Source organism: Eretmochelys imbricata, chromosome 4, assembly GCF_965152235.1.
Source record: "Eretmochelys imbricata isolate rEreImb1 chromosome 4, rEreImb1.hap1, whole genome shotgun sequence".
Taxonomy (NCBI): Eukaryota; Metazoa; Chordata; order Testudines; family Cheloniidae; genus Eretmochelys; species Eretmochelys imbricata.
In genome coordinates, this window is record NC_135575.1 from 27,457,208 (window position 1) to 27,745,565 (window position 288,358).

At 40.8% G+C, this 288,358-nt stretch overlaps 1 protein-coding gene, 1 non-coding gene and 1 pseudogene across 3 annotated transcripts; 2 read left to right on the top strand and 1 right to left on the bottom strand.

The window, feature by feature from the left end:
* The first annotated feature begins 23,863 nt into the window (after positions 1-23,863).
* Positions 23,864-211,502, top strand: PDLIM5 (PDZ and LIM domain 5). 2 transcript variants are annotated; one of them, XM_077815040.1, is made up of 13 exons: positions 23,864-23,944; positions 27,992-28,124; positions 81,602-81,753; positions 126,499-126,541; positions 128,159-128,601; positions 135,508-135,680; positions 136,647-136,683; positions 172,787-172,971; positions 195,704-195,878; positions 202,986-203,166; positions 204,328-204,448; positions 207,949-208,064; positions 209,006-211,502. In XM_077815040.1, the coding sequence occupies exons 2-13, from the start codon at positions 28,029-28,031 to the stop codon at positions 209,093-209,095; spliced, it is 1,812 nt and encodes a 603-aa protein (XP_077671166.1). In that variant the 5' UTR covers positions 23,864-23,944; positions 27,992-28,028; the 3' UTR covers positions 209,096-211,502. The 2 variants fall into 2 exon arrangements, with proteins under 2 accessions (XP_077671166.1, XP_077671167.1); XM_077815041.1 differs by lacking the exons at positions 172,787-172,971; positions 195,704-195,878; positions 202,986-203,166; ... (1 more) ...; positions 207,949-208,064; positions 209,006-211,502 and adding an exon at positions 137,338-137,462.
* On the top strand, positions 83,975-84,077 carry LOC144264444 (U6 spliceosomal RNA). The gene has a single exon (XR_013346048.1). It is a non-coding gene; the product is annotated as a U6 spliceosomal RNA (small nuclear RNA).
* Positions 211,503-282,874: 71,372 nt separating the features above from the next.
* LOC144263777 (peflin pseudogene) lies at positions 282,875-283,446 on the bottom strand (annotated as a pseudogene).
* Positions 283,447-288,358: the final 4,912 nt, after the last annotated feature.

Sequence of the window (288,358 nt, forward strand, 5' to 3'; positions counted from 1 at the left end):
ACAATACTTCATGGCTCTTTATAGCTGCGCAAAAGTCTGGCCACATTTATGTTACATTAATTATCTCTAGCAACAGGCATAAAGCAGCATCCTCTAACAGAGGCTGACTACCAGTGAGAAAATAATGTACATTAATTTTAGCTGATTTTTTCCTTCAAAACAGCAAACAGGGAAGAGTTGTTTTATGCTCATGTAGCCACAATGACAAGCCTGTTTCCTTTCTGATCTTTAGTAGTGGTGGTCTCTGCATTTTTGTAGTGCTTTTCATTGCAGTGCATTTACTAGCATTAATAAATGTAATCTCGCAGAGCTTCTGGTACAACAGTGCTAGTTCATTACCATTTGACAGATGAAGAAACTGAGGCACGAGGGCCAACATTATCAAAGGTGGGTGGGTGCCTGAAGACTGAATACCTGCATGCCCCAGAGGGACTTGTAAGTGTTCAGAACTTCTGAAAATGGGGCTGCACTTATTGACGTGCCTAAAAGTGGATTTAGGAGGCCAACCGTGGGCAACCAGCTTTGAAAATTTTGATCTGAGCATGATTTGCCCATGATCAAACCATGATTCAGTGACTGATCTGGGAATACAAACCAGGTGTCTTGATTTCCAGTCTGTTCTAGCACCGTTATCACATTAGTGCTGCGACAAATAGTAAACTTTTGCCTATTTTTGCATGCTTCTCTTCCACACACATACTCTGTAAAAACTTTTATTATGAAGTAATTGGCTTGTAAATTCTGTGAAATGCTATACTTTGTGCTATGTTTGCTCCCTACACAGGGGAACTCTCTTGTATGCATACCCTTCGTTCTTAGGGCATGTTTACACTGCTGTTGGAGGTGTGATTGCAGCACTTCTAGATCATAGATTCGGGTTGGAAGAGACCTCAGGAGGTCCTCTAGTCCAATTCCCTGCTAAAAGCAGGACCAACCCCAACTAAATCAGCCCAGCCAGGGCTTTGTCAAGTATGACATTAAAAATTTCTAAGGAGGGAGATTCACTACTTCCTTAGGTAACCCATTCCAGTACTTCACCAGCCTCCTAGTGAAATAGCATTTCCTAATATCCTTGTTCTGTCATCTGCCACCACTGAGAACAGCCCAGCTCCATCCTCTCTGGAACCCCCAACACGTAGTTGAAGGCTGCTGACAAATCCCACCCACCCCCTACCCACTCTTCTCTTTCTTGCAGACTAAACAAGCCCAGTTCCCTCCGCCTCCCCTCGTAAGTCATGCGCCCCAGCCCCCTGATCATATATCTGAGCTAGCTTGATCTAGACCTCATGAGTACCAGTGGCAGTGAAGGACTACAGGACAGGCTAGCCACTCAAGTACATACCCCACAGTCTCAGGAGGGCTTGTACAGTTCATTCTACTGCTTTTGGTAACCAAAGCAACTAGATTAAAGCTCGTTTAGGTATGTGTGCATGTACTGTAGTCACACCCCTCAATTACAGCATAGCCCTATGGAGGAAAAGAGAGTTATTCTATCACAGTATTCACCAGCCATGCTAGCTGACCTGAGGCATGGGTAACTACCATGATAACCTTTAGTTGAGAGTCTGAGGGGAATATTTTGGGCAAACTTTGGGTCTTGGAATGGGGCTGCGCTGTCACATATGAATCAGCATGAAAATATGTAACTTGTTTTAACATTATCTCCACCTGCACATTCTATATCTCTCATAATTCCCCTGAAACTTAAAATGTATGTGATTCATAATCTATTTCAGGGCTCATAGATTTGATAAGCTGTCTTCTGGGAAACTGGCAATGCTTGTACTGTACTCATTTTTTTTGTTTGCAGTGCCAGCGGTTCTTAACTCTCTGATCCTTGTTTTCTTTGCCCACTGATTCTACACTTGTGTGTGTGACTCCATTGATTTCAATAGTTACTCCTGAGTTTCACAGTGGTAAGAGTGAGGAGTCTTCATGCCTTACTCATGTGAGCTGTCATCTCTGTTGGCTTCCCTTTGGAACACGTACACTTAGAAAACCCTGAAATTAAGAACACAGTGATTATAAAGCCCACCAGCTTTCATACAGAGCTTGGAAGATCTGTGAGCCCCAAAAAATCTGGAAAAATCTGTCATGTCCAGAGCAGGGAGCTGTAAGTTAGGGCTGGTCCCACGTCTGCTACTGACTGATCATGGACAAGTCAGTGCACTTCTCTGAATCCATTTCCTCAGCTGTAAGAGAGATAATACTTATCTCCTGGAGGCTTAGGGACAGATTTTGCTTTACAGACACAGCCCTGCGTTGGTGGTGCAGAGGGACTGTGCCAGGGGAACTACAGAAGGGAACATATTGGCCTTTAGTTCCACTTTTACTACTATCTCCTGTTCTACTTCAATTCCTTTGTTTTCTTTCCTGTTCTTTAATGTTTAGGGGGACTATTTCTTATATTTCAATAGTGCCCCGCATTTGACATGTGCTGTATAGATAGTATTTTGTCTTATTGCACTCCTTTTCTTTGAAACAGCTCCTGTTATCTTGGTAGAAAGAGTAAAAAGACCTCCTGACAGAGCCACTGAGGGATTTTTTTTCCCAACTCTCATCTTGTTGCTCCAAAGAGGCCAAACTTGCCATGAAAATTTGCAGGCTTTGGCACGGGAAACCGTGGACCAGGTCCTTCGCCCCTGCTCCAAATTCTCTGTGCCACTGTGGAAGTTCACTTAAACAGCCAATTAGGGCCTTTTCTATGTCTGGGAATCCTCCTTTAGTGCACAACTGGCTCTATGGCCTCTACTCTGGACCACCCCTGGCATAAGGGGTGTTTTGAGGCAGGAGGGTGAATGGCCAAAGCTTACTGCATTTCAACAGTCCTGGGCCATCAAATAGCCTCTTGGGAACCATTTCTGTGGTGCAAGTTTGAGCATCCTTAGAACTCCTTACCTGCCCCCTCCAGGAATGCGGGAGGGCGAGGGGAAAACCACCTAAATATGCCTTTAGATGCCCTGGGTACAGCTCCAACCCTGTGTGGCTACTGTGAGAATTAAACATTATAAAACCTTTATTGTACTTTAGTGAAACACTAGGTGTCATCAGTGAGGCTTCATTTTAGCAGTAACATCTGAATTTAGAATGCACTGTACAAACTTTCCTGTTAGTCGTTGACTGAGCATTCTTGAGGCAGGAAAACTTTCTGAAATCCCTATCCCAGACAGTCTAGTCAAGAATTCAAGTTATCCAGTAAAAATCATGTCCAGACCAGACTGCATGTTTTTAAGTGCTGCTTGTGCATGCTTGCGCTCTCTTATATGTATGTACTTTCGGGGGAAAAAAGGTCCAACTCATGAAAACCTTTTTCAGATAGCAAGGCAGGAATTGCTTGCTGCAGATTCATTTTCTTTGTCCCCCTTTCTGTCCCAGCTCTGTCTCCCTAACAAAAGGGAATGTGTGCCCTCAAAATCAGGAACATCCTTTTCAGGGCCTGTCCCTGTTGGTTTTTCAGCTTTGGGGTGAAGGTGAAAGGGGTGTGTGAACAGGGATGTGTGGGTGAAGGAGAGGGGACCGGAGGGCACACTAGCCTGTGTGCCCTGAGGCAGCATCACTGGGAAGGTTCCCAATGGCTTCATGACATACTGAGGAAACACTGCTGTGAAGTGCAAGCAGAAATGCTGATACCAGGGACTGGACTCCTCCTCATTCCACCCAGCCTTAGAGGAAGGGGCGCTCACTCCCCCATATACTTTAATACCTATTCGGCACTCTAGATTGCTGAGCTGATGGCCCGTCAAAGACCTCTCTGAAGTCACTGGCTTGTTATCTGCTCTTACGGCACAGATGTTTGAAGTAACTGGCTACGTGCCTTCGCCTTGCTTTAGTCATCTCAAGCTCTTAGCTCAGCATTTCTACTTTTGCTGGGCTGATACCAAAGGACCAGTATCTACCTGTAGCTTTTCTGTCTGGTGTGAGGGTCAGGCTGTTGTGACACAACCGCCTCAGCATCTCTGACACTGGCTCAGCAACTTTAGCTTGCGGGGCTGATGTCGGAGACTTTGGGCTTCTGTGGAAATAATTAGCTCAGCAGGTTGAGCATGAGATGAAGCAGCAGATAGGGCAGGCTGCTCTTCTGGCTCCTGAATGGAGGAAGATATTCAGCAGGGGAAGACCTCCCGGCAGGGAGGAGATTGGTTGGTGAGGCTGGACACAGAGATGGGGTGTCCGGGGGTGCTGAGAGGAGTCTAGTGTTTGAAGCCAGTTTATAGAATGGGAACTCAACTGACCATTACAGTCCAGAGGACCTCGTGCTTACAGTCAAGTGCCAGACACGCTCTGAGTACGTGGCCCACAGAGGAGATGGGTGTACCACTGCACTTCAGCCATCCCACAACAAGAGGGTGACTACAAGCACACTGGGCTGATGTCAAGACATCTGCTCTGTTGTTGTCATGGGCTCAGCGCCTCTGTACCTTGTTGGCCTGCTATAAAGGCACAAGAAAGGGCGATCTGGAAGCATCAGACTCTTTCAGCCTCCACATTTCAGAAGGGAGGGGAACCAGCAGGACAGACATTCCTGAAAAGGATTCCCAACCTGGACACCCTTTTTCCCATCAAGTGGTGCTGGAGAAGGTTCTAAACTGGGGAAGATAGACCCCCAGCTAGCCAAGAGTTCCTTTTGCTGCAACTCCCACTTCAGTGTTTCCTGCAGAACTCCTCCAAGTACAGGGGAGAGACAGCGTTTTAGGAGAGGAGGTGCTCCATTGTTGGTTCTAGTCCAGTGAAGTCCTCTTTCTTGCAACCGAGTAAGGACTAAACTGTGCTTATCAATTATGCTAGAAGTACAAGGGTGAGGGAGGCACCTACCCAGGGCTAGGCACAGTACAGAAGTATCAATGTCTCTGCTTTTTCTTTTTTCATTCCCAGCTTGCTGTGCGCATGCCCTTGTTACAGTAGCAAATAATTGTCTTTGTTCAGTACTCTAGTAAATGAAACATCTCTCCAGTCAGTGATTAGTTTTTCTTTTGAGTAGTCATAATTGAAAGTGTTAAGAATGGATGAGTCTCATTCATTTTATATTAGCGGATTGCAGTCTCCAAAGGCTTTTTTCATCTTAAATTAAGTTTCTGTGGGTGTCAGCAGGAAAGGCACCAGAGATTGCGATGACTAGGTACCCATAGTTTCCTGTCTTAATATGGGTTCACAAAGTCCCTTGGGTGTTTGGACTCTAGGCCAGTCAGAAGGTGTGTGGGGGGGGGGAGGGCTCTGTTGTAGCCTAGAGTCTCAGGTCATGCTTATACGAAGAATGTGTGTCTTTTAGTGATGCTGTCAGTAGAAGTAAAATGGAGTATTGAGTCTCACAGGAACCATGCTGGTGGGGGGAGGAAAGGGGTGTGTGTGTGGTTTTTTTTGTTTTGTTTTTTGGGTTTTTTTGTGGCTGGCAGGCACTGATCTTTGGAGCTACTCCTAGCCAAGAGGTGGGCTATTAGGTTTTGTAGCTGTTTCATAACTAAACTGTTCTGAAGTGCCGTTTCACTGCACCCCACAGTCTCTTTTCCTGTATTCTGTTTCATTTCCCTAGCATGAATGACTATCACATAATTCTCTGATGCTTGTGTCAATGGTTGATTCTTGGAAGCTTCTATCAGAAGAATCTTCAAAATGCCAAATAGCTCGTAGCCCGGCCCTAAGGAAAGGCCACCCAGTCCAATATGTCTGTCCTTGACCGTTTATTTGAATCTCACTTTCCTGCTTTTCTTTTCAATAACTCAGTCCTCTTCCCCAGAAAGTAATCTCCTGAATTAATTTTGGCTCTCTTGCTGCAATCACCTTCAGTAACTAGTTCCATATGTTTTCTACCCTTGGCTTTTAGAAGCCGGCATAACTCTTTCTAGTTACCCCGGATACGTAATAACTACGTGGTTTTTTGTTTTTTGTGTTTTTTTGTTTTAGTTTTTGAATCCTTTGCCCATCTCCTCCTTTGATTCAGTCCTCAGTACTGTCATGAACCAATATGGTGGGCTTGACCCTGAAAGCCCTCCTGCCATATCTGTAAAAATGCAGATTGTCCTCTTAGAAACATTGCACACGTAGATATTAGCTCAGATACATATCTGTTGTTCACATCTAAATCTAGTCAAGATTACAGGAATGTAGTTCCCTCCCATTATCGCTCTAATTTTCCAAACTTGAATTTGTCCAAAGGAGGCTGACTCATATTATATCTCCACCCATTCCTGAAAATAACGCTTCACCCATAACCCCTGAAATGGCCATTAGCTGCTTATCCATTTCAGAAGCTGTTAGTTGGTCCCACAGAAATCCATGGCAAAACACTTATTGACTTGAGGGGGAGCAGGGTCTGATTGCTCAGCCAGTGTTTATTAAGTATAGGAAGGTACATAGCAATCTGGGGAACAGGTTTGCTGCTCATCTTCTGTTTTCAAAGAATGATCTCAGTCTTGCCCTTTTATACCTCACTTATCTACAGCAGGTGGACAGTTCCTAAATTCTACCTCGTTAGCACAAACCTTTCATCCTCTCCCTTATTGAGCATTCATGTTTGCTTTTTTCGAAGTATACAGAATATATACTCCAATTGTTTCTAACCCCTGCACCAAGTACTACTTTTTATCTACTCAAGGACATCTGTATGCAATATTCCAATTATTTCTAGAAGACCAATATTGTTTATCTGGCATTACTTCTAAAAATTTCTGCATACAAAGGTGATGTACAGTTTACTGTAAGCTTGATGTGAGTGCCAAGCAGATGGGTAGCTGGGTTCATAATTAGCATTAAGGGTGGCAGGGTAAGGGGGGAGAAATTACTATATATGAAGGAGATCATTCAGTCTCTCTGATGTCATTTCCTTTTCTGCACCCTAACCCCTTTACTTTACTTCTCTGTACCTCTTCCCTTTCTCTCCAGTCTGTTTCTTACATCCTTGTCCCTTGTTATTTCCATCATCTGAAGTAGCCTTGCTTTGTCTAACAAATCTTTCTCAAGGCCCATCTCTTCTTCTGGCCTGCTGTCTAGTAAAACTAGTCCACTTTTGCTTTGAGCCTCCGCCCTTGCATGGTTAGTCATTCTCCCTGCAATGTGGCCCTTGTCCACCCCCATGACTGCAGATGTATTGGTATAATAATGTAACCATTGTCATTTTCTATATATGTCCATAGAGAGAATGCAATTGCCTGTGGAACGTTCTGTGGCCGTTTTATATGAAAGAGCTACAGAAAAGTGAACTCTGTTCTGATTTTCATCTTCACCCTGACCACGGCAGCAGGCCATTGCTCTGAGAGGCAGTCTAAAAGATGCTGACGTTCTAAAATTTAAAGCATGTTTGAATTGCAGCATAGGAACTTTTTATTCCCAAAGCACAAACATCCTTTAGCTAGGTGTCTGATAAGTCACCTTCTTGATTATGACCCGCTTATTATCTGAATAACAGTAAATATAGCCCTTTGCACCCTTCACAGAAAACTGCTAATATAACCACCTCCTCCTGCCTTGCTAACCCCTATGAAGTTTCTCTCAGGGCCCAATTCAACGTTTGCCCTGCACCTCAGTCCTTTGCAGCAGTGCAAAGTGAGTGTAAAATGCTACCCTTCTGGTGTAATACAATTTTACCTTCACTTTGCACTGGTGTTAATGACTCCATAACATGCAAGCCAATGGATAATTGAGTCTTTGGCCTAGACACCCCCTCAGACCAAGTATCAAAATCCTGGCTCCAATCCATAGATGAATAAAATTGCGTCAAACCTTAGCTTACGCAAATTGTTTGCCAATCCTTCTAAAAATTCTTTCCAAGCTAAATCCTCTTCCATAAACCTCTGAGATAATCAGAACATAGCTTGTGGTCATTTTATTCCTGACCCCAATCAAAGCGTCTGCAAAAGGACTCTGCCCAAAGCAACTACTCTATTTGCAGACTATGTTCCAGAAAGCTTGTGCACCCGATGCAATGTTACTTTTTTAATACACATTGCTTCATTCAATCTTTTTAATTTAGCCAGAGATAATCTAGATTTCCAAATCCATGTAATCAAGTTTAATGCTAAGAAAGGTCACTACTGGAATGATATCTTGTGCTTCATCCTTAACTAGCGAAATTAATCTACCCCAAAGACCTACATGAAAGTCATCAGATTTTTTTTTTTTTTTTTTTTTTTTTTTTTACAATATCTGAAATGTTTATGCACTGAGCTAAAGCTGATGCTTAATACGCTTCCATTTTTAAAACAAATGGAAAACACGGAGCAATGTAAAATAACTCTGGGCACACCCCTGTGAAAATAACTGTCCTCTAAAACAGTAATTCTCAACCCGGGGTCCAGGAACAAGGAATTAAATTGAGTTCAGCTCTCCCCTTGCCCTGTATAAGTCCTCTGAGCTAGCTTTAATCAAGGTAGGTTGGTTACCCATAGTAGTGACGCCAGCAGTAGAGGCTGTACAAGTTGCCCAGGACCCAGGATACATAGTCAAGTGGCTAGCCGCTTGACTCAAGTCCATGCTCCTGCAGCTTCACTGCTATTGGTACCTGAGTTAGCTAGATGTGCTGCAATCACACCTCCAGCTACTCTCAGCGAAGGTCTACATTGTGGCTGCTTGGGAGGAAAGAAAAGGGATAATGACTTAGAGAAGGCCAGGCTCCATACCCAGGCCTGAGCTGAACACCAGCTTGAGTTGTTTTTCAGGATGGGGACTCTACTGTGTTAGGTGCTATACAAACACATGGTAAGATGCAGTCCCTGCCCTAAAGAGATCTAGAGGGAGTGTACCACTCTGTCATGAGCTCTGATAGAATCTCAGGTTTATTCTAACCTGAATCACAGTGTTGAGATGATAAAATATGTTGTTGAGGTGCTCAGATACTATGATGATGGGAGATATATAAGTAGACCAAGAAAAACTCATTCTGCTATTCCATGGACCACATCCTGAGTCCTTCTCCAGCAGCATAAATCATCTATAAATGCTGGTGTATTCACTTTGCTAAGGATTTGCCCTATCAAAGCATCCCCATGCCCTGCCAACCCCAAGCTGCCAAAACAGACACTTCAGTGATACATACAAATGTTCTAAGATGCTTAAACTTCAGAGTAAGCTTTTGAAGACGACAGAAATTATCCCCTTACTATTTAGTTTTAGGAAAGAGAAAATAAAGGCCCAGCAGAAGAGCCAGTGTGTTCCATGGAACCCACGTAGCATGTGTATTATTAGAACACATGTCGCCTCCATAGGACTCTGGTGGAATGCTTCTCATTCCAGAGCTCTTTGGCTACCCTTTTCTCAAAACAGAATGAGTGACATTGCTACTGCTACCAGGCTGACTGATTTCATACAGGAAACAGCTAACGCTACAACTCCCACTATCCTTCAATTCACTAGCTAGTTTCAAAGGGCAAACAGGCTGAAAGGCCCACAAACTTGATTCAGTGAATCAATGCCAAAATTCTTTCTATACGAACAACGTTCACTGGAATAGGCACAGATGACAAATGTTCTTGAGAGGCATAGAAACCATCTTGGCTACTGCGACAAGGGATATCAAGCTACAGGGTTGGGGAAGATTCTAAATGCAAGATAGAAGTGAATGCCAATTTTAAATTTAGATGCTGGAACTGTAGAAGGGGCCTGCCTGGTTCTAAAAGGCTTCAAAGCCTCAGCCAGGTTAATGGTCCATTTGGGCATGTCAGGCAATACTACATATGATTCAACCCCAACATGCAGTTGCCATGTAGATTGCCAGTGAACACCACCTTCGTATGCTCAGCACTGGTTGTTTGCAACATTCTGTGTCACGCTGAATCGAAGTCCTAGAAAGAATACATGTTGCTGTGCCGACTTTGCCAATAGGGGGTGCTGTTCTGTCTAGTAATTCTCTTTTGCTAGAAGACCCCTCCTCCTTTCTTCTCCAGCTTTAATTCTCGTGCTCAGACCTCTGACGTACATTTGTCTTAAAACATGGACAGATGCCTGATGTTGTCATGTAACTTGAGTTAATATGTCCTATATACAGAGCCAAAGAAGAGCAGCTTAATGCCACCTTTCTGGCACTGTTACACTTTAAGTTACAAGCTTAGAAAATGTTGTCCAACCCTTTGTATCGCTATGTATCAAAGCTTTCTTCTTGAGCAGGGCACGGAGGGTTAGAGAAAAGAGCTGGAGGCAGAGGCCCAATTTCTATTGTGCTCCAGCCCATTTGTGCCACTCCAAAGTATCTAGGGCTGTGGCAGAGATTACTTTTTTTTAAAAATAAATGCTTTGCCTCATTTTAGAATTATATTATAACCACCCATATTCCAATATCCTTGTGTCTCATTGCACTCCCTTTGCAAGACCAATTACTGATCACCATGGATCCTGATAAATACTAGACTTAGGTTTCTTGACCAAAGTCAATGTTGGGTAACACTTGGCAGCCACTAAACTTTTCCCAGGTTCAAGAGCTCTTTCCCCAGTGTGTGGGGCAGCAGTGGGGGCCAGTTAATGATATAGATCATGGAAAGCTTTTTTTTTTTTTTTTAACCAGAACTTGCTGAAATACAACTTCTGAAAAACAGAGAAACTACCCATCATTGGAAATCCGTGTTATAATGTATCAGAATAAATGACTGATAATGAATGTGGAGGTTCAAGCTCACTATCGGGTTTTTAGAAGAAAATATACCCCAGAAGTAACTTAGTGACTATTTATATAGTCCATCAGACCCTGAAATAGATCTCTAGCTCCATGATTCTTTGAAAACTCTCCTGTTCTTATTTTATATAAAATTGTGCGTGAATTCAACTCTCCAATCCATACCCTGCACAGGGTAGCACTCTTTCCTCCACTCTTTGTCTATCTTTCACCTTTCTCCCTCTCCTAGGATCCAGTCTTGTCATCACTTACACATATGAATAATTTTACATTGCCATGCCCCTCTCCTCTCTGCTACTCCCTGCCTTTCCCACTTCCGTGATTGTTGTCTTCAGACAGATTTGCACTTGTTGCCTACTTTGGAAACCTCTTGTGCCAGATCCTTGGCTAGTGTAAACTAATAGAGCTCTACTGACTCCAATGGAGCTACTCCAATGTATGCCAGTTAAGGAGCTGGCCTTGGCTGTTCATTGCCACAGCATCTTCCCTGGTTCTGAAGGCCTGGATAGAATGACAGAGCAAATCTCCCGCATTACAGGTGCGAAACTACACCCACACATTACGAGATTTTTTTTATTTTATTTTATTTTTTACTTTAGTTGAATCCTGGAGTTGAGAGAGAGAGAGAGAGAGAGAATTGTGCCTGAACCAAACACCCTCGTGCTATGGGAGTTGTTTACAATCTCAAAAATAATTTGGATCTAAATTTTTCAAGTGGATGCTGTTTTTATAATGGGTTGAACTAGACACCTAGGATCTGAACACCTGCTCAGCTTCTGAGGTGGTGATAGTGAGATCTAAATTCTGCAGCTTGAGCCCATCTCTAATGACAATATTGTAACGAACTGGCTCGTGTATATGTATACCCCTTCCTTCTGCTGAATGGAATGAGAACAGCTAAACTGTGTACTGGAGATCCTCCTTCTACTCAATATGGAGGCCTGGTTTTGGAGCAGAGATTTCCTTCCCTGATGATCCTACTGTACAGTCATGCATGGCCACAAATTAGCTCTAATAAGGTATTTCTGTTGAACAGTTCAGGAAGCAAATTCTTCAGTAAGCAAATAAGAACTAACACATTTTAGTGCAGTCCTCAATATTGAGGCTGGACAAAGCTTTCGGTGAAAAATCAAAAAGACTCAGAGCTTCGGTTACAAAATGAACAGATGCTAGAACAGTCATCAGGAAAACATTTGGCAAATAACTCAACAAATGTTAATGTGTTACTTGTAGAAGACACAATAATGTGAGACTTGATTTCAGATCTGGGCACCTGGACAGGACATCTGAGTTCTGCATTTGGATGTTCAGGTAAACACTGCAGACATGTCAATTCCATGTTGTGCACTGATGTGGTTCCAGCTGCCAATATGGCAGTATAAAGGTCTGCTCAGATTTTCTGTGAGGTAGATTGATGCATAACTCTGTATTTCCCACCTTTAATTGGAAAAGCTGTGCAAATGTGTTTAAAAATGTAAGACTGTCCTCTAAACAGTGGCAACCATGTATAATGGCTCTTTCAAAACAGGGCATGTGTATCTTAACAAAGTCTCATTGCTATATATATATATATATTTGTGACATTTTCAGATTGGAGGTAAGAAAGGAAAAGCTGCTTTTAAAAGTGAGCATGTGACCAATAGCACCAGGACCCTCGCATATAGAGGACTTTGAATGAAGCCAGTACAAAAGGAAAAGCCATGCTTATGGACAGACAGACATGCACGCGCTCACTCTGTCAGGCAAGTGGTTTGGGTAGTAATCTTAGTTGGCCTAGTTCAGCCATGTTTGTGTCTGCCAAACCCAGCTCAAACATGAGTTTAGTTTGGCAGACACAGTATATCAACCCATCATCACTGGGTCACGCTGGCCCAGAAGTCGTGTAATCTGAAAACCCATCCCCCGAGCACGGCTGGTCGGCAAGGAGCGGCTGTTTTTTCCCAAGCTCTGAAAGATCACTCAAAAGATGGAGGACCGCATCTGATTCACCAAATTCCTGTAGCCAAAAGCAGAACTGAGATCCATGAGCTAACCCCCAACTAAGATATGTTGGAGGAAGGATGTGTGTGGTGGAGAGGGGCTTCCTTCTTTATAAACTATATTCTGAGAACAAAGTGCAGCCTCAAAAAAGTCTCTTGTGCTGAAATTTTCCCTTAGTTAGCCTGAGTTTCAGGGGACTCATCACCCCTCCCCCCTCCCCCCCCCCCACACACACGAGAAATTCCTCACAGGCTGGTCAGCAGGTTAAGCTCTTAAAATTACCTCCTCTAAATGCTGATACTAGTTCTGTCAATTCTCATTTTACTTGGAGCTCTGTGTGGCATTTGACATGGTGTGACTCAAGCTAGAGCCCACTAGTCTCTGCTTGCAATTTTGATTTTAATATTTTTCTGGGACAGTTTTAAACTGGTTTGACAAGTCTGTGCATCCAGTATGCAACAGTATGGCTCTATGAGCCCTTCCTGCCCTAATGTTAGAGCTGGATGTCCTTGGTGCTACAGATTTGAATTTCAGGCTTTGCTATTACCCATTATTTATGTACACTGTCTTTGGGCCAGAAATATTGGCACAATACTAGGTTTTGTTTCTCTGCTGATTCACAGATATATTTGACGGTTAACTCAATAAATCTAACTGTACAATAAGTGTTTTGACAAATAGTCTGGCTAGATATAAATCAATCTAATCTAATCTTGGTGCTTGTAATATGTTCATCACTTGTGTATGGAAGCATTGTACAAATTTGAAAAGTATTAAGATAAGCTTCTGTTTCTCTCCATCCTCTCCCCTGCCCCAGTCCAATAGGGTTTGTGTTTTATTTATAGCAGGAATGCAGTTGTTGGGGTGTGGGGTTTTTTTGCGTTTGGTTTTTTTTCCAGTGGCTGCTCCCAGCTGTGAAACAAGAAATCTCTCATGTGAGCTCACAAGTCTCACTGTTCTGATCGATGGTTCCATTTTTTCCAGAGACACACAACGGCCATGGCCATGAAGGAGCACCTTGGAAGGCCTTGCACAACCGAGACCTTGAACTTAACCTGGTATTTGACCTAGTGCCGCACAGGTGGCAGTGGCTTCTTCAAGTGACAGTTTTGATACAGAGGTTATGAAGCACTCCCCTTCCATCTTTCACACTCACAAAACCCTGTTAAAACTTCCACTCCCTTAGATATCCATCCATCTGGTGGTATTCCTGACGTAGCTGGCGATCTTTCTTTTTCCCCCCCTCCTTTCTGATTTTTCCTAAAATTTTACTTAATGGTATGAATGCTTGAATGGAGTCGCTCTGCAATTGGCCACCACCTGTTCTCACCCAGGGTATCAAATGGTGGTGCTCTTTTCAGAATCGCCCTCTTCAACTAACATTACGAACAATGAGGTGATATCTGGCTAACTTTTTAACCTTCTTCCACAACATCAAAACTTAAATGCCCTGAGTCACTTGTGTCCTTTCTAAGCGTCCAGCTCTCACATCCATATTGGAGGATTGACCATATGTGGTGTTTCAGCAATGTGGTGCGGATGTGCAATTTTAACTTCCGACAACACAGAAGTCTTTGGAAGCACAGGCATAGCTGGTGGTGGTAAGGTCGGTGGCTGCTCTCCAAACCTAAAGGAGCTTTAACTAGGAATGGAAACACCCACTTCAGAGTGCACTTCAGTCATCTTTGCATGTCACAAATGAGGAAGACCATGGCCAAGTTTGAGTCTAACAGGAGGCGGTGCAGTCTTCTGGCCAGCTATAGTTGGAATAGGATATTTTTCATAGTCCTAGCTAGTTAGGGGTATCATAACACTGAGGAATTGGGAAGAACCTCAAGACAGTCAAGATCATGGGGTGCTAGCAAGTTCATTGAAGTGCTTCCCATTCCCCAGAGCATGACCTCTGCCTTATGCTGGGAGAGCTTAAGATAGTGGCTCTTTTTCTCCAGGTGCCAATGCCTCCTTGGCATTGGCAGATGGTATCTTGTGCATTTGAAGTAGGTATAGAGCTGGGCAGTGTCTGTGTAGTCTCAATTAGTAGCATCACATAATTGATAAACAGGATGGGAAATCTGTGTCTCGTGGTGGAAAAACAGTTGTGTGCTGTGATCCTCTGCGTTACTTGTGAGAAGAAAGATCAGCACTATCTCTGAATCTTCTTGTCAGTGGAGAACCCAATTCTTACCAACTCCTGCTATAGCTCTAAGGTGGGAGAACAGCCATCCATGTATCAAGGCTCCACAGTATCCAGTACAGCAGAGAGATCCACCAAGATGAGTGTGGAAATATGCACCTTCTCACATTACAAGAATGTCTACCCGTGCAACAAGTGACAACTCTATTGTGTCCCAGCTAGAAATGCTTTTTAGAGGGATCCAGGATATTGAGAGTAAAGCCACATGCCTTTCAATGTAACTCTCTGCCAGCTTCTTAGTTAGCGAGCTCTGAAATAGATCAGGTATCCTAGTCATTTTTACAGCTCAAGTCAGTCAAATGAAGGTGCGCATGAGTAAATTCAAATGCTTTGAGTTCAGCCTAAAAAGTTTGCCTCTTAAGTGCATGTTTGACTTATCAGCACTACCAATACCTCTGTCAGTAATGCCAATTTACACCTCTCCTTTGTCTATCGCTTTCAGCTTGTATCTTTTTCTAAGCTGGCCCTGAGGTATGGAAGAACTTTCAGGTTGCAGAAGAGGGTAAGGATATGATAGACTAATTCAAACCCCTCTTAAAGGACACTTCTTCCACAAGACCTTTGCACATACCCAGAAAACCTCCAAAACTAACAGATTAAGGATTTTTTAAAAAAACATTATCCAAAGTAATTTCTTCCTTGGAATAAACAAGTACATCTTGTCTTTCTGAGTCTAAGATAAGCTCTCCAAGATGAGGAGAGTAGAGTCCTAGAAATGTAAGGCTGCAAGGGACCTTGAAGTCCACAATCCAGCCCCTCAGTTGAGGAAGGACCAATTAACCTAGACAGTCTGACAAGTTTTCTTCAACTTCCAGTGATGGGGATTCTACAGCCTCTTGGAAGCCTGCCTTTATAGTTAGAAAGAGAATGACGATCAATTACTCTCCATGCTCATTGGAGATGGGCACAAGTAGTAATGGGCTTTGATTGCAGAAAGGGACATTTAGGTTAGATATTAGGAAATAATTTCTAACAGCCCTTAACATATTTGACGACTCAGTTCCCCCTGCAGTTGGCTTCTCTCAATTATAAATATGCCCAGTTCTTTTTAAGCCTTTCTTCCTAGGTCAGGTTTTCTAAACCTTTTATCATTTCTTTGCTTTCCTCAGGACACTTCTCAATTTGTCCACATCTTTCCTGAAGTGTGGCATCCAGAATTGAACACAGTGCTCCAGGTGAGGCCTCCCCAGGGCCAGGTAGAGTGGGACCACTACCTTTCATGTATTTTTATATACGACACTTTTGTGTTTATGCACAACAAGAATATTAGCTTTTTTTTTCTTTGCAGCTGATCACCTTGACTCGGTCATTTTGTGATCCACTATAACCCCCATTCTTTTTCTGCAGTACTACCACCTAACCATTTATTCCCTATTTTAGCTGTGCATTAGACTTCTTTTTTCCTTCCAGAGAAGTACTTTGCACTTGGATTTCAGACAAATTTCTCTAGTTCATTAAGGTCACTTTGAATTCTAAGCATGTCTTCCAAGTGCTTAAAACCCTCCCAGCTTGGTGTCATTGGCAGATTTTAGAAGTATACTCTCCACTCCATTATCCAAGTCATTAAGGAAAATATTGAACATACCAGACCCAGGACTGACCCCTCAGGATCCCACTAGATACATCCTCCCAGTTTGAGAGTGAACCATAACTACTTTTGAGTATTGTCTTTCAACAATGTTTGCACCTACCTTTATGGCAATTTAGTCTAGACCACATTTCCCTAGTTTGCTTATGAGCACATCCGAGACTGTCAGAAGCATTAATAAAATCAAAGCATATCGGATTTACTGCTTCCCCAATCCACTAGGCCAGTAACCCTGCCAAAGAAGGAAATTAAGTTAGTTTGGCATGATTTGTTCTTGGCTACGCCTTACCTTATTATCCTCCAAGTATTTAAAAACTGATTGTTTAATTTGTTCTAGTATTTTTCCAGGAACTAAAGTTAGGCTGACTGGTCTACAATTCCCAGGTCATCTTTTCCCTTTTTTTAAAAAAAAAAAAAAAAAAAAATTGGAGAATGGCAAAAATGCTACCTGTCTGCTGGGACCTCACCGATCCTCCAGGACTTCTCGCAGATAATTGCTTCAGGTAGTTCCTTAAGTACCCTACCATCAGGCCCTACTGCCTCCAATACATCTACCTTATCTAAATAATTTTAGTCTGTTTTTCCCTGTTTTGGCTTCTGTTCCTTCATTGTTACTTCTGTTAGTTCTTTATTTCCTTTTCTGTCCCTGTGCTTTCATCATGGTTATACAGCGCTGTGCATGCTGCTGGTTCATAAATTATAACATTTTTCAAACTATTGTCATTCTTCATCCATGTTCATCCCTTCTCTGACTGAGAAATTCATCTCAACTTGTATCTACTCTAAACCATGTTAAGTTAGTGTTTGTCTATTTGCAAGCAGAGTGGTTTTCATGTTACAGCTCGTACATTTTCTCTCTTGCCAGGGCAGTATATTATGTAAAGGGCTATAAGCAAAGCTTCACCTTATCTCAGTAGGAAAATTCTGATGTTGATCTACAAGACCCTTCATGATCAGTGTTCTCAGTATATGGCAGGTTTAACATTCAAGTACAAGTTGTAACAAACCCATCCTCAGCTGGTGGGATTATAATTATAACGCACAAATAGATATGTATTAAACCACTCCCTGTTTCCAAGGGAAAGGAAGTTCAAACAAACCAGCTGGCATTATGATACGGAAAAGAGGATGGAGGTACTCACTCTTGTTACTTGTGGGGCCCTGATAAGAATGCTATATGATTAACTCTGGAATAGTATTCCTTGGCTCAGCATATTCTAAAAAACAAATAGAACAGAACTATGCCTCAGTGAGAGACTGGATGGTTCAGTGGTTAGGGTGCTATCCTGGGACTTGAGAGACCTAGGGTCAGTTCCCTCTTCTGCCAGACTCCCTGTGTGGCCTTGGACAAGTTACTTACTCAGTTCCCCACCTATAAAATGGGAATAATACCTCCGGGGGGTTGTGAGGTGTTCAGGTACTTCAGTGATTGGATGGGGGGGGGGGGCTGCATAAATCTTATGACAGGTTATATAACTTGATGGACAAAAAATCTAGTTTGAAGCAGTTCATCACAGTATGCCAGCTGGATTCCCTAAGATTACAAGCTGCAATTATTTCACTCATTTGGATGAGAAAAATATCTGTCCTTTTGCCCTAGGCTTATGTACCATATAAATATTAAAAATATAGGTTGAAATCCTGACTTCATTGAAGTTAGTGGCAAAACTTCAGTGGGGCCAGGATTTCACTAATTCTAGAATGTGGCTTCAGTATTACAGGTTGCAGAGGAGCAGCCGTGTTAGTCTGTATTCGCAAAAAGAAAAGGAGTACTTGTGGCACCTTAGAGACTAACCAATTTATTTGAGCATGAGCTTTCGTGAGCTACAGCTCACTTCATCGGATGCATTCAGTAGAAATTACAGTAGTCAGTGCCCTACAGTTACCTGAGGAGGGAACAAAGAGGCTACAACATCGCATATAACACTGAGTGAGCATTGCTCTTGGAGTATGGCCACTGATGGATTACAGGTGAGTGTTGGCAGCCAAGAAGCAGAGAGAGGAGACAAGTCAAACTTATTAATTAATTTGGTTTATGGCAACTGTCTTCCTCTCTATCAATGTGTGAACTTCACTGCTGCTCACTGGACACAGTGATTGACTAGTGAATGGGAGATGTTGAGTTTTGAGGGAAAAGTCAAAAATGAAAAACCTATTTTTAAAAAGGGTGCAGGTACGAAGGCTGTGTCTGCCTTGGCAATTGAACATCAACTTTTCTTTTGGTGATATTAACTTTTTGTCTTTTTGGGGGTGGGGATGTGTGCCATGAGCAAGTGCTAGAAAGGGATGGTGTTCCCATGGCGGGGGGAACAGTATGCAGAAAAGGCAGATAAGAGACAGGAACATAAAGGCAAGTAGAACATTTCTGACACTGACTTTGTCAGAAACAGGAATAAAGTGTCTACCCCTTCATAAGTGGATTGTGTGGGCCAAACTGAAGGGTCAGATCCTGGCACTTTCTATAATTGTTTTGTACCAGACCACTTCATCAGCTGCCCTAAATTTCTTCAGGCATCAGGAAATCCCTGCTTCACCAGTGACTATTGTAGTTTGATGGTGTGTACAAATATTCTTAATTCAGCAGTGAATACTTTATCAAAAACAGCTGCATTTCCTTTTTAAAAAAGGAAAAGAAAATGTCAGTGATTCAAAGTCAAACAAGTTTTACTATTTGCCATGGCAGAAGTGTCGGAATTTCCAAAACACAAGTGACATCAAATTAACTTCAGTATCTCAAACACTTTGAACTTGCCCAGTTGATCTCAAGGTTTGACCACATAATTTTGCTCCAGCCACACACGTGCTATATCTGAGGCGGACTGGACATGTTTGATAGGTTTTAGGTGGATTGGGCAAAATTAGATTTATAATGGAAATATGTCACAACTTGAAGTACAGAGAGATCTCTCTGGTCTACAAAACAATATATTGGCTATTTCATGGTGTCGTCTTCTTTACTGATTTTTTTTAAAAAAAAAAAGTATTCCAGGATACAGCTGGTATGAAACTTTATACACAGTAAAATGTCTTTTGTTATATTGAATTTTCCCTATTTAACTATGCGAACACAGACCTGCAAAACTCACTCTTACAATGTTGACAACTAGCAATTTTATTGCTAGTTTTCTGATATTAGGCTTTCTCTAAAAGACCCAGTGTCATGGGATTGCATGAGGACCTCAGCTTACTTTTTCTTGGAAAATGAAAGTTTCTAGCCTTCAGGGTTGTGGAGAAAAGCTTGGAAAAACCTAAGGCTCAAAAAACAAAAAGCAAATTCAACAACAAGCTTTAAATTTTTAAAGCTCTACTGATTTTTAAGCAAATGTTATGATTTGAGGGCCTGACTTGTGATTTTTGAATGCTTGGGATTGGCAACAGTACTGTTAAGTCAGAAGTTCTTTAAAGAGAGGTTCTTCCTGGATTGAAAGTCAACTCTACCCTATGACTTTAAATAATTGCATCAAACATAGTTTCAGAAATAGAAACTAAAACTGAAAGTGCTGATCTGGTACAGATAAAGCCTGTATCGCTGAAATCATAATGATTTGCTAGGATGTATTCGACAGTGCATCATGTCTGTATGTATGCTACTTGATCATTTCACAACCAGAGCTAATATTCTGTCAGGGTTTTCTATTGCATTTCTCAACCAGGGGTCTAAGAACCTGTGGGGGGCTATCAAACAGGACTACTGGTAGACTCTCTGGGGCTCCAGGCAGAAAGACTAAGCCCCACCAAATGGGGCTGAAAACCTGAGTCCTGCCACCTGGAGCTGAAGCAGATGCCTGAGAAACTTAGCTTCTCATTGCCCCCTGTGGTTAGTGGCCCTGGGCAATTGCCCTGTTTACTACCCCTTAATGCCTGCCCTGGCTTTTATATGCAGAAAACCAGACCTTGTGGCACAGGTGGGCTGTGGAGTTTTGAGTAGCATGTTGGGGGGTGGGGAGGGTGATGGGGCTCAAAGAAAAAAGTTTAGAACCTTTGTTCTATTGCACCATCATTCTGATGTCTAAGTACTTCCCAGGTAAAGGTCAATGGCATTGGTGACCAGCTACTCATTACAATTTATGATAATAAAAAGGGGGAAGGAATGCATGTCAAAATAGGGAGAACAGGTTAACAAATGTCTTAAAAAGTTAGATTATTCAAGGCAGCAGGGCCTGATGAAATTCATCCTTGGGTAGTTAATGACAGGTTTCAGAGTAACAGCCGTGTTAGTCTGTATTCGCAAGAAGAAAAGGAGTACTTGTGGCACCTTAGAGACTAACCAGTCTCTAAGGTGCCACAAGTACTCCTTTTCTTCTTGGGTAGTTAAGTAATCTTGGAACTGTTGGCAATTAGCTTTGAGAGGACAGGTGGGGTCCTAAAAGATCAGAGAAGAGCAAAAATAAGCTTAAAAAGGGTACCAGAGAGCCCAGGGAATTTGGACAGCTGGTCTATAACATTGATACCTGGAAAGGTACTGCAACAAATGATTAAAAAATCCATTTGTAAGCAGCTGGAGAATAAGAGAGTTATAAGGAATAGCCAGCATGGATTTGTCAAGAACACTTCATATCCAACCACTCTAATTTCCTTCAGTGAGAGGGTTGCTGGCCTAGTGGTTGGAGGGAAGCAGATGTGCTATATCTCGATTTTTAGTAAGGCTTTTTGACACTCACATGACATTCTTATAAGCAAACTAGGGAAATATGGTCTAAATGAAATTACTAATGAGGTAGGTGCGCAACTGGTTGAAAGACCTACTCCATAAACCAATGGTTTGCTGTTATACTCCCTGTTTATGGAGTGGGGTTCCACAGGGTCCAGTCCTTGGTCTGGTACTATTAAATATTTTCATTAATGACTTGGATAATGGGGTGGAGAGTATACTTATAAAATGTACAAATGACACCAAGCTGGGCCGAGTTGTAAGAGAAATCTGCAGCAACAGAGATCTGTTAGATATTAGGAAAAACTATCAAACGAGGGTAGTTAAGCTTTAGACTAGGCTTCTGTGAGAGGTTGCGGCATCCCCATGACAAGAGGTTAAGAACAGCTTGGACAAACGCCTCTCTGGACAAGGATCATGTGATTCTAGCAGCACCTCTGAGGAGGCAGACTCTCATTGTGTAACAGCAACAGCCTCCTGCAACTTTGCCCTGCAGGCCCAAGCTATGCTCTTCTAATAATTCCAGGTGGAAGTGATGAATGCATGGATTGTTGGGGCAATATTCTCCTCAGGGAGGAAAGGCTGAAGTTTCCAAGTAAACTGCAAATGGACAAGGGTATTTCTCATTAATGAGGCTACATGCTATTGTAGGCTAAGTGCAAAGTCAAACAGGACCCTCAGGCTTTGCACTATTTTGATATATTTCAGAGCTGGATGGGACCTCGTGTGCCTGGGGCTGTAATGAGTGACATTTGCAGGAGGCGTAGTGCCAAGCTCCTTTCAAGCTTATAAATAAAACAGCATGAAATTGACCTAAAAATCTTGTGACAGAATGAAAAATAATTGTTAGGGGGAACTTTTACCTCCCTGAACTGACAATCATGTGATGGAGCTTGTCTCGGCCTGCAAGGCTGATTTTTCTTTTTAGCTTGAGTAGAGATGCTTGGGGGGGAGGGAATGAGAGGAACTATTACCAAAAAAATACATATCTTTATGTATTAAAAACAGTTTCAGTAGAGGAAAAAAATCAAGATTATCAATAGTCAAGTTAAACAAGACACAGAGCACACTTAAAGCTCTGTGCCACAGCTCTTACGCACAAGTGGCTTTACTGGAGCTAATGGAATTAAGTGCTGGGACCCTTGCATGCCAAAGTAAAAAGCGCTGAAGGTGGGGAGTGGGAGACCAAGGTTTCAATCTTGCAAGCTACTCTGTGTCCAAGCCGAGCCCCATTAAAGTTAACAGGGCTCCATTTGAATGCAGGTCACCTTGCAGCATCAGGGCTAAGTTAACTCGAATTGATATTATTTAGTGTAGCTGTTTAATTGGATAAATCTTTTCTTTTGCAAGTCATTTTTCACTATAATTCTCTTCATTTTTAACAAATACATTTTAAAAGTGCCTACCCCAGGCTCTAGGTGCTTTTGCCTTTAAAAAAAATCAAAGCAAATAAAAACAAAACAAAAAATATTAAAACCCTCCCAACAGCTTCTCCTCACCTCCATGCTAGGAAATAACTAGAGATTAACTTAGTCCCTGAGCCCCCACCCTAAAATCCTAGCCTTTCTGAGACTTTTCCTTCCCTGAAAGTTTGGTAGATGGTTGAGCAATGCAATATGCTCTGGGAAAAAAAGCAGTTCTGTCCTGTTTCAGACCAGGATAGGCAGTGAGTTCTAAAGCTGATAGCCCCCATGGACCATACATACTCTCTTACAGCGAGGGGACTTTAGCTCCAGTGTCACTGCTAACTATAGTGGAGGATGTAAGGTACAAAGTTTACATTCAAATAGGGGGGAAATTATTACACATCTGTGAATACAAGAACTGATGGTCTGTGGACACACACCCATCCTCCAGAGGCATCTGTCCAGGGCTTGAAACATGGGTCTGACAACCAGAACTTTTCCAGTTCTTTTACTGTGACTTTATCAATAACTTCTCTTGCATCCTAGACTTAATCACGTAACTTGTCTGACTCAGTTTCTCCTGCTGTAAAATAGAGAGGCTAATTCTTAATCAGAAATATTGTGTTAATTAGCTTGTGTACAGTGCTTTGAAGATGAAAAGAACTGTATTAATTTTTCTTACTAGTCAACGCACACTCATTGGACTAGATCTTAGCCCTTTGTTCTGCCTGGCATAGAAGAATTTCAGGGTGGGTGTCTGGAACTAGCTGTGGTCCTAGCTCTAGGGTTGAGGGCATGACGGGGCAGGGAAGCAGGGCTGGAACAATTTCTGGTGATCTTTGGCTGCGGGCAGAACTGCCCCCATAGCCTGTTCCAGTATTGGGAGAGGATGGGGCACACCTGGCCCGCTCACTTGTGCGCCTTTACCCTGCTGTGCCCAGCACAACTTAAGTCGCATGCCTGAGCATTCCAGCCTAAGTGTTACAGCTGCTACTGCAGTACAGATGTGGATATTGATTCTGTTCCTGGTCTTATTACCATGGGCTCTTTCTCCAGGGTAGTTATTGTATCTCATTTAAATAATTGTATCCTAAGGGGAACTCTGCTATTTAATCCTTCAAGGTCCTGGCAGGTGTCCAGGATCTCTGTGGCGGAGAGGTGTCATGCAGGGAAACGTGCACTGGGCTGTTAACAACGACTCTGCATCCCCTGCGCCTCCTTAATTAGGCGCTGGCTGCCCTTTCTTGGAGGCCTGGGCCTTTGTTTGTGCATGTGCAATCTTTTGGGTCAGCTGTCCCGGCCTTTAACCCTCCCCCCGGGTGCCCCCCCGGTGCAGGCTGCCAGGGCTTCCTTCTCTCTCGGCTGGAGCGCGGAGAACTTCCCCATCCCTCCTGGGCCGCGGGGGAGGAGCAGAGCGAGGCGGAAGTGAGAACGAGCCCCGCGGGACGCAGCCCCAGCCTCCCACACGAGCTGCGAGCTCCGTGGCTCTCGCCTGGGCGTCCCGCTCCGCGCGGCGGCTGCAGCCTCCCAGGTGAGCAGGTGCCGAGCGCGGCGGCCCGGGAAAGGGGCCGCCCGCCCGGCCGGGCGCTGCGAGGCATTTTCCGCTGAGCCCCGTCTCCCGGCCGAGGGGGCTGGTCGCTCAGGTGCTGAGAACTAGCTGGGCGGCAGGGAGGGGCACCTGCGAGAGGAGCCGGGGGGCGGCGGGGGGCAGCTCTATGCTGCGGCGTGCCTCCTCCCGGGGCTCAGTGCATGGGGTAGGGGGTGCTCGGGGCAGCGCCGGGCTCCCGAGCTCGGGGGCGGAGAGCAGCACCCCCCGTGCCCGGCGGGAGAAGGCGCTTGGCGCAGCGCGGGGTGGGGTGGGCTGCGGTGGCTTGCCCTCTGGAGCCTCCAGGAGGCTGGGCAGGTCAGAAACGCCCCCGGGGAAGTGGGGAGAGGAGAGTCACGCGGGAGGGGAAAGCGGCGGTGTCGAAACGAGGGTCCCGTTGAGTTGATCAGAATTGCTATTGGCTTCGCGACTGACTTCGATGGGTTTGCCACCCCCACCCCCCGGCCATTGAAAGCCCTTTTTGCCCTCTGTACCGCGGCGTTTGTTTTAAGGGAAACATCACACAGCGCGCTCTTAATAATATTTACCGTGTTCCCGATTTGTTTTTTCTTTCGAGAACTCGACTCAGAGAACCAAAGAGAATGGACGCCAGAGTCAATCTGGTTTTGTAGGTCCCAGCGCTGCAAGCCTGTGTGTGTCGCTCGGTGCGTGTGCCCGCGCCGGCGTGTGCCCGCCCCAGAGTCTCTGTTTTGGTGTTTAGATGCAACTGCTGCACAAAGTAGTACCAAAAATGGTCAAGAGGGAGAAAAAGGATTTGAAAAGGAAAATTCATAGCTGAGCTGGGTTGGGCAGGTTTAGGGCGTGTAATTGTTTGATCATCATGGCCATGCATTTCCTCCTGCCTGTGGGGACTTTTGTAATCAGATAGCTACACGAATAGTAAAGCCAGCAGTTTCACTTGTATGCCAAGGCATACTTTTTTTTTTTTTTTTTTTAATGATGTGGTGTTTAATGCTGCCTTTTCTGCGTTCTATGGATGACTTGGGACTGCACATATAAAACCAAACTGACTTTGATGGTTTCATACTGAAACAAATATGTCTCAGATGTCACCTTTGTCACTTTTCTGCACACTGGGAACACTGGAGTCTTCACTGCAGCAGAACACCAGATTTCCCCAGAATCATAGGCCCTGACCACTTTAGCAGAAATATCATCTCGGTAATGTTATCTATTAGCACTGTTGGAGGTATGACCTACGGTTGAGCAATTCTGATTCTGTCCAACAGAGGGCGATGGTATATATACTTATTTATGATTAGATGGGGAAATGCATTGTTGAGCACTTAGACAAAAGGCTCACTGAACGCTCATCAACATGAGTGAGAGTTTCACAATTTAGCCTTTAGCTAGTTCATTGCACAATGTTTTCTTTGAGACAAAGTCAATTCATAGACCCCTGCGCGGACACAAAATGTATATCCATATCCGATATGCAAACATGGGCCGTGGATTTGGGCTCTAGATATAAAATTTGGATCCGCACCCATCTGCTTATCTGCAAACATGTCTGCTGATATTTGCATCCACGAATACAAAGCGGGCATCCGTGGATTTGCAGGGCTCTGTCGATTCACGTGGTGATACCTCTCCTTCATACCAGATACAGTATCTTTAACGGTGACATAAACAGATCAGTAAATCTGTCTTCTTAGGGTGTTTCTTTAGTTTTCTTTCCCCACATCCCAATAAGTTCTCTAGTTTATAAGATACAGATGTTTTACTGCAAGCTCAAAGCTGGGGCTGGGGCTGGGGGGGGCGGAGGGAAGAGCACATTATACCTTAGCATGCCAAATGCCTTCCTTTGCAGTTAGTTACCAAAAAAAAAAAAAAAAATTACAGTATCTTTTTTTTTTTTCTTACGCATACAAGAAAAATTATTCACACGCTTAACTTTTGCTCCGAGTTAGGAAAAAAAATCTTGTCAATTTACTGATCAATCTGGTCTTGGTGTGTCCCAGCAGCTTAGATAAGGTTCCTTTTCCCACAGTCATTAATTTGTGATCGCTTATAATTTTAGTGCGATTACTTTAAGGAGAACAAAACATGTTTATATGGTAGTATAATCTTTAGTAAACTAAAGTGCATATTTATATGGGATTCAGTGTTTAGTACATAGAATAATTCTTGCTTGAACTAGTGCGTAGGTCCTATAAGGATCATATCTCAAACTCTGTGGACATTCCCTTTCATGTGGGTGAGTGAGGGGGAGGGAGGGAAGGAAGGAACCTTGAACTAGGGAGACATTGGCCTTCTGGGCCTGTGTTTGGTCAGATGTGTGTATGCGGAGGGGGGCACAGGAGATGGAAATGTAAGTGAGCCAGATTCTGCCCTCATAGAATTCAGTGGGAGCAATGGTCCTTTCGTGGCTTCTGGCATGAGGGTGTAAGTAGTTCAGGAACTGCTTCAGTTCTGAAACAATCTCTGTTGTTGGCTTGGAGTAATACTGTAGTTCCTAAAGGTTATCTTGTTAGCCTGCCTTACCTGAATACTCTTTTTATTTCGTTAAATGGACCTACTGGTGTGAATAAGACTATTACAGTTTGGCCCTTATTAGGGAAACAAGGCTGTACAGCTTGAGTCTTTTTTGATGAGGTGTATCTGGAAATCTATATAATTACATTATTTTTCCTCAAGAAATTATTTTAGTGCATTGTTAAACTTCTGGTGAGAGATTTTTGTAGAATTTCCCAGGTAGTAGTTTCCCCATAGAAATGAAATTGCTTTAGTCGTACAGTATCCCTAAATCTGTTGCTTCAAAAATAAGTCACCTGTAGTGTAAGTATAGTGAGAAATCATTCTTGCCGTACTTGATAATATTTGAAACACGCTTTCTTCTACTTGACTGAAGTTCCACCTTAAATCTCTTGTATTAAGTAACTATGGAATCTTACAGTGATTTGGTGTAGTCTTACAGTAATCCACCCCTTAGTGTGTGCACTCTCTCTCCCTCCCCACTTCAAATATATAAAAATAGAAGGCAGCAACTACCTAAGACATCATTGTAATATTGCCTATATGTGGTGCAGCTGAAGCTGTTATCGTTGACACTGAGCAACAAAATTAAGTGCACAGCGTGCTTTTTAAAGGTAATCCTTCATCCTTGTTTGGGGAGGAGGGGAAATCGTCTTGGGATTCTCTTAAAATGCTTTTTCTTAGTTTAAAGAAGTTGCCTTGCTGTTTGGTACACAACTGTCTCTGGTGATACATTTTTGCATTTCTTTTTGATTTCTTCTGTAACGCCTTTTATGTGCCTAATAGGGAATTGGAATTGGATGTTGGATGTACGTTAAACTGTAGGTAAAAATGCCAAGAAGAAAAAACATCTTTCCCTCTGAGTAACTTGGACATTTAAAATTTGTAGTTTTTGATATTTGAATGTGTTACCAAAATATGTACACTCCTTGGGAATGAGATTTTATGTCGTAAACATACCTGTGTACCTGTGACTAAATACATAATACCACAGGAAATAGATTTTGTGGGAAATTAATGTGCCAACATCTCTTACATGAACTATTAAAGTTTGTATGTACTTAAGAAATTTTTAGGACCACTGTCCATTTAAATTTGGTCCAATGCTTGCATTTTGTAAAAAGCAGCTTAAATAACTTCCAAACAAAAGCCTAGAGGAAATATTTCCACGTTTTTTTCTGAAGAAAACAATTGTTAAAAAATTATTGCATGCAGTGTGTGAAAACGAAATATTGCAGTGCTAAGAATCAGAAAGTAAAACTAAATTATTTTTTTTTCTTAGCTGACAGGCCAAAAAGCACAAATGGTGGCAAACTAGACTTTTTCAAGTCCATTCACTTTTACTCATATAAGGTGTTACAGAACAGAAAAACATTGTTTGTAACATATATTTAAACGGACAGGGCCCCTTTAAAAAGTTAACGGTGTGCATTTCCATTTCACTGAGTATATATCCTGTTAAGATTTACATTAAAAATTTAATCCTCTCTTCCACAGACACTTACCTGGAATTAGACCTTCAGCATCCAACACCATGAGCAACTACAGTGTGTCTTTGGTCGGCCCTGCTCCTTGGGGTTTTAGGCTTCAAGGTGGAAAAGACTTCAACATGCCTTTGACCATCTCTAGGGTGAGCCATATTTGCCTTTATAGACTTTACAAAAATGTCTGCTCCGTCATGTGGTACCTGAAACCTGCAAAGATGCGTGTTTCTGCAATATGATCATCTTGCTGAATGTGAGGGCCGCTCACTTGTACAGCTGGTGTCACCTTGTCCCTTAGGATGATGGAACGGCTATTTTCTTTTAAACCTGTTGGGAAAATTAATTTTCTTGAACGTTTGAGGCCTGCCACCGTGTTTCCTTGGGGAGAACAAATGTTTGTAACAGTGTTTTGCTTTTTTTTATAAGCATCAGATAGAAGTATTTCCTTTCATCCTTGCTTCCGTAGATGTGTGTGTAAGAAGCCGAGGTGGAAAGTTGCTGACATAAGTTCGATTGTGTCTTGCGCTAAAGTTAGCTTTTGAGCAGCAGGATGCTTAACCCTCCCCCCCGGTGATGGAGGGCAGAAGTGGACACATCTCTCTCAAGCGGGAGGGGGCATGGATCTTTAATGAGAAAATAGCTCATGTTGCCTCTGTGTATCCACCATATATTAACTGAGTTTATGGTCTTTAAGTATCTATTCTTGCAAAATCCTCCTATTTACAATTAAAAAAAAAAAGGTAGTTAAACTATGTGCAGTACAATATTCCCTCTAACTTTTTACATCCATGTGCAGAATGAATTTTGTTATGTGCACCAATATGGAGGTGATGTTTGGTGGGGCTGGGGCCGAAGGGTTCAGAGTGTGGGAAGGGGCTCAGGGCTGGGGCAGAAGGATAGGGTGCAGGGGTGGTGGTGCGAGCTGGGGGTGCAGGCTCTGGGGTGGGGCCAGTGATGAGGGGCTTGTGGTGCAGGAGGGGGCTCCGGGATGGGACAGAGGAATCGGGTGTAGGGGGGATGAGGGGTTTGTGGTGCAGGCTGCCCTGGGGGTGGGACTGGGGCCAGGGAGAGAGGACACCCTCCAGCCCTCTCTCGCTGCAGCAGCCTGGGGGAGACGCACCTCACCAGAGCAACTCTGGGGCTGGGGGAGAGGCGCCTCTCCCTACCTTGGTAGCCTTCTGAGTGACCGCGCAGCTTAGAGGGAACTTGGGTGCCTTAGTTGTGAACGGTGTTTCATTAAAATGTGCCTGAATGAACATGCCAGTTTCTCATGGGTGTTGTGTAGTGTATTGATCTTAACTGCTATTATTCAAAGGATTTGAAGAGCTCAGTCAAAAGAGAGAAAATCTTTGTACAAATAGCAATGTAGTGTCTCGCTAGAGTTCACGACCCTCAAATAGTGTTTAATGGATATTTTTCTTTGGATCTAGGCTGAGTTTCAAAACCTTCCTCAAATGTCTGAAACTGTTCTATTTGGCGTGTATAACATATTTATACCAACTTTGCAATATTGAGGCTTTCAGAATATTAGGAATCCTAGTTAGAGAAGAGTTCATTTTACTTCTCTAATATGTGTTTCCTCCGTGTCAGCCAATTTTTTTGAAGGGCAATTCTTCTATAAAAGTATTTATGTAAAAATGGGATCTTATTTAACAGATTCTCTCACCCTCACTCCCCCAACACTTTCCCTACACCACCCTATTTACTTCAGTGACACAGATAAGTTACTTCTTACACCTGTTGAGTGCAGTGTCTGTACGCCCTGTGAGAGGGATTTGGTTTCTGTTGCATCATCAAACTTCGCTTTTTCAATTGCAGGTCCAAATACTGCTGGTTCATTTAGACTTAGGTAACCTTATTCAGCTGTGGGTTACACTGTTGAGATAAAGGTGACATTTTGGTCCTGTGGCCTATTTTATTTAAATAATACCGAATGGAGTGCTAGAGAAATGACCTCAAATAAATAACAAACTTACGATAGTTGATGCCTGAACCAGAGTGTGTACTGCATACTTTTTTAAACCTAGGCAGAGGTTTGCATGACTGACAGGAGAATCTCAATAAATGATTTTGAGTTACTGATACAGAATAAACATGGAATCTCGGAAGGTTGTTTTTACAGTCACTTTTCAAAGAACCACCACATTTCTTAAAGTCTGGGTTATATTCATGTGCCCCAAGATCCTTCAGCATGGTTGGCTTGCTTTTGAATGGATCAAACTTGTTGTCACTTGAGGCTTTGGATTTTTTCAAACTAGGTCTCAGTTGGGCTTCTAATTCGATGGCTATCAGTTTACGTGGGCAAGAACTATGCTTGTGATTAAACCATGGGTGCAGCTGGTTGCACCTAGAGATTTAACCTTTTGAGTTGCAGATACGAACTGCTCACGTGGCGAGGAGTGATTGTAAAGCTGTTGAAACATAGGTGCTAGACATTTTTCAGTCAGGACCTCTTATTTGGTACACATCCCAAAACCTATCAAACCATGGTAAATGATAGAAAATACTACTTCTGTTCCTGGTGTGTTTGAGAACCAGAGTGCAGCTCTAGTATGAGTGGGTTGGTTTAAACCAGGCGCTTTGCAGAGAGAGGGAACGATATTTTAAGATTATGTACTACACTTATGCTTGACTAGCGTTGCTTAATCCATGTGGTACATACATACACGTGCTGTTGTACTGGGATGAGCTAAAGAAATACGCAAATTGGTCTAAACAATTGAATCTGAAATCCCCAGTCTTCTGATCCCGTGCCAGCTGGCCTAAGACTCCATCTGAGTAGCTCATGTTACAGGATTGGGGCCATAATAATCTCTCTGAGCCAAAATTAAAAAAAATAAGTAAAATCTGGCACTTCTACCTGAGCTCCGCCCTTTCTGGGTTTTTTCTTTTCACTGTAAGTGGGACTCTGTGTGTGTGTGTGTGTTTGGTCTGGAATTAAAATGTACTGAGGAGGATGATTTGCATACCAAAACTATCTGATGATTTGAAGAGTTCTGTCGTGTGTCCCTTATACACTAGCACAGCATGTACAACACGCCATCCTTCTCTTCCTAGTGAAGCATAAATGCCTTTCCTCTGTAGTTAGCCTGCTAATTAAAGAGTTTTGAACATACTGATTTAATAAAAAAGGTAACCAAGCAGCGGAGTTATTTTTGTTCCCTTACAAAGGTCCTGCTGTCTCTCATGACCTTCTTGGGTTTTGTGCAGTCATGCCTGGAATTCATTCTGGGCTGTGATGGTGAATCTTGGTGATTGTGTTGACAACTAATCTCTTGCTGTAGCTTTGTTTTAACTCCTTGCATTAAGTTTAAACAATACTTAACACAACAATATTCTCTGTAGTTGACAAATAGTAAGTTGGTCTCCTGACAGTATTGAAATAACCTGTCAAATTCTTCAGTAAAAGGCTTTAATTTAACAAACTTGCATCTCCCATGACTGTCTCAAGAAAGTTTTTCTTGAAGTTCATTCATATTGCTATTTTAATGGAATTAATCAGTGGTGCTATTACTAGAAAAATAATAGTAGACTACTGAGTTCTTCCATTGACATTTTTGCAGTGGCAAGTGTGAATTTAGGGTTTTTTTTAGTTTGAGTGCAAATGTTTGTGACCTATTTGACATGATACACTTGTACACTGTGTATTGAAATTCGAATCCCATAAAGCATTTGTAGTGCTTGCCATGACTGAGTGACATTGTTAAAGTAATACCGAAATGTTACTATTCAAAAAAGAGTTTATATATACAATGTTAATCAAGAGTCTGCTCTGAATCTAAAGGGTGACACACAACCACGCAAAAATACAGGGATGGGTGGAAAAGATCCAGGGAGTAGTTGGCAGAGAAATTTGGGTGGAGTATAGGAAGTTTTGAGGGTTTTGGAGGAGACACACGTTTGCAGGATGTGAGCTTTGGGATACTTTCAAAGTGAGAAGGTTGAACTACCGCTTTGATGCTTCAAGATGTTGCACACTCTGGCTCCCATCCAGCAATGCACTTAAGCACGTGTTTAACTTTAATCTGATGGGGCTGCTCCAAATACTGAAGTTAAGGATCAAACCTGGTATGCGGAAGAAGAAAAGTACAGGTGCTCTGATTTGTTGTTCTGTGTTGTGGCTGCAACCCCTAATAAAGACTGATATATGGGCCTGATCCCGCTTCTTGTGGGCCTCATTGGCAGCAGGAGACTGGGCTGATAGATAAAAAAGAGAGTTTAACAGTGAGTCACACAAATGCTATGGCAGTACTTTCATATGGAGAGAATGCAAAAACTATTTGGCTTGAAATAAATGAAAATGGAGATTACTTGATTGGGGATCTTCAAAGATTGGACACATCTCGGTATAACCTAACTAGTTCCATTTGGCAAAATAAACAAACAGATCAAAATAAAGTGAACAAAACTGAGAAGATTAGGAGAATGTAAATTGCCTTTTACCTTGTTGTATAATCCAAAAACAAGACACATGTTACAACTTAAGAGCAGTAAAGTTAGAGCAAATAACATTAGATGCAAGGTATCTGGAAGCTACTGCCATAGGAAACAAAGACTCCTACTTTTGCTGTATTTAAAATAAAAAAGAGTACCTGACTTCATGTTCATCAACAACGTTGGTAGTTAGGCAGACTGACTATATAGCCATAATGAAATCTGTTTCAAGCTTATAAACTGTTTTGCCTCTGAATCAATTTACAGCGGTGTACATGTTAGTGTGTACTATTTTCTGAAACGTAAAGAACTGGCTGCTGCCAGATTCAGGATACTGGATGATATGGCCCAGTGCTTTGGCTGTGTTTATGCTTGATAACATCAAAATCTACAATGCTACTTTTGCAGTCATACTTACTGTCTCAATTATTTTTATATAAAATTTCCTCTACTTAAGAAAAATATCTTTTTATAAGTACCAGCCTAGCAAACTCCTCTTGGACTATGACGATCAAGCTGGTTATTTTTAATTTATTTTACTAATCACCAGTAGTAAAGTATCTGCAGGACAAATTAGCCATCACTGATGCGTATTAAGGCCATGCTCTCAGGCAGTCTGGTTGACTGATTGAGTGGACAGCTTGGGAATGACATTGATAGATACCATTTAGCCTTTGCCAGCTGGATCATTCCTTTTGGTTGTGGACTTAAGGACAGGTTTCTCTCACCACCACCTGCATTTAGAATTTAAAAGAAAAATAAGAAATTGATGCAATTTTAAGGATGTGCAGTTGAATCTAAAGAGGTTAGGTAAGGTTTCTACAGTAGCACTAACTCGAACATCGTCCACATCATGCATAACATACTTAACAAGGTAAACGTGTATAAGCAATATTTATAACAAAGAAAACACAATATGCTGCATTTGTGCAATGTGGTTAATATTAATATTCATTAATTAATATTTCTGTAGAAATGGCAACTCTTCTATATTCTGACTTCTTTAGATGTTGCATTAATTTATTTGCGTGAAACTTCTGATCGTTCGTTAGAGCTCTATACTTGACTAACAAAACCAGGATAAAACTCGGTAAATACAACTGTAACGTCAGAGTTGTCAAAATTGCTGTCCCCTGCAGGATGTAATGAACAGCAGTGTTTGGTGTCAATGTTGCATTCATTGTGTTATGGTAACCTGAGAGAGCTTCAACCACCTATGCTAAATTTAAGCGTGATATGTTTGTAATGTGCCAAAATAGGGACTGTAAGCTTTCGAAGGTGACAGGATTTTTCAGGCTTTTCTTGTTTAGTGTTGCTATAGAACAACATTAAGCAAAGTTAGAAAAGGATTTTATAGCTTTTTAATATTTAAGCCAATTTTAAAGTTACTTGATAAAGCAGCCCCTTTATGGGAAAAATATAAAATTAATTGTTACAAAATACTGGTCAAGGGGGTTCTTTCAAGAGAAATGTTTCTGTCTGGCTTGATTCTCCTCAGCTTGTAGGTAACACTGTTTTTGAAGAACAATCTTCTTTATACGTTTTACTTACACTGATAGGTTCTGTGTAAATCTTCCGGCTGGCAGCTTCCCAGCTTCTCGCAGTGCCTGAATTGCCTGATTCTGGCAAAGTGTATGAAAGAAGTCAGTGTCTCTCTCTCTTCCCCGCCCCCTTGCTCCCCCCCCCCCCCCGTTCCTCCCCCATCCTGCCCATTCAAAAAAAACAAAAACACCCATCTCTACTTATGACACAACGTTCATGATGTTGCTAAATCAGAATAAAGATACCAAAGAGATGATCAGCACAGTATATACCTAGATAGCATATGATGATATTAACATGGGCTCTAAAGATGTACCCAAGAATCCTGGTTTTTAATGGTGCTGCAGTTAACGAGAGACTTGGGAGGTTTGGGTTCAATTCCCAGCCGTGCCTTCAACTTCCTGTGAGAGGCTGGGAGAACTGAGAGACTGAGAATAATCGAGTCATCCATCTGTAAAATGATGGTAATAATACTTCCCTCTGTCTGTTGTGCATATTTACGTTGTAAGATGTTCAGAGTAGAAACTCTGTGTTTGAGCTACATTGTGCTTGGTCTTATACAGCCTTGTTGGGGCCTGTAAGTGCTACTAGTATATAAATAATAATGCCTATATTTTATGAATGGAGCAAAGAACCCATTCCCCCATGCCTGTAGAGTCAGTGTCAGAGGGTCTTTGTTAGGAAATTCATGCCTCCCCTTTAATCTTGGGCTTTTTTTCCCTCTGTTGACATCTATAAAGACATAACCTTATCCTGTAAGCTGTATCTATGATTGGATGCCTGTAATTTTTTTTTCTGCACAAAGCTTGTGTTTCTGCAGCATCTTTGCTCTTTAAAAACAAACTCCTCTCTCCACCTTTTGTATTGTTAATGTAACTTTGACTCAGGATCTGCATAGGTTGTGCCACTTGTATTCCAAGGTGTGGCATTAGGATTTCTTGGAAACTATCTATTTTAAAAAAAATAATGCTAACATCTGTGAAAATAATTGTAAAAGAAGGGAATGAAGCAGCAAGACACTTTAAATGTTGACTGAGCTGACGCTTGGGTCTTGGGATTGTCAGTTCCCACTGGGTTGAGTCTGTTTGATTTATTTATTTTAGGCCACATGTATTCTGTCTGGTTTAAAAACAAACAAACCATGATTGGGATGTGGGGCAATCAAAGCAAATAAAGTGGAATTTCACTCATACGAGTAAACCCTGAGAGAAACAGGAGAATAACTTTTGAGTCCTCCTGGCAAATACATCAAGAGTAGTGCTGGTAACTATGTGCACTATCCTGCAAGATGTTGAGTTATGAACCTGGGAAAGGGCTCTTACTGGCAGCTTCTGGCATTGGAGACCTGGGTTGATTGGCCAGTGAGTTGGGAGACACCTTACCTTCCTCCCCCGAGAACGCTATTCTGAAACACATTTCATTGTATGGTAGCTTGCATTTGAGTGTCCTACTACCACTGTGTAAAACAATGTATATAAAATATTTGGAAGCCATGTCTTTTGCTTTTATAGATGTCCTGTGAAGTCATTAGACGCAGGGGAACAGGGCTGTTAACTTCCCTTGGAAACATGCAAAGGTAGGGGAGTAGCAGGCCAAGGGTCAGGTTGTGTCACTAGGCTCAAAATGTAGCAGAAGGGTAGACGTTTACAGGGGATTAAAAAAAAATAGAAATTTCCTTGCGCAGGCCATAAAGTGGGACTTTCTTTTGAATATTAATAGGAAAGAAATTAGACTTATTTGCTTTCTCTGTATTTGAGCCTGGTGGCCTGCCAACCTCTGTGAACTTCCTGCCATTTCAAGAATCTATTTTTAGTGGAACTGCTTTTTCTCACTATTCATTCCTGATAGTTATCTTTGAGGGCATTGTGAGAAGAGACATAGCCTTCAAAGGTTTGTTTGTTTTGGTACAGAGCCAGGAGGAGATAACATTGGTCTTGGGATTTTAAGAACAAATCTCATATTATCAGGCTATCTGTTTTAAGAGAAAGTGTGACAGAAAACTGTCCCTCGTGTTTCAGGCGATGTGAGTATTGAAAGGGTGACATTACCACAATCATTAGACACAAACTGATTAATATTATAGCTTATATTTTATGTCAAAGTAAGCTACTTTTGTAGGCAAGGAAACATGCTCTCAATCAATCTTCACCTCTGTAAGGAGATTGTACAAATTGGCTCTCTGGTTGGCAGTCTCTGAAGAGAGGTGAATGGTTGAATGGCCATGAAAACTAAAACATGTTTTGATACTGAGAAAGGATTGTGCTGACGTTGCTTATGTGAAAAGAACCTAAGTCTCCAGGGCTGTCAAACCAGAACCATTTTTATGAGCAATAAAGGTGGATGAAACATGTTCTCACACTCGCACACATCCTGCTCTGCGGCCTCCTATACTGGAGGTAAAATAGAAGTCTCTCTCCTCACGGTCCTTTATCTTGTGTGATCGAGTTTCAGCGGTGATTAGCAAAGATAGGGCAATATTGCATTCTCTGGACTGCAAGAAGCTGTACCAGTCAGTTTTTTGGGGCAAAGAAAGGACTGAGACTGAACCCCTACCAAGAAAACTTTGGACTACCATTACACGGCAGAGCGGAAAGTTAAGCAGAAAGTAACTGATGTTCAGTGGTGCAAGTATGGTGGTACAGTCCGGTATGCCATACCAATAAGATATTTATAGCTGGTATGGAGTACTGGAAAGACACAGGAGGCGCCCGCCCCCAGCCCTTCCACGCAGCTGTGTCTCCTGACTGGGGTCTCCTGACAGCAGCTCCACCGGCGGAGGAGCTCGTTGGAGGAGATGCTGGTGTTGGTCTGCCCGGGGCCCCACGTTCCACTCCTTTTCCCCATTGCGGTTCCCAGGAACCGCAGAAGGAAAAGGAGCAGAATGTGCAGCGCCTCCAGTGAGGCTGCTGTACAGACCCCAGGCAGGAGGACTCGGCTGTGTGGCGGGGCCAGAGGCACATTCCGCTGCAGTTCTGGAAAGCCCTGATCTGCTGGGAACCACAGTGGCGAAAGGATCAGAACATGGGGCCACCGGGCAGCCCAGTGCCGGCCACTCCTCCGGCGCGACGGTACCTCCCCCAGCCCTTCCACACAGATGCATCTCCTGAGTCCTCCTGCCTGGGGTCTGTACAGCAGAAGTCTCCAGTGCAGCGGGAGGAGGACAAAGTTGTCCGCCGCCCCACGGTAACATGGGATGGATGTGGATCGTGGGGAGGGGACGGGGAGAGCTCGGGGGACTCTGAGCTGGGGGCAGGGCCTGGAGGAGTCATGTGAGGAGGTCACATGCCCTCCTCCTTTGTGTCGCTCCCATGAGTGCAGCATACGGACAAGAAATTATTTCTGCTTGCAGCATTGCATATGTCTGTCTGTCTGTAGCTGCTTAATCCAAGATGGACATTTCTTGTTTCTCATCCCTTGTGTTTTCCCACAAACTGGGGCAGTACAGGAAAGTTTCAGCAGACAAATAGACCTGTTACTTTAGTACAGGGGCGGGCAAACTTTTCAACCCCCCTGTTCCCCGCCCTGACCCCATCCACACACCTCCCCGATCCCCCCGCCCTCTATCCAGCCCCCTCGCCCCCTTACTGTGCTGCCTGGAGCACCAGTGGCTGGTGGTGCTATAGCCGTGCCACCCAAAGCACCAAGACAGGCAGCTGTGCCGCCCAGGAGCCAGCCACGCCACCGCGCAGCAAGAGCCCTGCCACCCAGAGCATTGCGCCAGTGGCAACCCTGGGGGAATTTTAGATTTTAGGGGTAACAGTAGTGGAGGGGCCGGGGGCTAGCCTCCTGGGCCAGGAGCTCAGGGGCTGGGCAGGAGGGTCCTGTGGGCCGTAGTTTGCCCACCTCTTCTTTAGTAAATGATAGCTAAAATAGTGATGTGTTTTGTTTTTGTTGTTTGTTTTTTTTAAACATACGTTGGCTTAATTTAGGTGAGCTCAAATGCATCATCAGGTTTTCAGTGAGCGTTCAGCTCTACATATTCGTGTAGCAAAAATAGTAGGTAGGCGTGGTGTGTTCATTGCACCTCTGAATAGATTTGGGGTTTAACTGCACTTGTTTGGATGATCCTATTTAGCCGCTGCTGGATTAGGTAAATGAAGAAAATGGTGCTGGTGGCCACCAGTGAAAAATTTGGTTTGAGTGACTTGTATCTGCCACAGACTTCCTGTGTGATCTTAAGCAAGGATAGAATCCAATTCTCCAAAACTGTATTCTCCGTGAGACTCTTCATTCTTTTCCTGTAGCCCCCTGCATCATTAACTACAGAATTTGAAAGGTGTGTCGTGAATGAACCATTGGTCTTACAAACAGCCTCATTGACTACGCAATCCTGATTGATTCCCAGAATACAGTCTGTCCTGTGCACTGAATGAGGCAGTGTACTTGTGGCAAAAAAAAGTATGTGGTCATGTAATTAAAGACTGTATCGTACTGTGTATTCACGAGAGGGCTGAATTAAGATTGCATGGATGGAGCATACTGTATTTGGTGTAGACAACATAATCAGTAGAAGTGGAACGTTGAGAGAATTTTATTGTCAACTCTAACAGACCTCTACTGAGCATGTGGAAACAGCAATTTTCAGAGGCTTATAACTCAGACAAATCTGGGTGGGTTTTTTCTTCTCAAGCAAAAGCTGTCCCCAAAAGCGATTAGCAAAACTCTGCTCCAGCGTATGAAAGTGCTAGAGCTGCTTGGCAAAACAGTTGTCAACATTTTTCTTTTAACATTGCCCCCCTCCCCCAACCCCCCATTGTGGTCTCTAAAACAGCTGAACTTCTTTTTGCTAAAACTGTCCTAAAATGTTAACTTGAGGCAGACACCCATAAAGGAAGATTTTGACCTAAACAGTGAAATGTTTAGCGAAGTTAGGAGCAATAGAAAACAGCGTCTTAGAATGGAAAAAAGAAAAGGAGTACTTGTGGCACCTTAGAGACTAACCAGTTTATTTGAGCATGAGCTTTCGTGAGCTACTGAACCTGTTAGAATGGAAAGTGTTCGGCAACCCTAGATATAACTGTTGTTCTCAGCTTTACCTATATTGACACACTCGGATGAATATAATCCATTATTTGAAATCCCAGTAAGCTAAAATATGAATCTTGCTTCCAAATCTCTCTCATTGCTCTACTGAAAAGGTCAAATGACTCAACTTACTATGGAGGGAGTCTGGCTTAACTTGTTTTATATTAAGGGATAAACTAATGTGGTATCCAGTCCTGTCTCTGACTTTCATGGCTGACCATCACAATTTGATGCATTTACCCTGGAGAGAGAGCGTGTAGTTTATTTTTCATTAGTTATTTCATATTTGTTTTGATAGTTTGAAAAAAAGCTAAAATGAGATGTAATGAGTAGTAACTATTTTTTGAGTGCAAGATTGCCAGCTGGGCTAAAATACGTACACACATACTGCATTTCATGGCAAGCTGATGCCTGGGTTGGGTAAAGAGATCCCATAACCCCAAAGAAATGCAGTGAGGTTGGAAAAATTTGAATGTCTATACTCAGCAGAAGCTCCTATTGCGGAATGTGGTATGATTCATTTGGGCTTCTTTAATAATGTTTTTCAGAGCAAAGGCAGAATCTTCCAGTTATGTACCTTACTTACTTATTTTGACTTACGCACTCCTTCATCATCCTTTGGTTTAGTGGGCACTTGAGTTACATGGTGTTCTTGTTCGGAGGCTCTTGCAGGAGAGTGGAGCTCTTTTGGTACCTCCTTGGTGAGGTAGGATAGCTCATCTGAAAGGGTAGTTAGCACAGGTGATGATTTTTTTAAAAAAAGTGAGGTTCTTCCTTAATCGTGTTTATATTTTGATCATTTTGTGCATATCTGCGTGTTAAAAGTGGGCCTATAACTGGGCCAATATATCTGACAAGACCCTTCCTCTCTCTTGAAGCAAGTTGGACCCTGGCAGCCTAGGCTCTGCTCTCAGCGGGTGCCCCATCTTCACTTTTGACGTGTGGGCTGAGTCACTCATTAAAAATGAAGATTACAGAGATGGTCTTGTGTGGTTGCAGGGGAAATAAGCTTGTCACAGTGCTGGTGTGTCTAACAATTCCATGTTCCTACTGACTGCGGACGCTGCTTCCTATCGTTGCCTATATTGTGGTACAGCTTCCATCACTGCAGGAGAGCATCTGTGCTCGACTGGCGCTGAGAGGATTCTGTCAAAATGAGGAATCTACCAGAAGGTGGTTCTGAGGTCAAGGGCATGAAGGTGGGGAAGAGCTATCTCTTAAGATCTTTGTCCAGGATGCTTGTAGGAGATTCTCTCTGCTCCTCTCTGTCCTGGCCGTAGGGACTCCTGCCTATATGTGGTGATTGAGATAATGCTGTTTTTTTCTGTGTTGGGACATAGTTGACATTGAGAGCAGAATTCCAAGGGGAACACATGGTGTATGTGAAGATTGCATCCAAGTCTGTAGTTGGGGAATGGTGAAAATGCTGATTGCCAAGAGCTGAGGAGGCTCTGTCCAACCAAAAGGCCTAGATACTTAATTTTTTAAAATCTAAGTGCAAGTGTAGATGGGGTTCAGAAAAGCTGGTAAAGTTATAACTTTCAACCTGAAATTTATTTTTCTCTCTCAGAATTTTTGTCATTTGGGAGTAGCCTAAAAAGCAAGCTTTGAAAGGCTAGTGATCTGTTTAAAGTATTCAACCACAATGAGTCTATAATTATAACATCTGACATATTTAAAAATTTTCATATGCAATGGTTAAATTGTGGCAATTCCTTTTAGAAAATGAACTTTTTAAAAATGAGTCGCAACGTGCAATGTATTTCTGGGTCCATTTCTTCTTGAAAGTGGCGGTGTAATTATGATAAAATTACTTGACTAGACTTATTGTATTAAAACTGTAACTAAATTCTTTCTTTCTTCAGGCCTCTATCATCTGTAAGAGGATTCTTCACTCCCTTCACTGAAGGAAAAGAGGCCTTGTGGAAGAACTGGCTGACTTTTATTAGACTAATTGGGAAGTTCTAGGCTTGTAAACATTTCACCATCAACATTGTGTGTGGTAAATCGTATGGTTTCCTTCTGGTTTTCTCAACTACTTAGCATATCTCAGTGTTGTGTATTCATCCCAAATAAGGATTTTTTTTCTTACAGTGCCTGAAGGTATTTTTACTAGCAATTATTCAGGAATGAACAGATATCTACTGGCATCTCAGTCCAAATTGTAAACCGCAAGTAGTGCGTCTATCAGATGATAGTGTAATAGCACTTTAGGGTGGATTTTTGATTTTTTTGGGGTCTTAAATTTTATCGGAAAAGAGTGCTGATTGGGGAACGGTAATATTTATTTGCACTCAGCCACTTAGCAAAGAAAACAGTAAACATTACACTGAGTACTTAACGGTTATCACAAGTGGCAATCTATCTGCGTTTTGGTTCTAATACAACTAGATTCTGTTGTGTAATATCTGCACTCGTGGGTGCAAGCTTTTATCATGAGCTATTTTCTTCGGTTGGATGCTTTTTGAAGGCACGAGCCAAACATGTTAATATTACAAACAAACTAAATATTTTGAACATCCAGTACTACTGGTCGGCTTATACAAACTCTCTGTTCTGTCTCGGCTATAGATAACGGGATTCTCTCTTTCCCATTCTAGCTATCAGACTTTTTGGCAGCTGTTGTCAAATGTGAGGAAAAAGTCATAAGCAGTAGTAGCAGTTTGTTTTAGGCAGACTCAAGAACACTTTCGGCCCGTAAGTTAAAATATTTTGTGTGTGTGTACTAGGTGTGATTCTGCAAGTTGCTGAACACACTGACCATCATCCTGTAAAGCACTTAAGCGTATGCTTAATTTTGAGAAACAAAAAGCTTCTGTGTAGCTCAAAATCTTGTCTCTTTCAGCAAAGAAGTTGGTCCAATAAACAAAATATTAACTCACTCATTTTGTCTCCTCAATTTTAAGCATGAGTGTCCTCCCCCTGAGAAAAGGAGTACTTGTGGCACCTTAGAGACTAACCAATTTATTTGAGCATAAACATTTGTGAGCTACAGCTCACTTCATCGGATGCTTACGAAAGCTTGTGCTCAAATAAATTTGTTAGTGTCTAAGGTGCCACAAGTACTCCTTTTCCTTTTGCGAATACAGATTAACACGGCTGCTATGCTGAAACCTCCCCCTGAGACTACTTAGCATGCTTAATATTAAGCATCTCCTTAAGTGCTTCACTGCTCATCCCTTTGCAGGATCAAGTCTATATTCTTACTCATTTGGTTACTCAAGTTTGCAAGAAGAGAGTGGGTTTTTTGCAGGGGGACATGGCCCAAGTTCCTAGCTGTGTTGTTTTCAACTCAACTTGGATGGCCTTTTGATTATGTACTGCGTGACCAGCTAATTCTTCTGTATTGCTGAAAATACAGTTGGGGAGAATGCAGTAAATGAAATGGTTTGGGGAGCCTTCTGGATGAGAAAAGTGGCATTCATAGAATCATAGAATATCAGGATTGAAAGGGACCTCAGGAAGTCATGTAGTCCAACCCCCTGCTCAAAGCAGGACCAATCCCCAATTTTTGGCCCAGATCTCTAAATAGTCCCCCTGAAGGATTGAACTCACAACCCCGAGTGTAGCAGGCCAATGCTCAAACCACTGAGCTATTTGTTTAAAGGAGTGTGGTAAACAGTTATTTACTTGTTTGTTTTTACTCAGCTATAGTCCTGTGAACACAGTTGAAATGCTCTCATTTACCTTGGTAACTATTTTTTGTAGTATGTGCTCTCAAGTGGCAGACTGGTATCTATCAAGAAGACATTTCCTTTTTTGGTATTGTGTGAAAGTCTCTCCTATCTGGGGCTACAGACCAAATAGTTGAACCAAACAGTGATAGCTGACATTTTTGGCTAAAGCTGGCATATTTTTGAAGAGTCGTGGAATTTGCTGTTTAGAAGAGGAATCTGATGTCTGGAAACAGTAATCACATTCAATCTCTAGAGTTAACAACAGTTTCTTTGAACTGTTGCTGAAGATCTTAAGTGCTTTTAAAATTCGTTATAGATCTGAACTTTCAAAAACCTTAAATCCCTTTTCACTAGATAATCAGAGGAGACTTTATTCTGTCTCCGGCCTGTTGAACTGTGCACCTTTTCTGGGAGTGTTCCCTTTATCAGTTGGTGTACATTTGAACTTAGAAACTGCTGATCCTTACAAATTTGAGTGTCATGAGTTTGTTTTGATACGTGACCGGATGAAAACTGCTACTGTCACAGTATTAAGAGAACAGCCTTGGTCAGCTCCGTAACTCTGCTGGATGGTTTGGGATTAAATAAGGGCTCATTGACATCATTGTAACGACTACAATAGTCTGCTAAAATAAAAGATTAAGGAACCATGGAGTGTAGTGACTTGTTGCTTTGACAGATTCCTCTGTTGGATGGGAACAGCGGTGTCTTCTCCCTGCTCTTCTTGGCAGTGAGAAAGTGCCACTCTCTCACCACAGCGGTAGATGCAACAGGGCATAAGTGTACAATTTTAGAGTACTTGGCTGGTGATGTTGCCAAGTCTCAGCCCTCCACATCATCAGTGCCTATAACGTTCTTATGGGCTCGCCACTATGTAACTCTCTTGTGCAGTAATTAACTCTCTCTGCATTTTTTAAAAATGTGTTCTGTAACTTGTTCTCTGCTGAGACAGTTAGCATCTCAGTTGCATGCCTTCAGCTACCATATTATACTGAAAACTTGCATATTTACCTTTATTCCCAGCGTAACTTCTTCAGTTTAATCCCACAACCTTGCTTGTCTCTCTGACGACATCTTGGAATGCCTTGCCATCAACTCAAACCTGATGTTGTCATAACTGAACTCTTGATCTTATCTCCACTATTCCTCCTCACCTTTTTCTGTTGCTTTTCACAAGGCCACCACCCTCTCAGTCATTCGGGCCCATTACCAGTGTTTTCTGCCATACGTGTCTCAGGCATATCTAAAATCTGCTGCTGCTTCCTCTCTAATCTTTCCAAGAGCCAACCTTTACTCTTAGTCCACATTTGAAACTTTACTGCAGGCCCTTATTTCCTATCTTGACTCCTGCATTACCGTCCTCTTAGGTTTCCTGACATTATTAGTCTGTGTTATACACATTTTAAGTAAACAACCTTGCCAGCTGTATACAGCTAGTTTCAACAGCCAAGTAAACACAACGTTACCCTCCTCCTTCCTGCTTTTGTTTGTGTATGTCTACACCGCTTTTTGGAGTGAGCTTCCCAGCTGGGGCTAGTTTGGCTCACGCTAGCACTCGAAACATAGCTGTATAGATGGCCCTTTGAAGTTGCAGTTCGGTTTGGAATCTGGGCTCTGAAGCCTAGGCTTGGGGTTGACTTCACAGCCTGAGCTGCCACTTCAGAGCACTGTTTGTCCAGTTATTTTTAGAGTGCTAGTGTGGACCCCCTAACCCCCCACATCTGTTGACCTGGGCTGGGAGGCTCACTCCACAATGCTGTGTAGACATACCCTCCTACTTTCATTGGATATTTTTTTAACTTTGGGGACAGAACCAAGCTCTTACTATGTGTTCGCTCGGTGCCTAAAACGATGGGGCCCTTCCTGACTTGAGTCTCTAGGTGCTGTTGTCATAAGTACTAATGATATTTTGGTAAATAATGGCTGCTTCACTTTTAAAAAAATATTTTACATTCTTTTATACTTAAAAGGAACTACTTAAGTATTGTTAAATGTTTGTTGTTACATTGTTACTCCCAATGCACTAAGCGAAGTGCATGTAGAAACACGATTAACCCAAAATAATAAATAACTAAATTAAAAGCCCACTTTTAGCAAGTGTGTATTTACTGCACATCTTATTCAAGCCCTTAGAATACATTTCCATTGTACTAAACGAAATTGGGGAAGAGGGGAGATTTGAAGAAAAGTTAATGGTTTTTAACTTTCTAAAGAGAAAATATTATTTTCTAAATTCTGTGGTTTTTCTTTTTAATTTCTTATCAAATTGAAGCAGCTACTTTTGAGTAGGTTGTATTTACAGTAATTGAGGTAGAGTTGCAGGAAATACTCCCATTGGCAAATGAAATGATCTTATGATAAACGTTATGTAATATGAGCATCCTATCTGGGCGAGAATGCAGAACAATGGAAATCTTAAAATGGGGGAAAAAAACATTAACAGGCAAATACTTAATTTTGCATTTAAAGTGGTCCGTGTAATCCAGTCAAGTGAAATAAGGTTTGGATTAAACTATTCAATGTAAAATTTCAAATAGGAACTTTTTGTTTGTTTTTGTTTTTGACAAGTACAGTCCATTGCTTTCAACTTGGGGACTTGCATCTGGTCCGGCAGGGAGAAGAGGCTAGTCTGAGAGGGACACAATTTGTACTGCTTTCATTTAATTAGCCCCCTGGCTAAAAATGTCTTGCTATCAAAATGAAATCTACCAGGTGTGTTTTTGTTGTTGTTGCTAGCTCTCTTCAGAAGCCGCAATTACTCTGCCTTAGCAGAGTGGAAAGACAGGGACAGTGTACGACAGGACAGGCATAAGGGAAATTGTGAGAGCCCACTATCAAATCACGTTTTTATTAACAAAGATAATTGGCAAAAAGTTTCAGATGGCAACGAATGAAAGCTTAGAGTTATCTGCATAGCAGGTGCTGTGAGATCGTATCTTTATAGGGCTGATTTATTAAAAGCACTTGCCACTCTAGATCAATAAACTCTTGTCCCCAAGTAGGAATCTAAGTATTCCATTCTCCTTTAGACATCCTTTTTTACTTCCTAAGTCTCTCCCTTTTCTCTTCTAGTCTTTGCAAAAGCATTGCACATATAGGACCAGATCCTCAACTGAGATAAAATCAACATAGCTCCATTGACTTAGGCTAGTGGTTCTCAACCAGTTTACCATTGTGGTCCACAGCTGTGTGCTGACTGGGCTGCAGGTTGAGAACCACTGACTGTTGGGCTAGTCTACACTGGCAACGCTAAAGCGCAGAACTCTCTTCCAGCGCTCTAAAAAAACCCACCTCCACGAGGGGTGTAGTTACCAGCGCTGGTGCACTGTCTACACAGGCGCTTTACAGCGCTGAAACTTGCTGCTCTCAGGAGGGTGTTTTTTTCACACCCCTAAGTGAGAAAGTTGCAGCGCTGTAAATTGCCAGTGTAGACAAGCCCTAAGATCATCTGAGGATCTGGCCTATGTTTTCATCATTAAGTGACTGTCATCCTGAAGAAACTTCAGCTCTTAGTATTTTGTGTCCTCTTTCCTTTTTTAATCCTTCTATCCCAATTATCTACCTGATGAAACATGAAGCCCGTTGGGTTTTTTGTTTGGTCAGGAGAAGGAGGCTATAGTACTGAGAAGATGGTTTACACAGTAATCATGGGATGTTATTAAAGCTCAAGTCGACACACCTGAGCTAGCTTTAATCTAGCCTGCTCGGATGGTGAAGCCATGGCAGCGTGTGTGTTCAGTGTGGATTAGTCCTGCAAGTGATTACCCCAGGTTATGGGTGGGCTCATACACCCTCTGCAGAAGCAGGCGTTCCCATGGTTTCACAGTTCTGGGACCTGCCTATCTTGAGAAAAGCTAGCTCAGGTATGTCTACTTGAGCTGCAGTGACATCCTGTGATAGCAGTATAGACATAACCCGAGTGTTGCATTTCTTGCAAACAGACCAAAAATTCTGCATTGGGAAACTAATTGTTGGTCTACATATGGGAACTTAACCTTGTTGCCTCGATTTTTTTTATGCTGATTCAAAACATCAATTGACAAAACTAGGATTTCAGGCTTTCTCGTATGCATACTTCTGTTCTGAGTGAAATTTTGTGGCCTGAGTTATGCAGGAGGTCAGTTTAGATGAGCCTAATGATCCCTTCTGCCTTTAAAATCTGTTAAGACAGTTTGACAGGCATTCTTTTTATGATGTTGTGTTGCATTTGTTCTCTAACACTTTGCAAACAGAGGTAACCTACAGACTCTGGCAAGATCTCAGCAACACTTCAAAGCTCACTTTGTAAAACCATTCCGGTTTTTTGCTTGGGCATAGATTTATTTCATTCTTGGGTCAATAGAAAATTTAACTTTTTTGAATTTCATTCACCCTTTATGAAAAGATACTATTCTGCCAAAGTATGGATATGTTGCCTTTTCTGGAAGGTAAGATCTTCTGTGGCAATCTGTGCTTTTTAAAAAAAACAACCTCTTAGATAGTGTTAATTAAGTTGGAAGTAAAAATCTCAAAGTTACCAGTTGAGCATGTCCGTTCCCAGTCCACTCAGTTTGTCAGTTTTGGAAGGGGGATTGGAACTTTGTTTAATAGGTTTGATCTAAGCAAGATTAAAAATATATGCTGGGTCCAGTCAAGAGGCTGCATTGAAGAGCTGAGTTCGTTTTACAGGCTAGCTGACTCTTGGAATGTGATGGAAGTAAAGCAGTCCCAAAAAACGGCATAGTTCAATTTACTCAACTTCCTGGGTTTAAAAATCTCCTTTGACTGCCTTTGAAGGGGGGGAATCAGAGGGAAGACAAAATCCTTTCCCAGCCTCCTTGAATAGGTGGGAGATGCCTAAACTGTGGATCCTTGAAAGGAAAGTCAATGCAGTGACATATTCAGTTCATAAATACAATAGCAATCAATGTTAACTCTTCTGACTTTATTACCAGTTTCACAGCAATTGATGGGGGGTTTTTTTGGTGTGTTTTAAAAGTCCTAACTCCTGGGACTAGTGCAGTTCACGTAAACAGTTTCTCAATTTAAAATAAATAAGCTGTCATAATTGGGGAGAAAATCTTGAAAAATGAGTCCTAGAGGCTCAAAAACCAGAAAGCAAGTGAAAAGTCAAAATATATTTGGCTGTAAAATTGTGAGATTAAAAAAATCTCAACTTTTGAGGCCTATCTTGTGATTTTTCTTTCAATGCATGGCCATAGCAATACCAAGTACCATAGTTGGACAGCGTTATAAATATTGCCTGGCTTTAAGTTACAGCCATGGCCTGCCTTGTTATACGTGTGTGTGCGGGGAGGGGGTGTGGTATTTCTTAAAGAACTGCTTGTGATGTTTTAGGTACACATATACATTTAGATGTAAATGGGCAAATTGTTAACATAAGTGTGTCTTCAGAGCTTTACTATCAGAGTTAAATTCATTTCAGTGTGTGTTGGATTAAAATACATCAATTTACTCTTTAAAATGATCAGAACATACTTAATAAAAACAGAAATTGATCAACTGTGATACATGTTATGATTTACTGTATATTGCTGAGAGTAAAATACATTGTGCAGCAGCTGGTTTTTTTAAGACATTGAGAAATAGTATGTGGTAGAATTTGACCCTGACAGAAAAACAAACCGGGCAAAGTGTCTGGTTGTTGACTCTGCCTTTAGCTTCCCATGACTATATAGCAGAAGAGGAAGCATTTTTTAAAAAGGGGGGAGGGTGGTGTTTGAATGCTCCTTCCTGTCTGTTAGAATTTGATTTGCTGTTAGACAAATTGAACTGCAGTGCCCTGAAACTTGTTTCAGTCAAATCATTTCAGAGGAGCTCTTTGCTATTTGTTTGCACATCAAGCTAAAACTTGGTTCTGAATCATACTTTGTATGTAATGTATAGGGACTTCTGAGGTGATGTCTACACTAGAGAGATTACAACAGGGTAGCTGTATCGATGCAGCTGCGCCGCTCTTGTGTAGCCATTCTATGCCAGTGGGAGAGTGCTGTCTTGTCAACATAATTAAAATCACTGCAAATGAGCAGCAATAGCTATGTGGGTGGGAGAAGCTCTACCGCTGACATAGCGCTCTGCATACTACGCCGGCATAATTTACGTTGCTCAGGGGTATGGGCTTTTCCCAGTGACATGTTCCCAACATGAGAGGTAGTGTAGACATAGCCTTAATCACTGTATTAAGGTTAGAAACTTACTTCCTAATAGGCCCACTCCCTGCCCTTCAAACAAAATCTCTTCATCTGAATTCTAGTATAAGTAAGAATAAAAGAACAGAGTGGATGGTGCTGAAGAGGTTACTGGACACCGTGTATAAATAAAATACTGCTATTTTCATAATAAGATAGTGCAAATAGAAAAGTGCACATCCTGTGTTTCTAGAGCTGATTTTAGCATCAGGATATTCACCTGTGAAACCATCCTGATTAGTAAATATACGGTTGGTTTTATTTTAAACTAGAGTTAATGCCTTTAAATATTTAAGGGTGAGCTAGATTTATGTCCTCTGTGCTCCAAGAAATCTAGGAAGGATTTGTTTCCTGATGTTTCTAATTCTAGGGGGACAGATCCTCAGCTAGTATAAATCAGTATGGCTTTGTTGTCTTGACTGGTGCTAGCTGAGCATCTGGCCCAAGGTTTTTCTTTTGTTTGCCTTAACAAGGCAAAAAGAAAAGGAGTACTTCTGGCACCTTAGAGGCTAACAGATTTATTTGAGCATAAGCTTTCGTGCCATCCGATGAAGTGAGCTGTAGCTCACGAAAGCTTATGCTCAAATAAATCTGTTTAGTCTCTAAGGTGCCACAAATACTCCTTTTCTTTTTGTGGATACAGACTTAACACGGCAAACTTAACAAGGCAGTTTCTCACGTTTGGGGAATCTGGGGAGTTAGGAAATGAGCCTGGTGGGGAATCCCTGCACATAAACTCAAATTCCTCTAAATAAACTGCTGATAATGAGCAGAGAGGCTATTAAGACTTGCACAAAAGCAGAGCTCTCACCATATTATTTACCGAAGATTAATAAAAAGTAATATTTAAAATGCAGTAAAATTTAAACCTACGGATGTAGAAAATCCCAATTACAATATACCTTTCCTGAATTTACAGAAAATAGTTTGTGGGTTGGGTTGGTTATGGCAGGTTGTTTTTTGGATTATGGTGTAAGTAAACTACCTGTGTTTATCACTCACAGACGAAAAGACTAGCGAATGTGATATCTTGCACTCCAACCCTTTTTATAAAATGAGGAGGAATGTAAATGAGTCAGTGCAGGCATAAAGCAATATAAGTTCAATATGTCATAATGGATAATTATGTTCTAATCGTGTTTGCTTATATACAGATTTATCTGTATGATATGCATAAACCTTTTAAATTGACGAATCGTGGTAAAGGAATTAAATGAATACGTTTTCCATAAGCTGAAGCACTGAATTTAATAACTTTCCCATTGCTCAGTTTAACTTGGTTAGCTTTCTATAAATGAGGATATGACAGTTGGCATGATGCCCAATTATTTTTTTCTGAATTGTGTAATTTGGCAGTTCTGGCGGCTCTATATGTATGCAAGACTGTAAAGTGACATGAATGTTTTTCATACCTTTTGTGGTCTGTTTTTCATCAGCTAGAAAATTTTTAGCACCCACTACACTTTTTCCCCTTCTCCGGCTCAACCACACCATAATTTACTGTAGCACTTTGTGTTCATTTTCTCCTCCATACGTCAAATTTATATTTTTCTACATTTTTATTTGTTGCAGTGGCCCATTCAGGTACTGTATGGACTATAATGCTCTTTAAGGCATTTCTAACAAAATCTCAACATTCCAAACTAGGTTTTTAATTTTGATTGTATTGTTGGGTTTTCTTTCATCTGGGACGCATCATTCATTTTTTGTCAATAGAATATAGTTTAATTGGCCTTTAGACAGGGGATTTTTACCTTAAGTTGTCCAAAATTAGGCTCTTGTATTGAATAGCTATTCTAAATAATATTCCATTATTAAAAGAATATAATTTTATTAACTCTAAATTACATTTATTCTTTAAAAATGTTTTGAGAGTATACAAATCTTATACTGTCTGGCCTCTTTCTAAAAAATGTGTTTTCTCTAGTTTACTTGATAAGGGAGACTGAAAACTTATATATTTTTGTTGCTAATTTAACATATAACAAAAATAATTACGTTCTTTTTATACACCAAAAGACAAATCTTCTGAGAGAGCTCCATGACTGCATCACAGCTTTCCCAACCAAACAGAATTAACTATAGCCTGTCTTTAAACGTTTGTTTAGCCAATGTTTTATGTGGACTCTGGTAGGTAAATTTAAGTGAGTTTCAGAGCCTTCTGAAGACTGACCTTCGTATAGTCCATATTTCAAAATAACACCTAAAATATTTTGCTTATATGTGAACAAAAGGTTCATATATTTTCAGGATTTTTAAATTCAGTTTTATTAGTGTCTTTTTGGCTTCAAAGGCTTTTAGATGAATGAAAAGAACGGAATAGAATTGCCGTGGCTCCTGAGTGAAGTTCTGTAGCCCTTGAGGCTAAATGAGTAACACTTGTTCGTGCACCAAGATCCGTATCGATTCAACTCTTGCAACAGTAGTTTCCTGCCTACTCCTGGAGGAATTCTGCACCCAAAAATGTAAAAACTCTGCACAGAATATATTCAAATTCTACGTATTTTATTTGTCAAAATAATCATGTCAGATTCAATTATTTGGTAATTTATTTCAAAATGCCTGTCAGCAAGTATGTCTGTAATAATACAGACCAAAAAAAGGTTCAGGAATTTTTTTTACAAATAGATTATCATGCAAATTAATACAGAACTTTGAGTCATTCATTTAAACTACTATACAGAAATGTATTTCTGACACCCCTCAGTGCAAGGGTTTAGGGGAGTCGGATAACGGAGGGAGCTGAGGAAGAGGGAAGGTACTTGGGAGAAGTATGGAACAATTTTATTTTTTTGGAGGGGAGGGATTGTTAGGGACTGGGGAAGCCTCCCCCATGCAGACACTGGCTGACCCCAGGCCTCTCCCATTCAGACAGGCACATCAGCCCCCATCCCTGACTTGCCTTCTTTCCAACTGTTTTGCCTCCCTTTTGGTCTTTCTCACTTCTCCCTCCCCCAAAGAGCTTCTTTTAAAAAAACAAAACAAAACAAAACCCCTGAAATAATCAAGTTGTTTTAAGTTCTCAAACACATTTTTCTCATTCTTTTGGAACACTGCATAAACTGCAAATGTTAAATGTTAAATTGTTCTTCTCCCTATTTCCTCTTATTCTCCTAAGTCTTGGAATCCTTCTCAGACTTCAAATATTTTATGGAAAAAAAAAATCTTAGCTATTAAGCCAAACTTAAAAAAATAAATCCAAGGGCCAAAATAAAAACATCCACACCCTGTAGGGAAGATTAAATGTTACATGTTTTAACAGAGCTCTTCCTCACAAGCAGATAAAACATTTTGGTTCTAAAAAATTAAGCTACTAAAGGACGTTGAAACCTTGTGTAGGCGAATGCCCTTTCTCTTTTACTAAGGTGGTTGTGTGACTATCCCAGTTACTGCTTTTCAAAATACACGGTGTGAATAAAAAAAAGACAGATTGTTCTACAAGTTTACTATAAACAAAGATTATTGAAAGAGTAAGTCAGTAGACTAATGCTAACATAGAAAATGGTATACCTCGTTTTCTGCCTTTGAAGGTAACCTGGAGAGAGATGCCCTAGTTGCAAACAAGTTTCCAGTCTGATGTTTCACACTCTGGTAACAGTTGTGGAGGGTGTGGCCCTTGCTCATAAACTTCCCGTGGAAGGCAAAAGTGATGTCAGAGTATGGGCATATTTGTAGTGTAACTAGTTTTATTTACGTATTTATATGCCAGTCTTGGAACAGAGGTGGTCATAAACAGTGTGCAGGCAATCCTTTCTTTCCAAACTCTCAGCCAAACACCAGTTCCCAGGGAGCTTTAATCTCTCTAACTTTAGCATCAATTCTTGAGACAAACTCCCTTACTGCCTGCTACAGTTTCCCAAAGAACCTGCCTCAGAAATACAACACAGTATTTCTTTCAAAACTAAAAACTTGTTCTCATACTACAAAAAAGAGTGTGTGTAACAGCACCATCTGGAAAATTCTGCCATAACACTCGTGCACAAACAACACGACAAAAAATTTGCACATGGGCAATTAACATGTAAGTGACTATACTTTACTTTGGGCAAATAGAAGCAATTTTGGGGCTTAAGGTGGCCTTCTAGTGTGCACATGGAGGCTTCAGGGGATCAAGAGGCACCAAGATGTTTTGTCATACTATGCTCTTAAAGATGAACTGCAAAGCCCCTCCATCTTTTCCTTACTCTTCCTCCCCGCACCCAAATAAACTGATTCTTCAGTGCTTTCTTAAGATGCAGTATGAAAACCCTTCCTTTGTTGGTTAGATTCACAGGTCTTCGCTTCCCTCTCTTAGCGGGAGGACACAATCCTGAACTACAAAGTGCGATCTGAGCTGTGTAGCAATACCTTCCTATCCCAAAGGAAACTATTTCTGTTACTTCAAATTAAAAACATGAGCAAGCAGAGAAAAAGCATGGGATGACTTTTATAAGAGAATAAAGCAGCAGAGAACGCTGAATTTGTTTTTGCTTTGCTCTTGTGAAGTTTAGATACTGGTAATCTCAGTGTGAAACATTCCGTTCCTAGTTCTGGGGTTGTCCATGACTGATGTTGGATTATGTACCCAACTCTGTGTACACCATTTTGGAATCTAGGTTCCAGGGTCCGCAAAGAACATTGCAATCGATATGCAGTGCAACCTCTCTGCTTCTGTTTGGTTTTATATGTTACTGTTTGTGTCTTGTCTCCATTTGTTTAAGCAAAAAGCACTTCCGTTCATTGCTAAGTAAAGTGATGTTAATTATGTGGCTGGCATTTACTGGTTTCTTATTTAAAACTGGACTCTTGCTTAACAGCAGAAAAGATGTAAAACTTAAGTTGCAAACCAGAAGGAGCGTTAACCTACTTTACAAAAATGCTAGATTGTTTTCAGATATTCATTTAAAAATGTAATCTTTCCTGTCTAAATAGAAAGCTGCTGCAAATGAAGTATTTGAGGGAAAACCTGGCTCTGTTCATTTTATTGTATGATGTACAGTGTACCTTTTATATCCATTCAGTGTAAAACCCTGAGCTGCCAAGCAACTGTTGCCATTTTTCACTTCCTTGGAATCATTTTTGAACATCTGGATTTGGCAGAAGCTTTACATAAATCCCAGGTCTCTTAAAAATATAAGCTGTAGCACTTTGTCTACCATGTTTTGCCAGAGAGCTAGAGATGAATCTAAATGTTCATTGTAAAGCAGAACTGTAATTTAATATGCAAGGCTATGTATTAAAGTGACATGCTACCTTAGTGTGCCAAGGTTTTAAATAACATACGCTCACTCTCCCAAGAGTATTATGTGAAAGTTTTAGTCTTCCCAAGGTTTAATAACTTATTACTGAAATTAGAGCTCGCTGCTTAACACACAAGTTCTGTGTATAGGTGTGTGTACAACTTTGCAGGGTCTCCTTTTGCATTAGTTCTTTCCTTTCCTCTCTCTTCCCCCTTCTCTTCCTCCCCCCCCCCCCAGTGGAATTTTGTGTTCTTGAATATAACTTAGCTGACACTGGAGACTGAAGTGTCTCATTTTTTACAGAACACACTGCATGGGAAACAAATGTAGGCTTATTCAGTTACACTGACAGAATTGTACCCACTACTTTCCTCTCTGCCTGTTTTTGTGTCCTCTGCAATCTTGATTTGGCAATGACTATGTTTTTTTTTTTTTTCCAGATCTTAGATAAATATATTGAATAGCATTGGTCTGAGAACAGATCCCTGTGGGAACCACTAGAAAAACTCCCATTTAATGGCTATTGCCCACTTTTGCGACCTATCTTTAACCAGTTTTTTAATACATTTAATCAGGGATATGTTGATCTTAATTCCTTTTTTTGTGTCAGAACATCATGCAGGACTAAGTCAAATGCCTTACAGAATTCTAAGTCTACAGTTAAGACAATTACCTAAATCAGCCAGTCTTGTGATCTTGTCAAACTTGATATCATTTTTTGATAAGACCTATTTTTCATAAAACAATGTTGATAGATATTGGTATGATGTTCCTGTCTTTTTTTAATTCTTTACTTATTGTGTCCCATATCAGCTTTCTATGATGGTTGTCCAGGATCAATGTCAGGCTAACCATCCTATGATTACCTGTGTCATCCTGTTTACCCTTTGAGAACATTTGTGTGGCATTAGTATTTTGTCCACTCCTGGTACTTCCCCAGTGTTCCAAGATCTGTTTAAAAATCAGCATTAATGTTGCAAAGAGGTCCTCAGCCTATTCTTTTAATGCTCTTTGTATAGGTTACACAGTCCTGCAGATTTAAAAATGTTTAACTTTAGTAGTTGATGTTTAACATCTCTCTAGTTAGTGGTAGAATACAGTGTTAATGAAATACTTTAAGACATGAATACACAATCCCATTTATTTCCAAATATAGAAGAGAAATGTTTTTGTATGTCTGCCTTTTGTCCCTCATGACTGATCGTTTTACCATTCTTATCTAGTTTCAGACCTGTAATCTTTCTAGGATTTAATATGTCCCTGAAATATTTAAATAATTCCTCCTTATTTTCTTTAACACAACTGGCCATAAGCTTTTCATTGACACATTTTAGCTTTCCTTACCAAATGATTACGTTTCCTAACTGCTCATGTCTGTTTTATTGCTATCAGTTTCCCCACTTCTTGCATTTGTTATATATTGGGTTTCTTTTATTGCTGTCTTCGCTCCCCTCTTAATTGGGAGATTATTGAACCAAGATGCCTTCATTTATGATGACAGAATTAGGTTTTTTGGGGGGCACCTAATAAAGCATTCTTAAACAATTCCCAACTATCATTCACATTGAGATGTAGATACCAGTTCCCACTCAGTTTTCCTCAGCATTGTTTTCCCGCTTTGGAAAATGAGCCCTTTTTAAAGCTTCAGGTATAATATATCAGTCAGGAATACATTCTGTTTCTACACAGAGAATAAAACTGGATCGTGATTAGTTGCACCTAGGCAACCATCAATTTTTAATGATTAGTTCATGTTTATCCATTAGAATGAGGTCTAGGATAACATTAGCCTGAGTTGGTTGCTGTATTTTTTGTGTTAGAAATTCCCTATAAATTTTTAGAAACTAGAAGTTAGTGCCAATAGCTAGTGTGTTTATTTTATTCTTTTGTGATGTGGATGCCTCTCACGACTGGACAAGGTTTTTCCAACACACTTGATGCTGGGCAGAAAACAGCCTTCCTGGCAAAACTACTTTCACTTCCCGCTGACCTGGGCTGGATTTAAATCAATGGATGACTGGTAAAAGGCTCAGTAACACAGAGTGGTGTTCCCTGTCGCCATGTGCATACACTGACAAGTCTGGTTAGCGGAGATTTGTTTAGGAAGAATGGCTTCTTCTGAGAAGCTGGTCTTTTTCCTCCCCACTTCCTGCTCACACCCTCAGCTATATTCATTTGTAATGTATAGGAATGCTTCCTCCTTCCCCATCCCCCCCACATTAGTATCTAGAAACAAAATTAGTTCCTTACCAGGTTGTACCTGACTGCTGTATTCAGCCTGCCTCTGAAGTTGTTGATTTGCTACTAAAATTTCGATATTCAAAATTGAAAAGAAGCATCTGTCCCTTTTTTTTTTTTTAAGCCATTTGTGAGAGGAGTGACAGCATTGTGCTTTCAAGGAGTAATGCGTTTAATATATAGTACTTGCTGATAACACTACAAAGAAACAAAGGCCAAATATTGCCCCAGGGCAGATAAACCACTTTAAATATTGACGTTATATTAGCATTATTTTTGTATGTCCAGTTTGTAGCTATCTTTTTATACTTCTGTGCAAAGGTAGTCTTGAAGAAAGAAAGATCATGTTCGGCTTTAAGCTTCAGTTTGTTGAAAAAGTGGGTAGTTTCCTCACATTAAGAGGAATGTGCAGGAAATGCTCTATGCTGCCACACATCACTATATGCATACTCTGCTGTCACTGTTCGTTGACTTGGTATGTTTGAGAGTTTTAGCTTCTTGACTTCAGTTAACCACCATGGGTCAGAAGGCTAAACCTCACATGCCTTAAAAATTTATCATAGAATCTCAAGGACTTACGCATAGTGTTTAACCTTTTAAATATGATTGATTGTTAAAATGATTTGATGATTATAATTCATTATAATTGACATACAAAACAAAGTATTTTACAGTCATGCCTAAACACTCTTTTGTGAATGTGATTTTAGTTGAAAGGTGTCATAATGCTCTCATTGGAGGCTGAAATGCTTAGTCCACTGGGTGGGCATCATAGCCAGAGGTTCAGCAAATAGTTCAGTCCTGCTCCTCAGATCACGAGCAAAGGTGCGGTTTGTGGTGCAGGCTCTTCTTCTGATGTGGCCTACAGACACTGAGACTGTCAATTCTTTTCACAGAAGCGACTGAGCAGACATTAAATCATAAATGATATTTTTCACTGTTGCCACGAGGTTGGGTTTTGACCAGTGGATGTAAAACTTGACAACCAATGCCCTGAATTTTTCAGTAAACATAATTGCTTCAAATTAATATTCTGCTGTGAAGTTCATTTCTGTACTGAGACGATGGAAGCTTAAAGGCAGTTCTCTAATTGTTAGTGATTTTTTTCATAGCTGTACTATGAAACTGCTGAAGTGCATACGTACCCCGCGTGCGTTTACTGCAGTGTTCTTCCTCCCTTTCCCCTCAAAAGTCCTTATTTAGATCTGGGTCTCTTCCATTCTGTAAGTACAGCAGCAGGCTTTTCTCAAACAAGTACCTTGAAGGGAGGGTCTTGTCCTCTGCCTTTTTTGGAATGAATATGTTTGAAGTACCCCTGTCTTTTATGTTGCTTATCATGGTGGTGAAGTTTCCTAACCACTACACTGACCGTTAGCATAATAGCGCTCTCTGTTCTGCGTGCAGGTAGGTTTTTTCCCCTTTAAATTATGAAAATAAGTAATAACTTCTATAGTATCCACAGAAATATTTTTGATTTTGTATGAGCTGGGGCTGTACAAATTTTTCCATGCGGATCTACTAATTATAACTCCATTTTGACTTGCCATTCCAAACCCAGAACCCCTGAGTTCAGGTTGCCAGTTATGACATCTCTGTGTCATGGAGAAGCAAAGGCTAGAATGAGACTATCGGTGTCATTTATGCCTGTGACCTAGTAGAACTTGAACCCACATATTCTGAGGTGGAGGGTCAGTTTATTAAGCCACTGTGCTACTGCCAGCTCTTGCTTTATGTGAAGGATTTCTCTTGCCCTTTCCTCTCTGTTCCTTGGAAAGAACGTGGTAGTTTGGGGGGAGGGGAGGGGAGGAGTAGGGAGTAAAGGTGTGGGGTTTTTTGAGAGGTGTCTGTATTTAAGGTTCCCAGTCCTTATTTATCTTGGCTGCTCATCTCTTAAATAAAACTCATTGATTTCTGTCATTTTTGCCATCTTCATTCAGGGGAGCAGAGCATGAGTAGTGCACCTTAAATGTTAATCTGTCATCTTCTCTATGTACAAAAGCAGGTATGTTGAATACAGTTTTGTTGCCGATAACCAGACTCGAATAACAGAAAGGGTTATAGCCTTCGTTGTCTTATTTCTTTGAGAGAAGCAGTATTTGAATTCACTATGAAATCCTGCCCCTGTTAATGTCAATGGAAATTTTGCCAATGACTTCAGTAGGGCCAGGATTTCACCCTTGAATTATTGTTGGTTTTGGTGAAAGGAGAGGACCAGGAGTACTATTCGCTACAGGACTGTAGAGCTCTGAGGGCCCACGTTAGGCCTAATGCATGGCAAAAGGGTCCATCAATGCTAATCTACACCACATCTCATTATCTTTATACAGTTCTACTGTCTTGTCATGTAGTATGCAGAGAAGAAAATAGTACACAGCGTGAATAAAGTACAGCAACATCTTCCAATCCACTGTCTGTGAAGACTTGTGGACAACTGTATCTGAAAGGAGGAAAAAACAATATTGGAGAAAAGAAGTTTTTTGTTTAGAATTATGCAAAAGTAGGTCCAGCTCCCATTAAAATCAATTGCAAACTTCCCACAGATGTCAATGAAATTAGGATTGAATCTCTAATTTGCATATGGTAGTTCCAAGAAAGCTCAGATCTGTTTGTGTAAATGTAATGAAAACTTGTACATGTTGAAATAATTTCTATAATAAGATCAAGAAAGAACAGATCTTCACTCTAAATACTGTTTTCATAACTTGGTCAATATTTAAGCATTCCTTCCAAAGCCTCTAGACAGTATTGGGTTTTATTAGTGTGTAAAAATGTTCCTTTCCAAATGGGGCCTTAAATATTTATTTTGATATGCTGCCTTTTGCAGAGGTTTGGCATTTAACTGCAGTGGTGTAGAAAATACGGAGTAGGTTTGGGGAGATACAGACTACTCAAGCTCCAATAAAAAACACTGGACCAGTTCAGTCTCTCTTCTTAAACATTAGAATCCCTCCTACTTATGCCCAACACCAGCACGCTTCTGACAGATGTTCAGTAATTTAAGCTGTTTGAGCCCATCTCACGAATACAGTGAAACATCTGTGAAAGCATTTGACTTGGTACCACACAACATTTTGATTAAAAAAACAAAACACCTAAATCAACATAAAATTAATGTGACACTCATTACATAGGTTAAAGGCTGGCTAATTGATAGGTCTCAAAGTGTAACTGTAAACAGGGAAGCAACATCGAGCAGGTCTGTTTCCAGAGGAGTCCAGCAGGTATCAATTCTTAGCCTTAGGCTATTGAACTTCTTTCTTTTTTCATCAATGACCAGGAAGAAAAATAAAATCCATGACTGAAAAAGTTTGTTGATGACACCCCCCCTTCCCCTCCCCCCCAAAAAAAATTGGGGGAGTGATCAACACTGATTTAGAGTGATCTGGATTGCTTGGTAATCTGGGCACAAGCAAACAATAAGGGTTGTAATATGGCAAAATGTAAATGTATTCATCTAGGAATGAAGAATGTAGGCCATACCTAGAGAATGGGGGATTCTATCCTGGGAAGTAGTGAGCCCAAAAGAGATTTGGGGGTCATGACGGATAATCAGCTGAACATGATCTCTGAGTGCTGCTGTGGCTAGAAGAGCTAATGTAATCCTGGGATGGATGAACAGTCATTTCGAGTAGGAAAGGTTACTTTACCTCTATATTTGGCATTGTTGTGACTGCTACTGGAATACTGTGTCCAGTTCTGGTGCCCACAATTTAAGAAGAATGTTGATAAATTGGTCAGGGGTCAGAGAAGCACCACAAAAATGATTAAAGGATTAGAAAACATGCCTTACAGGAGTGGACTGATCAGGAGGGCCAAATCGCACCTGGAGCTGCAGCTAGCGAGAGATGTCAAGAGTAACAAGAAGGGTTTCTTCAGGTATGTTGGCAACAAGAAGAAAGCCAAGGAAAGTGTGGGCCCCTTACTGAATGAGGGAGGCAACCTAGTGACAGAGGATGTGGAAAAAGCTAATGTACTCAATGCTTTTTTTGCCTCTGTTTTCACTAACAAGGTCAGCTCCCAGACTGCTACGCTGGGCATCACAAAATGGGGAAGAGATGGCCAGCCCTCTGTGGAGATAGAGGTGGTTAGGGACTATTTAGAAAAGCTGGACGTGCACAAGTCCATGGGGCCGGACGAGTTGCATCCGAGAGTGCTGAAGGAATTGGCGGCTGTGATTGCAGAGCCATTGGCCATTATCTTTGAAAACTCGTGGCGAACCGGGGAAGTCCCGGATGACTGGAAAAAGGCTAATGTAGTGCCAATCTTTAAAAAAGGGAAGAAGGAGGATCCTGGGAACTACAGGCCAGTCAGCCTCACCTCAGTCCCTGGAAAAATCATGGAGCAGGTCCTCAAAGAATCAATCTTGAAGTACTTGCATGAGAGGAAAGTGATCAGGAACAGCCAGCATGGATTCACCAAGGGAAGGTCATGCCTGACTAATCTAATCGCCTTTTATCATGAGATTACTGGTTCTGTGGATGAAGGGAAAGCAGTGGATGTATTGTTTCTTGACTTTAGCAAAGCTTTTGACACGGTCTCCCACAGTATTCTTGTCAGCAAGTTAAGGAAGTATGGGCTGGATGAATGCACTATAGGGTGGGTAGAAAGCTGGCTAGATTGTCGGGCTCAACGGGTAGTGATCAATGGCTCCATGTCTAGTTGGCAGCCGGTGTCAAGTGGAGTGCCCCAGGGGTCGGTCCTGGGGCCGGTTTTGTTCAATATCTTCATAAATGATCTGGAGGATGGTGTGGATTGCACTCTCAGCAAATTTGCGGACGATACTAAACTGGGAGGAGTGGTAGATACGCTGGAGGGGAGGGATAGGATACAGAAGGACCTAGACAAATTGGAGGATTGGGCCAAAAGAAGTCTGATGAGGTTCAATAAGGATAAGTGCAGGGTCCTGCACTTAGGACGGAAGAATCCAATGCACCGCTACAGACTAGGGACCGAATGGCTAGGCAGCAGTTCTGCGGAAAAGGACCTAGGGGTGACAGTGGACGAGAAGCTGGATATGAGTCAGCAGTGTACCCTTGTTGCCAAGAAGGCCAATGGCATTTTGGGATGTATAAGTAGGGGCATAGCGAGCAGATCGAGGGACGTGATCGTCCCCCTCTATTCGACATTGGTGAGGCCTCATCTGGAGTACTGTGTCCAGTTTTGGGCCCCACACTACAAGAAGGATGTGGATAAATTGGAGAGAGTCCAGCGAAGGGCAACAAAAATGATTAGGGGTCTAGAACACATGACTTATGAGGAGAGGCTGAGGGAGCTGGGATTGTTTAGCCTGCAGAAGAGAAGAATGAGGGGGGATTTGATAGCTGCTTTCAACTACCTGAAAGGGGGTTCCAAAGAGGATGGCTCTAGACTGTTCTCAATGGTAGCAGATGACAGAACGAGGAGTAATGGCCTCAAGTTGCAGTGGGGGAGGTTTAGATTGGATATTAGGAAAAACTTTTTCACTAAGAGGGTGGTGAAACACTGGAATGCGTTGCCTAGGGAGGTGGTGGAATCTCCTTCCTTGGAAGTTTTTAAGGTCAGGCTTGACAAAGCCCTGGCTGGGATGATTTAACTGGGAATTGGTCCTGCTTCGAGCAGGGGGTTGGACTAGATGACCTTCAGGGGTCCCTTCCAACCCTGATATTCTATGATTCTATGACTAGAGGAGCTCAATCTATTTAGCATGACAGAAGGTTAAGGAGTGACTGGATCACAGTTTGTAAGTACCAACTTGGGGAAGGAATATTTAATAATGAGCTCTTCATCTAGCGGAGGAAGGTATAACACAATCCAGTGGCTGGAAGTTGAAGCTAGATGAATTCAGACTGGAAATAAGGCATACATTTTTAACAGTGACAGCAATTAACCATGGAACAGTTTACTAAGGGTCTGGGATGGATGCTCCATCACTCACCATTTTAAAATCAAGATTGGATGCTCTTTTGAAGAGAGATGCTCTAGGAATTATTTTGAGGAAGTTCTATGGTTTGTGTTGTGCAGGAGGTCAGATTAGATGATCACAGTGGTTGGACTTCTAAAGTACAACAGCTGTGTTGGAATAGAAGTTCTATCTAGCTTTCCTGTGTGTCAGTGCTGAGCATTACAAGTAAGAGCTTGTCTAATCTTGGAAATTTACTGAAAAGACATTTGAGTATAGCATAGACAAGCCCTAAGCCACCAAGCTTACCCAGTCCTTTTCTATTCTACTTTTTAAGTTTTAACTATCTTTGTCCATTTGTATGAGATATTTTGCCACATCCAAATGACTGAATACTGTAGTGGTATTCCTTTGAGTTTGGCTTCTTTCAAGGCACTTTTTTCGTTGCGGGTTAGATTTTTTCAGGTGGACATCGTTACATATGTCTGCTGAATACCTCCCTTACTTTTGGTGCTTCTATCCCATTTCCTGAACTACCTTACCTTTCTTGCCCTGAACCTTTGTTTGAGAGATGCCTTGATCCCTAACATCTTCAGGTTGCTATTATATGCCCCAAATAAAGGTTTCTCCTCCAGATTGAGGCACGCTTCTTGAACTATTATGAGCCAGTGACTTGACTGCATCTATCTACAATGCCACATGCCTACAATTACTCTGTGAAGTGGCTTGCAGAAACTGCAAGTGTATGGGAGCTTTGGAGAAATGGCATTCTCCTGTAAGCTGCAGGTACGGGTGGATCACCACCGTGGTACAGGAGGAAACGGGATGGCTACCCAAGGAGGAGACTAGGTACACATGAGACCAGAGCGTAGGAAAACTGTCAAATGCAGTCCTGCTGTCTGGCTAAAGAAGCATAATTCCTAATCATATTTCTATAATTGTGATCAAACAGGGGAATTGCTCAGAGTTGAGACTTTTCTGACTTGCTGCAGTTAATTTGATGTGATTGTAATATAATGGATTGAAATGTAAAACAAGTAGAAATACTTTACTTGGCACTGAGTTGTCATAGTCCCCGTTTTTCCCCCATCTAGCTTATTTCTTTTAGTGCTTTAGTACTTGCATATGTAAATGTAATATATTAAGGTTAATTTTAAGTCCTAGCTTAGGCTATTTATTCTTGAAGTGCAACCTGTATGTAAACTTCAAGGGTACCCAAAATAGCTGATTAAAAATGTAACTGCCCTGTTGTAGCAGGAATTAAGCAGATCTTTTAACCTGTCGTGTATCTATCTGTTCCATGGCTCATGCTTCTGTATGTGCTTTTAGTCAGCCTTTGTTGCTGAATAGCTTCAGAGATATATGTGGTTATATACAGACTCAAGAGGTTGTACAAGGAAAAGAAACTGTGTAAAGGTCAGTATCTATTTGTAAAAGTGTTGAATATTGTAATATTGCCCAGTATAAAAATGAATGTGAAACATCCGTAAATATTAGGTCCAGATCCAGTTTGGGAGATAACCAGGTTCCTTCTCGATGTAATGATGCCCTATTTAATTTGAAAGACATGAATAATTAATAGAATGTGTTTCCCAGTTTTGTCTTTGGATGTGGGTGCATCTTCTTATCCTGTCCTAGTGATAGGACTAAAATTAAGTATTGTACACACAATCTGGAACTTGGAGATTGCTTTCGATTTTTTTGATTTCCTTTGGTTAGAAACTTGAAAAGAAGGTTATAAGGAATGTTTTTAAAAATAAAAAGGTCTTTCCTGCTCTTTTTTTTTTTAAATTTTCCTCGTGATTCATAGCATGTTTAAAATAAAATACCCATAACTTTAAAAAAAACAAAAAACTCCCCAGAATGTCACCTTGAAATCTTACCAGACTTTTTGATTTGTAACCTTCATTTTTGGTAATATAGGAATGGGAATCATTTGTAACTTTAAAAAGGGCAAGTATAAGTGAAATGGATGGTTGCTGTGCATCGGTACAGTTGCCCTGATATTAAATGCAGCCTAATTGTTTCTCCACTGTAAGGGCTTGTCTCCACTAGAAAAGGTTTGCCAATATAGCTATACTGGCAGATCCTCTGAGTGGAGATGCAGCTTGAAGCTACAAAAGCCACAATGAAATACGTTATGCAGGCAAAAGGACTTTTTTTTTTTTGCTTCTGTAACTGCATCTGCATTAGGCTTTTGCCAGCATAGCTGTTAGTTAGGGGTGCAATCTGATTTTTCCCCCCTACATATACACCTAAATGGCATAGCTGTGCTAGAAAAACTTTAAATGTAGACCAGGCCTAGGACATTTTCCTTCCCCCCAGCAACCCAAGGACTGTGGTATGAAATTCCTACCTATTAGGAATAAAAAGTATGGTGCAAGTCTTTGTCAGATCTATAGATGCTTGGAGCTTTGAAAAAGGTATCTTCTTATCGCATTTCAGCTTCATGCTTTTTTCACCTTAGCTTATAATTGGAGGAGAATCCTCCAGAAGCTGGCCTGAGAGATGCTCAGGTTGCTGGGCTCAGACCAAACCTAGCCAGACCACTATGATATTCCAGTGTAGAGGATTCTTCTGTAAGGGCAGACTTCTTATATAGCATGGCAGTCTGTCTCTCAGAAGGGCATACTCATAGTGCATTATAAAGCAAAAATTTACTATTATAGGCAAGTAAGTCCTTGGACTCAGTCCTTTTTTGGTGGCTCATCAGAAACTATTATAATTTGAATCTGTATATGTCATCCCATGTTGGACATCTAACTTTCCTCAGAGTATTTAGGTATGTGTTTTGAGTTTTGGCTCTCCCAATGTCCAAGTAACAGTAATAGGAAATAGATAATTTTAACATATCAAGCTGATTCTTTTCCATTTTAACATATCAAGTTGATTCTTTTCAGTTTGATTGCTGCCTGCAGGATTTTGAATTGCAGCAGTGACAATAATAAAACTCCGGTTAGGTTTCTTGGTGCTGTAATTTGACAAGGCTATGAGCAGGGGCTTGGGAGTTCACTATCTGCCGACTCAGTAAGAAAAAGCACTACATCAGTTTCCACTTGTCATCCTTGTTGAAGGTCATCCTGTCAATCATAAGGGCATGGAACATTATTTTTACTAAGATTTCAGTTCTGTAGAAGATAATGTGATTACTCTTGGAAAGCTTCCTACTTGCTGCAGGCAAATGGATTTTTTCATGTTTCTGCCTAAATTAAAAAATGGTTAAAACCTTCAGCGTGCTTGTCATGGGGACAATACTTATGAGTACTGTTTGTATTGTATGTTGACAAAAAATAAACAGCATTTAATCTGGAACTATGAAAGTAAACTAAACTCATGTTTCATATTGTACCTTTAGAAATGCAAAAATCAGTGGGCAGTTCCTGTATTTTGCTGAGCTTGGGTTGAAATGTTTCATGTGTTAACTGTAAATAGCTGGGATGAATTTATTAAATAATCTGTAGCTCCTTTAAAATGTTACTCTGTGGTTTCTGTACTTCAGGTATTCAAGCCAATATGTCCGTTTTAAAATAAATGTCTGCTAGTATCCCCTTGGCACACAAAAGGTGAGAGGTCCACCAAGAGTTAGCATCTAATTCGCTCTCTCCTCTCCCCACCCAAAAAAACCTTTCTGCTCAAAAGCTTGTACTTGGTTAGTAATAAAGAATTCTGTAGCCATGATTTTAAATGGAAAACATACATATCTATTCTTGTTAACATAGTTAATGAATACAGAATGATGGGCTCTGCAGCATATTTAGTGTGCATAATTGAGTTAAGTGTTACGTTCCATGTGTTTGGAAGCACTTCTTTATCTGTGTGTTATCTCCATTGTTTTATCTTGCTTTACGTGTAACCATTTTTCGTCTGAACGAAGAATGTGCTAGTCATTAGTGCTTCTCTGCTTAAAGAAGTTTGAGAGTAAACTCCAAAGTGGATGTATTGCAATTTAATAGAAGTTCCTGCCTCTTGGCTTTTCTTTCTGACACATAGAATCATAGAATCATAGAATATCAGGGTTGGAAGGGACCCCTGAAGGTCATCTAGTCCAACCCCCTGCTCGAAGCAGGACCAATTCCCAGTTAAATCATCCCAGCCAGGGCTTTGTCAAGCCTGACCTTAAAAACTTCCAAGGAAGGAGATTCCACCACCTCCCTAGGCAACGCATTCCAGTGTTTCACCACCCTCTTAGTGAAAAAGTTTTTCCTAATATCCAATCTAAACCTCCCCCACTGCAACTTGAGACCATTACTCCTCGTTCTGTCATCTGCTACCATTGAGAACAGTCTAGAGCCATCCTCTTTGGAACCCCCTTTCAGGTAGTTGAAAGCAGCTATCAAATCCCCCCTCATTCTTCTCTTCTGCAGGCTAAACAATCCCAGCTCCCTCAGCCTCTCCTCATAAGTCATGTGTTCTAGACCCCTAATCATTTTTGTTGCCCTTCGCTGGACTCTCTCCAATTTATCCACATCCTTCTTGTAGTGTGGGGCCCAAAACTGGACAAAGTACTCCAGATGAGGCCTCACCAATGTCGAATAGAGGGGGACGATCACGTCCCTCGATCTGCTCGCTATGCCCCTACTTATACATCCCAAAATGCCATTGGCCTTCTTGGCAACAAGGGCACACTGCTGACTCATATCCAGCTTCTCGTCCACTGTCACCCCTAGGTCCTTTTCCGCAGAACTGCTGCCTAGCCATTCGGTCCCTAGTCTGTAGCGGTGCATTGGATTCTTCCGTCCTAAGTGCAGGACCCTGCACTTATCCTTATTGAACCTCATCAGATTTCTTTTGGCCCAATCCTCCAATTTGTCTAGGTCCTTCTGTATCCTATCCCTCCCCTCCAGCGTATCTACCACTCCTCCCAGTTTAGTATCGTCTGCAAATTTGCTGAGAGTGCAATCCACACCATCCTCCAGATCATTTATGAAGATATTGAACAAAACCGGCCCCAGGACCGACCCCTGGGGCACTCCACTTGACACCGGCTGCCAACTAGACATGGAGCCATTGATCACTACCCGTTGAGCCCGACAATCTAGCCAGCTTTCTACCCACCTTATAGTGCATTCATCCAGCCCATACTTCCTTAACTTGCTGACAAGAATACTGTGGGAGACCGTGTCAAAAGCTTTGCTAAAGTCAAGAAACAATACATCCACTGCTTTCCCTTGTGGAAACATCCTTGTGGATACCCTGCTGCCAGCTCAAATTAAATTTGAGAGAACTGAGCTCCTTTTTCAGCTTCCTGCATGTTTGGTCACTGCTGATGCCAACATTGTCCTCCCAGCCACTCAGGCCTGTAATCTAGATATTGGTTTTTAACTCCATCCTCCTGATGGGTCCTTGTATTGAGGCTATATTCATGTCTTGCTGCCTTTCCCTGCAAGATCTGGTCTTTATTCTCTAACCAGCTTGCAAAAGCTCTCCCAGTCCCTTATTATATTGCTCATCAATGACTGTAATTTCTTCCTCCCTTGACAAGTGCAGCCTTGCTATATGTTGAGTTCTGCTAGAAATGTAAAAGTGAAATAGCCATTAGTGTGTAATAAGAAATTTCTATCCGTAATGAGTTATAAAATGTTCTTGCTGCTAATCTATGTGCTATGAAATTGTCAGATGAGTTTTTAAGAACATAAAAATGGCCCTACTGGGTCAGACCAAAGGTCCATCTAGCCCAGTATCCTGTCTTCCAATAGTGGCCAGTACCAGGTGCCCCAGAGGGAATGAACAGAACAGGTAATCATCAAGTGATCCATCCTCTGTCACTCATTCCCAGCTTCTGACAAACAGAGACAAGGAACACCATTTCTGCCCATCCTGGCTAATAGCCATTGATGGACCTATCCTCCATGAATTTATCTGTTTCTTTTTTGAACCCTTTTATGCTCTTGGCCTTCACAACATCCTCTGGCAAGGAGTTCCACAGGTTGGCTGTGCGTTGTGTGAAGAAATACTTCCTTGTATTTGTTTTATACCCGCTGCCTATTAATTTAATTTGGTGATCCCTAGTTCCTGTGTTCTGTGAAGTAGTAAACAACACTTCCTTATCTACTTTCTCTACACCAATCATGATTTTGTAGACCTCAATCATATCTCCCCTTACCCATCTCTTTTCCAAGCTGAAAAGTCCCCATCTTATTAATCTCTACTCATATGGAAGCCATTTCATAGCCTTAATCATTTTTATTGCCCCTTTCTGAACCTTTTCCAATTCCAATGTATCTTTTTTTGAGATAGGGCGACAACATCTGCACACAGTCTTCAAAATGTGGGCGTACCATGGATTTATATAGAAGCAACATGATATTTTCTGTCCTGTTATCTATCCCTTTCTTAATTATTCCCAGCATTCTGTTCGCATTTTTGACTGCCGCTGCACACTGAGTGGATGTTTTTCAGAGAACTATCCACAATGACTCCAAGATCTTTCTTGAGTGGTAATAACTAATTTAAACTCCATCATTTTCTATGTATAGTATCCTGTTTTTTCCCTCTCTGCTCACTTTGCCTTCTCATGTCAGACTTTTCGATAAGACATACCATTTCCCCCATGGACGGGGGCAGGGAGGAGAACCTTGTTACACACCCCAAATCCTCCAGAGCTTCTGTCTCTATTCCACTCTGAGGCAGGCAGGTGGCTGGGCATGAAGAAGAGCTCTGAGAGCCAGTGGGGTTCATGCATAAGAGTTGGAGAAGCACTGTCATAAATCATCCTTGGTAACTGTTGAGCTGAACATTTGGTGGCCCTCTAGCGCTGTCAATTCCACAACCACTGAATAATGAGCTTTTGGTTAAATATTAGGGAAAATGTGATAAAATTTACCAGCTGCAGCTTAATCCTACTGCTATTTATTCTGTCTCATTTGTCAAACGAGACAAATGCATTTATGTCTTTTAGCTTACCTTTTTACATATTTGTAAACTCTATTTCTGAAGTCCTGAAGTCAACTGTTTCTCCAGATTGAACATGCCCAGTTGTTTAACTTTTCTTCATGGGCCTTCTTTTCAAAGTCTTCTGTCACTTTTATGGATCTCCTTTTGTCCTCTAGCCAACTGTTCTATTAATGGGAATTTATTAAAAATGAGTTGATTTTTTTTTTCCAAGCTGTGTTCTGGAAACATGTGAAATGGAGGTGGGCAACTTTTTTTCTTTCCAAAATAAGAGAGCAAAGGTATCACTCAGGGTGGGGACAGCTTGGTGAGATAGCAACATGTTGGGCGTACAAAGGTCAAAGTGAAGAGCCTACTCGATTGATGGAGAGATGTTCCTTAAGTCATATCCCCTCAGAATTGGCAAGGCAGGGTGGCACATATTAGGCTAATTAACAAACTGCATCATAGAATCCACATGGGCATTTGCTCAGTTGAATTAGGTTTATCATCTTTAGGGGGAAAAAAAAAAAAGAGAGAGAATCCTGCAGAGGAAGACAGGAAAATGTGTATTTCCTGCTTACACAATCTTAAACTGGCCTGAGGAGAACATAAGGTGGATCTGTTTGGTTTCAGAGAATAAGTGACTATACCTATACTCAGTTTCCTCTTTTCGCACTTGAATTAAATGTCATTGGAGAGCAGTAATTACGTTAATTGCATGTCTCTCTTTTCTTTATTTTTGTTAGGAATGTTTATGTATTTCTACTTATGCATATGTTCTTGGTTACAGATAAATATTTCATCTCTCAGATGGAAGATAGATGGTGGATGGAGGGCAGGAAAATAACCCCCCAGGAATAATTTGCTTTTGTAACTTAATAAGCTATTTGTTGGAACATTCCAAATTGCTAAAACCAACAAAAATTTTGGTCTTGCAGATGTTATGCAGCTGCTTGTGGCGATAGCCAGATGATGGTTGAATGGATGCTGCCTGCCAAGTGCATGTTAGAGTCTCAGCAGCACTTGTTGCGCTTTCTGCAATAAAAGTGACAGACATGTGAAACTTTTTTCATGCAAATTGTTTGTGTTGTAAAGTGATGCCTCTGTAGCAATTCCAAGTAGTTGCATGCTTAGATGTTGAAGTAATTTGTGCTGGCTGTGAAAAAGATCTGGGGGAGAGAGAGAGAAAGAGAGAGTACCCATTTACATGCACCTCACAAACTCAAGCTGCTGTAGAAAGGTTAGGTTTATTTGATTTTTAGCTTGGTTTTCATTCCACTCTCTTTGCATCGTTCCAAGAAATAAACTAGGCAGTCATCTTTTACCACTTGCATATAGTATCTCAGGCCAGATTAATTGTAAAGAGGGATAGCTCTGTGGTTTGAGCGTTGGCCTGCTAAACCCTGGGTTGTGAGTTCAATCCTTGAGGGGGTCATTTAGGGATCTGGGGCAAAAATAAGGGACGATACTTGGTCCTGCTGTGAAGGCAGGGGACTGAATTCGATAACCTTTCAAGGTCCCTTCCAGTTCTATGAGATAAGTATATCTCCAAATTAAATTACAAACAAATTAAATTAAATTGCTCACATCAATAGTCCTGTGGACTTCAGCAGGAATATATCCTTAAGTAAAACAAAAGTTTTGTCTAATTCCAATTTGTCTAATTCTGTCCAATTCACTGAAATGGAGGTTAAAAGTGCTTCTATCTGTAAAGCACACTAACTGCATTGCAATTTACAGTTCATAAAGGAATTGTGTGCTGCTCTTAATTTTGCTACACTGAAGTTAAACTAAAAAGGATTACTCTGTTTTCTAAACCTATGTTGCTGAAGTTGCAAATAACGGAAGAATCTCGGCCTTATTTTGACACTAACAAACCTAAAATTGATCCTTTGGGAAAACTTGTATGCATCTTTGCTTGCCCCCTCCCACCTCACAGACTGAGTGGTGCCAGGTGAGCTGCTTGATGCCTGTCAGAGTGGGACACACCACTGAAGGGAATCCCTTCAATCAGTGAAATAATTGCCAAGGGTATGTTGTCTGAGAGCCAGTCCAACCTGTTGTTGACCTTGTTCAGCAGGGAACAGTGCTATCCCAAGAACTCATTCTAAGACCAGCACACTGTACAAATGTCTGTTTGTCCAACAGCCTATTCTAGGACTGTCCAGTTCAGCTTTCCTTTTCCGCCTCCTTGGATTTGCAGCTGTTAAATAGGGGTGGTGTTGAATTGTAAAGTGACAAAGAAGGCTAAGCGATAGCATACCCGGAAGATCTACTGTGTCCCTATAAAGTTGATCTTCATGTCCAAGCATTAGCTTTGATGTGACAAGTCTGAACACTAGTAAAGACAAGTATACTTTGGGCTGTTAGCAGGTGGCTGTTTTCATTCAGTTTGGGCGACTGGTTATCTTCGGCCCTGATCGTGAAAAGACTTGCGTGCCTGGTTTACGAAAGGAGACGCCCTGCTAGCTTTGTGGTGCATGAAGTGAAGCTCAGGAGTCAGTCTTTGGTACTTTTGACCTCCTAGAGAGCAGAATTATGTTCATATTTCGCTTTCCGCGGAAATGAAACTGACACATATAGAATCTGAGTAAAAGAAGTGCTCTTGCTTTTGGGCTTCATACATGTTCACTAATAATCCCATTGCATTCTTCGTAAGAACAGCGGTTTTAACCTGTGCTTCCTGGCCAAATTACAGCTGGGGCAACAACATTCTGCCTAATGTTTTTCTCCTTCTGTTTCAGTGACATACAATAGAGCCCTGCGCGGGACTATTGTTTTAATCCCGCTCCCATCCTGCCCCGCAATTCCCCCTGCCATTCCCACCTGCTCCCGCATTGTTTGTTGAACTTTTGTCCTGCTATTATGGCAGTGGGTCCTGGGCTCTACCCTGCAGCAGGACTGGAGTCCCAAGGATCCTGCAGAACCTGCTGCCGTAACAGTAGGATGAAAATTCCTTCCTGCATTGTTTGTTGAATGGGAGTAGGTATTGTGGAGTGGGACAGAAGCAGGATTAAGAAAATAGCCTTCATGAAAGTTCATGTTGTGTTTGATGCAGGAGGCCTGGGTTTTTTTTTTTAATCCTGCTCACTCATTGTTTGTTGAATTTTTATCCCGCTGTGATGGCAGTGGGTCCTGGATCCCAGTCCTACTGCAGGGCTCTAATACACAGTTTTTTCCTTTCCTCTAGCCTGCTGTGTTAATGTTGCTGTATCTCAGCCCAGAGGTTCCTGGATGTGGCTGGTGAACAAAAGGAATATGATTCCTATGGTCAGTGGGGTTGGTAAAGCTCTTTGGATGAAATGCATTGCGTAAATGCCAGATGGCTACTTTGGGCATTGACGTCTCAACATTTGCGTGAGCACGGTATATTAGTGGGTGTTTATTTTTAAAGAGCCCCTGTGAATCCTGTTTCTCATAGTCCAATGAGAAAAAGAGCCTGACATTTGCAGGTATTTTAAATGTCATTTGACATGCCTTGCTGCACTACGTCAGCTTTCAGCAATAAGGATTTCGGAATACTGTTTTCCTGTGTTTGCCAATTGCCTGGGTGCACAAGAAGAAAACAGATTTACAATACAATAAAAGCTAAGCTTTGCAAGGGTGAACTTCCCTCTGAAGTTAGTTTCCAGCCATGAGTTATTTGTGAAAGTGAAGGTGCTTATAAGAGGTCACATAAATAGTTTAATTTGACTGCAACATCACAATATTAATTAGATCATACACTTAATGTGGGCTTAAAATGTGCTTGAGTTGACTTTGTGGAGGCAGCAGATGTTGGTTAATGTTTCCCTTCAGTGTTGCATTGAACCTGTCATGTTCTTTGAAGTTAAACTGGGCAATTGGCTGTCAAATGATTTATTAGTGTATCCCTGCCCTCTCCTAGAAGTGGATAGGCAGTGCTTTCTTTAGCAGTGGGACACGAGTAAAAAATATATTACTGTTAGTTTGCCAGCAGCCACATAAACTTAGGCTATGTTCTCATTAGCTCTCTCAAACAAAGCAGAATCCAGGTCAAATGCTTGAATAGGATTCACCAAGGAAAACCCAGGTGCTGCAGGAACTTGTTTGTGGCTGTGTGAGTCACTTGCTATTAGACTATTGCTCTAGTATTGCATAGCATAAGATTGACAGGCACTCAATAGTGCCTCTCTTTTAGATGAGCCATTAAATACAGGTCCTGAAATCTAGTGGCCCTTACAGTTAATGGGAGAAATTCAGAGGTGAAGTTCAAAGTTTACCCAGTGATGAGCTGCCAAAATCTTAACAACAGGTTCCCTCCTCACCCCACGAGGGGGTCGTTGCCCACCCCCAACCCCGGGACCCCTGCCCCATCCACCCCCCTCCCCAGTCCCCTGACTGCCCCCAGAACCAGGAGGAGGGTCTCGTGGGCCACCGTAGTGGGTGCCCACCCCACCCCTAAGAGCCAGAGGCACCTGCCGGGGGGTGAGGTGGGGAGTCCTGGTGGTGCTTACCTGGGGCAGCTCCCAGGAAGCATGCGGCAGGTTCCTTTGGGCAGGGGAGTGTAACTAGGTGGGGAGCAGGGGGAGCGGCCGCTCCCCCACTGATCACATCAAAAGTGGCACGTTAGGTGCCGATTCCCTGGGTGCTCCGGGGCTGGAGCACCCACGGGAAAAATTTGGTGGGTGCAGAGCACCCACGGGCAGCTCCTCACCCCACGCCTGGCCCCAGCTCACCTCCGCTCCACCTCCGCCTCCTCCCCTGAACCCACCGCCCCGCTCTGCTTCTCCGCGCCAGCTTCCCGCGAATCAGCTGTTCGGCGGGAAGCCTGGGAGGACTGAGAAGCAGGCGGCGGCTTCCCACTCAGGCCGAGGGTGGTGGAGGCGAGCTGGGGCGGGGAGCGGTTCCCCTGCGCGCCCCGGGTTACTTGCTGCGGCGCGGGCAGCCCTCCTCGCCACCCCTACCCCCCTGCCTGAGTTCATCTCCACTCTGCCTCCCTGGGCCTGAGCGGGAAGCCGCCCCCTGCTTCTCAGCCTGCCCCGGCTTCCCGCGCCAACAGCTGATTTGTGGGAAGCCTCAGGGGGCGGAGAAGCTGAGCAGGGCGGCGCGTTCAGGGGAGGAGGCGGAGCGGAGGCAAGGTGAGCTGGGGCCGGGGGTGGGGCAGGGAGCTGCCAGTGCGTGCTCTGTATCCACCAAATTTTCCCCTTGGGTGCTCCAGGGCTGGAGCACCCATGGAGTCAGCGCCTAAGGTGCCACTTTTGGCCGGTTAAGTTTAGAAGCCCTTTTAAACCGGTTGTCCCTCGTGGAACAACCGGTTCTAAAAGGGCTTCTAAATTTAACAACCGGTTCTAGTGAACCGGCTCCAGCTCACCACTGGGTTTACCCATGGGTGAGTATGACAAAGGGAATCTGAGTTTTACACTTTGAAAAGCTAAGAAAAGAGAGTAGCAGGAAAAGCAACTAACAGGAGGGTGGAAGAAGTTGTTAAATTCCCTCCTGCCCGCCCACTTCCATTAGTATTGCCTTCTGGGCCCTGCTTGAAGAGTGTCTACTAGCTCAAATGCCTTACATTCACTTACAGGTGTGTAACTTATACCACCTTGTGCATCCCTCCTACAGCTGGCCCATCAAGTGGTGCTTGATTAATACACATTTATAACCAAGTATAGCTCAAAATTCAAGTGTAAAGTGAGTAAAAGTCCTTAGGTGTGAAAGGTACTTCATGTCAGATACTGAGGTACGGTAATAGTCAGAAAAGGGAAGGCAGTAAGAAGGTGGTGCCATTCTCATCTTGGGGGCATTTAGTGTCACATTGGCTGAGATCAGAAGGGAAAAGATAAGGCTCTGCTGCTGGTTCTAGCACTGCAGAGCTGACACAACTCCGGAGAGAGAGTTGGTTTCTTTTCTGGTTATGACACGTACAGAATAAACAAGCAAGGTACAACTGCGAAATGTATGTTGGTAGGTGTACAAAGATTTCCAACTCAAGGCTGATCTACCCTGGGAACATCTATCTGCATAGCTATATCTCTCAGGAGTGTGAAAAAGCCACAACCTTGAGAGATGGGGCTGGTGGGATAGGCAGGAAGGGATAGGAGGAACCTCACTAAATGAAGCACATGATGTTGGGGGGCTGAAATGCGTTTGTAAATCTCTCTTCAGCAGTTCTGGATCCAGCCTGAATCCAGAATCTTAGAGAGTGGTTTGTATCCAAACAGTCGCAAAGTTGGGGTGTTGTGACCTTGAGTTCCGGTTTGAACCTGACTCTGAGCCAATTTGATATGGGGTCAGTGATAGCTAAACTTCACAAATCCTTTTTTGTAAAGTCACTTTTTCTGAGTAAAATCAAAAGACCGGTAACTTGCCAGGAACACACTTAACTTTCAAATTCAAGTTTCGAGGTGTGTGGGGTCGCTCTTGCAGTTGGCCAGCAGGTGGGAGAGAGCCACTGTGTGCACGATGCAAGAGGATGTTGACAGAGCAGGGCCCCAAAAGCACAAGGCCTTTGGGTACATCTACAGAGCAACAGAAACACCTGCATCTGGCCTGGGCCAGCTGACTCAGGCTGCGGGGCGGTAAAATTGCTGTGTAGATGCCTGAGCTCTGGGACCCCATGCCATGGGTCTTGTCTTCCAGTATAAATGTAGCCTGTGGGCTTGTATACACTTAGTTAGAACTTCACCCATTGGTGTAGGTACTCCACCCCCCTGAGAGGCAGTAGCTCTGTTGGGGGCACAAGCCCTCCTGGCGACATAGCACTGTCTACGCCGGGGATTAGGTTAATATAATATTCCACACCCCTGAGTGTCGCAGTTATACTGACATAAGTTGATCGTGTAGACCAAGGCGAAGAGAGTGCTGGCTTGGCAAATGTCCAAGCCAAAACTGAGTTGCAAATTATATTGCATTGTATTGTATGGGAAAAAATTGTTGACTGTTGAATTTCACATCCAATATAGAAATTTAAGGTGAGTTCAAGTCTATATAGTTATAAAGGTTACAGTATCATTATATTGTTTTATAAAAACTCGCCAACACAGAAAATAAGCTACTCCTATTCATTTCCAAATGCAGTATTCATCCAAAAGTATCAGTTTATTGGTGTTTTTTTACAGAACTTTAAGAACAATACAATTCACATCAATTTTTAAAAATCTTTTGTCTGTTAACTGTCTCTCTAACTTGACTTGAAGCATTTATTCCTTATACGTTGTCTGCCACTATTATTTTGTGCATTGTTTACATCTTTAAGGTTGTTTCAGCTCTTCTCAGATTTTGAGAGTAAATTGGTTTCTAAAGACCACTAAAAGTGTAGGCAAAAATGCAGGCCGTTAAACACGTGTAGGTCATAGCTGCATGTGGAAGTACAAAGTGTTTGAGTTTTATGGCAGTTCCACAGCTGATGAGACAGTGTGTACGTTAATGAATGCACAGCAGAATAAAACCCTTTAGTAACCGCCAGTGCTTTGACCTAAACTCTTACAATCCTGTTTAGATGTGAGGCCAGGGGAAACCTTGAATTTATTTACAGAGCTGCCGCATAACACCTTTTGGCGGTTGGTTGTGTCAGCATTTCCATTATAAACCCCATATTATAGTTCTTATAACTCAGCTGTATAAATGTGAGCTGGACTTAAATTTGGAATAAAATATCTTGGTTTGGAAGTGAGCATTAAGGCTGGCGAGCTAGCCTGCTGGCCGTGCCAATAATATTGCTGTGCGAAGGGCTATAATAATGATTTGGCTCTTTGCTTCCAAAAAGTGCCTACAAGAAGCTTATTTAGCAAAGATCTGTTGTTTGCATATGTATCTTGCAGTGACTTTTTATTCCTGCAAAAGTAATGGGCCAGATCCTGAGCTGCACCAGCACCTGCATGACTCCTATGCACTGCTGTTTTGAGGAGGAGGGAGTGGGTAACACAAAGGTGATTTTAAATAGCTTTTCTTTGGTTCTGGGACTGGCTAGGTGCAACCTCAGTTCTGCTCTAAATGACTCCAGATACAACAGTCCCCAAAGGCCATTCCAGGAGCAGAAGATTTCTGGAGCATAGATGTATCCTAACTAAACATTGGGATGGGGTAGGTGTTAATGATGGTGGGTTATATTGGCCTTACACTGCCTATGGATTTTCCTACACCTGGAGAGTCCCGGAAGAGCTGGATACAATAGATGTCAACTTGAGTGGTACAAAGCAGATGGAAGGGAACAGTGACTTAAACCCAGGTCTCCTTCCTCCCAGGTGAGTGCACTAACTATCAAGCTCTAAGGTGGCCTAGAAGTGGGCTGTGTCTCTCTCCTGTTGAAATTGTTTCCAACTTGTGTAAATAACTAAAGTTGAACACCTTCAACAGGAGAGGCTAAGAGAAAACCAACCCAGGATTCCCCAGCCTGGTGGTTACTGGGCTCATGTCCTTTCTCCAGGGCAGGGATTTGAACTTTAATCTCCTACATCCCGGGCAAATGCCCTAACCGCTACTCTATTAGGTATAAGGGGGAATTGCTGTCCACCTACTATTTTGTGAATGGCAATCCCCTATGAATTTAACCTGAACTTTCATCTGTTGTCAAATTTGCAAATAGCTTTGGCTGACCCAAAACTGCAAATAAAACTATAGGTCTGAAAAACTTGGCCCGGCTTTAGTTGTAGATGGAGGGGAAGCACATTACTGAGCAGACAGGAGATTGCTCATTCTGTGGCGCTGCTGAGCCCTTGCTTATTTTACATAGTGCTCAGGGCCCCTGAATGTAAGGGCGTTTCTGGACAGTTTGTCGTGCGCTCACTGGGGTGTAAATCTACCCTAACCTAGCCTGCCACTCATTAAGTGCCCATGTGGACCATGCTGCCATCCACTAAAAGTTGCTTTCTGCACATTGACCTACTCCGCTTAGAAATGGGAGTAGGTCAGTGCACACTAGTGAACTTTTGTTCCACGATTGCAAGCTCCACATAGGCAGTTGTGCAGCACAGTAGTGCACGGTAAATTTACACACTGGCTTGCCCCATGCTAACAGTTCATCTAGACGAGCCCTCAGATGAAAACTGAAGAAAATTCAGGGAAGAGCAGTAAATGGTTAAAGAAATATGGAGAGAGCTAAAACTCATGTAGCCTGTCCACTGTCAAAAGTACTTGAGGGGTAGAAGTCAAGGAGGAAGAGGAGTTTAGGGTAGACCAGTGAGTTAGGCTTGGTCTGTTGTACATACTTAATTGAAAAATCCACACTCCTGAGAGACCTAGTTATACCGACCTTCACCTCCCATGTAGACCGTGCTATTTCAGTGGGAGAGCTTCTCCCGCCTGTGTAGTTACTGCCTCTTGTGGAGGTGGAGTTAAGCCAATGGGGATCTCTCTCCTGTCGCCTTAGGGCATCTTCACCAGATGCGGCACAGTTGCACTGATGTAAATTTGTAGTGGAGACCTACCCTTAAAAGTAGGAGTAATGGTAGAAATTGTGACAATGGAAACTTTAGGCTGAATATTGTGTATTGGGGGACGGGGGTGGGGGGGTAGAGGGTGTTAGACTGTGGCATGGTTTTCTAGGAAGAGGAGTAAAATTCATTACACAAGTCATTTGAAACTAGACTGGGCAAAATATTCAAGAATATACTATAGGGAACAATCCCGCATTGACAGGGAGGATGGAAACGATAACAGGTATTTTCCATCTCTATTTTCTATTTTGCTTTTTTGTCTTCTCAATAACTTCCAATTACATATTTCAGTCTCTAATTCACTTGCTATTTCATGAATGCTGCCTGTCTATCCTTATCTATTTGAAGGAGGAGACATTGGCCTGATTCTGATCACACTGGTGGACAATAAATAATTACATTATTAACTAACCCTTTTTTACTGATTGATCGGTAAAAATCATTGAGGCAAATCTGATCCACTGCCACTGATATATACACTTTATCTAGAAAGAGTCATCTATCTAGGAAAATGGTTTTTTTAAAACACACAATATGGAGATGACGAGAGACTCTTCTCTTGCAAATTTAGCATATTGCATGTTGCAAAATGAATAGGGTACCGGATAGACTATATAAACTTTAAGAAAGCAAAACAAACGTTTAGCTTCTGTTGTGATGTTTTTGATTTGTTGGTTTAAAAAAAACTGTACTGAAGACATTTTCTGTAATGTTACTTATGAAGTTGGTCCCAAATCAAGAACTAGTTTTTGTTAAATCTGGACTTAGAAAACATTTTAGAGCAATATTCTTACTTCTGGGAAAATTGGCATTATGTTGGATTTAAAAAAAATCACCTCCCTCTTAAATACTTGTTTTAGTCTTTTAGAATCAAACAGTAGCTAAATCTGAAATTTGACGCATGATTTTGCTGTACATGTTAGAAAGTTCTCTGAACACCCCTGTTTGGCAAAGACTAGATCTTTCCTGCAAGCCATGAAGTCAGTCTCTGTTGAGGGGCCAAAGAAAGATTTGCTGATGGGGGGCTGGTGTCAGCAATGATTGGCCTCAGCAGCTGATGGATCTCTCTGTCTCTCCAGTCCTAGATTAAATGACCTATCCAGACTATATGTGGTGTTCTAAGTCTAAGTGGTGGGACATTTTCACTTTTCTGTTTCAGATCCTTTCTGCAGTTTGTGATCAGTATGCTTTTTATTAAACGTAATATGGAATGGGAAATATAACTTGGTTTAACAGCTGCAATTCAGAGTTGGTGGAAACGTGCTCTGTATTGTAAATACAGCACTGAAACTAGTAACCCAAGGATTCAGAGAGAGATTTATGGAAGTACCTAGCTTGATCTGTTGTTTCAATTCCACATACTCTTTCTTCTATGCATTTACATATGGCGTGGGTGCGATTGCACTTATAAAAGCAATGCTTTTAAAACAAAACGAAACAAAAACATTACACAGCTTGGGTTAGGGTTTCCTTCCTCCTAAGGTCTTCAAGTTTCTTGCATTGTTTTCTGTTTCCCTTGCTGATCAGCTCTATTGTATAGCTGATAATTAGTGTTCTGTCATGTAACTATAAATTAGGTACGTTCTGGTTTGACTCAGTATTTAGGGTTGAGAGCTGTACATACTATATACAGCTATAGCCTTTCAAAATCTACAAATGAAAAGTGCTATACAAAATGTAAGAATTATGTATCTCTATTAATGAGATCAGACCTGGCCAAACATTCATAGGTGTGTCTCAATCTCCCTCCTCCCGCAAAAAGTCATCATTTGTAATGGGCACATCTAGGGAAGTAAGACTCCTCTCTGTCACACCCTGTTTGAGGCTGGGGATTAGTAATGCTTTTCAGCAGGTTTTGGGCGAGGAGCTAGAGCTTGTCAATGCTGGCTAGGATGGGCAGGAAGCTGTACGTACTTTTGTCTGATTAGTGTATAACTTGTGTAGTCATACTTCTCTTCACACATAATGGGCTCTTGAGCCAATATTTTACCGTAACTTGGTTTCTTACTGTACGATGCAGTGAGTGGAGGAGTGTGAGCAAAAGGTTTGTCTACACAGCGATTTCTTGACGAATTACAGCTCCCCTTTTGACGATTGATGCAAAATTTGTTTCTGTACAAATAGCAATTCAGCTGCATATAATAATTTCAAAACTTTGTTGGAACAAGCAGGTTTTCTTTATCCCTTGTCTGCTTCCCCCCCATCTGTCGCCACTCAATATTCTATCTTTTACTCTCCATATTTCCTTTTAGTTTGAATTGAGGACAAAAACAGTTGTGCTGGCCTGCAATTTTTTGAGATCGTTGAGTCCAAATCTGATTCAATGGCACATCTCCCTTAATCCCTCCATCAACAAAACGGTTTGGTACCATGATACAAGCACACACTGTGTACATCTTTTTAAAAAAGGCTTTCAGTGTATATTTTAAGTACTGTTGGTATGGCAGTACTTCTAACACCAGACATCTTGGTATTTAAGAGACTGGCTTTCTTGACCCATTGCAGGTGTCAAACCTGACAATTTCCACATATTTTTAAAAATTTAATTTCCTGAGGGATTTCCCTTTTTGAAAGAGCTGTGTATTGTTTTTATGAATCAGGCAGAGTCTGGAGTGTCAACACAGAATTTTTTTAAAATGCAAGTAATTGTCGTCTTCTACAGTATGCTACCTCTTTTTAAATGATCTCTCAAGGTCTACAGATTGAGGACTCTCAAACATAGACCGCTTCTTGATAGCGGTTGTTTGGTGGGCAGCTCTTCTCTCAGTCACAGATATGTACCTCACTTGCCCTCCCCTTTGGATTCTGAAATGGAAGTTGCTCCCTGATTTCTAAGCATGGGTGTCTTCAAGTCCTAAATTCCTTTCTCTGTGAAACAGATATCTCTAGGTGTGCCACACAGTGGTAAATATGACAATAGTCCCCTTTATTATTTGATCATAAAGACAGAATTCAGTTATATAATAAATAACCTTATATGGAGAGGTGGTGCTCTCCTGTAAGAGGTGTGTGCCTATATCATCTACGTTATGTGTGTGTTTATGAATAAAAAATGTAGGTAGCTATGCATATAACTGTGTGTGTCCTTTATATTCAAAGAATGCTCACATGACCCATAGAAGAATGCTACTTACTCATTGCATTTGTGACATTGCAGTTAAGCGATGGTGGCAAGGCAGCTAGAGCCCAGGTGGGGATAGGTGATGTGGTTCTCACCATTGATGGGACAAGTACAGACGGGATGACTCATCTGGAAGCACAAAACAAGATCAAGGCCTGTACAGGCAACTTGAACATGAATCTGCAAAGGTAAGATTTTTTTTCTTTCATATCTGCTGTTTTAAGAAGGAACACCTCTAAATCATTTAGCTAAATACGTGCATTTGCTGACTATAATTGAAGGATAATGGTATTGTAGGCCTAGATGTATTCATTGAATCTAGCAAATGGTTAGATACAAATGTGAGCAGATGGCTGCCTTTCCTCACCTGCGGTCGGACATACAGTAGAACTTCAGAGTTATGAACTGACTGCTCAACCACACACCTCATCTGGAACCAGAAGTACACAATCAGCAGCAGTAGACATCCCGTCCTCTCCCCCACCCCCCCAAAAAAACAAAAAAACAAAAACCAAACACAGTACAGTACTGTGTTTAAATATAAACTACAAAAAAAAAAAAAGGGAAAGTTTGAAAAAAAGACAAGGTAAGCAAATTGTTTCTATGCTTCTTTCATTTAAATTAAGATGCTTTAAAGCAGTCTTTTTCTTCTGCATAGTAAAGTTTCAAAGCTGTAGGAAATGAGTATTCAACTGTAAACTTTTGAAAGCACAGCCATAAAGTTTTGTTCAGAGTTGCAAACATTTCAGAATTATGAACAACCTCCGTTGCTGGGGAGTTCATAATGCTGACGTTCTATTGTAGTTGCCACTGTGTTAAGCCGAACCTCTCTCCCTTCTTGGAGCTTTGGTTTTGTTCATAAAATCTAACTGTATGGGATATGAGCTGAACTTTTGTTTTCCCAGGCTTGCCTGCTCCTGCAGCTCCTCCTTCTGACTGTTCGGCCCACATCCTAGATTTTCTTTTTCTCGAGTCTCTTCTTCCTCCCTTATGTCTAGCTGGAAGAAAAAGCTGCTTGTTTCAGCAGTTCTGTTTACAGTTAGCTTTCCCCCTAAAACTCCACTGGTGCTAGCAGCAACAGTGAGACCAATGTGTCTCCTAGAAGTCCTGCTGTGAGTGGCGTTAGATGCAACAGTCGTTAAAACACTAGAGGGCAGCCAACACTATTGGACCCACAATTATTAGCACTAGTGAAGAATTTTAGGGGGGGAAGAAAAGTGTAGAGAACGCCTTTGAGTCAGCAGAACATTTTCCAGCTTGATCAGCATCTGCAAATGATGTTTCAGGCAAACAGTGCCAGCCTGTTACAGATGGTTTCTCAGATGTTTGCAATCTTATGTTTATATTGTGAGTCTACACCAATGAGCATTCAAGTAAAAAGCTTTCTGAACAAACTGCAGTTGGAAGGCCGATAATCCTGTGCAGTAATGTAATCTTTTAAAAAGATAAAGCCTTTTTAAAGGAAATAGTCCAGTCTTGCTCTTTTAAACAAGTACTCAGGGCAGGCTATGAAGAAGTGACAGCTGATAAAACAATGTTATTCATGTTGGATCTGAAGCTGTTTTGCTTGAGAAGTTGATGGCCAGGGCAAACAGTAAGAACAAGGGGTAAAATAAAGATAACCAGAGACTATATAAGTGGATTTGGGGACTAATACTCACTGGTTTATATTTCTTGGATTATAAACTTAATTTCAGTTGGAGGAGAAGGTTTTTCTTGAGGGAAAGCTCAGGACTCTAACAGAGTCTGGATCCCTTTCCAGAAATTTTGCAGGAGTAGCAAAAGAATAGGGGGTGGGGGTGGGGGAAATCTGTCTGAAATGTGCATGTTTGTTTGCATTGTCATATCACACAGAATTTTTATGATTTTATCAGTACATATTGTTTCTCTTTGAAAGTCTCCATTAGGAGTCCTGAACTCTTACATCATTCTGATGCGTCAGGTAGAAGCAGTAGTCAGATTGTGTCAAAGATTCTGATGCTTTTAGGACGCTGCGATGCTTTCTCTCCTATTTTTCTCATAGTTCCTGTTTTGCATCTCTGCTAGTCAGTCCCTGAAACCTATTCCTACTCTGTCATTCCTGGAATAAGCTGTGTTTCAAAGCATATCAGCAAGTAAACTGAGGAAAAGAGGACAGTACTCTGAACTATGAAGTGAAGTTCTCAGAAGCCGTCCATTAATGATGTATCCAAGGAGTAGACAGAGGCAGTACTGGTGACACAGAAGTCTCCCAAAATGTTTCTCTATACCTAAATGTCTATGGTATTGCTGCAATCACTGATAATCAGCCTGGATTCACTAATTCAGTGGACTTTCTGGAAGCTAAAGCTCAGGCTAGCCTCTCCACTCCTAAGATAAGGAGGCCTAAGGGAATTCCCAAAACTATAGCTACTGTTGTTCTGACTTTCAGGGTCATCCTGTCACATATACCAAAATTGGAATGATACAGAAAAGATTAGCATGGCCCCTGCGCAAGGATGACATGCAAATTAGTGAAGTGTTCCATAACTGGCATCAAACTCTGTTTTGCACCAGGGGAGGTTTCTTGCCTATGCCACTGATGCTTTGGCTTGCATTTCATAAGAACATAAGAACGGCCAAACTGGGTCAGACCAAAGGTCCATCTGGCCCAGTATCCTGTCTTCCGACAGTGGCCAATGCCAGGTTCCCCAGAGGGAATGAACAGAAGAGGTGATCATCAAGTGATCTATCCCGTCACCTATTCATAGCTTCTGGCAAACAGAGAGTAGGGGTACCATCCCTGCCCATCCTGGCTAATAGCCATTGATGGACCTATTCTCCATGAATTTATCTAGTTCGCGTATTCTGAGATTAACGATAGCTGGGTTATCTGCTGATGCAGGTTGATATAATCCTTCTAAATTTTAAAATAATTGAAGTTGGGAATCCTTCCCAAGATGAAACTGCTTGTACTCGAGATATTTCATGAGGAGATAATTTACTGTCTGTGTAATCCACCCAACAAAGTGGAATGTTTTCTTTGGGGCTGGCAATCTTCAAAAGTTACGTTGGTCCTGGTGTTGCCATTTTTAATTTGAATGGCAAAATATTGGGCAACTCTCAAAAACCCAGACTCAGTTCCTGCTCTTAAGAGTTTACAATTTTAAATTTCCAAATCTGCACGGAGAATTGATAGATCCCTGAGCCCGTGTGGAGTCCCATTTGAAGTAATTGGGGCTCTACTTGGATGCAGGGGTGTGGTTCTTAGTGCAGGGTTGGCGTCTGTATTTTATTAAACAATGAGGTAAGGTGTATAAACGGAGCAGAGAGGGAGGAGAGACTAAAACATTACAATAAGCTAGCATGTTAACTCCTAAAATACATCACTAGTGCTGTTAACATTTTTCCACACCCTCATTCCTCATAGGCAAGATGGAAGATGGAAGATTTTTTTTGTGTGTGGGTTGACTCAGGGGAGAGAGGTTAGGAGGAATTGAATGAGGCAAGGGAGGTGGCTTGCCCAACTGATAGGGAAGGGCATTTTATGGATGGTGGTTCATTGCTCCTTTTTAATGCTGTTGAAATCATGGTGGCTTTGTGATATGCAGAAAGGGATGCCAGGCAAAGGAGATATTCTAGTAAATAAAGTATGAAACTTGATGCTTTTTTAGAAAATACTGTTTCCGTTTATTACTGTTGTCAGAAATGCTTCTGCAGCTGTTTGACTACCATAACAAAACTTTGAGTTGTCATTGCAATTGTGTGGTGCATGTTTCTAAGGTTAGACATACTTAAATGAAAAATCAAGTCCTTTTTTCTGTTGAACTGTAGACCTGGTACTGCACTGTGATAGACCCAGGCCAGTTGGGTACAACAGAGTAGCCCTGTTGGGATCCGGGAAGTGGGCAGGCAACGCTTGCCCACTGCTAAAGGATCTCCCCCCAGCCTAAGAGGGGGATCCACAGGACCTGGACACCAAATGATTACGGGGACAACTAATGAAATAACAGGGACAGGAGTGTGTTCAAAGGCACTGCTCCTGAAAGGCGTCAAGGGAGTCAGTGGACGCCGCCCAGAGGAACTCTGCCTGGTGCAGCAGAGTAGCAGAAGGCAGATATACTGGCCACTGGATTAGCAGTTTTCTTTTCCCTGACTGACCAGAACAGGGGCTGCTTAAGGCTAATGAGAACACCTGACTCCAATTAACTTGCAAAGAGTCAGGTGAGGCCATTAAGTTAATGTGAACGCCTGACTCTAATTAAGGCCCTTCTGATACTATAAAAGGACTCACTTTAGTCAGGTTGAGGTGAGCCAGAGGAGAGGAAGTGCGGCTGAAGGGCTGGGTAATGAAGACACCCTCAAGCCACTGGTAAGGGAGCCCTAAGGTAAGGGTGAAGAAGAGAGAAGTGGGAGAGCTGTGGGGAGGTGGCCCAGGGAAATGTAGCAACTCTGGCAGTGAAAGGTGGGCTGCCAACAGCTGCTGCCGTTAGGGTCCCTGGGTCGGAACCCGTAGTAGAGGGCGGGCCCGGGTTCCCCCAACTCATCACTGCAGAAACACCTCCTGGGAGGGGAGGATTAGCCTCCTGTCCTGACAGGGGCCTAAACTATTATGGAAGAAGCCCGTAGGGACAACAGAGACTGTGAGAGTTCTCACCAACCTCCTTGCTGGCTTATGATGAAAGGGGCTCAGTAGACTGTAACCCTGGCCCTAGAGAGAGAAGGGCTACATGGAGGATCTCAGTGAGCCTCTGAGGCTAGCATAAACTGCCTGGAAGCACGAGACCCATGGGGACAAGGTCGGAGTTCTGCCACAGCACATAAATTATGAAATTTAATGTAATATGTGTATTCTTAAGCACTCTCCATGTGTGAGACGCTATCTGTGCGGACAGGAAGACAGAGTTCATGTCCAGAGAACGTGTAAGGCCTTGTCCTGCTTTGGGATGTGCTAGCATGGACTCTGAAGTCAGTGGGACTGGGGTCCGTGACTGTGTGAGGAGGCCTTAGGAAAATGCAATCTTCAAATACAGGTTATTAATGTGTCTCTCTCATTTGGACTTTCTTCAAGTCTTAACAACTTATTATTTAATGCTTACTTTCAGTGCACAGCTAGTGTTCATTATGTTCTGTGGAAAACCAGTTCAATTGGCAATTTGCATTCAAATGTTTGCAGAAGAGTATGCCTCTTTCGGGAAAATAAATTACTTTATTTTTCAGAATAAAATAGTACCATATATTGGTCAAATGTGTAATTGGTTGCTATCCTGGGAAGGAATCAGAATTACAAGTATCACAGTTAAAAAGGGATCCTTTCCTGGAGGCTTCCGAAGTACAGCTGTATAAATTCATACTTGCCAGATGTGCAGAGTAGTAGGTCTCTAATAATATTAAAAGTATTTTCAGGTACATAATTTTTTTTGTGTTTTAAAAGGCATGTTGCATAAGGGCATATTTCCAGCATTCTTCATTAGGAACTATAATTTTGTTTTTGCTGATTCGTCATGTAGGAAGTGGCTGAGATAACGGGCTTTTGTAAAATTTGCAGTTCGGTTCCTCAGATCCTTTCTTTTGTAAAAGTGAAATGCCTTTTGTAAGTTCTGAAAAAATCCTTTTATGGGATGAGTCCTTTCCTCACCATCCTCTCAAAGACTTTGTAGCTCTTTTGCTCCCCGATATTTTATTTTTCAGTCAAAGTACTTTCTTGAAGACGGGTAGAAAGCAGATGCTGGCTTTTTTAATGTATTTCAAGCTTGAGTAAATAATTATGTAAGCTATGGAAGTGAAGCTAGTCAGAATTTCTATTTTAAACGTGTTTGGGGGGGAATATTTCTACAAAATCCTTTCTCCGTGTTTTTACGGTTCTCAAAAATCAGAAGGGTAAAAAACTTGGATATTACCGTTACATGAGGTCATATCAGTCAAATTTCTGGAAAAAAATTGTTATTCCATTACTATTAATAGAAGCACACAGGCATTGAGAAGAGACTGTAGAGTACTCTGTGGTCCAGTAAGGTTTAGTGTTCTGAAGTAGCAAGTATCCACCAATGCTGCACACCAAAAAAGTCTCTGCAGTTTTACAATTTTATCTTGATCAGATGCTGAAGTGACTTTTCGGATGAGTTTCCTTTAACTATAAAATAGTGCTTAAGGATGGAATTTTCAAAAATACTCCTTTTGGCTTCAGTGGGAGTACAGTTAGTCACCGTTGAGCGCTTGTGAAAATCCCACATTAACTCCCAAGAATGGTTATCTTGATGTGTGTTCTGGTTCTGTTGGAGGGAGAAACTGATTCCATACACAAAGGTTAAGGTACCATTTGTAAAAACCAAACTTCTTTTATATAAGTCCTGCCTGCTGAGTCCCTGATCTTATAAACACTTATGCATGTGAATAGTCCTGTTGAAAATATTTCCAGTCAAGAAAATATCCAGAATTTTGAAGTGGTGTCCCTCCTCCCAATGTGTTTTGTATGTGTGATTTTTCCAGAATCTGCATAATGGCTCATTGTCTAAGCGAACAAGATGAGTTCAGTTTTGTATGGCTTTTTGTTTGTTTCACTTGAAGAGCCAGAAGCAGGCTGTGTGGTGGTTTGCCTTTGCTTTGAGCACAGTTCATCTGTAAGCTCCTTTTAGCAGCTCCCTCACTGGTTCATAGAAAATGAATGCCAGGACAGTCTGATTTTAGAGGTTCTGAGCATCCATAGCTTCCATTGGTGAGGCCCAGTTATTATTGATCCCGATTGTCTTTTTAACCCATGTTCCCCTGTGTCAAGTCTGTACTTAGAATGTCTGTTCCTCGGGACAGGCATGGTGTCCGATAGCTCTACGATGAGGTACCTACCTGACTTTTGAGTGAGTTAAACTATTAAAGTAACAAGTAATGATAAAACTTAGTTTTAACTATGTGCTGCTCTCATGGTGAGGCTGGAACCTTGTTCTGACTGGATGCTTCTGAGACTTGAGCTCTCAGATTGATAGTTGCATAAATCCGGATTTGCCCTGGAAGACATGGCTCCAATGTCGCCAGTCTGAAGTATTGAGAAATCATGAATAAGGCTTCAGAAAGTCACGATTTTTTTAAAATCCATCTTTATATTTGCTTTCTGGTTTCTGAGCCTTTATTGTGCACTTGCTTCATGTTTTCAAGCCTTTTTCTCCACAACCCAGCAAAACTAGAATTTTCATTTTTGTTGTTCATTTTTAAAAAAAAAAGATTTTTCTCAAGAGGTTGGCGCAGTTGGAGTTTTAAGGTATCACATGCCTCATGATAAAACTGGAAATTGACAGTACTGGGACTTTTTCCTAGTGGACTCCTCTTTTTTGATATTTTCAGATTCTTTATGTAACCAAGGCACAGCAAGAGGACATTATCCTAATCCTGCTACGCCTAAGAAAAAGGCCTATTGTTACAGCGTCTTTGGCACCAGCAGTCACAGCAAAAATGGCTTCTCCATCTGACCAGTGCAATGATTTGAACCGTGATATATAAGGAAACCATTCCCATTCCAACTCATTTCAGACAGGGTTCTTTGCTGCTGAGTTAAGACCTTATCAGTACTCTGAATTTGTTGTTGTTTGTCCCATTGTGCTAGGCAAATGCACAATAAGAGACATTTCTTGCCCAGAAAAGTTTACAATCTAAATTAATGATATAGAGAAGGGCTGGGAGAAATGAAGTGATATCCCCAATTTACAGATGGGGAACTGAGGCCCAGCGAGACTAAGTGACTTGTCTAAGGCTGCACAAGATTATCTGCTCTTTGTCCCCTATTGCTTCTCTGGTAGTCTCTCTGTTTTTGGTTTTTGTTTGTTTTTTCATACAACAGTATGTTGGGAAGCTGAAGTCTTACGTTTCTAAAGTGTTCAAAAGCTACCCTGTCGTAGAAGGGTTTGAAAACACGCTTAACAGCTGAGTAATACTGAAAGGTTGAGCAAATTTTAATAAGCAACGTGAACGAACATATGAAGCTATTGAACAGACTGAAACTATTAACAATACACATTTCACAGTAGATGATGGTTAAACCTCCTACTGTCAGGTTTGAGTTTTAGGCTGCTGGGTAGGGATTTTTTCCCCCATGAGCTGCATAAGGGTAATCTTTTAAGAAACTTATGTTGAGAGGTACTCTTGCTTTTGTCCAGCTTTGGTTTACTATGGTCCTCTTCCCTTCCCATACATAGGAATTCTTTCTTTAGTTTTAATGACTGTTAAAGTTTATAAAAATTGTTGTGCTTGTGTACATACTTACCTATAGAATATAAGAGACCGTCCAACTTCGTTTCAGACAACAATTCAGTTTTGAGCATCATCTGCAAGTTGTCTGGGTTTTTTTTTTGTTTTGTGTTAGTTTGACAGTGCATAGCTAATATCTTCTCTGCCAGCCTTTCCTGGAATCCACCTTTCATTATAATACTTTGCACTTGTAGCCCTATTCATCCAAAGACTTAAAAGCTCTTCATAAACATTAATTAATTAGATAATACTTCTTGCTTCAAAAGAGATTTTTCTTTGCAGTGAAGGTTAAGCAGAGGAACAGAGATATTAAAGGATTTGTTGTAGGTCACACAGCACGTTGCTGGCAGTCCCAGGAAAGAATCTAGAGGTTCCAATTGGCAGTCTTGTGAATCTCTCCCTCGGTCACTAGTATCCTGATCTAAATCCAGTATCCAACATCGTTCCTTTGAATGAAGTGGAAGGATGTTGGATATTGGATTAAGCCCCGAGTGTCAGGGCTAATGCTGCAAAATGAATTAACTGAAGAACAGAATTGCTGAAGACTTCTTATAAAATTTAAACATTGCCATTGTGCGTTGAGGATAATGACTTTATTATAACTAGAACTGGCAGCACTGCCTGTTTTACTTTAACCGTTCAGGGTGAAATTTTCCATGCTGACTGTCTGCCACAGGCTTTTATGGAATGTTTCAACAAAAACAGTTGAGCCATTTCTGAAAAATAAGGTTTAGGAGAAAAAGTTTTGCCAATGTTAACTTCTTGTATTTAATTGGGAAGCTTTAGTTCTTCTGTATTTTGGAGCAGGAACCTGAAATTAAAGAATGCTTTTGCTATCCCTCTGAAAATCCTCCCAAATTTGGCCAAGTTGTAAATCTCTGAAAATCACCATTTGCACGTGTTCATTAGGGGTTTGTCCCCAAAATTTTCCAAAGACTGTCCATACAGAGTATGCTCTAGAGAGTCCAGGGCTTAGGTGCTGAGCTGGACTTTTCCTGAAATTGCTTCTGCTGGTTTCTGGGTGACGCTATGGTGCTAGGCACCAGAAATTGGAGCAGAGAGGCTATCTTTTTTTGTATGCTCCATGTTCTATCTGCCAGACCCCATGACAAGGGGGAAGCTACCTGACTTGGTTGCCGAGAGGTTAGGTGCATTAGTAGGGGATGGGTACAGGAATGGAGTGGGACATGCTGGGGATGTGTCGGGGGACATGGGGACAAGATCAGTCCGGGGTAGGTCAGTCTGGGGTATTGGTCGAGGGACATCTACATAGAACCCATCACCAAATATCGGCAATACCAGGAGGGATGAGCTGGAGTGCCAATGAGAAGCACAGTCAGGAAAGTAACTAATGCTTTCCTCATGGATTGTATTTTCTAAATGGACAGCCAACCTAATTCTCAATTACTGTGGGACAATCTCCACTTATTGATATATTTTGCTTTCCACAACCCAATCTCTGTACAACTTTACACAAGTGATGTACCCAAGTATTCATATTCTAATATGTAAACTGTATTGTTAAATCTATTCATCTAAATTTGGGTTATTGCTGATTATATACTCTATGTATCCTATGACTTTTAAAAACAAATTTTGTATTTGTGGAGAATCTAAGCACTATACCCCGATGTGCAGACACTCCTTTCCCAACCTATTTATTATAGAATATTTTTTAACTTTAGCTTTAATAAAAATTTTAAATCTGTATGTTGATTGCAAAATAGCTTTTAGTTTGCCTTCTGCGTATTGCAGAAGAATCTAAGGGCAAGTCTACACCTAAAATGCTGCATTGGAATGAAGATGCTCTAAGCTGATGAGCGAGCTCTCCCATCAGTTTAGTTAATCCACCTCTACGAGAGGTAGGTATGTTGGCGGGAGAGGTTCTCCTGTTGACTTAGCAATGTCTACACAGGGGGTAAGGTTGGTATTACTGTGGTCACTCAGAATCATAGAATATCAGGGTTGGAAGGGACCTCAGGAGGTCATCTAGTCCAACCCCCTGCTCAAAGCAGGACCAATCCCCAACTAAATCTCAGGTGTGGATTTGTCACATCCCTATGACGTAATTATATAAGTCTGTAGCATAAACCAGACCTCAGCCACAGAAACATCTTTCCACATAATGCCTATGTGAACTATACTCATTAAGTTATTGCATGAGTTGTGTACATGCATCCAGTTTTGGTGGAAGAGAGCTGCCAGCACTTGTGAAAGCAAAAGTATTGAAAAGTAGCTTCTAGGCTTTTTCTTTAGTTTGCTCTTACCAGTCTTGCTGTCTTAAACTTCCTCCTTTTCCAAGCATAGATTGCTATGGTTTAAAAGGACAAGCAAAGTCCTTGACTGTCATGTGACTGAAGAAGAAGATTTCTTTTTTTTATCGAGGTACTGCGGCACAGATCGATAGCTGATTTCATAAACCTCAGGATCATGCCTGTACATTTCTTATATGAACCAGACTTATTTTCCTGTCCCAGTGGATTTTCTAAAGTCCACAGGCCTTTGTGTTTTCTTTATTCAGTATAACCCAAGAACTTGAATTTTCTTATATTTTATCTATCATATTCTGCCTAGTTTTAAAGTTAAGTTATCTGGGATAAAACACTAGTTACAAGGCTAACTAAAAAGCTGAACGATTTTTGTGTTTTTTTGTTTTTTGTTTTTTTTCATGCTAAAGTGTCCTAGTGCATGAGTTTATGCACGTTTCCCCTGAGGAACGATCTGATGTTAGTGCCATTTAGTTCAACAGCCAAATGGGTTTTGCTGACAATGCTGTGACTTAGAAAGTCTGATCAGCAAATTTAAATAAATGGGAGGGCACAGTTCTTGCTTCCAGCTGGGATTAAACTGTTTTTTGTGGTGAACAGTGTTTGCTTCGTACTAACTAGCAATTTGAAAAACCACAAGACATGCTGCAGCTAAGTGAACTTGACAAACTAAAGGCTTGCAGTTAGGTTCAAAAGGAGACTTGGTAGGGTAAAAATGAAAGGGGTGGGACATGGGCGGAGGAGTTGAAATGACAGGTCAGCAGTTTGATGGGATACTTTTGCGTGTCTGCCAAACAATAAGTGGGAATGAGGAAAGTGGTACCAGCTCATGAAATGTCACATTGTGTTATGAAATGTCCAGGGTACTGCATTAATCTTTAGAGACACAAAAGATGTAGAGTAGGGATGCCCAAACTGTTGCATGGGAGCTTGATGTTCCATCAATTGACTTCACAACTTCTTTTAATAAGAAGGTGGTATGTGAACTAATAACGTTTGGGAACCACTGATATAGAGTATAAAAGTATATAGAAGATAACTGTGCTGGAGGGTGAGTTAAACTGAATAAAAAGGAAAAATAGAATGTGAGTATATGGAAAGCACTGAGTACGACCAACTGTGAGAAGAATGTTAACAGAACTGTAAAACTTTTCATCCAACTTCTAAATTAATGTACACACTTAACTTTACTGTACTTAGGAATATATTATGTTTTCATCTAGCTGTTTCAGTGACTGATGGTAGTGGGGCTGTAAAAATACCAGACTGGTTGTACGGGGTAAAAGAAAGAATGAGTGAATGAAAGGAACAAGTCTTGAATCATTCATCTTTTTGATGAATCTCTGGAGATTTAAAAAGGAAGTCTAAAGAGTGATTTTAGAAAAATCCAAGTCTCTGTAATTTAGACAAGTTTATGGTTTTGCTTCTAAGGGTTCCTCACACATACACTATTCTGATAGGATAGTCGTCACTGATTAGAAATAATTTTGGACAGAGTTAAATCCGTATATGTTAGTTGTATTTACTTGGAAAAAAACACTTCTCAAATTTAGAACCAGTTGTGCATGGCATGCCATAGGAGCAGTGCTTTCATTTCTCTGGTTTAAAGAACTTGTCCTCCTCAGGTAGATAAATGGGATGCAGAAGTTGCCTGGAGTAGTATGTGTTTGTCCAATACAGTGAATGCTTTTAGTCCTATTCATTTGATACTGCAGCTGTTAACTATTTAGTGTATTTAGTTTTGATGAATGCATGGTTATCGCTATGTGTAGTTTCAAACTTGACACTACAAGTGAAAACAGACAAGCCATGTTAAAGTAACTAAGAATCCAGCAGCCTGTGAATATACATATATTGTATGTTGTGTTGTCTGTACTGGCTTGTCCTTGAATGAAATCCTGTTCTAGATTTGTGCCCTGATATTCAGAATCCTCCTTGGAACTGGCCTTTGCTAACTGAGATCACTTCTCCATGTGCAACCATGACCTCCCATGACAGTCACACTTCACTGGAGGAATAAAATTGTCCATGGGGAAGAGTTGAGAACACAAAAGACAGAACTTTCACAAGAGCTGGACATAGACAAAGGATGTTATTCTCTCAAGAGATGGATGATCATGGAACTGGCGACTAGTGGGGAGGGGGACACAAAAGGGGCACCAGCCAAAGGAGGGGCACGTGGCCTTACCACCTAACTCCTGCTTGCCCCAGCCCGGGGCCCCCACGCTCTCCCCTGGGAGTGGGAGACTGTAGCAGCCAGGCAGCATAGCCAGTAGAGGAGGCGTTCTGGCCCTGCCTCTTCTCTTCCAGATGCTGGCTTTTCTTCTCTCCCACACCCTATATGTTTGGGGAAGGTCATGTGACCCCCCCCCCCCCCCGCCCCAGTCACCATTCCTCAATACACACAAACAAAACTGTAAACTCAACAAGCTGTTTTTTCAGAAAGGCAGAAGCGAGGCGGAAGAAAGAGTTCCTTTTTTGTACGTGTGTGGAGGGGTGCTCGGATGTTACCCTAAGGCAGGGATGGGCAAACTTTTTGGCTCGAGGGCCACATCTGGGTATGGAAATTGTATGGCAGGCCATGAACGCTCATGAAATTGGGGTTGGGGTGCAGGAGCGGGTGAGGGCTCTGGAGTGGGGCTGGAGATGAGGAGTTTGGGGTGTAGGAAGGTGCTCTGGGCTGGCACTGAGGGGTTCAGAGTGCAGGAGGGGGATCAAGGCTGGGGCAGAGGGTTGGTTACAGGGGAGCCTCGGGGTGCAGGCTCCGGGTGGCTCTTATCTCAAGCACCTCCCAGAAGCAGGTGCCATGTCCCCACTCTGGCTCCTACATGGAGCCATGTCCAGACAGCTGTGCATGCTGCCCTGTTCGCAGGCACCGCCCCTGCATCTCCCATTGGCCGCAGTGCAGAGTGGAGAGCGGAGACCCATGGCTGCCCCTACACATAGGAGCTGGAGTGGGGACCATGCCGCTGCTTCTGGGAGCCACGTGGAGTGGCTCCCTGGGTAGAGAGCTGGAGCGGGACAAGCCCCAGAAGACCCTGATCCCCAGTGGGAGCTCAAGGGCTGGCTTAAAACAGCTGGCGGGCCGGATTCAGCCCGCGGGCCATAGGTTGCCCACCCCTGCCCTGAGGGGTGTCATGTAAGCAGCTAGACGTAGTGTAAACAGTAGTGTACTATTGCTAGTCGAAAACTAATGAGAGCTTGTGAGAAAATTAGTGCTAGCCTTCAATACTAATTTTAGGATAATTATTTGAATAGTTCACTTAAAGGTCTGTCTACCCTAGAAGCGTGGTGAAGCACCAAGTTAATATAGTTGTACTCCAACCTTCTTTTAAAATGTTGTTTGCTCTGTAGACAGGAATCAAACATGTTATAACTAATTTCTAATATATTATGCCAAACAGAGAACCTCCGTGAAATTGGGACAGATCCTCAGCTGATCTGAAGTGGCATACTCCACTAACTTCAGTGGAGCGCCACTGACTTACCCCACTTGAGGATCAGGCCCTACTATATTCTAAGTGCAGGGTGAGAACTAAAAAAAGGAATGTTAATGATAAGCTTCTTTTTAGTTGAAATAACTTTCTGCAAATTCAAATGACTTTCAGCTGTGTTTCAGAATTCTAAAAAGCTGAGTTGGGAAAATATCATTGTGGACTGTGGGGAATCATCTGATGTACTCCACATGGATATATTTATTTCTTATGGAAAGAGCCAACTTACTTGCAAGTTGAAATGTAATATAAAAATATCTAATTTAATAGTAACTAGTGTTAGTAGTATTGTGACCACTGCTCAGTAACTCTCTCCAGATTACATACCACTGTAGTCGGTTTTGTTAGTTTGTTGAGGTTGCTTTTACATTCCTGTTGTTTGGAACACTTTTTCATTGGTTTTGCTGGATACAAACAAAAATATGTACTATTACTGGTATTGTTTAGATGTTTGAGGTTCACAGTGACCGTTCCTTGGTTGCTGGTTTCTAAGTGCTCTTTAATTAGAAGTACCTCTAACATTATTGCTGCAGAGTCTTTATTTCTAAAATATTTTTTAAAATTCTCCATTATGCAGATCTAACAAGTCTGTTGAAAACTACAAGTACATAGCAATGCTTCAGAGCCTCTGCTTCATAATTAGAAGAGGCAACTTCCTATTCTGAGGAGAAAGTATCTCCTCTCTGGTAGCTGTGGAATGCCAGATGAGCCATTCCATAGCTGGTCTGTTCCCATATATAGCCAGGACACTCATTGCAGTGACCCAAGGACTTATTCACCTGACAGCCTAACACAGAGGCAGCCTTTATTTCCCAGCTGGCTGACATTCAGTCAGCTGCAATACAATTTCGTAAAAAAGTCATGGGGGCTATAGTTGGCTCTTGCTATTTAACTACCTTCCTCCCCTCTGCCTCCGCGCCCCACCCCCCAACCACCACCACCACCACCCTGGGTTGGGGGAGAAAGCAGGATGGTTAAGCAGGGAGATGCAGAGAGAGGCTTTGTGACTTGAAGCCCTAAGGCTACTTGGCATCCAAAATGTAAAGGAATAAATACTACTCAAATCAAAGTGATAGGATACTCAGCATTTTAGCTTCTTGTACTGTTTGTTCTTATTGTCGGTGCAGTTTTCCAGGTACAAATTACTTTAGGTGCTTTTGTTTTGTTTTGAGGAAAACTCATAGCCTAATTGAGTAATTTATGTTGGGTCTTTTCCTTTCATAAAGAATCCTGTAGATGGGTATGTGTTCAATGGTTTATGAAACTATTAAAACATACTCATCATGTTGTTGACATTTTTTCATTTAATTAAGGAAATGTGCCCCATTCTTCAGGGGATGGCTTTCATGGACTTCTGGTTTTTATTTTCTATGTTGATTGTGTAGTGGCCGCCTAAGGTAGACAGACTCGTCAGCAATCATGTAGGTTGGTGTGTGTGTGCACGCTCATTTATTAAATGGTGATTTATACTTCACTACTTCTCAAGAAATCATGGCTAATTTGATTCAGGATTTGTAAAATACCTTGAGGTTCTAAGAAGGAAGATGTTACATAAGTGAAACTATTCTAATATTCACAATAAGCTAATCAGAGTTGACTGTTATGAGTAATTGTTCCTAAAATCTTCATGGATTAAAACTTACTCAGTTGGGGGTTGTTTTTTTTAGTTCTTCTCTGCACCCTCCACCCCGGATCAGTTAATCTGAATAAAAGAAATAGTTTTGTAACTAACAGTTTCTCAGTTTCTTCTGCGTCTTCCTTCTCAGATTAATTATTGCCTGTATCTTTATTTACTTTTTAAGAATCATTTACAAGAAGATTTAGATTTTTAGTCTGAAAGCAATATTAGAATCTGAAAATGGTAGAATAGAACATATTGGATCATTGTTCTAACTAGTCTTGTACCCAAACTGGTTACAGCTAGTACCTGATGATTCAGAGGAAAAAAGAAGAAAAAGTCCATGAGAGAAGAGATGCTGAGTTGCTGAAGAAAAGATTCCTTCCCAACTCTGAACGGGGAAGAAAATATGATGTGCTGAAGCAGGAGGCTACTGTTGAATTATCCTAAATATCTGTAGCTAGTAATTAAATCTAGGTGTTGTCAGTGTTTTTTAATGTATTTAACACTACTCATTATCTCAGAGCAATGAATAGCAAATTATACAGGTTGACTACCCTGTGTGAAGAACAAATATTTCCTCTTGATGAAGTTGAAGGCAAGAAAGTTTAGAATCAACAAGTATTGTATTTCCTTTTTCTCTTGTTGTATAGCAAGGTAAACAGGGAATGACCAGTTTTCATTATTCATTTTTATATAATGTAAATAGCTTTTTATGTTTTGTGATGGGTTTGTCCTAGATCCACACGCTATTGAATGAAGGGGAAGTTTGGATTCAAATCTGGACTCCATGGGCACGGATTTATACGAACCGTAATTTAGTCGTATCTGACTACTCTTTAACCAAGCCATTGCAGTTGCTCGTTACGTGCATTTCCTTCCCTTCTTAGAGCCATATTCATTTTTTCTTATTTGAGCCTCTCTCATCCTCTGCTGGGGCATGGCTTGCACTTGCACAAAGCTAAGCACCTTCAGAAGTTGCTTCGTTTTGGGAACCCCACACCTAACATGTGGTTAGAAAAGGATGGTCCTTTCCCCATGGCATATAAGCCAACTGAACACCACCTTCCCTGCCCCTTGTGTTTGAAATCAGTCCGGTGTCCCTGCAATGCTTCTCCATGGTTATTATTAGCTGAAAATGTAGATTATCACCATCAGACTTCATCAACATGCTATTCATATACTAATTCAGCAAACAAATACATTAAACCTATTTGATCTTAGCAGTGTAATGGACTTCCAAGGTGTGTGTCTGGGAAAAGCAGAAAATGAGGGGGAAGGTGTGGGTGAAAGCAGGGTGATTGAGGATAGATTATAAAATTGGGAGTGTAGAGGTACAGAACAGAAAAAGGGAACAAGAGGGAAAATAATGTAATATGGCAAAGAGCAAGGGACATTGGCTGAACAAAGTAAGAATATGACAGAAAAGGTAAAAATGCTGTGGTATTTTCCCTCTCTCTAGGAACTTACATGGCCTCCCACAAAATTGAAAGTAATGTTTCTTCCTTCTTGCCAACAGGAGAAGGAATTAGAGCAAAGTAGGTATAAAGAGAAGGAAGAAAGGAGGAAAGGCAAGAACATATGCACATAGCTTTTAAGTGAACTTGGTAAATTTTGATCAACTGGAGAAACTAGAATGTCAAGAAGTGTATGTCTTCATCAGAATTAAAAACATTTTTATTGTAAACTGTTTTAGTATATAGGCCCACAGATCTTTAAAACTTGCTCTTTCTGAAAGTTTTTGACAAGTGTGATGTAAAGTATTGCAAGATCATTTAGAGTGGAAGATGGTGCCATATAATTGAAGAGGTAATTGTCCTTAGTTGTGACCAGATTCAGTCTTCGTGGAAACCAGCATATCTCGTATTGAAGTTCATGAAAGTTGTGCATATTTGACCAGAGCTGAATTTGGATTCTTGTGCATGTCGCATAATCTTACTCTGTTATAAGTAGAATCACGTTTTGTGTGTGTGTGTGTGTGTGTGTGTGTGTGCGCGTGCATGCACGTGGCTTAGAGTTGAGAAAATTGAAGCTGATGGCAGCAAAACTTTTCATTTTCTGTGCCTCATAAAGTTTTAGAGTAAATTTAGGTCTTGAAGTTTTTTCAGCATTCTTGTAGAATGAGTAACTCAGCTGAGTGTAGTCTCTCTACTAAATGTGAACTTGCAAATGGTTTAAATGTCTCTTCACTGCATTTAAATTTACAACAGATTTACATGCTTTAACATTTCTGGATCTTAATATTCCTTTTAGGGCCCTGTGAACCTTAAACTTGCAATGACTGTTCAGCATTTTTTCCCTTCAGTTTTGACATGCTGTCAATTTGACTAACATAACATTCTTCCCATGAAATGGAATTTTAAACCTAAAAATGTTTAACCTGAACATTGGAAGAACTAGGTTGGTGCATGTGTGAAATGTGGAAGAGGATGTGAGTCTACAAAAATAGAAATCTAAGGAAAATGGAAAGGAATATGACTCTTAGTGTGTGTATTTGTATGTACATGTTTCACATGTATGCATACAAACTTTCAATCTTATTAGTTACGTGTGCAGGTGTTGTGGTTTGCAAGCAAATGTTTGTTTGTGACTAGAATAATTAACTGTAGTAGGACAATTAAAAGTCTTTCTCAGAGGTGGTTGGTTGTGTTTTTTTCTGCCTGTATGCTGCTGTGGAATTATGACTGACCTCTGCCCTCCAAAGCAGCATGTGTCCACAGCATTACACACTGTAACACGAACAGAATCGTGGAACTTTCATAAACTTTAACACAAGATTCTCAGTCTCACTCTTATTTCACATTAATGTGCTCTAAGGGGGAAAGTACAGTAGGTTTCAACTTCTAATCGAACTGAGAGCTCAAACATTACTTTATATTTTATCTAGGACTTTTACAACCAATAAGCTTACACAGTGAGAGACTAGAAATTGTGTGTGTGATAGCCTGTTAGAGATGCACTGCTGATTTTTAGAAATCTGAAGAATGTTTTTATGAGCGTAACTGAGAGCAGACATAACTCATGATTTTAGATTACTATCGTATTTTTTCTTACATAAAATCTGAAATGAAATTTATATTTCTCATGTGAAACAGCTTTGTGAATTTAGTGAAATGAACGTTACACGTAATATATAACAACACATTTTATATCTGCAAACTTAATGTATAATATTTTCACTTCAGTCTTTGAAACACTTGAATTCAGAGATGTGCCTGCAACTGATAGTTAACTTTTTCCCAGCCATATACTAAGATATCGGTTATTCTCTTTCCAAGTGTTGGGAGGAAGGTAACAGCTTTACAAATCAGTCGTTTTCCACAAGATCTCATTAACCCATAAAAGACTAGTAAGTTAATTTGACAGTTAAATGAATGCTTGGGCAGGTGTGTTTGCACTTTGTATAGGGTGACTAAGCTTCATAGATACTGGATTTTTTTCCTAATTTTCAGGAACTGTTCTATTGTATTACCTGAGATGATGAAACTGGCATTTTTTCATTATTTCCCCCCCCCACCCCCCCCCAATATAAACCTAAAACATCTGTTCCTGTTGATGCGCTGTTTAGCCTTAGTAGCACTGTTGGGCTGTGACAGCAGCCAGCCAGAAGGAAGGACACCTGGGTCTGTCCTGGATATATATAAAAAAAATGATTGGACCAACTTCTGTTGGTGAGAGAGACAAGTTTTCGAGCTTACATACCTTGTGTGTCTAATATCCTGGGACCAACACGGCTTCAGCAACACTGGCTCTGGTACTTCACCTTATATGTGGGACAGTTATTTGACAGAAAAGCCTGGAGGAAAGGAGGTCTGGATGGGAGCCAACACAGGCCTGCCATTCAAAAATCTTCCATATCATGTTAGATCAGGGAGAGAGCCTGCAGAACAGAGGGAAGAAATAGAGAACACAAGACAAGATAAATGGGAGGAGGAGGAAAAATTAAGTAGCATTAAAGCAGAGGTGTGAGGAGGAGATAAAAATAAAGGAGAAGGGCCTACAGTTGGGGCTGGGACGGAAGAAAACAAAAAGATACACATGGTATACTAAAGAAGGGAAGATGAAACAATAGTCACATCTGTTTGGAAAATATGGGCACCCTAAGCATCACAGTAACAATGTTAGTTAGTTAACCACTGAATATAAACATAGCTTATTTTGTTACCACCAGCCCTCATGGTAAGGGATCGGTGAGTAGATTTTGTGCATTAGCTGGTAAAGCTTCATAAGTTCTTAAGACCGAATAAGAATACTCGGGTATGGACAGTAGGGGTCAAGTATTGCCCACAGATATATTCATGTAACGCTCACTGAGGTCAATAGGTGAGCGTGCAGATAACGTGATTGCAGAATGTGGCCTATAATTAGGGCCCTACCAAATTCATGGCCATGAAAAATGCATCACGGACCGTGAAATCTGATCTCCCCCGTGAAATGTGGCTGTTGTAGGAGAGACCAGATTTCACAGAGTTGGGCAGCCGGAAAGCGGCAACTGCTGCCCGGGAGCTCAGCACTGAAGGCAGAGCTTGGCTTGAGAGCTCGGTGGCCGGCCAGCAGCTGTCCAGCTCTGAAAGCGGCAGCACAGAAGTAAGGGTGATAATACCATGACCCCCTGGTACAATAGGCTCCCTCCCACAATGACCACATTTGGGGTCAGGACCCCCACGGTTACATTACCGTGAAATTTCCCATTTAAATATCTGAAACACTGAAATTTATGATTTTTAAAATCCTTTGACCATGAAATTTAACCAGAATTGACCATGAATTTGGTAGGGCCCTACCTATAGTGGGTGGACACATGTGAAATTGTTATAGTAAATACAGTGCAGACCATATACTCAGGTACCACATGCAATTGTATTATAAAATTACTTTAAGCAAACTTACTGGTAAAGCATGTTAATGCAATGTTGTGGTGGAGAATTTTGTGGGAAATTATGAAATTGTTTCCTATGACCATGAGGCTGTATTTAAACTAGCAGGTTTTTACCTTAGCAGGAAGGATGGACTCCTATGTCTCTAACTTACACTTGTCTTCAGGTAGAAAATAAAATGCACTTTTAAAAAAAAAGGCCAAATTTTAGTTTTGGCTCATCACCAATAGTGCTGGCAATAAAACAAATTACAAAAGATGAAAATTTAAAATGCTTTGTTCACTACATGTAAGCTGTGTAATATATTCACACAGTCTCTAGTTGGGCGTATTAATTAATCTTCAATACTGACATAGAAAGAATTTCAGATGAAATAAGTATTTCACAAATTTTTTCATAATGCAATGTAAGCTCCTTGTGGCTCTGCTGGTTAGAACTGCTGCCTGTGGAACATAGTAGTCCTCATTAGTCTGGCCTGTAGTGATGTGGAGCAATAGTCTACAAAATGTGGACGTTCTAGAAGGTGCAAAGCTTCTCCTGTGGAAGTACAGATGGCCTTCAGTGAGACACATTTGCAGGTTTGGCCCTAAGCTACTTCTGACATTAGCTGCTATTTTGCAGACACAAAACACATTTGCTCAAGGTCAGAATAAATGAAGGAACCGTTGACTTTTTTCTTTTAAAAAAAATTATAGCAAGAGAGTGCGAAAGTTGCAGTTGGCAATGCCATTTTGCATGGAGGTGCATTTTACCAATCAGTTTATACTTACTATCAAAGCAAAGTTGTTTTTTTAAACATGTATATTATCTCTGCAGCTTTGGCTGACTTTGTGTACATTTAATGTTTGAGACTGTCTCTCTGTTAGTAAGAGAAATAGAATGGATAATTTACATACTTTGGGACCAAGAGGAATTACAAGGGTGAGCCCAGGTAGCCACAGACTTCAACGATATACCTTTTATTAATCCTGTTCATTGTATGAGTCACCTAAGTGATTTTATTTGAAAAACAAAATCAAAGAATTCAACTGATAATACCTAGGGCAGACCTGTTCCTTTCATTTTTACCCATTCTTTTCATAATGATTCACCAGGCATTTAAGGTACCACTTGTCTCTCCTTCAATGCATTTGAATGCTACTAAAAAAATAAGACAGACACAACGGAAGTACCACACAGGGGAATCTCTGCTTAACTTTATTTTGATATTTCCAGTATTCCTTCTGTAGTCTTTCAGGCTTTTGCTGCTCAGCGTGCCGCTATCCAGAGTGGCAGCAGGCTAAAAATGTGGAAGTGGAAAGCCAGAAACTCTCCATCAGTGCCATCTCCTGTGCTTAGATGCCACTTCGTACTAGCCTCACAGCTTGCCATGGTTTGCTAATAACCAGAGTGGAGGTAGGGTGGACTGGCAGCAGAAGGGAGGGGAGAGAATAGAATTTCTGCTGGCAGAGTTTCAGCAGTTAGTCTGTGACATAAAGCACAATGATGTTCCTTGGCCACAGTTGTGGTGGAGGCTGAGATCTTTCTCCTCCATCATCGCCGCCATCATCGTCAAGTCCCATGAAGTGGACCTGTTCAAGCTGATTAACCCAGACGGCTTCCAATCCATTTGAATCAAGGGTTTGTCAGTCATGCCATTGATGAGGCATCGCAGGTTTTCATCATATGAAACATTGGTTTCACAAACTTCTTTGTTACTCATCATTTTTAAAAAGACTCATTTAAAATAAAAAATCTGAACATTTGGAAGGGCCTGAAGACCGAGCAACAGAAAATGTGGGGTGGCAAACAACATGAGTAAAAATTCCTGACTTTTATATGAACATAATGTTTTAGCAAATGTTTAGTGATCATGTTTATTCCCAGCAGTTTGAGACTGGGTACACATTTACAGGGTTGTATCAAACGTGTGTGCAGCTGATGTAATATATACTCTTTTCAACTTATGTTCTAGGAAACTTGGACGTGCCTTCATATGTAAGAACTTGAAAATATGAAACAAAACATTGTCTCCCCCCCAGCACCTCACTCTCAAGTTATGAACATCTGAAAGAGCGAATTCAGATTTCTCTGTCGTTCTTAGTGGAACTCTTTCAGACCCTTTCTAAACTTGACTGATTGCGTAGGTCAATAAAGATTTGGAATTTAAGAGACTTGTTAGCAAGCACTTAAAAGGTGGTGCCATTGTTCTTGTACGTTTATTTTAAGCTGTGTCAGTGGCCATGGAGTGAAGGATGCAAGGAAACAATGTGAAGTTGGCTGGAGTTTATCTTCGCATCTTAAAATAACACAGATGCCTCACAGAATGACATGATCTGTAGTGACATTTTAGCTCTGTTGGCACACTGTAAAGTAGCCAACTGGGACACCATAGATAGACTTCAGCTTTGAAGCTTTGCAATTACTGTCTCAATACCTAATTTTTAAACTGCAAAATAAATTATTATAAATAAAACATTACCCCTCCAATCAAAATTACCTCTTGTAAAGCTTAACAGTAATTGTCAGCAGCCACATGAGAACAATACAGCTGTTGTAAAAACTGTTCCACACCCAAGGACGTTGAGCTTTTATTTCATAGCGTATGCTTGTCTAAAGTAAAATTTATCCCTATGCTTTTCATGAGGCTTCTCAAAGGCATCAGGGACATGTACTACAGGAAACAGTGTGCTTGATAATGTTCAATAAAGGCAATAGAAGAGGTATGCACACCCATGGAAGTGTTTAAAAAAAAAAAAGTATAAATATGAAACAAGCAGAACTAAATCCCAGCTGCTCTTCTGGTTTTTAAAGATCGGCTTGTGCAATTGTGTAGTCTTTGCTGTAAACAAACGCACACATTCCTGATGATAAAGTCCTTGTTATTACTTATTTGTAATTGCCCATGTTGTGAGTTGCCTCCACACCACTGCCACAGAATGGATCGAGGGACACACAAGGAACTGGGGCCCATTTATATGTGCTGTTTTAGCCATTTTTTCAGCCACCCGCTGGCTGTGCTGTCAATGGTATGTTTACCTCCTCAATTTAGCTAGCACCCAACCTAAAGAAGAAGGACAACTGTACCCTCCCTGGATTGGTAGTCTGACACCTTAATAGCACTTAATAGACCTACTGGAGAATACAGTCTATCATCACTGACTGCATTATGGATATAACTCTGTTGCACACTCTGCTTCGCATCCCAGTCAAAAAAGGTGTGAAGTAAGGAGACAGGGTTTCACCGAAACTCTTCAGAGCCTTTTTAGAAATGGTAATGAGGCGGATGAACTGGAAGGGTGGAATCAGCGTCAACGGAGAGCAGTTAAACCACCTCAAATTTGCAGACAATATCGTCCTGATTGTTGAAAACACTATCAAACTACAGAAAGTGCTGTAAGAACTCGACACAAAAAGCAGCCAAGTCGAACTGAAAATGAACCGCTCTAAAACAAAAATGTATGTGGTCTGATGCCTTGCCAAAAGCCCAAATAGTCCAGGGACAACAAATAGAAGTTGAACAATACGTTTATTTGGGGCAAGAAATTAACGTGTGTCACAATCAGGAAGGCGAACACTTGTGAAGAAAGAAAGCTAGTTGGCATGCATTCAGTTCTATCAAGGATGTCCACCAAGGAAAAATCAACAAGGCAACATGTGCCAACCTCTTCAACTCAACAGTATCGCCAGCAATGTTGTACGACACTGAAATGTGGGCGCTGACGAAGATAGAGGAGAACAACTGTCTGTCATGGAGAGGGCGATGGAAAGAAGAATTCTGGGGATTTCAGTCCGCAACTGACTCCCCAATGAAGTGATCAGAGAGCAGAGTGGAGTGCAGGACGTCGTCGTTGAAAGCAGGTAAAGCAAAATGCGATGGGCCGGGCATATAGCTAGGCTCACTGACAACAGATGAACTACAGCTGTCGCCGAGTGGTACCCACAGAACCTGAAATGACCACTCGACTGACCTCCCAAGAGATGGGAAGATTTTTATCATGGAAAGGCATGGCCCCAAATGGAGAAAGAAAGCCACGATAAGAGAAGAAAGGAAGACATGTTGTGATTGGCACAATCTATATGAGGGCTGAAGGACCGCTCAATCAAGGTGATTAGTTGCCTAGCGCAATGGGATTGTAATCCCTGTTGGAGCTTCTAGACATATCTGTAATACAAATATTAATGAAGAGTTCACAGAATCTTCTATCTGATTTTACACTGATGGGATTTAATTTTCTTTTTAAACAGTTCACAGATACTTCTCTCCTCCTAAGTAACTTGTAGTCATTTTAGCATTAGGCTGAGCTAAAACAGGTTTAGGTCAGGACATGATTGAATTTAGAAAGTTGATGCATAGTTTTTGGATTAGCTGTTGTCAAACTGATACTCTTCAAATCAGGGTGGGGACTGAATCTGATAGACATAATACTTTGATACTCATTGTTTCTTGGATCAACGGCATTAGACGGAAGTATTACCAGTGTATAAACTCTGAGATTTTAGAGAAAAATATCCTTAGTAACTTAATTAAAAGGACGTATATTGCATAGTGACCAACTCTTAAGCCAATCAACATTTGAGTAGGTGGAATAATAAAGGTCAAGGCAGTCAAATATATCCAGATAAGTAATGCTCATCCATATATGAAGGGATGTTTTTGGCACTGTCCTATGAATTCAGTAACTTAACCTTTGCAAGGGACATGTTAATGTGGTTAGTAATATGTTTACAAACGGAAGGGAATTAATTTGCTTCAAAAGACTATCCACTCCCTTAACTCTGATTTAGAATATAGTAAAATCCTAGGGAATGGAGGTTGTTAGTAACTCTGAAATGTTTGTAACTCTGAACAAAACATCCTGGTTGTTCTTTCAAAAGCTTACAACTGAACAATGACTTAATACAGCTTTGAAGCTTTACTGTGAAGAAGCAAAATGCTGTTTTCCCTTTTTTTTCTTAGTAGTTCAAGTTTAAAATGGTACTGTATTGTATTTGCTGCTTTTTTCCTCTCTACTGCTGCCTGATTATGTACTTCTGGTTCCAAATGGGGTGTGGTCGACTGGTCAGTTCATAACTCTGAGATTCTACTGTATTATCTGTCACCTATGCTTATCAAATTCATGTCTGTCCACAACGTGCTCATGCCACCTAGGGCTGTGATGTTATCAAATCAACTAAGCAGGGCTGGGCCTGGTTAGTAAGTAGATGGGAGACTTCCAATGCAAACTCCAGGTGATGTGTAGCTGATTCTGTAGGAGCTATCACTCCTCCCTTTTTAAGTTCAGTACTGAGCTAAGAGATTCAGAATGCTGTTGTGGGGGCCCTATTGCTTCTGGATGTGGTGTCTTTCATTGAAGACCTAAAACTGATGTTTCTAACTGCTTGTGATTGTTAAATTCCAGTGTGTGGTAGAATCAAGGTAGACCTGGTATTGCTTTTTTATATTTTCAGTTACATGGTGTTCTTCATTTCCTGTCCTAAACTTTTGTATAATATTACTGTGCATGTTGAAACAGCTGCCAAGTTTCATCCGCTCCAGAAATGATGCATTTATCTGTGTTGTGGTGGTGAATTGTATGGGCTGGAATTTCAAGGTGTTGAGTACCTCCTGTGAGGCATAGAAAACTCTCAACTCCTAATGACTACGGTTGAAGTTGAGAACACTCAGGATTGTGCCGGTTGAAGGCTTATAAAATTGTGTTTGAGATTTTTGTATATCTGTTTTCTTGTTAAATGCAAACCTTTTATATTTGTTAGTGTGAGTAAAAGGTACAGAATTTGCAATGTACATAAGTCAATATTAAAAGAGAGAGGTTAAGTGCTGGAACTTCCCAAGTGTGTTACTTTTCAACTACAACATTGCATTAATGCTAATTTTTTTGCATTTATAAATAGAACAATAAATACGAATACTATAACAACTTTCTTCTGACAGTTTCAAAGTTTTAAACAAAGGTATTAAATCCCATTCTACAAATTGGGGAACTTAAGTAAAGAAACTGTGACTTGCTGAGTGTCTCATAACAAGTCAGTAACAGATTGGAGACTGGAATCCAGGTGTTCCAATCTGCAGTTCCTTGCTCTAGGCATCAGTGCTTAAAGCTGTGGAGCTGTAGAAACTGATGAAGAGTAATCTGAGCACCTGAGGTATGATCTGTTTTGTTTATATATTTCTTGAAGTTGACAGGGTGAAGGCTAGATTGCAAAGTTGAAGAACCTGTTTTAACCTGAGGACAATTAGTAACTTTGTTTGGTAATGTCACCATTTTATTATCCCCTGGGAATTTTTTATGTGCTGAACTCCTCTTGGACATTTGAATTTATTGCATAAGAATAGTTCCCAAAGCATAAGACAAGCATTGAGTCAGCCAGCTCTTAGGGAAATAAAACATCAGCAGAGATGGCTAACTTGTGTGATGGCTTTCACACTGGGTGTCCAATAGACAGTGTGCTCCATATCATATTTAAGAAGGTGGAAGTACAAATCTGATTTTGCCCATGTGACCAGACAGATTTAAATTTGGTAAAAAACTGCATGAGATTATTAGTTGTGTAGTGTTTGAAGCACATGGAGATATGGGAAGCACTAGAATATTTTTATTCATTCTATAAAAAGTGTTACTGGGGAAGCATCAATGTAGAGAAAATGACTGTGAATATTAAACAAGTCATCTTTGTTAGCTGTCTTTATTCTCTAATGCTAGTCATGTGTACTAAATACAATAGCTTTATCAATTTGCAAGTAGGATATTAAATTTGAAGAATAATCTAATTTATCCAGGTCTAAAGCATTTCTTATAAAAATGTTTTTAAGCCTGTTGTTTTACTTCCCAAAAACAGAATTAGCTGTGGGATTTGATAATCCTGTGGCAGTCCTGCATGACTTGCTAGTGTTTCCTGTGCTCGGTCAAGCTGTTGCCGGCACCCAGTGCCGAGAGGCAAAACAATAGCAGAGGTTGGTTCGCTACCCGGTGTGCTTCACCCAATAATCACAACGGGGTGGATAAGCAGAAAAGTTTATTTGCAGCTGCAAAAAGGTACAGGGAGAATAGAATCTCAAATCCTGCACACAGAGCAGGAAGTTACACAGGCTTTTATACATCCTTTCTTCAGCATACTTATCCAATAGTAAGCTGCCCTAAATATCCATATAGCCAGCCAATCCAGTTACCAGCTAGTTCCCTTGTTTTTTGTATCATTTGTTAAACTATACATAAAGCTGCTTTATTCAGCATTGTTCTTCCATATCTGCCCTGTTTGGCCTTGTTTAGTTTCAGGCAGTCTGACTCTGTAACATATTGTTGCAGATCCTCAGCATAACTGCTGCAAGCGCTTCCAGGCGGGGAGGGGAGCAAGGACACTTGGGCCTAGTACGCATAGCTGCTGCGAGTGCCTCCAGGCGGGGGGGGGGGGGGGGCAAGGACACTTGGGCCTAGTGCGAGGGGGCTTCATCGACACTCGTGGTCTTCCATCCCCTCGAGTTACCTAGTGGCCATGCCCCAGTGTCCCCAACAAAGCCTAGATAAATGGAAATTCTTCAGTTTTAAGATAGACCAAATGTTGTTTGGAATAGGACAGTACTTACTTGTCACATGAACTGTAGATAAATAGATTTGAAGTTGAAAATTTGACGCCTTTTCCAGTAATGATGTATCTCCTCTTTAACGTGATTGTGCATTACAAAGAGCTCTACGCTATTTGTTTCAATGCTTGTTTGCAAAAGTGGTTTGCCTTGGTTCTGCATTCCTAATATTAAGAATAAAGGGGGATCTTCATAGCATTGCTGTGATGGGTTGGATCACAGAAACCCCCTGGGAGCTGGCACCTGATGTGCCAAGACTACTTCTGCTCCCGCTTTCCTGCCCTGCCAGTTTAGGACTCCAGCACCCTGCCTGGTTTGAGCCAGACGCGCCAGCCTGCTGCAAACCCAGACGCAGTTCTGAACCACGTCCCCTAACAGCTGTAGGCTTAACTGACAGCAGCTTACAGAAGTGTGCCTGTCTTTAACGCTCAGATGCCCAACTCCCAATGGGGTCCAAACCCTAAATAAATCTGTTTTACCCTGTATAAAGCTTATACAGGATAAACGCATAAATTGTTCGCCCTCTATAACACTGATCGAGAGAGATGCAGAGCTGTTTGCCCCCCTTCTCGCCGTATTAATACATACTCTGGGTTAATTAATACGTAAAAAGTTATTTTACAGAAAGTAGGAATTAAGTGGTTCCAAGTAGTAACAGACAGAACAAAGTGAATTACCAAGCAAAATAAAATAAAACCCGCAAGTCTATGTCTAATAAAACTGAATACAGACAAAACCTTAACAGTTCCAGTAAGCTTCCTTTTACAGACTAATCTCCTTTTAGTCCGGGTCCAGCAATCACTCATACCCCCTGTAGTTACTGTCTTTTGTTCCAGTTTCTTTCAGGTATCCTTGAGGGTGGAGGGGCTATCTCCTTAGCCAGCTGAAGACAAAATGGAGGGGCCTCCCAGGGGTTTAAATAGACTTTCTCTTGTGGGTGGAGACCCCCTCTCTCTGATGCAAAGTCCAGCTACAAAATGGAGTTTTGGAGTCACATGGGCAAGTCACATGTCCCTGCAAAACTGAGTTCCTTACCAGTCAAGCCACATTCCTGGGAAAGTTCAGATGTGGACAAGTTCTATTGTCTGTTAAGTGCTTCTTGATTGGGCACTTAACTTGCACATTCCTTTCTCAAGAAGCTGACCAAATGCTTCTTACTAAGGCTATTTAGAAATGAAGCAAATATACAACCAATATTCATAACTTCAACTGCAAAAATGATAAAGGCATAGAAATAGGAGGAATACATTCAGTAGATCATAACCTTTACAGAGATGTTACATGGCATATGTAACATAAAACATATTCCAGTTATGTTGTGTGTGTGTATATATACATTCATAAACATATTTCCATAGAGCTTATTTCCTTCATTATACACTGCGTACATCAGGCCAAAGCCTGGGATTCTGAGTCTATTCAACTCTAATTTATTTGATAGACTTGCACTAAAACCTACGCTGTGTCAGTCTTTTGTATAATTTATATAATTTTTCCTTTATAATAACCAATCATCATTGTCTCACTGTTTAGGTGCTTTAAGTGATGTCCTTTTGTCTATTTATACTTTTTATTTCTAAATTAAAGAACATTCCCCGCACCTGTCGCTATACTTTGAAGCACACAAGGTTTCATGTTGCTAACTGGAAGTATTCTTTAATTATCATCGAATAGGTGACCTACTGTCAAACAACAGTTGTCTCTAAATGGATTACAGGGAGTTTGTGGCTTAAAATGGGCTCTGTCTTCCAGCTGCAGCAAATAGTTCACATTAACTATATTGATCAGAATAACTTGTATCTAAAGTACAGGGAACATAAACACTAGTTTTGACTCTAAATTTCAGCTATTTATTTAACTTCTATGGATTAGGCAGGTGAAGAATAAAAATAAGAGGACAAGGCTATGAACCAAGCAGTTAGACAAGCTGTTCAAAAGTGTCTGTGCCATCTGGATATACAGGAAAAATTAGCACATTAAAATGGTTAACTCTCGTATTCAAAGTTGTCTGATCTCATGCAAGATCATTCCTCATGAGTCAGAAATCAGCAGTGCAGTATAGTGTCTTACTCAGGCTGTAACTGCCTGACTGTGGTGGGTGATACTGTGAATTCCACAGCTGAAGAAGTTGAATTTAATTATAGTGCATTGGTAAATGAAAGCTTGAATAAAAGACCCAAGCTAAGAGGGAATCTTTTCATATTTTTGTCATTGTTTGTGATTTTGAGCCAATCACAGTCTAGGAAAAAATTCCTTTCTTTCAAATACTCACCAGCTTGTCTTTCACAAAATCCTACCCAGCACAACTGATTCTTGCAAAAAGATTTTCGTAACTTCATCTGATCTTTGAGCAATCACAACTTCCAAAATGCTGTCAGTGGAAAGTCAGGGCAGTGTCACAGAACCACAAACCCACACAAAGCAATAAAAACCTTTGTTCTAGAGGTTGCTTAATCTTTTTGTCTTGCTGTACAATACGAATAATGTTCATGATGTCGTGAAAAGCTCCCAACAGGTCTTGTGGTTTTCAAATGTCTCAGTTTTCTTCAGTGATTAGTCACCCACAAAAGCAGTTAATTCCTTCATATGCTGCTTTGTCATGAACGTTACTTCCATAGCATTTCAAGCAGAAAAAAGAAAAAAATCTCATGCATTTTCTATTATGTAAATGTGGGAAGGGGAAACTCTTTAGCTAAACTAGTTTGTTAGATGAATGGCTTAGTTTGGATGGGATTGTTAACTTCCCCCCCCTTTCACCATTGCAAGTGATGGCTTAATTAGAGCAGTATACTTTATACTCCTGTAATTCAAGCCTTGTTAGAATTTTCCATAATAAATGCTTCCCCAGTTGGTTTATTGTCAACAGGAATTTTAGTTTTCGTGGAGGGGTCACTGCTGGCTTCAATTTTACATTTGCGATGGTTATTTCTTTGCATTTCTTCTTTCTTGCTTAGTATTTGCTATAAACAAAAAAAATTGTCCACACTAGAGACTTCTCTGGCAAGCACTCTGACTTTCACATCACTTGCACTTAGACTTGTGGCTGGACATGTCGGTTTTGCTGAAGGGAGGCCATTGACAACAATAAGCAATAGAGACTTGGTATGACTGCAGAATATTCTCAAGTAGAAGTATTCATAAGCCTGGAACTATAGTAGGCCGATATACTAAGACCTAAATAACTTTGTCTTTCATATGTCTGATCTGCAATACAACGAATCTTACCACCTTAAATATATTTAAAAAATACACTGCAGTTATAAAGGCCAATAAAATCAAGGAAGTGCATTGCTAAAGCTAATGTGTCTTTAGGTAGTAATGCTATTTAAACTCTGTAATAAATGTACTGCAGTTTTAAGATTTTTTTCCACCAGTGAAGTTGGTTTTGGTATCATATGTTTTGATATAAGGATTATGGGTGGACAGAAATAGAAGGGACCATGATTTGGGTCCTTGTAAGTGAGACCACCTCTCTCCCTAGATGAAACTGATACAGTTGAGATCAGATGAGGACCTGGGCAACTGATTGTCGTAGCACTGGAGATAGGGTACCTTAGTGTAGGGCCCTCAGCTGAAGGATTCACTTCTAAGTTTGTTTACTTTGAAGGAACGTTTTCAGGCCCTTCTGTTTTACCTGAAGGGGGATGATATTGGGTGATTGGGGGTGGGGGAAATTGATAGATTAAATTTAATCTATCAACCAGTCAACAAATGTTTTATTGTACACTTAACTAGGAAGAATTAAAAGCACATTTTTCTATGCACATCATATGAGGCAGGATGAAGTGATAACTTTTTATAAACTATAAAATGTTTACCCTTCTTTACACTTCCAGACATTTTGTGGCTAATCAAGCAGCATCTTGTTTATACCAATATTGTCATTCACTTCCTTTATACAGCAGTTCATCTAGAAATTTATCTGCAGAAACTGAGTTATAAGGAAAAAATCTTTGCTTGTCCTGTATTTCAGTATGATTTATTCATGTTTGTTATCTGCTAGTTTCCTTTGGCACAGTGACTACAATTTTTCACTAATCTTGCTTCCTTTTCAGACTGGAAGAATCATTAATTTATTGGAATAAAAAATGCAGCTACTTCTTGCCTAACCTTATTATGATGTTCTGGGCAAGGTTCTTATAAACTCATTTCTCAATTTAATGTGCTGCTGATCAGTTTCTGTTATGTAACATTTTACTCCTAGAACTTTTTGTTGTTTCACTTCATTGACATAAATAAGGCTCAAATAGTCAAAAAGTGTTTAATAGTTTTTGGTGCTCCCTACTGCAGTGCTGCCGCTGTTGGCTGAAAGAATACTGGACTGAAGAACTTGCTCACAAGCTGCCTGATGTCTTGGAAGTTGAGAATTAATTCCATTTGATTAACCATTGTCTATGAAACTTGTTTGATGGTGAAAGGGGGTTTGCACAAATGCTGAGGTGCTTTATACACAGAACATTTATTTTAGCCTCACAACTAGAGGGCTGCTTAGGCCTAATTTTTAAGCCAGAACTGGACCCAAGCCCAAGAGAGTTGAGTTGAGTTTTCCCACCTCACCTGACCCCTGACCCTTCTTTCCTAACCTGTGTCAGCATCTCCACTGTTAGCTGCATTCTCTGCTCCTGCTATAAAAAGACCATAAGAATGGCCATACTGGGTCAGACCAAAGGTCCATCTAGCCCAGTATCCTGTCCTTCGACAGTGCCAATGACAAGTGCCCCAGAGGGAATGAACAGAACAGGTAATGATTAAGTGATCCACCTCCTGTCGCCCATTCACAGCTTCTGGCAAACAGAGGCTAGAGACACCATCCCTGCCCATCCTGGCTGATAGCCATTGATGGACCTATCCTCCATGAATGTATCTAGTTCTTTTCTGAACCTTGTTACTGTCTTGGCCTTCACAACATCCTCTGGCAAGGAGTTCCACAGGTTGACTGTGCGTTGTGTGGAAGAAATACTTCCTTTTGTTTTAAACCTGCTGCCTATTAATTTCATTTGTGACTCTTAGTTCTTGTGTTATGAGAAGGAGTAAATAACACTTCCTTATTTACTTTCTTGACACCAGTCATGATTGTATAGACCTCTATCATATCCCCTCTTATTCTTCTCTTTTCCAAGCTGAAAATCACCATCTTATTAATCTCCCCTCATATGGAAGCCATTCCATACTCCTAATCATTCTTTTTGCCCTTTTCGGTACCTTTTCCAATTCCAATATATCTCTTTTTGAGACTGGGCACACAGTATTCAAGATATGGGTGCAGCATAAGATAAGTAAGTAGGTCAGTAGGCTAAGACAGAATGTCTGAGCCAGCTAAGCTAAGAGGGAGAACACCCAGGGAACCATTTACTAACAATGGACAAGGTAAGATAGGAATGGACAGGGCATGCTGCACAATCATTGGTTCCTGCAAAGTAACCAAGCCAATCCCAAAATGTGATGCAGTGTGTCGTAAAAGTAATCTAATGTGTAAATGTATAAAAAAGAGGAGGTTTGCTGTGTAACTGTGGGTGTATGGTACTCTCTGTACCCACCCCCCTCCACTTGAGTCTGATCAACTCAGTGTAGCTTTGCTGTCTGCCAAATAAAGGAACCCGCGTGATGAAATCTGGAGTCAAACTGAACTTTTTGGATCCCAGAGAACTGGATGAAGTGTTCTCCCAGAACTGGACAAGGTGTTCTGAATAAGCCAAGTGGAAAAGGTCTTGGAGGGAATCCCAGCAACTTCTGAAACTTCAGCCTTAGCAGATACAGTTTTAAATGTTATCCCCTTGAGCAAATAAATTGTGGCGATCTCAGCATTCTACTACATATATAATAGTTTTTACTTAGATCGTTTTATATTGTTTTAAATAACATATAATAAGACGACATTATTGTCTAGCTGCACTTAGTCTTTAAAAATGTGTTCAGTAGGATTGCCACAAAACCGCAGGAACAGGGCTGTGAGCAGTAGCTGGCTTGAGAGGTCATGAAAACAGCCCATTAGTCTTTGCATGAGGAAATACCAAAGTAGAAGGTGGCGGCGGCAGCTTCCTCCTTTACAGTGTCAGCTTCAACGCACGGTAGAGAAGTCCCGGGCCTGCCTTCAATATAAAAAGAGAGCAAGGTTTGGTTTAACTGAATACTGAAGCACCAGCTAAAAAGGACCGTCTCTTGGCTTGCTTCTACCTGGCTTTACTGAAGTAATTATCTCATGTCCTGAGGAATAACACGGTGTGAGACTACGAAGATGATACATAACATTTTCAGATTGTCAGACACTGAAGTTAAGTTTTAGAAATAATTAACCTCATGAGAACGTATAGCTAATGAATTCTAAAACTGTGACTCATGAACAAAATATATGCTAAGTACAAGCAAGTAATTGTTCAAAGGTACTAAGTTTTGTGCACACTTTATCCAGCCAAGAAATGTGTGAATATATTTTCCAGAGAGACTAATGTAAAGATCACACTTCTGACTGAACAAGTTATTCTCTTGTTACAATTAACGCCTAAGATTACTACAGCTGAGATGGACTAAAAAATATTATTTTCTTAATTTTATTTTTCACATGTTAGAGTAGCACTTTGTGTATAGTTGATTTCACTTGTACCTTTGTATAGTTAGTCAGTTCCCCTATTTCTGTTGGTCTTTTTTGCAGAGCAACAAGAACAAAGACACATTTTTAAAAAAAATAGGAAAACATGATTGTAAAACCACAAAAAATAGCAAGACAACTTTTAGGTGTAGTACCTGAAACTGCTTTATACTCATTTAATAATTAACTGGTTTGAACTTGGACGGTTTCTTCTTAGACATTTAGTATAACATAGACATTTGGATATGCCATAACTGATAAATTCCCTGACCTTAAAAATGTTAATGTATACATCCATAGACATCTGTTTCACTGAAACTACTGGAATGCACACTTACAGGCCCTCAGTGCTTGTCTTTACAAGATAACTAAAGCAGTGAATTACTTCCAGGGGTAGGCGTATAAAACAGCAGGTAAGACAAACGTTATATTTCTTTATTATATGGCAGATAACTCAAACCATGTGATAATACACATGTATTCCTGGCTCTGCCCCTGCCTTGCTTGCTCAGTGACCTTGGGCAAATCACGTCCCCACTCTTTCCCTCAGGTTCCCCATCTGTAATGGCTGTATTTCAAGGAATCCCTGTTGAGGTTACAGGGACAAACCATCCCAATGAGTCGAAAGAATAGTAAATATGGCAGGCGACCAGCTTGGCTTAACGGTGAAATCCTAGCGGATCTTGAACATAAAAAAGAAGCTTACAAGAAGTGGAAGGTTGGACATATGACCAGGGAAAAGTATAAAAATATTGCTCGGGCATGTAGGAATGAAATCAGGAGGGCCAAATCGCACCTGGAGCTGCAGCTAGCGAGAGATGTCAAGAGTAACAAGAAGGGTTTCTTCAGGTATGTTGGCAACAAGAAGAAAGCCAAGGAAAGTGTGGGCCCCTTACTGAATGAGGGAGGCAACCTAGTGACAGAGGATGTGGAAAAAGCTAATGTACTCAATGCTTTTTTTGCCTCTGTTTTCACTAACAAGGTCAGCTCCCAGACTGCTACGCTGGGCATCACAAAATGGGGAAGAGATGGCCAGCCCTCTGTGGAGATAGAGGTGGTTAGGGACTATTTAGAAAAGCTGGACGTGCACAAGTCCATGGGGCCGGACAAGTTGCATCCGAGAGTGCTGAAGGAATTGGCGGCTGTGATTGCAGAGCCATTGGCCATTATCTTTGAAAACTCGTGGCGAACCGGGGAAGTCCCGGATGACTGGAAAAAGGCTAATGTAGTGCCAATCTTTAAAAAAGGGAAGAAGGAGGATCCTGGGAACTACAGGCCAGTCAGCCTCACCTCAGTCCCTGGAAAAATCATGGAGCAGGTCCTCAAAGAATCAATCTTGAAGTACTTGCATGAGAGGAAAGTGATCAGGAACAGCCAGCATGGATTCACCAAGGGAAGGTCATGCCTGACTAATCTAATCGCCTTTTATCATGAGATTACTGGTTCTGTGGATGAAGGGAAAGCAGTGGATGTATTGTTTCTTGACTTTAGCAAAGCTTTTGACACGGTCTCCCACAGTATTCTTGTCAGCAAGTTAAGGAAGTATGGGCTGGATGAATACACTATAGGGTGGGTAGAAAGCTGGCTAGATTGTCGGGCTCAACGGGTAGTGATCAATGGCTCCATGTCTAGTTGGCAGCCGGTGTCAAGTGGAGTGCCCCAGGGGTCAGTCCTGGGGCCGGTTTTGTTCAATATCTTCATAAATGATCTGGAGGATGGTGTGGATTGCACTCTCAGCAAATTTGCGGACGATACTAAACTGGGAGGAGTGGTAGATACGCTGGAGGGGAGGGATAGGATACAGAAGGACCTAGACAAATTGGAGGATTGGGCCAAAAGAAATCTGATGAGGTTCAATAAGGATAAGTGCAGGGTCCTGCACTTAGGACGGAAGAATCCAATGCACCGCTACAGACTAGGGACCGAATGGCTAGGCAGCAGTTCTGCGGAAAAGGACCTAGGGGTGACAGTGGACGAGAAGCTGGATATGAGTCAGCAGTGTGCCCTTGTTGCCAAGAAGGCCAATGGCATTTTGGGATGTATAAGTAGGGGCATAGCGAGCAGATCGAGGGACGTGATCGTCCCCCTCTATTCGACATTGGTGAGGCCTCATCTGGAGTACTGTGTCCAGTTTTGGGCCCCACACTACAAGAAGGATGTGGATAAATTGGAGAGAGTCCAGCGAAGGGCAACAAAAATGATTAGGGGTCTAGAACACATGACTTATGAGGAGAGGCTGAGGGAGCTGGGATTGTTTAGCCTGCAGAAGAGAAGAATGAGGGGGGGATTTGATAGCTGCTTTCAACTACCTGAAAGGGGGTTCCAAAGAGGATGGCTCTAGACTGTTCTCAATGGTAGCAGATGACAGAACGAGGAGTAATGGCCTCAAGTTGCAGTGGGGGAGGTTTTAGATTGGATATTAGGAAAAACTTTTTCACTAAGAGGGTGGTGAAACACTGGAATGCGTTGCCTAGGGAGGTGGTGGAATCTCCTTCCTTGGAAGTTTTTAAGGTCAGGCTTGACAAAGCCCTGGCTGGGATGATTTAACTGGGAATTGGTCCTGCTTCGAGCAGGGGGTTGGACTAGATGACCTTCAGGGGTCCCTTCCAACCCTGATATTCTATGATTCTATGGTTCTATGATTTGTAAAATGAGGATAATGACACTGACCTTCTTTGTAAAAGCTCTTTGAGATCTACTGATGAAAAGTGTTATAAGATCCAGTTATTATTATTATTTTATTAACAGGAAACAAAACCATAACACAAATGTTTTGTCGTTTCTTTTTTTATGTGGTATATAATTTCAGCCGTTACAGTAATAGATAAAAAGTACCTGAATTATTTGTATAACATAAAGGGTTTTTTGGTCAATAACAAATATATGGAATATTTCTCATTTTCCTTTGCTTTAAATTACATCTGATTTTGTTTTTGTTCAAATAACCCTTAGCAAAAGTCATAGTTTGGCATGCGCACATTCAACATTTTTACCCTGTCATTTTTTTTTTTTAGAAGCTACAGCACAGTAAATTGGCTATCAACTGACCACTGTCTGAAAGTAAAACTGAGTAGAAAATTCAAACCACAGGCCAAAATGGCAAAGCCATTAAGATACTCTAGTTTTTATTGCAGTTGCCTTCATCAGTGGCTTCTCAGAGAGATGCTACGAATTGCTATTCGATCATCTGGAAGGACAGGAAAAGATGGGTCGCTCTTTGAGGATGCAATATTTCACTGTTTTTAGACAAAAAAAAAACCTGGTTTTATACAGGATTACAATTATGAAACATCCTCAACCCCACACCATGCCAAGGGAGGGCGGTGGAGGGGGGGGGAGGGGAATTGAAATAAAGCTCGAATTATGCAGAGAGCTTGCCAGCCTGGTTTGGTTGTTATAAGAAGTGGTAGGAAAGGCCATTACTGGAACAGGGTCCACTAGCAACTTGGAGTAGTACGTCAGCATTTCCATTTTTTTTAAAGCGTTTATAATTTGGCCATTAAAATCTTTCAGCTGGCTTAAACTTGACAGATGCTGGCTGCAAGCACGTTCCCCTGGTTTTGTCCACGGGTTAAAAAAATGGTTCTGCCATTGTCACATTGTTGTAATTTAAAAGTGGGCTTTCTGGAGGCTTAAAATGCTTGACTAAAAGGAAGTGTAAAAAGTTTTGAATAATTATATTTTTAACATTTTGTGTGTATAAACCTTGTTTAATCAGGGGCTGATAAATGAAACTAATCATTGGCAACTGCAAGTAGGAAACTTTTTGCAGAGAAGTGGGGAGTATTTGCTTCTGTTTCAGCAGAGGTCAAGCTTTTGCTTTAAAAAAAATCTTCAAATGTAAACCTGTGGCCTTCTCATGAATGCGCAGATAGACTGAAAGAAATGAGCTCAGTGTGATGTTAACTCTGAAGTCAGTCTCTCTCTCCCTCTCTGGCTTTTGGACTTTAAACATATACAATGTTATGGACCAGATCCTCAGCTGGTGTAAACTGACATAGCTCCTTTGACTCAATGGAGCTTGGTAAGTTTATATCCGCTGAAGATCTGGCTCTCTGTTTTGATGGCATCTGTCCAGAACAGTTAAGCATCTTCTCATCCCAACCATGCCTGTATTTTGTGCCCTTTCAGCAAGAAGGATAAATCTTTGGCATATTGAATAAATGGAGGATTTGTTAAGGGCTGATTCATATTGTCTAAAATCTATAAACTATATTGTAGATCCAATTTAATCCTCAACCAAACAGCTTGTGCCTAATTATTGAGGTTAGAGACACAATAAAATTCCTCAGTCTTCATTGCCCTTAGTATTGTGGTTTACCTATGCTGCAGTGACAATAGCATGCAATTTCAGCCTTAATTATTCATTTCCTGACTATGGTTAACTGTAGCCAAAACCTTTTTAATATTGTGTTAATCCATTTTTATAAGTTAAATAAATGGAAAGGGAATGAATAAAATGAGAATTTAAAGAATAAATAGTGTTTACCAGATATCATCTACAGGGAAGAACAGCTTAATGGATTTAGCTAATAAGGTAGGGCTGGAAGGTGGAATGTTTTGAATTACTTTAAATGTCATAAAAATATTAATCACATGAGAACAACTTGCTGTGTGTTTACAGAACAAAGTTCATCTTGTTGGTCTGGTCTAAATGGACTTTTTATACAGATGGAGTATAGTTTCTTCTGAAAAACAACAAACAACTTTGGTACAGAAGTTTGTGTATGCATGGTGGATTTATGATGGGGTGCAAATTAGCACTGAAATAGTTTTTGTTTAAAAAAAAAACAGGAGAAACTTATTTTTAAACTGAATATATTGTTTATGAAAGGCAGAAAGGCTGCCAGACCTGGATACTGAATTAATTTATCCCCTAAAGGAGTACTGTGGTATCACTAGAAGAACTAAACTTCTTGATGGAGATGGGACAGTCCTAACTCTACTAAATTTTGTGGTGTGGATGTCTCTCCACAAATGATCTAGGCTAAAATCACTGTCTGATTTCACTGTGATCAGTGAATTGAGACAGAAAGGTCTGACTTGTTGTAAAAACCTGGCCAAATTTGAACAGGTGCCTTACATATCATCCTTTTCTTGTTCCATTGAGCCACCCAGCCCCCCTGGAAATTTGGAAAATACAGTTTTAGCTTTGGGTCTTCTCAGATCTTTGACATTCGCCCTTTTGAATGAATATTTGAGTGTAAGATTTTAAAAACTTTTTTTCTTTTCGTTCTACATACTCTTCATAAATAAAAAATTCAAATAACTTACACCGCATTTGCAGAAATTCTTGATTTCACAGTTTGTATGATACTTCATTGCAAAACATAAGCAGCACGTACAGATTGGTTGATTAATAGTGATGAGCCAGTTTCCTAAGGTTCATTGTCCTTCTTTAGTATACACACAGTATTTCGGATGCTTATCCAAAACCTGAGTTAATTGTTTAAATCTCTTGCATCTGCAAAAATAGGCTGGAAGTCTCAAAAGAGAATTCTTGTAGGACTGGAAGCGCCATATGGCAAAGTCTTTCTCATTGTATTTTGTTGTTTTCTAATTCTGAATGGAATTGGGAAATACTGCAACGTGATATTTGCAAATATAGCTGGAGGGAGATATTGGTCACAAATGCAAAATGAATTTAATAACATTGTTTTTAATGTTTTGGTTGAACGTTAGATTCTTCTTTTATCTGAGCAGGGTTATCTATCTTTACTGACTAATGCATAAACTAGAAATATTATATTGGAAGAAGCAGGTGACTTCATAGATACAAGAGGAATATTTAGTGTAATAGCAAACTTGTTGATTATTTGCAATTTTGCAGTTTTAGAAACACTTCATTATTTAATAATTACCACAAGTCAGACCCAGAATTACAACAAGACTCCGAGCTGTTTAAAATGTGTGTTGGCTACATGGCTTCACCAAGTGTGCAGAACAAATACTTTCTCCTTACCTTAGATTCTGAACTAGCAACGTCAGATTATGACAGAAATCTGATGTGGTACAGGTGGGTTGTCTAAGTTTATAAAGTCTGAGATTAAACCTTACTTCAAGAACAGAGAGGTGTTGTGGCTCACAAAGGCTGAATAACTGGACCTAGTCTTGGATAATCCTGCTCCCTTACCCTAGGGCCAAAGGCTACATGTCTGTATTCCGGGAGATGACCAAGGTAGTTAGAAGCTGTGGTAATAAATATCCTTGAGCACAGGATTTTTTTCTCCTTGTTATTTCCCCTTTTTTAAAAAAATGGTTTTACCAGCAGTACATTCATAGCATTACTTGTGCGGTATCTAGTTATTTTAAAAATATTATTTGATTATTTAATTCTGGACTCCAGGATCACTTTGACTCCTCTCATGTCTATAAACTCTTAGTCCACAATTTAAACATGTGAATTGTTATGAATAATACAGGGTTTTAGCTGTACCTTGTGTAGTTGCATTTTTAATCTCCCAAATAGTAAATGGAGATATGGGTATGTATCAGTGGAATCTAAGTCTAACTTGACTTTTTACGGATTCATACTAATGAATATCTTGAGTGAGGTAAACCTAACTTTGAGGTTAGCAGAGGATGAGTTAGGGTCAATTTGGTGGTGGCAAATTTAAAGGAAAATCCCCCAAAGTTCTCTGCCAGTCTGGTAATAGGCCTGCTAATAGTACCTTTATATTATATACATTTTATTAGATTCCTCTTGGTTTACCATAAACACAAAATGTATATATGATAAGCAGAAATATGAACTGAAGTGTTTCTAAACGTTGATGTATATACATTCGACCATTGCTTACATATAAATTTCAAAACATGTAGAATATGGTTTCTGTCATGCTGAAAGTACAGAAAATCTCCTGAAACAAAACTTTGGAGGAATAAAACACTCTAAGTGTTCTGATTTTATAATTTTTGTTATGTGACAAACTGTTGTAAGAAAAACATTTTGTAGACTCTGTTTTATGAATGGGTTTTGTGGTCTTTATATTGAATTATACTAAACAAGAGCTGGCATAAATTTACTACTGTTGTGGAAATTAGATTGGTTCATCTTCTGATCAGCTGGTGTCCTTAGTTACACCAAAGGAGAGCAAGAGACCTTCCTTCCAATTAGTACCATCAAGCCTAATTAAGTGACTTTTTTTTTAATGGTAAAAAAAAAAAGTATTTCATGATTTGTGAAAGCCCTGATGGTTTGTTGTCCTCCTCAGCCCACTTTACCCACTAAAATCGCTATCTGCAAAACTGGCATTTAAGTCATGACATGGCAAAGTAGGAGATAAATCGAGTGTAGCTAGAAGGGACACGTATGATACTGCAGGCAGACAAGCTTTAAAACTATTTTAATACGTTAGCATATGTCACAATACGAAGAGCATTTGTGCTTATTAAAGTACTTAAGGAAGCATTCCATTTGGTTGAAGTGTTGGAAACACTTTGCGTTTCAACCTAAATTATGAATTTTTCTTTTTTACTGACTTGCATAGCCACCATAACATTTTTCTCATTCTCATCTTGGTGGCTCAGTTTGCTTGGTAAGCATTTTCTTTGTGATCTGAGATAAACCACAGATTTAGCTGGTTGTGGTCTGGAGTTAACAAACCCAAGTAAAACTGTTTTGGAACGTGAAACACATTTATTAGCTAGTCTCAAATGTATTTAGGGTAAAATTAAGTAATGGTATGCTGTTTGACTCCAAAGGCTAAAAGAATATTGTGAACTTTTTTAATTATCAGAAACTGAATTAACTTTTTTTTTAAATAGCATTTTTACATGTTCATTTTGAAGACAAAATAAGTTTGCAGATCATTAGAAAATAACACTTTGGAAGTACTACTTCAAACTACTGTATGCATAAACGTATCTCAAACTGAAATGTCATTTAAAATTTTTTCTCTCAGCCTAAAAGTTAAGGACCAGTTATTATCTCCTGAAAACTTTAGGAGAGGGCTGTCAAGGAAAGGATGATAAAAATGTAGCTATAATGTTGAGAGAGTTTATGTCTCTTCGCTTTCCCATTTTCCTGAACACCTACTTCCACTTTGGTGTTCTTTAGCAGGAGAGTTTTAGGAAGGAGACTGATCAGTGTGGTGGTGTGAATTACTCCTCACCCTTTGAATATGGTGATAATTCCAGGTCTAAAAATAGGAGATAGCAAAGTGTAAAATTCTGGTTGAATCTTTAGGTACAAAACTCAAACTTCAAAAATGAACATTTTTCATTTTACACTGCTGGGGCAGCTTAGATTATAGCAATTTTTCATCAATAAGTGTATCGAACTATGGAATGACATACATGTTTCATGCTAGCTATGGTCATAATAAAAAGAAATCTTTCCATGCGTGTTGCCATTTGTTCTCTTGTTGCTTTTGTTGCTGTAAATTGACAACTCTTCAGTTAGAAGTGATTAATGATGCACCCCAGTGCTTTATAGGTCTTGAGGTCAGTAGTCTCATAGACTGGAAATTCTGTGGGAAACTGGGAGAGCAGACCCGTTCCTCCAAAGGGACAAAAACCTCTCTCTGTTCAGAATTATCGTTGAAGTGTGCATAATGTGTCATCAGTGATGAACAAACGCTGAAGACGCAGGGCAAAAAATGTGTGTTCTCTCTCTCTCTCTCTCCCCCCCGCCCCTCATATTTAGCCAACATATATGGATAATACACATATCTCCATTTGCACCAGTTAGTAACAAGCCACACTTGTTACCTGAGGACTTAACTCACACTCAGAAATTTTATTATTAGAAGGTGATGTGTCCTGGAAGTTAAATGGAAGGGTAAATATTTTAGCATATAAAAGTTGAGACTGTAAATGAACAGGATTGGAAGCTTCAGTTATATAGATTCAGCTGAAATATCTATTTAACTCCATTTCTTGCTTTCCACACTTTCCTGCTGCTGATACAGTGCTGATCTGGAGAGCCTAACCGATACTTAGTAATTAAAGTGCAACCTCAGTTGTCTGCTCACCAATTAACGGAACTCTTCACCAGTCAGCAGCATTCCAGAAGTAATGTTCCAGCTTCCCTTATTCGAAACCCAATTCCAAATATTTTTGGAAAATCAGGGTTGTATGATTTGGGATGATGTATAATTGCTGCTTCCTCGATAATTTTTGAAGTGCCACAGCTCAAGTACCAAATACAGCCAACTATGTCTTAAAATATGGAGATGAGCCATTCTTCCATATCACCTGCAAAAAAAAAAAAAAAAAGATTAATATTGCTCAGCAACATCTTATATATTTGGTGAACTCAAACATTAAGTGATCTTTAGAGGAAGATGCAGTGTATGTGTGTGTGTGTGTGTGTATATATACAAATATTTTATTATGGTTATGTACTTTTTATTTTATTTTGTATTTTTTACGACACAGACACCTTAGGTGAGGCCCTCAGATACTAAAGGCTGCACTGGCAACATGTAGGTATCACAAAGTTTGGGTGGTGTGCATTATGTCCGTTACCATCCCTCCCCTTCTATCTCCCCTCCCCCGCCATTTGCATCTGTTAGGAAGAATTTTTGTTGCTATCTGCAAAGGACTTGGAGTTATGTTAAACTTATCTTGGAAGACCTGAAAGAACACATGAGGTACCAATAATAACTTCATTTGGCTATAATCCTTCAAAAGCAGAACTGCCTTTTTTAGTAATCAAAAGAAGCTTTGTGCTTTAGCCCTGCTCTAAGGATGGTGCTGTGTTAAAACAGAGTCTGACTGGTGCAGTTGAGTTAAATGAAGTAATATCATATAAAGGGAAAGGAAAACAATAAGCAAACTGTTGAGATTATGGCTCAGGGCCATTGAAAAGATTGTAGTTTAATCTAAAACTTAAACAGAGATCAAAATGACTTCTGTATATTACTTGTTCTTATTGAAAAACCAAAAGCGTTAAGTGCAGGTATGAGCCCTTTGTTATATGTATACTGAGGTAACATAAAGTTGTTTCTGCAGCAACCTGTGACATTTCTGGCCATACAATTGTCATAGCTGCCATTTAGTGGATCAATCTGAAGGAAACTTAATTGAAACTTGTGTAGTTTCTTGCACTCCTATGTATGGTTGGCTGTTTTGTTTTGGTGGGCCCTCGATGTTGTTTTGGAGTAAGAGAATCCAGTTTGTTCATTTTTTTCGTCATATGTTAGCTGCAATACTGTAGACTCAAATCCAGTAATCTCGCTTTCTTTGCAGGAAATAATTAAGCTTAGTGAAAATTCACCCACATTTAATGGGGGAGGAGATAGATAAATATACTTTAACAGGTAAAGTATTTCAATAACCTAGCAATGAAGTACATGTATTTTTAAATTTGTACATGTTTTTTTCTTTTTTAGAGCACATTCTGCACCAAAGCCCGATCCTGTTCCTGTACAAAAGGTATGTTTTTTTAAAGTTCTACCCAGAGGTGTAGTGTGTCGCACTAGTTTCTGCACTTCCTTCACTCGATTCTTGATACACACTAGTAGTCAGTCTGTTCTTTTAGCACAACATATTGAGTTTTCCTATGTTATGTAAAGGTCTTATATACCAAGAAATCAGAGTGCTTTCCTTAGTGATATTGGTCTTAAAAAGTGGGCAAGAGTACAGTGATTAACAATTAAAAAGCAATAAATATATATTACCTTCCAGCTTTTTCATCCCCAAACACCTATTTTCTAACTATTTTTTCTTACCTTATTGATTGCCTTTATGGCAGCATTGACCCATCCTGAAGGGAGAAACCACTGTTCTTTCTTCCAAAGAGAAGCTATAACCTTTCTGTGCTCTTGAAAGGAGCCTAGCTTGATAAAGTGTATAGAACAGTTCATCAGAGTTCTTCCCAGTAGTGGAGAACCCTTCAGAGTTCACGCACTGTTGGAAAATACTTTTAGGCAAGACTATATTCTAAATTTTAGAACCCTTGCAAAACATCAAGTTCACATTCTTTTTCCAATATTTTAACCAAATGCAGGCAGGTAGGAAGTCTTTACAGGACAGATGCATGAGAACAGTCTACACCGCTCAGATCCTAAAAGCGTTTGAGGAATTCTATTCATCTCTGAAACATACATCACCAAAACCAGAAAGTAAATAATAGCCTTCATAGTATATGGCTTGTTCCTTTTCAGCTGTTTGCCAGTTGCTGCTGTGCCCCTTGAAATACCACTTAATGTACCCCATATCCAATGATGAGCTGCCAGAAGCTCAAGAACCGGTTTCTTCACTCGCTCCGGGTCTTCGGCGGCACTGAAGGACCCGCCACGGAAATGCCGCCGAAGACCCGGTGCGAGTGAAGGACCTGCCGCCGAAGGCTTGGAGTGCTGCCGGGACAGTAAAAATTCACACGGGAGCCTCCCCAGCTGAGAGCTCAGGTGGGACAGATAGGATGGTCCCGCAGGCCACATTCTGTCCGTCCCCCCTGAGCTTCCCCACCCCTTAGCAACTGGTTCTAAACCAGCTTCAAAATTTAACAACCGGTTCCCGTGAACCGGTGCAAACTGGCTCCAGCTCATCACTGCCCCATATCCTTTGACAAAGCAGCAAATTGCTACATATGATATAAAATGTAATATTCTGTGTGTGTGTGTGTGTGTGTGTGTGTTTTGAATTTGGTTTGAGATGGAATTTGAATTTTAAAAAAACTTAAGGGGATTTATTAAGCAAACTTTCATACCATATATGAGTAATCTGGTGGCCTTTACATCTGAGTGAGTCTTTTGTTTAATCCTTAAACCTTATTGAGGCAAGGATATCTTGCATGAGATAAGAGTAGCTAATATCTAAGGTTTCTAGGTTTGTTGTGTATGTTAGGATCCTTCCCTCTCCAAAAATGCATGTGTCATGTATCCATATTTTGCCAATGCAGTACAAGTGAAGTTTTGCTACTGCAAAACATATCATCTTTCTTGGTTTGAAGCAAAGGGAATTCCCTTCTCTGTTTCCAATGAAAATGTCTATTCAGGATTTTGCATGTGGTTGGTGTGCTTTGTATGTTTTTGTTTTTATTTTATATAGGGAGAACCTAAAGAAGTAGTTAAGCCTGTGCCTATTGCATCTGCTGTTGCACCCAAAGTCACTTCCACAGTGAACATGGCCTACAATAAGACACCAAGGCCATTTGGAGCTGTATCTTCCTCAAAAGTCACTTCCATTCCATCACCGTCATCTGCCTTCACCCCAGCCCATGCGACTGTTCCGTCATGTGCTTCCCCTCAACCATTGGCCACTGTCACTCCTCCCCCATTCACTGCATCTGGACTGCATGTTAATGCCAAATCCAGTACTGACCAGCGTTCACCTGCACTGAATGCTGCTAAAGCTGCAGTTAATGTCCCATGGCAGCCTAACACATACAATACAACCCTGAACACGTATTCCAACGACAATGCCCAGGATGTGGCAGAGGGACAAAGAAGAGGATTCAAAGAGAGCCAGGTTGACAATAAACAGCAAAATGGGTAGGTGGCTTCAGGGCACTTTGTTTGCTATGAGGGACTTTTCTTCCAGACAATTTACTGGGCTGTGTTTAAGGGGACAAAACGCATCTTGGAAGAGTTGGGTTCTTTTCACAGAACATCTCTGTGAAAAAGATAAATGTGAATGGGCTGGCTTTAGGTATAAAGTGAGCTTATTAGAGGATCTTCTAAAAGCATCTTGTGTCTGCAGTATAATCTCTGTAATAGAGTTGAACCATATGAGATTTGTTGAAAAGGCAGTTGCAATCATTCATTTGATGCGTTTTGAACTTTATAGCAAGCTCAGTAGTATATTTTTCAGTCCCGGCATGGTAAAGAAAGCAGCAGGCACCCAAAAAAATGCGAGGCAGTTTGTCAAGAAGGGCCATCTAGAACTGGGGAAAACCAGAAATCGGATGCTAAGGAAGAATAAACTTGGCAATGGATGGCCACATAGTGCAAGTTACAGCATTTCATCCAGAGTTTGGGAAAGAAGGCAAAATCTAGAACTTGTTATATTTGCTACATACAGGAAATTAGAATATTGGTATGGGGATAAGATCAAATTTGAACTGAATCTAGTTTTTCATTGGTTCTAATGCAGCTTTCCTGGAAAGTTCAGTTATGCAGAAGTGTGTCCATCTAATTTAAAAAGCCAGCATTAAAATTCAAGTGTTTGAATATTTCTAGCAATTCAGAATTGTCAAAAAGGTAACCTGTAGACATTTTGAAAGTTCGAACACTCACTAATATGTCGGCTGAAATTTAACATTTTAAAGACACTATCGGGATAGTTTTGGGCATTGCTGATGCGCCGCAAATCTTTAAATCAAGCACATAAAGCTACATTTTGAAGAAAAAATTGTTTTAATGTATTTTACTTAGGTTTGCTTTCTTACAACCTTAACTTAATTTGTGAAGTTCAAGAAGTGTTTTGCATCATTACCAGAGACTTTTAAAGCTAGTTAATATAAGTATTATTCCACTTTTGTTCAGAGGTCATCAGAAGAGCAATAACAAAATGTGGTCCTGATGCAAATCTCTTCTGGTACATTATGAATTTGGTTCTGAACTTGAGTAGTAACATACAAAGAGAGAGTCATCTGTATCTGAACTGAAGTACAGCACTATGGTTTCAATTATTCCACTTTAAGAACAAATAATTGAGCTAATTACATATATATTCCTTTTTATATTTCAGAACAAATTTCTTCCACATGTTCATTCATGTAATGCAGGCCTTATGCATTTTATGTCACACTGTTGTCATGGCAATTTTAAGACTCTTTCAAACAGATGATGGCATTATTCCACACAGCTTTAAAAATGGGAAAAAGCAGGCAGTCCTGAAGACTCACTCCATACTAGGAGGCTCTGGTGAACCATCCATATACTTCCAGGAAGGGTGCTTTTGGCAGAATAATACAGGGAGCGGGCTTTCAGCTACAGTAACTAGCACTGAAAAAAACACAGACTGATCTCAAAATCAGCTCTCTCTCAGGGAAGTAGTGCTGCAGGCCTAGAATTAGCACTTCAGCAGTCAAGATAGGATGGCTCCTTGAGCAGCATAAGTGCATAATAAATAAATTCAGTGAAAAAAGAATACTATGTGAAGAAAATGTCAACTGATTATTGAAGAAATTCCTGTCTTCCTGCCAATCTTAGCAGAAAATTCTAGTGTGGGAACTTGGAAAAGGTTTAGTGAGGTTGTGAAAGTATACTCTCTATTATAATAGAGGGCAACAGTACAGTATACTTGGACTACAACTTGATTAAGCATCACTGTAAAAATCTTAAAGCCTTAAAGTGAAAATGACAAAAGCATATACATCTGCATCTGTCTAGGTAACAGTACTTTCAGCTTGCTTAGTCACCATACTAATTAACAAGTAAAGTTCTTCCTTGCTTAACCCAGAATTGTTGGGTAATTGTTGAAATAACAGAAGAATGCAAGTTTGAAATAACGGGACCATCTGAAATGAAACCCCTTCTGATACACATGTTCAGCAGTTCTGTTTTTTTTTTATAATAAAAAAGGGTGTGGTGCATCTTGTAGATGTACACTATTGTCGGGCAAGTAGAAAGCTCTACACTTGTTGGACTTTGCTCTACTCAAAATATTTTTGTTTGAAATGTTGAGCAAACCCTTATTAGTATAAGAAGAATTTGTTTACACGTGAAAGAGGTGTAGTGGTGAAGAAACGCTGAGAGAAATTATGCTGTCATTTTTACGAATATATTTAGACTAGAGTAATTCAGTCTGTTTACAAAAGCTCGTATCACATCACACTCTACGCGTAGCGAGCGAACTTGGGGATAACTGTCAGCAAGGGATAGTTTTTTGCTGTTGTAACTGAAGAGCAGAATATACTTACAGAAATGTTCTGCTCTCACTTAAACCCACATAAATCAGGTGGTGTTCCACTGAAGCGAAGGGGGGTGGGTCAATTTCTGATTTTTACACAGGTGTAAATGAGAGCTGAATCTAGCCCATTGTGTTTAAATCAGAGTCAAGTTGTCCCCTGGCTAAAAAGTCAGTTTCTTCTTAATTAAAAGCAGAGTTGGCTATGTGGAGTCTTGTGGGTATTTTCTCATTGTATAGTAGATTCAGATTTTTGAAACAATATATTATTCTGGGTGTGTATAAAAACAGAATATAGAACAGTGATTCTCAAACTTTTGTATTGATTCTGAAACTTTCACATAGCAGCCTCTGAGTGCGACCCCCAGTTAAATTAAAAACGCTTGTTTATATATTTAACACCATTATAAATGGTGGAGGCAAAGCGGGGTTTGGGGTGGTGGCTGACAGCTCACGACCCCCCCATGTAATAACCTCACAACAGCCTGAAGGGTCTCAACCCCCAGTTTCAGAATCCATGATATAGAATATTAAAATTGGGGCAAAGGGAGGAGGCAAGCAAGAGGAATGAGAAGCGTTCAGATTTTTAACTCTGGCACTCCAGTGTGGTTGGGTGAATTGATAGACCTACACATGAGGGACTGATTGCTTTCTCTGCCCTCTCCCCATCCCCGCCCCCAGCCATTTCAAGAGTATGTAAATCACTGCCTCCCTTCCAAACTATAGTTTAAAACTTGTCAGCTGTAGTTCATTGAGCCAACCTGGCAACACAACTGGCAGAGCTGTGCAAATTTTTTGGCCAAAAGCATTTTTTCAGCAAAAAATCTTTACATCGACCAAAGTATTTTGCAAATGTATGTCTATTTCACCCAATTGTTGCAGTTTTAAATGTCAAGAAACCGAGAAATGTTTAATTTCTAGTTATCTTTTCATTTAAGAAATTTCCTTTCTTTTTTAAAAAGTTTTTCTTTAGAAAGCTCAAAATCAAAATAAGTCATTCAGTTTTGGGTCAAACAAAACATTTTACTCAACCAAAAATCTTTTTTTTTTTTTTTTCAACTTTTTGATTAGCCAAACATTTCATGTTAGGTCAAACCAAAGCGAGCCAATTAAATCAGTTACTCGCACAACTCTTAAATGTTTCAAGATCTGGAACTTCTCCAGAATACTAACTTCTTCTGGATGATGCTGATGAGTGATTTTATTATGTAGGCATTCAGAGACAGCCTTGAATAAAATCACTTAGCATCTCTCTATTTCCCTTTGTGGAAATATTGATGTGGTGTAATGATTCAAAATATGACATTTGGAAACCTGGTGAAAACCTTACTAAACATCAAAACTGCAGCCTTACCAAATAGTTTGCTTCCTGATTTGCTTTGCCTTCACTGTAGGATGGAGAAGAGAGGTCAATTTTCTGTTTCTTAGCCATGGCTTAAAGGGAGAGCTTTTTTGCTTCCTGTGGCTGTATGTAATTGTGCTTTTACCAAGACCTTCTTGCCAGCTCATGCATGAGAATGTGCCTGCTGCTTAAAACAGGAAAGACTGCTTCACGTTCTTACTCCGTTCCAAGTGGGTTGGGCTGAAACTTTCTCTTATAGGTTCCTGATAAATTTCAGCTTGACCCTAGATGATGCAAAGCTTTACCAGAACCTGAACTTGGAAGATTCTCCGAAGTATTGGGAAAGGAAATCATTGAGATAATGCTTTAAATACTCTCTTCCTTTGCAGGTAACAACAGTGACAAAGTTAGTATCAACAGCACTGGAGTTGCATTATGGTGGTTTATGTTGTTGAAATAACCAGCATGTATGATTATTGTGTGCAAAATTAATATTTTGTAAAGCAATTTAATCTTTTCAGATAACCACATTTTAATGGAGTAATTTGTTTTGGTGTACACTGAACATGGTGTGATTTTGCTTTTCATCATATTAAGTATTGCAGCATTTCTTTGTCACAAATATCTGTGTGGTGTTCATGTGTGTACTGATTTTTTTTCGTGCTATTGCTGTATACCTCATGATATTGGTCATATAACTTGCTGCTGTAGTGGGGGTTAATTACATTTTAGAGAAGTGTTTGGCTTGGGGATTGAAGGGCATCAGGCTGTTAAATCAGCATGATATATAGAATACACATAAGTAAATACAATGTATATATAAAATCTGTTGCTATTAGATTGCATGTGTTCAAATTAACTAATGATTTTATTCTGATTTTAAAAATGACATTTCTTCCTCCCCACTCACCTGCCTTCAAATAAATACAAAATGCTAGCCTGAGCTAATTGCTGCATTGCCTGTCTAGATGTCTTTTTCTTTGGCTCTGGCACCCTCTTGTGCCTCCCTGAGTAATTACCATAAAGATCCTCAAACTCTGAAAAAGGGAAGGAGTCTCATCTGTAGCAAAGAAAATGAGGGGGAAAACCAAGCAGAACATTTTTTCATGATTTAGCTTTTAACAAACAAGTAAGGCTACTTAGCTGCCTGTGTTCTTTATTAATGTGCATTTCATCAGCATGTATTTTATCTCTATTTCCATTTTGCAGTTAAATTCACACCTTTTCATATATAAGCTTTCATTTTCCATTTTAATTCTTTCCATTAACTTTCTCTTGTCACATCACTTCATTTGTCTGCATTTCTTACCTGTACTCCATCAACTGGAAATTCCATTGTCTCTTTTGTTACCATACCCCTCTCTCCTTCAGTAACCTTGATGAGGTGTAAGTACATCACTAATATAATTTCTTTCTTATTAAATGTTGTCTTCTATTAATGCCTTTCACATCATTCTGTACTTTGCTGCTGTAACTTAGCTGCTGACTAATGAATTTGTTTAATAGGCCTGGCTCTTATTTTTTTGAGAAGCTAGTAACAAATAGCCTTCTTATCCAATATTTTGCAGCTTTTTTTAATGTAAAACAAATTAAGAAGGACATTGATACAAACACAAGTGTTTTTTCAACTTTTGCAGTTTTGCCGTGCCATATCTAAGGAGTTAATTTGACATTATACATCTCCTATACAGTATGTAAAAACAAAAATAAACTGTTACTATAAGCATCCATTTTAAAAGTATCAGTCCCCTTTGGTACTTTCCCAAAATGGTGAAACATCACCGTGTATTTGTCACAGTTCCTGAAAGAATAGTTTTAAAAACTCCATATGCCTGGGAGACTGATAGCTCAGGGATTGGTAATAGCATATGGAACGTTATGGGAGAAACTTTCAAAGTACAAGAGAGATACAGTCACTGTAATTCCATTGACTTTTAATGGGAGTCAGGCACTTAACTGCCCTTTGTGCCTTTGAAAAACTCCATCTACACCTTTAGGATTCCCACTTCCAAGCCAGCCCTGATTGATAATGCAAGACATTACTATAACAGATGGCTGCTGGTTGATGTATGTAAAATAAATCATATCCCCAAAGAGTGCAATGCTCCGCTGTGTAGACAAACCCTTAATATACTTCCTATGGGACCGCAATCCACAGCTCAACAGCCACCACTACAATTAGCACCTTGGTTGGTAAATTCAGTTGGGAGGCATGGCATTTCTTATCTTTTCATCCTTGTGGCTGCAGCACTAAATGTTCCAGAGCAGAGCTGAGGTACACCTACCAGGCAGCGTGCTCTATCTCTGTGAACAAAGCGAGGAATTCATTCTCCAGGGCTGTTTAACCCATTACACTTCACCAGCATTACATATACTGCTTTTCAGAGATTGCCAAAAAAAGGCCACATTTTGACTACTTTTTTCTTACCTGTCGATCTATATGGAATCCAAGAAATCATGGACATTGCACAGAACCAATTTTTTGTAGCAGGACATCAATGTCACTAGTAAAAAGAAAAGGAGGACTTGTGGCGCCTTAGAGACTAACCAATTTATTTGAGCATAAGCTGTAGCTCACGAAAACTTATGCTCAAATAAATTGGTTAGTCTCTAAGGTGCCACAAGTACTCCTTTTCTTTTTGCGGAAACAGACTAACACGGCTGCTCCTCTGAAACGTCACTAGTAGTTGGCTTCATTGCACTTCATCGCTTGACATACCCATATCTGTCACTTCAGTTTTCTTACTTTTTTTTACTTATTTTTCTTTTCCTCTCTCCTTCCTGTTCACACTGGAACACTGTTTCTTCTGTTGTCTGATTCCTTCAATTATAAGGAAAAACCCACCTAAACGGTAAATATTTAAAAATGTATATAACATGGTATTAATGCTGAGTTGTGCTGTTTGATATCTTACGACAGTGACTGTAGAAAATATTTTAAATGTTTCCTAGTAAATCTGACTTAAATTACTAAATTCATGGATTTGTTTTTCACTTGAATCTGTGTTTATATCTCTGAGCTCATGTCACTTTGTATGCAGTAGCGTTTACAAAAGCAGATCAGCACCCAAATGCAGAAGCTTTTCTTACAAACCTTGATAGTGCATGATGAAGTCTTCAATGCCATTGTGACAATGACAAAAATTAAGATTTCCTGATGAAATTTCACATTTTCCCCCCTTACAATTATTCTTTGTTGAAATAGTCCACCAAGGAAGCACATTGTGGATACCTATACAGAGTTTTACCACACACCCACTCATAGAGATGCCAGCAAAAAAAGATTGATTGAAGATACTGAAGACTGGCACCCAAGGACAGGAACTACCCAATCACGTTCTTTTCGGATCCTTGCCCAAATCACCGGCACTGAACACAGTGAGTAATCGTTTGGTGTTGCAGCATTAGATAAGGTTAAGTAGCGGTAATGGACTTGCACGCTGTCCTGGTTGAACTTGCTCTACGGTGTTGGACCAATAACTAATAAAGTTCTCTAATCCAATTTGTAACATTTCTTCCCCTGGATCATCAAATCAGTCGTCAGTTACCCTGTTTTTCGTGTGAACCCTCCACACAGCAAAAGAGAGAGGGGATTATGGGCAGGTGTAATGCCTTCAACTTTTTTTGATCCGACTAAATTCCAAGCTGACAGGGTCCCTTTAAAACAACTACCATATTCCCCATAAATCAGCTTGCCAGAAAAATGTCCCTCCAGCCCTTCCTCCACCACCACCAAATGGAGAAATTTCCACTCAAAATCACACTGGTTTTACTGTTGAAAACAGGAGCTTCCAGCAGAACAGTACAGCATTTGCTTCTGCCTTAAAAGAGCAAAAGATACCAAATCTTAACATCATAACATAACATGGAATAATAGGGCCATTGTAAGTTAAGTCATTCTAACGTGATTAGTGAACGTTATTCTTTCCCTGTAATTTCTGTATGTTTGGATTTATGTTACGAAGGGCCAGATTTGTAAAGATATTTAGATGCGTAAAGATGATGACAGGTACCGACAGGGGTTTCTGGAAGTGTGTAGGTGCTTACCTTTCATTGAAATCTCATGGGAGTTAGGCACTTTTGGAAATCCCGTTAGGCACCTGTCTGCAGCTTTAGACACCTGAATACCTTTACAAATCTGGCTCTGTGGTTTTACAGGTTGAGGTAAATGAAAAAATAGTACCTTTTTAGAAAAATTATAAAATTGTTTTTCTTTGGCATGTACAAAATGCACGATAGTATGATGCAAAGATTTTATTGGCCCTGTTTTTGAGGAAGATCAACCTTATTTCAATTGTTTCAAAGTAACCATTTAGAAATATAAAAACTCTTATTTCATTGCAGTGAAAGAACCAGAAACTGAGACTACAAAGAAAACTAAGTAAGTTGATTTGTTTGTATTTTGAGTATTCAATATTTTGCATGGCTTGTTTTGAACTGATGATGTAATATTGCAGTTTGGTGCATTGGTGTAACGTTCTAGAAACTTTTACATGTTGTTCTGTGTTAAAATTGTGTGTTATAAATGAATCAGCATGTTAAATCAATATTTTGTGTGCTGTGATTGGCTTTTATTTAGGAGCTTAATACAAGACTGTGAAAATAAGGTTTATACTGGAGTTGGAACTTTTCAGTGAATGTAACAGTTGGTTCTCTGTCTGGTGGTAGCTTGTAAACAGATGAATGTAATGTTTTGTCTTGAATTTAGCCATGCATTTTTGGCTTGTAATAGGAGATCAGATTAACTTTTTCTAAGATTTGAACAGATAGCTGCTATTCTGTTGCTCTTGAAGAATTATGCTATTCAAAATTGTGCTGTTCAAAGTGGTGCTAAAGGCCCAGTCCAATACCTGATTCAGCGGAGGGTCTTTGTATTGACTTCATTTGGCATTGGATGAGGCCTTAAAAGACAGATGAGAAAATATGTAGGCCTGTAAATAGTGCATGGAGATGGCATGTTTTCAGTTCCTGTGAATTGAATTGTAAGGCAGATTCCTTTCCTTTCTTACGTTTCTTCTATCACTTCTTTCCACAGGGAAAAGATTCCCATCCAGATCTTTAGCCCAAAATATACAAAATTACGTGACTGGCACCATGACGTCTCAGCACGTGTCCTTAATGTCCAGTGAATTACCCAAGTTGCAAAAACAGAACACAAACCTTTTCTTCCTTTTCTCTTTTCCAAATGCTTTGCGCAAAAAAAAAAAAAAAAAAAAAGTGTTTTATTAGCTTTCTTATGAGAGAAACTCTAGCTTTTTCTATACTTTTCTAACCATTTCCTACTGATATGTGAAGAATGAGATGAGTGTGTTTTTGTGCTGATCAGTAGTTAACAAACATACACAAATCAACACAAAGTGACTCAGGTGACTGAGTCTTCAAGTGGGTAGAGGAGGTGGCTATTGAGGTTCTTTCTTGACAAGGAGGATTCATTTGTGTTGCTGAGTTTGAGTTCTTGTAGGTTGTTAGAAAGATGAGCAAAAGAGCAATATTCAGTGTTGCTTGAAAAAAGAAGCCTGTAAACACTGAAACTCTTGTACTTTCTAGGATTATTTTCTTTAAATTCAATAGAAGTTCAGCAGAAATATTTTAGAGTGGGTTGTAAATGTTTTTAAATGGTAGAGGGAGAAGTCAAATGGCTTCCCCGCCAAAAGGAGTTTTGCTGCTATTGCAAATCTTAGTGCAGTCCAGGTACTGAGCCTGTTAAACAGGTGTCCCATCCACACCATGGGAAAAATTATACAAAAAAGGAGTGAAATGTTGCTGTGCCCATGTAAGAGCTTCAGCATGCAACATCAAATGAGAATAAGATGAAGTCGTAGACAGTGATGATTATTTATTGTATGGTGAAACTCTTAGGGTTTTTTGTGTTTTGTAGAAGCTTCGGTACCCTATGATGGTAACGCTTATTATCCTGTAATATAATGTATTATAGTAGAGACACTCGTTAACTTAAACTTTTTGAAGTTTGAAGAGTATTTTAATAAAAGCTGCTTTTAACTTGGTTTTTTCTGGTTTTTCTTTGAGGCCTTTTGACTCTGTACATAGACCTCTCATACAGAATTGCTGTATCTCTAGTATTATAATCTAACTGAAATAAGAGACGAGACAATAAAACCAGATTGAGCTGTGCAAGAGCCATCAATATTTGTACAATAAATGAATGGGATTTTTCCCAAATCTCCTTTTAAAAATTGTCTATTACATCTTTTAGATTTGTAAGGGATCCTGCATCAAGCTATGAAGTGACTGATCTTTTTTGCTGTCCCAAATAGAAGTATGTGATGCGAGCCTAGAACACATTCGTTTAAACAAACTAATTGTAAGCTTTTAACACCTATTGAAGTACAGAAAGTCCAAACCTAAAAGGTTAATCTTGGAGGAAAATGAAGTACCATACTTATAAGTTATATAGCACTTTGTTTAAATTTTGAGTATATCAACTAGGGTTTTCTAAAAGTAGAGAACTGGGGGTTCTAGAAATAGAGTCCTTCCTTTGAACAAATTATTGCAGAGAGATTAAATCCTAAAAACATTCTAATATTCTGAAGTTTGCTTTTCCTCTTCAAAAGCATTACTTTACCATAATAAACATTCCTGCAGCTCAGCAAGGCTGTAGCTCACTGTGTTTGTCATCTTATCTTTAGGGAGAGTCAAACAGAAAATGGAGACCCCAGGTAACTGCTAAATTGTCTGAATGCTAACAGTCACTTGTGTGGAAACATAAGAGTGCACAATATAAGGAATCAAATTACCATTAAAACTGCAGAAGAATTCGCATCCAGCACATGGTAGAATTAAAACAGTTATGTCCACTCATGGTTTGATTTGTTTTACATTAAAACCACATAATGACTTTCAGGGAAAATAATTCACTATCACAGTTTCACTGACGACAAAAATCTGTCAATTGGAAATGAACTGCCTTGGCAGTTCTATCAAATTATAATTTCTCTTCTGTTTCAAATACCTGTTTGTGTGTCACATTTTTACTAAAACTATGCACATTATTCAATGCACATACAGCACACTATGATTATTGATTTGAACTAGAACATGTACGTTCAGAAATATGAATTTTAAGCATTGTATTAAAGTTGTTTTGCCGGTTGAAATCATTTTTTATGTATGGTAGGGCGGGAATGTTATTACAGATTGTACGCAACACAGTAAAAAATAAGTGTGATAAGATGACTTCTTATGGCCCCTTTTGTAATGCATTCTTTAGGAGTAAAGTAAAACAATATCTTCAAAGTATGTATTTTTTTGAAACATTCATATAAAATGAGAATATTTTCCTGTTGATATTTTACTTGCCATTTTATCTATCTTGCTAGCATTTAGCTCTTAATAGAAGGAGTTGTTTCAATAAGAAATGGAAAAAATGATTTTGCAATCATCTAAAACATAGATTTGTTTAGCATGAGTGAAAATAAATATACAAAGCCCACGAGTCTTAAAAATATCCTTGTGGTGTGTCCAGTGATAAGTATATTCAGATTCAAGAAGAGTTCCCCAAAGCATAAAAATTTCCCAGAAAACTAGATTTACAAATCACTGGCCACCTGGAAATATGTTATGGCATGCCACTGTATAAATATTTGGATGACACTTCATTAAAGCAAGTTACTTTAGCAAAAATGTATTCAGGGCTGTGAAACAAATTTCTAGATCAGCAAAAATCCTGCATATTTTTTCAAAATTAGAACCATATGGTATGGCCCTCTGGTGACTGTTTTTATATTAATAGTTTTAATTTCTATTCTCAATTTTTTTTAAAAAAAAAAAAAAAAGGAAATACAGGAACAAAAAATTAAAAGTACTGATTTTTACCTTTGTTAGCTTAGAAAATTTAAAGGGTTGAATGGTGTATTTCATCTCCTAACTTTTTCAGACTTTCTAAATTAGAATTACAACTATGCAAACTACCTATCAATCTCTTTAAAAGACTTCTAATGTTTTTCTTAAAACCATCTGTTGTTTTCCTTCCTGCCTCCATTTAGTCTGTTCCACCTTCACTAGCCAGCAAAGTCTCTCACTCCTATTTTCTACATTCTCCCACTATCCTCTGTTCAAAAGCGTTTCCATAGTTAGTCAACAATAGGAACAAGGGAGCCAGGAGAGCTCATCTTAATTTAAAGTAAGCACCTTAATTTCTCAGTGGGTGAACAGGTTAGTCAGCCTGTGTACTGTCCCTGTGATCAGTTTGATCTCCATTGATCTTGAGTAGCAAAAGTCCACAGTCTACTCATTTAAATGCTCTGTAGCAATGTTTTCAGTGCATTTACTCTTCTCTTTACCCTCATTGTGCGGCTATACCAGAAAAAGGAAAGGAGACACTAGATAGGCCGCAACTTTATTACTAAATGTCTGGGAATGCCTAGTCGGTAAAACTGTATAGCGCAGGTAGTTGCATAAAAAGAAAAGGAGTACTTGTGGCACCTTAGAGACTAACAAATTTATTAGAGCATTATTTTCTTTTTATGGATACAGACTAACACGGCTGCTGCTCTGAAACCAGTAGTTCCAAAGTCCTTTACATATACCCAGAGGTTTGCTGGCAGCCACCCTGCTGCTGGGGCCTCGCCACACACATCCCATCTCAGATTAAGCTTAAGGGCAGGGGGTGAGGGGGACTTGACTCCCTGCCGTAACAGTCATAGGAGCCCCTAACCACCCCTGTTTCCACTCCTATAAAGAATACCTCATTAAATCCTTTCCCAATCCATTTTACGTGATCACCATATCTGTTCCCTATGCAGTACCTTCACTGGGAATCCGCCCCACGCTTATATAATGAGTTGCAACACCATAGTCTAACCCCCTTTATTTCTTCTCTCCCCCCCCCCCCCACCAAGCCTCCAGTTTACCTTGGGAAAGGTGAAAAAAGCTACTTCACATTGGCCAATCTGGAGGTGAGGGGGAAAATTCCTCACCAGCCACCCCCACCCCAATTTCAACAGGTGGAGTGTTCAGCCTTGTCCAGATGGAAAAGGGGCCGCCACTGTACAGGTGTGGACATAAATAGTCTGCTTCTCTTCAAGTCACCTGAGGGGTCGGGTGAGAATGGGTCAGCATCCCCATGCTGTATGGGTATGGAGCTGCCTCCATGCAGCAAGTAACTCTCTGGCTTTCTAGTCTTTAAAGTAACAACACCTTCTCCGACAAACCAACGGGCCCAACCTCTGAGGTCATTCTCTCATCAAATGTATCTGAAGATATTTTGCTCACAGACTTGACTGGCATGATACATGTTCCATGCCCAAATGTCTCTTCCCTCCGGTCACACTTACAACGTCATACTTTCATCATTTCTTAATTTAAAAAAAATTGAAATCAGTAAAAACTGTTGGGAGAAACATTAGACTGCTTTTATTTTAAAATGTGAATAATGTATCTTAATGCCCACTTTGATTCCAAGTGTACATTTAACCTTCAAAAAGACAGATGAGTTTCCAGTCGGAGGTCCCTATGATGATCTGGATTTAGCTCACTGCTTGATTCAAATCAGGCCTCAGAATGCGTTTTGTTCCTGTGATATGGGAAAATACTTAGTGTCCTGATTTTTTTTTCTTTAATATAAGAACTGACTGCAACTATTGTGGAGGTAGGCCAAACTTAACAAGCCTGGGCAAAGGGGATGTAATCAAAGAAGGGTGAAGAATTTCAAGAGCTGTGAATAAACTTAAGATAAATGTCCAAGCTTTTTAAACTTTCTCGAAAGCCAACTTCCAAATATTTTGATTTTCATCCATCCCTGTATGTAGCTAGGTAGATAAAAATGCATTTTCTTTTGGAGAGAGTAACAGTGATCATGGAAAGGTGTACCTAAAGTAGAATACACAAATAACACTTAAATATTTCCATGGAAGCATTCAATGATTTTGTTGGGTTACAACTTGTCATTTAGTAATAAAGTAATTTTCCCATTTTCAAGTATATTCTGGATGTCTTGATGCTGAGGAACATAATTTTGGACACAAATGAAATACTGAGTTGAACCCTGGTGAATGTTTTTCACTGTTGTTTTTATAAATGTAATATATTCAGATCATCAATCACTCCTTGTACTACTGGTTTTTTGGTCAATTTGTTTGAAATTTAAACTTAAAATAGATCTTTATTATCATGCTACTCCCAAATCCATGAAATATTTTGAGTTGGTCACTGTTAGATTTGTTACTAATATTGAGCAGGTTTGTGTAGAGATTTTCTGGATTTTTAGATTAGCAAATCTCTCTATCCATAGTGAAATAGTGATCCCACTTTTGGTCAATTCTAAATTTTCATATATGTATTCCAACACCATCCATGTGATTTTTTTTTATCATTATCTGTAAAGCGTGTCTGTAGATCTACCAAATGGAATAGAAGCCCAGAATTCCTCTTTAGATCTAAATAAACATTCAGTAGCTACTCAGACCATTGAGATGACGCCTGCATCAGAACCTCCGTCAACACCATTACCAGCTATGAGGTCTGCTTCTCTGTCAGTGCTAAGTCAGTGAAATACACTGATATCACTTAAGACTGGAAACTTGTTAAGATATTTAAATCTGCATGATACTAAAAATAGAGTACATTCTCACGTAGGTAGCTTTACTTGCTCAAAGTTTGTGGAAGACAAATGTGTTGTATGTTAACACGCTCACCTTGTAACTCCTACTTGACTGTTTGTCACAAAATGACATTGCAGTTAGAAATGTCATGTGCATTTCTCTTCAGACAAAAGACCTGTGTTGCATTAAATGTCACATTTGCAGTTACTTCAGTCATGTCTGGGCAGGAGGCATAATATGGAGAAAACGTTAAAAATTATACTTCAAGGTCCAACCCCACGCTGCTCAATTCCTGTAGCACCCAAAGTAAATGGCAGAGTGGTGGCATAAAGCAAACGACTTCTTCTAGTTTTCTAGAACGAAGAAATCACAATGAAAGGGTATAAAACACTTATATGAAGCCCAAATTAGAACTTCTGAGACTCTCATTTTTAGTATTTACTGTAAGTTTTTTTTTTCCCCCATCAGGCTATGCAGAGTGGTATTAAATGTGTATGTCTCATCTCTGTAAATATAATAATGGGCCATCTGCTGATTTTACAAGCAACAGTACACGTTTCTGTCTTCACCAAAGTCAAGAAAAGTCGCACAAAAATTGTGCCTCATCTCAGCTCTGGCTTTCACTTTAACCCTGATTCCCATTCAAGCTATTGATATTTTTGTTCACGTTTTAACATATCTTTATTATGCCACTTAAATGTAGATTAAACATCTTTTTTTGTGTTGATTTTGATTTTGTTACCTTGAATGACATGCAAACTGTTCATCAGACCAGAATCTACGTCAGACAGTTTGCCGTTAGCCAAGTCTTCACCTGTCAGTGTGCCCTCTCCCAGACTTCCTGATCATGTCTCAAGTTCACCCCATGGGAGGTAAATGATTCTCCGGTGGTACTCTTCCTAATTATAACAGGAAAATCTATACTAGCCATGTTTCTCTGTCACTCATTTAAATTGGACATCACCAGTTTTCTGAGCATGGTAGGAGGAGGGGAAAGAAGAGCAGAAAAAAATCGATCAGGCCCATGAACACTTCACCGGTACTAGCTGGAATAAAAAATAACATACTATATAGTAAAACAATTCAGAAAGATCTACTTTGTCAGTGAGTGACCCTTCCCATGACCTGCTATAATTGCTAACAATTAAGTGTTAATGTATAAGTTGAGAGTTAATTCAAATGTATTTCCCACTGAGGCAAAACTATATTAAATATATTGAAAAAATATGGTGTGCTCTTTAAGGCATGTTCTGCTATGTGGTGATGAAATGAGAGATGGCAAACTTCCAGTCACTGACCTTGGATACCTTAATTGGCATTATTTAGACCATGTTTTCTTGGCAGACTGTAGACTCTCTTTGGAGGTCATCTTTGGGTTTAGAAAGAGAAAATAAAATTTTGAAAAATGTTGTTCCTTAAAGATAAGTTATATAAGTTACACTGATGTATTGAATTTCATAAGCTAATAGTGTGGGTGTGTGGCTCTGTGTCTAATAAACACCAGTTATCTGGAAGAGAAAACAAACACCAAACAAGGCCTATCATTTTTTGTACATTATCCTAAATTTATTCAATTGAATTATTTTTGTTATCTGTATGGTATGGACAGATTGATGCAAAAGATAATCAAAAGGATAAAAATGGACCCTTTTCTTGGACAATTCCACAGTTCACATAGCCTTAAGTATAACTACTCTTGACCCATAGCCTCTATACAATTTGGATTACTCTGTTGTAAGTGGTAGGGAATTAATTATGGCAGGCTCTTGCTTTTGTAGCCTGATTATTCTCATGGTCTTCTTCCAAAGCCTAAACTTTAAGTCATCAAGTATGACCTCATACAGGCCTTTGAGCTTTAGATTTCAACAGGGAATGTGGTCTCTGTTCTTCAGCTTTGTTATTTTGAAAGACGTGGCTTTTGTCGGTTGGCTGGTTGTTACAATGTGCCTGGGAGTTGATGGTTATGTTTACCTCTAAAACAAACTAATATGAAATATTTTTGGATGACTCTTATAAGACTTACTTTTGAATTGTAATAACTTCTATCTTAGGAAGCTCATCTCATGGAATCTGTTGGTATCTCAATAACACAGCAGATTTCACCTCCCTTAGTTTAAAAAAACAAAAAAACAAACACCTTCCCCCCCCCCCCCCCCCGGCAACACTCCATTAACTGACTTGCTGATTCCATCCTTTTCACAATCTTTTTACAAGGGTTAGCAGCCATAAAACATGTTTTTTATTACTTGTGCTTCTGTTTCTAATATGTCCATTTAACTGCTGTTCCTGTACCATATGCACCATGATGTTGTAGTAAAATGTTTTACTGAAATCGGTGGTTTTGTTGTTTGTTCATTGCGTAACCTGGGCAAGTCACTTAAGTTATCTGCTTCAGTATAGCCACATGTAAAATAGGTGTAACACCTATGCATGGGACTTATTGGTTCATTAAGTGCTTTTGTGTTCTTGAGTGAAAGAGTACATTATGGTCATTGTTGTGGGAATTATGCTCAGGTTTTTTTTAATTCTGCTGTGTTCTTGCCATAATATTGGCTCTGCTTTAAAATATGAAGGATACTGAGTGCAAACATCCTGAGATTCCTCCACACCCTCTTTGGCATGACCACTTTTCTGACATGAACGGAAATTATTAGTCTTCCCCCAAGTGTATAGGCTGCAGTTAGATCACTCACTAGTAGCTGGCCAGTGTCCTAATGGTGGAAGCAGACGTTGTAGGTGCTGTATGATTAAGATGTGTACTTTGATCTGTTTTGTTACCCTTTTCCTTCTTTTGGAGAGGAAGGAATATCCAGTGGCTAGGACACTAGCGTAGGAGTTGGGAGACGGAGGGTCAATTTCCTGTTCTGCCACAGACTTCCTCTGTGACCTTGGGTGAGTTACTTAGTCTCTCTGGGTACATTTACACTTGAATAAAAAGCCCATGGCACAGCCATGGCTGGCCCAGGTCAGCTGACTTGGGTTTGCGGGGCTAAAAATGGCTGTGTAGACCTGTGTCGGGTCCCAGAACTCAGGCTTCAGCCCAAGCCCAAATGTCCACACAGCCATTTTTAAAGCCCCACCTGAGCCAGCTGACTCAGGCCAGCAATAGGTGTTTAAATGCAGCGTTAACATACCCACGGTGCCTCTGTTCCTCATCTGTTAAAATGGGGGTCATTGCACCTGTCTGTCTCACGGGGGTGCTATGACGATATTTAAAAGATAGTGAAGCTCTGAAACTTAACTGACACAAAGCACTATATAAGCACTATTTTTATTTTGAAATAAATACAGTGTACCATTCTGTATTAATACCTTGATCCAAGTATAGAACGACCATTGGCAAACATTCTATGTGAGCAGCATTTTTATGTTTTTTGTGGCAGCCATTGTTTAAAGAAATAGGTTCTATGTGTTCTCTGTTGTGACTCAAGACTCTTGAAGGGAAGATGCTGCTGCCTGGTATTTATATTATTTATTTACCTAGTGCCAGCACATTTAAATATTTTGTTTTTTTTAAATATATAAATTACATAAGCCTCTCCTAAATGATCAATCTTAAGCTTCCACTATTATCCCATACATATCTTTATGCCTTCATAGTGGACATAGCTTCAATACAAATTTATCAAAAATAAAGGAAATAAACAGAAAAACATGCCAGTTGTTAAATGGTAATAACAACAGGCTTTGTTTCACTCCCTGACATTTACCACCTCAGACTCTAGCAAATGGCTAAGAGGAAGTGAATTCCAAAGGTTGGACTCCCTCAAATGAGAACCCTGAGCCTGGCACTAGTCTTACCCGAGGAGCTGACAACACGTGTAACCCAGCCAATTTCTACCCATTGCAAAGCAGACTCTCAAAAACGAGTTACCACAGTCAATCAGGGCTTTAGAGATAATTACTGACACTATGAATTGGACCTAGAAGTGATGAGGAAACCACGACAGAGTTTTGAACATAGACCTGTGTTTCTGAGAGCACACCCCACTCAGCTACTTTCTGCACCAAATGAAGCTTCCGGCTGGACTTCAAGTATAATGCTGTGTAGAGTCCATTACAGTGATTTTTTTACTTGGAAAAGCTACGGGTGTTACTCTTTTGAGGTCAGTATCAGAGCAGGTTTGCAGCTTCCAAGTCTCCTGCTGTAGATGATAGCATCCCTAGCAGCTGTCCGAGAATCCAGGAACAACAATTGATCTAATTTCACCTTTAAGCCAAGAACCAATCTGAATAACGGACAAAGATAGTATTGCCTCAACCCACACCTATAGAAGTTTCCTCCTACCGAGAAGCCAATACAAAGAGTTGAGTTTCAGCCCATTTCCCCTCTGTCCACATGTACCAGCCAAGTTTAAGGAGATAAGACTAGAGTATCGGCCCACCAATCAAAACTCAAAAATCAAAAACTCCCTTTTCTTGATATTTTATAGGCTGTCTGTAAACCATAGTGACCCACAGGGACCACATAAGGAAGTTGCTCTTTCGGTGCTGGTATGAGCAGATGGTGACAGCGTTCCTCTTAGGGCACAGACATGGGGACTCAGTCACTGAGTGGTAATCTCCGTTTAGTTGGACCACTGAGGTTCCTCTTCACTGTGGAAGTGGGAGCTGGTTAGAACAGCTGCAGCAGCATAGGACTCAAATGGTCTATCAGAGTGGTGTGAGAGAGGGAGTCACGTGATAAAAACATGAACCGTACATTTTGTGACACTGTTGAGACTTTTATACCAAACAAGAAATAAAGCAGCAAAAATAATTAAATTATTTTAAGAAATTGTCTTACCCACCACTGAATTAGATATTGGGATATTAGATGGGGTGGGATCTGAGTTACCCAGGAAAGAATTTTCTGTAGTATCTGGCTGGAGAATCTTGCCCATATGCTCAGGGTTTAGCTGATCGCCATATTTGGGGTTGGGAAGGAATTTTCCTCCAGGGCAGATTGGAAGAGGCCCTGGAGGTTTTTCGCCTTCCTCTGCAGCATGGGGCACGGGTCACTTGCTGGAGGATTCTCTGCTCCTTGAAGTCTTTAAACCATGATTTGAGGACTTCAATAGCTGAGACATAGGTGAGAGGTTTTGCGCAGGAGTGGTGGGTGAAATTCTGTGGTCTGCGTTGTGTAGGAGGTCAGACTAGATCATCATAATGGTCCCTTCTGACCTAAATATCTATGAATTAATAGTATCTTGAGATCTATTCATCAGATTACTATTGCAAATATTGTATTTCAATCAGAATGAACTATTTTGAAGTACTAGCCATGGATCAGTGTCCAGCAAAAGAAAACTTGAGTCCCTTCTTATGTGCTACCAACATGCTTAAATTTACTACATTTGCAGTCTTGCCTACTAATTGCCTACTAATTAAAATGATCCCTTCCCTGGCACATGACATATCATGTATTCAAGATGAATTGCAGAAAGCAGAGCTGCATTCCTTCAATATACATACTCCATGTGGGGATGCGAAGACCCACCCATCTAGGTCTCAGGGAAACAAAATTGACTTCCACATCAAAGCTATACATTAAACAGCAGCCTCCTGAGGTTGAATGTATCTTGGAGGCTAAAATCCCTCTGCTGGCCTTTGGGAAGAGAGACCCTCCCTCCTTCCTCGGACTAGGTGGATTGCATTTTATAGGATGATACTTTCGTTGAACTTGAGAATGGCAATATTCATTCTCCATTGGTCTTGTTGCAAGGCTCATCTTTTTGCCGCAGACACTTTAAAAATGGGTGTGGACAGAGAGATTTGTTCAAGGGGGAGAGGGATTGGCAGTGTGGTAATTCAGTAGCTGCACTTTTATTTTTAATTTATCACAAACATTTAGTGCATAGGACAGGGTGCCCTTTTAGCACTTCTAAAGATCAAAATAAATAAACTTTGCTTTTACCTTTATTTGTGGTTACTGACACATCCACAAGTTTTAAAATTGTAGTGTAACTAAGTACCCTTTGAAATGGATGTTTTTATTTTGGAAGGTTAAGACAAAGTAGTGAAAGAATTGTTAGCGTCTGAAAGGCCCATCGACACTGTTTTCATAGGTTGGACCATCTCCAGATGTGCAACAAGATGAGTTTAGAGCTAGCTTTCATGTTCATTTCTGGCACATACTAAGATGGCTTTATCTTAGAAGAGTGTAGATAAAACTGTCCTTCCCTCTTGTTAAGTTTTTAGCATTCTCTCTTGTAACTTATTTGAAATACCGCATTTAATAAGTGCGTACTTAAATAAGGGGAAACTAATATCCATCCCCACCTAATCATTACTGCACTAGGTTGATCTGGAAGAAATTCCAGGATAGATAACACCTGAAATGGTGGACATGGATGAGTACCTGGGTGTATGTTGTAGTTTGTAGTAGTAAAGACATTTGAAAAAAAATGGCTACTTCCGGTGTTCTATGAACCAAGCTTATTGTTTTCATTAAGCGGTGAATGGCTGTTGTCTCAAACACTCTTTAAGTAGGATACATCTTAAATGGATCTCCAAAAAAAGCCTATTTTCAAAATCATGACCATTTGAAATTAATGAGTAATTGCTATGTAAGCCATCATATATGTAGCGATGCAGAAAGAGGCTATCCAAGGGTCAGTAGACTTAATTTCATCACTTAGGTCCTGCATTTATTGTCACTGAGCTAGCGTAGATCCTCATTTTCCTAGTGGTGTAGCTCTTTCCTTGGCTAAAATCAGTCACTTGTGTCATCCACTTCTGAACCCAAGAAGAGGGGAGAGTTTGATTGCCGTTACAGTTTATGAAGAAGCTGGAACTTGTTACTGAATGAAAGCCAGCCTTACTGCCTGTATGGCAGATTTCACAATGTAAAGTATAATGTTTGTAATTGTCGTTTCATTGCTGTAATTAAAGTGCAAATTAGTCTTGAGGCAATATACCAAACTGCTGTATCTTATTTGGTCTGTTGATTATTTCCCCATATAAAATTATTGTATTAAAATGTGGGCATTCCTTATGCTTCCTAATGTTGAAGTGTTTATAACCAATTTAGAAATTACTTTTATGAATTTATCCATTCACTCCTTCAAGGATCACTCATTCAATAGTTTCCCAGGCAACTTTAGCCTGCAGAAAAGAATAGGTGTCCCAGATATCTGGAAATAGACAGACATAATATGAAGCAGGTCAGTGGCAACGAGTCCTTAGGTTGTTCAGTTACATCTGTGAAAAGTTACCATGTCTTAATAGTGTCACAAATGTGTTTCTGGGGTTGCTTTTAAAAAAAAAAAAAAAAAAAAAACCTTTTGAGGCAGGTGTGTTGTCAGTGTGATTGTTCCCATTAAAATGAGGGAAAATACATAACCCCAAAGTAATATGTGTGCAAAGTGGTTAATTTGGAATGTTGGTCTTTACTTTTCAGATGGAAAAAAAATACTATATCACAAATTTGCATATTCTCCTTTAATATATGGCATTAAATATGAATAGTCAAATCTTGAAGTGCTCTTGCTGATTAAAAGGCAGCCAACAGTATATTCTGAAATAAGTGTAATCTTCAGGTTTTTATTGGGAGCTTCAGCTAGTGTTAAAGTAATTCCCTTTCCTAGCCATCAACAAAGAAAAAAGAATATAAAGTAACTGTTCTACCAGAAATGAGGGTGTAAATCCAAACATGATTGAAAAATTCCCCAAAGGAGAGCAAGCTCCTGTGATGTCAAACTATTTCTCTGCATTTTGGGTCTCATATAGAACCCAGTGAAATCAATGGGACTGTAGGAACTGAATTCAAGGACAGCTCCAGAAAATAATTGGAAAGGGCAAAATCCCTGTGGTTGTCATTGGGGCTGGTCCCAAAAAAGAAAAAAAGTGGTGTGGAGGTAGACTGCACAAGTATCATTTTTCTGTATTTTTAGTTCAGCCATCTCCTGGGTTGGTTTGAAAAAATGAGGGGAAAGGTGGATGAAGTGTCCACCCTCCCGCCAAAATCTGAAATTTGATCAAAATTTCTAAATTTACACAACTTCATGTAAATGGGATGGTGTGTGTAAATGGGGTGGAGGGTGGTGGGAGGCTTCTGATTGCCAATGATTTAATCCAAACAAAACACTAGCAGACGTGTGTATATTTTACTGTTAGCTTACCATAGTTCCTTTAGTATGTAACCAAAGTAATTATTTTCCTTAGAGGCTATACACTGTGATACTGTGGGGATTTTTTTATATTTATTTTCTCTGCTTAGTGTGCTACTTACATCTCTGCTTTCTTTTGCCTCAGAAAACTCTTGTTTGACAATCCTTTGGAAGCCTTACCTAAGTGTGCACCTCATCCACCTGCTGTTGTTCAGGTTTTAAGTGTCAGTAGCCAAGTAGCCACAGTGTCTAAAGTGGCATCTACTTACACTAGGTAGTGTTCCTTGTGTCACATGTTCTGTTTCAAGTATATCAGAAATTGCTGGAATCATGATTTTAAAAAAAAAAATTCTTACATACTTTGCTTTTATCGTTAAATGAGGCTGTTTGTAAGCTGTCAAAGTTAAACCTCGAAAAAAGCTACTGTCATGAAGAAGCAGTTTATGGCTGGTCCTATTTTTCTTGCTGCATTTTTTGTTCATCTAGAAGATAATACAGTAGAAGAGTCCCTGTGCTGTGCTGCCTTTTACCAGTAGCATCTTGTCACAGATAAAAACCCCTGTTAGAAATAGATAGCAACTATTGTTTATTTTTTATTAAATAAAGAATTCCAGTTGCAATGCTTCTGCATATCTGGTCTCATAATAACTACTTCTTGTTAAATTAATGTCAAATAGGAAAATAACTCAATCTGCAGAGTTGAGTGCTCCAGGTCCAGCAAGCTTAATGACAAATGAAACTGGTGCAGAAAGTTCTCTATCTGATAAGCACACAGTAGCTACACAGACCTCTGAGCCACCCTTGCTCACAATTGCATCAATGGAGCCACCTTGTACAGTCCAAGACGTGGAATCCATTCCTTCGGTGCTTCCTGTTCCTGTCAGGTACACAAATCTTGGCCATGTTAAAATTGGAATGAAAATAATATAAAATAATGTGGTTTCATCTCCATTTTAGGGCGTGATGCTATAAAATGTGCATTGCCATATTATCCACTAACATGGAGTTACTGGAGCAAAATACAGCAAAATGCTGTTTTGGATTGTGTGGTGAAGTGCCGTAAAGGAATCAGTCCTTACGAAAATGATATGTTGACCTAGTGGTGAAATGCTTTTTTCCTGAAAAATGAAGTGAAGGGGAAAATTGGGGGAAGTTGATTGATTTTTTTTTTTTTTTAAATAGCAGTGGTTCAGTTCAATTGTCAAATAGACAAATTTGCAACAAGGCAACTTTGTAAGGCTTACTGCTATTAGTCAGTATCAGTAACCCTATACTAGACTTTGTTTTCTGGAAGGCAAGTGTTTTATTTTCTCAGATTCGTTTGGATTTCATGATCCTTGCTATTGTTCCCTAAAATATGCTAGATGTGTGTATAATATTCTTTTACCCTCTCGATACTTTTTTGGGCAGGCATGATACGTTTGTGGCTTTTTTTTGAAACAAGTCCTTTTGTTAAAATCTCAAGCTCTCGGTCTAGATCATCTTTAAGTCACGTAAGGTAAAACTTATGGTGTGCACACAGCAGACTGTTAGGTGAACGCATGACAATATCTCTATTTAAATCAAAGCTGTAGTGCAAAATGCGGTTGTCATTCAAGTGTTTGGTTTCATGATTTCTGAAGCAGACTGAAAAATGGAAAAACAAGTGTGTGGAAAATTTGAAGTTGTAGTTTTCCAGGGTTCTAAATAGACCTTTTAACATTTTTATTTTTTTTCAAAATATTTTTCAATATATTTATCTTTGGGTTTTGTTTTTCTTTGTCTCTCCCCCTTTTCTTTTTATTCTCCTCCCTCCAGGGGACAGTGATTGTAGCGGGGGGGAGAGGGGGAGAAAAAGTGGAGAAAAAGGTACGGAGGGAGGCAAATAGAAGGAAAACCTGAAAATATTCAATTTTTTTGGAAAAGTCAGTTTTTATGATGTGCTCTAGTTACTTGTTTGTACCTTTAATGTCTTTTTTTTTAATGCTATTTTTGGTGTAATATTATGCTGATTCTGATTTTCAGGAGATCAGCAGAATAACTTTCAAATTCATTTTGATGCTCTCATGAAGAACTAGACAGAGAATCCAAGACCCTGATCCTACAACAAGCTCTGTGTGAGTGGATCCCTTCGCCCACACTGAGTTAGTTGTAGGATAAGGGCCCAAGGTGGTGAATTGTTGTACTGAGTTAGATTTTTTTTTACTGAAAGCTGAACTGATCACTTAAGAGTCTTGTTCATGAGAAAAATCAGTTTTTCCATATTGGGTTTAAGGGCCCAATGAAGTCAACAGAGAAGTCTTTCCACCAACTTGTGTAGAAGTGGCACCTTAATGATGGCACAGTTTTCAGTGATTACTTCAAGCTGCTTCTGCTGTTTCTTGGTTGAGATCTCTTTCCTTTCTCTCTTTTTCCTCCCTTTTTCGATGACAGCTTCAACACTAGAAAAGCACTGCCTGAAAATCCATTGAAAGATCTGCCAAAGTTTTCTCCCATCCCTGTTCCTTCTCCTGCCCGGCAGAGCTCAAAAGTTATGAGCAGTGCTGCTGCTGCCGTGTCTGCTGCCGTCGCTGTACGGGCCAGGTAGAAATCAGCTGTAAAACGGGAAAAAATTTTGTCAATCCGTTTCAAAAAGCTCGTGCTCATAGAGGAGTTAACTGGGAGAGATGTAAAGTCAGGAGCGTTAACTTCCACGTTCGCAGTACGCGTATAGAGTTAGAATAGAGCCAAGGCTCCTGTATTTTACTCCCAGCTCTGCTACTGGCTGAGTCTGGGGCAATAACTTAAACTTTTCTGGGTCTCGTGATGCCCATTTTCTATCTGGATAAATTAATACCACCTTGCCTTGCATGGTGGTTAAGGATTAATTGATATTTTTTTAACAGATTTTAGATCCTTAGATGTCATAGGCTATACTGCTACATTTTATGGCTATCTAAACAGTTATTATGTTTTCCATTATTAAATGATTTTGCAGACACTGAAGCGGTTTCTCAAGGCAAGGAGTGATCACTTTCCAGTTATAATTCTTGTCACACTCTTATGGAAACTGTTGGGAAGCTCAGCTCTCACATGTTATTTTAGTAGTTCCTGTCAGTTTTCAAGTTTATGTGGATAGCTAGTGTATTTACCAGGTCTTTCTAAATGCTTGCTAGACTCTCCGATCCTAATGTCTACCGTTCGCTCTTGGATGCCCTTCTCATCACCCCTATCACTAAACCACCTCCTCTACAAAGTGTCAGGCCCTCAAGGAAATCAGCGAGTGCTTTGGAGTTGCAAAAGAAAGAGAGGTATTGTATGAGAATGATACTCTTTTGACACTGTAGGCTAATAAGACACGAGTTTCTGTATTGGTGTGGTTTCTGTTGACTTCATCTTCTAAGTGATCTGTTTGATGTGCTCTCCTGCATGATATCACCGGTCCAGTATACTACTGAATCCACTTTGCAGAACTAATCTACACTTTCGTGGTCCTAACATAGTTGATGTCCCATTAATTGAGCAAAAATTTCTTCCCTACAGTTGTGTGATTTTGAAGTACACAGTATTATTTGTAATGCACAGTCTGTTTTAAGGAGGCATGACCACTCCAGGTAATTTATTGGAGAAGAAACAAAATACGTTTACTTGGGACTTCTAGTATGAGTGAGATATTTGCAACAGTTTCATGAGCAAGAAAGCCACATGTTAAGCTATTGGAACAAAGAACTTCCATTTCTCAAAGGTTGACTTTTCATATATAAAAACAAAGAACTGGCATGTGGTACAGCAAATAAATATTTGTAAACATAATTGCCATTTATACCCTTTGTTCAAGTGCTGGTGAGGTTAGATGTACCAGGACCTTTTGTTCTCAGTTCCCAACTGCAACTATGTTAGAATCAGCTTCCTTGGAAGCTACTGTTATCTAATGGACTTCATCCACAAAGCGAGAAATCTGTATTGGTGTTTTTGTATGGCAATGATTCGTTAGTTGTGTTCAGCAAATACCTAACAGGGGAACTTCCAGATGGATAACACTTCACTTACCAGCACAGTTTCTCTTGGATATAGAACTTGAAGGAGACAGAGTCCAATTTTTTGGTGCAGTTGAGCTCCACTTGCTGCAAAAACTGGGGGGTGAGGCAAAGGTGCATTTTTTCTCCCCTATTCTAGGGCTGCTGGCATCACTTGGGATCTCAGCAAAAGTTAAATCAGCCTCAGTTTTTGGGGAAGTTGCCAAATAAATTGTAGGCATGAGAGGAAAAATATCCTGAATCCATTTATTTTTGAAGATTCATATTTTGCCGCATCGACTTTTAAACAGAAAAGAAGAAAATTATTTTTGTTAGGGCAGGCTTCATGTTAGGTTCATGTTAGGTTCATATAGTCAATTGTTAAGAACCAGCTCTCTTTTTTTCCTTTGTGACATCCTGTAGAGGTTAGTCTTGCATGGGCAGTAAAAGGAAAAGCCGTTTAGAAGTTTTGAAAGATTTTATACTACTATTGGCACATCTGAATGCATTGGGTGAAGTTCTGAAATCAATAATATTGCCATTGACTTTAGTAGAACTGGGATTTCATCCATGTCTTTATTCCCTGCATCAGTAATGGAGTTCACAAAAAGAAAAGGAGGACTTGTGGCAATTTAGAGACTAACAAATTTATTTGAGCATAAGCTTTCGTGAGCTACAGCTCACTTCATCGGATGCATTCAGTGGAAAATACAGTGGGGAGATTTATATACACAGAGAACATGAAACAATGGGTGTTACCATACACACTGAACCGAGAGTGATCACTTAAAATGAGCTATTACCAGCAGGAGAGCGGCGGGGGAAGGGGCAGCAGAGGGCGGAAACCTTTTGTAGTGATAATCAAGGTGGGCCATTTCCAGCAGTTGACAAGAATGTCTGAGGAGCGGTGGGGGTGGGAAATAAACATGGGGAAATAGTTCAATCTCTTTGGTCACTCGATTACAGACCTAAAAGTTGCAATTCTTCAACAAAAAAACTTCAAAAACAGACTCCAACGAGAGACTGCTGAATTGGAATTAATTTGCAAACTGGATACAATTAACAGGCTTGAATAGAGACTGGGAGTGGATGGGTCATTACACAAAGTGAAACTATTTCTCCATGTTTATTCCCCACCCCCACGCCCGCACTGTTCCTCAGATGTTCTTGTCAACTGCTGGAAATGGCCCACCTTGATTAACACTACAAAAGGTTCCCTCCCCCCCCCCCCTCTCCAGATGGAGGAGGAGAAGAGGTTTTTGAATGTTGTGCTACTGACTCACTCAAACACCATGAGAGGGAAGTGAAATTGGGAGTTAGCACTTGTACAGGGAGGGAGAATGGGGGTAAACCTGGGGGCACATTAGTCATTCTTAGTTGCTTAAGAATTTTTCAAAACTTTTTTGCACTGAAAAACACCGCTCGATCAAAACCTGAACTGTTTGTGGGGAACGGTCAGTTTCAACAAATTTCAAAATAGTCCAAACATCCCGTTTTGACATTTTCCAAGTGAAAAGTTTTGGTTTTTCAGTTCAGAATGACTCCTTGTTTTGAAATTTTACTTAATTTATACTAAAATAATTTTTAAAAAGAAAAGTTGAAATTGAAACAGTGTTTTATAATTAGTTAAATAAAACATTTTGATTGACCAAATTGAATTTTTTTTTTTTTTTGGTTTGTTGATTTATGAAAACTTGAGATTTCAACTTTGTTCCAGTTGAGGATGGGAAAGTTGGTTTTTTTTGTTTGTTTGTTTTTTTTAATTTTAAAATTTTTTATTTAATCTCAAAAATTCTTGCAGGATGGGAAAACCATTTCTTGGCCAGCCCTAGTCACTTCAGCTATTGGCCTTCCCCAAAAACTCTTCAAATTAATACCCAGAGAGCAGGAAACCCTAAATAAAACACTTTAAATAGTATCAACAGACTTTGTTTTTAAAGACTGTTTTTTCAGGCATTGAATTATTTTTAATTAGATAGTTTTTAAAAGAAATTCAAACCTGATCATGCCCCTTTAAGGATGTTTCAGTCTCTGGGCTAGCTCAATTCTGAGCTCTGCAGGCAGGTATTGGTGTGGGGTCCTGGATGGTGGTATGACATTTGTGTATTTTTATTCTATTTAGTTGATTTAAATCAACAAAGCCGTTTACTAATTTCACAGATTGGACATGAACCAAAATTTGGGAAATGTAAAACGATCATCTGTCTGAGAATATTATATTTAAATTGCTACCTTGAGGGTTAGCTCAGAACAATGAAAGAGAAATTAGACCATAAATTACCCCCCCAAAAAAGGGGGGGATAGGGGGGACATGTAACACTTCAGGACAAGACCGGACTTCTCCCTCATATCCTATAATCCCAGTGCAAATATGGATAAAAGGACTGCTTACCAATAGATGGAGCCAAGGAAACAAAACTTTGTGTCATCATTTGATAATACAAGAGAGTCGCCTGGCTGAGTTCAAACCAAATTAGTGTAAATATGCAAACATCTTCCATTTAAGATAAGCGCATATTATGATAAAAATGGTAAATTATGACAGAGGACAACAGCCCTTATTTCAAGGAAATAAATCAGCAGAAATGAGAAATTAGCAATTAGAATGCGTATGCAATACTTGCAATGTACATTGTCTTGAAATAATACATGCATAGGATGTAGCGCTGAAGATGGTTATTTTAAGCAGCAGTCCACATGATTGCACAACTTAATGGCTAGTAATCAGCTGTAATAGGAATTGTGCATCCTTAGCCAAAGAGAAGAAGGCACTAAATTATACAGTAGGAAAACCTTTCTAAAAATGGGACTGTTGCAACTTAGAACATAATGTGGGTAATGGAGCATGGACAGCTTTGTTGTTTTCTTTTTCTTAGACCCAGGTTAGATAAATCCATTTTGTGAAACATCAGATATATTGTGGCAAATGCAGCTCATTTATTTGAGTTGCTGGTTGTGGCTACAGCAAACTCAGGGTTTTGGAAGGTAGTATTCCTTTGGGATCACACCATTTTGTTCTTTTTATTTCTCTTCTCACCATCCCCCAAAGAGTCTTAATGTTAAGCTTTTCCATATTGTGCACCTATCACAGGTTAGATGGGCCTAGCTCTCCTTTGGAACTCATTAATACTACTGCTCCACCACCCTGAGGTGGTTTAAGGAAGCCATTTGCTTTCTCCCCAACTACTACCACCTTACCTCCCTGGAGTTGGAGTGTGCTGTTGCTATAGCACTAATCTCTGAAGTGACATTGATTTACAGTGCAGGCATTCTATTGGCGCGTGGGACAGCACTAAATGTATGTTTTTCCTTGATGTACCAGAATTCTTTCCTAGGTGTCTTCCTGCAGGGCTCAGGGTCTAACTGATCACTATATTTGGGGTTGGGAAGGAATTTTCTCCCGGGTCAGACTGGCAAAGATCCTGGGGGGTTTTCATCTTCCTCCGCAGCATGGGTCACTTGCAGGTTTAAACTAGTATAAATGGTGAATTCTCTGTAGATTGAAGTCTTCACACCATGATTTGAGGACTTCAGTAACTCAGACATAGGTTAGGAGTCTTATAACAGGTGTGGGTGGGCGGGCGAGGTTCTGTGGCCTGCAATGTGCAGGAAATCAGACTAGATGATCATAATGGTCCCGCCTGAGTCTATGTAGAATCATACAAATGTAGGTCTGAAAGGGACCTTGAGAAGTGATCAAGTCCAGTCCCTTGTGCTGTTGCAGGACCAAGTAAACCTAGACCATCCCTGACAGGACTTTGTGCAACCTGTTTTTAAAAACCTCTAGTGATGGGGATTCTGCATCCACTTTTGGAAGCCTATTCCGTAGCTTAACTACCCTTCTAGTCAGGTTTTTCCTAATATCTAACCTAAATCTCGCTTGCTGCAGATTAAGCCCATTGTATCTTGTCCTGCCTTCACTGTACATGGAGAATAACTGATCAACGTCCCCTTTATAACAGCCCTTCACATATTTGAAGACTGTTATCAGTAAGACTAGGGTGCATGGCCCCAGCTGCAGCCCCCACCGAGCCCAGGACACCGTGGGGCTAGGGTCCATAGCCGCGGCTGCAGCCCCTGCCAGCCCTGGACACCACACGACTCGGGTGCATGGCCCTGACTGCAGCCCCTGGCAGAACTAAGCCACGGGGCCAGGGCACGCGTGTCCGACTGCAGCCGTCAACAGAAGCTGCGGGGTTGGGGCTGCAGGGTCCTGGTTCCAGCCAGCCTGTTTCAGGGCAGGGGCACACAATCCCTCCTGTACCTCCTGAAGCCCTAGAAGTCACGGAGGACCAGTAAAGTCACAGAATCTATGACTGCCATGACCTCCATGACTAAATGGTCACCTTAGTTATCAGATCCCCCCTCAGTCTACTTTTGTCAAGATTAAACATGCCCAGTATTTTTGGCCTTTCCTCATATAAAAGGTTTAGAAAACCTGACCTCATTGTTGTTGCTCTCCTCTGTACTCTCTCAAATTTGTCCACATCTTTCTTAAAGTGTGGTGCCCAGAATTGAGCCCAGTGCTCTAGAGCAGAGTGGGACAGTTACTTTCCGTGTCTTGCATACAACGTTTCTATTAATACACCCCAGAATGATATTCATCTTCTTTGCAACTGCTTCACGTTGGTGACTCATATTCAATTTGTGATCCACTATAATCCCTGGATCCTTTTCAGCAGTGCTCCCACCTAACCAGTTATTCCCCAATTTGTAGTTGTGCATTTGATTTTCCCTTTCCAATTGAAGTAGTTTGTGCTTGTCTTTGTTGAATTTCATCTTGTTGTATTCAGAACAATTCTCAAATTTTGTCAAGGTCCTGTCCTCCAAAATGCTTGCAAGCCCTCCCTCTCAGCTTGGTGTCATCTCCATATTTTATAAGCATGTTCTCTGCTTCATTATCCGAGTCATTAATGAATATATTGAATAGTACCAGACTCAGGACTGACCTCTGCAGGACCCTGCTCAATACACCCTCCCAGTTTGATAGTAAACCATTAATAACTATTCTCTGAGTATGGTCTTTCAACCAATTGTGCACACACCTTACAGTAATTTCATCCATACCATATTTTCCTAGTTGAGTTATGAGAATGTTATGTGGGACTGGGTCAAAAGCCTTTCTTAAAATCAAGGTATCACCTCTACTGCTTTTTCCGCCTTCACCAACCCCCTGTCTCCTCCCCAGTAACCCTTCAAAGAAGTCCGGTTGGTTTGGCATGGTTTGTTCTAACAAATCCGTCTTGGCTATTCTATATAAGCACCTGGAGGATAATTGGATTATACACTGATTGTTTAATAATTAGTTCCAGTGTCTTTCCAGGTATCAAAGTTAGGCTGACTCATCTATAATTCTTCATATCCTCTTTGTTCCTCTTTTTAAAGATAGGTATCATGTTTGCCCTTCTCTAGGCTTCTGGAACCTCACCAGGAGTTCTGAAACATAATTGCTAATGGTTCTGAGATTGCTTCAGCTAGTTCCTGTGGTACCCAAACGTGAATTTCATCAGGCCCTGCCAACTTAAATACATCAAATTTACTTAAATATTCTTTAATCTATTCTTTGCCTCTTTTGGCTTGCATTCCTTCACCCTGGTTGTTAATATTACTTGTGTTGAGTATCTGGTCACAATTAATCTTTTTAGTGAAGACTGAAGCAAAATAGGCATTAAACACCTCAGTCTTTTTGATGAAGTCAGTTATTGGCTCTCTTTCCCCACCTGCACTTGGCTTAATCTTTTTCTTGCTCCTGATGTATTTAAATAACATCTTCTTACTGCCTTTTATGTCCCTTGTTAGATGTAAATCATTTTGTGCCTAGCCTTTCTGGTTTTGTTCCTACATGCTTGTACTATGCTTTTGGACTCCTCCTTAGCAAACTGGCCATGTTTCTACTTTTTTGTAGGATTTCTTTTTGACTTTCAGGTCATTAAAGAACTCCTGATGGAGCCTTATTGGTCTCTTACCGTTATTCCTGTGTTTCCTTCGATTCAGAGTAGTTGGCAGTTGGACCTTTAATATTGTCTCCTTGAGAAAATGCCATCTCTCCTGAACTACTTTTCTTAGATTTTCTTCCCAGGGGACCTTACCTATCAGTTCCGTTCTCTGAGTTTGTTAGGTTCACAACCAGTACCTCCCTGTTGGTCAGTATCAAGTCTAAAATTGCAGTCCCTCTGATTACATCCTTCACTTTCTGGATTAAAAATTTGTCCCCAATACATTGCAAAAATTTCTTGGAAATTTTGTGCTTTAGAATCATAAAATATTAGGGTTGGAAGAGACCTCAGGAGGTCATCTCGTCCAATCCCCTGCTCAAAGCAGGACCAACACCAACTAAACCATCCCAGCCAGGGCTTTGTCAAGCTGGACCTTAAAAACCTCGAAGGATAGAGATTCCACCACCTGCCTAGGTAACCCATTCCAGTGCTTCTCCACCCTCTTAGTGAAATAGTGTTTCCTAATATCCAACCTAGACTTCCCCACTGCAACTTGAGACCATTGCTTCTTGTTCTGTCATCTGCCACCACTGAGAACAGCCGAGCTCCATCCTCTTTGGAACCCCCCTTCAGGTAGTTGAAGGCTGCTATCAAATCCCACCCCCCCATTCTCTTCTGCAGACTAAATAACCCCAGTTCCCTCAGCCCCCTAATTATTTTTGTTGCCCTCAACTGGAGACACTCTAATTTGTCCACATCCCTTCTGTAGTGGGGGGACCAAAACCGGACACAGTACTGCACGTGTGGCCTCACCAGTGCCGAATAGAGGGGAATAATCACTTCCCTCGATCTGCTGGCAATGCTCCTGCTAATACAGCCCAATATGCCATTGGCTTTCATGGCAACAAGAGCACACTGCTGACTCATATCCAGTTTCTCGTCCACTGTAATCCCCAGGTCTTTTTCTGCAGAACTGCTGCTTAGCCAATCGGTCCCCAGCCTGTAGCGGTCCATGGGATTCTTCCTAAGTGCAGAACCTCATCAGATTTATTTTGGTACAATCCTCCAATTCGTCTGGGTCACTCTGGACCCTATCCCTACCCTCCAGCATATCTACCTCTCCCCCCAGTTTAGAGTCCTCTGCAAACTTGTTGAGGGTGCAATTAATCCCATCATCCAGATCATTAATAAAGATATTGTACAAAACCGGCCCCAGGACCAATCCCTGGGGCAATCCGCTTGATAGCAGCTGCCAACTAAACATCAACTTGTTGATCACTACCCGTTGAGCCAGCTTTCTATCCACCTTATAGTCCATTCATCCAATCCAATCTATACTTTTTTAACTTGCTGGCAAGAATACTGTGGGAGACTGTGTCAAAATCTTTGCTAAGGTCAAGATCTATCACATCCACCGCTTTCCCCATATCCACAGAGCCAGTTATCTCATCATAGAAGGCAATCAGATTGGTCAGGCATGACTTGCCCATGTTGACTGTTCTGATCACCTTCCTCTCCTCCAAGTGCTTCAGAATGGATTCCTTGAGGACCTGCTCCATGATTTTGCCAGGGGCTGAAGTGAGGCTGACTGGTCTGTAGTTCCCTGGATTCTCTTTCTTCCCTTTTTAAAATATGGGCACTATATTTGCCTTTTTCCAATCGTCCGGGACCTCCCCCGATCACCACGAATTTTCAAAGATAATGGCCAGTGGCTCTGCAATCACATCAGCCAACTCCCTCAGCACCCTTGGATGCATTAGATCTGGACCCGTGGACTTGTGCATGTCCAGCTTTTTTAAATAGTCTTTAACCTCTTCTTTTACCACTGAGCGCTGCTCACCTCCTCCCCATACTGTGTTGCCCAGTGCAGCGGTCTGGGAGCTGACCTTGTCTGCGAAGGCCGAGGCAAACAAAGCATTGCGGACTTCAGCTTTTTCCACATCCTCTGTCACTATGTTGCCTCCCCCATTCAGTAGGGGTTTTGCCCTATTACTTTTCCAATAAATGTCTTGGTAGTTAGTCGCCCCTTACTCTCAGATCTCGTGTTTTGGGTATGTCGTCTTTGTTCTAGAAGTGCCCTTATGGCAACTACTCTTGCTGAATGGCAACATTTTAGAGGGAGCATAACAGGAACATGATGCAGCACTATCTGTACCTTTCTGCTTCACGTACCCGGTACGTTACAGCCTGCAGAATTAGTGAAAAGGAACGTATCATGTCCTCATAGGTTTAAAACTGGTGCATACTCTGAGGCTTCTGTTTGTTGATTTTCGAGTGCTGCTGATGTTGGGATTATATATGCTCCTTAACAGAACTTGATGTGAAAAACAGCGTGAATAACTCTTTCTTTTTTAATCCTGGATGTTTTTTCCTTTACAAATCACTGGGACATTGTTACTTTTAGCAACATATAAATATTTATATTCTTAATGTGAAATGTAAACACCTTTTTATAAAGATGAATGGGTTGGGGGGGGGGATTGGGAATTGGTTACAATTTCTCTTGACTTTTATCTCCATATTTTTGGCACCAGGTACTTTGCAGAACCATTCTGCAGGCAAATTACAATTATCTACGAACATTATGTAATGGTTTTTGCTTTTTTGCAAACCTTATGCAGATTGTAATAATGTATAGATTTTCGTCATCACCTCATGCTTGGTTTCTTGAGAAGCCACAGCATGGCAAGTCATTTCAGATCACATAGCTAGTCAGGATGGTCCCCAAAAATTTAAACCAGAATTTTAGCTGATTAAACTTGTTGCATATTTTTTACTTTAAAGTTGCAATGGTGTCCTTATATAGAAAATTATCAGATTTCCTGGGGGGGGAAAGAGGTTGGGCCTGGTGGAAGAGGACAACAAAGCTTACTTTGGTTAAAAAATTCAAGGAGGTGACTAGCTATCCAAATTAGAGATCCATCCTGAGCTAAAACAGCCATGTTGATAAAGCAAGAAGGGGATAGAAAATGAAGTTAGGACATATGGAAGTGGTGGGAGTGAATTCTGTCCAGCAGTTAAAAATGTACTAAATTAACTCATTCCCTTATATATTTGATTTCTCTCTAGGTTAGGGTGTAATGGACATTTCCAGGTATTCTGGAACATGGACTTAATCCTCCACTTCCCCTTCACTCGCCAAAGAAAAACAGTTTGAACTCAATGATGCAGCCTATCGATACAATTAACTACATGTGTTTTTTCTGGAGACGTGCAATGAACAGCAAATGCAGGTTTCCCATCTTCTGTCTTGTAGGCCATCTGCTAGCTTTGACACAATTTGTAATAGGTGTTCTGTCAGAGAAAACAGTAGGATGACATTTGGACAGCTAAGGACGAGTTGGGATACTTGCATTTAATCGAGAGTGCTGAATCAATTGAAGTAAAAGTGTCTTCTTTACTGTTGCATATATTTTCAGTTAATACGTGTTTCCCGTGATACTGCACATGATCTATTGATCTAGTAGGTGCACAGTTGCAACAAGTGATGGAGAGTCAGGATTCTTGGGGATAGTCTCAACTATCCCAATTTCTTGCTGTGTGGCTTTGGGTGAGTCACTACAATGATCTGTGGTTCAGTTTATAAAAAGGTAAAATAATGCTTCCCCACATTGACATGGCAAATTTACGATGAAAACGTCAGATTAAAGGTCCTTTTTCTTTCTCTCCTTCTTTAGTGTAAGATGAGCATTCCTATAAGTACAAATCTTCAGTAAAATTGTATGAGCAGTTTATTCAAACATCTTTTTGTATGCAGCACAGTCTTGTTCTGCTTGAGATTCATATTTAACTATTATGTGGTAAGATTTAATACAATTGAAGATTTATGTTTTTATTAAACCATTCAGGTTTAGAAGTAATGAAACTGAATCAAGGCTATCCTATTCCATTTAGATTTGTGAGGCTCCAGGAAGGATGAGGTGCCTCATTTTTTTTCATGTTTTTATAACTCCCTCCCCCCATAAGGGATTTGGTATTCTTCAGGGAAATTAACTACACAGGTTGCCGGAGCACATGGAGAAGACATTTGCAGACTGATGCTTAAACTTTCCGTAACCCCTTCTTTATACAAATTTGCTCAAGACTGCTGGGAGCCATTTCTGGAAAGACACTGCTTCTAGGCGAGGAGATGGAGTTTAAACACACTTCATACAGAATGATGCGAGTAAAATATGCTACTCTGAAGGTGAAGTTTAGTGTGGTGTTCTTTTCAATGAAGATGGTGGTGATGGCTATTCACATCCAATCTCCAAGTCTGGAACAATGTGGTCAAGCAAATGTATCTGTCCCAGATATCAGTGCAAGGCATATTGTATAATGTTACTTCTCTGTTGGTTGCTATAAGCGTGGAATTAATTCTCAATGAAAACTAAAATCAATTTTCTATCGTCTACCCCCATTCTCCCTAAGTGATGCAATTCCCTGTCATTCCTATTATTGTCAAAGAAATTACAAACCTTCGCTCAGAACAATTTCTTGAACTGAGATTAAGTAGCTGTACATTTCTACACTGATGTTCTCAAAAAGGATGCTTTGATTCCTAACTTACTTGGTCAAAATGTAATGCTTTTTAATGCAGAAACCTGAGATTTCCAGAAGGCCACCTAAGCAGTCACTTAGAAGTGCATTTTGCTTGTGGAAAATGACACTTAGCAAGCTGGTTTAACTGCCCACAAAGTAGTAATTTTTTTAAAAAAAATTGTACTGTACACAATAAAGGAAAGGACGGGATGCATGCCAAGTGGAAGAGATAACAAATGGTACTGGAAATGGGGATATGAAAATTTCAGATACCTTTGTATTTTAGAAGAGCATCTACTCCTTCAAAGCTCCCATTCATCAAGAAACTGTCATCTTTCCTAAGAAGTAGCAAGAAAGTAGGTTTTGTTAATAATTAAAAACAAAAAGCCATGTGCACCCTTGTCAGCTGGTAACAAAGAAGACATTTTTATTTAGGACGTTTTCAGAATTTGTGACTATTACATCACAGCTCCATGCATTCCAAAAGAGCTTCTGCCGCATTAGAAACTTCCACTTCTTCGTGGCTCTGAAAATATCTCTCGCTGCTGGAAACATCAGGGAGCAATAACATGTCTATCTAAATGCAATTTTGTTTCAGTTCTTTGGAAGTCTGAATGATTTTATTGGCTGCCCCCTGTGGAAAACTGGGGTGTACCAGACTGAGGCATTCCTCGTTACACACGTAATTGGGAAAGCCTAAGTCACGGGTGCTTTGAGTTAGTGTGTTTACAGGTAAATCAACTGGCTTCTTATTTCTGTAATCAGAGTTGAGGGGAAACAGCAGTAGATTATTAAAACAGTTAATCCCCACTAAATGACATCCAGTGAAAGGAACATTGTACTGTGTACATTTTTGGTCACTTCTCCCTGTGGGCTTGTAACACATAATTTCTGGAAGTTCAGTCAAGCCTTCGTAGTTCGTGCAGGGAAGTATGTGAAGTTCTACCTTACATTTACCCATTTTATTAGCATTAAATGTTATACAAACACATGACACATTCCTACCTCATATAGGGGCACAGCTCGTGCTTTTTACAACAAGAAATCAGACTTAAGAATCATCTTCAAAATATGTATCTCTAATGTGCAAGTAACTTCCACTGAAGGGTGCAGTCCTGGCAGTTGGATTCCATAAGCATTGTGAGTTTATTTCTCTTTATTTTTCAGTTAAGCCTGTGAGTCAGTCCACTATATGCTTTAGTTTTATTCATATTTCTCAGCGTTAAGTCCCGAAATTAGACAGCAGCTTCTGACACTTGTTCAGTTTTGTCTTCATTCTTCTAATCATGATTTACAGTAAAGATCCAAAAGCAATTTGGGAGAAACTGGTGCTTGTCTCACACCTCACCAATCATTATTTTGTTCTGTTTCATTCTGGTTTTTAGATCACTTTCAACTACCATAGATTGAGTGCCTTTTAGCAGTGTTTTAAGCAACATGACTAACATCTGGCGTGCGGTTTGTTCTCTTTCTCATCCTCTTCCCCAGGTGAGAACTGTGTGTGCAGGGTAGTGTTTTGTTCTGGTCGGGGTTTCGTTGCTCATTTAGTTTGTTTTCAGTGTACATCCTGTTCTGATTTGCCTAGAGAAGACAAGTCAAAGAAGTGTACCTTGCACTTCAGGCAAAAGATTTGTGATGACTCTTAGTCCCAGTGGGAGTTAATTCCACAGTCTCAGCACAGAAGAGCTTTATCCTTATGGAAGAAAGTTCCATTGTGCCAAAGTAGTGGAATGTCAACCTCTGTCTTGATCGCTGAGTTTTAAGTGCCCAGGCCGTTGGACTGAGATCTTGAACTTAACTTGATAATAACCACCCTTTTTTTCCTGGTTTCAGAGTAGCAGCCGTGTTAGTCTGTATCCGCAAAAAGAAAAGGAGTACTTGTGGCATCTTAGAGACTAACAAATTTATTTGAGCATAAGCTTTCGTGAGCTCACTTCATCGGATGCATGTAGTGGAAAATACAGTGAGGAGATTTATATACACACAGAACATGAAAAAATGGGTGTTAGCATACACACTATAAGGAGAGTGATCAGTTAAGATGAGCTATTACCAGCAGGGGTGGGGGCGGGAAGAAAACCTTTTGTAGTGATAATCAAGGTGGGCCATTTCCAGCAGTTAACAGGAACGTCTGAGGAACAGTGCGGGGGGGGGGAATAAACATGGGGAAATAGTTTTACTTTGTGTAATCCACTCCCAGTCTCTATTCAAGCCTAAGTTAATTGTATCCAGTTTGCAAATTAATTCCAATTCAGCAGTCTCTCGTTGGAGTCTGTTTTTGAAGTTTTTTTGTTGAAGAATTGCCACTTTTAGGTCTATAATCAAGTGACCAAAGTAACAGTCTCTACGTAAAAGAATAAATGGACACAAATCAGACATCAAGAATTATAAGGTTCAAAAACCAGTCGGAGAACACTTCAGTCTCTGGTCACTCGAACAGACAGAAGGAGCCGGAAGAGGTGTCTGAGTTCCATCTCAAGGGCTGCTGAAACCATGGCTTGGAACTTTTCTCTGTTAAGTTTCTCCCTTGGTTACATCTAGAGCACAGTATTGTGGACTCTGAGCATTCAAAAATCAGAGAACTAACTTAAAAACGACATTTTTCTTTTAAAAAAAAAAAAGTATTGGTCTCTTTTTATTTGCCTTTTGGTTTTAAATGAAATCTGGGAGTCTCACTTTATCCCATGACTCCAGGAGCTGAAGCTTTAATAAAAACATAAAATATCATGAGATTGATTCAGATAACAACAGCTAGCTATGACCCGCTGTCATCATCTATATCTTAAGATGACTTGCAATTGCAGATATTTAACTTCACTATTTCTGTCCTGAGTGCTTTAGGCATTCCAAATTGCACTTCTATACATATTTCAAGTTTAGTATGGTTAAAGATGACTTGTGTATCCTTATATAAACAAAAATAAATCAATTGTTGCCCCCACAAAATAGAGCAGCAGCTGAAAGAGGTCTTAAAGACCGCAATTGTCCACTGGGTTTACCTCTGTCATCCCATACAAATGGTTTTGTTTGTTTGTTTTTTAAATAGGATATTATAATGCAGCAAGCTGCTGTGTTTTCAGCATCTGGTGCTTCCACTTTGGGAAGCTGCTTTTTCCATTTTTGAGCCATTCTCTCCAATGATGTAAGTTGGGTAGAATGAATGCAAGTCAATGGAGCTTATTGATAGCCTCTCAGAATCTGGCTCCACCTTGCTAATTTTTAAAAAACAAAGCTGTCTTTGTGCAAAGGAAGCTGTTGATTCAGTAGGATTTTCTTACGTGTGCTCTTGTATGAGGGAACATATTTTACTTTAAAGGTGGTTTGTCAGGTGGTGATTGGTTTTTGGAGTGGAGGGAAAGGAAACTGCTTCTATTTTTGCTAATGGAGGAAGAAAGTAAGTCTCTTGAGAAAATCCTCAAGTTATAATTGGGCTCTTGCCTGAGTGGCTGTGATGGTGGGTATATCAGATCAACTTGACAGTCTAGGAGACGTGTTTTGAGCACTCTCATTCAGGAGGTCCTCAGTCTTCCCTAAATACACAACCCCATTAAACAATCTCTGACTGAATCATGGACTCAAATCAGAAAGGGATTTGTGGGGAAAATTAGCACTTGTAAGACTGGTTTCCATATTGACTGAGTTTTTAAGACAAGATGAATGTGATGTAAAGCTACTAGGGTGGGGAAAACTTGGAAGAGCCAAGGGAGCAGAAAAACAAATTGCTGTCAGCTTTGCTGAATAACTTTCATTTTTTTGAGGCCTTTATGGGAGTAAGTTTACTTATATCTGAGGAGCCTGAGCCAAAACCCAATGAAAGGACTCCCATTGATTTCAGTGAGCTTTGGATCACCGCCTAAGTTATTACTATATTAGTGCTTGATTTTTTTTTTTAAACAGGGCCTTAACCTCATTTTTCTTGTGGAACCAGTTTTTTTTTTGCAGCATACCTTATGTCATTTGGAGATTCTGCCTGATTTCTTGGTGCAATCAGGTGCTTAGGCATTCAGATAACATTTACACCAATAGGTAATTGCACATGCTAAAAGGGAGGCTACGTTCACAAAACCCCCAAAACGTAGGCGATGTCTACACTTAAAACACAACAGCAACAGGAAGGGTTTTCCGATCATGGTAGTCAGTTCACCTCCCTGAGAGGCGATACCTAGGTCGAAGTAAGAATTCTTCTGTTGACGTAGCACTGTCTACACTGGGGGTTAGGTTGGTATAGCTACACATCTCAAGGGTGTGGGTTTTTCACAATGCTGAGAGACATAGCTGTGCTGGTACAAGTTTTCGGTGTAGACCAGCCCTTCGGCGTGTACTGTGTTAATGAATTGCAAACCAAATACTGTCCAAATAAACAAGCATGCCGTCACTGTTTGGACTTCAAATTTATCATAAACATACACTGAAAATAGAAAAATGACACCGCCTGGAAAAATAATCTGCTGTTTAAAGGTCACTTCAAACTGTAACAACCCAAGTTCTTACAGGATCTTCCTAAAGAAAGCCAAATGGTGGCATTAAGGTCAAATGATCACGGACTGCTAACTTTTTTCTGTTATTTAATCTAAGTGAAATATAAAATGTGCTTCATCATACTAGTGAGATGCACGTAATACAGTCGTTAAGAGTCAGTATAAAAACAAAAGCAGGCACAGACTATGCTCATGCTGTCCTGGGGTATGGCTGAATTCCCTACTTTTCTTCCTGTCGCTGTCTGCCACAGAAAGTGAAGACAGGCTATTATGAAAGGGTGCCCCCCCCCGCCCACTGGCCTTTGAAAACGATAAGACTACAGGATATGCTTATCTTCTCTGATGGGAATTTCCACAGCATGGGACTCAGCAGTGAAAGTGCGTGTTTCTCCAGTCCATGAGTTATCCTAGCTCACTGTAGACATGAGCACCCAGTGGTCTGGGGATGGTAGTGGATGGAGAATTGTTTGTCTGCTCCAAGATGATGAAAAGTTTTAACTATCAGGATGGGAACCTTGAATGAATTGGACGCTGATCAGAAGTCAGTTGTAGAATCCAAGTCTTTGTGGTGTGCTCTTGGGCTGAGACTTTCTGCTGTACTTTAAGGTGGGGCGGGGGGAAGGGCATGCTAGAGTGGGTTTAAGCCTCCTTTGTTACTCCCTCAATGCTGAGCTGTTTCAGGGCCTAGAGACACTCTTCGGCATAATTAGGAGAGCACTGAGCAGCTATTTAAAATACAGCAGCCTACCCAGGCTACACTGTGGATAGCAGCACTGCTCAAAATCTCCACAGTACTGCATACTGCGGTCCAGACTGTGATGTGGCCCCTCACTTCTTGATCCATGCCCTTGGCACTCCCCCTATGCCAGGACTTGAGACAGGGTCATTGGAAGACATGTTTATAACTGTTTTCCATAGAATTTTCCTGGGACAAGCACTCCCCCAGCTGGAATCAGGGCTTTTTGTGTCCCTTTATGCCACTCTGGCCCTTTTACCCACCGTAAAGGGGCCAGAACAGGCCTTCTCCTTCGACCTCATCTTTGTGATGAAAAAATGTGTTCTGAGTTTGACTTGGATAACTTGAGGTAAAAGCCTTGTGAGGATGAGGCAATTTGTCATTTTCTTGCAAGTTAGCAGGTCAAGTTTTAAGGCCCTGGGGGAACCCAGGGTTTAACTCAACCGACTCACTTATGTGAAAACTACAAATTGGCTTTCGTCACTAGAATTTTGCTCAAGTTAAAAATAGACCTTTTTTCATAGTTAAGACAAGGCCTACGTGTCTAATCCTCATCGGTAGATGGGCTACTATTTAATCATGTCCTTTTTGATTGTCTTCAAATATACACACTTTGATACTACAGATCCTTAACACCTCCTTAAAGCCTGCTGTTGAAAGGGTGTATATTTTAAGCTTCTAAAGAATCAGTAATCTATGGATTTGTGCCTCCAACAATTTTTTGACAAACATATTAACGCTACAGAACATGGGGGTTTCCTTTTTATGCTCAGTGTGTCACTGCACATACATACAATAAATAGTAAATCAGTCACCATGGCAGCTGATCACAGCTATTCCGATAATTAAAGGTTTGTGTAATTGCAATAACTGCTGTAAATACAATGAGGTGAACTGAGGATTTGGTTTTAACTTAAGTCTGAATTTCCTTGTTTGTGGATTAGGCACGTGAAATATTGACACTTCACTGTGACTGGCAAACAGAAGGCAAGGTCACTAGTTCATAATGAGGGATAGCGCTGGAGAGTATTAAAGTTCTTTTTTTTTTATAGACAAGTCATTATTGTGCACATGTATTAACTAGTTTTCACTAAAAAGTCTCAGGGATTTTTACGAGACAAACTTGGTATCATATGCTAATACCAAGCATAGCTGTGGTTCAGTACGTCCCGTCAATCCACATGTGCTGTAGAGTTGTAAAGTTTATAGGATTTCAAAGGTGTTAGGATTTCAGATTTCAAGGAGGGACAAAATATGGATGTGGCTTTGGCTCTGTTGTGCCATGTCTTTGTGTTACAGAAATAGTTAGTGTTTCCTGCTGTTTGTGGTTCTATTTGTTTACAAATTACTTTCATTAGCAAGTATAGTATTATTTTAAAGGTTTCTTACTAAAATATTTTTCATTTTTCAGCGATAAATACTAGGGTTTTTAAAACAAGTAACCTTGCACAAATCTTTATTTGAGATGTTTGTGCTTTCAAACATGCAGGTATGAAACGACTAAAGCTCTTTTCAAATACTAAAATAATCAGATATGGGAATGTAGTTGCCCATCACTTATGTGTGTCAGTCATTTTTGTGCTGACATTTTTATGGAGAGCTACAAATAAAACATGAACATATGGACACTTACCCACTATCCAGGAAGAAAATGTTAATCTATTTTAAAAGTCAGTAATGGAATAGTCTTTGAGTCATGCTGAGTTTGCAGTAGAGAATTCTACCTCTACTCCTGTTCAGTGACAAATTTAGGTGTTTAGAAAAGATGCTGTAAAAGGGACTTTTATGTTGACTATTTGTGGAAATTTTAAGAAAATAGCTTTTAAAAAATATATACCGGTAATTGGTCTTAGCAGGAACATTTAGTTTCTAAATATGCAGTATTCAAAAAAACCAACCCTCAGTAAGAGAGATTATGTATAGCGGAGAAGAGAAAAGATAGGTGGGCTTAGTTTTTAAATAAATTTTGATTTTAAAAGGCGCCTTGAGGGCAAGGTTTTGTAGGATTTGGGACCAATCTGTGACTTTTTGCATAAGAGAAAGTAATTTCAAGTATGATTATGATAAAACTGCTCATGCAACTCGTGGTTTAGTATGAATGGAAAACCCTTTACATCTTGGTCTTACATATACCATCACTTCAGTGTGTTCCTGTTTTGGGTAAGAAATACTCTTTTTGTCTCTGAACAGTGATTCCCTGGAGGCTTCACAGCCTGTTGCTTATGCCGCTGCCTCAGTGAGGAGCATGCCTGTAAGTCCAGACAAAACTGACACCAAACCAGCTGCAGCCAATATCACATCTGCTACAGCCTTTAAACCAACCGGACCTCAGAGTGCTGTCAAATACTCAGGTTGGCAACCTTCGAACCAAGCAGGTAACTTTCAAGAAGCCTTTCTTACTCACTTAGAGAACTTTAGGCACCTTATTAAAATAGTCAAGTTTATTTGACTATAATAATTAAAGCAATATTTAAATTCAGATTATTTAATTGGATTGCTCATCCAATTTTGTCATTTAATAATATTCATTGTTGTTACTTTTTAGGTCAATTTCATTTTAAATGTACTTTTGGGCCTGACCCTGTATCTTTTTTGTGAACGTCCCATGTATGTAATTGATTTTCTTATTGTGAGTAAATTTGAAATCTCAAATCCTTAGTTTGTTTAAGTCAGATAAATGATACTTAAAATTTTATAAGTGGACATTTCCCAGATGTGTGTGAGGTATATTTTGTCTCTGAAGAAGAAAAATACATATAGCATGTTGTAACTATGCCCTTCTCCCAGCTGGATTTTATATATTTTGAAAATCATTCATCAGCATTATGCAGAGCTGGTTAAGTGTTTGGTATTCCTGGTTTGTTACCTTTGGTACCAAAAAGGGAATGTGCAATTTTTTTAGTTTTTATAGCGCAGATTTTAAAGGTTGGTTCCAGTAAGAACAAAGTGAAAGATTTTTTTAACTTTGAACATGTTTTAGTAAATGTTATCCATGTGCACCAATGCCGAGATAGTTTTCTTATGGAGAATACACTCATGGTCACTTTTTAAAAACCAAAAGAGCAAGACAGTGGTGTGATCCAGGAGAAAAGATGTTTATTTTCCATAAGTATTTGTTCTAAGGAATATGCCACATGAAAATTCATCTTCATTTTGTGGTAATGACGTGTAGTATACTGAGATGGTGTAACCCTTTTTAATTACATTGCTTCTGAAACTGAGATTATCTTTGGCCCCAGGCTGTACTTGACCATTCGTTTGTAAATAACCAGGGAAGTTTGTATTGATGATCAAATTATAACAATCAGTTTCCTTGTAAGAATGAGATGGGTTTTCTCTCTTGCGCTTCTGATGGAACATGACTCATTAAGTATCTTTTTTTTTTAGTCCTAATGTTAAGTGAGTTTCCCTTTTTGACAGAAATCCATACAGGCTAGAAGATAAATCTCAATGAGCCCAATGTAAAAATGGGGCGAGAACACATGGTGTTGATGCTGGATGTTTTATAATGGAGTCTTTGGAACATAGGGTATTATTATTGTCTCTTTATTAAAGATGACAATATATTATGGTTTGAACAGGCAGTACTACCAAAGATCCTCATGATGGCAGTACACTGTCACTTCTATACTCATTTGTAGCACTGTCACAGAGTAAGGATTTTCTTAAGACAGCAGAATATGACTGACACAGTTAGGGTTTATTTAAATTTAAGTCCGTCTATATTTTTACTGAAAGCTTTTCTTTAAATTATCGGTCTTAAAAATATCCTCTTAAAAGTTATGCCTTCGGATCATCGTGCCGTTGTAGCAAGCATTGGTGTGACTGTGGTACCCTGTGTATTAAATAGTGACATGTCACATTGAATATTTGTCTAAATTGTGAATTCTTTCCCAGTGTTCTAGTGCTTCTTTCCACAAGATGATTGATTTATTTTACTTGCAGAGATCCATTTCAATCCTTGGCGTTTCAGCAGTACAACAGTCAATTTCAATATGTTGATGGGGATTTCGTTGCAAAATCCCACTACTGCAGCATTAATGTAAATGTCATGCTTGGGATGAATTTTTTTTTTTTTTGATGGGGGCGGGATAAGTGCCATGTAAGCATGGAGAAAGAAAGATGTATAAGGATGAATTACGTCAGCTTTCTTACTAATCTTTGTAAATATCTGAATATACTGTATCCTTTGAAAAATTAGTGTTTTATGTTGGTGACGCAAAGCAGAAACACAGCCTGTTTTCTTTTTTTAAATCCATTGCACATTATCTTGTGCGTTCAGGGCTCCTGATGGTATTCTCATGGTATTCTTTTTCGTATTCAAGCATTTTCTAAGAATTTCAAGTCTTCGAGACATCTATATAGTGGAGGGAGGGCTGAATATGTAAGTGCTCCAGTTTTACATCATTAAGCCTTGACAATGTTCCTATTAACATCTGACAGTTCGAAGAGCCATACAAACTGATTCTGCCAGATCAAAAGGCTCTATTAGTGTGAATCCCAGCTAGGCTGTTAAAATCAGATATTCTGTTCGAATGAAAGCAACTTCATTCTGTGGGCTAGCAGGCACAAGAGAGAGGCTGGCGCAGTAAAGCGTTAGGTTGAATAATCAACACCTAGCCCTCTGGACAATAAAGTAACAAAACAAAACAGAAAGCTTCCTTCAACCTAGTTCAAAGTGATCTGCTAACTGTAGAGAAGTTCTATGCCTTTAGCCTATTATCCTGCTGTAGCGTTTTGGGGTAGATTGTTTTAGGAGAAACAGGCTTAGATTGCCTTAAATGTAGCCAGCTTCCTTGGGAGCTATATCTCAGGTCACTATCTTTTCCAATAAAAATATAACAAAGGCTGGGGAAAAGGTAGCATAAGAGGTGAGGCTTTCTGGCTTTCCTTATCTCATGTTATGTTACTTATCCTGCTGTCCTTTACAGTGCCTGTATCTAAATGCAATTTGGTTGTTAAAACACTGAGGAGGAAAAAGTAGAATTTCTGCTATTTCTAAATGTTTTTTATTTTATCTATTTTTTTAAACCATGTGAGTTTCAGTCTGGCGGGGCAGTATAGGTAGGGATACTTGTCGCTGTGTTGAGAAATAATGAAGAGGCTGCATTTCACGATTTGATTGAAATGTTAACGGCCGCCAAGGTATCTCAAGCTTGACCAGAGATTATATTTCAGGTTTCGTTTGAGATCTCCCCTTTTAAACCTGACGTAAGCTCACCTGTGGTTTTAGATAGCATGTGTTACCCAGAAGTCTTTGAAGAAGGTAGTAATGCAAAACCAGCAGATGAAAGAGATCTAGGCATGGTTACAACAGCATTGCAGCAGAGATTGGATCTTCTTCTTTTTCTCAGGCATATATTTTACAAAATGGAAACCTTCAAGGTCTCCCTGAGCCTAAACTTACTCACTGAAGTTAAGACCAGCAACTTTTCTCTGACAAGCACAACTCCTCAGGAGTTCAGCGTTTTGGATAAAAGTAATCATGCATTTAAGAAAACAACAAAGAAATTCAACCATTTCAAGGCATATTTTATATTCAGTCACTGATCCTATTTCCTGGTTGCATTCTGTGTACCTAAAGCTTTCTGTGTCCTTGTAGTGAAATTCCTGGCACTTCACAGTCTAAAAACAATTCAGGCCAGATTTATAAAGGAAATTAGGAGCCTAAAGGTGCAGATCTATGCTAAGTGGAATTTTCTAAGGTGCCTATTTGTCACATAATGAAAGTAATTCAATGTCTTTCCAAGAAGAAAGCTGGTTCTTGTTTTTACTAACATGAAATGCATGCATACAGCAGTGTTAAAATATATTTCATACTTCTAAGCAGCAAATACGCCCTTCATAAAAGTGGAAGTCTGTCTTCGGAAATAATTAAAAGGTAGATGTCTGTCCATATTCATTTGCTATTCATAGCAGGTTTGTAACATTTGAAGATTATTTCAAGCATTTTTTAGCAGTAGTGATACTATTGTACCCATTTCAAAGTGATAGTATTAGTGGCATTTGGGGCAGTTTTAAAATTGTATGTTATACATCATATCACGCTGTATTCGTAACAAAGCTGAACACAGCGTTAGAATTCAGTGTGGTGTCCAAAGAAGCTGCAGACATGTGTGATTGGGTGCATGTCCTATATACATAGCGTGAGCATTATGGTGGGTTTTATTTCTATAACTTCAGACTACACAAATCAATCACTAGTCAAGGTAATGTCTTCTAGTGTGCCTACAGTAAGCAGCAAACAGAGTATCCCTCCAGACTGATTCCCTCCCTCCCCATCACCCCAAAAAACCCATCATAGGTCTAACTCAAGAGGGTCATCTTCAGTCAGCACCAGCAGGAGGTAGTGCAAGAAATACACAGGCTGATCTATTTAGAAAAATAGAAAAGATTTTCTATGTCAGCAGCGCAGTGTCATGTCTCCCTTTGTTTCTGCTATTCTGGACTACCTACTAACAACGAAACTTTTTGGGGACTGTCTATCAGCTCCACAGGGAGAACACTTAGCTACAATATCTATACATCATCCTGTAGTTCATGGTAAGACCATATTTTCCCCACCCTACAGTTGCTAGATTCCTCAAAGGTCTCATTTCATTTGTTTTCCCCAATCTCAGAAGCCCCCTCCTTCTTGGGATTTCAATATAGGGTCACCTGGCTGAATGGACTCTTTTGAACTCTTAACAACGTGTTCATTTTACTGTTTATCTGTGAAGACTGTCTTTTTACTGGCAATTGACATTGATTCGAAGGATAGGGCGATTCAGCTCTTCATGATGGATACCCCTTATACAGTGTTCCATAAGGACAGGCTCACTCAAAGGCCTCGTCCTATTTGTTTCAGAATTCCACATAAACCAGCTTATTATCTCCTGGTATTTTTCCTCAAGCCTCATTCAACCTCAGAGGAAGCTAAATCACACAAACATACTACAATAAGGGCAGTTTCTTTTTACATTAATAGGACAAATCCATTCAGAAACACACCTTGACGTTAGTGGCCTTTGCAGAGAGGTTTAAGGGTCAGGCTATGTTCTCAGAAGTTACATAAGTGCGCCTCCAACCTGTATGTAGACATGTTATGAGTTAGCCAGGTTAGAACCACCTAGCCACCTCTGGAGCTCAGGCAGTCTCTCCTTCCTGTTGGAAGAATGTCCCAATTTCTGAAATCTATGGGGCAGCTACATGGAGGTTGGTCCACACATACACAAGTGTCCACTCATTGGTGAAAGATTCCAGATCAGATGCTCGTTTGGTAGGGCTGTACTGCAGTTTCTGTCCTAGTGCTCACCTCCACGCAAATGGACAACTGTTTGTTCGTCACCAAAAATGGAAGCTGTGTAAACGATCACTTGAAGAAAGAACAGTTATTTACCCGACAGGAACTGTAGTTTTTCCACAGTGGAACTCCCTACACCTTTTCTATGAAGTTCTGTTCATCTAGGATTCTGTATTGGCAAAGGAAGTAAGGGCTGGCTCTGTCCTTTATGTCCTGTGGGGCACATGGACATGCAGGGTGAGAATCCATTCTTCTTCGATTGCTGGTCCCTATATGTATTCTGCACATGGGTAAGCATGTGCCCAAGGCCAGAGATTTGGACAGTGTCTGGCCTGCACTTGTGCAGTAGGTCTCCTCATGCTCCCGAACAAGGGTATAAAATGCAGTACAGGTCAATGCCCCCCCCTCAGTTCCTTCTTACCTCATATTTCATCTCCTTTTTTCCCATCCCCATCAGCGGACTTTAGGCAATACCAGGATACGAAGAGTGGCTAATGATCTCCAAATATCCCTGGAGAAAGTCCAAGACCCAAAACTTTGTGTGATAGACATTCCGCAGCCACGGAGCCCAAGTAAGTTGCTCTTCCAGTTAATGAGGCCATATTGGCACAGCACAGCTGCCTGCATCTCTAAGCCTAAAATGGCCAAGAGGAGCTATTTCATTCCAGCAAAGGGAGCCGAATTTCTGTTCTCCCACCTGCTCCTACCTCCCTGGTACTACAGGCTTCTACAGCATGAAATAGGTCACAATGCATTAGAACCACCTGACCAGACAAGAGCTCCAAGAGACTGGAGTAAGGTCTTCTCTGCAGTCTTGCAATTCCCCATCGCCAATTACCAGGCTTTACTAGCCAAGTACAACTTGAACTGTTCTAGGCTTGCTCCCTTTCAGGACAAACTTCCCCTGATGACAGAGCCCAATTCCTCTCCCTTCTAAAGGAGGGCAAATTAATGGCAAAAACGGCTCTTCCGGCTGCAGTTATGCAGCAGATGCAGCATCCGGAAGCTTGGCCACTGGTATTGTTAGGAGGAGGGATTTATGCTTGCAATCCTGGGGCTTCCCCAAGGAAGTGCAGAATATGATCAAAGACCTTCCCTTTGAGTCAAACATTTTAAATTAAAAAAAAATATGCTCTCCATCCTTTAAAGGACTCAAGGTCTACCCTCCACTCTCTGGGGATCTACACATCAGCCCCAAGGAGGAGGCACTAAAGGCAGACCTATATACCAAGACCACTGTCGCCTACTCCTCGTGCTCTCTACCACCAGCATCCTGACAAGCCTCCCCACAAGCAACAGAAGACTGAGCCCTGCTTTTCAGCTGATTCTGTCACCACAACTCATTCCCAGCCCACTGCTAGGAGCCACTTTTGACATCTTAGTCAAGACCCACTGAAGATTTCTGATGCAACTTGACCCTTCTGTCATCTTTGCGGGCCATCTTACTTTTTTCTCCCACAGCTGGGAGTTAATCACAACAGACAAATGGGTATGGGAGATTATCCTCCAGGGATACTTCGAAGAGCACCGTCTCCTTCCTTCCTCACAAAACCCTTTCCCTGTCCCCCTTCAGGGACTGTTCTCACAAGGTGATTCTTCAGCAGGAATTGGAATCCTCCATTATTCTGAGGGACAACAGAACATGTCCCACCTCAGTATCAAGAAAGAAGGCTCTATTCTCTATACTTCCTTGTCTCCAAAAAAGACTGAGGGTGGAGATCCATTCTGGATCTTTGGCAACTCAATATCTTCATTCGGAAGTCAAGATTCAGGATGGTTACGAGGGCATCCATCATCTCCTCTCTTCAAGTAGGGATGTGGTTCAGGACTCGCAATGTTAAAGATGCATATTTTCATATAGACATTCACCCTTCCCACAGGAGGTTCCTACAGTTTTATGGTGGACCGGGAGCATCTCCAAGTCCTCCCCTCTGGACTAGCGACAGCCCCCAGAGTGTTTCCGAACGTTTTCTCTGTGGTGGCAGCAGCCCAGATTGAGACATCAGGGCCACACCGTCTTTCTGTATTGAACAACGCTCCTTGTAGGACGCTCCCAACAGGAGGTCAGGTCAGCTACTCAGTTTCTCATTCAGAGTCTTACAGCCCTGGAAGCTTGCATTAATGGAGAAAAGTCTTTTTTTTTATCCCACAGAAGGGTAATAAACTTTATCGGGCGACATTGGTCTCTGTTTCCGCAAGAGCCATCCTCCCCGCAGAAAGGTATCAAAGGATGTGCAGCGTGATTTCTTTGATTTCCAGCAGATTGAAACTACATTGTGAGAGTGCCTATCACTGCTAGGTTATATGGCAGCATGTACTCATGTGACACTATTTGACAGGCTTCATCTACGTTGCCTGCCAGCATGACTCAATTCGGTCTACTCTACCAACAGGGACCACATCAACCTCAAGGTGACTGTTACTAGCAGGATCATCACCTCCTTCATTTGATGGTCAAATCCAGACAAGGTATGAGTGGGAGTCCCCTTCTCTACTCCCACTCTGTCTCACCATTGTAACAGATGCTTCCATTCTCGGGTGGGGCACCCATCTGAACAGTCACACTGTGCAGGGCAGTGTGGACTCCATGGGAGGCCAGACTACACACCCACATCCTAGAGCTGCGGGCAATCTGCCTTGCATGCAAGGTCTTCCTCGCACTCATTCACTCCCTCCACATCCAGCTAATGTCAGACCACCCTGGTCTACATGAACAGGGAGAAGTAAGGTCTCTACTGCTTTGTCTGGAGGCAGTCAGACTTTGGAACTGGTGCATCAGGTACAAGGTCACTTTCCAGGTGGCATATCTCCTGGGTATTCACAGCTTCTTAGCCGATGACCTCAGCAGTCACTTCTCGGCAGACCACACGTCAGAAATCCACAACTCCATTCTGACAGACATTTTCACGAGGTGGGGCACACCTCTGTGGGACGTCTTTGCATCACAAATGAACAAAAACCTCCCCCATATTGTTCCAGGGAAGCCACAGGCTGCAACTCCCAAGGCGACACTCTATTATCATGAACGCACGGTTTCAAATATGCCTTTCCTCCTATTCCCTGCTTCCACAGGTCCTGAGAAAGAACAGTCATGGCAAGGCCAGCCCCCCCTCGCATAGCATCGTACTGCCCCAGACCGCTTTGGTTCCCAAAGCTTCTGTCAATGTCAGACCACCCTCCAAATAAAGATCCATCCCTTCCTAGAACTCCTGATGCAGGACAGGGTCAAACACCCCAGCCTGGGCTCGCTTCACCTTATTGCCTGGTGTTTGGATGAGCGTCGAAAGCAGATCACTCTTGTTCAACTCCCATCCAGGCTACACTTGCCCAGAATAGAAAAGATTTGACTAGGACCTGCTATCTGACTTAAGAGAGGCATTTCTTTGCCTGGGTAGAGCGCAGTCAGTCTTACCCAGTCTCTTCAAGCATCCCGATTGTTTTAGATTATCTCTTGTCTCCCAGGAAATCTGGTCTCTCGATCAGCTCATTACAAATCAACCTCACAGCCAGCCATTAGTGCTTTCTTCCCTCCAGTAGACAGGTGCTTTGTCTTTACTACCCAGCTACGACACAATTCACAAAGTGCCTCATCCAGGCCTTTTCTGCAAGTCATTAAACCAGCACTACTGTGGGATTTTAACCTCATGCTATCGAAACTTACTAGACCTCCATTTGAACCCCGAGCACCATGTTCTATGTCCCATCTATCCTTGAAGGTGGCGTTTCTAGCAGCCACCACTTTAGCCAGGAGGTTGAGCGAAGTGGGAGCCCTCTTGGCAGACTCTCCCTTTATGCTATGTCAGAAGAACATGGTAGCCCTTCGCCTTCACCCTTAATTTCTCTCCAGGTTCATCTCCAAATTTCACCTTAACTGATGCATTCACGTATCTGTCATTTTTCCAAAACCACAGACTTCTCCTGAAGAGACGAGACTTCACTCCCTCAATGACCGGCATGCATTGGCTTTTTACCTGCAAAGTCCCAAACCCATCAAAAAGTCTCCAAGAATCTTCGTCGCTATAGCAGAGAGATCTCATGGTCAAGCTATATTCTCTCAAAAGATTTCCGAGTGGTTTTCTAGCTATATTATCTAGCGCTACAGGCTAGCTCACATCATGCCTCCCAACGGTATAGTGGCCCACTCCACAAGAGCACAGGCCACCATGGTAGCATCCCTGCAAGAGGTCCCTATGCAGCACATATGCAGAGCAGCCTCCTGAGCTCCATATGCATGTTTGCTACACGATATGCACTAGTCCAGGCCTTTGCTGCAGATGCAGCAGTGAGATCTACGATACTACATGCATCTTTGCTGTCAGCTTCCTTGCATCCACCTTGAGTCTGAGCACTGCTTGCCAATCACCATGTGAAATACAGATAGGGACCAGCAATCGAAGAAGAAGCAGAGGTTACTTATTGGAACTAGAAGTTCTTTGAGATGTGCGGTTCCGCTCTGTTTTCCACTACTTGTCCTTTGTCCCCTCTGCTTCAGATCTGATTGGGCTCGCGGGAAGAAGAGGAGCTGAGGAGGCATCGACCCAGGCTGCCTCTTAGCCCCTCACTTGGGAGCAGAGATCAACTGTGCATGTGTGGGCCAATGGACACTGCTTGTTAAAAATCTCGACTGAGGTGCATAGTGCTCCTGCATACCCACATGTAGAATATAAATAGGAACCAAACACCTTGAAGAACTTCCAGTTACAGTAAGTAACCTCCATGTCTCATGTGTATGGGGTACACGCACACCAGGAGTGGAAAATGTAACTACTACTATGTTGTTAAACATGATTTAATATCAAGTCTAGCTGATGAACTTGTCATTTTCTGTTCAATGGCCAAGGGGAGAAATTCTTGCCAAGATTTGAATCTTCTTGCAAACAAATTACTCTTGACAGAATTATGACTACATTCCAGTGTCATTTTACTAATCAGTAGCTAAATATTATGTAGCGTCATTCATTCCCAAAGAGCCCCAAAGCACGTCACCACACCACCACTTTATGCACTCAGCACATACACAGGAATTGCTTTTGTTCACCGTTGACATGCAGTCTCTTCTTAGGTGAAATGCAGCAGCTGTTGGACAGCACACAGTAACGGGCCACAGCAACTTGAGAGGAAGTGAAGAATAATGCCATATCAAATTGACATTGCTGGGGCATTTTAAGATAGAATTATTCAGAAACCTCAGTTACCCGAATTGGAATTTGGCCAGGGCACAAGCGTGTTTTGTAGACCATCTAGTGGGACCTTTAATAGTCAGAAATGGCGATGATTTCAGTTATATATATATTTTAATGAAAGATCACCCTGCTACCTACACTGAAGTTGGGGGGCGAGGGCATCACACAGTGCTGACTTAGGAGGAAAAGTGCCATCCAGAGGATTTCCAGTAGATTTCCTGAGGTTTCTGCTTCGTTTGGGGGGGTCTGAAGTGAAGTGGTACAGGTGCAGCTCCTAAAAATCAATTTTCTATCTGGGAAAGAGTATTGCATTTTAGTCAGCAGCTCTCTTGCCTCCTAGACCTTGTAGCTGAGCAATAGGATTGGATATGGAGGGTTTGTGATGTAAGGTTCAGAAGACAAGCTAATTTTTAAGTGAGTAATACTAAGTGAACTGCTACCAGAGTATATTAACTTTGTTTTTATACTATATCTTCTTTTCATCTTATTTTTCAACCTGATCCCACTGAGATACACAATCCCTTTCCAGCAGAAGCAAGATTGGAATGTCAGCATATTCTTCAATAGCTACAACTGTCAGTTGCCTAATCCTGAGCCAGCAACATGTGTTAAGCACATGCTCTGTTTGATGGAGAGAGCATTTTGGAAGCTGGCTTTAAACATAGACGAATTGTTCCCCGGAGGTCTTTGTCTGAAAAATTCTGTTATTTCCCTGCAGTTGTCCTCATATGTTTGTGAGGCATAAATTTACCATTTATTCTCTGTAGCGTCATCTTTCTGTAATTCTCCACTTTGATAGCTGTTCTTTGTTCTTGCTTGTTCCCTTGGCACCCATAGGCAGAACCTCCAATGTGTGAGAAAATTTAAACCTGGCACGAACCATGATGGGACAGCCTATCCTACATATGATGACAATGTAACCAAGACAAAAGCTCACTGTCCCCACCTACTGACAGTTATATCATGGGTCGAGGTTTGAGTCTACTACAACCTTCTTACTGAGGAGCCTGGTTGAAATTTCAACCATTTTGAAGTCAGTGGGAGTTTTGCCATTAGCTCAGACAGCACAAGATTGGGTTCAGAGACTCTGAGTTTAATTACTGCTACCAACAGCCCATCAAGAGCTATTACATTACAACAAAATGCTTATCCTTTCAGAAAGGTTTTTCTCTAGAGATCAATACAGAGAGTGACTATGACCTATTCTCTCTCTCCTTCTTTTCCGTTTTTTATTCTTTTCTTGTTTTGCTTTTTCCCCCCTTTCAGACCTGATAGAGAACTGGATAGCCCATCGTTCTTAGAAAGGCTTTAAGCTGGGAGGTTCAGCCTAACCTTACTATTAATGTCACCTTTGTTTTCAAGCAAATCAGTTCAGCTCATCTCTATTCACTTTCTTTACAGAATGGGGAATTTTAAAGTATGGTTAAAGGCACAGTTAATTAAAAGGGAGCGACTGACTATCTGTGTGCAGTGAGATCTCTGGTCTGAATTGGGAAAAGAAACAGGTGTAGCTTTACAGATTGGGGAAGAGGAACCTTATATGTTGGTACACTGACATCTGGTAAAAATGAGATTTTGAATCTAAAAAGGTCCTGCCCTTTTCACTGAAATGAAAGTTAATCAAAGTCAGCCATTGCATCACGCACACCTTTTTTTAGTGAAAACATAAAAACCCTTGTCTCACCAGTTATCTATCAAGAATAATATGACTGATGGCTGAAAACACCAGAACTTCCAGTCTGGTTTATAGATTTGTTTTTTAGTAATTTTTCAGTTGATCTAAATTATTACGCTGTCATATGACAGCAAGCCACAAGAATTTTATTCTTTTAAAAGTTAACTAATGTGAACTCAGACGTAGCCAAGCAAAACCCATTGTGAAACCACAGTAAAGTAATTTGTAAATGTCAGCCATTCAAATTAAACTATTTACTTGCAGTGTGAAACTGTAACTTTTGAGAACATGGTAAGAAGCAGAATGTATTTAGAAATCTAAATATTTGTGGTTAAAAAGGGAATGAGATCACAGGAACGATTCACAGTTAGACCCAAAACTTGTTGGAGATGCATGGTATAATGGACTTGACTATAGGACTTCCTGAACTGAAGCCCATCTCTGCTACTGATCTTGTATGACTTTCGACAAATTATTTATGACTTGGTATTGCAAAACCTGCACACCATTTCACTTAACTTTCATGCAGTTACAGTGGTGCATCTCTCTGGCTATTAGAAAAGACACAAATACATGATTTGCTCTTGCAGCGTTGTAATTGCACACACAAGTTGGGAACATAATTTTTCCACGGGTGAGCTTTGAAGATGAAGTCTACATTCCTCCGCTTTTATAAGACTTGAATAATATCACAGAAATATTAGTTAATAGGCCCGGTTCTGCTTTGCCTGACACCCTGTGTAGTTGTTTACACTAGATCAAAAGAGTAGCATGTAGGACTCGCATGTGCAAGATGTACATGACTGTAGAAGGTACAGAACAATGGAGAATCATGCTCAGTGTTTGTATAGCATGCTTCAAAAATGTAAAGCATGATCCATTTACTAAATATTCGCCTTATAATTGCTCTGTTTTAAACATCAGTGTAATGTAAAGGATATACAGGGTGTGTTTCAGTTGCTTGAATATAGGATGTTAACTTTTTCGTAAGGTTATATTCACTCTTCTTTCATTCTTAAGGTAAAAAATGGTATGAGTGAAAGTGGTGAAGATGAGGACAAAAAAATACCCTCTACAGAAAAGTATGTTGTGGGTTTCAATATGTGACGCTCCAGCCAAACAGAACTGTACTCTGTTGTGCAGGGGTGTCTGGCGCTCGCCATGCTCTCTTGCATTCCAGGACCCTTTTCAGTAAACGATGCCAGTTGTGCCAAATTTGTGATGGTATGAGATGTAACAAATCACAAGGAGACAAGCTGAACCAAGCCAAAACCACCAGACTCATTTTAATTAAGATACTTTCCAGCCAGTTTAATCTGAGTTCTTATATCTGAAAGGCTAGTTGCTAACACAGGAAACTAACCCCCTGAAGTTGCAGAGGTTCCTGAAATTAGGTCTTGGTTGCACCTGTTCTGATTTTTCATGGTGCACATACCAGCATACTCGGTCATTTAAAGAAATGATAATGGTTTAATCCTTCCTGTTCTGCCTTTCATCAGTAGGGGTTTTTTTAGCTTTGATTATTGTCCACAAATTCTGTAAGAACCAAAAGGGGACCACTGAATGCTTTTTTCTGTGCTGCTTATCTTGAAGTTCTGTCCATTTAGCTTGTGCAGTTTCACGCAGGTCTCCTACAGGGTAGGGTATTGCATAAGTTTAACATAACTAGTTGACAGCAGATTTTTTTCAGACCCTTTGCTTCATCTGGCCATCTGTTTGATTTGGAGGGAAAGGGCCTGGAAGAGTTTGTACTGCATCATATATTAACAAGAGTCAGATAATTGTGCATATGAACCTTTATATTCTCCATTCATCATACTGTAGTCTGATAGCATTATATAAATCATTGGATTACAGCACTTTCAAATGAAATTCGGGCACTCCCACCAATTAAAGTAGCACTGTTATTTATAGATATTACATGAAGTCTGATGTTATGTTTAAGTGAGCGTTAAACAGTTCAGACAGTTGTATTGTTGCTATGCACCAGAGAACCTCTGTCAAAGTGACTTTGGCACTGCTACATATCCGCCTTTTCCCCTTTGTCTTAGAAATCTTTCACTAGTGTTTGTATTCATCCATGTGTTCAGCATTGGAACATACTATTGTTAATATAACCAGGGCAAAGTCACACTGGGATTTTCAGAAAGAAAAAGGCAGTTCTTTACCTTGCTTCAAACCTAGTTAAATATTAAACTAACCGTACCAAAGAGTTTTGTGAAAGTAAATACTTAAGGCCAAACTTAATAATATAGTGCACAGTGTTGTTCATTTTAGAAAAGCTAGCTACAACAATGAAAAACGGCCTCTCGGTTATAGTTTAGAAGGAGTATCATTAATTCATGGCAATGAGGGCAAAGTGAAGCCTGTAGAAATCTGAAATGTGGCTCACAGGTTCCCTCCTAGCCTTCAGAGACGCTAGATCCTTGCATGCAGCACTTCCAAGATATTCAGATCAAGATGGAGTATTACGTCCTGGGGCTTATCATTCCTCCATGTTATAGAGTGGCTGCAGTCTGCTCCATTTTATGAAAATTAAGGGGAGCCATTAAGACTCCCTGTGAAAGGACAGTCAAGTCCCTTGAGAGGCTTCCAGGGTTTGTCTGGGTTGTTTCATTTCCCCTCTACACTCAGAGGTCATTTGACAGGTTTGGGAGCGAAGATGTGCACCTCCAAAACCTCAGCAACCTCCCAAGATACTTGAGTGCCCTGTTGTGCTCTCTTTGACAAATTTCAGTCATCTTTTGATTGGATTGAACTTGTGCATTTCTCCTTTAACCTACACTGTTAGGGTTAAAACACTGCTTTCTGTTTTGTTTGTTGAAACTTTCTGTTTAACTTCTTACATATTTTTGGTAGTCTAATAGTTCAATTGCCTTCTTTTTTTCCTCTTTAAAGCATTGCAGTCTGATTTGCTTCAGTGGGGGAAATGAGGGTATAAACTGTGACAGATATATATGTCTGACAGCCGGTGAACAGAATAAAACTCATAAAATACATTGTATAAACTACAGATAGGGCACAAATGGGTGATGAGTTCCAGATCAAGTTGCAGGATGTGCTTGTATTGAATGTGCTAGCTTGGGCCTAGCTCTAGTAGTACTTGAGTGTAATTTAAGAAGGTGAAAAAAAAGCTACTCTAAAAGCTATCTAATTACAAAAAAACGTGACAAAACAATGTTAAATAGACTTTAAAACAGGAGGCAAAAGTATAACTGGAAGATGTTGCTTTTGTGATGGCCGCCCTTTTGCTCCATTGAACCAGGGACTTCTAAAGTTAAAAGTATGAGGTGCACATCTTGAGCTTTGAGTTCCACAGCTTTGTAGGTGGGAAGATGTAACAATTTTTCTTTGTAACACAAACACTCGCCAGTGGGTTACACTTCTTGTTACGAAGCATTGGAAGTTAGTTTCAGAAGTAAACTCTGTAGTTTTAATGGATTTTTGGTTATCCTTTGAGATTAGAGAGTCAAATTAACCAAAGGTATTTTGTCTATTGTTTTAAATATAGAATGTGCCTACCAATAGCTTTAAATTTCTGCTTTGCCTTGATTTCTAATGAGGAAAGCAATTCTTTCTGTTCCAGTTTACATCATCAAATAGGACTGCTACTGGCACATAATATAAAGATATTAGCCTCACCGAGAGAGAGAGAGAGAACAGTAGGCACTGAAACAGGGACAGGAATTTTTAAACACTACTTTGGAATTCTTTGTAAAATATTCTTAGGCCCTGATCCTGCAAGGAGATCTACTGAAGTGGACCCCTGTGTCCATGCAGAGTATCGCTGGGGAGAATGCTGACAGTTTGTATTACAGCATCCAAGACTTGTTTATGTAAACACCATTCTCTGAGGGATTACATTTTAATTTCTCAATTTGTATCATGACCGCAATCTCATTTAGGGCTTGATCTACTCCTGTTGAAGTCGAAAAGGCATTTTGCCATTAATTTCAAATAAAGCAGAATTGGGCCTTCTAATTCAGACTGATGTCATGTTGTCTTTTCCTGTCCCCTCCTATGGGCATAAATTGAACTGAGCACCAGTCTGAACTTTGAATTCCCAGCTGTCTTTAAAATTGTTCAGTGTTGTGGTTTTTTTAGTATTAAACTTCCATTCAAGTTATTTGTTTTGTCTGTATATGAAAGATGCTGTGTTACATAGGATCAGTATCAGACAGGAGATGTTACCAGAACTGATAATGCTCCTTTACTTCTTTCTAATTTGAATAACTCAGAAATGACCACTAGATTTTTCCCAAGAATGTTGAGAGATTTTTCACATCAGAGATCATGTTTTTGACCAGAAATAATTTAAAGTTTAGCTCAATCACCACAAGAGCGGGCTTTATAATTACTGTGCATTGAGACTAAAGAAAAGGGAACATTGTGTTGGTTCATGAAGTTATAAAAAAAATTAAAGAGCAAAAGGTTTTTCTTAAATACACAATGAAAACAAAGTTAGCAAGTGTGTTTGAATTGGCATTGGTATTTAACAGGCATCTCAAATACACATTAGTAGTATATCAGAAGCTGTGCTGGAATTTGATTTGTGAAGAAAACAATCTTCAAAGAGATTCGTTTTTAGTATGTCTCTTTGTCTTCTCACTAGCTGGTACCTGCAAGTTAGAAGGTAAAGTATGAGGAGAGGGATGGAAAGCATCATTAATCAAAATATTTTTCTTTCATGTTTCTCAAAAGCTTTTTTCCACCTTGTTATCTGCACTTATTTGTAGGCTCAGCAGGCATTAATAACCTGAGATAAACTACAATAGAGCAGTGACTTGCTCGTGATAAAGTGTTTTGGAGATACAGTTTGCAGAGGTAGCCACTTTCAAGGAACCCTGAATGTTCAGATGATGAAGGATTAAGAAGTGTGATTTTTTTTAAAGACATAATTTTTTGACAATTGTTGACTGTCATCCATTCTGATCTTGTTCTAATAGGTGTTATACATAAAGATTAACAGTAACATACTTGTATGAAAAAAAAAGAGTAACTTGTATACTTTTTACAGTACCTCAGAGGATGGAAAGGATCCAAAAGAGTGTCAGCCTTATCTCCAAATAACCTGGCTCTTGTCGGTTTATCAAACCTTAGAGTTAATTAGACAGAAAATGTGTGTGGTGTATTGGTCTTCCAATGGGGAAGGAGTAAAGAAAGTGGGTAATGAGGCCATTTTATTGGATTAACAACCAGCAAAATTGCAGTACCAAAGCCTTGGTGCCAAAAAGAATTTCTCTTTCAGGTGTACTTTTTGGCCCGCAGACATGTGTGAATAAGTCTCTTTTTAGTTCCAAGAAAGAGTGTATTGTGTTACCTCCCTCTTACCATTAGAAATGACTACTTGTTTAATTTTCTATAATATCACTGTCGCCTCCATGAGTGACTGTACTAGCATATTATAGGGTTCATCATAACTTTATGATGCTATTATACCTCTTAAATGCTCTAGAGTGCTAAATATCCATGCTGCTAGTCCACCGGGTAGATCAGTGCACTCTCTAGGCAGCAGGAGAGGGGAGAGACACTCCCATTATTTTTCTTCAGGATTATCAGAAGGCATTAAGACTGCACAAACTAATCGTGACAGAATTGCATCCATATATGCAAAAAGAACAGGAGGACTTGTGGCACCTTAGAGACTAACACATTTATTTGAGCATAAGCTTTCGTGGGCTACAGCCCACTTCATCAGAGGCATAGAATGGAACATATAGTAAGAAGATAGATAGATATACACATACAGAGAACTAACAAACTACCAGACTTCTAAACCAAAAAGGAGTAACCACCTTAATATACTTAGCTTGTCGCAGCAATAGAGAGAGAGAAGTGGAGGACTGCTTGTTCATTATCCTGAGCAGTGGAAGACTGTATCTTCTGTGCCTTTGATATCCCCCTTTCTCTGAATTTTTTTTCTTGAAGAAAATTGTTTGTTTTTTAACTCAGCTCTTAAGTCTCCTTTGCTTTCAAGCAGGAGTGAAGATACGCGCTGCAGTGGAAAAAAAGATCACATAGGACGCTAGTTTGCGATGATTAGCTTATCAATATGAGAAAAGCAAAAAAGGGAGAAAACAGTGTATGTGACAAGATGGTCTACTTTGCAAGCCCATCCCAAAAGGGAAATACCATCTTTGTCACTTCGAAGACCTATAACTAAGGGCATGTCTATACTACATCCCTGAGTCGACCCCAGGCTCTAGTCTCCCTGCCCCCGGCTTGGAGTCGGGGAGAAGGAAGTAGGGGCAGCTGCCCAGCTTTCTCAAGACCCAGAGCAGGAAGCTGCCAGGCAGCAGCTCAGCTGGGAGTGGAATGCTGGGGGCAGCCAGGCTGTAGCTGCTCAGCTTTCTGGTCAACTTCACGCTGCAGCATGGAGTTGTGAAATTGACAAGACAGCCCACAGCCTGTGTAAGTAATGCAACGTCTGCACAGATGCTGCGTCACCCTAACTACGCTGACGTAATCGCTATGCCTCCCGTGGAGGTGGAGTTACTATGTCAGTATAGTACAGCACTTACGTCAGCGGTACAAGGCTGTAGTGTGTACACTGACATAATTAGGTCGACGTAAGCTGCCATATGTCAACCTAACTGTGTAGTGTTAGAGCAGGCCATAATAATCAGGGAATGTTTCATTGCAATAATAATTGGCCAGCTCTTAACAAAGTTTCTTGTCACAGTTTGTTTTAGGGAGATCTGAAAGAGGAAGAGTAGGAACTTCCTTTACACACGACTCCCTCCCCCCTTTGCGATTGTTCCATTTTATTCTCTTGTAGCTCTCCTGCTTTGGTGATTCTTTTTTATATTCGGATGAATATATGTGATACATATGGAGTGTGAATGGTACTTAATTTTCTGCCCCCTCCCCCCCCCCCCCCCGCCCACACTCCTTTCCTCTAAATCACTGCAGCATTTGTTTTCCAGCCTTTCCCAGATCAAGGAGAATGAGTATGCTTTGATGCTTTAAAGCTGGAGTTCACTTCCTTTGGTGCAGCCATGTAATCTCTGTAGCCCAGGGTTAAAAGTTGGGCAGAAAGGGAGAAATCCTTTGTCTTTATGAATCTTTATTCCTGACCTCACGTTCCTTGGCATACTTCATGCAAAGCTGTTGTCCATTTTATGGAGCACTGATGTTTATTGTAGTTGGCTACTTTTTAAAAAAGTTTTAAAATGTGGGCATATTACTCTCTCGCATTGTATTTGCTTCAGGTGTACAGTTGTAAATATATTTTGGTTCATGAGCTTGACTCATTGCTGTGGTGCTGGTTGTTATGATTTATGTGATGCTGGTTGTTATGATGTGGTGCTGGTTGTTATAACAATGATTTGTTAATACAGCAGCTCTCAAAATGATTGTTTAAAGCTTTACAATCCTGTATGTTTTGTAATATTAAAATGAACAGAAACACAGTATCTGAATCTGCCATTTCAAATATTCAGGCATGTTGTGGCAGTTTCACTTGGTGAGATTTCTCAATAAATTTTTGGGATTCACTTTGAGAAACTTTGTGAGTGGGGAAAGCTGATCAGTTGAGGAACTTGGAAAGTAAGTTTGTTTGTTTTGTGGGAGTATTAAACGTTTCTGGCATCTTTCAATTCTCTTGGCCGTAATGGCATTCTACAGAAAATGAATTTTATAATTCATACACCGCTTAAGAAAACAAAATAAATCAGACCTAAAATGTATGTATGTTCTGTTACTACTTTTATCTTTTGTAACTATAAAGTCATTTCATTGGGTCTTAAATAACTGCCCCCAGAGTAGATTTAAGTACAGTTTTTGAGGTCTGATCCTTGTAGTAAATTTCAACAGTAATAGGAGTTCCGTTAATATTTAGAATCCACACATTTAGGCTATGTCTGCTCTTCGAGCTTAGGGCATAATTCCCGGTTTGATGAAATGCTGCTACGTTAGCTCTCATCGAGCTCACATTCTAAACGTAAAGGGGAGCCATGACAGCAGCAGGGGCTGAACACCTTGAATACGATCCTGTCTGAGAGGCTAGGTACATAGTCGGGCCGGCTAATCCCTCCTGCCACTTGTGCCGTCGCAGCTACACTCTGTTTTTAGTGCAAAGGCTCAATCGGAGCTGGCACAGGTATGTCTCTTTGGCTGGGAAGTACTCCCCCATCTTGAAGTCTGCACATAGCCTGAGAAGCTAAAGTAGATTTGGGGGTGAGTGGCCCCAGTGAAGTCATAGGTAGTCTGCCACTGACTTAAATGGTGCCAAAAGACTTCTGAAATTTAATAAAATTTCATTCTAGAATTCTGAAATTTGATAAAATTATTTTATTAGAAATATGTTATTAATCAGGGCCTTGATCCCGCAAAGGGCTGAGCACTCCAGTCAAGTGTGCTCAGCCATCTAAAGGAATGAGTTCTATTTTGAGTGGAAATTAATTCTTTTGTGGCTCAGTCACAGGCCCCAGCTTTGCAACCACTGTGTTTAAAAAAATAAAAAAAAAAAGGTCTAAGTGCTGTATATCTCATTAAGTAATAAGACTGAAAAAAATTAAGCAGTATTGCTAAGCTCAGTCCTTGATATAACCTGCAAGCCTCCTTTGATACAATGTCTGATCCAACACTAGAAATCATCTGCACCTCCCAGAAGAGAGCACTGGCCCAGTAGATTATGATATGTTTGAGTTGTTGGGCAGAGGAGTATTGAATAGTGCTCTGTACAGGCCGAGATCTGTGGATGGGTCTGGTGAAGCAGTGCTAGAGGCAGTTACAGTTGATGTCATTACTATATGATGATAATTCTCTGGCTCTGGGTGGTATTTCCTTTGCTGACATGCTATGTTGTGTGTGTAACCTCTCCCCTGTTTCCTATGAGCGCCGTCTCTTTTGCTTTGGTTCTTTTTCTCAAAGCTTTCTTACAACAGAAAGCAGTTAGCAAATGTTACTGGGTGATCGATGAATGTGGCTCTAGATTATTCTTAACACTGTATATTTTTTCTTATCTTACTGTACTTAATATAGCTTTTCATTTTCCATCCTACAATAAGTCACTGTTTTTTAAAGAACTTGCTGTTCTTAAATTTCAGCCACTGTAGGTTTAGTATCGCCTAGATGAAGGAAAGGTATTTCTCCTGGTTTGTTACTTCATCAGTTAAAAAATGTGAACAATTAAAGCATTGGCAATGATCATTATTGATGGTGCACTCTGCCCAAAAAGCACATTATCGATGACATTGGAAAACTAATTGATAGAGCTGTTTACTGAGTAATTTGGCACATTTCTGTAATAATTCAATCTAATTCTGATGAGAAATCCCAAACCAAAATCCCTCAGTACTAAATTCTTTAAAAATTACTCAGAGAACACTTGCACAAAAACTGGAGGCTGACTTGAACCTACAAATAATGCCTCCGCCCCATGTCTGTACCTCCATCTACATCCAGGCAGCTAGATTTGTCATTGATTCTCCTTTTTCTCAGGCAGTGATGGAGGGAGGACTTCTGAGACTTGAATTTTACAAGATGAATTCAGGAATAGTGTGTAACTCCCAAACTCACTGAGTTTTTTTTCATAGACCACCACTTACATGGGATCTGTTGTCCCCACCACCTGCATCTCCTCTGCCTGAGGGCCCCAGGATGGAAGAGGTCCATGGAAAAGATAATATTTTTGGTTGTATTATCTTTTCCGTGTAAACTCCACATGGTGGATGGGCGACAATAAGTATTTCCTTACACCCACAGGTCCACCCAGTCTCCACATCCTCCCCTGTCCAGCTTGTAGAGAAGAAGGTCACCCTTAGTGTGGTCTGAAGGGGGTAGGGTGGGGTACGGTATTGCAGCCCTCTTCCCTTTTCACCTTCTGAGTGGGTAGTAGAGATCTGTGCAAGGGTCAGGGGGCATGGGACAATGAATTCAGTGTTTCCAACTCTCACAATTTTATCATGAGACTCCATGATGCTTGGCATTTTTTTCGTAAAGCTCAGCTTCTGGAAGCAAGTTATGATGTGAGAGTCTCAGCTTTCATGTTTTTAAACACCACCCTGATTTCAGAAATGCCTTAAAACCTGGTCCTAGTACACCTAAAAGTTCAGAAACCTGCTTCCTATTCATTTCATTTGGTGACCCCTAGTTCTTGTGTTATGAGAAGGAGTAAACAACACTTCCTTATTTGTTTTCTCCACACCAGTCATGATTTTACAGACCTCTATCATACCCCCGCTTAGTCGTCTCTTTTCCAAGCTGAAAAGTTCCAGTCTTATTAATCTCTCCTCGTATGGAAGCTGTTCCATGCCCCTAATAGTTATTGTTGCCCTTTTCTGAATCTTTTCCAATTCCAATGTATCTTTTTTGAGATGAGATAACTATATCTGCACACAGTATTCAAGATGTCGGCGTACCTTGGATTTATATAGAAGTAATATGATATTTTCTGTCTTCTTATCTATCCATTTCTTAATGATTCCCAACATTCTTTTTTGCTTTTTTGGCTGCCACTGCACATTGAGTGGACAGTGTCAGAGAACTATCCACAATGACTCCAAGATCTTTCTTGAGTTGTAAGATGTATGTCATGCTGCTTTGTCACTGCTCATATATTTGTAAGCTTGACTTCAGCTTGACTTGTCCAAAGCACAGTGAGATCTTAACATGTCACATATTCTGTAACCTGATTGCTCCATTAGGTCCAATTTTGTCCACTCCTTTCCCACTTAATTGAAAACCATTCTGTGTTTCCCAGAAATTTTAGCCTGGTAGGTAATGTTGGTTTGGTGCTTTTGGTGGCTAGTCACCTGCCAGATTGGGTAAAAAGAGTAAACTAGATTCGTCATGTTACCCTGTTGCTATTTATATTTTTTTTTCAGCATCATGTATGTACTGTGCGTATTTTAAACATACAAATTCAGGTATTGAACTGAGCTCTGTTCTTGTATACCTGTTTATTGAGGTTGACATAGTATAGAGACACTATTCAAAATACTTTTTACTCTTATTTTCCCTAGCTCCTGCAAGTGGATGGATATCAAACAATATGACACCGTCTGGCGCGACTGCACCAAGCGATAAGTCTGTGACTCCGCCTCAACTAACAGAGCAAGACACTTTGGTGCAGAGAGCAGAGCATATTCCAGCAGGAAAGCGCACTCCTATGTGTGCTCAGTGTAACCAGGTCATTAGGTTTGTACTCCTTTTAATGATCATTTTATCCTAAAATCTTTCTTACGACATAACCTGGTTTTGTTTTATTTTAATTATGTCGTCACAAATGCTTTTGGGCTGCATTTCAGTCAAACAAGATTCAATGCTCTTTACCGCTTTCAGGCGTGAAATCCACATGATTCATTTTAAAAAAGTGAACCTGGACCTGGTGACACAGGAAGCAAATGTGGAAGCCATTATCTGCTCTCAATAGTCATGGGCGCTTTTAGAACCTGTTTTACTGAAAATGGGAATGTTGGCTGGGACTCGGCAAAAATAAAACCTAAACCAAATCATAGAATCATAGAATATCAGGGTTGGAAGGGACCCCTGAAGGTCATCTAGTCCAACCCCCTGCTCGAAGCAGGACCAATTCCCAGTTAAATCATCCCAGCCAGGGCTTTGTCAAGCCTGACCTTAAAAACCTCTAAGGAAGGAGATTCTACCACCTCCCTAGGTAACGCATTCCAGTGTTTCACCACCCTCTTAGTGAAAAAGTTTTTCCTAATATCCAATCTAAACCTCCCCCACTGCAACTTGAGACCATTACTCCTCGTTCTGTCATCTGCTACCATTGAGAACAGTCTAGAGCCATCCTCTTTGGAACCCCCTTTCAGGTAGTTGAAAGCAGCTATCAAATCCCCCCTCATTCTTCTCTTCTGCAGGCTAAACAATCCCAGCTCCCTCAGCCTCTCCTCATAAGTCATGTGTTCTAGACCCCTAATCATTTTTGTTGCCCTTCGCTGGACTCTCTCCAATTTATCCACATCCTTCTTGTAGTGTGGGGCCCAAAACTGGACACAGTACTCCAGATGAGGCCTCACCAATGTCGAATGTCAAATAAACAAGTTGTGACAAAATCAAACGTTCATTCAGTCAGACCCAGAAGATTAACAAGTCGAAAGGCAAATACAGGATAAGACGCAAATCAAATAAGGAATAACCAGTTTTGAATGGTTTCAGAGTAGCAGCCGTGTTAGTCTGTATTCGCAAAAAGAACAGGAGGACTTGTGGCACCTTAGAGACTAACCAATTTATCTGAGCACAAGCTTTCGTGAGCTACAGCTCACTTCATCGGATGCATCCGATGAAGTGAACTGTAGCTCACAAAAGCTTGTGCTCAGATAAATTGGTTAGTCTCTAAGGTGCCACAAGTCCTCCTTTTCAGTTTTGAATGGTACTTGGTAAGCCAGAACAATTAAATGAAAAGAGGAGGAAACATAAGATACTCCCACACATAAGAAGAAATGTCACATTTTAATTATTGCTAGGACTATAGTAATAGTGGTTTTGTTTTTTTTTCACCCAGTGTCCGATCTTGAAATCTGTCCAATCATAATCTAGGGCTAACCATCATGCACTTGATTGTTACAGTGGCTTTGAGTTGTATAATATGGATGGAAAGAAATTTCACCCAGATACATTCTGTGACTAAGATTAAGCTAAATACATTCCATTCACTTCAGTGATGTAATGATTGGTTAGAATATATAGGTAGTGATTTTTGCCAATTAGCCGATGGGTCTGTCTCCGAAAGGACAGTAAATGTAGAAAGGACCACCTGATGTGAATGAGTGAACCTTCCTGGTATTCCTTCCATAAGCGGGAGGGATGGGGGGAGAAGGGTGAATTTCCTAAGAGCTCGGTCCTGATCTTGGATTTAAAAAAAATTTCTTAATGTGTGGTGTTTTCTTGGTCAAATTTTAAAAAATAAGCTCTCTTCTCCACCCCAAAAAGCTGTCATTTACCTGGGCTGCTCAAGCTCATAAACCCACAGGAAAATAATTATTTTATTAAATAATCAAGGCATTAAAAATGAGTAATCTGAAAATTTTCTTATAGCAATAATGAATGAAATATGTGCACGTTCTAATTCAAACAGGGATATGCATTCATTCCAATTCAAATTTTATGCTGCACTATAAAAATGTAAAATGTATGTGCTCACAAGTCTTATGGGTGCAATTAAAAGGGTGTATTGAAAAGCTTAGCCTCTAAAACCATGTATCATTTAACTATCTCATTACCTGGCCAATAGAAATTTCTGAATGGATCAGTATATAGTAAATTACATGCAGAAAGCCAAGCATGCCCGTCTTCCACAGCTGTGGTTATTTTGTCTTTAAGGTGTAGCACTATAATCTCTCACTTGAGAAACTGCAGCTCCCTTTAAATTATTGCTGGTTTAGCAGACATTATTGTAGCTTTATCTACACCAGTGGCTCTCACGCTCTAATCTGGAGAACCAGATGGTCACATGGTGCTATTTCACCTTGTTTCCAGCTGCTAAATCTCATTAAATGGGTTTAAACATACATTAAATGCTTTCCTAATATTACGTAGCTTGCAGTGTTCTTGGAACAGGGACTATTTGTAATGTGAATATGCAGCTCACTGGGGCTTTGGCATATGATTAGGACCCCTAGGTACTACTGCAAGACAAACAATAATTTGTATGTAACAAGTTGCTGTAGTTACCACACGGATGATGATTGATCACAAATGAAATGGGAGATGAGCTGCGTAACTGAACTGGAGAATGTGTGGTCTGTGAAACGGTCTCCGTTAAGACGCAGTCAACACAACAAAAAAATGCCCCGATCAACAGTACTTATACCATCACCTACTAGAGATTTTCTGTGGCAGATACCTCCTTAATAAATTACAGCATAGGTTGCAGAACTGGTGGGGCCATGCAGCCTGTGCCCTGACCACTTTTTGGCCAGGTCCAACTTGATTGGTACTGTGAACTAGCATGCCAGGTTGCAACACCAGTCACTCAAATTTGTCATAATAGAGGGGCTGCCAGGCCTGATCTGAGTGGCGGTCGCAACATCACTCCCTCAAATTTGGAGGGGATGGCTAATGGGCCTGGGGAGATCAGGTTGCTGGTGGAGGGGGGTGCCTGAGAGGGGAAGAGAAGGGTCAGGTGGAGTTGCGGGGAGGGGGGAAACTATGCCACCCCCACACTTAAATGGTGCTTTTCAGCCATTGAATTATAATGCATCTGAAAGTGATGGGTTCTGTTTTCCCACATGTGTGCAGGGGACTTGCATGTCTAACTTCCTTTTTCCTTAGTGCTAAATATTTCTTACATAAATCCCATATATTCTGGTGGAAGGATTAGTTCCTATGATGCTGGATTAAACAGCCTTCTGGACATGAATAAAAATATGGCAGTTGCAGTTCAGTTTGCATGCCGTTTTAAGCTTACTGCTACTGGGATTTATTTTAATTAGAGGAAAAGCTGGCTAGTCATGCATACATGGCACATGAGTACAGCACAGAGTAATTGTACCATATGATATTTCAGTTTGACCACTATTTATCTGTCTTTCAACAGTCAGTTGTATATCAATTCAGATTATTCGGATGCTTTTCATAGGCCAAGCTTTCATATCTTCAAATGCCAACGGAGTTCTTAAGAACAAGTATAATTTCATGTCAAGATCAACTGACAGTACAGTAATCAGTAAACTGAGTTCACCCAACATTCTCACGCTACAGTGGTTTTGGAAGATTGTGATAGCTTTTGGAGTTCAAGTTTTAACATAATTACAGTTCATGGCCTTAGTGGCAGCATTACCTATGAAAAGGTAGGAGCAGGATCAAGTGACATTCCATTGTACACCTGTTTTGCAGCCAAAACGCACTGTAGCGTTGGTTACTTTACACTAAGGCATAGAGTAACCATGGCTTGTCAAGCCAAAAAAATTGACATCTTATAACTTTTTAATTTATTCTCTTAATTATAGATATGTTTATCTTCCACAGACGTCAACATTTTCCAAGGTTTCATTAGGTTAAACTTTTCTTTCTTTGCAAAAAGATACCCAAACCAAACACAAGCTATATTTTCTGTTTAAAATATGTAATATTTGTAAAGAGGCTCTGAAAGACTTTTAATTGATAGCTCCCAAGGACTTCAGGAACTCAGTAAGTCTCTTAATACCAAGATGCTGAACTGGCTGTCACTTGGAAATCCAAATTTGTATCCCCAGGGTCTCCACTAATAATACTGTATATTCTTGTGTGTGTAAGTGTGACAAAAGATTTATTTTTAAGATCTATTTTCTCAAAGTTTAATTATTCTGAAGGTCAAGGGGCAAAATTAAGAGTACCGTTTTTGTTGGTTTCTTATATATAAGAAAATACAGGTCATGGGGTTTGCCAGTGAGGAAAAGAAGAAATGTTTGTTTTTTGGACGGCCATTCTGTTAACTGTCAAGCGATTGACCAACTGAGCAGATGTGAAAATCCTTTCCATCTCCCCACCACTAAATTCCTCTGTTGGCTTGGTCGTGCAGTACAATGCACATGATCACCAAGATAGATACTGCTGGTGGGCCCTCTGAATATACTGACACTGTTGTGTCTGGTTATAGTGTCAAAATAGGGAAATAATGCTTATTTTCTGGTAAGCCTTTGCTTCTCCTTTTTATACAGCTTATGTATAGTATATTTTTATACTGCTTATTTATAAGCAATATAAAAGTGGCTGCCTTGCAGGGTGCCGAAAGAGTAAATAGTTGTCTGAGTGTAAGTTTCTACCTCCAGCTGTAGGGTTTGCACACCTAGTCTACACAGTCATGTTTGAAAACTGGACCTGAAGTCCTTAGCGCCTCAGAACAGCCTGTAAGGATGGCTCACTCAAAGCAAGCCGTGGCTTGTAGGATTGTCCTTGATTTTCATGATGGAGTGGGTGATGGTTTTATAATAAATACGACCTACAAAATTTGACTTCTTGCAGTTATAAGTCCCTTTTCGGTCCAGTGGTAAATGAATACCTTTCATTAGTGCAAGCTCTCAGTACGGGATGAATGTTTTTTGATGAAACAATTTAATCCATGCCAAGATGAGGAACGCCTCCAAAATTCTGAATATCGCATCTTTGTCTACTTTGCCATTTTTTTTCTGTCCTTCGAGGTTTTCTTTTTAAAGTTTTGGGTGTGATTAAACTTCTAACATGTTTAAACAGTGACCCAGTTAAAAGTATGGTTTTTTTTTTAAAGGCATGTTTCTGAACATATGTATATAGCAAGTACAAGCATACTGATGGAAAAACTTGAATCCTAAGAGACACTGTGCAGTATGCTACCATGTTTGTCTTGGGACTGTAGGGAGGGAATACTGCTTAGATACAATTTTATACCATTTCCTGTCCACCTGGATTCCAGCACGCTATCTGGAATGGTTAGCCTAAAAATGTCAAAACTGTGGAGAGCTAAATACACCAGATGTTGAGGTCCCTCTCCTGCTTTTATTAGAATACTTTCCTTCCACTTTGCAACTATCCAAGCCTATCTTTTTAGAACAGACAAACAGAAACTTGATCCTACTGAAGCTAGAAGAACCTCTTCAGTGTCAGTCCTGTGTTAATGAATGCGTTAAATTAGCCTGTGCTGACACTGTGAGAAGAGAGCACTTTGTTGTACACAAGAACTTGTATTGTTTGATCTGTACATAACTGAAAGGGCATTGATGTAAAAAGGTGCTTGTACAGAGGCTGAAGGGTATCAGGTTAGGTCAGCGTTTGCACTATTTAGTCATCCACAAGGGAGTCTGGAGTTTGACGACACTAATTTGGTCTTCCAGGTTCAGGAACAATTTTCCAAATATTGTTTCCATTATTTCTCCAGTTGTCAAATATGGTCAGGCAATAACTTTGTAAATGAAATAAATTCTCTCCCTTTTCCAAGATGATGCATGAGCCATTTTAAATATACTTTCGTCCCATTTCCTTTGCTCTTCTCTACTGTTCGTGTTTCATCAAGAAAACAAATAAATGAGGGAAATGAAAAGAATTATCCACAGCTTCTTTCGATGAATTTCTCCTCGTTCTACTGCCCATTTGTCTTCCCATCCTGCAGATACCCCACCCTAGCAAGCTAGGGAGAACAATGGGGATGAATTCTTCCAACTATTTCCCTAATTACTTTGTTGGTAAGAAAATCTTGCCATTCTATACAAAAAATGTTCTATTCCTTACTTAATTCCCTTTAATATTTGGAATCTTTGTGGTGTGGGATTTTTGATTGATTGTTTTGTGTTTTGGTGCAGGACGGAGTGCTGTATATTGAGCATGATCAGAACTAGGTTAAGTACAGCAGCAAGGTACACGATAATCTTTCAGGGTTACAGAAAATTAAAGTTTTGTTCCAGACCCCAATTTCCTCAAAGTTTGAATATGGTTTGAACTTAGTCTCAAATCAAAACCCTATCTTTGCTAAAACGAATGTGTGAGTATCAAAACAAATAATTATTATAGAAAATAACCACTTTAAATATGTTTCAAAATGAATATAAATGTAACTGTATAAGGGAGAGCTTTATAAGTATAATCTGGCAAAAATTAATTTGCTTGTAGACTGGGTGGTTTTGACCAAAACCCTGATTGACTTATCCAAATGAATATCTTACAAGTACTTCTGCATTTCTCAAATGATAATGGCTTGACTTTTCCCGTTCTGGATGCAAAATGTACTTGCCATAATTGGGCTTGCTGGAGAAAACTGCTGTCTCTCACCTGGACTGGTTCATCACTGCAGCAGACTCTCAGGATAAGGAAATTTATTGTATTTTTGTCTCTTGAGAAACTGATCTTATCCTTCTTGACTTCTTTGTGGAGTCAAATCTATGTTAACATTTGTAACCTTGATACAGATATGTACTGAAAAAAAGTTACAATAATTTTAAATGAAATTAAATATATTTTGCAATGGCTAGAAATCATTTGGAAGATCTTATAATGAGGTCTTATAAAATAGTAACCTTTTTTCTAGCAATCACTTCAGTGTTATGGCACTATATTTAATGGAGTTCAAAATAAGATGTGAAAGAAAAGCCATTAGTGTTGTTGTGAACAAAGATTATTCCAGGCATTACTGGAATGCAATGAAATGGGCACAGAATTGTTCAGTGTTTTACTGGAGATTGTTGTAGGTAAGAGATGTTAACCAGCAAAGGTTTGTCGTTTGTACTAATGTCACATGGGTAATTTGGATAGACATTTACAGTTGTCCGTGTTGCCCCCTGTCCCTTTCAGTTGCACTGCATTGGCTAAACTAGTCCCTTCTCCTTTAACCAGGGGACCTTTCCTGGTGGCTTTGGGGAAATCCTGGCATCCAGAGGAGTTTAACTGTGCTCACTGCAGAACCTCTATGGCTTATGTTGGGTTTGTGGAAGAGAAGGGGGCTCTCTATTGCGAGATCTGCTATGAGAAGTTCTTTGCCCCTGAATGTTCTCGATGCCAGAGGAAGATACTTGGAGTAAGTAATCAAACTGTGTGTGCATGGTTTAAATTAGTATTTTTAAAGGTGAATATTAACCACAGCCTTTTCCTTATTTTTGTAATGGATTAGTTGCTGTTAGGGAACACTTTATTGCAGATTAATCTTATTTAATTAACAGGGCATCTCACATGTCTCTTCTAGAACTCTGAAATCCCCTTTTCGTAGCCAAGTTCTCATCCTGCAGATTCACTCTGTAGCACCAATACAGCTGTCGGCATATGCACGTAGGCTACAGTTCTGTATTCTAGTCCCATGCCAATAATGGACATTACCAGTTTATCTCCAGCACTCTTTGAGGAGAGACATTGCAGCCTCCCCCTTGCCAGAGACCTGGACCCCAGGCCTTGCTTCTGGCTTTGCCTCTTTGGAGTTCATCTTCTCTCTCCAAGTTGCCCATCGGTAACTGCTGCAGTTCTTTGATTGAAGTGAAAGGATATTTTATTGGTGGTTTTTGACAGAATTGACAAAATAATTGTAAAATATGTAAAAAGATTATGCCTCGCTGAGTACTACAGAACATGTCATTTGTCTGGCACTAGGCATAAGATAAAATATCAAAATGTTCCCTCGAGTGTGGTAGGTAGAAAAGCCCTATCTTCACGAATATTAATTTATATTTGTCTGAAATCAGTGGAACTACTCACACAGTAAGGTACTACTCAACGTGAAGAAGGGAGACAGAATCTGTCTCAAAATCTGTTTGGGGACCCTAGCAGGGGGCCGTGGTACTGTTAAGCTAGTGGAACTTCAGTTCTGCATGCGTCCTCCAGAGTATTACAAGAGTATCCCTGAAACGATGGAGTAACCAAATTGATCTTGGCTTGGGGATTTTTTGTTGCTTTAATTTTTGACAGCTGCCAGAGACTTGAAATAACACGTTGATAGTGTTGAGATGATAATTTAAACAGTTCTTCATCAGAGATGAAGAACGGGAGAGACATTTTTAAAAAATGCAGTAGTTTATAATGCATGTCAGCAAAAAATTATGCTCATGTTAATTTATTAATAAGATCCTCAAGTAACATTGCAGAGAAAGCATAAAAACAGTGTTTTTTACAATAGTACAGAACATGATCACCCCTATTCACTCATCATATCAACATCACTTATTAATACCCCTTTTTCTTATCCCAACAGGAAGTAATCAATGCTTTGAAACAAACTTGGCATGTTTCCTGTTTCGTATGTGTGGCCTGCCATAATCCCATTCGCAATAATGTCTTCCATTTGGAAGATGGGGATCCCTATTGTGAGACAGGTGAGCAGCGACAAAATGACCAATGTTTTCGGTAAAACAAACCTTTTCACTTTGACAGAAGCTTTCCCACTAGTTTTCATAACAATGTATTTATTTCATCTTACCCAACAAACTAGCACCTTTGAGTCGGGGGCTGGATTTTGCCACAGTGAAGTCAGTTGGAATTTAGCTATTGACTTCATTAGGAATAGGCTCTTCGTCGTAGTTTCATTTAGTTGCTGTTCTTGCTACGTTCCCAGATGTAGGTATAGATAACACAACAAAATGCTAATTCTCAAAAGATTTTCATGTTGGTTTTTATGAGAACCCATATCTCTTCATTCACTTGAAATAGGGATTAAATGAGCAAATACTATGGGAAGTAGTGTGTGTTACTATGAGTAGTCTTACTGATGGCAATAAGGCTACTTCTGGCCGTAAGTGATCTGTGCAGGAGGAAGTGCTTTGCAGGATCAAGAATAACATCTGTAGAACACAAGCTTAAGATCAAAAAGGCTGGTAGGAATAAAAATACAGTGATTTGATTATAGCTCTTGAAAATCTAAAGACCAGTATTAATGTGAAAAACAGTCTCCTTTGAACTTCCCTTTTTCACATTTTCAGCCAAACCATTTCCTTGAAGGAGTGAATAATTTCATTTATTTTCTTTGCTTTCCTAGTTTGTTTAAAACTTTCCACATAGATTCCCTCTCTAGGAAAGAAATGGGATGGTATTTATAATAAATATTCACAAAATGTGAAAGAAATAATTGACAAAAGGTTCAATGTTATGTGTTTTTTTTCTTGCATGATATTTAAATCCATATTAGAAGTGTCACCAGTGGGGCCTTTTCATGGTTTCCCCCCGCCCTGTAATGTACAGTGTGATTTCACTAATAGGAGTATTAGGGTGAGTAGCTTGGGCAGGAGAGAGTGAAAAGCAGATTGATTGGGAAGAGACCTGGGGTGAATCTTGTCTCCACTCAAGTAGTGGCAAAACTCTCATTGATTTCATTGGAGCCAACATTTCAGCTCTGGTTGTTAGCAGAGTTGTTCAAAGCAATGCAGAAACGGTGAAGGGGAGCTAAAGATCAGCATGGCAGAGGAAGATTCTGCTGCCAGGATTGATTTGGTGATGTGGAGGAGAGGAGTACACACTACTCTCCCCATAACATTGTCAGAAGTACTGCAGCATCTTGCTGCTGTTGAATCATGGGAGTATCCTATGGAATGGAATATTGACAGATGAGTAGACTTGTCAAGTATGACAGTGTTGTTGAAATGTCATCCTCTGGGAGTCTGAAGTCCCTAAACTTAGAAAGACTTGACAGTCTCTAAATAGAGTGATCAAAACTAGTATTAAAGTAATCAATAACTCACCTCGAGGTGGAGAATTCATGACTGCATTTGTTCTGCTAATATTGAATTCTTGCTCCTACTATCAAGTGATCCTCCTTGTTATGGAATGCGTTGATTGGTGCTACTTTACAAGCCTTCCCAGCTCAAATGCTCACTCTTCTGAGCTACAGGCAGATAGATATTGAAACACGATGCCATTACTATCAGCATGACACATGTGATAGTAAGCTTACTTGTGAGCCGCAAGGTTGTTAGTACAAGTCTGCTTTGACACATCCTGAGGTTGCAGGTACGACTGTCAGGACCAGGGGTGGAAGTGCTATGTAGTAAAAGCACTGGGTTTCTAATGAGATGTTAAACGGAGGGGTTGGCTGAGCAATCGGTATGAACTTGCTGAACACAGAGCACTTTCAGCTACTTCTGTGTGAAGAACGCTGCATAGAAGAAACTGTTATACCACAGTTTCTGGAGGGTGAAAGGGAAAGAAAGCTGAAGCCTTCCATTATGCCTTTGCTACTGCTCTCTTTCTTCCAAAGGAAAGTCTGTAACTTTTTGGCACTGTAAGCAGGAGCCAAGTTAAACAGGGCTCTGACTATTGTAAGATGCATTGAAGCAATATGTTTGTGACACCAGGGTCACAGTCAGGATTTACAGGTCCTGTGAGATGGAGAAGTGCTGTACTATTTGATGTTTTCATCAACTTTCCCCACTACACACACTATTATTGTTTTTTCCCAGCATCGAGATCCTGGACTAATAAAAAGGATACATCCCTCTTGCCACTATCAGTCAGTGAAGGGCTTTACTGCTCCAATATGTTTGTGCTCACAACCTGCTTTTAAGCATCATGTTTTAGAGCACTGTTTCAGGGGATCCAAAGTAGAAATCTGCCCCTTTGCCTTTTCACATGGGAAAAGGCACCTGTTGGCTCTGAGTTCTCCAGCAGGCATTAGAGAGACTCAGCACGTCCATGTTGCCTAGTAGAGAAACAAAATCTACTTTCACATTGCTTGCCACTCCTTCCCGGGTTCCCTAAGAACAGTCCTCAAACATCTCTTCTCCGTCAGTGCCACAATGTTGCCAAAAAGAATGAAGTCTGAAATTCCAATATAGCTGTCACTTTGTCTAATTCATCTCATGGAAACTTAGTGTTCCATGACACATGGTACCTTTGGCATCATGATGCAGTGATCCAAAACCCATTAAAGCTACCTCACTGTTCTTGTTCTGGACCTGAACATTTATTTTTTTCCTTATGCTTGGCTGTTGGGGGTGGGGAGTAGGGATGGGTCTGAAATGAAAGAACATATAAACTAATTCAGGGTGAAAGTTGGCCCTGTGCACCGGAGCAACACGACATCGGATGTAAATGATGCATAGCACTTGAGGTGACCTTTGCACAGGGGTGAGTTTCACTCTTTGAGAGGAGACTATCAGAGCCAATACTGACCTTCATATATTTAGAAATGTTGGTTAGATGCACATTGTATTGTAATGAACATACAACAGGATACAAACTTAGAGTGAGAGATTCTAGGCAAAATCTGATTTTGTTTTTTTTAAAAACACTCTGCTCAACATGAGCAAACCACAATGGGTGGAATAACTTAAAAGGAAACTATTTAAAAATCCAGTTTGGTCAAAAGTGTTGGTCTTTGATTAGAAAAGAACTGGAGAGCAAATATGTATATATTTTTGAAGTGTGAGTGGTTTTGTATTGGAGTGTAGGTTAAAGAAACTCATTTAAGAAGGAAATACACCCAGTGCTGAGGGCCAGTGTGAGGCCTATGCACCATGTAAAGTCTCAAAATAGGGATTGAGGGGGACTTAAGGAGAGCATAGGCCTTGTTCTGGCCCTCTGCATGGGGTGAATTTCACCCTTAACACACTATTGGACTCGAAGTGAAAATACAGAAGTAAGAAAAGAGAGATGAAGAAGGAAAGATTAAGAAATAGAAAGGAGAGGGAGTGAGCATGAGCTGGTGAGAGGAAGGGTATATCATATCTCTCAGGCCCCTATTTAGTTTATCCACCCCCTGAATGCTTTGTCCAGAAACTTGGCAGGTGGTAATATAAACACAGTATCCTCTCCTGAAAAACAAAATGATTTCGAAAGGAAATTCTTGCATTTCCACTCATGCTTCATGCTTTCTGTGGTACAGATTACTATGCCCTCTTTGGTACCATGTGCTATGGTTGTGAATTCCCCATTGAAGCTGGAGACAGATTTCTTGAAGCCCTGGGCCACACCTGGCACGACACCTGCTTTGTGTGCTCGGTAAGTAAAATTATTTCACATTTTAAACAAATCAGTGGCAGCAGTGCTTGTGCTAACCTGAGCAATGTGAGAGGAACAGCTAAAATGTCACTTAATCCTCCTAACCCAAACAAAAAGTACTTTCACGGTTGTTTGGAAGGTGTGTTGCTATTGTGGTATTTTGGCACTCTTAGAGATCTTGGCCATGTGTGCTAGCATTTAACCCTTCATGTTGACCCTCCTGGAATATAGCATTAAAAGTCCATAAAGGAAGATGTCATATTTCTAAAATGGCAAGAGTATTGTTTGTGTTCACAGTTTCATATATACCGGAGATTTTTTAACTCAGATATACGAGTTTACAACTCACTGTTCTACTGCATTCTCCTTTAATAATACCCCCAGTGTAGATCATCGTGTATTCGCTAAACATCAAATGCCTCTGTCTCATTTTCTTTCATGTTCTGCTTTATACTGTGCAAATCCTTTATATATGGAAATTCTGCTTCAGTTAAGTTAACCTTTTAGGGGTTTTATTCTTATTTGAACCCTGTTTCAAATAAATTTTGATGTCTCTTCTTTGTATTCCAAAGATAAATGTATTGAGACAACATGACAAACCTATTGCAGCTGAAATGAAAGCATATCTCTGTCTATCATCTTTGCTTGTATTGCACGAACAGGAAAAGTTACAATAAGGATGTGATTTTAAAAAGTGCTCAGCATTGCCCTAATTCTGCTCTTACCAAAGTAAATTAGAAAGTTCCCATTTACTTAAATGGGAACAAGTTTTGACCAACACTAACACTTTTTAAATATCCCACCCTGAAAGCATGTTCCTGAGCAATGGGTAATAATCCTTATTCCATGATTGTGCGCATCAATCACGTGATGATTATTTCACGTTCGGAATAATTCACTGAGTGGTTTTTTGTTTTTGTTTTTTCCCAATCCTATTTCAGGTCTGTTGTGACAGTTTGGAGGGTCAGACGTTCTTCTCTAAAAAGGATAAGCCCCTGTGCAAGAAGCATGCTCACTCAGTGAACTTCTGAAGCTTAGGCCACGTATCGTTAACAAACATAAGGAATGGAGAAGGTTGAATTTCATCAGATGTCCATTTTCAATCGGCTAATAAACTATTTATATAAGATTTTAGAATGGAAGAGAAAAGTGGGAACTTTGGGCTTTTTACATAGGAAGGTTGAGAGTGTTTATCAGTGAACATTTTTGAATCAGTAAAAAGAGAAGGAGGGAGATCTGTATTCCAAGAGTAAATTATTGAGTGTAAAAATACACACCTCACAGCATATTACTGTATTGATCTCATGATTTTTTTTATGGCCAAGGTTATATTTGTTTAAATATCAGAAATGAGGCTTCCAGGTTTAGAGAGGTGATAAAATGAAACTTGCTTTTGCTGGTATTCGGGGGGAAGGGGGAAGCATCAGATATATATTCATCATTTTATAGGAAAGAATTTAAAAAAAAAAAAAAAAGGAATGAAATCAAAGATAAAAATTGGGGTATGTGGGTCATAATTAATGCATGAAATCTTTGCTGTGATAACCATATTCCGTAAGCCCAGGTTATGTTTATATGGCGTTTTTGTCTTTGGTAATCAAGTCTTGAGCAGATCTGCAAAGAGCATGGCAGAGATTTTTACATGGCCACCAAATGGTGGAATTGCTACTGTGCTGGAAAATAGGCATCAAAAAGATGCCCTTTGAGCCACTAGAGAAAACACATGGGACCTACTCTTCAAAATGTGGCACATACCACCAAAATGCTCGCCAATAAAAGTCAGGGTGTGAAATTGCATCTTAAGGTACTCAGTAGTCCTACGCTTTAACTTCCAGTAGTATGGAGGCAATGTTGTAAAGCAGCTTAAAATATTTACAGTTTTCTAGATATTGGTGGGTTGGACTAAAACACCAGAGCGGGGAGCAGACTGGGCAATTTTTAAGGCTCAGAAAATAATTTTAGTAGGACTGATATTGCTTTTGAAACAACTAGAGTCTGGAGAGCTGGGGCTCAAATAAATACTTCTAGTGGAGATACTGTACTCAGCACATGTTTGGGAAGGGGATGGATGCGGACAGGTTTAAAATGTACTGTAGTTTCTGCAAGTGAAAATGTGTATTTTAGAGGAGGAGAGATGAAAAACTTTTCAATAGATTCCCCGCCCCCCTCCGGCCGCTTGGAATTATACTGCAGTTAACTCACATTAAACGTTTATTGTAGTGATTCTTCTTAACCTCCTATCCCCCCACCCCTTTGTGGACCAGGATTTGGAATTTCCCAGTTGCTAAGAAATTCTAGACCCACAGTCTGGAGGGGCTAATACTGCTGCGTTATGCAGCAGTTTTATCCTTTAATTTGTGCTTTGTCTATTTGTATTATAAACACACGCGCGTGCTTCGAACCTAAAGTCACTGTTAAGTAATTAATATTAAATGGTGAAACAAGTTATATAAACAAGCACACACAAAAAGGAACTATATGATTATTAATGTTTTTAATAGGTGAGATTCTAGTAGGGCACTTTATAAGGAATGCTGTATCTCTCACTGAATATTTATTATTTTGGTTAGGAATATTCCACATTGGTATCTTTTTGATTTCACTTTTAAGAAAGCCTTGCTTATTTACTTCCAGAATTTTTAGGGGTCTATTTTTTTTTTTACTGTAGGCTTGATGTAGTTCAACTGGGGACTTTACAACTTCCAAAAGTATTTTTCATGTGGGATATCCTCAACAAACAGTGTTCTGCTTTTGAGCAAATGTGAGAATCATCTAGGGTCAATCCTGCCTTCTGGAACATAGCAGATGTATCAGAAACTGCATTATAACTTAGAAAATCAGCAACTGTGCTTTTTACGTGCATGCTCTGTAAGTGATTTCTCAAAATATGCCTGTTGGAGGGCAGGACTGAATTTAAATGTTTTGAGTTGAAAGTGGGTTTAGAGGTGCATAATTGAATCATGATGGCAGACTTTTCCGAGTTCAGTTACGTCAAGCCGACAGCTTTATCTGTAAATATAATAATGAATGCTTAATAGAACATTATCACAATTTTAAAGGTAATTGCTGGGTAGTGGGTGCAATATGTGTTGATCCATTCAGTAGTCTTTCCCTGCTGTGTGTGCTGAAACAATAGCATTTTCTATTCATATGAATGGTTTTGCAAACAGCAGTAAAGGGAAAATACTTCCATTTACAGATTACAGTTGCTCAAACCTCTCTGTTTTTTGCCTTGTTTTGTTTAAAAAAAAATGAGTTAAAGAAGCCTGGTGATTTGCTTGCTTGCTTTCTTTATGCTTTTGCTTCTACTTTTGACTTCACATTTGCAAATTTCATAAGACAAACTCTGTTCCTGTTACCAGTTTTGATCCTAAATAAAGATGTATGAAAAGCAGTCTGGAAAGCAATATCATGATGTATACGTATTAATAAACAGCTTTGGAGTTATATTTATTTTGTTGGGTGGTGGTTGTTTTTTGTCTTCGGATTTTTTTTAAGGTCACACAAGAGAAGCAGAAATGTAGCCCGGAACAGTACCACTACCGTATTCATATTAATTGAGCATTCTTTATTTCAAAATACTGGCCAGAGTAGAATATTTTGCAATTTTGTATTTGCAAGTGTGTTTGGCATTTTTCCCTAGGCTGAGGCTTTTCATAGCAATGCTATCGCCCATGACGAGCATTATCTGATACTGTATTTAGCCTTGGTACAAAGCATTCTCTGCTTTCACCTGGGGATACTTAACCATCTACTGTAACATGGTCAATTACTTCATGATAAAGCAGCCTCATAAGAGTCTCATGAGCTGGATATCTCTTAAACAGGCAAATGCACTGTTGTTTTTCTGTCTTTATTTGTACAAGCAGAAAAAATACTGCACATGGCTATATAAAATTTAGATGCAACTTTACAGGAATTTTGTCTCTGCTGCAGTGTTTAGGCTATGAATGAGACAAATGCAAGTCTATTTGCAAACAGTATATTAAACTCCAGAAGCCAAACTCTTAAAGACATCAAGTCAAAATTGACATTTTAATGGGAGAGGTTTGGTTTCTATCAATCACAACATCATTTAACATTAAAATGCACCGACAAAAATAAGAGATCTGTCATTCATTCATTAAGAAACTGTAATCTAGTGTAAGATTTATAGGCTAAAAACTCAACAGCATGTTTTCACAATAAATCCCCTTTCACTGCTCAACCCAGAACAAGTCTCTCTGTCACTCAAAACGTTTGCCGATCAAAATGCCCTGTATAAGATCTTCAAAGGTTTTCTCACAAAATTGCATATAAATCCTTTTACCAGCAAAAGCTTAGTATAGGTTTGTGTTTTACTTTCTTGGTGCATTGGTTAATTTCTTGTGCTCAGACAAGATCTTGGTTATATCAGAAACACATAGGGCCTAATTTATTATTAGCAGTCTGGTGTTAATTAGGGGGAATTACCAGAAATAGTTTGCTTGATGGAAATTTATTATCGTATCACACTTTACTGATGGCAAAATAGGAGTCACTGAAAGAATGCAGCTCCTACTCATAACCAACTAATTAATAAGGTGCCAAAATTCCTCTGAGAAGGGTTTGGTCCTAACTATGGGAACCTAACAGGGCAAATGGTTCCTATCCAATATTTAAAATTTTAAAGGGGAAAAGAGGGAGGAGGAGAAATTGCTACCCAGCAAAAGTCCCAAAAGTGGCATGGCTTTTACTTGCACTTATAAATGAAAGCATTTAACTCAGTTCCTAGGCTAATTAGAACACTCGTTTTCCCTTTTATGCAGACAGAAAAACAGCTGCAAATTTATTATCTTACTTGGCGTTCTGAACTTGATTTTCAGTTTTCCTTATGTATATCATACATTATGGCAATGCTTTATGAATAGGACTTTAGAAATAACAGACTATTGTACTGAATTTTATTCCCATTTAAAAACTCTCCATTTTTTATGTAATGGCTTAAAAAGTAAAGCTCACAGTAAGTTGCAAATTTATATTAATGATTGATACGTAAGGTCTGGCTTCTACACTTTTAATACACCTAAATGTTTGCTATATAAGGCCGTTTGGGAATAGAAAAGCACTGTCAGTTATTAGCAATAACTGTGGTTCAGTGGAAGGCACATTCAAGGAATACGTTTTCTTCACATCTGAATAGAATATTATAATGCAGTGGCATGCAACCAAAACCTTGCTTACTCCGTTATAAACTAAAGAACAAAAAAATCACAGTGGAATAAAAAAACGAGCTGGCTGATCTGAAAAAATATTCTGGGTGAGATTTTTGAAGTGCCAAAGAGATTTAGGAGCACATGTGCCATTGCAAATCATTAGAATTTATGCTCCAGATGGCTTAGGAATTTAGAAGAGTCACGCCCTTCATCTTGTGTGTTTTAAAAGACTTCTGCTGTATTATGAAACCAAGCACTGTGTTTTGAGTTTTTCACACTTTCCAAACACACAGGACCTTTTTAAAACACTCACACCTGTACTTTACCTTTCCTACCTACTAGAAAGCACCATTGTTTTTTTATTTGCTTAAAATACTTAAGTAAAAGATAATCCCATCAGGTGTGTCTTTATTTTTCTTCCCAGTACACCAATGAAATGTCAAATGTTCCTTTGGTAAATATAAATCTGAACTGAGCTTTGGTGAGTCATTCATCATAATGTCATGTTTTTCCTTCCTTGAAGTTTCCATTATTTGATTCAGCTCTTTGAACATAACCTCTTGAAGTATATCAGGCAACAGGACAGCAAAACTATGTGTTGGGTCAAATTTATTAATGGCACAATTTTCGTGCAGTCCCAGTGAAGCAAATCACCAGTAACTCCATTGTAGTCTCACTGGTTTTATTCTCATGTGTAGCCATTAAGTGTGATCAGAAGTAGGCCCTTTTGTCTGGATCTTCAGCTGATGTAAATCTGTGTATTCCCATTTAAGTAAATGGAGAGATGCCAGTTTTTATTTGCTAAGGATCTGGCCCATTGTCTTTAACAGGATCTACACTAAAGATGAATTTGCTTTATGAAATCATTTTAAGACTAGGTGACAAACTACAAACAACCGAGCACCATGACACTTAGAGCTCCTTCCAGTGTCATTTAAAAGATACGAGATTTTTCATACAGCATATTTCATCTCCTGAAGCTTTGATTTTTTTACGTCTGTAGACAGGCTCTAAAATATAAATGAGAAGGTTAATTGTGAGAAAAGCGTGTACATAACTGATATTTAATATAGCTAGTGTAGCTGTTTTGGGGATACTGATTCAGAGACATTTAACTTCAGGACCAGGTAAGTATGTACTATTTATGTTTGATCACGTAGTTGCATCAATAGTCTGTGAAAATCAAGTATTAATTAAAACTAGTCTATGCACAAAAGATAATTTTCAGTATTTATAATTTGACTTGCAATAATTAGTGTGACTTTATTCATCGCTTATTCAGACTCTGCTGGTTGTTTCTTTTCAAAACCTATTGCTAATATATGTAAACTCATCAACTGTACACCTTTGAGGGTAGGTGGAGAAACTGTTAAGATATCTGCAAATGAAATTGCTTTTGTAAGCATTATTTGAAATTCACTGACATTTTTCAAGATGTACATGTGAAAACAGTTCCACAAATGATGCAGAAGACCACTATTTGAGTGATGATCAGAAAACACACTGCAATAGTTCAGTCCTGTCTCCCTGGATGTAAAGCACAAACTGGAGTTCTAAGGAATGGTGCTTTATTGTTAGAGGACCTGTTAGTCTTTCTAGGTTCTTATATTACACCCATCCCTGCCTGAGAAGCAGGTTGATCTAGAAGTTAGAGCCCAAATTTTGGAGCCAGAAGGTGCCTGAGTTCTAATCCTAGGTTTCTACCACCTTGCTATGTGGCCTTAGGAAAGACACTTTCCCTTGCTGTTTTGCCATCTATATATGGGGAATAATATTTACGGTGGTCATCATTTTTAAAAAAGTTAATCTACCCTCCCAGTCACTGTATATGTGAGATTTCAGTTATATTCTATTCTAAATAGAGGGCAATACTGCAATGTCTCAGATACCACTGTAGAGTAAGTGGGTAAATGCTGACATTTCCTATTTGCATCAACTGTACCTATTTTACAGGTACAGGGTAGTTGTGCAAATTAGTTGAAATTTAGAAAGGGCTTTGAACAATCCAAGTGCTGTATGTATGCTATGTATGTTTTCTCAGAGCGTAACCCTCCGCCAGTTAATAGAGAATTATTTGGTAGCTCTGACCACTTGTATTTGGGGAAGGAACTATGCAAAATTCCCTCTCCAGAAGCCACAGGCATGCTTCTGTAAATCAGAAGTAACTCCTCCAAAGTCAATGGCAGTAAACTGATGCAAGTCCAATTGCAATCTATCTGCAAATAAAAGCATCCTTGCATTACTGATGCATTCCCTAATTTCTAGCTCCTGCTATTTTTCTGCTTTTACTGGAGGCCTTTTGTGTGTTGGTACTAGAACTCATCAATTGCTGATGCAGCTGTATTTCTTGACTATACCCCAGGGATACTCCCCAAAGACCAGTAACATCACATGCTTTTGTCTAAGGCTGCTTAATATTGCAAAACCTGCAGAATCCTTGATGGGGACCCATAACAATGGCTTCACTTTCCAGAACATTATAAGACTCTAGTATGCGATTGCATTTTGTAATTCATATTTTTGTGCTTAATGACAATTATGTTTATTGCTTGTATTATACTGTAAAGAAACTAGCCTCCTGACTGGGCAATGCTCTGGTACTGTATGCTTTAGAGCAGTGGCTCTCAAACTTGTGTATTGGTGACCCCTTTCACATAGCAAGCCTCTGAGTGCGACCCCCCCTTATCCATTAAAAACACTTTTAAATATATTTAACACCATTATAAATGCTGGAGGCAAAGCGGGGTTTGGGGTGGAGGCTGGCAGCTCGCGACCCCCATGTAATAACCTCATCACCCCCCTGAGGGGTCCCGACCCCAGTTTGAGAACCCCTGCTCTAGAGTCAGTACCATAAAACCTACAAAGGCATACTTTGGGGGGGCAAATAGGTCTAATAATAGGCAACACAACATTTCAAATGCATGCATGCACACAAATTATGCTATGTAATGTATTCTATAGACCATTGTATACTGTCTATATAATGTATTAATGTGTGGGTAGGATAAGGATATGTTACTCTTTGGAATTCTGCTGCTTATACAATAGTGAAATTAAATGTATGCATGCTGTGTCTTGTGTCCAGAAATTACAGGCAGGGGTAAGTTGTGATAAAAGCCCATAACCACCATTAGCAGTGACACCTGCTTCCTGCGCTCAAGGTATTAACCCTTTTTTTACATTATACAATCTGTATTGTAAAATATATATGGGCTTATGAAATTTTTTGGCTTTTATATCTTTATATATTATAGTGTCATGTACTGTAATGAGTTGATACATTGAGACAGGGTGTGTTACTTAGAGTCGTAAAGGCTGGATTCAATTACATTTGTTTTTTTAAAAGTGCCGAAATATAGAGGTTTTGGAACAAGTCAGCCCAAATTATTTGAAAACTGTTACAATCAATTAAGAGGGCAGCTTCTACAATGTCCAGAATTTACCAATCTTGCAGAAGAGAAAATTTTGTAAATCAAATGAAGTGGTGGCCATTAAGAAAGCAGGGTTTGCTCTCAGTGGCCACAGAGTAAATTTCCAAGTATTTAGGACTGGAAATAGCTACGCTCGTTCAGATATAACTGTGTGGTGACCAGGGTAAGTGTTGATTTTTCACTATTTTTGTTTTATGGCAGTAACTCTTTTTAAAGGCAGTTAGGGGGTTTTGCTTGTCGCAAGACACCACACAATTAAATTGTTTAGAAGGGGTTATATGTCTGGGTTCTCCACACAGATCTCTCCCATAGTCATTGCCACCCAAGAGTATATTAAGGCTAAACAAAGGCCAGATCTACCAAATCCTCAAATTCCGCCCTACCCTCCTGATGTATACTGCTTCTCAAGCCAGCTCTTAAGGAAGTAAATGGGAGTCTTTCCACTGGATTTAACGTTGGGTTGGATTGAGGACCATCACACATTTCTTCCTGGAGATTCTTCCTCTCTGCTACCATGTATGGAGTCTAGTCTTGTCTTCTCACTGCTGAGATACTGATCTTGCTCCCAAAGGGGGCAACCCAATGAGTCCAGTCCATCCCAGCAACTGACTATTTTGCAACAACTGGTTACTGCTGTGCCCTGACACACTGAAATTCAGCAATTGCTTCCTCTCACTCTACAGCCCCAGTCACTTGTGTCCAATGATCCTGCCCCTGCAACCAGTGCAAAACATTTCTGTTATTCAAGACATTTTTAGTAATTTGTGTTTATGGAAGCTAAAGGCAAATCACTGCTGAGTCCCAAGAATATATGGAACTATTCTCCTATCAATGAGTCCGTTGATCAATATGGCAACAAATGTCCCACCAATATCCTCCCTCTTACATCATCAGTGTGAATGATTCCTGTGGAGGGTATGAAAAACGGAGCGCAAGTTGGTGCTTCACAACCGTCCTCCTACAACTGTTCCATTGTTACTATCACTGTATTCTTGCTATTCCATCTCTGACACCATCCAGAAAAGAATCCAGTTCGTGACACATTGTGCATTGCTTTGTGAGATGGACAAGTATGTCTTAGAATAATATTGAGACCCTGACAAACTCACTTCCGCTTAGGATTGAACCCAGGTGGGGTCTAGTAAAAATCCTACTGAAGTTAGTGGAAAGATTCTCATTGGTTTCAATGGACTTTGGATCAAGCCTTCAGCTGTGGTTTTCCAGCTAAAAGACTATTGCACTAGACACTGCTCTTATTTCCTCCCCCACCCCCACCCCAAGTCACTGCCTGTCTTATTGTCAGAAATGCTCTAAAGCCTGGCTGCATATTTAAATGTCATAAGGAAATGCAAGCAACAAAAGGAGTGACTTGAAATGAAGGAATGGATTTATTTAAGCATTATGGGATGGCTTCTCTTTTGCCAAGATTCACTTGGCACAGGAGTGGATGAGTCTGACCTGCAGGGAAACAAGATATCTCCAGCCTGCTCAGCTGCAGACCTGGTTTTGGTGGTGTAGGAGCTACTTTAAGCTGTGACCGCTGGCAGTAATCCCCAAGGGACTGTCCACTATCTGAGAACTGTTGGAGCATCATACATGGCCCTGCCACCTCTGTTATGCCCCGTGCTATGGTCTGGGTGGGGTGGCATGGGATCCAGTTATGACCGCTTTCTAACAGCTAGGAGCATCTTCAGCAGACCAGAGATGGCCAGCATCCTGCATGTGTGGCACCGACGGATTGTGTTGGGGGAGAGATTCTGGTCCAAGGGCTCCATCTTGTTTGAAGTATTCCATGGCAAATTTGGATGAATAACCCAAATTTCCAGTGATAGGGTGAGGAGGAAAATACCCACACAGCCTGCAAAGCTCTAAATAGTCTTCTGTTTTGGAAGTACAGAACCAGTTACAGTTCTTCTTTGAATATCTGATTACACAGTGTTGGAGAACACCGTGACTTCTAGCCTATAGCTCAGCCACCAGTCTTCTCATTTTGTGTTTTATATTCCTTGATCTGCAGAGCTAGTATCAAAGAAGAGAGATGTATGTAGTTCTGGAAGCTTAACATTTTCTCTGACTAGTGGAAAGAAATGATACCTGAGTTTGAGCTTTCCAAGAGCTTTGAAGGGTCTCTGCACTCACTTTTCAGAAATCCCTATTGAACGTTTAAAAAAGAAAGTTAGCCATATAAAAGTGAGGCAGACCTAAATAATACCATGGTTTCTTCATTGGAAGGAGGGGTCATTTTAATGCTGACAATAGACTTCCAACAGCAGGTGATCAGTGTGCTACATGTCATGTGACTATATGCAGAGTTGGTAACACCATTGATAGGGAAGGTTGCCCAACACTTTGCCAGAACTGAGTGGAACTTTATTATTATTATTTATTATTTGTATTACCATCATGCCTCGGATCCCTACTCCTGGACCCAGGACCCTGTTGTGTTAGGTGTTGTAAAAAAAAAAAGCAGAACAAAACAACGGCCCCTGCTCCCAAATGGCTTCCAAATTCAATAGAAGACGAGACGACAGATGGAGACAAACTAAAGTAAAAGGAAACTCTGAGACAACACTGGTCAGCATGATAGGCAGTGGGATCCACGTGCCAGCAGCCTAACCTGTGTCAAGTTTTTTTTTTTAAAGCCTCCCAGAAAAGGAGAGTTTTAAGGAGGGTTTAAAAGGAGGATTTAATGCGCTTTGTAGCATTGTGCATGAAGAAGGGAGCTCTTCCCAAGCATGAGTGCCAGTGTGGGGAGAAAGCAAGCCTTTTTGAAAACTTAACAAGTGGGCAATGGAAGGCATTGTAGGCTAAATCAGAGGTGGGAGGTGATCCTTTGATAGTGAATGAGATACATGCCATGAAGGGTTTTGACAGTGAAGACAAGCAGCTTATGTCTGATGCGATAGAGAAGAGGGAATCAGTAAAGGGATGCAAGGAGCAATGGCTAAGCCCTGGTCTACACTAGGACTTTAGGTCGAATTTAGCAGCATTAAATCGATGTAAACCTGCACCCGTCCACACGATGAAGCCCTTTATTTCGACTTAAAGGGCTCTTAAAATCGATTTCCTTACTCCACCCCTGACAAGTGGATTAGTGCTTAAATCGGCCTTGCCGGCTCGAATTTGGGGTACTGTGGACACAATTCGACGGTATTGGCCTCTGGGAGCTATCTCAGAGTGCTCCATTGTGACCGCTCTGGACAGCACTCTCAACTCAGATGCACTGGCCAGGAAGACAGGAAAAGAACCGCAAACTTTTGAATCTCATTTCCTGTTTGGCCAGCGTGGCAAGCTGCAGGTGACCATGCAGAGCTCATCAGCAGAGGTGACCATGATGGAGTCCCAGAATCGCAAAAGAGCTCCAGCATGGACCGAACGAGAGGTACGGGATCTGATCGCTGTATGGGGAGAGGAATCCGTGCTATCAGAACTCCGTTCCAGTTTTCGAAATGCCAAAACCTTTGTCAAAATCTCCCAGGGCATGAAGGACAGAGGCCATAACAGGGACCCGAAGCAGTGCCGCGTGAAACTGAAGGAGCTGAGGCAAGCCTACCAGAAAACCAGAGAGGCGAATGGCCGCTCCGGGTCAGTGCCCCAAACATGCCGCTTCTATGATGAGCTGCATGCCATTTTAGGGGGTTCAGCCACCACTACCCCAGCCGTGTTGTTTGACTCCTTCAATGGAGATGGAGGCAATACGGAAGTAGGTTTTGGGGACGAAGAAGATGATGATGATGATGAGGTTGTAGATAGCTCACAGCAAGCAAGCAGAGAAACCGGTTTTCCCGACAGCCAGGAACTGTTTCTCACCATGGACCTGGAGCCAGTACCCCCCGAACCCACCCAAGGCTGCGTCCTGGACCCAGCAGGCGGAGAAGGGACCTCCGGTGAGTGTACCTTTTAAAATACTATACGTGGTTTAAAAGCAAGCATGTGAAAGGATTACTTTGCCCTGGCATTCGCGGCTTTCCTGGATGTACTCCCAAAGCCTTTGCAAAAGGTTTCTGGGGAGGGCAGCCTTACTGCATCCTTCATGCCCTGACACTTTACCACTTTACCACTCCAGGCCACTAACACGTACTCGGGAATCATTGTACAACAAAGCATTGCAGTGTATGTTTGCTGGAGTTCAAACAACATCCGGTCTTTATCTCTCTGTGTTATCCTCAGGAGAGTGAGATATCATTCATGGTCACCTGGTTGAAATAGAGTGCTTTTCTTCAGGGGACACTCAGAGGAGCCCATTCCTGCTGGGCTGTTTGCCTGTGGCTAAACAGAAATGTTCCCCGCTGTTAGCCACAGGGAGGGGGGAGGGTTGAGGGGGTAGCCACGCGGTGGGGGGAGGCAAAATGCGACCTTGTAACGAAAGCACATGTGCTATGTATGTAATGTTAACAGCAAGGTTTATCCTGAAAGAGTGTAGTCACTGTTTTATAAAATGTGTCTTTTTAAATACCGCTGTCCCTTTTTTTTTCTCCACCAGCTGCATGTGTTTCAATGATCACAGGATCTTCTCCTTCCCAGAGGCTAGTGAAGCTTAGAAAGAAAAAAAAACGCACTTGAGATGAAATGTTCTCCAAGCTCATGCTGTCCTCCCACACTGACAGAGCACAGACAAATGCGTGGAGGCAAATAATGTCAGAGTGCAGGAAAGCACAAAATGACCGGGAAGAGAGTAAGTGGCGGGCTGAAGAGAGTAAGTGGCGGGCTGAAGAGAGGGCTGAAGCTCAAATGTGGCGGCAGCGTGATGAGAGGAGGCAGGATTCAATGCTGAGACTGCTGGAGGACCAAACCAGTATGCTCCAGTGTATGGTTGAGCTGCAGCAAAGGCAGCTGGAGCACAGACTGCCACTACAGCCCCTGTGTAACCAACCGCCCTCCTCCCCAAGTTCCATAGCCTCCACACCCAGACGCCCAAGAACGTGGTGGGGGGGCCACCGGCCAACCAGCCACTCCGCCACAGAGGATTGCCCAAAAAAAAGAAGGCTGGCATTCAATAAATTTTAAAGTTGTAAACTTTTAAAGTGCTGTGTGGCATTTTCCTTCCCTCCTCCACCACCCCTCCTGGGCTACCTTGGTAGTCATCCCCCTATTTGTGTGATGAATGAATAAAGAATGCATGAATGTGAATGAAGCAACAATGACTTTATTGCCTCTGCAAGCGGTGATTGAAGGGAGGAGGGGAGGGTGGTTAGCTTACAGGGAAGTAGAGTGAACCAAGGGGCGGCGGGTTTCATCAAGGAGAAACAAACAGAACTTTCACACCATAGCCTGGCCAGTCATGAAACTGGTTTTCAAAGCTTCTCTGATGCGTACCGCGCCCTCCTGTGCTCTTCTAACCGCCCTGGTGTCTGGCTGCGTGTAACCAGCAGCCAGGCGATTTGCCTCAACCTCCCACCCCACCATAAACGTCTCCCCCTTACTCTCACAGATATTGTGGAGCACACAGCAAGCAGTAATAACAGTGGGAATATTGGTTTCACTGAGGTCTAAGCGAGTCAGTAAACTGCGCCAGCGCGCCTTTAAACATCCAAATGCACATTCTACCACCATTCTGCACTTGCTCAGCTTGTAGTTGAACAGCTCCTGACTACTGTCCAGGCTGCCTGTGTACGGCTTCATGAGCCATGGCATTAAGGGGTAGGCTGGGTCCCCAAGGATACATATAGGCATTTCAACATCCCCAACAGTTATTTTCTGGTCTGGGAATACAGTCCCTTCTTGCAGCTTTTGAAACAGACCAGAGTTCCTGAAGATGTGAGCGTCATGCCCGGCCATCCCACGTTGATGTTGGTGAAACGTCCCTTGTGATCCACCAGAGCTTGCAGCACTATTGAAAAGTACCCCTTGCGGTTTATGTACTTGGCGGCTTGGTGCTCCGGTGCCAAGATAGGGTTATGGGTTCTGTCTATGGCCCCACCACAGTTAGGGAATCCCATTGCAGCAAAACCATCCACTATGACCTGCACATTTCCCAGGGTCACTACCCTTGATATCAGCAGATCTTTGATTGCGTGGGCTACTTGCATCACAGCAGCCCCAACAGTAGATTTGCCCACTCCAAATTGATTCCCAAGTGACCAGTAGCTGTCTGGCGTTGCAAGCTTCCACAGGGCTATTGCCACTCGCTTCTCAACTGTGAGGGCTGCTCTCATCTTGGTATTCATGCGCCTCAGGGCAGGGGAAAGCAAGTCACAAAGTTCCATGAAAGTGCCATTACACATGTGAAAGTTTCACAGCCACTGGGAATCGTCTCAGACCTGCAACACTATGTGGTCCCACCAGTCTGTGCTTGTTTCCCGAGCCCAGAATCGGCGTTCCACAGCATGAACCTGCCCCATTAGCACCATGATGCATGCATTGGCAGGGCCCATGCTTTCAGAGAAATCTGTGTCCATGTCCTGATCACTCATGTGACCGCGCTGACGTCGCCTCCTCGCCCGGTATCGCTTTGCCAGGTTCTGGTGCTGCATATACTGCTGGATAATGCGTGTGGTGTTTAATGTGCTCCTAATTGGCAAAGTGAGCTGAGCAGCCTCCATGCTTGCCTTGGTATGGCGTCCGCACAGAAAAAAGGCGCGGAACGATTGTCTGCCGTTGCTCTGACGGAGGGAGGGGCGACTGACGACATGGCTTACAGGGTTGGCTTCAGGGAGCTAAAATCAACAAAGGGAGTGTCTTTACATCAAGGAGTATTTCAGGCAGGACTTCACGGAGGGTTCCAATAAGAAATTGTGCACCTAAGTTATTGTTCTTATTGGAACAAGGAGGTTAGCCTGGCCTCTGATTGATACATGGCTAGATTTACCTCGCTGCACCTTCTCTGTGAGTGACTGCAGTGTGATCTAGAGGAATGAGTCCCCTAGACAGGGGAGGAGGCAAATGAGTACAAAACAAATCTGGTCTATTTCTTGTTTTGATCCACTCCATCTATCTTTTACATCTTTGGCTGGCAGCAGAAGGTGCAGAAGGACTGTATGCCATCCACATCTCCTGGCTGCTCAGCAGAAGATGGTGCAGTAGGACTGCTAGCCATCCTCATCTCTTGCCTGCCCAGCAGAAGATGGTACAGTACGACTGCTAGCAATCCGTATCGCCTGCCTGCTCACCATAAGACGGTTCAATAGGACTGACTGCAGGACTAAAGAGAATGACCTGGTCAAGTCACTCCAAATTTAGTCCCTGCGCCCATGTCTGCCCAGGCGCTCCCAGCCGACGTGGCCAGGAGCACCTCGGACACGACGAGAATGGCTACCAGTCGTACTGCACCGTCTGCTGCCAGAAGGCAATGGGTTGCTGCTACTGTGTAGCAATGCCATACCGCATCTGCCAGCACCCAGGAGACATAAGGTGATGGTTACCTGAGCGGGCTCCATGCTTGCCATGGTATGGCGTCTGCACAGGTAACTCAGGAAAAAAGGCGTGAAACGATTGTCTGCTGCTGCTTTCACGGAGGGAGGGAGGGAACGGGGGCCTGACGATATGTACCCAGAACCACCCACGATAATGTTTTAGCCCCATCAGGCATTGGGATCTCAACCCAGAATTCCAATGGGCAGCGGAGACTGCGGGAACTGTGGGATAGCTATCCACAGTGCAACGCTCCGGAAGTCGACTCTAGCCTCGGTACTGTGGAAGCACTCCGCCGAGTTAATGCACTTAATGCACTTAGAGCATTTTCTGTAGGGACACACACACTTGAATATATAAAACCGATTTCTAAAAAAAGACTTCTATAAATTCGACCTTATTCCGTAGTGTAGATATACCCTTAGAATATGATCTTTGCAGCAGATTCTCAATGGATATGATTAGGGCAAGATTTCATTCGACAAAGGCAGAGAAAAGGATGTTGCAGTAATGAAGATGCAACATGAGAGAGGGGACAGGAGTTGTATGGCTGGATAGAAAAGGCTATATCTAGATATATTATGCAGAAAGAATCTGCAAGCTCAGCAAGGATGGTGATGTTGTCCACCGTGATCGAGAATGGAGTAGGGGGAGGGCTTGGGGTGGAAGATTGTGCTTTGTTTTAGCCATGTTGAGTTTGAGCGGACAGCTAGACATCCACAAGACTTCAGAGATGCACTGAAGTTATATTTTGGACAGAGGAGACAGGGCTGGAGTAGAAAGGCAGATCTGCAAGTCTTCTGCATAGAGATGGAAGTTGAATCTGTGTTTGTGGTTGAGATTACCCAGAGAGAAGGTGTGGAGGGAGAAGAGAAGGGGATCAACAAAAGAGCCCTGTGGAACACCCACAGAAAGTTGGAGGACTATAAGGAGGATCCTCTGAAGGACACAATGAAGGAGAGATTGGAAAAGTAGAAGAACCACCAGGAGAAGATAGTGTCAAGGAAGCCAAGGAAGGGTAAAATTTCAAGAAAAACAGCATGGTCAACTGTTAGAGGATCCTGACAGGTGAAGGAGGATGGTGTACTGGTTCTGACCTTTGGCTAGGAAAATATTATTACAGACTTTTGGTGACAATGATTTCAGTGGGGTATAAGGGTTGGAAGCAGTATTGGAGAGGAGGGTCCAGGATGGAACCGAAAGAAGGAGCTCTAGACAGCAACTGTAAACAGCATGTTTAATAAGATTAGAGATGAAAGGGAGATGGAGCAGTAGTTAGAGAGGCAAATGGGGTCAAGGGATGTTGTTTTTTAAGATGAGAGAGACTAAAGCATGCTGGTAATGTGATTTGAAAAAAAGCCAGAGGAGAGTGGAAGCTTGAGGAGATGAGAGTGGGAACAAGACTGATCAGGAGATGGGATGGGGTCACTGAGGCAAGTGGAGGAGTTAGAGGAGGACAGCAGACAAGAAACTTCTGTGTTTGTGACAAGGGAAGTGGAGGAGAGAGTTGTAGAAGGAAAAGAAGGAAGGGAAGCCGAGGTGGAAGGTCATGGTATATTTGGTCCATTTTCTTTCGAAAGAAATTGCAAGATATTGTGCAGATACAGAAATGGAGGCAGGAAGGGGGGGCGGTTTGAGGAGTGAACCAAAGGTGGTAAAAGGGGGCTGAGATTGTGAGCATGGGATTCAATTAAGTTGGAGAAGCAGCATTGTTTAGCTAGGAAGGTGGCAGAACTGAAAGAGGAGAGAACAAATTTGTAGTGGAGGAAGTCAACCTAGTCTCAGGATTTCCACCAGAGACATTTTGTAGTACGAGAACAGGAATGGAGGAGGAAGTGGATGTTGAGGTTGGCTGGGCCAACTATGCTATGGAATGTAGGGGCAAAAGAGTAAAGGATGGAAGAGAGTGAAGATTGGAATCAGTAACCATATCAATGGAAGAAAAGGAAGAGAGGGCTGAGAGCAGATGAGAAGTCATCAGTGCTGATGGACTGGACCTTTTATGTGTCCCCACAGTTTGTCATACATACAAACATATAGCTAATAGATCGGCTCCATGCTTGCCAGTCAGCAAGGTTTTGCTGTTGGAGGTGCAGCCCAGAACTCGCAGACGTGAGGGGAGGAGGGCAGAGATGGCTTTTTTCTCCTTTGTGCCCTCCTGATTCTGGGCTATTCCAGACACCGAATCTAAGTTACAGCCACCCATCCTGTGCTGCCTACGAATAGTGCTGCTTCCCAGAATCCCCATAGTGTTATGCATCCTCCACACGCTCCTTCCTGCCCTTGGTGTAACGGCTGTGCTAGGGCTTTCAAAGAGACCTGCGTAAAGCAGCTTGTGACGGTTCTAAACAATACCTGCACTGGGGAAATACTCCCTCAGCTGCTAAGGTCCCTGTACAATACCACAGCGGCATACAGGGGTTCTAATGAGAGAGAAAATCTCACCCATAATTTTTAAATTGAAATTTTTACCTGTTGTTTTATGCAAATATTTGGGGCTACTTTTATTTTTATGCTGTGCTAAAGAACTAAAGCTGTAATGTTTTAAAAATGCAAAACATTGGCATAGCATACTCTAGTAGGAGTGTGATATAGCTGCTCTGGGAGTTGATGAATTTCTAAAAGCTTGTTGCCATGGCTCAATGTTAAACAAATCCACAGCTTGTTCTGGTATGTGGGTTATGTACTTCATCCAGTACTACCCTATTGCATAGATTTCATATGCTCTTTCATGACAGCCAGAGACGAATAATTGCTTCAAGCTCCATAGACCTCCTCTCCAGTTTGATGCATGCATTGTCAGTTTGTTATCATGCTGAATTGTTTTGGAATTCTTGTCCATCCAGAATAGTTCTCTGTTCTCTGAAGTGCTACCAGCTACAGCAATATTTACAGCTTTGTAGCACAGGGAGTAGAAAACGTGAACAACTGTCGACCAAAATTCCCCTTGATTTTCAGCTGGATTACAGTATTATTCACTTTCTGTCCAAAACTGTTGTGTCACATTGCTGTGTGCTGTTAGATGGCAGCTGAGTCTCACCCCAGAGGCAGCCACATTGATCAGGACATGTGGGAGAGTGAAACACAGAAGGGATGGATTTTAAATCAGAAGGCCACAAATTTATTAATTTGTAATCTTCTCTTTCCCCCACTCTCCCCCCCCCCCAAAAAAAAACACACACACACAAGCATTTGTATAGGTCCAGTGTGGCGTTAAATACCTCCATACCAAATAACCAATATTCGTGATTGGCCCTCTTCAGTCTAACCCTTAAGAGTCAGCCTCTGCTGAATCCTCTTGCCCTGCCCCTGCAACAGTAAAAAAAAGGATACATGTGAAAGGTGTTAGTCTTTGAAGACTTAGGGTCTCTCCCTCCACCTCTGGCTTAATCAGGTCCAGCAGTTATCTCCAAGAGTTCATGTTGACCTTGAGGAATTGGCCCCTTTGAGTTTTTCCACAACACTGAATACTGGAGGCAAGTTATGATGAAATGACCACCTTATTCACAGCTTTCAAATTCTGTCCTTACTCCTGATTATCCTAAAACCGGCCTCCAGGGTGCTGTAAGGTAGGTGAAAAAACCCACCGGACACCTTGCCTGTCTTGCCGCAAGGGGAAAATTCCTCTTTTATCCCAAAAACTGATGCGCAGTCAGACCCAAAGCATCTTGGAAACTCACTTAAACCATATCCCCCTCGTAGGGTAGGGAGGGCAGGACAGTAACTGTACCAAAATGGATGCTGCATGGCTGGAGGGATACAGATACAGGAAGGGGAGGGGCACAAGAGACAATCAACTTCTTCCTCTTCCCCGCCAATGGGCACAGACTGAGGCAGAGAATTCTTTCCTTTTCCCTTTATCCCACCCAGGTATGATTTCCACAAGCATTCTGGGCAGGCTGAGGTAGAAAGGCCACAGAGGAGCCAAGCCTACTCCTCCTTCCCGCCCCTCCTCTCATGACCTCAGGAGTTGTCTTTCTCCTGCTGGTCCAATCACATTTTTCCTTCCCCTCTTCCCCACCGCACCACCACCACTGAGATAGGTTTGGAGAGGCATTTCTTTGAAGATAGTAAGTGATTTGTGCATAGCATTAATAATTTCTAAAGCAATTTGAGGTCCTTCTGAATGAAATGTGCATTTTGAATGAGAGAGATATATACATTCCCTGTGGAAAGGAGAAGAGTGAGAGGTCGTAATCAGAGAGCTCTGGAGTAATGCCCGCTGTGATAAATCATCCATCATAATAATCCTACAGCTTCTCTCCTCTGTACCTCAGTTTCAAAATCACCATCTCTTTGTGGCATGGAAACTCATTCAGTGCAAATAAATCTCATACTTGATGCCTCAGGTAGTATAAATAATGGAATATATTGTGCCAGAGAGCACGTCTCTTCTGGGAATATGGTGTTTATTTTCATTAATGCAATGGTTTCTTGGAGAATAGGTATATAGTTGCATCACAAGCATTTCAACACCTATTCCATATAATCTGTTGTTAAGAAATACATGATTTAATTTGTAAAGCTCTCCCTGCATCTGGGGAGATGCAATGCGTATGGGGAAATTAATCTAGCAATTATTGATTGGCTATTATACCATCTAGTGAAGGGTGTCCTGACATGATTGCTCATAATGAATCTGTTCCCTTAAACCTGCAGCACATGTTTTAAAATCCAATAGCTTAACATGACCCCTTATTCCAACAATTTGCCTCGGAGAAAAGTTTCCAGGGTGATGACGACTAAGGAAACATTTATTACAGGAAAAGCTGAGTGCTGCCGCTACCTCAGGTAGCTTTGACACTTTCCCATTATAAGGCCCTGTTTGCAATTGTTTATAATGTACCTGAATAGAAAAGGCTTAAAAAACTACTTCCCTGAGAAGAGAATTGTGAGCAGGTAACTCTCCTGGGTGATTTTTCTCCTATGTCCCAATCCAGTGCATGAACTGCAAGGCCACGTCTTCACTTCCTGTGCTCTCCTGCCTCATTTGCTATGCACCTCCCAATTTTTGCAGCAATTGAGGCCTCCTTTAGTGAGCACTATCGATCCTGGGCACTGAATGACGCTGGATTCCTGTGGAAAAAATGCGATGTGATCATGCAACCGAAGACTGTATCATAAAGTAAACACACAAGGAGAGGCCACATTAATGCTGCCAGTTTCCTAATTTTTGAATCCTTGATTTTGCACTCTTACAAATGTTCTTCTAATGTCCATTTTAAATATAATGGAGCATAATCTGTAAAGCAAAGACTATATGATGTCATGGGTATGTATATAAAAGCGCTGAATCTGTCTCAAGATGCTCAAAAGTCTAAAATCTCAGAGTAAGTCCCAGGGGAAGTGGATTAGTGGGCAGAGTACAGGTGAAGCAGTCAAAGGTAGATAGATATCATAAATAAAATGTCTAACTTGGATCTCACAATCACATTATATGTTCCCTATGTGAATTCTTATATGAAATTAAGGCATCGTAATTGATCCATTGTTACAGGCTCACTGAATTTTTTGTTTAAAACAGAATTTTGTATCTCCTTATTTTCCATGAAAATGGACAGATTACCTAATCAAATATACAGGTGTCAGAGGATCTAAACGCTGTCAGAAATTTGTTTTATGATAAGAGACATTAATAAAAGAAAGAGGATCACATCTAAGCCACCTCTATGTTCAGTGACGATGGGGTGTATTCTACAGAACACAGTGTGAGCAAAATCCTGCTGAAAAGAGCAGTAGTGCAGATCAAAAGCTGTTCACCGTACTTAATCTAAAGAAATGGAAATCACTGGGACTTTTGATTATATCAGTCTTGGAGGCAGGGAGGCTGGCCTGGGAGAAACTTCTAGGAGGAAGTAGGAGACAATAGTCATGTGCCCTTCCTCCTAAATGGAACTTCGAATCAAACACTGTTTTGGTTAATATTAATGAAATCTCATCCTGACACACTGATGCACTCTAACACCTGAGAGCAAGAAGAGGTATGTCTGGACATGCAAGCTGACCTTAATGCATGGACTTGGAAAATGGACCCAGAGAACAGGAAAAGCTGATGGTCCAGGAACAGCAACTGATGCTGACAATCTGACCAGAGGAGAAAATGCTTTTAACAGAGGTAAGCTATTCTTCCCCACTTCTCATTCCCTCCCCACCCCCCCGCCCACACACCCCCCCCTGTAGCTAAGCTGAGAGGCCTTAGCTAGTTTCTCTTTCAGGAACAGGAAATCTAGAGGCACTAAAAAACCATTACTTTTGTTTCAAATCCATTCTCTCTCTGGTTTTAATCCATCTTGTTTTTATTACAGTTACTATGGGATAGATAATTTTATGCATTTGTCGTCAAAGAAAAGAGAGCCTTATAACCACTAAGAAAGAAGTACGGAAGGGTAAAAAGAAAAGGAGGACTTGTGGCACCTTAGAGACTAACGAATTTATTTGAGAATAAGCTTTTGTGAGCGACAGCTCACTTTATCGGGTGCATTCAGTGGAAGATATAGTGGGGAGATTTATATACACAGAGAACATCAAACAATGGGTGTTACCATACACACTGTAACGAGAGTGATCAGGTAAGGTGAGCTATTACCAGCAGGAGAGCGGGGGGGATGGGACCTTTTGTAGTGATAATCAAGGTGGGCCATTTCCAGCAGTTGACAAGAACGTCTGAGGAATAGCGCCGGGGGTGGGGGGGGATAAACATGGGGAAATAGTTTTAGTTTGTGTAATGACCCATCCACTCCCAGTCTTTATTCAAGCCTAAGTTAATTGTATCCAGTTTGCAAATTAATTCCAATTCAACAGTCTCTCGTTGGAGTCTGTTTTTGAAGTTTTTTAGTAGAAGAATTGCAACTTTTAGGTCTGTAATCGAGTGACCAAAGAGATTGAAGTGTTCTCCGACTGGTTTTTGAATGTTATAATTCTTAACATCTGATTTGTGTCCATTTATTCTTTTACATAGAGACTGTCCGGTTTGGCCAATGTACATGGCAGAGAGGCATTGCTGGCACATGATGGCATCTATCACATTGGTAGATGTGCTGGTGAATGAGCCTCTGATAGTGTGACTGATGTGATTAGGCCCTATGATGGTGTCCCCTGAATAGATATGTGGACACAGTTGGCAACGGGCTCTGTTGCAAGGATAGGTTCCTGGGTTAGCGGTTCTGTTGTGTGGTGTGTGGTTGCTGGTGAGTATTTGCTTCAGGTTGGGAGGCTGTCTGTAAGCAAGGACTGGCCTGTCTCCCAAGATCTGTGAGAGTGATGGGTCGTCCTTCAGAATAGGTTGTAGATCCTTGATGATGCATTGGAGAGGTTTTAGTTGGGGGCTTAAGGTGACGGCTAGTGGCTTTCTGTTATTTTCTTTGTTGGGCCTGTCCTGTAGTAGGTGACTTCCGGGTACTTTTCTGGCTCTGTCAATCTGTTTCTTCACTTCAGCAGGTGGGTATTGTAGTTGTAAGAATGCTTGATAGAGATCTTGTAGGTGTTTGTCTCTGTCTGAGAGATTGGAGCAAATGCAGTTGTATCTTAGAGCTTGGCTGTAAACAATGGATCGTGTGGTGTGGTCTGGATGAAAGCTGGAGGCATGTAGGTAGGCATAGCGGTCCGTAGGTTTCTCGTATAGGGTGGTGTTTATGTGACCATCGCTTATTAGCACTGTAGTGTCCAGGAAGTGGATCTCTTGTGTGGACTGGTCCTGGCTGAGGTTGATGGTGGGATGGAAATTGTTGAAATCCTGGTGGAATTTCTCAAGGGCTTCTTTTCCATGGGTCCAGATGATGAAGATGTCATCAATGTAGCGCAAGTAGAGTAGAGACATTAGGGGACGAGAGCTGAGGAAGCGTTGTTCTAAGTCAGCCATAAAAATGTTGGCATACTGTGGGGCCATGCAGGTACCTATGGCAGTGCCGCTGATTTGAAGGTATACATTGTCCCCAAATGTGAAATAGTTATGGGTGAAGAGAAAGTCACAAAGTTCAGCCACCAGGTTTGCCGTGACATTATCGGGGATGCTGTTCCTGACGGCTTGTAGTCCATCTTTGTGTGGAATGTTGGTGTAGAAGGCTTCTACATCCATAGTGGCCAGGATGGTGTTATCAGGAAGATCACCGATGGATTGTAGTTTCCTCAAGAAGTCAGTGGTGTCTCGAAGGTAGCTTGGAGTGCTGGTAGCGTAGATCCTAAAGAGGGAGTCTACATAGCAATCCTGCTGTCAGGGTGCCAATGCCTGAGATGATGGGGCATCCAGGATTTCCAGGTTTATGGATCTTGGGTAGCAGATAGAATTCCCCCGGTCAGGGAAAAGAGTTTCTGCAACCTATATGTCCCTGCCAGTCTCAGTCAAGAGGCATGGACCCAGGTGATGTGTGTGGTCATTAGACTGTGATAGATGAACACAAGGAGAGAGGCCAAAGGAACTAACAGGAGATGAGTTGGCAGAAGTGTTGGTCACCATGCAGCATTTAGGCCCCGATCCAGCAAAGCACACTTAAACTTCTTAGGAGTCCTACTGAAGACAAATGCTTTGCTGGTTTTGACTTTAACCATCATGACCAAGATGAATATTATGTATAATACTTGTAGTGTAATATCATTTTTATCGTCCTGGTATTTAAAAATCTCTCTGTTTTAAAATTCAGCATGGCTGGTCTACTTTTTTTTTTTCCAGATCCATACAACACTTCAAACTTTTCACATCTATCACTTGTGACAGAGCTTTATTTGCAAAATTAGTCATAACCTCTTTATGGGCCAGATTATGGAATTCTTTGTTCAAGCTGATGAGCCAGTTATCACATGAGTTGTACCACTGAAGTGAATGGGATTACTCACGTGGGTAAGTGTCCAAGAACCATTGAAAGCCTGTTATCTCAGTACTTTCCAGAGCCTGTTGGGAAGCTGAAAATATCCCCTGTCCAGTGAGATAGCAAGTTACTGTTTCAGTTGCTGTAGAGCCTTAGGATGTCAAATGCTCAACATGTCACTGGCCCAGAACTGAATATGGGCCTCAGATGGGTGTAAATCCACGTTTGGGAACAGAGAGGGAAATATTTAGCAGGTTTGCTGTTGGAGCGATAAAAAATGATTATTTGAAGCTCCTCAGGGGGTTGAAATATTAGAAGTAGCTCCAGGGAAGATACTGGAATAGGAACAGGTAAAGTGAAAGATGCATCATTCTGCAATTAATCAATATCACCACCTTATATGGCCTTGTCTACATGAGCAAAATTGCAAAGGTTCAATTTAAATTGGTTTCTAAACTGGTTTAGTTTCACTGGTGCAAACTCCTATGTAGACACGTTTATTGTGGTTTAAGAGTATCTTATTTCAGTTTAGCTTAAACCAATTCCTAATCAACTTAAACTAAACAAAAATAAGGCTGGTTTGAATTGAAATAAGAGTTTCCATGTCCTGCATGGCATGTATGTCTGATAAATTATATATTCACATTGCTGACATACAGTGGTACTGTTTTACTTTTGTAAGGAAACTGTTGCCATTTTCCAAGGGAACTTTCAACACACTGCAAAACCCAAAGGAAACAGATTGTGTCTTGTGTTTTGTCACATTTTCAGTGTTTGTGTTGCAGGGAATTTTATGCAAAGTGTTACTGGCTCTGGTCATCAATCTATTTACCGCAGAAATGTTTTGGATTATATAGAGCCATGGCTGAGTCACAAGCAGTGTCTTAAGTTATTTCTGGAAATATTTCAAACAAAATATCAAAGTAGATCAAACCCAGTTACAGATAATGCCAAACAGTCATTTAAATGTGGGGAGGGAGGGAGAAGGAATTGCAGCTGTCAGACCACCTTCATGTGGGAGAGTTGGCTATAAATTTTAAATATCCTTTGTGAGAATTATACTGTGTGTAAGAAATCAGTATCCTGTAGTTTAACAAGTGAGCCTCAGATACCCCCAATACACAGAGGAACAGTAAGAAAGAAAAGGCTTTAAAAGAAATTAAGTTAAGCGGGGCATAACTCTAATGAAGAGGATATCCCGCAGGCTGCAGTTTTCTTGCCAACTTGGTGATAAAATATACAATAGGACATGGACATGTTTGAAAATTTGCTAAGGAACAGGAGTCTACAGCTATAGCATAGAAAGTACTTCATGAAATAACTGTTTTATTTACAGGGGTGATATGATCTATGGATGAGCTCCTGAGCAACACCTCAGATAATTCATCATTTAGTAGGTCCCTTGGACATTCGAAACCGAAACTCGGGACAGTCCCTTGAAGTTCACGATTCATGTTTGCCTAGGTTAATTTGAACCAGTCACATTGTTTGGGACCTCTCATTCCTTAGTCAGCCCTGTGGGCTCAGGCTGCCCTAAGGGTGTTTACAGGAACATTAACCCAAGGGTCTGGCTGCCAGCCCTAGACTGACACACTCTCGTCTGTCTCTCAGCATTTCCTGCTTTCTTCCCACTAGGTAGAGCTTATGAATGAAGCGCGTGGTCCCCTGCTAAAGATGGAACCATGACCGAGCTCCCATTAGTTTTCTTAAAATCTTTCCAGTCTTGCTTTGGATAATGTGATATCATTCCAGCCTACTGTCCTTATACTTCGTGTACCTGGGAAATACTGAAGTCACATTATCTCGGTACAAAGGCTGTTGACCATTTTTTAAAAGGCAACCACTGAATAAATATTTCAGTGTAGTTGCTGGACAAAATATAGGTGTCGTCTCAGGGTGGGCCTGGCCCCTTTGAGGAGAAATAGGGTCAGCCCCAGCTGTGACACAATTAGCTTTCTCGCAGCTGGAAAGGGTGGAATTAGTGGGGTCAGGTGACAGCCAAATGGCTACTTGGGCTTCATGAGAACAGCTGAGAGAAGTCAGAAGTTAGGCGCTACAGAAAACAGATTAGGCTCCCGGGGGGTGCCCTGAGCTAGGGTCTGCAGGAAGCATGGAGGTGCCTGGGAGAAGCTGCCAGAGAGCCCTGGGAGGACACCAGCTAGCAAAAAGGGCCTCCATGGAGAAAGCTGTGGGCGGTTGCGCTCAGCTAAAAGAGCGAGGAGGAACTCTGCAGGGCACAGGAGTAGGGGCCAAGAGCAGGGAACTACTCTGAGTGGGACTCCAGGGTAAGTAGCATGGATGTTAGTGATCTTTAACAGAGCAGGAAAGGAATTGACCGTAGCCCATATGGGCCAAGAATTGAGCCCAGAAAGCAGGCTGAAGAGTAGCCCAAGAGGGGTAGAAGAACCTTTTGTTTGTTTGGATATCTAGTTAGACTTTTGTTATCCCAGAAGACGTTACATTTGTTTAGTGACTTGGCCAGAGAGCCAACACACAGACCCATGTGGAGAAGGCTGAGGACACCCATATTAGAGGGTAAACTGAGGAAGGGATGCTGCAGGACTGCCCCTTGCCATGAGTGAGCCCTCTGTAGGCAGGCAATGGCCCTTGCAGGGTAGGATAAGGGGGGAAGGCTGTATACAATTCTACTATATTCTCCCAGAAATTACAAATTTAGGTAGAGTGCGTTTACCCAAGTGGTCTGACATTAAGGGTGCTTTCCCTCAGGTCTTGACACGATTATTTTTTCATCTGCATGGTCTTTTATTAGATATTACTGAGATGGCTAATGTAAAAATGCCTCTAAGTGCTATGTTCTTAAAAAACACTGAGTTCAGGTTTACGTGGATAATAAATAAGAAAGGACAAGGATTTTGATATGTATTTGTCAAATCCTAATGAAATAAAATCTCATGCACTGAACATGTCTCCTAACAACTAGGTAAAATGATTTCTGCCCTGCTTGTTGTCTGTTAGGTGGTACTGCATGAAAAGTAAGGATTATTTAGGTTTATTATTTTTAATCTTTATAGTATAGTATAGCCCAAAAGTTTATGGGTGTCCATCTTGCTGGGTGATAGCGAGATGAAGAGACAGTTCCTACCCCAGAAATTTAATTTGGTTTATATATATATGACTGTGTGTTGGGGATGGGGGAGGTGTTCTCCAATTTTCCTCTGTCTATTTGCTTTCCATACCAACCAGTTACGCTCAGAATATCTCTGCTGAGACAATTTGTACTTTCTGCTTATGGACACTGGATGTGCTTGTCATTTGAGACAGTTGCTACTCAACCAGAAGCGTTTGTTCTAAAGGGGTGTGAGTCCAGTCCTTCATGTGCTGAACGTTCAACCTCTTCATCACTCTCAGCCTGGGGTGAAAGGGATCAACCTTGAATCCTGTGTATTATATTTTCAGTAGATCCCCAAGCCGTATAAAGATTATGAACTATGAAAATACCAGAGCTGTATAGCTGGTGCCATTAAAATTGTGACGGTAGTTCACAAATAATTAACGTGACCACACCATTCCTTATGCCACCTGCTTCCCTGATCCACCCATTCATACAGCAATTCCAAAGCATATGTGAGATGTCCACGTCCTGCATGCACTTTCTGCATCCTGCGTGCCCCGAGTGCAGCAGAGTGATTTCAGTCCTCCTACATGAGGACTTTCTGCATCTGCACATGAGATAGGATTTGCCCCAAAGGGCAGAAAAGATTAATTCAGCTGTTGCTTGTCGCCTGATTCATTCTTTGTATCCAACGGATACTATATCTGGGATTTTCTTGGAATACATACCGTTACAAATGAGAGGTAATGAGTTTCTCTGAAATATTGTTTCAGCTCTTCACACCTACACCAGACTACTACATGTTTTTGCTCTTTATATCTGTTTCTACCTGCAGTGCAGTCTTTCTGCCACTCCATTTGTTAAATCTATAGATGGTGTGCCTTGCCCACACAAAAAGAAGTTATAGCTCTGGGGCTATAAAGAATACAGAGGCAGTGATTCAACAACAATGAGCTCTGTCAAACACATTTCAACACTTGTTGCTTGTCCCGGGAGATGCCCATTAGTGACTTGAAGTGATTGCATTTGCATGCAGCATGAAAGAGTTTTGCCAACAAATGTGCCCTTGAAGCGATCAGACATGTGCAAGAGGAGGCACCAACTCGATGCCTACAAACATTCTTGCACTGATATGAGTACAGAGGTGACCTTTTTGGACACAGGATGGAAATCAAAACGGATTTCACCGAAGTTTCTATGTAACATGACCAATTAATGAAAAAAGTGTTCGCTATTTGAGAAATGCCATTGATTACCCAAGCAAAATGACACTGTAGTTAAGAGCAAAAATGCGCTTTCATTCTAAATACCTATTTTCAGTCACTTTTCTGTTAATTTAAAAAAAAAATTCCCATCCTTTGTTTCAGCTCAAAAGCAGACCTCAGCAAGTTTTACTGAAATCCATTTGGCTTCTTTATAGTTAGCTGAACGTTTAAAAATAATAATAATAATTAAGTAGAATTCCACGATTAACATTTAAAAGGGGTAGGGGGGGAATAGCAGTTTTCAGGTTAAAAATGTATTATAACCATTTGTAAAGTAAGTGTGCCTGGACTTCATTTTTCAGGGCACCTTTCCAGGTCTCCAGTGATGCCAAAAAATTAAAATTGCCAACCGGCAGGATTTTTAAGTAAGAACTACAGCAGAGGCCCAGGAACAGACTCATGCCTCTGGTTTGGGGCCTTACCCTGAATTCATGATTTAGGGTAACATACGTGACTAAGATTTCTGCGAAAAATGGAAGCACTATTGAAAAATTTAGATACCAGATTTGATTGTCTACTAAAGAACAAAAAACTGAGTTCAAAACTAATGGACTGGAGATCTTGAAATATGAGAACATGAGGTACATTCGTGTTCTAGGCCAGTGAAAGCGATTGACTAAGCCCACTCAACTCACGCACTTAATGTTTTATAACTAAGTTTTTGGCCAGTGAAATAATTACACGCTCATTCAAATAGAAGTCAAAGGTGTGAGACAGGAAATGTTTTTCACATTTTTCCTGACTTGGAGGGAACATGCTGGGTTGCTGTACATCTTAGCTTGTAGGCAAAACTCATCCTTTCCCCCCACAATTTGTGGGTCACATAGCCATGGATTTGCTCTGTGAACAATGGAAATTACAGCAGTCATATGCTGTTAAAAAAATGTACGCAAGTTTTTATTTTCTTTCTTTGTGCAAACTGAAATCCTGAGTTTGCTACTGTACGATTAAATTTGCTTTTATTTCGTTTGCCTATAATCAAGTCTAACAAACTTTTTTTCAGTTTTTCAGGTAGCATTCAGGTTTGCTTTTGGGTTAGATTTATAGTTAGGCCTTGAGTTAAATATAGTGTTAGGTTTCAAATTAGGGTTAGGGCTAGAGTTAGATTTAGAGTGAGGGATTTGGCATGAGTTTTTGGACTATTCTTTGTATCCCTGCTCCTGAAAAGTTTAGGTGCCTCAGTTACTATGGGTGAAACCCTGGTACCATAGAAGTCAATTGGTATTTTGTCATTGACTTCAATGCGGTCAGGATTTCGCCCCTGGAATCCAATTGGACAGGGGTCAGAGGAAGAGAAAAATGCACTCCAAGACAGATAAATAGTTCCTCTAAAACTGACTGAAAATAACTGAATAAAAATGTCTTGTTTTTAAGTCTGATATCTTCGGCCCTTCCAACATTAAAAGCAATGCTATGTCCCTTACTGTCAGGCAGAGAATATTTCCTTTCCGGGGCTATGAAACTTCCATTACTAGCACTGTGGAGCTACAAGATACTATATTTGAAACCAGGGACCTCCAGCAAAACTGTTACTGTCTTAGGACAGACACTGGCTTAGATAGTGTGGGTGTAACGTTCCCCATATTTAGAGGGAAAAGGAAACATTTTTTGTAGCAGGTTAAGTTTTTTTTAAATGGAATCTGTATCTGCTCAGACACTTTGAAATTTATGATAAATCCCAGGGAGGTGGATTAGTGGGCAGAGTGCAGGTAAGGGCAGAGTATCATGTTCCTGTCAAATTATCACATGGGTATCACCTACACACACATGGGTGGGTGGTGTACTGGGCTGTGTGTGTGTATCTTGGTCTTTGTCCAATACATTTGTTTAATTACTGAACAGGAACCTGTACTGTAGTTTTTGGATTTTTAAATTTTCTTTTTCATTGTAAAAGCTTTGACACTATTTGGCACTGGTTCTTATAGTCAGCAGAGAACTTTTAATGGGTCTAAGGCATTTTTATTACCCTTTAAAATGTTTAATAGGGTTTCTGTGTAATTTCTCAACATGTTCTTATTTGTTTATTTTTTGATATTTTGCTATATAGTTGTAGCCTTGTGGTGCTGGATTTCATTACATTGGCACCGTCACACCACTGGAGTTAAGGGCATGTTAGTACTTCCATTATATGTCCCTATTTGTAGGGATTTATGGTCTGGACATGAAATTTCATTCCCAAGTGAATCTCCTTATGTGTGCTCTTATCTTAGATGCAAATTATTTTCTTTAATTAAGTTTAAAAGAAATTTGGCTTGGTTACTTTTAAGTTACACAGGATCTGTTTTTCAGACACTTTCTGTGCACTTTTACAAGTATAATGGAAAAACACATTTTATATGAGCAATTAAGTGGCTGATCTTGCAGTTCTTACTAATGCAATTCTTCTCTTAACTGTAATGGGAATTTTGCCTGGGTAAAGGCTGCAGGATCAAGCCCCAGATTTGGCATTGAATTAATGAATAGTACAGTTCTAATTACCTTTGGTATCTTGTAAAAATGTAAATAGACAGGATATTAAACTCTGAAAAACAGCTGCTCCACATAGGCTGTCATTACTTTTCAAAGCAATTCAATAAAAAAAAGGTCTCATATGCAACAGTTTATTGGGAAAATATAGATTCTGAAGGCAATCTTTGCAGGTTATATGAAAATAAAACAACATATTTGACCCCTAAAATTAATCTAATCCAATAATCAGATCCTATGAATTTCTTTGTATCCATATTTGTACCATTTACTTACACTGCACTTTTGTAAAACAGCCGTATACATATTCTTCTCCTGAATTGTACATAAGAATGGCTATCCCAGATCAGACCAAAGGTCCAGCTAGCCCAGTATCCTGTCTTCTGACAGTGGCCAATGCCAGGTGCCCCAAAGGGAATGAACAGAATAGGTAATCATCAAGTGATCTGTCCCGTTACCCATTCCCATCTTTGTGTTTTATCAGATCTTGGTTTTTGAAGAACATCAATATTGAAGGCTCCATTTTATCTCTTATGAGGATGAAGCATGTTAGATAAGGTGCTCTGTTGAAGCAGTGGGGTCAGAGGTAGTATGTAGTTGAAAAACAAATAAAATATCTCTACACCTTAAAAGTGGAGTAGCAAGCACTCCTCCCAGCACAACCATCTATCATGTGGGAGCCACACTCACGCACACCCCAAACATATCCTCTCTGGGGCCAGTAATAGCTTTTGCCAGTAGCCCTTGCACACTGCAGTGCTGGGAGACCAGTTATGGCTATCTGACATACTGGTAAAATATGTTGCATGTCCCCTCTGTGACTAATTGACAAAGGATAGTCACCTGCTTCTGATCCCCACCGATTGGACTTGGTCTTCTCGGTCAAGTGATTGAGGTTGAGCTTTAAAGCTAGAACTCTTGGTTTCCATTCTCACTGATGACCTAACCAAAGGGGGGTTCCAAGTGGTGTAGCCCACATGGGGATCTGAACTGCTATATGCTGTAGAAACGTGGAATAGGCTTGCAGAGAAACTGGCAAAACTTGCTTTGTCTCCTGTGTGGGCGAAGCCATAGATGACAGCCCCCAGCAAATTAATTTAGTTCTTTAATTCAAGTAGTAGAGGTCTGTGCTTTGCACATGATCAGTTCCCACTGATCATCCAAAAAGGGCAACATAACGCACCTGCTTGTGTAGGCATGCTGACAGGGAAAGCTCTGCATCTTGTCTTCCCACCAGTGTACCTATGCGTGGGCAGGTGTAAATTAGCTTGTAACCTTGTCTGTCTATGCCTAGTATGCAACAGTTCTTCAGAAGACATTTCAGGTCAGTTGGCAGTTCTGTAAGAAATCTATGGCAAATTATCTACAGGTTTTTCTTCTCCATCAGCAGGTGGTAAGAATTTTTTCAAAACTTTATTTTTAATCATTGTCTTGGAGACAATAAATAGAAGAACATCTGTGCTTAACATTTCTTCTCTTCAGAAATTCTTCATATTCTGCAGATATGAAATGAGGTCCATTTTAAATCACTCGTGCTTTTGGATTTCTTTAATGCTAAAAATGTTGAGTGGATGACTACTATGGAAGTCACCTGGGAAGTCATGGCTTCTTCTAGCCGCTGGCTGAAGTAATGAAGTATTGTAATGTTAATGCTTTTAAAAAAGGTCCTAATATACTGCTCACCATTTTTTCCCTTACAGTACTAGTATTATGGGAACTAGATGTCATACTGGCATGTATTTCTTATCTGATTTGTCATGCATTTCATAAATGTCACAGGATTTTATAACTTTCACAATTTGAGAATCCTCCCTCTGGCTACCAGGAGCCTTTGCTTCAGACAACTCCTGTAATCATGGGTTTCACATTCTGACTTCTGTTCTCTATTATATGTAAAAGACAGTGAACAAACCAACCATCATACAATGTGTATCAGTCTCTGCACAGACACTAATGGGTTAAGTGTCCCATGGGTTAAGTGTCATCCGCTTAAGGTAAGTTTACATCTCTCAAGGTTAAGTACCCTACGTTTCAGTCACCCAGACTCAGGTGAGGACTTCTGTTTTAACCATTAAAATATTTTTATTTCAGTCCATGATTGAGTGTGTACGTTAATAATCCTGTAGGTGCAGGAAACAAAGAGAAATTCTCTTCATGGAGTTTCCTGTGTATTCTTCCGTTGGAGGAGGCAACAACAGCTGAAACAGGAAATTCAGCCACCAAATGTCATAAATCTCCCCAGAATCACCAGAAACCTGGGTCAATATGAGTTGAGGCATCAACACCTCCCCGCCAGTTTTGGAATCAGGTGAACCACCCCACGCTACTTTCTGCCAATGTGGCTGCATTGAAGCCAGAGTACTAGGGCTTATATATTACAGCTATCCTTATGACCTTCCCTTAAAAGGAGACTCTCATTGTTGAGGGCATTATCTCTATGGAATAGCTGTATTAATTTACCATGGACAGCTACACAGAGCTGGTTGAGATTGGGGGGGATGATGTTTAATCTCTGCCCCACCTCAGCCCTAACACTCCTTTTCTGTAAGGTTATTGGTCCTGAGTTCAAGCACGGGTTAACATCCTGGTTTCAGCACTGCCGGTATTGTGGCAATTTGCTGCTCTGATGTTGAGAGGCAGACCTTTGTGAGGACACTGGCTCAGTAGCCTGCTAGCCTGAGATCAGTACATGGAGTTTTGAGAACTCACTGGCTCAGCTGTTGTAGACTTGCTGGACCGGTCTCTGTGACCTCACTGACTGCACCTGTAGTTTGCTGGTTTGAAGTCAAGGCATATATGCCTTCAGCCCCTCTAGCGAGCTGGGTTGATTTCAAGATAATAATTGTAACACATGATGTAATTGTAATGCATAATGCATCACGTAATTCATGATAGATAAAGGAAATCTGTTTCTTTACAAATATTTGTATCTTGATAGTTGAAAAAGCGACTGGGTAAAACGACCATGCATCGAGACACTTTATTTGATGTCCTGGGATCTGAGGAACTACTTTGGGAACCACAGAAATGCTCCAGTTTTTTATTCCATCAACAGAATTTTTTAAATAGCTACTCTGTTTGTTGCAGATATATTGCTATAGAATGGAGAATGTGCTCTCTTACCAGGAAGAAACAATCGAGTGGAACGAATGCACACTGTGATGAGTAGCATCTGAAGTGAAGAGAAAAGTCCAAGTGGTTTAGCTACTATCAAAGTTGTTCTTCCGGTCAAAAGTGCATGTTAACAGTATTTGTTCAGTGTTTCATGATACATGTTCAGAACTCAGTTACTGGAAAAAATTCTCCACTCTTAAGTAATATGCAGGTGTCACTGGTGAGCCAAACAAAGCTGGCAATTTCAGAACACATTCTAAGAAAAATCTACTTTTACCTTTTGAAAGACTATTTCATGCCCCTAAAAATATTACCACAAAAGTGTCCTAGTTTAAGATTTTTTAACACATGGTCATCACCTTTCAGCTAGGTGACATAATTGGTGCTTCATACACTTAACACATAGGAAAAAGGCAAGGAAGACAAATATATACAATGCGGAGGTTGTGGTGAAACAAATTGCCAGATGCCAGTCTTTTTCAAATAAGGACTGATGCTTCATTCTTCATTCATGCTGTGTTTATTTGTTGGTGTGTATTATATGTAAAAGACATATATGTGTGTATTATATGTAAAAGACAACAAACAGGCAGATCACCTTCCACCATGAATCAGTCCTGTCCTAATTTAAAAAGAATTTAGTGCTGGTGGAATATGCCAGACTGAGACCTTTGGAGCACCAAGTCCCACATTTTGCTACAGAAATAGCAATGCACAGGAAGCAGCGGTACAGGAATCCTTCAGCAGTGAGACTCAGTATTGATTGTGAGGCATCAACTCATCGTGAAGTGATGCCTTTTTTCCATACCAATTCATTCCTTAGCCTCTAAGATGAGTCCGTTTAAATTGCAACTCTGCACTTCTATCATTTTGGACAGATGATTGTGCAGCTCAGTTTGCACATCTTTCCAAGTTTCTCCATTTAGAAAAGAATCGCCTGCACCATAAATACTGTCACAAGTTTGGCACGATTAAATATCAGAGGAGGTCTCAGATGCCCCAGAACATCTGATAAGTGCCGGAAGAGCCTGCCTCCTTCTGGTGTTTCAGCTGAATCAGGAAAGTCTGAATGAGGATTGAATAGCACAAGTTCACATAAAACCTTCAGTTCTTACAAAGTGAAATATGGTACTGTGCCTTAAGCCCTAAAATGTTGCTCGTGGGTTGGAAATTAAGAATCTGGATATGGACAAGCTTTTCCAATTGCCTTTGGAACAGGTGCTATTGCAAGCTGTGAAAACAAAAAACTGAGCGCCAACAAGTCCCATTCTAATGGAGGGTAAGTGAACTCTGGAATACAAAACTGGGTCATTACTATTCTCATCATTATCATTGTTGTTTGCATATTTGTGATAGCGCTTTCCACACATTCAGGAAAGTACAGTCCTTGTTTCCAGGGGCTCACAGTCTAAAAGATGGACAGACAAGTAGAGAGATTTTTTGTTATGATCTACATAATGCCTACAGTGTGCTAGGCTGTTTACACAATTCAGTTGCTACCCCAAAGAGCTTACCATCTATATCTACACTGCAAGCAAAGTATGTTTGTAGCAGAGGTGGGCATACCCTGTCTAACTTTAATCTAACAAACATGGGTAACAAGAGCAGTGAAGATGTGATGGGACAGGTTAGCAACGTAATCACACACCAAGGTTCCCTGGCAGGCTTCTATTCAGGTTGCTAGCCTGTGTTGAAGCCTACGTCATCATATCTACACTGCTATTGTTACACTGTGCTAGCTAGATTAAAGCTAGAATGGATATGCCTATCCCCCCCCTCTGCCCCTCCAAATCATAGAATCATAGAAAATTAGGATTGGAAGGGACCTCAGAAGCTCATCTAGTCCAACCCCCTGCTCAAAGGACCAATCGCCAACTAATCACACCCTCACTTGCACTATAGGCATACCTTTCAAGGCAGTCACAGAGGTTAAAGCAAAGGGCATTGTCCCTGTTCCTGCTTCTTCAGTGGCTGATGAAATGAGGACTCATCAGGCAAGAGAATCTCAACTGGGAGGAGCTGGTGCCTAGCAGGAAAGTGTATGAGTCTCCAAGCATTCCTTCCAGTATGCAGAACAGCACCAGTGCCTAATGGGAAAAGATTTGCCCAACATGTGAATCTTCCTCTTTTTTTTTTTTTTTTTTTTTACCTGCAGAAAGATCTGTCCCCTTGCTGGTTCCCACTCCCCTCCAGATGGCCTGGAGTACAAGAAACTGAGAGCCTGCTTCTTTCAGCTTTCCTCCTTGTCTAGGGGAAAAGGAAAACCCTGTCACCTCCCACTCCCAAGGCAGAATCCAGGGGAAACAATGTCCCCCTCAGCTCTCTCTCCCATCCACTGAGGGGTGCGTGGGTGGTATGGGGGTTCCTATACACAGCTTCGTGTTGTGCAGGAATAGACACATTCTTTTGTATGATTGGCCATGATTCTGTCTGAAAACATAATCGTATCTGAAAGGAGCCTGTTTCATTTCCTCTTTTGTTTTCTTCGTGACATGCCCCATCACATTTCCCATCACACAAGTAGAAAATGCACTATTAGTTCACCACAGGATGTCACACCTATGATGATATAGTGTCACCAGAGTTGCTGACCTCCCTCTCCTAATTCATCTAATCTTCTCCAAACACTAATGCTGAGCCAGAAACCTCATAGAAACCCACCCCTAGGTTATCATATCATCCCAAAAAGGTAGTTATTATTTATTCTAGTTCTCCTGAAGTACCCAGCCAAGAATATGGCTCTGTTGTGCTAGGCACAGTACAAAAACATTTAGAGATGTTTCCTGCCCCCAAAGGGCTTACAATCTAACTAGACAACACAAACACAGAATGGGAGGGGAAACAGAGGCATAGAGAGTGGAAATTATTTGTCCAAGACCACATAGGAGGTCAGTGGCAAAGCCAAGAACAGAACCCAGGTATCCTGACTCTTCAAGTCCAGTGTCATATCCACTAGGTAATGCTACGTCCCTTAATTTAAGATGACACTCTCATTTCAGGTCAGGGCTATTTCTTTATCCATTAGATCATCATTTTATTTACCCAGGAGACTGGTTGCAGTTGACAGAAGAGGCTCCAAGCATCCTTTCTGACTGTCACTTCCCTTGTGGAAAAAGTCTGACAGCATGTAATAGGAATTATGACTGGGATAAAACCAACAGGGATCTACAGAAAGTGAACAGATTTCTGTTAAAAGATGCTCTAAAAACCTATAGAATTTGATAGCAAATGAGAGCCTTTCTGTAGATTGGTTGTTTTAACCCATCCTGACAATTCTATAGCAGGTTAATAATTCTCTATTAACTTCAGTTGGATAGTCCAAAAATATATATAGGTATTCTCTTCATTGCATTCTATAGAATTTTTCCAGAAATTTTTCATTTTCCAAACATTTTCCAGATGTTTCTTACCAAAAGATCGAATGTATATGCCATCATCAAAAAGGCCACTTTAATGAATGCACAGTTTTTGGCTGAAAAAAATGATTATAATAGAAAGCATTTTAAAAATGTGTGTGTAATGTTTTTCATTGTTCCTAAAGTGCTTTTGTTTATAATGTTTAGAAAGGTCTGTATTAAGGATGGTAGAACAATTCAGGGCAACCAAAATTGCTCAGGTTTTGTGAGTGCAGAAGGGGCCAACCAGATTCGAGTTGGAGAGAAGTTTAAAAAACAACATAGGTCCTGATGTTCAATTAGCAAGATGCATAAATTGGAGCTGAAACTCCAGTGAGGTGGGAGAGCCATTGATAGGGTAACAAAAGGCAAAGGTTGAGATTTTAAAAGCCCAACTCGGGAATTTAGAACAATTAGTGGAGTAAGATAATTAGCAGAATCAGAATTGAATTATTTTAATGTGCTCAGAATCAGAACTGAATTATTTTAATGTGCTCTGTGTGTGTGTGTGTGTGTGTGTGTGTGTGTGTGTATACACACACACACACACACACACACATATATATATATATATATATATATATATATATACACACACACACATATATATCTATACACACACTCAGCTGGACAAAGGTCAGACTTGTGCATGAAGATCTCAATTCAATAGCTGGACCATAGAGAATATGAGCCTCAATGCTATTAGAGCTAATGGAAGTTCTCATTTACTCCTGTTACAGAGGCCTATGTTTTTGCAGAAAAAAAAAATCTTGAGTTCTGTCCTGACTCCTGGATGTGTGAATTCTATCTAGCCTGCTAGAGGTGCTGACTGTGATGTCTATATGTATGCCATCATAGATTTGTTGCAATATGTTATATGAATTAGCTGATCTACAGCATTCATGATCAGGTACCTCCTCCCACTTTTGGTCCCAGATAGACTCAGTGCTCTCAAGTTGTGACCATTGGAGGGAGATTTTTAAAAAATTGAACAAGGTTTTAAATATCTCATTGAAACATACCCCCAAATCCCTCATCACAAGTGCATTTGTAAACAGCCTAAATCTTATTCCAACACAAGGAGTCTCCCTCCAAATGAACACAACTTGGCAGGACTGTAGTGTTCCTGATTGTCCTCTCATATACTATTCCTGATAAAAGGTGTCATTTAGTGGTATTTAAAATTAGAAAATACCTTCGTGTATGTGATTGCATGACAGATTGTCTTGGCTACACAGACTCTTTCTACACTAGAAAATTTTGTCCATGTTTTCCAGCATCACTACAACCGTACCTTTTGCTAGCAATAGTGTAAACACTAGCATAGACAGGAATCAGGTGTTTTTACCACTATGTCATGAACATCTGCTCTGATTAAATTAGACTTACGCTTGCCTCCAAGTTGTCTGCTGAATTTGTATGACACTTTATTAGATGCTTTGCACATGTGCAGTCGGTATTTGCAAGTATAATTTAGGGAAATACAAATAATTACACTTCCCTAATATTGAAAATCTGGCCCAACTCTGGGCAGGTTTTCATGACACAGTGGTAGAGATAATTGACGCCATCTATACTAGCATTTATGCTGATGCTAGAACTGGTGCTGTTGCACCTTTGCTGGAAAATGGGTACAGAGTCCCCTGGTATATCGAAGGCTTCTGAAACTTGAAACTTACCAGACAACTTTTCCGTAGCCAAGAGGAAGAAAATCAGAATGAGAGAGTAGATTGTTGTCATTGTTCACATACATAACTCAATGAGGACCTTCATTAACAAATATTAAAGTTCACAGCTGGGTTTAAAAAAAATTATACTGGCATGACCAGATCCACCCAATGTGTGCCTTTCATGGGGCATCCACCCCACACTGGCATGCAAGGGGTTAATAGGGCTCTTGGGAGGCTGCGCAGGAAGCAGCCAGTAGGAGAGGAGCTGTAAGAAACAGCCACTCAGGGCTCAGCTGGGACATAGAAGAAGAGTTGCAGAGCAGGGTCAGCTAAGGCTCTGAGGCAAGGGTGAAGAGGGTGTTGGGGTCACAGGGAAGTGGCCGGACAATTGTCTGCAGTTGCCACTGGGAAAGTGACAGGACAGTTGGACTGCAATACTCACCCCTGAAAGCGGGAAGGGGGGAGGTGGCGTACAGATCATGACACATCCAGAGGGCTGTGTTATGAAGAGAACACTACAGTCCTTGGAGTGATGTAGGTCCAGGAGCAGAAGTGACAGTGGACGAGGCACCACCGGGACTGGGCATGCTGACTTGCAGAGCTAGTCCGCAAGACGACCAGCAGGAGGCACCAGCGTGGTGAGTGGAGCCCCATAACAGCACCCATGGGCCCAAACTATAATACACCCAACTGTTTCCTAATGTAATCTCACAACACATCATCCCATTCTTTTAACAAAGCAGCCCCACTTCTTCTATTTTCCCTGCCCAAGTTCAATCTCTTCACTTGTACCACATCCACACAGTGGCTGGCACATGGCTTTTCTGCTGTGCATACCCAGCATGCAGCTGCAGCGCCTCTCCAAGCTGTGAGCTGTGCCCATCTCAGATGGGCATACAGTTTATCTGGGTCTATCTATATAACATTTATATATAGTTTTCCTATATGGCCAATCACCCTAGTATCTGAGTACGGTGTCCAAAAAAATTATTGGTCTCACCCATGGATGCACTGTGTCATCTGTACACTCTTAGGTAGGTCTCAGTATTAATCCTTCCTCTTCAGACCTCCTGATATTCTGGGCCTCAGTCTTGAAGCTTAAAGAAGAAACGGGAGAGTTGCTCACTTGGTCTAGTTCCTGGCAAGATCTCAAGACATCCTTTCCTTTCAGGACAGTCCCTTTCAAACAGTTTCTACCAAGCTTGTCTGGGCTTACTGGTCTGCCCTCCTGACCTTTCCTGCTTCTGATCTAGATCCTCAGAGTCACACCTGGCAGTGAAGTAGAGTCACACCTGGTAGTGAATCTGCAGCTCATCAGATTCTGCAGAAAAGGACTTGGGGATTACAGTGGACGAGAAGCTGGATATGAGTCAGCAGTGTGCCCTTGTTGTCAAGAAGGCCAGTGGCATATTGGGCTGTATTAGTAGGAGCATTGCCAGCAGATCGAGGGAAATGATTATTTTCCTCTATTCAGCACTGGTGAGGCCACACCTGGAGTTTTGCGTCCAGTTTTGGTTCCCCCACTATAGAAGGGATGTGGACAAATTGGAGAGAGTCCAGTGGAGGGCAACAAAAATGATTAGGGAGCTGGGGCACATGACTTACGAGGAGAGGCTGAGGGACCTGGGGTTATTTAGTCTGCAGAAGAGAAGTGGGGTGGGGGGGATTTGATAGCAGCCTTCAACTACCTGAAGGGGGGCTCTAAAGAGGATGGAGCTAGGCTGTTCTCAGTGATGGCAGATGACAGAACAAGAAGCAATGGTCTCAAGTTGCAGTAGGGGAGGTCTAGGTTGGATATTAGGAAACACTATTTCACTAGGAGGGTGGTGAAGCACTGGAATGGGTTACTTAGGGAGGTAACTTAGCGGTTTTTAAGGCCCGGCTTGACAAAGCCTTGGCTGGGATGATTTAGTTGTGTTGGTCTATGCTGATCCTGCTTTGAGCAGGGGATTGGACTAGATGACCGCCTGAGATCTCTTCCAACCCTTATATTCTATGATTCAATACATGTTATTTCCCATCCACTGCTTCTTTTGATACTATTTCTGCCATCTAAGCTATTTTGGAGCAAACAGGAATCTTAGTTAATTAAATAACATTTCAACAGGTTAACGCCTCTGACATATGTGGGGCTGGATTAATTCATGGATGCCTCAGTGTATTAGTTCTTAGCAAGCTGTTTAACAAGAAACATCTTTAGTGCACAATGACTCATTTATGACCTTCTCTGACAAATACCATGGCCTTTTCCATATAGAACCACCCTGGATCAGAAAATGCATTTACTTAAAATAACATCATTTACTAGCAGAGCTATGGCTGGCAACAATATTATACCCCTGTGGCCAGATTTTAAAACTTGTAAAATTTGAACGCCACTCCGTTTTGGGCATCCCTTGTTATTGTTGCTACCTCACTCCATTGAGCCAGCAAGCACTGAGGACTCAGGGAGGAGCCTTAGTGAGCCGCATATAGAGGACAGAACTACAACTTCTATAGGAGGAGAGTTTTCAACCAGAAGACATGAGAAATATTTTGCAGACCATCAGCATTTGGTCCATATAGTGATAGCGAAAACACTGTTATTGCTGTGGTATGGTATTTTGGACCTTTCCTGTAGACATCTGTAGGCTTTTTTAAAATACTGACCCAAAGCTATATGATTGATTGCTGCTCCTCTTTGTGAATCAATAGGACTTTGACTGAAGTGGCACAGGTCTGCAGAAGGAGCAGCCCTGTAGAGAAGCTGGGGACTGTGGTGCAGACAAGCCAAACCCATGAAAATAATGCAGAAATTGGGCTTGTTTTTGGCTTAATTGGCTTTTGAGTTGCTTCTTGGATAGTTTTTGGCTTGTAGCTTATTGCTGCTTTTTTTTTTTTTTTTTTGATTGGCTCCCGGCAAGCAGGGGCAAGGCGGGAGAGAGTCAGGGGGGCACAGCGGGCCCACCACAGTCCCAGACTGCACGCCAGAGGGATCTAGTCACATAGAGTGTTGGGGTTCTTAGGGATTGGCCTTTTTTTGGAATAGGATGAGCTTGATTTTTGGCTTATTGTGAAAGTCAGGGTGCTTATTTACTGCATGAAAGTTGGCAACTGTGCTCTGGTGCCCATTATTATTAATAGTACTTTCTAATGGGCATATGGTTTTATATCTGCTAATTGCCACTCACATAGTGTAAAGTTATTTTCAGAAACCAACTGATCCTGATAGTAATTTGTTTATTCATGATGTATCCAAGAATAAGAATGTTAGACAGTTACTTTTGAAATGTACTACAAGAGCATTTGACCTTGATCAAATCATACCTCCCCCACACTCCCTGTAAAAGAGATTTGATAAACCACAAAAACTGGCCATGAATCCTGCACCTGCTATAATTTAACGTTTGGAATCTCTCTTATGTCTTTTGTAAAATACTCAGGCGTATGTGTGCCAGTCTCCACAGTACACTCTGTTCTTTCCACTGCTCCAGTATAATGTGTCCATCTACTTTTAAACTGAGACTTCCACTCCACAGCACATTACAGAATCTTATCCTAGGGCCTTTTTTTTTACTGAAAGTAGACTTTCCTGAACATTCAGAGATGGATACCTTGATAGTTGCAATGTTTAGAATCCATTTTCTTGAAAAGGCAAGGAAAGGGAGATACAGTAGCATTATCTTGCCATCACTTCAGACATTTCAGACACATTTGGAGGCAATGGCATTGACCAAGTTCACCTAAGTTTTCCCCAGTTGAGCCAAGATGTTGTGCCCACAGGAGAGGCACCTACCCTTTCAATTTTTTAGCATTTTTGTTTTATAGAATTTGTTTTTTTGAATAAAAAAATTAAGGGATTGATTCTGCTCTCACTCCTGTTTTGATGGCTGTCTTCAGACGTCTTGCTGCCATGTGGTAATGCAACGTTACATCCTCTTGTTCTGCTGGGTTGCAGCAAGAGGAAGAGAATGGGGTCAAGAAAACAAGTGAATCTGAAGGGAGTTCATGTTCCCAGGGAGGCTCCTTGCCAACCAAGCGTGTACATGAGTGTGGAGCTGGGTAGTGATGTTTTCTTCTCTAATATCTACCAGGTTGGAGAATCTGTGTTAATAGCAAAAGAAATACAGGTAAGAGATCAGAGAGTCCTTTTCCGTTAAAAGGTTGTTGCAATTTCCAAGATATTTCAATGGAGAGACGTTATGGAAAATAAAATCTATTGTGTATTATTATGTCTTTTTCCCCCTCGATGTGAGAGGTAGATGGTGGGGATTTTCTCCTTCTAGAGGGTAGAGAGATGCAGCAGAGTATTTACTTTGTCTTCTCTCCCATGTAAGGGGAGAAGGAACCAATATGGTGGGTGGGAGCTATAGATCTTGCTTTAGAGAAAAAGGGGATTCCCAGTTGCAACACCTCTTGTTCCCCATCAGATGCTGGTGCTTCTCCACCCATTGGCAGGAAAGGCCAGGTGCCCCATAAATTCCCCAGCCAGACACTAGCTTACCTTGCTGCTCATACTTGTGATTCTCCTGTCTGGTAAGTCTCACTTTGCCAAACAGGGAGGAAGGGGAGTCCTGGGGGAGCTGAGTTATCCCAAGTGTGTGTGTGTGTGTAAATATATATATACATACACACACACATTTGGCAGAATGCCTTACACTTTTTCCAAATATATATTGGAAAATGTATAAGGTATTCTGCCAAATGTATTTATTTACCAGTTTGTTTGGCAGATGGCGTTGCCCTCCTTCCATACGCAACCTGGCAGAATTTAATTCTAAAATCCCTTATTATAAATAAAGGATACACAAGCGACATTCTCCCAAACTTCCCTAATGAAAGTTTCTTACCCCCCCGTTTTTTGCTTTGACTGACTACCCAGCAACTGACCGCTACCTTGGCTATCAGTCAGAAGCCTGAGGAATTAAATTAATTTGTGTAAAATTAGAGTTGGTCCTTTAACAGCAACAAGAGCAAAATATAATCCTAGATTTCAACACTGCTGAATTTAGGAAGGTAGTAGGTTAGAATCCAGATCAGCATCAGAATTTCACAACTAGTCCCTCTTGTCTCTGGCCAAAACAAAATCTCCTATCAGAAAATCCCCACAGTTTGAGGTATTCAATATCCGTATCCATATGTTGTGACTCAAATCTGTATTTATATAAAATAGATTTCAGCCACCCTCTTCTTTCATAGGAATAAAAAGACAAAGGTGCAGCCTGTAGATACTACAAGTCCCAGCATGCAAAGCGTCATCTTTGAATGGAAGACTGTTTGAATAAAGATGGTGCTTTGCATGCTGGGACTTACAGTCGCACCACAATAAAAGATGAAGTTGATCTCTGCCACACTGGAACACTCTGGGTGTGTGTGTGTGTATTTCTTTGCTCTTAGTGTGTGGAAAAACATAACAGTTGGGCCATATTTGATCTGTAGGTTGCATATAAATGTAAACATTAATCTTGACAAAATATTAACCACATTCTAATCTCTTTTCAGTGATTGCAAGTCAAATAGTCTTGGAATATATACCATGTTGTCATATTCAGTTCTTCATTAAATGCTTTAAAAAAGCTGATATATCTGGTGGTGGGTGAAACAGGTTGTTAAAGAGCAAAGAAAGCTCAGGTTTGCTTCCAGAGAATTCTTGGGAAGTGACTCTGAAACACTGTTTAAAATGTAATTGCTTTTCCACCACCGCATTTTAAAAAAGAGAATGATTTTCCAGGTGTCAGATAAACATTTGGTTAAATAATATGTCTAGAATCAAAAGCTCAATGAATGCCCTTGTTTGGCAAATAACTATTGGAAAAGAAAAGTATCTATCCCAATAGCACACCACCTCATTCAAAAAGAATGTAAAAAGTTACAAATTATACCAGTTAAGTATTTGCCCATAGCTGACTGCATCCTGATGATACACTGAAATAGAATAGCAGCTACTGGCTTAAGTTTTATGGCTCTGATATTCACATATGATCATTATATTAAGCAAGAATAGAATTCTTTGTGTTGCCATTATTCTGAGAGGTATTTCAGACCACAAAGCATTTGCAGTTTTTATTAACCCAGAGAGAAAAAGAGTGAGTTTTGGATAAATATAACTGATCTACAGATACATTCTCAAGGATGTGTCAACACCTTTGAACCGAATCTCAGCAGTGTTCTTGTGACATAATTACTATAAATTATGCTGCTGTGGAAATAGAAAGGTCACAAAACGAAAAGCACGTAATAATTTTGCCAAATGATTATTTGGTTTTTTTCAAATTGTACAAAAATAAAATCAATCTGTCATTGAGTTTATGCTGTACAGATCCATCTCTGGATTATAACCCCAATGTACTTGTGTTCTCTAGGACATTAAGAGATTTACACATAACAAATAGAGATGGATGGAACACTGGAAACTGCTTTAAAGCAAAACTGGCAACATTTAGTGTGGTGTGCAGTGAGAGGGAAGAAGTCACTTTTTCTTGGTGTGTTTTCCCAAGTTTTATAGCTTCATCATAACTATGTCAGTTTTCAGCAATGAACTTGAAGCTTGTGCATCTAAGTGAAGGACACTGCTTGGTCAACAGGGGAATTATTATTATTTGAACATTTTCAGCTACTGGGTGTTACCAGTAGTGAAAGGTGCTGCTCAAACTGAATGAAATATGTACCCCTCTGCAGAGAGCTCATGCAAGGCCTTTATACCACTCAAATCCACCTTGAGTCCTCCAAATAGGATGTAAGTGGACCTTTAATACTATAAAACCACCACCATAACTGCCAGGAAGCATCACTCTTTGATAGGGTAGCTCTTTTGTTTTAGTTTGTTTGGAATGAGAAGTAAAATGAACACTTGTTTTCATCTTTTATGATGGCTGGAGAAATAGAAAAGGAGGGCCCCCAAGCTGCTGTTATTATTTACTGTTATTGTTCTAACAGTAAAATAGGAAAAGGTTCAGGAACAAAAAGGATAAAAAGAAAAATATTCTTTCCTCCATATTCCACTGCAGAGATGGCTGTTCCAGTGGTAGATGGTTTATTTTCATAATGCAATCTTCTGGATGCAAGATGTTACATAAATTAATAAATTTTTATTACAGATGGTAACAAAACCTTTCTAAATCTTCTCTCTGTCACTTAGATCCCCTGCAGCCAGTTTCTTAACGATATCCCTGGGGCTCATGGTCCCATCTATTTCGCTCATGCTTTAAGAAATACATGCTGCACTTGCACAGTTTCTGCCTTCCTGTCTCACTGATCGACCATCAAGAAAACTTTCCAAGTACTGTTCCATTATCATCATATCCATTGGTCCCCCTACTGTCTGTGTCTTGGGTGGACCCAGCAAGTCACCCAGCCTATCTGACACTGGGCCAAATTATGTAGAGAGACCACCAAGAAAAAGGGTTTATCTCAAAACTTCTGATGCTCCATCTTCTCCAAGACTTATAACCAGTCCTCACTAGCTAACTTCATGGCCTCGCAGTGCGTTGGCAACCTCTTCACCTAGGGCCTGGTGAACTCTGCTCTGTTCAGAAAAGCTCACAAATCTTTCTGCCACTGAGTTGCAGTAGCTAATTGTTTGAAAGTGACTGGGTAAAACTCTGGTCATTTTCTAGTCCCAGGCAAGATAGTGAAAGGTTAGAGCACCAGATTTTAATACCCTGAACCATGGATCTAGACTTACCTTTCTCAAACTGCACAACTCACTCATGTCTCTATAAAGAATGAACTACTCTAGAACACTAAGCAATCCCCAGTCTTTGGAGAAATTCAGCATTAGATCAGATTCCAGATCTGAACTTTGTGAGCAGGACCCACAACTACTGTACTTACTATCAGAGTGATAAATATCCTGTCTTCCTTGGCAAATACTTGAACAACAAGCCTCTAAGCACTAATTACTGGAAGCCTGCATCAGGGGATTTATAGTTGTTCCTGATGAAGACCAGATGATAAAGTGAATTCACAGAGAATGAGAAGAAATCACACCGTTAGTTAGAAATAAAGATGGCTTGACTCTAAACTCAGTTATACTTTTGTAAATCAGGAGTGATTCTGTTGAAATTAGTGGAACTAAACCAGTATACAACTGATTTAAGTGGGAACGGAATCAGGCTCATAGTTCCTGATGTGTATTTTATGAAAATATATAGGCTTTAACAGGAAGATTGAAGGGAAAGAGCCTACAGTGTATTGTGACAAACCTTAACTCTTATAAATCACTATGTGACAGGTGAATAGGAGGAGGAATACATGCTTTCTTAGATTAAAGGAGAAGAGACAGCTTACTTTCTGGAGAGGAGACAGTGTGATTCAGAAAGAAAATAAATGAGCATGTTTGTTTGTTTTGAGGGATGTACAGATGGCCTTCTAGACAAAGAAATGGTATCGAGCTTTCACTTGCTTTTAAATGGCACAATTCAATTGTATCAACTAAAAGCCATTTTCATGCCAAAACACATTAGCCTGCTCACCTAGACCAGAAAGAGGGAAATTGCTTTGCATAAGAACGCATTTCTAATGGAAGAGGATGGATCCTCAGTTGCCTTCTTGGCTATCCTCACTGTTACATACTCAGGAGGGGAAAATGTATTTTCTGGGGCCATTAAGCTGCTAAATAAAATAAGGGAAGAAAATGAGATTGAAACGTCATAATTTTTTTTCAAAAAAAGTACACCAAGTCTGGACATAAAATGCATTTCTTACGGAAATGCTGTAGTTGCTAAATGCAAAGTTTGGCAATAAAACCAAAACAAACCTGCCTACTGTTTCTGGCTAGTGCACGATTGATAGCATATCCCAATGCATTTTCACGCCTCGTGTAATTCTATAGAGACTACTTACCAGGGTAGAAAATTTGAAATGTGTAAAAATCTTTAGTCACAAAGAGGTGCTCGAAGAGGACATTGTACTTCATCAACTCACTCAATTAATCCCTGATGCTGCAAAGACTTATATAGGTACTTAAATTTATGCACTGTAAATAATCCCATTAACGTCTATAGCACTACCCATAGTGCATGAAGTTCAGCACCTACGTACATCTTTGCAGGATTGAGGCAATATATTGCAAGCTCTTTGGGTCAGGAACTGTCTTTTACTATTCATTTTTGCAGCACCCAGCACAATGGAGCCTCTAGGTATTATAGAAATACAAATAACAAACAAACACACACAAATGCTAATAACAACTGCTGTCTTTCATTAACATTTCTGTTATTGTCTGTCTGTCTTAGGATTTTATACTGCCAACCATCACCATAGTATCTGAGCATCTTCCCTGTTTTAGGTTTGTTTGAAACAGAAAGCATAATGGCAGGATTTGGTCCAAATAAAGTAGTTAAATTTTCAAAAATCCTCAGCACCCACCAGATTCCACAGAAAACAATGGGGAAGCTGTTGAGTGCTTAATGATTTGGCCACAAGGACAGAGAAGTGCTGGAGATATCGGGGATACGGTGGGTTCTTCTTATGCACTTTCTGAAACAGTTCAAAAACTAGGAATGATTCGGCAGCAGAACACTTAAGAATTAGCTTAAGAGTAGGGAATTCTCTATTGTTCCAAACAGAATTGTTTTATGTCGGTGCTCACCTGACACAAAGCTCTTACTCATAGATTCAAAAGAAGGCTGACTCCTGTGCATTTCTTTGGGCGCAAAATAGATGATGTTACAACCCTGGTAATCAGCTGCACCTCCCAGAAGAGAAAAATGGTCCAGTGGTTCTGTGACATGGCAGCTCTTGAAAGAGAAGCTTATAAAGGAAGGAAAGAACTCATAAATATGACAACATTTGGCTGTTATTTTTAGAGTTGTTCGACTGACAGAGAACTATGGAACAGTAAAGTGTATGGGGAGATCTGGTGAAATAGTGCTGGAGAAACTAATAGGCTGATGTCATTGTGTTTGATGACAATTCCTTGGCTCTGTGTGGAGGTGGTTCTCCCTTGCATGTCATCTTTTCTTTGTTTCGCATGGCTTGTTTCTCTTTTCTCTTTGCTTACTTTTTTTTTTCTGTAACATACAGCAGTGAACAAATGAAAGGATTCTTTTATGACAATGACTGTGGCTTTATATTATACTTATTCTTGCATTTTTCTTATTCCATTCTAGATATAAGAAAAACAAACTGTATGAGTGTGACCCTGACTTCGGGCATCGGCCACTGAAAAATTAAGGAAATACTCAAGGTAAGATAGCCCGCTGTTCTCTTTCATTCATTAGCTTCCCAACATGTGTCTTCTCTGCTCTGGCTCGTTCACAGTGTAAAAACCAAAGCTTTTTCTCATCCTGTTTCTCCAGATAGAATCCACTGCTGAAGTGAGGCAGGCTCACTTCAATGAGGGGAAATCAAAATGAAAGGAAGATAAATGGTCTTATCTGTTTGTTAGGGATAAAGCAGCCTGTCTACAAGGTTCTCTGGGTCCCTAAGCCAGCTTTTGTCTGTGTGCTCCCTACCTCTGTTGCTTCCTTGGACTGAGAAAAGCACTGTTCAAGCAGTCCTTGTTCCAGGATCTTCAGAACACCTGTTTAGGGACCAGGCAACCTCCCTATTTTGAAGACATTAGTAGCATTTGTTGATACATAGGCCTGAGGCTGGCCCTCTGCACAGGGCTGAATTTCACCCATAGTGAATATACAGTGAATTTAGGAACCATTGTTATTTTTATTGTATTAACTCAGCCAATTAATGTTCTCTAGGAAGCAGACCACTTATCAAGGGATTTAAACAATGAGAGAGAATTCCATTTGTGTTAAATAACAGTCCAACAGTAGAGCAGTTGAAACAGAAGGAAAAATATTTAATATATAATGCCCAGAGAAGTAATACGGTAAGTGGGAAATATACAATAATCACACTTTAGAGACCAATCTTAAATTAAGGGATCAGGAGGAGGAAGAAAAACACTAATGTATTTTAGATATTGTAAATTATACTATCTAACACACACATTTGTTAATGTATAGAATAATAATGATATCCTTACTTTTAATTAAAATACCACCTGTGAGGTCAAATTACAAATGAACAATCAAAGAAAATATGACAGCACAAAACAAGCCACATATTAAGTGTTTACACAGTAGATCAAAACATTTAAAAAATGTTTCAGAGAAGTATGAAATGTGAAAGGAAAAAAATAGGGATTATGTTAAGATTATATTGAAACCTGACTAAAGAACCAGCACTCCTGAATAAATAATATTACATTAAACTAATTAGAGTTCAGAATATGAAATTGTTAAAGTTTGCAATCTCAGCTGCTTCTTCCAACTGAAACAAGGATTAGTCGATATAAATAGTGAGTGGCCCAGAGGGCAAAAGAAATAAAATGTTGCCCCAAAGTAAAAAAACAAAAACACAGTTTCTAAGAGCCCAAACCACTGAGCATTTAGGGATATAAGTAACTGTACTCATGTGAGTAAACCCACTGAACTCAAATGGGCTGCTCATATCAGCAAGATAACCCACATGCATATGTAATTGTGGGATGGGCCTTAAATCAGTGGCATGTTGCCCGTAGTTATAGACAATTGAAGGAACTATTTTACCCAAGGATGTTATTTTTTTTTTACTACTATTATCCTGGAGACCGTCATAATTTACTTTTTTTTATCCTCACTCTATTTTTATTATCCTTATTCTCCACATTAAACTTTCTTATGTGATAAAGGATTTATAGGGCCCAGTTCAGAGTGATTTCAATTTCCACTGAAATCAGTGGGAACTGAAAGTGCCAGAACTTTACAGGCTAAGGCCCCAAGTGGATTAAAACATTCTGAAGATGTCATGACTGCCTTCTAACTCCTCTTGCTGGTGGAAGAAGCTGAGACAGCCAGCCAGCTGCTCTCCCCAGGAGGAAAGTGAGTTTCTGGACCTCAGTTTGGGAACCTCTGACTTAAATAATTCTATTTTAATACAGTGCCTTTTATGTTGTATCTGACTCTATCTCAGGGCCGCCCGTGGGGGGTGGGGGGGTGGGAAGAGTGGGGCAATTTGCCCCCACGAGAGTTTTCGGTGGCACTTTGGTGGTGGGCGGGGGTGGGGGGGGGGTTCTTCAGTGCCACCGAACACCCCTGGAGTGAAGGACCCGCCGCTGTTTCTTCCTCTCCGGGTCTTTGGCGGCGGGGATCCTTCCACTCCATGTCTTCAGCGAAGTGCCCCGAAGACCTGGAGCGGAAGGACCCCTGCCACCGAAGACCCCAGGCCCCATGAATCCTCTGGGCGGCCCTGCTCTATCTCACAAGCCTCATGCTATCTTATATGGTCAAAGTGTAGAATTCCCTCTCTTCTTCTTCCTCTCCCCTTATCAAGATGCATTATTAGTGTTTCAATGTATATCATACTATATAAAATAAATATATAATAACATATATGCTTAGACACATGCACGTACATATGCATTGTAGTATAAGTAACAGTCAGCATGGATTTGTCAAAAACAAGTCATGTCAAACCAACCTGATAGCTTTCTTTGACAGGGTAACAAGTCTTGTGGATAGGGGAGAAGCGGTAGATGTGGTATATCTTGATTTTAGTAAAGCTTTTGATACTGTCTAGCATAACCTTCTCATAAATAAACTAGGGAAATCCAACCTAGATGGAGCTACAATAAGGTGGGTGCAAAACTGGGCACAAAACTGGTTGGAAAACCATTCCCAGAGAGTAGTTATCAGTGATCATATTAACTATGGTTTGTAACCTGTCCTTTAAATCAGCTACTGTACCCAATGACTGGCAATTACACACCGGAAAGTCTAACGTCAGTACCAGGCAAATTAGTTGAAACAATAGTAAAGAATAAAATTGTCAGACACATAGAAGAACATAAATTATTGCACAGTCAACATGGTTTCTGAAAAGGGAGATCATGTCTTACTAATCTATTAGAGTTCTTTGAGGGGGTCCACAAACAAGGGGGATCCAGTGGACACAGTGTACTTAGATTTCCAGAAAGCCTTTGACAAGGTCCCTCACCACAGGCTCTTACGTAAATTAAGTTGTCATGGGATAAGAGGGAAGATCCTTTCATGGATTGAGAACTGGTTAAAAGACAGGGAATAAAGGGTAGGAATAAATGGTAAATTTTCAGAATGGAGAGGGGTAGCTAGTGGTGTTCCCCAGTCCGAGGACAAATCCTATTCAACCTCTTCATAAATGATCTGGAGAAAGGGGTAAACAGTGAGGTGGCAAAGTTTTCAGATGACACTAAACAGCTCAAGATAGTTAAGTCCCAGGCAGACTGCGAAGAACTTCAAAAAGATCTCACAAAACTAAGTTATTGGGCAACAAAAAGGCAAATGAAATTTAATGTGGATAAATGTTAAGTAATGCACATTGGAAAAAATAACCCCAACTATACATACAATATGATGGGGGCTAATTTAGCTACAACTAATTAGGAGAAAGATCTTGGAGTTATCGTGGATAGTTCTCTGAAGACGTCCACGCAGTGTGCAGCGGCAGTCAAAAAAGCAAACAGGATGTTAGGAATCATTAAAAAGGGGATAGAGAATAAGATGGAGAATATCTTATTTCCCTTATATGAATCCATGGTACGCCCACATCTTGAATACTGCGTAAAGGTGTGGTCCCCTCATCTCAAAAAAGATATACTGGCATTAGAAAAGGTTCAGAAAAGGGCAACTAAAGTGATTAGGGGTTTGGAACGGGTCCCAAATGAGGAGAGATTAAAGAGGCTAGGACTTTTCAGCTTGGAAAAGAGGAGACTAAGGGGGGATATGATAGAGGTATATAAAACCATGAGTGGTGTGGAGAAAGTGAAAAAGGAAAAGTTATTTACTTGTTCCCATCATATAAGAACTAGGGGCCACCAAATGAAATTAATGGGTAGCAGGTTTAAAACAAATAAAAGGAAGTTCTTCTTCACTCAGTGCACAGTCAACCTATGGAACTCCTTGCCTGAGGAGATTGTAAAGGCTAGGGCCATAACAGGGTTTAAAAGAGAACTGGATAAATTCATGGAGATTAAGTCCATTAATGGCTATGAGACAGGATGGGTAAGGAATGGTGTCCCTAGCCTCTTGTTGTCAGAGGGTGGAGACGGATGTCAGGAGAGAGATCACTAGATCACTACCTGTTAGGTTCACTCCCTCTGGGGCACCTGGCATTGGCCACTGTCGGCAGTCAGGATACTGGGCTGGATGGACCTTTGGTCTGACCCAGTATGGCCTTTCTTATGTTCACAGTCATGCTGGAGGGGCATAACAAGTGGAATCCCAGAGGGATCAGTTCTGGGTCTGGTTCTGTTCAATATCTTCATCAATGATTTAGATAATGGCATACAGAGTATCCGATGAAGTGAGCTGTAGCTCATGAAAGCTTATGCTCAAATAAATTTGTTAGTCTCTGAGGTGCCACAAGTCCTCCTTTTCTTTTCTTTTTTCTTTTAAAGTTTGTGGATGATACCAAGCTGGGAGGGGTTGCAAGTGCTTTGGAGAATAGGATTCAAATTCAAAATGAACTGGACAAACTGGAGAAATGGTCTGAAGTAAATAGGATGAAATTCAATAAGGACAAATGCAAAGTACTCCACTTAGGAAGGAGGTCTGTGGAAAGGGATCTGGGGGTCATAGTGGACCACAAGCTAAATATAAGTCAACAGTGTAACGCTGCTGTTGCAAAAAAAAAAAAAAAAAAGTGAACATCATTCTGGGATATATTAGCAGGAGTGTTGTAAGCAAGACACGAAAAGCAATTCTTCTGCTCTACTCCTCTCTGATTAGGCCTCAGCTGGAGTATTGTATCCAGTTCTGGGCACCACATTTCAGGAAGGATGTGGACAAATTGGAGAGAGTCCAGAGAAGAGCAACAAAAATGATTAAAGGTCTAGAAAACATGACCTATGAAAAAATTGGGTTTGTTTACTCAGGAAAAGAGAAGACGGAGAGGGAACATAACGGTTTTCAAGTGGGTAAAAGGTTATTACAAGGAGGAGGAAGGAAAAAATGTTTTTCTTAACTCTGAGGATAGGACAAGAAGCAATGGGATTAAATTGCAGCAAAGGCGGTTTAGGTTGGCTATTTGGAAAAACTTCCTGTTGGGGTGGTTAAGCACTAGAATAAATTGCCGAGGGAGGTTGTGGAATCTCTATCATTAGAGATTTTTAAGAGCAGGTGGGACAAACACCTGTCAGGAATGGTCTAGATAATTAGTCCTGCCACAAGTGGAGGGAACTGGACTAGATGACCTCTCAAGGTCCCTTCCAGTTCTACGATTTGATAGCATAGTAGGGGAAAATGGCTTCCGCAGCAATGAGTTTGATTCTGATACTGCAGAGCTTGCACAGAAAATGTAACTGTAATTATGTACTCAGTAGTAAGTAATGCACATGCTACCAAATGTAGCCTTTGACTTCATGGAGTTGTGCCTGATTACATCAGGACTGAACCTGGCCCAGAATCTTGGACATTAATCGTGTTTTATTGAGAGATTTAATGAGGAGATGGTAAGATATATTAAGTAAGTGGATGATCAGTATCTCTGCTAAATAAAATAATGCTGTTTGACAAAGTGCATATGGTAACTGTCATTTTCCTACTTTAAAAAGCAGAAGCTTTTTCTAACTGGCTGATGTAGCTTCTTTATTTTCTATTCACTGTGAACTAAGGGCTGCTCTAAACAGCAAAAGGTACTGTTTGGGGGGACTGCATTATACTATGCATGTCTTAGAGAACAGAGTTTGGTATTGTCATCTTAAGAGGGGGTTAAAAACATGTTACGGGACCATAGGATGACCACGTAACAGGTTTTGTAGCATATTTTATATACTTAGGAAAGAGCAAATTACGTTATCTGACTTCATGTCAAAGTACATTTTGCTGCATAGAAGGACCATAAAAATAAGTCTACTACTTTAGTACAGTAGAATAAAGTAACATCTTCAGTCAGCAACTGGGAATAAATTAATAAACTGGCTCTGCAGACTGACTTGCCATTGTGAAGTAAGTCAGGCTATCGAATAACAAATAGATTTGATCAGGTTGTTCGAGTGAAAGCAATGCACAAATCTCAGGATCACTTCGTTCTTCAGATGACAGAACACTAATAGTGTTGGTTTGGAAAGATGCACAGTATTAGCTTCTAGAAGATTGAGGATTATGTTGTCTTCTGTAAGCACAGACAGAAAGGGAATACTTTTGTCTCTCCTTGAATGTTTATTCACATGTGATTACTGGAAACTCTCCTGTGCAGACGCTCACAATATCTTAACGAACTGAAGGAGGATCACTGCGGTGTTCAGCGCTCTGAGGTCAGGGCGGTGAAAGCATGCTGCAAACTTCGCCAGAAGGCTTGAACTTTGCCAGGACGCTTGTGGTTTCATCTGTTTACCTCAGCAGTGACAGAAGATTTAGACAATTACTTATCTACTGCTGGTGCTGCTGACAGCCCCAAACAGTGTCTTGTCAAATATACTACATCTCCTTTATTAGGAGCTATGTATTTTGAGTCTTTTATAAAACTGTTGTTATAATGAAAATTGATATAGTGACTGGTGTCTGAAGTGATCCCCTCAGAAAAGACTCATCAGAGATGCTAATGAGAAGAGAAAGACCATCATCCTTCTCTCTTATAGCTCAGTTCAGTGGCTGCTAGCTCATAACAGCTCGGAAGGGCAAGCCTCTTGGGCTCCTCCCTTATGGAGATTAGTCTTGCATTTTCAAGGGGAAAAAAATCATAAATGTTCCTTGCTCTTTTCTGGCTGCATCCATCCCTATTTCAGGGCAAAATCCTTGTTCTTATCAGTTCCAGTTGTCCTACAGACATTTAATTACCTACGTTGAGGAAGGTGCTGTCCTTCTCCCTGTGCTGCAATTTGGGAAAAGGCCTGCATAATGTTGGACATCATTCACCCTCCCCTTCAATTTATTTCATCCTTTGTCTTTATCTGACCTTCCCATCTCTTCCTACAACTTTTCCCCTCACCATGCACCCACCTCTGTCCTCTCTTTCTCTCATCTCTTCCCTTCCCTCTGTCCCATCTCCTCTCTCTCTGCCTTCTCCTGGTCTCCCTTGCCTTTTTGCTTGTGCATTTCCCATACTGGCATATTTTCTCCATTCCTCTTGGCCTTTTTTTCTTTTTCTGTAGCATCTGGGCACAGGGAAAAACAGAAGAGAACGCCAGAAGAGATGGAGCTGAAATTCCTCTGCTGAGGTGGGAAGTGCAGGTTCATAATATGGGATCCACCAGCATTATGGTGGGCCATGACTATGGTGGGCAAAACATGTGGAATTTGAGCTGTCTGAGGGTAACTCATGAACATGGAGTTCCCAAAAGCGGAGCATGAGAAGGCTTTCTTGCAAGATTGCCAGTATTTTTGCTTCTTACCACAGCCAATAAAAAGCCTTTCTCATAGTATTTCAGGACTGCCGGCGCTAGTTCCAGCCAGGGCCCAGAAATGAAAAGATGCATGAAAAGGAGAAAACAAACAAGATTTAGCCCAACATACCAGGAATGTAAAGAAAGGTTCAGTCCCAGAAATGGGTGAGGGGTCAGGTGGAGGAGGGTCATCTTGTTTTTGTAACTGGTTTGCCCATTCCTGTATATGAATTTCCAAAATCTTGAGGTGGTCTGTTCTCCACCTCTCCCATAAATGATACGTTTTTGCCAGATGAAAAATAAATTAATTCTAATGAGGCTGGGGAGGAAGAAGGGAAATACAACTGCACATGTGATTTTAAAAGGAAATAATTTTCTATTATTATTATGATTAATTCCTCCCTGTATGTCAGACCATCTCAGTTCTTGCTTTTGGAATTCTCTCCCTTGTGGTTAGTCAAAGACTAATTTCAGGGTGTGGTATAAGACTCTTGGCATGTTTAGTTATTAGCTTTCGACATGATAAATAGAATTGTTAACAGTATAAGTTATTTTCTATAAGAGTAATAAAAGATTACTTAGATTGTAAGCTCTGGGGGCAGGGACCATTTTTTTGTCTGTACAGTGCCTAGCACGATGGGCAGGGCTGCCTAGTGCGGGAAGAAAGGGGTTAGTTTGCTCCAAACTCCTGTTTGAGAGGGCCCTCAAAATGAAGGAGGAGGGCAAATTTTAGTGATTGGTATTGTGACCTGGCACATGGAGTCAAAATGCCACTCAGTTTTTGGCATACACCCTGCTTCACCAGGCCCAGATCCCACGGTTGCTGTCACTGGCATTGTTGTGGTAAACCCAAGGCAACCCACTAGGCTAAGAGCCTGTAGGTAAAAGAGGGGTTGGGGATCAGGGAGAAGTAGGTCTGGGAACAGTTCTGTGGCCCCAAGCACAGCCCCCGCAATCCGCACAGTGACAGCAGAACCCCACATGCTGGGGCCCTTTCCTACTACCCATCCCCACCCCTTTTCCTCAATTCTATTATCTTCTAAGTAATTTTTTTGGAAGGGTGGGGGAGGGGGCTAAGTGTCAGCTTTTGCCTCAGACCCCCCAAAACTTCTGTGCAGCCCTGACACTGGGGTTCTGGCCTCTGGGTGCTACCACGCTACAAGTGCTAGTAAGGGAACATAGCAGGTAGGAGGCAGAATAGGTTAGGATTTGCGGAAAATTCCCATGTTGCTATAAACATTATTTCTTTTTATCCAGTTATCCCCACCTTGTCCATTTTACCATCAACAGTTTGGTTGCTCATCCGATCCAGACTGTAAATTGCTCCACTTCTCTCAAATCTCTTAGCTTTGTCAGCGGCATTTGGTTTGGGAATAAACTGTGGGATGCGGCGGTGTGTTATTGGGCTAGCGATTTTTTACCAGTGCGTGGCAGGGTGGGTAGTCAGTGCTCCAGTGACCGTGCCTGCATCTGAAGAAGTGGATTATTTTATTTATTTTTTTTTTTACCCAGGAAAGCTTATGCCCAAATAAATCTGTTAGTCTTTAAGGTGTCACCGGACTCCTGGTTTTTGTGGATACAGACTAACACGGCCACCCTTCCGATAGGGAGCTGCAGTAGTTTTCACTGCAGAGAAGTTACTTTCAAAACCCCTCGGCGCGAGAGGCAGATGAGCAGGCTCATGGGTGCAACCATCAAGCACTGACTCTCCCCTCGGGCAGCAGCAGCGCCGCTGGCTGCTGGCAGGGTGGCCGCCGAGTCCCGCTTTGCTATCGGGCTGTGCAATCACTAGTGGGAGCTGGAGAGGGCAAGCGCGGAGAAGGAAAAACAAAACAAAACAAATAAAACTGCAGCGCCTGAGAGAACCTGGCGGGGAGAAACACCACCACCAGCAGCGGACCCCACGTTGTGGCGTGGAGGCGCAGCGGCGGCAGTGAGCGGCGCCTGCTCTCCGTCCCGGGGCCCGCGGACCCAGCGGCGGGGGCGGCCTGGCAGCCGGTAAGGGAGCTCCCCGCGGGCCGCGTTCTGGGGCCAGCGAGCTCCGGCAGAGGCAGGGGTGGGGGGGCGGAAATGTAAAAGCCCCCCCGCAAGAGGGTGGGTGGCTGGCTGCGCTCCGGGGCGGGGGCGGGGGAAGGGGAAGGCGCGGGCCGCTTGCTCCCGAGCCGGCTGGGGTTTGTGTGCGGTACCTGTGCCCTGGCAACCGGCCCCGCGCCCCGAGGCGAAGCGGCGCTGGGATGCTGCAGCCGGGACCTGGGTGGAGGCGGGCGCGCCCTGCCGCTCGGGCAAGGCGGCGGCGGCGGCTCCTGGCAGTCGGGGCTGGGGCGGGGAGGGGAGGCAGCGAGCGAGCGAGCGGCTGCAGCAGCGGGACCAGGGGACTGAGCCTGGGGGGTCACCCCGCCCCGCCCTTGGTGATTGCCTGTGTTGGGGCTTTTCAGTGTGTGTGTGTGTGTGTGTGTGTGTGTGTGTGTGTGGGGGGGTTCTGACTCTGAACTAAGTTTTCCACCCTAGGCTCCTACTGGCACCCCAGAGAGAAGCGCCCTGTTTCTCCCAGGTGCTGCTGGGCCGCCCCGCTTTCATTGCCCTGGGAGCTGACGGTGCTCGGTCGCGCTGCAAACCAGACCACTGCTAGCGTGGGCCCCCCGCAACATTTAGGGATTTAGGAGCCCACCTGTTGGTACCCAGGGTTGGGAAATGTTGGCGGTTTGGGGGGTGTTTAAGTAGCTGCTAAGTGTGGCTTGCATGTGGAAATGTTGCGGGCAAAAGTGTAAAGGGGTTTCGGTTGATATCTCCGTGTTCCTGAGATCAAATCAGCTGCTAGGTTATTATTTGGTACTTGACGTCCTCTGCCAAGGGGCAGGGTTGGCAAGGGGTGGAGATAGGTTGTTATGCCGCTTTCCCCTCTCCCCCCGCCACTCTAATCTTTTTATCATATCACTATTAAGTTGATTGTATTGATAGCTTCATGATTGCACTTAAACCATGCCACAGAATGGACCTTAAAGACTGCAGAAATTAATTGCACCTGTGCGTCTTATTCCAGCCCGCCCCCTACCTGTTTTGATCAGAAGAACTTGGTACAGTGTTTTCAATTCGTACTGGAGCATAGTCTATGTTTTCCAACCTGCCTTGAGCTGCCTATCTGACTAAATCAGATCAGTGATAATGATTTTTGGCAGCTCCTAGGGATTTCGCGGGGAGAGCTTCCCCTTTAACACCATAAGCTGAACTGCTCTTGGAGAGACATTATTATTATTAAGGTGGAGAACGAATGACTCACTGTGCACTCAAAGGTGCCTGTGAAGGAACACAGAGAGAAAAGTCTTTAAACTATCCAAAAACACCTAAAAATAAACATATTACAATTGCAAAAACATCTGTAATGTTAGCAAAGAAGCATCAGCTGAAGAGAGGTAATTGTACTCAACAATGCAAAGGGGGCTGTTAAAGGACAGGATATTGGCTAAAAAAAGTTGAAGTAATTTAGGCAATTTATGTGGAAATACCACTGAAATTGTAAATCAGCAGCTGGATATTAATGGGATTCCTACATCTATACTCACCAAATATATATCCAATTTCCTAATTTTGCAGCTACATTGGTGACATTTTTAATCCTGTTCATTGGTTGGAAAAAGTGGTGGAAGTCTCATCTAGTGACCTTTGAGTAACCATAAGCCAAAGTATAGGTGTAAAGCCTCCTTTAACATTTTTAGTGGTCATATAACTGTGTTCTAACTGTAAAAAGAATATTCAAAGATTTGCAATTGTACATGACAGTTCTTCTAATCCCTTTAGAAACATTTGCTGTAAAGATGTTTGCTGAGAATATGGCATTTTGGCTTCAAGTGCTTTAATGTCATTTGGTAAATCATTGTAAAATCATGCAAAACAACTGCCATCTATTCTGTAAGTTTGCCATTATTGTAGTGATGTTTTGCATGTAAAGCATATTTAAAATTATACAATACGTTTAATTTACCATGACTTCAAACATAGTTTATAATCATGCAAGTAGGGCTCTTTTTTTTTTTTTTAGTTTTAAATTTAACTTAATGCAAGAAAATTTGAGACAGCATATTATTTGTCTAATTTGAGGAGCTGTTTAGTAAGCCACTGGATCCTTTCCTTTTGGTCACATGTTACAGTTTGGTATGATCTCATTACTCCTGTGTCAAAAGCTGTTGGTGCATTTTTAATGACACTGAAATGTGCTTTTAAATCAAAATGTCTGTCAAGATAAAACTTGTTTTATTGTGGAAGATAATGGAGAATGCTGTAAATTGATGAAACAAAAGTAATTCTTTCTCTCTCACACTCTCAAGAATGCTTCACTCGTTGTTTATAAATAAGTTTTGCTCCACATAAAATACTGACTTATAGTGCTCAATTTTCTGAAGTTCTGTTTTGAAAACAGCGCTTACCCAACTCATTGCTAGCTGACTGAAGAGCCCGATGAGAGAGTTTCACTTGCTACAGGGAAAAAGTAAACAGTTAAAGTGTACATTCAGAACAAATACTTACCTGCTATACCCAGCGTTATTTTCTGACAAATAATTATATTGAACAACTTTTAAATATATATTTTTTTCAAAAAATAAAATGACACTAAACTAGAGATGGCTTGTGGAAAAGTCAAGGAATGCACAGAGGTGTTATACTTTCAAATTTGACTTAGTGCTGATTACATTATTGTTAATAAAAGGCAAAATTCACGCCATGCAGAGGGCCAGCAAGAGGTCTCTGCAGCACTTGTGTTCCACTTCAGGTCTGGTGCATAGTTCCTCTGCACAGGAGTGAGTTTCACCCAGAGCTTTTTTTTTTAATCGTTAGAATGCAGTATATTCAGTGTTAGATTATGCGGTGAAGTTAAGTTATATGGGTCACCATATTTAAATGCTGTGTTATTAAAAAGACCTTGCAATTATTTTAAAAGAAGGAATACAGAATAATAAATTATGAGGCTTGACCTTCTTCCCATGTCTTCGTAACTCCATTGACTTCAGGTGAGCTACTCCTGATTCTCACCTATGGGAGAGGAGAATCAGGGTTTCCAAGTCTGATTTTTGTAGGTACTTCCACCAAATGCAGACCCCCACTTTGTGTGTAAGACGATTGCTTTGTGTGGAACAGCTATGGACTATGGCTCCATCCTGTAGTGTGTTGAGGCTGTCACCCTGAGCCAGCAAAGCACTGAACAACAGGCTGAACTTCAAGCGTGTGAGTCGTCCAGTTGGAGTTAGTGGGTTAAAGTTCAGCATGTGCTTAAGTCCTTTGCTGGGTGAAGGCCAGAATGCTCATTATTTTTCCTGATTGAGCCCTCAGGTCTTGAAATTTTCTTGCAAGAGAAATGTTACTGGGTGGTAACATTAAGTGACAGATTCACCAAGAACAGTTCACAAAGCCAGAGCTTTCTAGCCTGTTTGTTTCTGGATTTGTTTTCTATGCATTATTTCCTAGAAAACACAAAGTACAATATGTAAGTGATCGCATCGATCGGCAGGTGTGTGGAAATGGTGAGAGTTAGAAGAAAGCACTTTTTCAGGTGGGATATGTGAGTTCCTACTAATATGAAAAAAGTAATCTTATTTCTCACATGTTTACAATCTTTTCTATTTCTAACAGAACTAATGACTCAGTACTTCCTAAAATAGATATATATCAGATTTTAAGCTCTTTGGGGCTGGGATTTTCTTTTTATTGTGTGTCTACACAGTACCTAGTACAATGGGGATGGCATCTCTAACCACTGCTACGGTACAAATAGTAATAAAAACCATTTTGCAGTACCTGATTTCAAATTTAATTCTTGGATGCTTCTGAAGACCTCAATTAAACTTCTGAAAGGTATTTTCTCTCAATAATCAGGCAGCTCTAAGGGCAGAATATTGCACTAGCCCACTTGGATAATACACTGCTATAATTATTCCACTTAAGGGGTTAGAAAATTTAGATAGGTTTCAGAGTAGCAGCCGTGTTAGTCTGTATTGGCAAAAAGAAAAGGAGTACTTGTGGCACCTTAGAGACTAACCAATTTATTTGAGCATGAGCTTTCGTGAGCTACAGCTCACTTCATCAGATGCATACCGTGGAAACTGCAGCAGACTTTACATATACACAGAGAATATGAAACACTACCTCCTCCCACCCCACTGTCCTGCTGGTAATAGCTTTATCAGCAGGACAGTGGGGTGGGAGGAGGTATTGTTTCATATTCTCTGTGTATATGTAAAGTCTGCTGCAGTTTCCACGGTATGCATCTGATGAAGTGAGCTGTAGCTCACGAAAGCTCATGCTCAAATAAATTGGTTAGTCTCTAAGGTGCCACAAGTACTCCTTTTCTTTTTACCATACACACTGGAACCAGAGTGATCACTTAAGGTGAGCTATTACCAGCAGGAGAGCGGGGGGGAGGGACGGACCTTTTGAAGTGATATTATCTGAAATGGGGGGAAATGAGAGAAAGATGTAGTGTTTGTATAATGTTGCTTCCCTCAGTTTAGGGGCAATGCATTTCTCTTCATAGTCAGGATTCAAATACCTGAGGCTAAACACAGGGCCTAACCCTGCAGAGATTTACACAGGTTAGTAACTTTGTACCTGTGAGTAGTTTCCTTGAGCTCAGAGAAACTACTCAACTGAGGAAGGTTACATGACTAAGCATTCACAGGATTTGGGCTATATTTCGTACCTGGCAGCAAATGTAAAAAAACTTGTTTTACCACATGTCCAGGAACATTCCTCCGCCTGTAGCTTTGTGTATCTGCCATGGAGTTATCTTTGGCCACAATATGAACTGCTGATAGAAATGAGTGATTCTGATCTAAATGACAACGCTTCTTAAAACTAGACCCAAAACACATGGAGTCATCATGTAGTAGCTCCTTTTTTGTATCGATAAACTACTGTTGTTGCATTGTCTGACATAATATAAATATTTGACCTTGATGGGCAAAACTCTGAAGGAGGTGACTGGAAAACTCTTCATACAGCTATCAGTTCTAGTCCATTCATATGAAAACTGGTTTCTGTCCTGGTACAAGTTCCAAAGCATGCTTAGCCCTGACAAGAAGCACCTAGTCTTCATTCAAGAATCTGTATCCCAGTGTGGCTTAAAGAAGAGAAATATAACAACAGATAGAGGGTAAGAGTTTCAAAGGCACAAAGGGGAGTTTGGTGCCCAATTCCCGGTGAGCTTTCAAATCTCCCTTATAAATAATACAGCACTTTATATCTAAATATATCTTTATATCTACCATCCCAATTCTTCTGATGCATGTGAGAGGAAAGAGACTTGCATACCGTAGCTAATGTAAGGTGGGCTCTAGGTTTTTTAATAAGAAAACACTGTTAAAGTAACCAAAATATTTTTGAAAATATAATAAAACCTTGGTGTATGTTTACTCCTGCTCTTCCATGTGTTCAAATGCTGAGCTGCATTTCCTCTCTCTAAAACTTCAGCATTTAATGTAGTTGTCAAGAAATAGTGGCTTCATGTGGAATTGTTAGTTATTCCTTATGATCTGCTCAAGCCACTTTTAATTTTAGTGTAAGTGATCTTTTCTTTTCTGTAAGTAGTTCTAGTATGTAGACTTTTATATTGTTCTGCACATTCTTCTACCACACTGGATTAATCTCACTGATGCTTTTAGCTTGGACTCCAATATTTTCTTCCACTCGTCCAACAATTTATTCCCCCTTTGTAACAGGTAAATAGTAATTCTGTCTTTTGATTCTGCCTTTAGCTCTAAAAATGTGCAAGTGTTTGTGTACTCATCATTAATTTTTCAGTGAATTTGAACCTCCCAAAACATTAATACATAAATAGTCAGATTCAAGATTGTACTGGTTCCTAAAGAGGAACAACAAATAGAATAATATCTTTGTTATTTAGCATGCTGATTTTTGGCTCTTCAGACTATGCAGTGCTGGATGCAGACATATATTCCACCCCTGCCACTTTTCCCCTGCTTTCCCTTTCTCTTCAGTGTCCCCGACTCCCTTCACTTTTCTTTCCATCTCACTTATCCTCTCCTAACTAAATACCCAATGACATTTGCTAATATCATATTGTTCCCTTTTCTTGTGGGTTCTCCTTTGCCCACCCCTTTTCTATTTAGATTGTAAGCTCTTTGGAGTAGAAGTGTCTATTACTCTGTGTGAGTAAAGCACCTAGCACAATGGCACCCCATTCTTGGCCAGCCCTTAGGCACTACCATAATAAACATGATAATTAATAATGAGTACAGATAGATCATCCTGTATCCTGTCTGCATTTCCTCTGCAAGTAAAACTGTAGCTTTTGCTTCTCTAGCAAAGGGCTTTAATTCTTACCAGTTGCTTCTGCACTGGTGATGAATGCAGGGTGTCTGACCTCTCTCTGTTTCTGATCTCTTTCTTTTGGGCATTATCAGACACGATGTATCTCCTGTCACCCACTGGGCTGTGTGGAGAAATTGCACCATTTCATCCAGCAGAATATCCGAATCCCTTTGCAAAGGAATTATTGATTGTCTTTTTTGTAAGGAAAGGGATAAGGAGGTTGTCAGATTACAGAGCATCATACACACCTAAATTTGGGGTAACATTATCACCTTGCAGATGTCTGTCGTGGGTGTTAAATGTCGAGCTTTTAAATGTGTAGTTCATTATTTTAATTTTTCTAGAGCAGTTTCTCCTTGGTACTTCTCAGCATCTCGGGGGGCTCAGATGACAAGATAAACTACTCAAGATTGTTTCGTGCTTACCGTGATGTTATTACATCTCTTGATGAATAGTGTCAGGTGGCACAATTTTGATCTTATGTCCACAGTGTAAATTGAATTGTAACTCAATTGAAATTAAATGGAGGTACACCCCCAGTTTAAAAATTGAGATCAGAATCAGGCCCACAGGAAATCCCAGCAGGATTGTTTCCTGGGAACTTTTGCTTAGTCTAAACCTTTTTGTTTTGTTTTAAATGAAGATTTTCGCAACTGAGATCATGAAGATGGCCTTCTCCCTTGCTGAGTTTACACCTTGTTATTCTGAAACAGTCATGCAAAGAGAAGTGGAATTCTGTATTCAGTTTACTTGGGATTTTTTACCTCCATTATGAAACAGCTTGAAAGGTTCAAATCCTGTTCTCCTTTCTCACATGATAGTCCCACTCAAGTCAATGACACTTCTCCCATGAGTAAAATAAGCAGGAAATTGTGGCTATAGTCAGGAAAGTGCTGGTAAAAATGACAGCTTGAGGTTCCATATTATTCTTTCTCTAAGACTCCAGATCAAATTTGTTGAGTTTAAAAGTCAAAAGTCTGACAATCAAGAAGTTTTCTTTGCCACTTACATCAGCACTGCTGAAAATATTTGTGCAGCCAGACCTGATTGTAGCTGATAATTTTGTGGTTACCAAGAGGTCCATGGTATTACAGTGACAAGTAATAGGTACATAGACAGCAGCAGAACACATCCAGTTAACTTCTAACAGCCATGAAATAGTTAAGTGCTAACAGTAGTGAAAACTTGTCTCTGTATTGTATGAGACAGTGACTAGCAGGGAGTCGCTATGATATGCTACATATGAATTAGATGGTATTTTATTTTTATATCTAAGTTACCAGGTTTTGTTTTGTTTAAAGTTGTATCCAAGCATCACTTGGAAATGCCAGCTCAGTTGATGATTTCCCTGCAGAATGGTGACCTTGCAGATGAAAGCTTGAATAGAAAAGGAGTACTTCTTTCCTTTTTGTCATGTCCTCATATATTGAACCAATTTATTTATAATTTTCCTTCCATATCTAGTTCTTGGAGTGCCATATTTTAATATAGGCCCTCTTTTTGAAGCAATGACAACTAAAATATAGGAAAATCATGGTTCTCTTTGATAATCTTCATTTTTGTTTTGATTAATTTTTTCAGTCCTATGCATGAGTGCTATGTAGTTAGTATTTGACATTTTGTATTTTTGCATCAACCTAATATCATACAGAAAAAATCATTGTAATAGGTGCCCTGTTTATGGAAAAATGTATAAATAAAACTTAGGTACATTCTCTCTCATGTGTCAAAACAAAATGCACAGTAAGGCAGCTTCTTTAATAATAAATTAACTCTTGTATGGCTTTACAAATTCATAACTCCTTATATGAATTGAACTTTGAACTTCATTGCCCTTAAAGTTATTATTTTAATAAAAATTTAAAATCAGCACGATGTTTTGCTTAAGTGGAAATACAGTATATGGGGACTTGTCAGTGATGAAATAATATTCTAAATTTGCACAACATAAAACCAGAGGATGTGTATTTCAATGAATAAAGTGTTTGGCTCATATTTCAAAGATATTGAGTTAAATCCTTATAAATATTAAAATATATTTTAATTTATTTTTTCTATGAACTGGATTATAAATTCATGTATTCTTGCCACTTTTCTTAAAAAAAACAAAAACACAAAATTTTGTAGGTGACCTAGAATATTTCAAATGTAAAAGCCAAGTCAAAAAGGTGAGCCTAATAACATATATATGTAAAAGCAGCCACATTAGAAAAGAGCCCTTTTAAAAGCCCTTTTATTCCCTGAAGCGACCAGCACTTTTGGATGTGCACAGCTTCATGTATGTATATATTTGCAGGATTAGGGCTTTAATTGGGATTAATTTAATTTCCCCCTTTCCAGATTAAGAGACTCCAGATCAATTAAAGATCACAAGGAGAGAGGACTAACTGGTCCCAACTGTTGTAATTAATTTGCCTACTGTAAATAGCTGTTTTGATGGATATCCCATTTTCAATATGCCAGTAATTTCCTTTGTCTGCTTTACCTTCTATTACTCTTGCACAAATGTGGCAGAGGATTGGGCCCAAATTGTTCAAATGCTGCAGATGGAAATGTTTGAAAAACTATATAGGAGACACTATCAGTGGTCAAGAGGGTTGTTAATCACTTGATGGACAGCCCATTTGATCAATGGAATAGGCAGATTGTACTGTTAAAAATTGCTGCTGATGAATATAATATATATATATATATATATATATATATATATATAGGTAGAGTAATTTTGTTTCAGTTGTAGAGGATTTTGCAGAATAAAAGTATCCATTTAAATGTTTTGCTTTATGTGGCAGTTCTTAAGCTTAACTATAAAGCATTTCTTTTCTTGTAAAGGTTTAAGACCCCAGCTTACAAACAGAATTTGGGCTAAATTGTGCTTCCCTTTACCCACGTTAGAAGCCCAGTTCTGTAGTTAGTATGAGAAAGGTAGACAAAGAAAGACATGCCTGTTGGTAGTTACATAACTTTTAAAGCACACAAATAAAATGATTTGTAATCAGATATTTAAAAATCAATTCTTCCTTTATGTGCCTGCAAAGGTTTGCATTCAAGACTCCTCTTTTCCCCACCAAGAGAGGATCTCTCTTCCTCACGCACAGGCATGCGCATCCACCTTTTCCAGACAGAGAGTATAAACATTTTTATAAGCTACATCTTCCCTAGCTAAATCGGTTCAAAGCGTATGGTGCTCATAGACTCTGTGTGTATGCACACGAGAAAGATTTGGACAGGACAAATGTCATTAATCTTGCTTCTATGCAAGATGTATTTTGAAGGCAGGATATTATAATTGAGATTAGGTTAATTATCTGTATTGGTTACCAAGGTTGAACGTATAAGATTTTCCAAAAAAGACATTTATCTTCTATTATAACTGTCTTTTGTGCAGGCATTTGCAGCCTGGAGGAATCTCATTAAGCACATACAAACCCCACTTAATTCGCTTTGTCTAGAGGCAGGCCTTTAGGGGCCAATTCTGAATGGGGGCTCCCTGCACAGCCCTTAAGCACGTGTGCCGTCTCAATCACTTCAGTGGGTTGACACAAGATTGGGATCTAAAGATTTGAGATACACCTTTTCTAAAGCATTTTGAGATCCTTGGGTGAAGAGTGATGCCTAAATCCAATGAATTGTTATGCATAGTGTGCACATTGACAGTTATTCTGTATAGCAGCATTTCTCCAACTGGGCTCCGCGGACCCTGGGGGCCCCAGTGGGTACTTCAGGGGTCTGTGAGCCTCGCTGATGAACTCCTCCCCCTCTCTCTATCTCCCGGAGGCTACTAAAGCCAAACTGGGAGATTTTAGGCGCTAAAAGTCCAGCGGCGCAGCGGGGCTAAGGCAGCTCCCTGTCTGCCCTAGCTCCGCACCACTCCTGGAAGCAACCAGCATGTCCCTGTGGCACCCCCAGGGGGAGGGGTGCCGCCGACTCTGCAACTGTGGGGAATTGTGGGGGCGGTGCCCGCAGACAGGGGCAGTGTGTGGAGACCCTCTGACCCCCTGCCTAGGAGCCACTACCAGAGAGATGTGCCGGTCACTTTCGGGAGCTGCCCAAAGTAAGCGCCACCCAGCCAGAGCCTGCACCCCTCATCCTTTCCCACACCTCAACCCCCTGCCTCAGCCCAGAGCCTGCACCCCCTCCTGCATCCAAACTCCCTCCCACAGCCCACACTCCTACCTCAGCCCAAAGTCTGCACCCAAACTCCCTCCCAGAGCCCACACCCCTTCCAACACCCCAAACCCCTGTTTCAGCTTAGTGAGAGGGTGGGGAAGGGGGGGGATGGAGTGAGCGGGGGCCTGAAAGAGGTGTGGGGGGGTGGGGCCTTGGGGGAAGGGGTGGAGTGGGGGCAGGGCCTGGGGCTGAGCAGGGAGGTTTGGGGGTCCCCGAAAGATTTTTTTGTTTTGTTACATAACTGCATTCAAAAATAAAACCATGTAAAATGGTAGTGCCTACAAGTCCACTCAGTCTGACTTCTTGTTCAGCCAATCGCTAAGACAAACAAGTTTGTTTATATTTACGGAAGATAATGCTGCCTGCTTCTTATTCACAAGGTCACCTGAAAGTGAGAACAGGCGTTTGCATGGCACTTTTGTAGTCGGTATTGCAAGGTATTTATGTAAGATTCATATGCCCCTTCATGCTTCGGCCACCATTCCAGAGGACATGCTTTCATGCTGATAAGGCTCGTTTTAAAAAAAGTGTTAATTAAATTTCTGACTGAACTCCTTGGGGGAGAATTGTACGTCTCCTGCTCTGTTTTACCTGCATTCTGGCATATATTTCATGTTATAGCATGATGACCTAGCACATGTTTGTTTTAAGAACACTTTCACTGCAAATTTGACAAAACGCAAAGAAGGTATCAATGTGAGATTTCTAAAGATAGCGATAGCACTCGACCCAAGGTTTAAGAATCTGACGTGCCTTCCAAAATCTGAGAGGAACAAGGTGTTGAGCGTGCTTTCAGAAGTCTTAAAAGAACAACACTCTGATACAAAAACTAAAAAACCTGAACCACTAAAAAAGAAAATCAACCTTCTGCTGGTGGCATCTGACTCAGATGATGAAAGTGAACATGCATTGGTCCGCACTGCTTTGGATCGTTATCGAGCAGAACCCATCATCAGCATGGACGCATGTCTTCTGGAATGGTGGTTGAAGCATGAAGGGACATGTGAATCTTTAGCGCATCTGTCATGTAAATATCTTTTGATGTCGGCCACAACATTGCCATGTGAATGCCTGTTCTCGCTTTCAGGTGACATTGTAAACAAGAAGTGGGCAGCATTATCTCCTGCAAATGTAAATAAACTTGTTTTTCTTAGCGATTGGCTGAACAAGAAGTAGGACAGAGTGGACTTGTAGGCTCTACAGTTTTACATTGCAGTCAAAAACAAATCAGGGTTTTTTTGTACACAATTCTACATTTGTAAGTTCAACTTTCATGGTAAAGGATTGCATTATAGTACTTGTGTAAGGTGAATTAAAAATACTATTTCTTTTGTTTTTACAGTGCAAATATTTGTAATAAATATAAAGTGAGCACTGTACACTTTGTATTCTGTGTTGTAATTGAAATCAACATATTTGAAAATGTAGAAAACATCCAAAATATTTAAATAAATGGTATTCTATTATTAACAGCACGATGATTTTTTTTAATTGCTTGACAGCCCTACTATTTATATTTTACAGCAGTGGCAGAGGGTCTTATCCAAACAGTAGGCAAAACAGCAGGCAGATCCATGTTGTGTATTAGAAGAAAATCACTGAGAAAAGGAATACATTTTAACTTATCTGCTTATGACTTTTCTCTGAGTCTTTCTCACACTGTGACCCTTGAGATTTGTCTTTTTCCCCACTGCTCCTTCCACAAGTAAGCAGAAGACAGAAAATTCCTGAACTGTTGTTTGAATGCCATCATTAATTTCCAGTTTGTTTTCTCCTGTCTCCAGCAAGATGAAGGTTATATTAAAAAGAAAAGTAATCGAAGCAAACTAATTTGATTCCTTTAAAAGAATTTTCAGAGAATAATACAGACTCACGTTAGCAATGGGAAGTGTGCAGTTATTAGTCTGCCAAGGTTATTGTCACCATCGACAACAAGTTGCTGACCTAAAAAAGGATCTACAGAAATCAACAGTTTGACCATCTATATTGGAAGAGAATGAAGGTCTTAAATATTTATTAAATTTTGCTCAATACTGTTAGGAAAGAATAGTCATTCTCTTCTTAAAGGCAAACTAGGGTATTGTCAGGGCTATCAGATTTGGGGTGAAATTCACTGAGCAGTAGCGCACCAGCACGTAAGTGTTGCCATGTGGTGTAAAATATAGTATTTTTCTTAAGGTCCCCTGGGAGGTCTGTGAGTATGTGAGAATCAGAACTTCTGTTGAAAAAAAAAACGGTTGTGGAGAAAAGCTTAAAAAGGTTATCTGTGCATGCCTTAAAGGCTTGGAAACCTGAAGGCAAATAAAAAGAACCCCATGTATATTACTATTATTTAAATCTCAGGCAATTTAAACCAACCTCATGATTTTCTGAGGCCTGATTCACGATTATTGAACATTTGAGGTTGGCAGTACGGTTTGTTACTTATTTTGATCATTTAAATCATGCACAGTCATTTTGCTGACCCTCTGCAGGGGGGGTGGGATTTCATCCTTTGTGCCCACCTCAAATTTTCTAACACACTCTGACAGTTCATGCAGCATGACTTGGAAGGGTATGCAAAAAAGGAGACTTACCATAAGCGTCTGTCTAATCTACTGTTTTCATGCTGCCCATGTGCTTTCAGATATGGTGCATCTATTTGAAATATTTACCCCAATCTCATTTTTGTTCCTAGTAGCATTCAAACATGTTTATACAACCCTTTTTGGTTTTGCCATTTCCATTCCTCTTATTGCAGATTAAATTAATATAGACTGCTTTGTACAACTGTAGGCCTTGACTCTGCAATTGGATCTGTTCCTCTGGGGTCTTATCACCCACACCAATCCCTGTTGAAGTCAGTGGAACTCTGTATGGGTCTGCCAGTGCAGACCTGAATGTAAGACTGGGGCCTTTTTTATAGTTTTCTCAAGCCAAACTCCAAAACTGTACAGAGCTAAGAACAAGAGAGCAGATTGTATATAATATGATTGACAGATGACACTGGTGTTAAGAGAAAAGGAGTACTTGTGGCACCTTAGAGACTAACCAATTTATTTGAGCATGAGCTTTCGTGAGCTACAGCTCACTTCATCGGATGCATACCGTGGAAACTGCAGAAGACATTATATACACACAGAGACCATGAAACAATACCTCCTCCTGCTGAAGACATTATATACACACAGAGACCATGAAACAATACCTCCTCCCGCTGGGGAGGAGGTATTGTTTCATGGTCTCTGTGTGTATATAATGTCTTCTGCAGTTTCCACAGTATGCATCCGATGAAGTGAGCTGTAGCTCACGAAAGCTCATGCTCAAATAAATTGGTTAGTCTCTAAGGTGCCACAAGTACTCCTTTTCTTTTTGCGAATACAGACTAACACGGCTGTTACTCTGAAACTGGTGTTAAGGATATTTTTTAATTTTTGAACATATTAAAGGATTTAAAAACATTTAGACATAACACTAATTATTGCGGAAGAATTAAGTCAAGATGCATTGTAAGTTCTTTGGGGCATGGGCCATTTTTTTGTTCTGTGTTTGTACAATGACTGGTCCATTACTGGGGATCATAGTATAGAACGATAATTAATTAATTAATTAATAATGAGATATGAGGTGAGATGTAAAAAGTCAAATGGATAGAAGGATGAAAAAAGGCTCTTCCCTCAGCAGCTCTAGTATTCTGAGGAAAGCCTTTGTATTGACTGTGTCTGGAGCCTGGCTCAGTGAGATAAGGTAGGGAAGAATTTACAAACAAAGGCCTGGTCTTACTACGCAGTACTTGTGTTTGACTTTACTACCATGAATTGTCTCAATGAAATAACAAAATTACTTGTGGTAGTAGATACAAGCATGTTCGTGAATAGTTTAATTGATTTCAATGAGGCTACTCTTGGTTGTGTAACTTTAGCGCCCTTTTGGCCAAGATGGAGTCTGCTCTGCAGGCAGCTCTGGCCAAGAGACAGTGCACGCAGGAATGCACAAGGAAAAATCCCCTCTACCCCAGGGGCATCTGTTCCAAATCCCTCAGAGTGAACACACCCCCCCCCAGGAAAAGTACAATGGATATAATAAAGGGAGATATTTATTTACAAAGGGATGAGAGGAGAAAAACAACAAGAGGAAGTATAGGGGGAGCAGTAGAACAGCGTTGCTTCCAAACCAAGGCCCCACAGGCCCAATGGTAGCACAGTCTGAAAGGGCAGACACTGACTATGTGTCAGCACACAGAGTTCAGGAGTCCTGAGCAAAGTTCTAGTTCAGTGCTGAGTCTTGGGTTCTCCTGGTCGTCTTCAGCACCAGTGAACTTTCCCCAAGAAACCCCTCTGGTGCCCTCTTCTGCTGCTCTCTGCAAAGCCACACAGAGCGACCACCTCCCCGCTTAACTAACTAGCAGCCTCCCTCCTTATTCCTAGCGCAGAGTCACAAGCCCCAGTACTCACAGCCCCATGCAGCTCTGGGCGGCAGTGATACTGGGTCCAGCTCTGGCCTGTCCTCCTCGGGCGATTCCTCCCTGGCACAGTACTCCTCCTGGCTCCTGTCCTGGGGTGTCCCCAATCGGCCACTCTGTCCTTCCCAGGCTTCAGGCAGGTTCTCTCTCCTTCACTTTTTTGTCCAGGGCTTCACGGCTGCAGCCCTTCTCTTCCAGGGCTCCAGAGCTACACCCCCAAGTTTCCCTCCTTTCTCTCACTGCTCCCCCTCCCCACTAGGAAAAAAGATTTAAAGGGGCCATGCTCTCTAAACCCCAAGGGGTTACACTCTCCCCCCCCCAAAGAAATAATCCTTGATGTCCCCATCAAGGTGAGCAACTCTACACTATGGATCCCCAGCAGGAGACACAGGGCCCCCATTTGTCAAGAGCATTTCCATTATCCATCTCACAGGACCCCGAGGGGTGGAACAGGTTTCCCATGAGGCAACTTGCCCCTCGTGGCACTCCAAAGATCTGTGGGTCACTGGGTTCTCCTAAACGATCATACGTCAGCACACACCTGGGCTTCCCTTCCCTAGAGGAACGTCTAGGCTGGCTGTTGGGTATTGGCTCAGGTGACACCACTGAACATGGAGGCAAGATGATGGGTCCTTGAGGCACAAATTCGAGGGCATCTGGGTTTAAAATGGCTGTTTGCAGTACAGGGTTCTCTGCCTGCACCAAACCTTCCTCATCGTGTTCTTGGGACGTCCCCACAGCGTCAGACAGTGGGGCCTGGGAAGTACTTATTGTGGGTTCTTCCCCTTCATCATCTCTTTGTGCTACAACTAGAGGATCCATTAGGGCTGGGGCATTCCAAACTGGATGAAGTGCCACAAGGCCGAGAACGCAAAGATATCGATCCGTCCCAACTTCGTTTTATCGAACATGTTTATCATCATAAGGCAGGTCTCCTCATTAAATGCAGACCAGTTGGAGTTGACCAGGGCCTGCTTGAGTTCTTTGATGGAGACGTAGCCACTGCGATTGGCATCCACTGTCTGGAACCAAGAAAAGGCCTCTGGGTCCACGCCAGGGGGCATGTTACCAGCAGGAGCCCTGGCTCCATAGGGTCCTGGCTGAGGGCACCATAGGGACTGGTAGATGGCTGCCCATAAGGCCCTCCTGGGGCTGGGCCTCCTGCATAAGGTCCCCCAGGAGCTCCAGATGGTGCTCCTCCTGGGGTGGGATGCCCATAAGCCCCTCTGCCAGATGGTGGTCCATAGGGGCCTTCAGGTGCTGGGCCGCCATAGGAACCACCAGGAAGCAGCCTACTTCCATACTGGCCTCTGGAATAGTAACCGCCCTGCGGGGCACCTGGGGCTGGCCCTGCTGATCCGGGGTAACCCTGCCCGTACGGGTAGCCGGCCATGGCACTCTAAACTCCAAGGGGTTACAGTTTTAAAATCAAACTCTTGTGTAAGGTTTTGCAGGACTGGGGCCAGAAAGGATAGTAGAGAATGGTACCTTAAATGAATCCGCAGAGTTGTCTAAAGATGAGTAGTGATGTTTTTGTGCTTCTTTGTATGTGAAAGGGGATGGGTAAGTAACATTCTGCAGAGACTGAAGTGCGAGGACATGGCAGGCTTGAAGGAGTTCCACACCTTCACCTCCTTTTGCTTTGTGTTTTGTGTAAAGGATTTCATCATTAGTGAGGCCAAGGCAGTAGCAATGTGCAATGTTCCAGAAGTGATAAGATATGGTATATGGATGGATTTGTGGGGAAAAACCCAATACAAATAATAGGTAGGGCACACAGGAGTACTTGTTTCCATTCCTAGCTCTCCTAGTGACTTTCTGACCTAGTATAAACTTAAACGTTTTATGGGTATAGCTATACCATTATAACAATACTGGCAAAAGCCTCTTAGTGTATATTGGCAAAAAAAAAGTACTTTTGCTGGTCTAGCTTGTACTGCTTTGGTAAACAAAATAAGCTAGAACAGCCAATGCTGTATAATTGCATTTCCACTTTTGTTGGCAGAGAAATGTTGCAGAAAAATCACACCCCTAACTGATGTTGCTATGCTGCAAAAGTTTCTGGTGTAGGCCTGGCCTCTGTGTGACCTGGGTAAACGTTTCCTCCCCCTCGCCTTCTTTTTCCAGGGGGTATGAGAACCCACAGCCCCCATGTACTTCAGTGAGCAACATGAGTGCTGAGAATCTCTGAAGATGAGGCAATTTAATCTCTCTTACTTCCTTTGCCTGGCTGCTACTGGGCTTAATTAAGGTGTATGAAATAGTTTGAGCTTGTTGCATGAAAGGCACTAGAAGTCCAAAGTATTTAGTCATTTGATAGGAGTGCAGGGAAAACATATTGTTTAGTCAGGCCAAAGAAAACTTGGGAAAGGAGATTTATCTTTCACTTCAAGGGTCCTGTCTTAATGCTTTGAAGCACCAAGGAATGGAGCTTGTATTCAGTACTGGGAAAGGATATGCTTACCTGCCTTTGCAACTGGAAACAAAGCTATCATATATAATATATAGATTTACATAATATATAGAGGGGAAAACAATACCAAGGAGACAGAATAAAATCCATGAAGTTGAAAGAGGAACTTTGGGGTCATTACCCCAGCTGATGTTAGATCAGCATTGCTCCAGTGAAATCAGTGAAGCTATGCTAATTTACACCAGCTGATGATCAGAGAAAACAAATATTTAATTGCAAGAGCACCCTATTTCTAACAAATATTTATCCAGTTATGTGTTCAGAGGGGATGTAAGGACGTGAGAAGAGCTACCAGAGCCAATAAGCAGGATAATTTGTGGCATCTTTTCTGTGGACGTTAGAATTTATCACACAGCGTTTGAGCAACTGCTTAAATGGATTATGTAACTGCTTATTATCTGTGGGAGACCATACCATCAAATACTATCCACAGAGGGAAAAGGTGGGTGGGATTACGTGGCAACCCCCCCAGAATAGCTCAATCTTGTCTAAGCATCATAGTCCAATTGGTACATTTCCAAGCGTCCTCAAATTGTGAGTAGCACAGTTAAAATATGGGAGGAGCCAGATCTACAGGGTCATAGGTTTGAAGCCACCCATATCTAAAAATGAGAGGATGTTTTTTCCTCTCACAAGTTAATACCACTCAAGGCACCACTAGCTCATTATATGCATCCTGCAGAACACATCAGATCGGCAAATCCTTACATCCATTAGCAAAACTGTATTGATGGTGGGAGGAATATGTTGCCGGGCAGGGACACAGATGCATGTGTGAAGTAATTAATCTGATGATTTTGATCCATTTTCCCCTGCAGCCTTTCTGACCACACACAGTTTTCTGGTATTGGTTATTGCCCTTTCAATCAGATAACCAACCCACGGTACAGGATGAAGAGTATGATATAAGGCCATTTCTGAACATACTGATATTGCAGACCCCTTTGTGCAGGTACCTGCCTTCCATATGTCTGTCCCAAGGGCAGAGAGCTTATGTCTCCAAATCTGACATGGTGTTATCTATCCGTTTCCCTTCTCTTTTGCCCTCCGGTAAGGATTACATTAAAGATGTTTGTATCACAATGCCAGGGGAAAAGCATTGTGTGTCTCCAAAAAAAGGATTGTAGAATGTTGATTTATGCAGATTTGCTGCTTGTCATCTTCTTAAAATTTTAATGTGGCGGTTTTGCATTTATTTTGCCTCATTTTTGTCTTGGGAAGGTAGGTTAACCGTAGGTCTAGTGCAAGCCATGGAGGTGTTAACATTAACAACAAGTGTTCAGTTGCGTGACATGATCGGTTTACACTCTTGCAGAACCATAATTAACATTTTATTGAACTGTGTAAACCAACATCCAGTTTGGATTTGTAACTTGATAAACATCTGTTCCAAAAGTTGCTGCAGTTAGAAATTTCTGTGTAAAGTTCCTCTTGACTGGCTGGCTTCAGTACCATTTTGGAAGGAAATGCTTAGCGTTTGATCGGGGTCAAGCCCTTCGTTCTCACTGCAATAGAGGTAAATCATTTGGTCAGTGCAAACAAGGTTTTTATGTTGGATCTGGTAAGAACAATTCTAAAACATAACATGTGCTGTTCTATGCTAGAGTATACTCCATTAAAATAGAGAGCAACACTGCTTGACAATATCATAAAACTCAAGAGGTGTCAAAGTTTAAATGCATCAATTTCCTTATCTGATGTTTGTGCCATAACACTTGCAAATGGATGGTATTTTTTTTAAATGAAACCAAAACTGTTTGTATATCTGAGTTATTTGGAATGTCCATAATTGCTGTATTGACAGTTCTTTTCAATTCTGCCTTGAGCTGGAAATATCCTTCATCTGTCTGTGTTTTTAACTTTTTTTGGCTGCTGAGTGACAATTACAAAGCCTGTAACCACAGCCTGCTTTGTGTATTGAGGTCTCAAGTAATCTTACACAAATGCATCAAACCCTCAAGGAATAAAATAGGGCTAGCTGCATGGATTTATCATATGATAACTTCAGAACAAAAGGTAGACACAGTCAAGGACACTGAGCGCTTTTCTGGTTCAGTATTCGTGATGAGCCGGTATAAATCATTGGGTTATATTGAAAGATAAATCTAAGTACAAATGTTTCCTGTATCATGTGACTCATGGGATGCAGGTGATCTGCTATTTAGAATTTAGGCCTGGAGTCAGGACTCCCCGCTTCTGTTCACTCTACCACTGACTTCGGCCTGATTTCAAAGGTACCAAAGATCCATCCAAATCTGTGGATGCCCAGCATCTTTGAAAAGTTAGGCCACTAAACTGTCTGTTCTCAGTTTCCTCATCTATAAAATGGGTATAACGGTACCCAGATTTGGACAGCATTTTGTGCTGACAGTCTGTATGAGAGTCTCAGGACCGGAATGGCAGGGATATTATGGGTTTGATTTGAGGTGCACTGGCAGAGTTGCACAGGGGAGGGTATCATGTCTTAGTCCTTGGCTACAGTTGGCTCAAGTCAGCTTGTGTCGTTAAAGAGACACTGTCAACTTAAATATGGCCGAGAACTTAAGTTTTTCAAAAACTGGCTTGAATAAAGCCTAAGAAAAATAGAAATGGTTCCACAACTTAAAAGCAGTTGTTTTAAATATTTAACGGTAGTCCTTGAAACCCAAACATTACAACACTCAGAACCTAAAAGTGAAATGACACTATGAAAACTGGAAGAAATGCAAAAAAATTAACAAAGAGCACAGACAGTGACAAGTAACCTGTTCTTTAAAATTTCTTTCACTTTCAGTGATTTAAGGTGTTTGTCATATAAGTAAAGACAATGTAACAAGCCGACAGTGGCAACTTTAAATTCACTTGCAAGTGAGAAATAAACAGAAAAAGAAATTTAACCCTCATACACAATTTAAATCTTTTCTAGACTCTGGAGAAAAATCTTCCAAAATGTCTTTTTCGTTCTGCTGTCAGCTACATCTGTGCAAATTCATTGAAGTCTGTGGATGTGAGCAGAATTTGGGTTCTCACTTTTTTGATCTTCTTAAGCTTAGCTTAGCATGTTCTTTTTTTAATTAATGTTAAGGACACTGGTAGTAAAGTTGGTCAGAAAATGTGCTCTCCCCCGAGATTTTGGAGGGGATGGCGGGGAAGGCGGAGACATTGTTTTGTCAGTTTTCTACTTTACCAATTTTTTTTGGCTGAAATCCTAAATTTTTAATTCGGAAATGCTGCCGTGATGGCTCATGGTGGGAGTTGTAGTTTAGATGTCTCATGCTCCCATCCTGCTCTGTATGCTAGGCTACTTCTCCCATGATCCACCATAGACTCTCCTCATGGTGAGTGGGAGAGCCATTTGCCTCATGGTTGTCTCTGGCCATGATTCACCTATACTGATGCAGAGAGGTGTAGGTTATATCTTGTGGTCAGAAGGGATGTACAGCAAGAGCGGGCAGATGGTTGGATCCTGGGGAGCAAAGGTTGCTGTGAGGACACATTGGATCTTTTTTAGGTTACAACATTTATCCATTGCAGACACATTAGAGAAGCTTTGGAGATTTTAAATTTATTTGTTCAGATTTAAGACCTGCTCCCATTGAAGTCAATAGTAAGTCTCCCTTGGTGTTGAGCAGGAGAAGGACAAGGCCTTCAATGTAACTACAGTTTTAGAAAAACTGTGCCAGAGAATTGGAAGAAGATCTCTGAATGGAGATAACAGCTGATATTTTTTTTTCAGTCAAAAGGAACTCTGCCAAAAGAAGTTATGACCTCACAAGCTAGAAGGTCATTGCATCTTGCTCCAGTTCTCTGAAGAACTTAATTTTCCAGAAGTATGCTCACAGTCTCAGATGAT

Excerpts from the sequence above, each read along its gene's own strand:
- PDLIM5 (XM_077815040.1), top strand. The coding sequence starts at position 28,029 with ATGAGCAACTACAGTGTGTCTTTGGTCGGCCCTGCTCCTTGGGGTTTT. Across the intron at positions 126,542-128,158 it reads ATCCTGTTCCTGTACAAAAG|GGAGAACCTAAAGAAGTAGT; the intron begins GTATGTTTTTTT and ends TATTTTATATAG. Across the intron at positions 172,972-195,703 it reads GCAACCTTCGAACCAAGCAG|CTCCTGCAAGTGGATGGATA; the intron begins GTAACTTTCAAG and ends TATTTTCCCTAG.